General features: G+C 31.7%; 20 protein-coding genes and 2 long non-coding RNA genes across 27 annotated transcripts in view; 11 read left to right on the forward strand and 11 right to left on the reverse strand.

Moving 5' to 3' along the window:
• Positions 1-144, reverse strand: part of LOC129917691 (paired box protein Pax-6-like) — a 15,289-nt gene extending 15,145 nt beyond the window's left edge. For both annotated transcript variants that reach the window (XM_055997753.1, XM_055997754.1), the window contains exon 1: positions 1-144. This exon is cut by the window's left edge and continues 67 nt beyond it. In XM_055997753.1, the coding sequence (XP_055853728.1) occupies positions 1-57 (57 nt within the window). In that variant the 5' untranslated portion in view covers positions 58-144.
• Positions 145-36,752: 36,608 nt separating this feature from the next.
• LOC129917693 (porphobilinogen deaminase) lies at positions 36,753-48,833 on the reverse strand. Its single transcript, XM_055997755.1, has 4 exons — positions 48,414-48,833; positions 47,786-47,858; positions 38,540-38,809; positions 36,753-38,475 (listed from the first exon to the last, which is right to left on the reverse strand). Exons 1-4 carry the CDS (start codon positions 48,459-48,461, stop codon positions 37,235-37,237), a joined length of 1,632 nt encoding a protein of 543 aa, XP_055853730.1. The 5' UTR covers positions 48,462-48,833; the 3' UTR covers positions 36,753-37,234.
• A 2,264-nt stretch (positions 48,834-51,097) lies between these two features.
• Positions 51,098-56,285, forward strand: LOC129917697 (uncharacterized). The gene is made up of 4 exons (XM_055997761.1): positions 51,098-51,640; positions 51,738-52,164; positions 55,177-55,306; positions 55,376-56,285. The coding sequence occupies exons 1-4, from the start codon at positions 51,288-51,290 to the stop codon at positions 55,459-55,461; spliced, it is 996 nt and encodes a 331-aa protein (XP_055853736.1). The 5' UTR covers positions 51,098-51,287; the 3' UTR covers positions 55,462-56,285.
• A 3,977-nt stretch (positions 56,286-60,262) lies between these two features.
• On the reverse strand, positions 60,263-62,276 carry LOC129917695 (ATP synthase subunit beta, mitochondrial). 2 transcript variants are annotated; one of them, XM_055997757.1, is made up of 2 exons: positions 62,148-62,276; positions 60,263-62,015 (listed from the first exon to the last, which is right to left on the reverse strand). In XM_055997757.1, exon 2 carries the CDS (start codon positions 61,998-62,000, stop codon positions 60,468-60,470), a length of 1,533 nt encoding a protein of 510 aa, XP_055853732.1. In that variant the 5' UTR covers positions 62,001-62,015; positions 62,148-62,276; the 3' UTR covers positions 60,263-60,467. The 2 variants fall into 2 exon arrangements, with proteins under 2 accessions (XP_055853732.1, XP_055853733.1); XM_055997758.1 differs by having other exon boundaries at positions 60,263-62,049; positions 62,148-62,272.
• Positions 62,277-64,155: 1,879 nt separating this feature from the next.
• LOC129917700 (augmin complex subunit msd5) lies at positions 64,156-64,945 on the forward strand. Its single transcript, XM_055997763.1, has one exon. The coding sequence runs from the start codon at positions 64,194-64,196 to the stop codon at positions 64,926-64,928; it is 735 nt and encodes a 244-aa protein (XP_055853738.1). The 5' UTR covers positions 64,156-64,193; the 3' UTR covers positions 64,929-64,945.
• Positions 64,946-64,963: 18 nt separating this feature from the next.
• Positions 64,964-65,568, reverse strand: LOC129917702 (uncharacterized). Its single transcript, XM_055997768.1, has 2 exons — positions 65,444-65,568; positions 64,964-65,390 (listed from the first exon to the last, which is right to left on the reverse strand). Exons 1-2 carry the CDS (start codon positions 65,493-65,495, stop codon positions 64,978-64,980), a joined length of 465 nt encoding a protein of 154 aa, XP_055853743.1. The 5' UTR covers positions 65,496-65,568; the 3' UTR covers positions 64,964-64,977.
• Positions 65,569-67,188: 1,620 nt separating this feature from the next.
• LOC129917694 (uncharacterized) lies at positions 67,189-71,299 on the forward strand. The gene is made up of 3 exons (XM_055997756.1): positions 67,189-67,759; positions 69,992-70,163; positions 70,216-71,299. The coding sequence occupies exons 1-3, from the start codon at positions 67,295-67,297 to the stop codon at positions 71,127-71,129; spliced, it is 1,551 nt and encodes a 516-aa protein (XP_055853731.1). The 5' UTR covers positions 67,189-67,294; the 3' UTR covers positions 71,130-71,299.
• Positions 71,300-72,649: 1,350 nt separating this feature from the next.
• On the reverse strand, positions 72,650-77,630 carry LOC129917701 (acyl carrier protein, mitochondrial). 3 transcript variants are annotated; one of them, XM_055997767.1, is made up of 5 exons: positions 77,535-77,630; positions 77,284-77,451; positions 73,483-73,575; positions 73,276-73,404; positions 72,650-73,108 (listed from the first exon to the last, which is right to left on the reverse strand). In XM_055997767.1, the coding sequence occupies exons 2-5, from the start codon at positions 77,440-77,442 to the stop codon at positions 72,929-72,931; spliced, it is 561 nt and encodes a 186-aa protein (XP_055853742.1). In that variant the 5' UTR covers positions 77,443-77,451; positions 77,535-77,630; the 3' UTR covers positions 72,650-72,928. The 3 variants fall into 3 exon arrangements, with proteins under 3 accessions (XP_055853742.1, XP_055853739.1, XP_055853740.1); XM_055997764.1 differs by lacking the exon at positions 73,483-73,575; XM_055997765.1 differs by lacking the exon at positions 73,276-73,404 and having other exon boundaries at positions 73,468-73,575.
• A 1,872-nt stretch (positions 77,631-79,502) lies between these two features.
• LOC129917688 (unconventional myosin IC) lies at positions 79,503-91,939 on the reverse strand. The gene is made up of 9 exons (XM_055997749.1): positions 91,372-91,939; positions 86,699-86,852; positions 86,274-86,389; positions 85,995-86,065; positions 82,735-83,126; positions 82,466-82,672; positions 80,284-82,334; positions 80,114-80,213; positions 79,503-79,837 (listed from the first exon to the last, which is right to left on the reverse strand). The coding sequence occupies exons 1-9, from the start codon at positions 91,377-91,379 to the stop codon at positions 79,823-79,825; spliced, it is 3,114 nt and encodes a 1,037-aa protein (XP_055853724.1). The 5' UTR covers positions 91,380-91,939; the 3' UTR covers positions 79,503-79,822.
• A 7,107-nt stretch (positions 91,940-99,046) lies between these two features.
• On the reverse strand, positions 99,047-134,853 carry LOC129917703 (uncharacterized). The gene is made up of 3 exons (XR_008772843.1): positions 134,685-134,853; positions 131,365-131,562; positions 99,047-99,195 (listed from the first exon to the last, which is right to left on the reverse strand). It is a non-coding gene; the product is annotated as an uncharacterized LOC129917703 (long non-coding RNA).
• LOC129917698 (inactive histone-lysine N-methyltransferase 2E-like) lies at positions 101,547-103,520 on the reverse strand. The gene is made up of 2 exons (XM_055997762.1): positions 103,166-103,520; positions 101,547-103,096 (listed from the first exon to the last, which is right to left on the reverse strand). Exons 1-2 carry the CDS (start codon positions 103,194-103,196, stop codon positions 102,264-102,266), a joined length of 864 nt encoding a protein of 287 aa, XP_055853737.1. The 5' UTR covers positions 103,197-103,520; the 3' UTR covers positions 101,547-102,263.
• On the reverse strand, positions 131,775-133,670 carry LOC129917704 (uncharacterized). The gene is made up of 2 exons (XR_008772844.1): positions 133,043-133,670; positions 131,775-132,995 (listed from the first exon to the last, which is right to left on the reverse strand). It is a non-coding gene; the product is annotated as an uncharacterized LOC129917704 (long non-coding RNA).
• Positions 134,854-143,781: 8,928 nt separating the features above from the next.
• Positions 143,782-155,626, forward strand: LOC129918415 (syntaxin-12). Of its 2 annotated transcripts, none has more exons than XM_055998928.1 (3): positions 143,782-143,979; positions 154,355-155,171; positions 155,231-155,626. In XM_055998928.1, the coding sequence occupies exons 2-3, from the start codon at positions 154,499-154,501 to the stop codon at positions 155,407-155,409; spliced, it is 852 nt and encodes a 283-aa protein (XP_055854903.1). In that variant the 5' UTR covers positions 143,782-143,979; positions 154,355-154,498; the 3' UTR covers positions 155,410-155,626. The 2 variants fall into 2 exon arrangements, with proteins under 2 accessions (XP_055854903.1, XP_055854904.1); XM_055998929.1 differs by lacking the exon at positions 143,782-143,979 and adding an exon at positions 144,155-144,690.
• On the forward strand, positions 151,985-152,716 carry LOC129919304 (uncharacterized). Its single transcript, XM_056000159.1, has one exon. It carries the CDS (start codon positions 151,985-151,987, stop codon positions 152,714-152,716), a length of 732 nt encoding a protein of 243 aa, XP_055856134.1.
• A 6,452-nt stretch (positions 155,627-162,078) lies between the features above and the next one.
• Positions 162,079-162,684, reverse strand: LOC129918532 (uncharacterized). The gene is made up of 2 exons (XM_055999130.1): positions 162,481-162,684; positions 162,079-162,406 (listed from the first exon to the last, which is right to left on the reverse strand). Exons 1-2 carry the CDS (start codon positions 162,572-162,574, stop codon positions 162,198-162,200), a joined length of 303 nt encoding a protein of 100 aa, XP_055855105.1. The 5' UTR covers positions 162,575-162,684; the 3' UTR covers positions 162,079-162,197.
• A 4,563-nt stretch (positions 162,685-167,247) lies between these two features.
• Positions 167,248-168,592, reverse strand: LOC129918526 (uncharacterized). Its single transcript, XM_055999121.1, has 3 exons — positions 168,320-168,592; positions 168,159-168,257; positions 167,248-168,098 (listed from the first exon to the last, which is right to left on the reverse strand). The coding sequence occupies exons 1-3, from the start codon at positions 168,429-168,431 to the stop codon at positions 167,311-167,313; spliced, it is 999 nt and encodes a 332-aa protein (XP_055855096.1). The 5' UTR covers positions 168,432-168,592; the 3' UTR covers positions 167,248-167,310.
• Positions 168,593-171,144: 2,552 nt separating this feature from the next.
• LOC129919098 (uncharacterized) lies at positions 171,145-173,852 on the forward strand. Its single transcript, XM_055999933.1, has 3 exons — positions 171,145-171,680; positions 171,753-172,308; positions 172,367-173,852. Exons 1-3 carry the CDS (start codon positions 171,628-171,630, stop codon positions 173,723-173,725), a joined length of 1,968 nt encoding a protein of 655 aa, XP_055855908.1. The 5' UTR covers positions 171,145-171,627; the 3' UTR covers positions 173,726-173,852.
• Positions 173,853-191,505: 17,653 nt separating this feature from the next.
• LOC129919305 (uncharacterized) lies at positions 191,506-192,139 on the forward strand. The gene is made up of 4 exons (XM_056000161.1): positions 191,506-191,679; positions 191,751-191,884; positions 191,956-192,053; positions 192,114-192,139. Exons 1-4 carry the CDS (start codon positions 191,506-191,508, stop codon positions 192,137-192,139), a joined length of 432 nt encoding a protein of 143 aa, XP_055856136.1.
• Positions 192,140-192,705: 566 nt separating this feature from the next.
• LOC129919950 (uncharacterized) lies at positions 192,706-193,594 on the forward strand. Its single transcript, XM_056001073.1, has 4 exons — positions 192,706-192,815; positions 192,880-192,944; positions 193,006-193,174; positions 193,369-193,594. Exons 1-4 carry the CDS (start codon positions 192,766-192,768, stop codon positions 193,472-193,474), a joined length of 390 nt encoding a protein of 129 aa, XP_055857048.1. The 5' UTR covers positions 192,706-192,765; the 3' UTR covers positions 193,475-193,594.
• A 21,687-nt stretch (positions 193,595-215,281) lies between these two features.
• On the forward strand, positions 215,282-216,990 carry LOC129919306 (uncharacterized). The gene is made up of 8 exons (XM_056000162.1): positions 215,282-215,456; positions 215,520-215,658; positions 215,729-215,796; positions 215,883-216,039; positions 216,101-216,174; positions 216,229-216,354; positions 216,446-216,469; positions 216,857-216,990. The coding sequence occupies exons 1-8, from the start codon at positions 215,294-215,296 to the stop codon at positions 216,988-216,990; spliced, it is 885 nt and encodes a 294-aa protein (XP_055856137.1). The 5' UTR covers positions 215,282-215,293.
• Positions 216,991-231,395: 14,405 nt separating this feature from the next.
• LOC129919307 (uncharacterized) lies at positions 231,396-232,851 on the forward strand. Its single transcript, XM_056000163.1, has 6 exons — positions 231,396-231,693; positions 231,796-232,000; positions 232,074-232,212; positions 232,279-232,385; positions 232,443-232,632; positions 232,773-232,851. The coding sequence occupies exons 2-6, from the start codon at positions 231,970-231,972 to the stop codon at positions 232,849-232,851; spliced, it is 546 nt and encodes a 181-aa protein (XP_055856138.1). The 5' UTR covers positions 231,396-231,693; positions 231,796-231,969.
• Positions 232,852-253,485: 20,634 nt separating this feature from the next.
• Positions 253,486-259,610, forward strand: LOC129919308 (uncharacterized). Its single transcript, XM_056000164.1, has 2 exons — positions 253,486-259,523; positions 259,580-259,610. Exons 1-2 carry the CDS (start codon positions 253,486-253,488, stop codon positions 259,608-259,610), a joined length of 6,069 nt encoding a protein of 2,022 aa, XP_055856139.1.
• Positions 259,611-268,988: the final 9,378 nt, after the last annotated feature.

Here is a 268,988-nt window from a genome sequence, read left to right on the forward strand (position 1 = left end):
CTGAGCTGATGATGGTAACGATCCAAATTCACGATTCACACCCGATTCAATCAACATGACCAGAGACTGGTATCTTTTTCTTTTGTCAACATGCAGTTAGATTTAACACAACCAAAAAAAAAAATATTTTTTTTTCTTTTTTCAAAATTTTTGTTTGTCACTTTTATCCAAAAAAATAAAAAAGTTAGAAAAAAAAACAACGAAACTACTGTCAAAGTACAGCTTTAAAACAATTTTTTGTTTATTCAATTAGAATTTTTTTTTTCAAGTTCACAGTTCACACTCTCTTAATACCGACGATAGAACACGAGATGGGAAATTTTTTGTATGTAATTTTTTTTTCTATTTTTTATAATTCACAGAAAATTCCACTTGCGCGATCACAAATTGTTAACAGTTCGAACGATCCATACAGGTAAACCACAGTTACTGCACTGAAATCACCGAACGAACGGCTCAAGTTTCACAGACGGACTTGACTTCACCAAAACACAACAGAGTCGTGCTGGTGTGCGTTCGTTGTGTATTTTGTTGGGGGAGAGACCGAGACCTGGCTGTTGTTGTTCTGCTGGTTGATGATGATGGCGGACGAAAATCAAAGGTAAAGAGGAAATGCTTTATTTCGAACACAACATAAAACCAGTTAAAAGGGAAGAGAAGAGGCGAGACGAGACTACAAAGACAGTAGTTTGCCTACTCTTGCGCATAACGATTGAACGATTAATCACAGTTACCTACCCAGTGACATTTAGGAGGCAGAGCTACGCGCCATCCGGTGAGCATATAGCTCGAAAGTATCCATCTCTTTTCAATTACATTAGTTAGAAAGAGACAGATGTATGAAATGAAATTCTGGAAATATTCATTGGAATGGGAAAGATTGGAAACTTTTTTAAAAACACTCGATTTTAGATACACTTTTGAGTTCACTCAAATGATTTCATAACACTCGTTTTGTCTCTTTCATTTGCATTGGTAGTGGGATAAAAATGGTCGCTTGTCAGATACCATTAGTGTCTAATTAGAATATACATTGCATGTAAACGGGGAGTAAGGAAATTTAAGTAGTTTATTTATGTGTGTATATGGTTAAAGTGGAATATTGTGGTTGGCACTTTAGGGTAAGGTGTTGCCAAAGAGAGTTTTGTCACACTTCATTAAATTAAATGGGGGATTGTAGTAGGCGTGGTTGGTTCTTTCTCTGTTTGCTTGGTGTACGCTTACAGCTGAATTGTTAATTAAAGAATGAGATAGAAGAACTTGCAGAAATAACAAAAATAATACAAAACAAAAAAAACAAAAAAATTATAATGGAAATCTGGTTTTGTATCAGAAGGTTTGTTTGAAGAAAATACTAACTCTTATAAGTACGCAAGGTAACTTTTGAGATGATGGGGAGTGTTTGCACTGGTTATTGAGTTAATTATTTTAGGAATGCAGGTATTTACTTAGGAAGGTACCTACTTCAGTGTTAAGTTGATGTATGGGCAGAGTTGGGTAATCGAATCGTTAATTACATTACATGTAATTACAGGGTAATTGCATTGTAATCGAATTACTTTCCCATTACAATGGAAATGTAATTCGAAATGCAATTACAATTAAATTACCGTGTAATTTTATTGTAATTACATTATGAAATTACAAAAGTAATTGCATTGTAATTAAATATTTTGGAATTTGAAAGTAATTATATTGTAATTGAAACTCTGAAATTAATTTCTAAATTAAATCAAACATTTCATTTTAGTCAAATGAAACAAAATCATTCAATAAATTAATTAATATTAGCTGTGTTTTATTATTCCCGTGATCCAGATCAGATCATTTTATTTGTTAGCTATACAATAACAAAGCAAGATCCTGCTTTTTTTTGTAAGAGAAATGAAAACAATATGATTTGATCTGGATGACGAGAATAATAAGACACAGCTATTATCATATTACGCGAAAAGTTACAGTAAAATTACTGGTAATTTATTATTGCTTTAAGCAAAACAAACTTTTCAAAGTTTGTGTCCGATAACTTATTTCACCGCAGCGCATTTATTATGCCCGCAAATGAAGAAAATCTTTCAATGGGAGCGACGACGATTGAAGTATTGTGTTGTACATCAGGAACAATGGCTTTGCAACTTGCCACATGCAACTTGCCACATGCAACTTGCCACATGCAACTTGCCACATGCAACTTGCCACATGCAACTTGCCACATGCAACTTGCCTCATGCAACTTGCCACATGAAACTTGCCACATGCAACTTGCTACATGGAACTTGCAACTTGCCACATACGGCTATATCTCGGAATTTTGAAAAAAATGAAAAATTTTTTTTGATGCCCAAAGGTAGCGGGGACTCCAACCTACATTGGGTACAACTCCTATCCCTGTAGGTGCACGCGTTCTCAAACCGGGAGAACTTAAAGGTCAAACAAAAGTTAAGCCCGATTCTGAAAAAATAGGCATGATGCGGTGGTTTAAAATGGAAGATGATTTTTTAAAAATCTGACAATGTGCAAAGCGTAGGCCCATGACACAAGCTATCATTTGGCACCACTCCCAAAAATTGCTCTCAAGCGGTTTAGCTTCCAGGAGCGTTCAAAGATTCGGGGATTTTTCGAAAAAAAAATTTACCCCAACTTTCAAACACGATTTTCTCGGAATTTAAAAAAAAAATCGAAAAACCGGATTATACCACTATTGGCTAGCTGAGAATATAATCTTTCATATGGCACCACCCCCATGTCTCTAGGTCAAAGCGTTCAGCTCCCAGAAGCTTTTTCGCGCCGCCAACTTCCAACGGCTATATATCGGAATTTTAAAGAAAAAAAATGAATAAAAAATTTTTGATGCCCAAAGGTAGCGGGGACTCTAACCTACATTTGGGTACAACTCCCATCCCTGTAGGTCCACCCTTTACATGTGGCATGTGGTATAGTTTTTCTTTGAAATGTTGAAGGTTTAGATTTTGGTTGTATTTTGTTTTTAAAATATAATTACTTTAAAATTACAATTTTAATTACAATGCAATTACTTTTGTAATTTCATCGTTTTAATTACAATAAAATTACACGGTAATTTAATTGTAATTGCATTTCGAATTACATTTCCATTGTAATGGGAAAGTAATTCGATTACAATGCAATTACTCCACTAGTAATTGCGTTGTAATTAATTAGTAATTAATTACAAATGTAATGATTACTCCCCAACTCTGTGTATGGGTACCTACTTAGCATGTCTTTGAAGAAAATCTATTTCTGTACTACCTTTCTTAGGTAAGGTTTTTGTTTATCACTTTTTGATAAGACAAAATAATATCTTGACATAAGAAGGATGCTTAAAATAGAAATACTTAGCCAAGTTCAGTATTTAGCATCAATTCGTCATTAAATGTGTCGGGAAAAAAAATACCTAAGTAATTAATTTTGCTTCTATAAAGCCTTAGAGAAGTGACCAAATGTAAAGCTTTAAAGAAGCTTAATTTTATGGGAAGGTTCACTGCAAAATGCGACAGCTCATATTTTGTATGTACTTTTATGAACCTGACAGATAAAAACTAAAAAGTATATAACACGGGTCTTAATTAACTTTTTTATGAATTTACTATAAAAGGCTGCTGACTGTTGAAAGAAATGTGTTAAACTGATTCCTTCTCATAAGTACCTACCTAATTGTTTTGACAGAGATAAACAAATATCAGAATATTAAATATCACCTGTGGCTAAGGTTCACACGAGTCGAAAAACTTCGCCGCAAGGCAAACATCGACTCGTGAAAAATTGGAATAAATGTCTTTATAAAAAAAAACTTTTATTCCAAACGATTCGGAAATAGAAACTTGTTTTCCTATTTTTGGAAGTCGGGTTTTAAAGATATATAACTTCTAATAAAACAGGTACAAAAACTACTTTTATAGATTTTCCAAAATAGACCAGGGGTAGTAGATACCCCTGAAAAAAAAATTAAAAAAATAATACGAATCTGGCGAGTGAAAAATCAAAATAAACTAAAAGCAAAAAACTAAAAGTAAAAAACTAGTTTTTTTTTATGAAATTGACATTGACATTCAAACTAGAACATTATTTAGCCACTTTTTTTATATTTATATTTCCGAGATAATTTGGAATAGGTACCCTCTTTGCGTATAGATTCAAAGATAAAAGTAATGGGGCATATTCATAGTCGTTTTTAGACTACAGTTTATCTTAGACTGCTGTTTATCCAATATGATTTGACTCTAGTCTTTCTTAGAAGCAGCTTAGGCAGTTTCTATGAATATGGCCCAATATGATGGTGTTCTTATTTGTTTTTTTGGGTTTGAAAACTCTAGCTGCAATATTAGTTCTGGCCAATTCCTGACACACTTACCTAATAAACAAAAAGCACTATTTTAAAATAAGAAGATAAGTATTATGTTCAAAAAAGAGTAAATTTTTTACTGATATCGTATACAAAAGGAAACAATTTTTGAATTTTTCGAATGGCTCCATTATTGTTTATACCTCTCTCCCTATTTTTTGTTAAAGGCAATTCGGCATATCTCACTCACATTAAAACAGATTTTAAAAGAAACAAATTAGTTTCAATTTTTTAAACAAAGTACTACGCACAAAGACATAACCTCAAAAACTGTTAATATCTGAAAAATGTGATAGTAATTTCCTGACTTCAGAGACTAAAAAAAATCTTTCGAAAAATTTGGTTTCTGTAAACTGATAAACAGTGATATTTTCAATTAGTATTTCTTAGGATTCTGTTTTTTTACTTGCGATATAGGTACTATAGGGCAAGTTTAGGATTCGTAAAAAAAACCGAACTCGAGATAACAATTTTACCTGGCATTACGATGATGGAGAATGCCAAAAAAGTGGGTCTGGCAATTCTGTCTGTATGTACCTCGAGCTAGAGCCTAACGTACTGGAGTGATTTTGTTCAAACTTGGTAGTTAACAGTTTTGGGTGATTCCCTAGAGAACAAAACTAACGGTACCTGTCATGTAACGGAAATAGAAAAGTTAATTTTTTTTTAAAACTGCTCTACCGATTTTGATTAAAATTTTTGTATGTAGTATTACACATAAGAGCCAACTTTTGAAATGAATAAAATATTTTTTGTACCGTTATTAACGGTACCTGTCATGGAACAGTTTTTTTTATTTATGAATATCTCGTACAAAACTAACCCGATTTCAACGAAAATTTTTATACAAAAACGTTTAAGTAAATGTAACATTAAAATTTAAGAAAATTTTCAAAAAACAAATTTTTGGACTTTTAAAAAATATTTCAAAAATTTTTTTTGAAAAATCAATTTTTTGAAAACGTCTTGGTGAAAAATTTTGAAATTTCGTTTTTATGTGTAAATTAATTATTTCTTCAAAATCGCATACTACCAACTTTTTTTTTGAAAAATGTTAGAAATTTTTTATATATAAAAAATTATTTAAAAAAAAAACGGCTCTAACGATTTTCGAAAATTTTTTTCTAAAAATTCCTTTTTATACAGGAAATAAAATGGCATACTAATTTTTTTGCAAAAAATAATTTAATTAATTATAAAAGCAGATTTTATCTCTTTTTTTTCAAATTTTTTGAAAATATCAAATTTTCCCTAATTTTCTTGAATAAAAAGCTTAACATTAAAGTTACTTTAAGTATAAGACTGCATTTTATTTTTTCGTAAAGACTGTTCACAAAAAGATCAATTACTATCTATTTATATGATAGTTTCATTTTGGTTTTATTAGATAAAGAATTACAATTACAGAATTCCCTGTGCAGGGACGGGTTAGAATATTCCTGCAACACCAAGGTGAACCTAGCGACACTTAACACCTGTAAACTTTCCCAAAAGTGTGCATGCCAGTCCCTGGGTTGGCACGACTGGAGATCACCGGTGCTGTTAAAGAGAGATCAAATACAAAACTGGAGTATGCACGCGTCGAAAAAACAACAACAACAACAACGTTTCGCAAGATTTTGTGAACTGAAGCATTATGGAAGTACTCGTCCAAAGAAATGACACTACCCCGCCAGGCACTACCATTACTAATGGTACTGATCCTGGACCGAGTAGCAATGCTCGGGTCAGAGCTAGACGGATTCCGGGGGCTAGCAAAGTAATGCCACAGATTATACAAAATCTGAGAGTTGCGAGTTGGAACGTTGGGAGTATGACAGGTCGAAGCTTCGAGCTGGAAGTGATGATGATAAGAAGGCGAGTAGACATCTTGTGTGTCCAAGAAACGAAATGGCGTAACACGGGAAATAGGGCCCGTTTCTTGGATACAAGGACAACAAATTACAAGATGTTCTACTATGGAACGGAAAAGGGTAAGAACGGAATCGGAATCATCCTTGCAAAAGACCTCTTAGGCAGCATATTGTCCATTTCGAAATTCAGTGACCGTTTGATGTCCCTTAAATTGGTGATTAAAGGAAAGTTGTGGAATATTGTCACTGCATATGCTCCCCAAATTGGATGTGAGCAGGTGGAAAAAGATGCATTTTGGCTAGATTTTCACAACCTACTTAAGGACATCCCAAAGGAAGAGTTTTTGTTCGTGGGCGGAGATTTAAATGGACATGTCGGGAAAACAAACGAAGACTATGAAGATTGCCATGGAGGCCTCGGATACGGCATCAGGAACTCTCCTGGTGAAGACATCCTGAGCTCGTGCAAATCATATGGTCTTATCGTACTTAATACCATGTTCATCAAACAAAGCCGACACCTGGTCACTTACAGCAGTGGTGGAAATGAGACTCAGATTGATTACCATTTGGTATCTAGTTTCATGAAACCTCGGGTCAAGGATTGTAAAGTGATACTGGGAGAAGCGATCGCCCACCAACACCGTCTCCTACTGACAGAATTTTTTATGGAGACAGTGATCGACAACAAAAAGACAAAGACTTTTGGGAAGATCAAATGGTATAATCTGGATAAGGAAAAAGGCGAAGCTTTTATTTCGAATATGCAAAACTATCTGTATAACAACACCAATATATTTCGAAATGAAGAGAGTACAGCACAAAGTATGTGGGACCTCCTACAGCGAACTTGCATAGAAAAAGCCAAAACACTGTTAGGGGTTTCAAAAGGACACAACCAACAAGGCAAAGAAACATGGTGGTGGAATGATGAAGCTAAAGCAGTTGTAAGTAAAAAGAAAATGGCTTTCAAAGCTTGGTCGAAGTGCCCCTCTAATAATACAGAGCAAAATTCACGCCTCGAAGTGGAATACAGAAACTGCAAGAAAGAAGCGAAGAAGATATGTGCCCAAATTCAAGCCAAGAATACGGAAGACCTGTATCGGGAGCTAGATGAAATTTCTTCCCCGACTGCTGGTGCTATTCAAGAGCTACGACAAAACGTGAATAAGGGCGCAACCATCTTCAAAATAGCCGCTCAAAGAAGAAGAAATGCTCAGGAGATCTGTTCGGCAAAGTTTATTAACAATGCTCAAGGCCAACTACTTGTGGAAAACGAAGAAATCCTCCACAGGTGGCGACAGTATTGTGACGAACTTCTAAATGAACAATTTCCAAGGCTACACTTTCCAATAGCTTCACCTAACTTAAGCGAAGTATCCGATGTCACAGTCGAAGAAGTTAGTGAGGCTGTAAAATACTCCAAAAAGGGAAAAGCTGTTGGGCCAGACGAAATACCCTCAGAGTTTTGGAAAAAGATGGGAGAAATCGGGTCTAGATGGCTCATGGTTCTTGTTTCCAAGCTTATACGAGGTGATCGAATGCCTAATCAATGGAGGGAAAGTTATCTTCTTCCAATATACAAAGGGAAGGGTGATACTCGAAGCTGTGATAATTACCGTTCGATTAAGCTGATGTCACACACCATGAAGATCGTTGAGCGAGTCTTGGGTAGCCGACTGCGAAAAATAATAAGGCTATCTGATGACCAGTGCGGGTTTGTTGCGGGTAAATCAACCACAGATGCAATCCAGAGTATCAGAATCATTATGGAAAAACATCGAGATTCCTTGGAGGATTTGCATGTGGTATTGGTTGATTTTGAAAAAGCATTCGATCGACAACCACGAGATCTGATATGGGTGGCCCTCAGACAACGAGGAGTTCCGGAAACCTATGTGCGGATAATTATGGACATGTATGATGGAGCAGTTACTAAAGTAAGATGTGCAGCTGGAGTCACCGAAGAATTCGAAATCACAGTAGGTGTACACCAGGGAAGCGTCTTGAGTCCTCTGCTCTTTATTACCGTTCTTGATTACCTGCTTCAAGGCAAAGTGACGGACCCAAAAGTGCATCAGTTATTCTTTGCTGACGATGGAGCCATCATAAGTGAAGACCCGATATCCCTGCAACGAGCACTTGATGTATGGGTGGATGTTCTAGAAGGTAGTGGGTACCGCATAAGCGCGAAAAAGACAGAATACCTATGCTGCCCATTTTCTGATCCACACAGGCCTATTCCTGACATTTATTTGAATGGTGTAGTGCTTCCCAAGTGTGAAAAGTTTAAATATCTGGGGTCTATGATAAATAACGAAGGTACTTGTGATGACGATATCAATCATCGCGTAAGCGTAGGGTGGATGAAGTGGCTGGAAAATTCTGCTATCTTCTGTGATCGAAAAATGCCCCCTAAGCTGAAAGGAAGGCTCTACACCGCAGTTGTGCGTCCAGCACTCACATACGGTTCACAATGTTGGACAATGTACAAAAAGTATGAGAGTAAGTTAACGGCAGCTGAGATGAAGATGCTTCGCATGACAGCAGGAGTAACAAAGCTTGATAGAATTAGAAGTACGAAGATCCGAGGAAGCCTTCATGTTAAAAATACCATCTCCCAAAAAATTGAACACGACCGACTCAGTTGGTATTGCCATGTTCAAAGGAGAGATCCTGAGAACCCCGTCAAAAAAGCAATATCATATAACGTTCCAACACGAAATAAAAAGAAAGGTAGGCCTAAAAACTCCTGGTACAAGCAAATGCAAAAACACCAGCATTCAGTTGGCCTCAGAAACGGAACAATACAAAACCGGGAGGCTTGCCGCCGATTTCTGAGGTCAACCCAGCGAACCCCACAGGCGGATCACTAGTGTGAAGCAGTAACGTAGGAAGGTTATGATCCCCTCGACATCGAGATCATAACAGCGCCGAGAAAAAAGGAAGAAGAAGAAGATAAAGAATTACAAAAATATTTTGAAATCATGTATCATATGAGTAAAAAAGTTTCATTAGGTGTAACTTAAATGCAACAAAACATGTGCAACACAGAAAAACTATTGTCCCAAATAGTGCAGTATCTCAAAATTACTTGTTTGTAGGTAGGTAAATCACAATAAATCACAAAATGCCACAGTTAATTTTCTTTTAAGCTCATCATCATCACTATAAGAGCAGGGCTACCTTTGCGCCTGTAAAGAGGCGTTTTTCTTATTTTTTTCACCCAATCCACTTTCCCGCCACTTCTTAAAAACTGTCAAAAAATCCCTCTTTTTGATATATTGGTTTCCTTTTTCTTCTTTTTTTTTAAATTATGTACGTTTGATTAAAAAAAATTGACATTTTTTGGAAAATCATGGAAAATGTGACTTATACCACTTTCAATTGTAAAATAAATATACGTAACTGTTGTTTAGAGCTGATTTGATTTTTTAAGGTTATTTTTGATAAATTTTGTGTTGTTTCTTGAAGAAATTATGCACAGGTAATGTTTTTATGTTATTCTTATTATGTTCATACAATTTTAATTTTAAGAAATTGTGTTAAAAGGTTTGTGTTGCGGTTCGGGAAAGTCGCAAATGAGGTTTTTCGTTTTATCTATTTTCAGATATTTTTGTTGGGGTCTGTTTTTTTTTTATCAAAATCCTCTTTCTTGGCCTCTTTTTGAAAATCTACGAAGGTAGCTCTGTATAAGAGGTTATGAGCTTTTTCGGAAAAATTCTCCTAAAATATAAAAGCTTAAAAAACCTTAAAAATAATATAAATTTCAAAAAACGAAATATAATCCATTTACAGCAGGTCTAATAAATTCTTTACAGCACAAACTTTCGAGCTCCACTTCACTATGGTAGGTATCTATACTATACAGGGGTTTCCCTTCAACATCACTTAAGCATTATTTATTGAAGACAAAAATATTGCACAAACTGACTGAAGAGAAATATTTAAATGAGAACACAAAAATTACACATAGAATTTTTCAATGAATGGTACATTTTACATGTAGAATTCCAGGCAGTCCTTATATCCACTGCGGAACTTGGCACTTTTTTTTTTTGGATTTTAAATGGTCAAAATTTTTTCACTTCTCAGTTAATTAACTAACTTTATTTCACACTTTGTTTAATCTCTTTAATCTCCACTTCAAATTCGCGTTTGTGTTGGGAATTTTCTGCGATTATTTTCTGATTTCTATTAAGATACCTATAGGCACATTTTCACACCTCGGTTAAATAGATATAATGTACCCTAACAATAAAATATCCCATTTTGTTGCGATGGTCAGTACGAACTTATTTCAATATATAAAAAGCCGGTATACTCGTACGAGTAGAAAGTAAACTTTGCGGATATCTATTTTATTGAACAACAATCGCAACCCTTACGACTTAAGTGTCGTAATGAGATTCCCAGCGCTAATTCAGCTATACCAAAGACATCGATTTGACAGTTCGAAGTTGATATATAGAAAAAAAAAAGTTCATATACAGCTTTTGATGGTCTCTTATTGCTTTTTGCCATCACAGAGAAGAGCTATATATCAGAATTCCAATTGCCAGAACTATCATTGCATTTATTTTATGTCGCTTCTCGGTGTCTAAGCATGTTAGCATTCCAGTTGGGTTAGCAATTTCCAGCTCGTTGAATCCAATTAGGAACCCACCCTCTTCCTCCCCCATATCGTCATAAGACTCACAGTCATCGAAAACCCACCCGAAACCTAACCAAAAGACACACAAGACTGAAACTATAGACCTATTCGTGTTTGGTCTTTGATGGTTGTTGTCGTCGTCCGAAAGTCGACGAAAAAAGAATGACTTGATATGAAAGGGGTGTTGGCGGAGGGCTTTATTTGGGGTTTCGCAACTGAACAACCGTCAAAATGCTAATCAATGAGGTGTAGTGTCATGTTCAAATCGGATTTGTGCCAACAGTGTGTCTTCTATTGTTAAAAAAAGTAAGACAGAAAAAAACTGTGTACCTAGACCATTTTTCAACACTCTAACAGAACATAAACTAAAAAGTGTAAAAGTGAAAACATTGTTCACAACGCGCGGTAAAGAGTCTTTACTTTGATGTTGGTTAAAAAAAAAAATAAAAAACAGGGGTGTTTTTTTTTTTTCTTATGGTCTAATTGGGTTGCCAGGTGAATAGGAGTGCAAGGCTTATGTTGTCCGGTTGATAGAACCAGATGTGTGGTCAGCAAATAGAAATTCCAATAAGTCAAATACAATATCAATATACATAGTTTTTCGATAGACACAAACGGTTTAACATAAAATGTACAAAAAAAAGAATAGAAACACATGATACAAGACATTGTCATCGTCGATGGCATAATGAGCTTTTGTAGTTGGAAACATGTTATATTCCCTTGACTTTGGCAACATTGATTCAAAAAAGTAACAAAAAAAAAAAAAAGAAGTCGCACATTCGAAATGGGTTTATGGGGATCTTTTGTTCTTTTTTTTTAATTTTTTTTTTTGTTTTTGTTTTTATTTTGTCAAACAATCTAAGTATTATTGATTTCTTATTTTTCTTTGTTGGGTTGACGTTGACCTATATCTATGGAGGTGAAGAGGTTTTTTTAATTTCATATAGGAAATAAATTTCAAATCAAATTGCTTAAGCATTTATGATTTCTGTTATATCTAACACCTATAAGAGGCTTATAATTTCAAAAGTATCTTATAAAATTATTGTTTTAATGGGGAAATAAATAGACAAAGTTATAGCCACATTTTTAAATCAATAAAATTTAGATTTCTAAGGTTTCTTTTAAGAGGTACAACGAATTAATGATATCTTTATAGTGATTATTGTGTTAAATAACATTTTTGTAATATTATGAGATTGACAAATGACACATGATACCCGCTGAAGGCAGCATAGTTTTCTAAATTTTTTATTGTTCAAGTTGTGCGTTGCGGCCATTAGACACCTATTCTTCTTTGCTGCATTCAAAAGGTTCTTTATATGTTTATTATGTTTCTTTACGTTTATTAAACTGAGTGTCCTACAAAACTTTCCAATTCTGACCCAAGACTCCAACAGAATACTTCGAAAATCCGTAAATCGAAGCTGAACTTTTCTGAGAGAAAATGGCCAACACACTGGCCAACACAACGGGAATCATCTTAAAAAAAAAAAAAATTCAACAGAGTACTAGCCTGTTGGTAAAACACTATATAGAGTGTGTTAAGTTAGTTCACCTTTGTTGTTCCAGGTTATTCCCGATTTGTTCCGGAATGTTCCAATTTTTTTTGAAAGATTTTCCATTTTTGGAAAATTGAATTTTTAAAGGTTGTTCCGAGTTTTAATAGTTGTTCCTATAACAATGCTCCAAATTTTAAGACCTTTAAGTTCAATATTTCGAAAGTTAGGGACCGGAAACAAAAAATTGTATCCCCCCATTGTTCGATTTTTTAAGTTTTTATATGTTTTACTTTTAAAAAGTGTTCAAACAAATGTTCCAAAAAATTGATGTCGTTAAATTTGAATTAGTAATAAATTTTTTTCTTGGAAACTATATGAGTTCTTTTGATAAATAATAGATAAAAAATATTTTTTTATCGTAAAATTTGTGTTTTTAAAGAAATCACTTTCGAAACTTTTGTTTTCAAAAATTAGTTTTGAATTTCAATATTAAATCATAATAAATGATTTAATATTAAAATTGAAAACATATATGTACATACATATTCTTAGTGAGTTTGAGTGTTTTACAGTAAGATTGTCAATTCAAAAATGCACTTTCAAAGTATGTGAAGTTTTAACATTCACAAAATTTACTATAGGTCCCCTTTTTTGAAAAACAAAATACCAAAAGTTGTTCTTAGTGGAACATTTAAATCTCAAACCAAACCAAAATCAAGCTAAAAAAAAACAAAGAGCTTTAGATTTGAACTAAAAAAATCGATTTAAATAAACTCTCACCCCACTTTTGCACCCCTTTTGAAAATTTTAAAATCAAAAAATTAAAAAAAGGGTTAATCTTTTTTTTCTTTAGAAGATATTAAAACCTTATCTGTTTCAAATATATTCCCAGCCCCAAAAATTACAACAAAAAAAAACCCTCAGCACCATCTTTTTCAGGAACAGGTGCACCTTTATTTTTTTTTTTCAAAATCTGAAAAGTGATTTTCAGATTTTATTTTTTTTTTATTTTTATTTTATTTATTTTTTTTTTTTCAAAATCTGAAAAAAAAAATAAATTTGTCAAAACTTATTAGTTCGCAGATAACTGAATCCGAATATGTATGAGACAATTATGTTTGTAAGTAAATAAGTCAGCAACCAAACCTCCAAGAAACTTTTGGTTTTCAATATGTGTGGATCAGAATCAAAACCCATTTTATCTATTTTTTTTTTTTTTTATTTCGAGTAAATCGAGAAAAAGTTGTATCTCGTAAACGAAACATTTTTTAGTACTTTTTTAAATGCAGGATTGATTCAATTAGGATTCCCTACAGTTTAAGTCCAGAAATCGTGATTTGAGGGTTTTAGTTTTAGAGTTATACCCAAATAAGTATGGATAGAATGGGTTTTGAAAATCACATCTGAATTTCAGACCAAAATAATAAATAAAAATCCATATAAATTTTTGGATATTCCCATCTAATCTCATTCCATGGATAAAATGGTTTTTGAATTTCAAATTTATTTTAGAAATAATCTTTTGAATGGAAATAATGGATTTTGTTTCGAATAAAATTTTTTGGATATACCTAATGAGTTTTGAAACAAAAACTGGATAAAATGGGTTTTGAAATTAACCTCTAACTTTGTGGTCTGATTTATTTGCCAAAAAATGTAATTACGGACTCAAACTTGTCCGCAACGTATGTATTTGAATAATAGAAACAAAACCTCATATCTAAGTCATTTTTTTTTAAAAGACTTCAGAGCCAGACATCGTGGGTTCAAACCCAGCGGTCGGCTCAGAAGTTTTTTCTAAATCGCCAGCTTAACTGAAGCCACCTGTGCGATAACATGAGACAATTTTCAACTATGTCTCCTCCTCTGTGCCACGTAGTTCAGTGTTGTATGTTCTTCTCTCGTTCTTTCTCTCTTTGTCTTTCTGTGTTGTATTAATGTCTTGTGTTGTATCAGCAAAATGGACCTAGATTCCGAAGCTGCAGTGTTTCTAGTCCGGAGATTTATCTTCAGACTAGTTTAATATGTAATGTAATGTAATGTTTTTAAAAGTGGATATAATGGGTTTTGATTCTGATCCACACAGTTATGAATAGAGATTAAATAGACTTTTGTTTTGATGTCTACTCGATGAATTTGGAGGAAATTTTTTAAAATGCATTTTTTCGGCGTTAATTTTTTCTCGAAAATCAAAAAAAAATTCAAAAACTATTTCATGAAACAGATATAAAAGTTTTTGGCTCTGCAAAGAGTTATGGAACGTTATTGTAGGTGTAAGGGTTGATTTTTCAAAAAAAAGTTAATTTTATAGAAAATTGCCCCTCCTCGCTGAACGGGGGTGGGGAAAATACACCCCCTACCCATATGAATTTTTTTCTTGTCTCGACTCAACCTGCACATTTTAACAATTTTATTAGGTACGTCTTATCCAAATTACTTACTTTTTTGTAGGTATTGATTTTTCGAAATTCATTATTATTCCTAAGGTAGGTTTTACAGATAAAAGCCACTCAACCCTTTTTTTTGGGGAATAAAATTTATTACAACTTGGTTTCATTTAGTTTTTCTCTTATACCAACACTACCTGAGCTACAAGTGAAAGTCGAAAACCGGCTCCAAACAAAATGGCGGCCAAAGTTGTAAGAATATTTTTGTGGAAAATGAGAGGTTTAGAGTTGGAATTGCATTTGCCAATTGAGGCGTTCAGAGGAATAATGAGTCAAGTCTACTTTTCTACAAATTGGATGTTTTAAGGTCTTAAAAATTAAGTTATTCCTTTCATCTTAAATAAAATGAAAGGAAGAAATTCCGGAGGTATAGAGCTACCATTTTTTACAAAAGTCACTTCAATTCCAGAGAAAGAGCTTCTCAAAGTTCGAATAGGTAAAAGGTAATGTACAAATTTAAATATGGACTTGACCCATTATTATGCCGAACGTCTCAATTATTTCTCAGACCTCCAAACAACCCCGGACTATAAGGAACTATACGGCGAATATCCCCAGAAGATATATATCAGTGTTTGTTTTGCACCTCTAGGTCATATTGGGAAGCAAAATTTTTAGTGGGGTAGAAACTTGAACAAATTTCAGAAATTCAAAAAACAAAACTACAAAAAAATTAAAAAAAAAAAACATATATTTTCTCAAACAGAAATAAAAAAATAAATCGAAAAAGGAACACCAATTTTTGTCTTGCCCTAGACCCCTACATAGTTGCGGAATGTACTACGCCACTAGTTTAATATCTTAATCATTCGAAAATATTAATAATGATGTAACACCAACACCATACAAAAATGCATTTATAATAACTAAACATTCACATATACACATCTAGTAATCAAACACCTATCACTTTGTTTATCTTGAACCCACGCGTGTTCATCAATGTCTCATTGATAATGGACCATTATTCTATTACCATTAAGTATCTCATAACTCTCAAGTGCAAATGGTCATAATCTAAAATTGATAAAAACATCTGCAGGTAAATGAATTTCCCATTATAAAAAAAATCTTCTCTTAACCAATATTCAATCATATCTGTTTTGATATTTTTATCTGAATTTTTGAACTAAATTCTCAAATCGATGAAAAAAAAACAAATGACCACCCATATAGATCACTCCACAAATTGTTGACGATATAGTGTGTTATTGTTGTGACGCAGGATTACCCAAGTCGAGTCGAGAGAGGATCAACAAAATATATCTGATTGCTCGAGAGCACTTCCAAGTGCCACCAAGTGGCACTTGTAAGCCTACACACTTTATGATCGAAGACTGCACGTAACGATCCCAACACAAGTCCCAAGTGGGCACTGATGAACACACTTCACAATCAATCCGTACATGTGGTTTGGTGTGGCTTTGGTTATAGCTTGCGTCTTGTCTAAGCTATTTCTTTCGTTTGTATAATCTCCAGTTTATACAATTTCGTTTGTGAAGAGACTCTTTCCAGACAGCAGCCAGTAAGTCTGTCATTCAATACCAGACCAGTGACTGAATATCGACTCTCGGGCCTGATGTGCAAGTGTCGTTCCTTTAACACCTATCTCTCTGGTGTACATTTATGTGGAATTGGAATTAGTGAATTGAATTTCAATCGACGGAAATGTAATCAATCTGAAGGATGCTCCAAATGATTGGAGTTTATACATTCGTCTGGTCTGGCGTTTACTTAGCTTCAAGTGATATAAGGTAGATATCTTTGTGATCACACCTTGATGATCAATGTTTCCAAGTCTTCTAAATGCAAATGGCAGGAGCCACCATACCATCAGCTTTTTATAGAACAAGTCCATCAGTCGTGTTCATGCTATTTGAGTGTTTATACGCTCATCAGTTGTAATAATATCATTAATTTATTTTGCTATAGAACTAAAGAAACTTTAGAATCGTGTGAAGAGGCAAGTTGACACTTGAATTTGCATATAAAGAAAATGTCTCGTGTGCAACATGTTGCATTACCTTTATTTATCAATTCATTCAATGTGATTTAAGACGAGCGATTTCAATGTTTTTGACTGCGTGTGCCAGGCCAAGGTGAAGTTGACTGTTGAATTTTAAGCTTTTTGGTTTTGATTGACAAGTTTGTATAAGGAAAACACTCCAACTAAAGGCAGTGACTCGAAAGATGTCAACAGTAGTATATACGGCCACTCAGAGCATTAGACTACTTTAACCATGCAATGATTTTACTTTAACTAAGCATCAAAACGCTTTGAATACCTATCTTAAATTCTAATTGATGATAATTTGTATAATAACTTTTTACACTGTAATAAAAATAGACTTTCTTTTAGTAGCGAACTATCGTCTTAGTTCGTTTCATTGAATTCTAGTACTTGATAGTGGATATTATACAAATTATAACTGTTTTCTTGGCTCTCATTGAATCTGATTTGACTGTGATGCCAATGCGAATACATATGTCGCTCCTTATGAAAGAAAATAAAATGCACGTCTGGGTCGCATGAATTTGATTTTAGTGTTCAAGTTGCAACAATTTTTAAGACTTTTTACATTGAAATTTAGTATATACATATCGCTGGCTGAGAACTATAATGTTCTATGTTTGCAGGGTATGTTTGCAGGGGTTTCCATAAGACATAGAACATTATAGTTCTCAGCCAGCGATATGTAATTATTGTAGGTATCAGGCATGGAAAAGTCAATACAATTGTATCGAATTCGATACAAATGGGTTTGCTGGAGTACAAAAATACAATTTGTCTAAATTCGATACAATTTTTTAATCTGTGTCTTATAAATTCTTTTGAAATCTAATATTAAAAAAAGAGGAAATCGAAAGTATTTAAAACGAAAGATCTTTTTGTTTAAGTTTTAATTTATTTTCAGATTTTTTTAACCAAAAAAAAATGTTACAATTTGAGTAGGTATAGTGACTTGTTTTTTTTTTTTAATATTTATAAAACTGATTGTAAACCTTTTTATTTGACATTCATCAGCAAATATTGAAAATTCTGTTCAAATTAGAGACTAATAAAGTCGAAATGCAAAACACTGAATTCACTCTGTTATAAATTCAGAAAAGAAAATGAAAACAATTCCCAAAGTACAACATTAAGTCCGAAGACCTGTAAACTTTTATATGGAAAAGGCATGTAAGTGTAGATTAAATTTCATGAAAATCAAAGAAAACACGTAATTCTTTATGTCTTTTTATTAAGTTTTGGTATTTATCGAATATTTAAGTTTGTAAAACTAATTTTAAGTTCAAAACTGAGCCATTACCTACCTGCAAACCAAAATTGCACTTTTGGTCCCCACGATTTTGCATTTATTTAAAATTTTTTTATTACTTGTAGTCTTTTGTGAATAAGTACTTTTTTCCATATTTATTCATACCGAAGTTAAATAAAAATTACTCTTTTACGGAGAAAATAGTGAAATGTATACGCAAAATTTTAGAGTTTTTGCAAATAAAACATTTTGATTAAATTTTATATTAATTTCTCGTGTGAAAAATATATTTCAATACAATTATATCTATTTCAGTACAATCCAAATTAAATTTTCAGTACAATTAATAAATGTAATTTTTCATCCCTGGTAGGTATGCAAAAACAAGAAAAAAAATTAAAAAAAAAACACATAAAAATCGTTTTTCAAAGGAATAAAACAACATCTGAAATCAAATTGCCCTCCAAAATTAATAAATGATTTAAAAAAAAAAGTTTTTATTTTATTGAAAGACAGACCTTGTCTTAAAACTTATATTTGAATTTTTTTAACAAAATAGTTGCAGCCGTTTTTTTTGGTCCAAAAAAATTCATTCCAAAAATTCCTCTGGATAGTCGCCAAATAACTCTACATACCAAGTTTGCCATCAATCGGTCCATCCGTTTAGGCTGTAGCTTAGTTTACAGACAGACGGACTTCTGGGACCCACTTTTTTGGCATATCAAAAATAGGTAGGTACTAATTTTGGATTGTTTTTTTAAATAGAATTATTTTTTTTTTTTTTATTTTTTTTTAACGGAATAGTGAATTTTCTTGGTTCACTAATGGTTAAAATATTAAAAAAAAAATAATTTTTTCAAAACGGCATACCTACCAATTTTTTTTTTTGAAAAATTTTCGAAATTTTTAATATTGAAAATATTTTTTTTTTTTTAAACAGCTTCAAAAATTTTCAAAAAAAAATCGAAAAACTCTTTGTTTTACAAAAAATTAATTGGCATACTTCAGTTTAAGATAAAAATGATTTAAAAAGATGTTTTTCGTAATTTTAAAAACAACTTTCAATACTTTTTTACATTTCTTATAAAATAAATGATACAATTTTTCTTTTTTGAATGCTATAAAAAAAAAACTTTCACTCTAGGCAAGTTTGTGCTTAAGAGCAAGTACATGCGTTTCAGTCGTGCATATTATTTTTTCAAAAGTCGGTCTTTGTTGGTCTATTTTTGCATATAAATATGTCACGGTGGCGTATGCGTAACATTTTTTTTGTATCGATACCTTAACGTAAGAATGTATTAAGCGACATTTTTTCAAAAATGACTTCTTGATGTGGAAATATACTACGAGTTAAGCATCGTTTTGGTACCATTTTGGTTGTTCTATCATGTATACAAATGAAACTAGAGCGAAAATAAAATTGTGCAGCCCATACATTTCCTCACAGAATAATTTTGTTTTTTGCGTTTCCTGAACAATTTGACAAATGTCGCTTAATACATTCTTACGGGAAGGTATCGATACAGAAAAATTTTGCAAATACCCAACATAAAATTGTAATCACTGATTATCTTATCAAACTAATTGATTTTTGTGACCATTTTCTGAACTCTTTACTGGACAATTTTAACATAAAATGCATGTTTTAGGTATTCATCCCGGAAAAGCAGGAAATATTCTACAGCAAATGAAAATGGTTTCCAAAAACGAAAAAAAATTGTGCGAAGACTGTATAAATTCCTGCTGTTTTTAAGAAAGATTTTCCACATTACTATTATCTTTATTATAATTCGAAACAAGTGCACCGATTAACTAAACATTTCTTATTATTAAAATGGTAAAAGCTAGAAATTTAAATATATTGTTGCCACCATAGTAATTATTTTGATCATTCTGGTGGAAAATGTTTCGAAAACTATTAAAACTTTCTTCATCACTATCATCACAGGTACCTACTATAATAATATATGCAACAACAAAAATAGCTCATTTGAAAGCCTATTAAAAGCTACTTCAAAAAAACATCTATGGCAAGGTTCCGCATGCACCTTCGCGTCCATTGTTTTTTTTTTTAATGGATAATTGCCATACAAATTTGCATACATTTTCTTATAATTACTATTTTTCCACTTCTTGGCGGCGTGTAACGTGTTTTGTATGAAATAAACTCATACCAGCAACCGAACAGCACCCGCTGCTGCTTTTGTTTTTAGTTGCATGTGCATAATATGGGCTTTTGGTTTTGGTACCTTATAATATTGATGAAGCCCAAACCTCTTGTAGCACCTTTTAGAACCAAACTTTAATCGCAACCCTTACAACAATACAAAAAAAAAAAAAACCCTAAAACATAAGGAAAATGTAAACAGTAGTGATATGGTGTTTTGATGCACCTTCCTACCTTCATCACAAACAGCAATTCAAAGTCGCGGCACCTACTACCCCGATGATATGCCTTAGCTAGCTTTAGCAGCAGCGAAAAAAGAAAAAACAGCGCATAATTACCCCATTAAATCAGCGCCCGAAACTTGCAGCTCACAAGCATTGTTGAGTCGGACGGTCGCTCAGTCATTGGTAGTGGCCAGTAAGAAGATGGTTATAATACGTTTTCTTGCCAATTTCACCGGTTGGCTGGGTAGCCAGCTATTTCTGTTTGTTTGCTGGTTTTCTTCTGTAGTTGTTGGTTGGTTAGTCTGACGTTTTGCGTGCTGCAGATAATTAGATTAGATTACCATCGGACAATTAATTTCAGATAATGGTAGGCGAGTCGTCCCGAAGCCGAAGGGTACCATTGGCTTCCGCCATTACACCAAAAAAGCGGGACTGGGTGTTTGTAAATATTTTTCGCCAAGTCACCGCTTATCTCTTTGGGGTATACTATACAGAGGTTACACATGCTTCCCGGAACCAAGAACAACAGTGTTTTCTATCCTTCTTTTCATGTGAAGTGGTTTTTGGTCAGTTCAGTATACATTTCAACTATACTTTGGAGAGTCATTACTGGCAATTTACTGTATACATGTATGCAACTATGCAAGTACCTATAAAAGGCTTTAAGAGGAAGAAGCGCAAATTTTCTTTCGTGTTGCATGATAACGACGACGTACAATAATGGTGGATATTTGAGTTTTTATTTGCTATAGAGATTGGTCACGATTTAAAGATTTGGACAAAAATTATATATTTGTTTTTCTCATTACGTTGGGAAGTTAAATCTATAGGAACTATAGCATTCGCACTTTTATTTAAACTAAACACAAATTATTTAACCTTTTCACAAATATATTTCACCTTTTAGCAAATATATTTCACCTTTTAGCAAATATAATTAAACTAAAAGCAATTATAATTAAACTAAAGCAAACTATTTAAACTTTTAGCAATTCTATTTAACCAAAACACAAACTTATTTCACCTTCTAAATTCTTATCCCTTCTTCATAGCACGATATCAAAAGCCTTTTCTAAAAAAGGTTAAATCATTTTGCGTTTAGGTTTAATAGATTTGCGAAAAGTTTAAATAGTTTGCTTTAGTTTAATTATAATTGCTTTTAGTTTAATTATATTTGCTAAAAGGTGAAATATATTTGCTAAAAGGTGAAATATATTTGTGAAAAGGTTAAATAATTTGTGTTTAGTTTAAATAAAAGTGCGAATGCTATATATGAATGGAGGATTTTTGATAAATATTAATCTATCTACCACCGCCGCACCATGACTGCACCACGTTCTCACCATTTCATTTTAAATAAAAAATTCGGTGCACCACCGCCGCACCACGTCTGCATCACCATGATCAAAAACTCTATTCTCGTACTTACATATGTTTAAATCATCATGAAAGTAATTTTGACTTAAGCAGCAAATTGCCAGTTCGTACAAACATGACTTGGTGTTCGAGTGGTTAAGGCGTTTGACTTCTAATTGAAAGTGCTTTGGATACTAGAGTTCGAATTTCCTTCTCGTCGGTACTTTTTTTGTTTTATTTTTCAATAATCCAAAATTATGTATCATGGTGCAGGAAGTTTTTCATACAAAACTAAATGGTGCTGACATGGTGCAGTAGTGGTGCGGCCGTGGTGCGCTGAAATTTTCCGCAAAACGGCGGCGGTGGTGCGGCTGCGGTGAAGAGGTCAAGATTTTTTTTTTCTTTAAAAATTAAATTTCTATTTTTACTCGGGAATTCATCGCTCCAGGACCTGAAGAGCTAAACCGGATAAAATCACTCTAAATTCATGAAAAAAACTCAGAAAACTGCTTTCCCATTTAAAGATCATGCAATAAGCCTCCACTTAATGTAAATAAAACAAGTTAGATACAAAAAAAACTATTCAAACACCCAATTCTTTCCAAATGACAAGTATCAAAATCTCAAATTTATGGTGTAGGTAAGTATCCTGCTGAATTCATCTATCGTCACGTTACAACATCAATATAAAGACATAAAATCTTCAATAAATGAAGATTGCAAAAAAATTGCTAAGATCATTAGTATGTAAATGAGCAACGACGAAGCGACAAATATGCATACCTGCTGTGTATGCTGCTACTACTATATAAAGATGTTCACATTTATTTCCATCAACCTCTCGCTATACGAATGTGTACCATGTCCAAAATTTACGATGCTCACTCATAATGTTAACGTTTATTGAATTAATATTTCATCCATATTCATGAACGAGGTTATTATGATGGCGATGACTTCCTTTTTCTTCATATAGTAACTTCTCAAGTGGCCTTAAGCCAAACAGACTTTATAGCTAAAGTATACGCAAGGAGTTCTCGATTATTAGTTAAAATCGATTAAAAAATGTGCTCGCACGTTGCTTGCTCTAGAAAAAGTAATCACGTTAAACAGTCTCTTGCCTAACCTCTAGCCACCTGATCAATGATTTTTATGGACAAATTCTGCTAAGCCATCTCATAGATTTGACAGAAAAGTAGAAGACGAAAAATATATGTACATAAATATATAAAGTGCACGAATGGGTCGCACCTTTTTGCTGGTAACCAGAAACATATTTTTTTCTTGCTCCTGGAACTCAATTCCTGTTTTGTACTTAAAGCCTTTCAGACTCAAATAATCCAACAATTTCACTTGCTACGTTAGCAAGGAAGTGTGCTGAAAAGGTTAAATAATAAGTTTGCTTTTTCCCGTGAAAATTGTACTAAAATATTTTTTTTTTGCAAATCCAAAATGTGTTCAAAAACCTCGTCTCAACCTACCCCAAGTTAAAGCTACACAAACCAAAAAGAAAAAAGAATGAAAACAACAGTTTGAAGCAAGTGTGTGTTTGACTCAATATGAAGCCATAAAAATTCAGATTTTATCGGAAGTTATGCGATCGTAAATTTTGAATTGGAACATGATTTAGCTGCGATCGTGTGCCGCGCCATCGCATCGATGGCATCGCAAACCATTGACGACCTATGAATTTGCATTTTTAAACTTGTGAAAGACAGCTTTTGGCGAAATGATCAACTGAATAGGAGCTCAGATATTATACACTCGCTGATGTTGGTAATGCATCTCATAAACAACCAAGAAGTTGACAATGTTTTGGAACCTATGTCTGTCTATATCTGCATCTTGTACATCTTATGGATATAAGTAATGTTGTTAACATGATCGTAAATATGAGCTGAGCTCCGATGATGGACACCAGAAGTCATGTTAATATCAACGAGTCAAGTGATTTGATTTTATGACTGGCTTGTAAGATGGACATATTCGAGTTAACTGATTTAATTTTGGTTTATATCAAAGTCAAATTGGAGGGAACATGTTTATGAGATCAAGATTTATGTTTAAACCTTAAAATTATTATTGAATATGCTTAAAAGTGGGGTGTTGATGAGTAAAAATCATAAAGTTAACATTATATTCCTTAAAAAAAAAATCTGAAAATCTGACCGATAATCACAGTTTTGTGTACAAGACTCCTTTATTATCAGAAATTGAAATTTTCTGGTGTTGGTTTGACGTTTTTCCATAACATAACAACATACAGTCATTATTTAATCATTTAAAGTGCTAAAACAATCAACAAAGCTTTGTTGGTACTGGATATTGGCAGTAAACTGTTTAGACGGTCACTATGGCGTATGAGTAACTTTTTTTAATAATGTTTTGTTGGTTAAGTGAATTGCAGACCTTTATGAGGCATTTGTTAAATTTCTTTCTACATTTGTTGTTAGAACTATAACTAAAGGTTGGCCATCAAAAAATGTCGTAATGAGGAAAAAAATTGGTTTGCGTCTAAAGTGCTTATTTCTATCAAAAACCGAGACGCACGTACAACACTGCATTCAAAGTAGAAATACCGCCCAAGTGATGAAATCTGGAGGATTTTTTGTCTAGCTCGTAACAACGCATAAATTTTATCTTGCAGAGCAAAAAATAGATACATATTTTATATCAATATTAAGTCCTTATCAAACTTCACGGCAATTCTAGACCAGTTTGCATATATGTAGGTATTTGAATTCGATAAAATGTACAAAGTTGAGAAGTTTCCAGATGATAATGATCTTAATAATGGTGTTCCAGCTAAAATCTTACAGGTGTCAACTTTTGTACCTAACAACTAAACCTTTTATGAAGCTTCCACTAATTTTGACTTTGAATTTGTTTCTCAAAGATCAAATTCTATTTGTTAAGATGGAATTAAAATAGGTTTTGTTAAGATATAATAATACTGTATTTTTTAAACTTTTACATCAAAACGACTTCATGTTCTGAATGTTGGAAACGTTCAAGGTTAGTTCCCTGAACATAAAAACAACACTCCTACTAACGTTGCGGATTTCTGACCCATAACCATTCTAACTCGTCTTTCAAAATCTTTGAGAGAGTGTTGTATTTATTTCCAGATTACCACCTACGAGGTCATAACTTACTGTCTTCCGGTCTCCAGGGAAGTACATGGTTAAGGTTCTTGACATGATAAATTAGAATCAAATATGATCAAAGTCTGTTAACACACTCCTCTAGTTCTGGATATTACTAAGACTTTTGATGGAGTCAATCATGGCATTTTATGTACTAAACTTACTTTATGCTTTGGTTTCAGTTGAAAGTCGACACGTCTTTTTCCAGATTACCTGAAACTCTGTAGATACTCAAAAATTTTAAGTTAGTTATGCCATTTATTGAACATCCAACAAGGATGCATTATTCAACTAACTTATTTGCTGGAGTTCCACAGGGTTCAATTTTAGATCCTATTTTGTTTTGTATGTTTATTATTGACCAGCCTTATGTGTTAAAAAATGTCACGTATCTCTTTATGCATATGATTTTCTTTTCCGATCATTAACTTGTTAGAGAGGACTTATCTTGCAGAATGAATGAAGATCAAAAAATGATTGATTAAGTAAATGCCCAACCCTGATTGTATCCCGTTATGAGAGGGGGCTTACATAAACTCAACAGTTAATTGTATTTACGGTAGTTTTTGAAAATTGAATATGTTTTTCAACCTACACCTAAACTAAAAAATCATCGCTTTACGCTAAGCTTGACTCTCATTCACTGCGTAAATTGCGTGTTGATTTTATATTAAGATTGCAATACTATCAATAAGTCCTTTAATGTAAATCTGAACAATTTTTTAATGCTAAATTTTATTTGTTTGTTTGTATGTCTTTACTTAATGTTTGTTGTGTTTAAATTTTTATTTAGCAATTTTTTAATTTCTTATAAACAGCATCGAGATGATTAAACTTACACTCATTAATGAATAACTTAAATGCTCAAAATGGTCCCATTTTGTCTTAATCCCTTTTCCGTGTGACAATTCAAAAACATTACTTCAACGTTTCTAAAAAAAATTTAAAATCCTTTTGTGTTCTCAACTGTTACACATATTTTACCTAAACTGACCTTCGATTTGTTATAAAATTATTGAAATTATAGCCAATTACGACAATGACTATGCTACCATCCCCATCTATTCAATTAGCTGACTAAAGTGTTCGAAAACCTTAAATTATATTAACAACCACGACAAAGACGACGCAAAACTATTCTATACACATTCCATTGTCAAAGCCATTTTATTGAAGCATCTGTTCAACAATATATTCATGAACAACACATGCATGCATGCATAACCACCCATTTTCTCTCTAAAAGCTATATAAGAAACAAGGACAAACTAAAAAAAAACAGGACATGCCATCGAAGCTATAATAATAAGACACAAAAAAACACATCCAATCGATTTCTATTGAATTTATTACAAAGGATGTATGCACTCGCCTAGCTTACGCTTGCCTATAGGTATCCACTCGGACTCTGCACAATATAGATAGATACATACATAGAACTTCTGTTTTAACATGCAAATGAGTTCCACAAAATGTATCCTTTTAATGCATTAGTAGCACATAGTGGATACACCCTGCGCATGTAATTGCACTATAGCAGCCTTTTATAAGAACCCTGCTAGAAGGAAGGTAGTTCTTATAACTGACGTCAGACACTTAACTGCTTACCAACAAGGATGCATTATTCAGCATGGACATTGGCCAGCCATTCCAAGACCAGAACAGAACAGAGTTTTTCTCTCTATCTCCTCTGCGAAGCGAGGACTCTCTTTATAATCTATTAATGCTGTGGGCGATATAAATCGTCGTTGTAGAGTGCGGTTGTTATTGTAGCGTGTTAGTGAATGTTCATATATTGGGCTTGGGCAGGACCCTTTACCCACATTCGCACGCACTCTTGACCAACAAAAGTAGCAACGTTTAGCCATTCATTGTTATCGTGTATAGAAACAATTGGTTGAATAATAAAGAACCCCTATAGGTATTCGTTTAAACATTTACCAGCCAGGACGACATGCATCGAAAAATGGACGACGATTTTTCAGGACACATATTCCACTATAAGGGTAATTTTGTATAGAACAGAGAAAAAATAAAAGGAAAAGAAGGGTGAGAATTATAATCGGAAGCTTGTCGCATTTACATTCTTCCTCTTTTTCTATAGTTGAGCCCCTCTGTTTTCGTAGAAGCAGCAGGTTTTTGTAACTTTGGTAGCCGCCGACATATGTGTGAGTTCAAAGGATGGGAGTGGAATGTAACTTACATTTTACTATATTTTTCGAATAATTGGAAGGGCGTCAAACTACCGAGTCGGCCAGTCGTTACATCAGTTTAAAGTGAAGGCTTGTAATTTCTTTTTTTAAATCAACCCTTATAATTTATACCTATTGAATGTTTAAAGTGGTGTTTAGGGTCTTAAATATGTTGGTTACTTTGAAATTTACAATGTTTTGTTCAATTATCAGTAGGGATAGATAAAATGATTTTGGTGGAGGTAGATGATGATGAAAAGCTATAAGAAAAACCTATTGAACCGCAGCAGGGTGAAAAAAATATTCGGGTACAAATGTGTACAAATTAAATTTTGAAAAACTTTAAGATGTATGGAAAAATGGCAGATTACAAAAGCCTCCAGGAGTCAGAAAGCAAAAGTTTCAAGTGACCTAAAAGAATTTCTGGATTTTGAAAGTATGAAAGATATTTGAAGTAAGATAGATTAATTAACCAATCGACTTTTTAATGCAATTTTTCTTTCAGATTTTGATGTGCATTACTTTCTCCGTGATAATATTTCTTAACCATGTTAGGCAATTCCATGGTAATTCAATTTACATTCACAAAAATTTTCAATACATAAATAAAAGTCTGTTGGTAACTCACGTTACAATAATCGAACATGAGGTTAAAGAGCCTTAATTTGTTTTTAATGAAGATCTAATACATAAAACTTACATGATGCTTTTAAAATTTGTTACAAAACCAAACATTTCTTCAATATTAAGAGGAAAATTTTGAAAATATTTAGGTAATTCACGTTACATAATTTTGGTAACTCGTGTTACCTGCGATTTGTGGTTGCAAAAGTAAGGAATAGATAAATTTTCACGTAAGTATAATCACAACAAAAACATTACTGTTAAAAAAAGAGCCAAGTTCTCTTATATTGAAATTATGCTGGCACAAAAAGTACTGAGATGTAAAATTGTACCAAGTTCTAAAGTTTGGGTTCAAATTCGTGTCAATAAAATTTTGATTGTTCTCTTGACAATTTTTCTTAATTATCGATTTTTAAAGTTATTTCAAAAATTGCCAAGTAAACAATCAAAATTTTATTGATACGAATTTGAACCCAAACTTTAAAACTTGGTACACTTTTACATCTCAGTACTTTTTGTGCCAGCATAATTTCAATATAAGAGAACTTGGCTCTTTTTTTAACAGTAATGTTTTTGTTGTGATTTCACTACTTTTTGCAAGGTATGGCTGTAGAATATAAAATCTCTATATTTGATGAAAATTCAGTGAAAATGGGTGGTTGCCACGCCCCCTGCCTGAAATTCTCAAACTTTAAATTTTTTCCTTTGTGTAAACTACCAGCTCCACCATTCTACCAAATTTCAAGATTCTACGACAATCAGAAGTGCTCTATAATATTTGATGAAAATTTAGCGGGAATGCCGGTTGCCACGCCCCCTGGCTGAAATTCTCAAATTTAAATTTTTTTCCTTTGTATAAACTACCAGCTCTACCATTCTACCAAATTTCAAGATTCTACGACAATCAGAAGTGCTCTATAATAATTTATGAAAATTCAGCGGAAATGGGCGGTTGCCACGCCCCCTGGCTGAAATTCTCAAGTTTTAAATTTTTTCCTTTGTATGAACTACCAGCTCTACTGTTCTACCAAATTTCAAGATTCTACGACAATCAGAAGTGCTCTATAATAATTTATGAAAATTCAGCGGAAATGGGCGGTTGCCACGCCCCCTGGCTGAAATTCTCAAATTTTAAATTTATTCCTTTGTATAAACTACCAGTTCTACTATTCTACCAAATTTCAAGATTCTACGACAATCAGAAGTGCTCTATAACAATTTATGAAAATTCAGCGGAAATGGGCGGTTCCCACGCCCCCTGGCTGAAATTCTCAAATTTTAAATTTTTTCCTTTGTATGAACTACCAGCTCTACTGTTCTACCAAATTTCAAGATTCTACGACAATCAGAAGTGCTCTATAATAATTTATGAAAATTCAGCGGAAATGGGCGGTTGCCACGCCCCCTGGCTGAAATTCTCAAATTTTAAATTTATTCCTTTGTATAAACTACCAGCTCTACTATTCTACCAAATTTCAAGATTCTACGACAATCAGAAGTGCTCTATAACAATTTATGAAAATTCAGCGGAAATGGGCGGTTGCCACGCCCCCTGGCTGAAATTCTCAAATTTTAAATTTTTTCCTTTGTATAAACTACTAGCTCTACTATTCTACCAAATTTCAAGATTCTACGGCATTCAGAAGTGCTCTATAATAATTTATGAAAATTCAGCGGAAATGGGCGGTTGCCACGCCCCTGGCTGAAATTCTCAAGTTTTAAATTTTTTCCTTTGTATTAACTACCAGCTCTACTATTCTACCAAATTTCAAGATTCTACGATAATCAGAAGTGCTCTATAATATATGATGAAAATTCAGCGGAAATGGGAGGATGCCACGCCCCCTGAATTGAAAATCTCAAATTTTTTCCTTTGTATACACCACAAGTCCTATCACCGTGTAAAATTTCAAGTTTCTACGATATCAGGAAGTTCTCCATAATTTTGATGATCTGTCAGTGAGTCAGTGAGTCAGTGAGTCAGTTACGGTTTTTGCGATTTTTGAAGCCCTATATCTCAGAAACTACTCATCGTAGGAGGCTGAAATTTTGTGAGGAGTTTGGTTTTTACAAGCTCAACAAATGTAGTGAGTTTCTAGCATCTTTGGTGTGGAAGTTAGAGGGGGGTCGAAAATGGCCTGAGTTGTTTCCTGTAAATAAGGGTGTAGTGCCAAAGTTGCTAGAGAACTTGGCTGGGCACTACCGTGCCCCTTGATTTAAAAATTGAATATTGTTTAACGAAGCTTGCTTAAAATCAATTTTTTAGCAATCACGAGGGGATATTGTCGTCATCACTATTAGATTCATTTTATTTTCTGTGGGCTTGTTTTTCCGTCCCATATACATTTTTCTGTAGTTGGTGAGCTTATGCTTTAGAAATGCTTTTAGATTATTTTTACTCCCTGAATATAATTTCAAGTCATAAGGGAATATAACAAAAAATCTTTTCTTGCAACTTGCATAAAGAGTTGCCGTTTATTAATAACAATTTGTTATTAGAAAAAGTAAAAAAGTCTGCATAAGTTTTTCAAAATTCGTGTCCAATTTTGCATAGAATTGCCCAGAATTGAAATCAGCAATTTTTGAAACTATTTTTTTTTTGCAAGGGGTACGTACCCCTTGAAAGTTTTTCGAAAATCTCAAATTCGTTATTGTTTTTTACATAAATGCAAACTGTTAACTGTGTACTCATATCTGTAAACCAAAACTTGTTGCAAGACTTTGGTCCGCAGATACGTATCTGCCTCCTTATGTTAGAAAAATAAAATGCACCAATGCACGACTGGGGCCGCACGTACTTGCTCTTGTAGTTCAAAGTATCTATATCTTAAATAACCATTGGAAATTAAAGATTTTCGTTAAATTAAAAACAAAAATAAAAGTAAAAAAATTCCATTTAAAATTTTTTTTTCAAAACTTTTTTAAATTTTTTTTTACAATTTACACTTCAAAATGACAAGAAATATTTGTCTTCAAATTTGGAAAAAAACTGACTTAGCGTTTGATGAAATATACAAAATATATCAATTTTGCAGAAAACGGCAACGCCATATTTCCGTTCTCCGAAATTTTTGTGCAAAACTAAAAACGCAGTTTTGTTAGAATCACTAAGACTGTAACGAACCCCAAATTTAATCGAAATCGTTAGAGCCGTTTTCGAGAAAATTGCAATAAGTCATTAACGATACACGGGAAGAGCCGACATTAGCCATTTAAAAAAAAGAAATTATCATATTTCCACTATCCGTATTTTTTGAGAAAAACAGTTATATTAGATATACGTACAGCATTACTTGTGCCAAATTTAATCAAAATCGTTAGAGCCGTTTTCGAGAAAATTGCAATACCTCGAAAAGTTTGTATGGGAGGTATACGTTCTAGGCGAGATATTAAAAAACAAAAAAAAAAAACAACCTTGGAAATTACGAAAAAACTATCTGTTCCAAATTTCATGAAAATCTACCGAACCGTTTAGGCTGCAGCTACTTGTACAGATGGACGCACGGACGCACCGACGCACAGACCGACGGACGTCATGACGAAACCCACTTTTTTTGACTTCTCGATTATCGTAATGTTAGTTTTGATTAAAACCTCGAAATTTTTTTTGACACGAAACCAATACTTGCCTTATAGAGCAAGTAAAAAGTTTGGATGCAAATAACTCAGCAATTAGACCTTAAATAATAAACTTTTAGTTTTCAGTTATGAATAGAGCTATTAGAGACCTTTCATTTGATATCCCAATGCATTTGGAGGAAATTTTTGAAATTATATTTTGTTTACTGTTTACTCATATCTGTAAACCAAAACTTAATGTGAGACTTTGGTTCGCAGATATTTGCTTCCGAATGTAAGAAAAAGAAATATTTGAGAGCAAGCAGCAACTATAGGTTTTTCAGTTTCAGTAATAATGAATAAGACAAACAAAATTGTCTTGCCCCAACACTTCAACGTATATACCTCGGTGTATAGTTTAGTTATATTTTAAAATGGTTCCTTTCAATAGTGAGTTAACCCTAGTGCAAAGGGCTTGTCCATTCAAAAAGACCGATCATTCCGAAACCGATTATTCCGAAAAATAGTTAAATCAAAGTGATTTTCGTTGATTTTAAGTTGTTTTTGCGTGAGTGCAGAAAATCACTAAAAACCTTTTTAAAGAAAATTGGTTGACTATTTTATTTCAGAAATATGGCATTTTTTCAGACAACTTATTGTTAAAAATTGTTCTTTTAAATTTTTGCTAGCTGGTTCTTTATCGTTTTTTTACTGACACTATGTGATAAAAGTTATGATTTCTGACTTCTGAGTGATCTAAATAGCCTGATCATGGACCAGACATACATTTTTTGGTGTCTGAATGAAATCTTTTTCCACAAAAACAAATAAATCGAGCAAAAAAAAAAATTGGACTAACTAATAGTTCTTGGACAAAAAGCATTTTTAATTTCATACAACTAAATGCGCAGATTTTTAAATGTAAAAGAATCATAATGTCGATTCATATGCATCAAAGGAATTTGTGAACATCTTTCATGGCAAGAAAATGAACATAAATTGCTGTCTGTGAGATAAAATTTCACTTCTTTTGTATAGTCCATACACAAGTATTTCTTAAAACTAACCAAACGAAATGATGTACATAAATGTGACAAAAATGATTTAATTTTTCAAAAAACAAAAATATGTTCGTCGCTATTAGGTGCGTTAAGCTTTCTTTAAAATTATTAATACCATTCGAGCTCACGTACAAAAAATATTGCTGCCGTTTATTTGTTCCTGATCCTCTACACATTTTGAATATGAAATTATTATTTCACAAAACAAATATTTGCCTACTCATTTGCACTTCCAAAGTATTTCGAAGCTAGTTTATCTCAATGGAAACGCAACTCTTTAACTCTTATTGTCACTCTGTTTGACACATAAGTAAAATTAGTTTCACTAAGTTCGGAATGGTAATGGCGTGTAGTTGTGGTCTTTTGTTGTTGTCACTCTCATCGACGAACGTCTCAAACTGTCACTTATTTATGTCAAATTGAAATTCTTTTCATTCATACCGCCATCATTGTGTCACCAATATCTAGCAAAGTTTCTCTCCTTTACCTTAAGGCTATAATCTTTGGTATATTTTCGGTGAGAGAGAGACCCCAAGTTATTTGTTAAGCATCTAGATAAATGTGCCATTTTGTGGCTTCCTGTCTTCATCATCATTTAAATTCAAAACACAGAGCGCATGTTGTGTTGTGAGTGATGCGTGATCTCCGATGAATAGTGACCACAAAACCTAATGGTAAATCAAATCCCAACCCAACCATCCATCGACACAAAACAACATACAACAAAAAAAAAAAAAACTCAAACCCAAACACAATACAGAAGCTACAGGTTCATGCTTCCAGGGCAACCTGTGTGTAAACCAGCCATGATTATCATTATCCTGTCAAATATGAATAACAATTGGAGAGATTTCGTGCATCAGATCATTCACCTGTGTGGCAGCTTCCATCACAGAGAGAGAGAGAGAGATGATAGTTACGTGTCTGATCTGAACCTTGTCTAATGGCAATTCAAAAGAATATAAAACAATTATTTTATTGTTGAAACGAGATTTTGTGTTTTTTTGTGCCATCAGCGTTTTGTGTGATTCCAGGAGGAAAATTGCAAACATCCTTTCGGCGTTTCATGTCTGATCAATGGGAATCGAATGCGGTGCATGCGTCAACTCTTCTCTCCATGGAGCCAGAGATCATGCAAAATCTCTAGAAAATAATGACATTTTAATGAGTCTTTCTCTCTTTCTGATTGTTTGCGGCTGTTTTGCAGTGGTTGATAGAGTCTTTGTTGTTTATAATCTCTGCCACAATGCACACAGTAGCAAATTCCTTTCGGTTGAAAAATTAAACGAAATGCGATCGTAGTTGAGCTCTGATCTCTGAATTGATCTCCATCCAACCAACAGAGATAAAAACCGTGGGACGATCGAACTCTATTTGAGGTGTATAGAAGCAGAGCAGCGGTGGCGGCATGCATGCACCAGAAAGTGGTTTTAATTGCTAATTTGGATGTATAGTGTATTTATAAAGACACGAAAGAGTAATTATTGTGTTTCCTTCTAAGCGAAATGCGCTCTCTGATACTGCTGCTGCACAACGATTGAGCCTGAAATTCTGGAATTTGTTTCTTTTCTGTTTATACTGATGCGATAAGTATAGAGTGTAGGATGGAGATAAGAGTTCGCATAATAATTACAGGAAAGACTTTGCGTAATTTGATTTGTTAAAATCACTTTCACTTTTATTTGAAATCGTTATTGTCGATTTACTTAAATAAAAAAAGAGACCACAATTATCGAATTTGATTATATAAACACATTTTTTTTGCTTTGGCACATCTTATCTAACTAATTAACACTAAATTTCGTGATCAGGACACGTGATTTGGGCAATTTAGAGCGAAACGAAAGAGCTGAGGTGCAAACTTGAAAAAAGATAAATGTCAATCAGTGGTTTATTTAGTTCTAAAAAAACGACATTATTAAACTTTTGAATGAATGAATTATAAATAAAAAATTCTAAAGCAACCCCTTCTTAAAACAGTTCAATAAGAGAAGAATGTTCGGAAAAATTCAAATGTCAATGATATGAAAAAGAAAACAAAAAGTGACACACATCTTTAAACTTCTTTCTTCATTTATTCCATTTTTGTTTTAACTCCTGTAGGCGCTCACAACACATAAGGCCATTAATCAACACTATCGACTCATTAAAATACTGAGCAATTAAAATTATTTAAAAACCTTTCCCCCAGTCACAACATTCCACATAATACAAAAGGAACCCCGAACATCGTCCATTCATATCAGAAGTAGAAAAAAAAAAAGAAAAACTTAATTAAATGCAAGTGTCCTTTCAACAGCAGTTTGTTCTCTCTTATCTGGCCAATACAATTTGTCCTGGCAGGCAGGTATTTTATTTTGTTGTATCACGTATCCTGCGATGTTACAAAAGTTGTTAACAATTCGTTTTGGTCATCGCGCGGTGTGCTTACTATTGCTGGATGACCACGATATATAAACAGAAGTTCATTACTCATTTGCATATTTATACTTTGTGTTTTTTTTTTTCTTTTTAAGATAGGTAAAGAATACATCGGTTTGTCGGTTGTGGCCAATTAGATTTTGTAAAATGGAATACCACCTGATATCTAGAGGTTCTTTCTTTTTTTCTAAGACAGAGTGTGTGCATATCAAAATATTTAATTAGCATTGAACAAGAACAATTGGAGCGAGGTATGAACCCTTTCTTTCTTTTTTTTTTTTTTTTTTGTTGTTTATTAAATGTCCTTTCTACATTTTTCGGTGATTATTTTAAAAGATAAAATTTATAAAAATAGTTTGAAACTTTCTTTTGTTTTTTTTTTCTCCAAAAATAGTTTATAAAGCCAACCCCTATAGTCTTATAATGTTTCTGACAACAACAAAAAAAAAAATTTTTTTAATAAATATGAGTTCCAAAAGAAGTAGACAATTTGATATCTTCAATTTAAACACATTTTTATGTATACCAAGACTATTTGACACTGGTTTATTATTTTAAAAACTTCCAAACCCTTTATTTCTGTTTCTTTTATGTTCTTGGTAATTCTACTCCATATTAAAATGCAAATTGTATTGTGTCTCGATACGAGAAACTGCTATAATAAATGCCTTCATATGTAGTTCAATAAAATAATAAAACAGTGTAAAACTAATCAATTCATTTCTTCAGGGTGGAGATCGTAAGTAAGTAAAGAATTTAATAAAAACATTAAATTGTCCATCACATAATTTATAGGAAAATAGTTAACAAAATAAAAACAGTAAACTAAAATAAATTTTTAACCAATTACCAATTATTGTAAAAAAAATATACACTATTTATTCGTTTAGTATTAAAATTCGTGATAGACTCCTTACAAGTCAAGCAAAGCCTTTCACCAATTTCAATTGTGACCATTATTTTTGTGGTGGCCTGTATACATTTAAAAATGTAATTTTAACAACAAAATTTATGAAAAAGTGTGAAGTGCCTATAAAATGTATAAAAACTTATCTCAACGAAAATTTAATAGATAAATAAAAAATAATTTTGAAAAATATACGATCTTGTTGGTTTATTATTAAAATGCAATATTAACAATTTGAATCTTCAAAAACATAAAAAAAAAATTCCTCTCAAGCTACAATAATAGTGCGTTATCGAAAAATAACATGGAGCTAAAAAAGAAAAATATCAGCCACATTCTTCCTTTGTTGTTTTTGTTCTGATTTTCTTAAATAAATAGCTTGCACTGAATTGAATATAAGCTCCATAAAATATGTAACCATATTGAATAATAAAAATAACCACCTACTTAAGCCAAAAAGTATGCTATCAAAATAATGAGTGTTTCTTTTATTCCTAACAGTATGCATTAAAAAAAAAATTCAAATCATTTGGATTTATTTTAAATTTGTTACATTGGCATTTTATTTTATTAGCATTGAAGAATAACCGCTAGAATGGAAACATTTTGTTCTATCACGAATTTCTGTATGAAGTTTGATTTTTCCTTCACTGAAGTGAAGGTAATTGTAGTGATATCATTCCCTTTACAGATTTCAGACCAAAATATTTTTGGCACAATTTGTATACCTACATTAAGTTCTTTCTTGAATTTTTCGATACTTTTGTTTTTTTCCGATTTAGATTTGTTTTTTTAGCAGAATTCGAGGATGTTAAATTGTATTTCCAACACTAGGATAAGATTGTAAGCTCACATTGCAAAATTACGACATTTTGTAATTCATCATTTTGTTTTCATCTAGAAATAAAACCAATTACAAAGATTCGCAGTATGCAATGAATCCCATAATTTAGGCATTTTTAACATTAAAAACGAATTACATTGAACTTAAAAATTAAAAAATAAAACAAGACCTTCGCTATGAACACTTATATTTATTATTGTTCCACTTTTCTCATAGACAAACATAACATCAGGCTTAATGTACAATGCAAATGTACAAAGGAAAATTTGTTTTTTGATTTTTATTTTTTTATAAACATATTTTACTTAAAATTCTCTGATTTTCTTTCATGAAAGAAAAAAACATAAATAAAAAAAAATATTGTACAACGATGAAAATTAACTAAGCATTTTCACTAAACAGACAAAATAATGATAACGAATAAAGTCTTTGTTATGAAAAAAATATATAACAAACATGTTTAACAATGAATTGCAAAAGAGAATTGAAGGGCGGGATGTTTCTTTTTTCGTATTTCTGATGTTCTGATGATTCTGATGATACCCTGAACCAGGACAGCTGTTACAGCTATTTAAAAAAACCAGCACCAACAACTGGGCGAGGAATAATGATGATATTTAATTTACTAGTTTCGATGCTGTCATTAATTCCCTTATGACACTTTACTATGAATCTCATCTTGTGCACACTTCATCACTTCCAAAGCACCTTTATTTATCAAATCATCGGCTAAAGCTTGTCCAAGCTTTTCACTTTTCGCATACAATTCATAGTCGTAGCATTTGTGACGAAACAGTCCGCAGAATAAATTCACTGTGTCATCGGTTAGCACTGGAAGCACCTCTGTCGATTGGGGTTTCTGTTCATCACCATAATCGAACATTTTTATTGTCTTTTGTAGGAACGGACAACTGTCATGACCAGGCAGTGTGGTTGTAGTTTGTTTGGCCCCACCAAATGGGCATTTGCTAGAGCTGCTGGGCGCACAGTCTACAGTTTCAGCAGGCGGTGTATTTCCAGTAATTGGACATATTTCAGCTGCATTTACTTTAACATCTGTATCCACATATGGACACTGTCCCATAAAATCTTGTCCAACTGGAATTTTCAAAGGACACTCATCTTTTATTGCTTTTGTCGTAGTTGAATTGCCGTTTTCTTCACGATTCTTCAAATGCACCGCACTAAACGGACACTTTTTGAAGAGTTCTCCATGAATACTTATTAGCTGCTGGATGTCGGTGAACTTTTCAAGAAGACCAGAGTTCAAATCATCATTTATGACTTTAGGACTGGCTCGTTTACTTTCCGGACTTTCACTACCATCTTTCCGTGCTCGTTTTTTTGGCGGCGAACCATCATCATTTGCATTGATATCGCACTTATGTCTTTCTAATTCTAGAGAGCAGGAAAGTTCATTTCGAATTTCTATAGTTCCATCTAAACTCCATACTGCACCGAGTACTTTTAAACCTGCCCCAGTATTGTCATCACTTAGACATCCATTTAAAGTTGAGCAGACAGCAACTGGAGCACTGCATCCACCTCCGAGTGTCTTGAGGAAGCTACGTTCTGCCAAAATACGACAGGTTGTTGGTAGACAAACAAGAGCTTGTAGCATTTTAAGGATTTCTTCGTCATTTGATCGGCACTCTACAGCAAGAGCTCCTTGACCAACAGCATACAATAAATCAGAAGGTTCGAGAATCTGACTTATGCGATTCATCCATCCCATGCGCACAAGACCAGCTTGAGCAAGTATAATGCCAGCAAATTTCGACCCTGGAGCGTCTAATTTCGCCAAACGGGTATTTAGATTGCCACGAATATCGCACACAACTAGATGCGGGTATTCTCGTCGAATTTGTGCGGTTCGTCGAAGGGAAGATGTTCCTAGGAAGAAAGTCATAATCCATAATTATATAGGTGCTATGATTGGTATATATTGACTATTTACCTATTATACTTCCTTTGGGCAGTGTTTTGATGGTATTTCCCTTGAACTTTTCATTCAATACAAGTGCATCGCGGGCATCATCTCTCTCTAGAACAGCACCGATGGCCATTCCTGTTGGTAAAGCTGTCGGAAGGTCTTTGAGTGAATGGACAACAAAGTCAACACCGCCATTGCGAAGAGCATCCTCCAAATCACGGGTAAAGAGAGATTTTTCACCAATTTTTGGCAATGATATGTTTAGTACTCGGTCGCCAATTGTTGACATGGTATCTAAAAAAAAAGAGAAACATAGAAGGTTGGAGTTTAGTTTGGAGATAAAATAACAAAATAATAAAGTCGATAAGCGTGCCTGTCGATAAAAGTGGGTCACGATTTGAAAAATGGTCAAATATCGTGCGAATAGTAAAATACTAATGGCAAGGGGTTATTAAATAAATAGTTGAATAGTTTGAATTGTTTAAGTGGGTGCCTCAATTGAATTGAAGATAATTGCACGCAATGTAGTGCTATAAAAATGATTACGTTTATCTGAATTTTGTTTTGGCCTAATTGCTTATTTGTTAAGCCAAACTATTGCATGACTCTCAATATTTGGTAGAAGAGTCATTTGACAAGTTGTTGGTTTTTTTTTATTGAATAAACGATGGTCAGGATGGTAGTCCTGCAATTTTTTTTTAATAGGTCCTTTGACACCCACAATTCATTTTTTTCGTATTGAAACCAGTGATGGGTTCAAGAAATACAGATAGTCGGTTAAAGACTTGTTATTTTAATTTAACAATTATCAACATCAATTATATTTGATGGAGAAAGTAATTGGTATTTAAATTTTTGTGGAAATTAATCATAATATGTCAACTTTAGACAGATTAAGAACAATTAATTACAGAAATAACATTTTTGATGAACAATCGAAATCGCATTTCATGATGAATGTATTTTTTTATTATTAAAATTAAAGAAATAAAATTAGTACAGTACAAGGTCAAAACGGTGTACAACTCTAATTTGAATCAATTTTTTTCAAGACCATTATAAAAATCCGTTTACATTTAAAGGTAAATGCAGATTTTTGGGTTCATATTGAAAAACAAAATATGGGTATTTTCATTATAACGGGTATGACACATTTACTTAATTTTTTGTTCCTGATGATCACTAAATAAGGTATTTCATAGTTTTTACAATCTCTAAAAAATTAGGTGTAACGGGTGTGACGTTAGAATTTATATTTAAGATAAAAGAAGATTCTATTACGTTTGCAGTAAGCAAACCATATACATACATTATTTATTTATAGAAAATTTATAGAAAGCTGTGCTTTTTTATAATCAGCCAGATTCTGAATGAAAACTACCGGGGAAATGTGTTCGGAAAAGGGCTCAAAGATATTGAAATTAGAAATTTATGATATTTAAAAATCTTACGGCCGATTTCTTCACAGAGTCCTAACGCTAATATCGGTCCTAGTCCTAAAGTTAGTACTCAAATCAGTACCAACTCATTTCTTCACCCAAGTACTAGGTCCTAAAACTGTCAATTTAGGACCGAGTACTAGTTAGGACCTGGTCCTAGCTAGCTCCTCAAAATCGATTAGTACCTGGTTATTATACCAATCGTTAGTACTCAGATCGGTACCAAGTGATTTCTTCACAAAAGTCCTAAGCCTTAGTACTGTCAAATTGGTACCGAGTATTAGTTAGGACTCGGTATTTATTAGGACCCCAAAATCGGTAGTCTAGCGGTTAGTACTTCAATCAAAGCAATGAATTTAATTATTTTTAAGAGATATCTGGCAGATTTTTTAATTTCTTGGGTGTTGTTGCACTTGACAAGTGCGTTTCTATTGATTTTAATGATTTGGATGATTTTGTTTTAATTTGCCAAAAACATAACCGATTTTTTGCATTAGATATAATTCATGAATAATAACGACAAATACGTTCACCTGCCGTGAAAAATTGCAATAGCAAAGCAATTTTTTAATAAATTATTATGAAAAAAAATCGTTGGCACTGCATTTTTGATAGGAAAACCATGGTTAAGTATAAATATAAATGGAGTCACCTACATACAATATTCACTCAAAATATCACCTTTCGGTACCATTTTACGGGCAGAGGACATGTTTTAGAATTCGTGATGGCCGTGTGAAAACCATCTTCCAATTTCCAACGCAAAATATATTTGAAAAAGTATTCTATTTACAAATAGTATTGAAGGTTATGCTCAAACTTGTCTTCATTCTGTTCGTCCTGTTATAAACTGTTATAAAAAAAAACTGTACCAAAACAATAAAGCTGCAGTTTTTCTAAAACGTTATTTTTATTTAGATATGAATGTACATTATGAACAAACATCCGCATAGTAATCGTCTTTTTTATTACTTATTTTAAAATGATTTTTTTTCGGTCGGCGACTTTCCCAGGCAATAGCCAACCTATATTCGTTGGTGAACTAGTTACCAGTCTTGCCGACACTTTTGTATACGATCCAGACATTATCTTCATTCTTGATTGTGACAGTTCTTAATAGAATTTATCTTCTGTTCTTGTTGGCTTCTTTTCAATCTTCACAATATTTTTTAAAAATTATTTTAATGATAATTTCATTAATTTACTGTTTTTTGTACATATATTTTTAATGTGGTTTAATCTGCTGAAATATCAAAATAAAATATTTCAAACATCAAAATATTGTCAGAATGACAGTTAGACCAGTTTTATACGTATTATTTCTTAGGACTGCGTTGTGAATTTAGATCAGGTCCTATATATGTGAAGAAATGCTCGGGTCCTAACTTTTCCTTAGGACCGAGTACTATTGCTAGGACCTGGTCTAGCTAGACCGGGTGCTAAGCTGACTTAGGACTTATGTGAAGAAATTGGCCGTTAGTGTTTAATATGACGAATGTTTTTTTTTTTTTGTTGAAGGAAATGCCAATCAGTGACTTCTGATTTAGATTTTAATAAAACAACATATAACGGAAAATGAATTATGTGTATATAGCGAAAATATTGAAGTGATACAATGTTTGAATATTTAGCTTTAAAACTTCTTTAAGGCAGCGAGAAATAACTTGGATACCATCAACTCATCATACTCGTACATTAAATCATCAGTACAATTTAGTCGTGCCATAGGCAAAAATGAATTTGAAACTTGTACAATAGATCAATGATAAAATTTTACATGGCCTCTTTTGATTCTTGATTCTTATTACAAGTATTGTATTTAAATATTGCTCTCTTTTGCACCTTTAATTCAAAATGAGGTTTTTCATATTAAAACAACACATACAAAAATTGAGACTATTAAAGCAACTATATCTAGGTGTTTTCTCAAAAATTGCATACATCGATATCGCAATATTAAGCCACAATTTTTTCTTTTTTTCATTTTGAGAATGTATTATCGATTTTATCATAGAAATATATATTTATATTTTTTTTTTTTTTTTCAATGAAATAATATTTTTTTTATCTATATCAGTCAATTAGTCTTATCTATGCATGCCTAAATAAACAGTAATAGATATTCCAGTTATGGCAAGCTAGACGGTGTATTATTTTTGTTGCTTACTGGAAATTCATTTTTTTTTTTGTTGCTAAAAGATAATGAGATTTAATTAATTACAATTATCAGCTTAAAATTATAAAATTATTATTATTATAACTTATTTTACCTCCCACATGAAAGGTCATGTTTTCAAAAGCTGTTTAAAGCCAAAAACTGCAACTTATTATTTAAACCTTATACAGCAACAAAAAATGTGCTCTCCTCAGGGTAAAAACCACCAACAATATATCATTATTTTGTTTACAAAAAAAAAATAAACTTGCATAATGAAAACAAGATATTTGTGTTTGTTAAAAAAAATATATAAATACCATGACCAACTTGTTGGAAGATTTTTATAATTTTCTTATTAAACAAAATAAATTTAATACAAAATGCCTGCAGACACAAAATGCGAGGGCGGGAAAGATCACTGTGCAAATTTGTTTATTATACAATTGTTATCAATTGCGACGACACACTTATTTACTTTAAACCCTGCCTCTGTCATAATCAGGAAACCGCGCGTTTTCACTTTCTTTTCGACGACACGTGGGGTTTTTGGTTTGAATAAAAAAAAAATTTCGTATTAAGCTCTTCATGCAGTTCTTGAGAGTTTAGAGTATACAAGCATGATATCTGCATTTTTAATATAAAATGTGTGTCTACGATAACGTGAAGTAACTTTATTGATTAGGAAAAATACGTGAAACAATAAAGTATGTCTATCTCAATTTCAGAATGACAAGTACAATGAGTTGTAATAATTTGTATTGACAAAAGGGATAGTTTAAATAATAATAATAATTGTTATCGATTACTTGAACTCAAAAACCTACTTAGATATCGACCATAGGTAAAAAATGATGCAATGTCATGGATTTATATTTAAAACTTACTATACATAGGTATAGGTATCAAGCTACTTAACTGATAAAACCGGTCGGTAAGTGCTGATTGCGGGATGTATCTTCATTTAAATATTAAGGAATTATAAGCACTCTTGTCGTGTTATTTTAAATAATTTCATCATTTCCATAAAATTTAGGTTTACTTGTTTTAAAAGTGACCAAATTAAATGTGAATTGCGTTCTTGAAGACCAAGATTATGTACCCGGGCAATATTTAGAGGCATATGTATATTATTTCTCCATAGAGGATAGGTTTATGCTTACGTGTGAGTTTCAAAGAAATAGATCTTGTCAAAAAACATCATCCTAAAAAATCAAAATAATCTCTTACCTACCAGGAAAACAGAAAACTCATAACACTTCTCTTTTGAATATCATAGATTAAACTAGAAACAGTGAAACAATTCCCGGAGAAAACTTATTCCATGAGCTGAACGATATTTCCACGACATTTCCATTTCTACTAAGGAACATTCTAAATATCAATCAAAATACAGGACGGTTTTGAGAAGCCTAAAATATTTCTTTTTCTTCTCCTTTTCAGGACGCATGACACCAGCTAAGTTGGTCGTGGTTTATTTTATCAAGACGGTATTTTTGACGTGCAAAAATCATCAGTATCACAATTATAGCTGTCAGTCGTTTCCTTGACAGCTATTTCTACCTAACCTAACCTTACTGTCTTTAAATTTAATTGCTTCTGATTCGATCAAGCTTTGTTACTTCTGCTGACATTTTTAAGCCACCACTTCGTCCACCCTACCCTTACTCGATGGTTGATGTCGTGATCACAAGATGCTTCACTATTGATTTGAGATTTAAGATATTTAAATATTTCGCAGCCTGGCAGCACTGTTCCATTCAAGCAAATATCCGGAATAGGACCGTCTAAGTCAGAAAATTGACAGTATAGATATTTTATCTTTTTTCGCGATAACGCGGTATCCCTCTCTTTCCAGAACATCCAACCATACATCAATTTTTCGTTGCGTTCCCTGGTGCACACCAACTTTCCCTGATCATCCGGAATTTTTCACTGTCTTATCCACCCATATTGGACCTCGTGGTTGTCTATCGAATGCCTTTTGGAAATCAACTAGTACAAAATGCAAATTACGATGTTTTTCCATTATCATTTCTATACTCTGTATAAAATCTGTAGTTGATTTATCCGTAACAAACCCCAACTGGTCATCAGACAGCAGAATTGTTTTTCGTAGTCAGCCACCCAAAATCCGTTCAACGATCTTTTCTTCACCAATTTTTAACTTTCAAAAGCAAGTCTAATTTTTGTTCAGTAATTCGTTAGAGATAGCGATCCAATTCCCAAAACCATACAAAATCCACCATGATCATCGTGAGCTTTTTATCTACATATTTCATTCAAATAATTTATCTTATTTTTTTTTAAGTTTCTGATTTGTATTAGCCAAAAAGAGGCTTTCAATTATTGTATAATCGACATGTCCGCTTTCTAAGTACATAACATTAAAGGCCACTGCTTTGAACCTGAGATTGAACTGCAAACATTAGTAAAAGCATTTAACATAATCTGCTAACTGCTTACGACAGCTAATATTCTTTTTCAGCTTAATACTGTTGCCGCCGACCTTCAACTTCAAAAAATGTGTTGCTAATTAAATTTACCTACACAGCTATCTAAACTTTTATTACTTCAAAATGTTTCAATTTTTAAATAAAATAAATAATAATATACCTACATGCTATGGCGACAGGTTATTAACTCTAATCACGATTTATTGCTTTCAAGTAACGTTGTGAATTTTAGTGCATGCATATTATTCTTATAAAAATAAATTCAAATAATATTTAAAAATAAAAAAACATTCAAAAAGAAAAATAATAAAACAAACAACTTCTTCCGTTTTCTCCCATCCGTTTACATTAATTACAGAAAAATCCACAACTTACATTACTTTCGTTTAATAAATGCAACAGTATCACTTCCATTTAAAGGTATACCAACAGCAGTACCAGATACATTACTTAAAACCCATTTCAATGGATTACTCATATTCATCAAACCGGATTTCGGTAAAATGGTTGTTAAAACCAAGACTTGATTTGAACGTTATTTCTGATGAACGACGACGGGACGACGACGCTTCGTTGTAGGTCTTTCCCAAATATGTAAGTTCGCGTGGATTCAAAAATAAAAAACTAAACAATTGTTTCTAAGTACTTCCTATAATCCATTAGTATCTATCTATTTTAGGTGTAAAATAGAAAGACTTTACCAGTCAAAATAGTGTTTGTACATAACATTTGCATTTATCTTGAATAAAAGTAAAACCAAATTCGATACAAAAAACGAATTAAAGTATCCATGTACGTCAAAATTGCTATTCAATCACATAAAAATAAACAAAACAAAAGCAGAAATAGTCTGATTAGCATTTGGAATTTCAAATTAATTCAAATTTTATAAAAAAGTATATAGACAAAGGGTCTAAGGCTATATAAAGTCTTGTACGTAAGTACCTATCATGTATTTTTAACACACAACTGCATGGAACTTTTTATTTTGTATGTGTACCTCTATTATTTTGAAAAAATAACAATTAAACCCCAAATACATCCATTCATTATGGCATAAAGATCACGAGTTTAAATCTGTGACAAGGTCATGTCTCATGTGCTGTTGGTTGTTGGTTGTTATGTTGGGTAATAAAAAGACTCTGCTTGAATGAAAATCTTTACTTGAGAGAAGAAGTAATACAAAAATTAGAAATATATTGCAGAAGGTGGAACTTTTTTTGCTACCTTTGTAAACCTTGAAAATTAACCGAAAAGAATTCGTTCATTTAAGATATTTCGTAAATTACTTTCTAATTTGACAATGAGTACCTTTGGATTTATGGAGACATGTATTCATGGCTGTGACGCCAAACAGTAGGGCAATAGAATTATTAAGTTGGTATTTAATGGGTGGATTTTACTTTTTTAGAAAATATCAATTTTGTACAACCTTATTAGGTCTTTTTATTTTAGAACATTTGGTTCTTCTATTTCAATTTTCTACTTCTTTTAGGTAAAAACCGCCAAAAAGCGGAAATGTTGAGCATTTTTTTAAGTAAACTTTTCATGAAATATGATTGTTTTCTATGTTGGACACATTATTAATCTTGCAGAAAGTAACCCATGTTTGATATTATTGTTTTTTTGAATTTCTAATCCTTAAGATGGGAAGATCAAAAAAAACTTACTCCTTGTGTTTTGTTTATATAACATTAAGTCAAGATCTATTACAGTAAATTTAAATTCATTTTCACAGTGTTCAGTTGTTTTGTCAAGTATTTTGTAAAGATAAAGTTAAATGCAAATTATACACAATTTATTGAATAATCACATTTTTTTTTTTTTTTTTTTTTTTTTGAGTGAATAATATGAATAAAAAATTAAATCCTTCGATTAATGAAATTCAGATTTAATGGATTGGATTCAAAATTTACTAAGTCAAAAGCAGACTGATTTTTAACTTAGTAAATTACTAAAATACTGGCTTTAGCATTCTACTAAATCATTTAAAATTTTTGTGCTTAAGTGTTTATCTTTCAAAGTAAAACCTGACCTAAGGTTTCCAGTTTTAAGATGGTTGATTTTCATAAGTAAAACAAAAAATGGTTTTAATAAAAATGAAACTTCTGAGGTCAACAAATTTTTTTTTTCGTTTCTTTTTTTACGACATTTCCGTATGACCTTTTCAGGAAAAGTTAAACTAATATCATTGAAATCAATCCGGGAAAATTTTTGAATGGATATTTGACTGTGTTGCCTTTTGATTAGAAATGCAAATTATGTATTGATCGATTGGAAATCACACAAAGATTTAAAAAAAAAAAAAAAAGTTTATTTGAATAGTTATTTTTGCTATAATTGTGTTTTTCTTTTTCACGAACGGAAATTCATTTCCTTAACAGCTGATTTATAACACCAAAAAATGAAACGAATCATTCCACGGATTTATGTTTCAATTTCACACAGTTTTACTGATACATTTCTGTCAGATAAAATTTATCGGCTGGATTTCAACCACGAAAACTGAAATTTTCAATGATAGAAATTTACAATGATTGCTATAAACCATCTGTCAAAAAAACTCCAATGATTGGTTTCAATGATGAAAACCAATGATGGCTATAACTGGCCTCTACAGATCAACAACATCTCCATGTGAGTGACCCGTCTAATAATAAAATTATATTTCACTCTATTATGAAATTCAAAAAAAAAATTACCACCACTTTTATGGCATACTATTTCAATATTTCGAGTTGAACGACATCTATCTATTATAGATCATAGTGGATTACAAATTACCCTTAAGCAAACCCCTATACTTTATAATGAAGGTTTATTAAATCAAACACAATACGACTCTGATTTAATTACTATTCCAATTATAAAGACTCTGAATAAAAATATAAACGTTTGTTTATTAAAAAAAAAAAATATATAACTAAATTACAATTCTCCCATATATAACGTTTTTTTTTCAAATATAAAAGTTGTAATTCATTAAAAAGAATTTTGTCTGTAATTTCAAGCAGATTGTGCTACTGTACTGATTAAAAGGTCGTGAGAAATAAATCTACCCATCGGCGTTTGATCTTTTTTTGTTTGCATAAATCAATTTTGCAAAAATAAAATAAAGAAATCTTTCAAAACTGTTAAAACTAATAAACCAAATCTTATGAAATTATTTATAATTATTATTTTTTATTTAAATATAGGAAAATTTCAAAAGAATACTTACGAATTTCAAATTTTCGATGAGAAAAGATCTTCTGCAATCGGGCAATCACATGTTTTGTTTGAATTAATGCCAACTGAAAGTAAAGTATGAATGGGAAAACAAATAAATACATCAATATTTTCATTTATTTCCATAAAAATCAATAAAAACAAAAAAAGTAAAGGTGTAAAAGTTATGATAGTATGATCACTCATGAATTTAGGTCAATTTAAGTGAATGTGCTGCTAACTAACAGCCAGCAAAAGAAATTCAAGTTCATCGTATAGCAAAAAATATAAAAAAAAAAACTCTTATTCGTTATCGCTTCGTCTGTCTCTGTGTTGTATTTTTATATATCTTCTCTATTTTATAATTTAGCAGAGAGACGACGGTTATTCAACTATTTTAGGAGTGATATAACAAATGGCACGCACTTCTCGAGCTCGACGAGCGGATATTTGAGTTATTGCTTTAACCAATTTAACAATCGTGTTGAATTTGTTTTTTTTTGCCTAATGTCCCAACAAAAAGAACACAGTTCAAAATGAATAATTCAAAAGAATGCAAAAATAATGCAATAGACTAGAGCTAAGTTAAAAATGTTATTCAAAAAGTAGACAACAAAAAATAGAAGAAAAAAAAAACTTACTTCACTTTTTCTAGATCCAACACGGATTATTTTTTCGTCTCCACTCATGTTTTTTTTTTTGTCTTTGGTATTTTTTGCTTCTTTTTTGTGGATTTATAGGTTCCAAAGATTGTTAAGTGATTTTTGTGTATATTTCTTGTACTACAAGACTTTTTTTTCTTAGTCCAACGAAGGAAGAGTGAAAGTTTGGCAGAAAATGTTGAAATTTTTAAGATTTTTAAATAAAACACTTTATGAAATGATGATTAAATTATTTCGCAAGACCGGATGGATTTAAATTGAATGCATTTTGTTAAATTAAATGATATTTAATTGGTTTTATTTGAGTCATTTATTTTTTTCTAATCCACTTGTTGTGAGAAGGAAAAATTCGAAGAGGAAATCCATGCACTTGCTCGTTTGGGAGATGAATGGCAAAACGTGAGTATTTTTTTTACGTAAGTTTTTTTTTTCTTTTGGAAAATGTCAAAACGTAAGGAATAGACGGTTTGGGAAAGAGATATATATAACGTTACGTTGCTGTTTACATGATGCTTAGGGTTATTTCACAATGAATAAGGGAAGTTTTAACATTTTGATAAGATACCGATAACATTTTTAAGGGCCAATTGTACAAATATTTAATCCTTGGATCAGCAACTTTTATCTTCTGAAATAGGTAATAAAGCTGAGTTTTAGCACTGGTTCAAGGTCCATATACGTAAAAATAGCCACATTCATGCTTGAACCGAAGTTAACCCGCTGCTAATCCACCGAAATCGGTGGGTTAAATTCCTGAACCAAGGCTGACCCACGTTTGTACAACTGGCACTAAAGGTATAACTACAACGGCCACTTTTTGCAAAAAGTCAAAATTTCAAAATTTTCAAACTCATTTTGTGACAGTTTTTCCGACCACAAAATTGAAAATAAAGATACAGAAAGCTGATTTTTTGGTTTAAAAAACAATTTTTGTAGTTTTTTCCAAAAACAAATAGCACTAGAAAGAAATAAAAACTTTTTACTTTTGTAAATTTCCCCCTTTTTCACTTTTTAGGTCATTGTAGTTAAGGCTTAAGTCGAGAAAACTGTCGAGTTCCTACAAATAAAGCCTTAACTACATTGGCTCAAAAAGTGAAAAAGTACAAAAGTGAAAATTTTCAAACGCATTTTTGTATAGTTTTTCGGCCTGAAAAATTAAAACAAATGATGCAGAAAGCTTATTTTTTGGTCTAATAAACAATTTGTATACTCTTTTTCACAAAACAATTGCGCTAGCCATAAAAAAAAATATTTTCACTTTTGTACTTTTTCAAAAATTGGTGTATGTAGTTAAGCCTTAAAAATCGAATTTATAACGACTTTTTTTTAAAGATGAAATCTTAAGTGAAAATTGCCACAAATTTGGCAACTTTTAATTTTTCAGGCATTTTTAAAAATTAAGAGGGGTCTTCATGAAACGGTGTAAGCTCTGGTAAACGTGGTAAAGTGTACAAACGTGGGTCAACCTTGGTTCAGAAATTTAAAGGCATACCGGAGGGGTATGCGGTACGGGTAATTGCATGAAAAAAATTCCAAACTGGAACATTAATATTTAGGTGTGAAATTTGTTTCATACAAGTACCCTTACCGCTACACATACGGCTACCGCTAACCTTCCAGTGTGGTCAAGCCTAAACTCTCCGATTTCGTTGGATCCCAACTAGCACAACAGCTTCTATAAATCGAGATCTTGCAGGTACTACTTCTTATACAGCTTGTATTGAGCTTGCTTCAGAATTTAATTGCTTATAGAAGTTCGAACTTGTTTAACAACTTCTAATAAGTTGTTTAAATACTGTTAAAGAAACTTAAACGAAAAAAAGCTTGTTTTCGGAAAAGCCTGTTTAATGAATTTATTGAAGCTTTATAGAAATTACCAAGTTTAAAATTTGATTTTTGGTTTTGATATTGAATAATCTAGCTGGGACACTTTTAGGTTTTGACATTGAATAATTTAGCTCGGACATTTTTTGCTATTTGAACTGATTAAGTTTTTGATTTCATTAATGAATATACTAGGATGGCCGAGTTGGTAGAGTGGTGGACTACCACCAAGCAGATACGAAGTTCGATTCCTGGGTGTGGTTAAAAAAATTATATACTTTTAAAATTATTATTAATGGATATACTAAAAACTAATAAAATGTTATATATAATATCAGATCAAAAGATAAAATTCATGATTTAAAACTAGTTAAAAAAGAATTCTTGTTTTTGTAGTTTTTTTTTAAATTTCGATAAGACATGTATTAAAGAGCTATACAAGCTCTTTCGAAGCTATTTATCAAATCTCAAAGCTTCGGTAGAGCTTCGGTAAAGCTTCGTTTAAGATCCTTATAGAGGGTCAAACTTCTATAACGTTCTCCTTTTTCCATGCCCACAACCTTACTAAAGTTTAAAAGAAGCTGAAATGTAGCTTTTGAAATACCTTAACCGAAGCTGAAATGTTAGTTGGGATATGTTAAAATAGTCTCTTTTTCCAAACTACATAATTGCAAAAAGTACCCAATGTAAAATGTAATTGAAAAATCACATAACAGATTCCATTATGTTTCCACCCAAAACTATGTTAAAATTACCCACCAACAAAAATTTCACAAACCCAAGTGTGAAAGAGAAAGCTACAAAACAAAAACTACCTCCTCTCCCCGGGATACCGTAATTCCAAAACGTCACTTTATTGCCAAAGGATGACGTAAAACCTACACAATTTTTTTTTTGTAAACAATTTGTTTTTTTTTCTGCTTAATTTTAATGTGAAATTTTCTATAAATTCACATTCCACGAAATCCAAGTGAATGATCAAGTCACAAATCAAATCATCCTCAACTACAAATTAAAATCTCTGTGTGAATGCTATTCCAGTTGTGGAATCGACCGCTGGCAGCTGCAACTCGAGCTGCTAGAACTCGCGAACGCCTTGGTGATGATTTGATCGATAAACTCGATAGACTACACGATGGAGTCCTGCGGACCGGTGTTGTCACAGAGTCTGACTTGCGAATGGCCTATCGCAAGTCACTCGAACAAGAACAACGGAATCACTTGAATCCGTGGTATGCCATCGGCATTCTTTTATTCATTATGTTAGCCACGCCTGTGTTCTTTGGAACGATCCATTTCATTTTGGGTGTTCGCTGCTTCCTGCCAAATAATTATCTTGTTTGGGAAGCGACTCGTCCGATTAGTGATTGTGGATTTTGCAGGTAACTTTTGTTGTTTGACATTTCGTTATTTGATGATGACCTAGATTAAGAATAAAATTATTGAATTTCCAATTTTGCATTTTGTTGCATTTTCTAGTTCTGTCCAGGGACCATTGATATTACAAAATCTAACACGTGAAGAGTTCGCTCCATTTGCATACTCCTCTCAGCCAATTATTATCAAAAATGCTGTTGCTCATTGGCCAGCAGCAAAAAGTCTGAATTTTACGTATCTTAAAGATTTATACGAACGAACTCCGGGTGCATTGGATGAAGATTGTCAATTCTTGCACTTTAGATCTGATTTTAAGTCGTTGAAAGAAGTTTTTCTGATGTCCGATCAGAGAGCTAATTTTGTTGGTGGCAGCAATCAACCATGGTATGTTGGTTGGAGTAATTGTCATCCAACTGTGTTGGAAGAACTTAGAAAATTATATCCGAGACCACATTTTCTGCCCGAAGATGCAGAAATGCCAAATACGGATTATATATTTTTGGGATATGAACAAGGTGCTTTTATGCATGTAAGTATAATTGATGATTGTAATTTGTTTCATTTTATCTTAATTATTACAAAACAAAAAATAAACATCGGAACTGATAATTAATGGGTTAATCCAACTGATTGCGGAAAAGTCAGCTTAAGCAATAAATTGTTAATGTAATCTTTTCATTGTTATTCGCATTTGAAAAATGTCCTCATTCAAAAAAATGTAATTGTGTAAAAATGTTGGTATAAGTTGTTTTTTAACTCAATGAGATGTGGAATTTTTGAGAGAAAAAAATGTGCACCAATGGCACAGGGAACAAAATAATACATTGAGGCTTCGAAATTGTATTAAAAAATATGTTTAATACATTAAAAATATAAATTCATATCATGAATGCATTTTTCATAAAAATATAAAACACAGATCCATCTTATTTCATATCTTTTTGAATAACATTCAAATGATGAGTTCTTTTTTTTTTTTAATAGCCAATCTTATTGGTTGTTTTTAATAAATATGCTTGTCAATACCTAGTGTATATTGGCTGGCTCAGTTAATAATTGAAATATTTAAACACATTTAAGGAATACGTAATAAATAGCATTTGACTTGGACTTAGAGACCATTATGTAAAGATATTGAATTACACATTTTTTAAGAAATTTGTGCATCTTATGAACAATTTTTTTGGGCACTGTTAATATAACAAAAAGTTGTTTACTATTACTGAGTTTCTTTAATTTATTACCATATTATATACAGTTTCTGGATATTCGTAATTCGCTCCTTTACGTTTCAATATCTTTAAATTACAACTTTAATATTCCCCCAGGTTCCATATAAAGGCTTTTAAATGACAGTAATAATTTTGAATGTAATCTAGAATTCTAGTGCATTCTTTTGGTACATTCAATGAAAGCAACCATTTAAGAATGCCTGGAATAGAACTTAGAATTTGGTTGGTTTGTTAGTTTAAAAAAATAAGGTGAAAACCTTAGATGATTTTTTTAACCCATAAAAATGAAACGATTTTTGAAACTCAAGATTATAAAAAATGTATCAATATCTAAGCTCTTTTGCTCTTAAGTTATTACAGTGTTTCTAAGATAAGATGTACTTAAGTAAGTAGGTATTCGCTAAAAAAATAAATTAGTTATTAGTTGAAAAAAGCATATCCGACTTAAATAGCCCTTTATAGCAAGTTTACAGTTCATCGTGCTTTTTTTTATTACATCCCGCTATGTAAGAAGACTATTTTCGTTGCCATCAACTAAGGCAAAGATCAAGAATGCAAATGAAATGCTTGCTTTCAAAAAATTATTGGCATGTGAAAAAAAAGGAATTGCAGTCAAAGAATCACTTCATTAATTACATCAATTTGGTTTCTATTCTATCTTTTTTAGATTGAGATTAAGAATAAAAAAGTTACAATATAAAATAAACTGAATAATAATAAGGCATGACATTTATGTCGTCTGCCTGAGTAAAAAAAATTTCGATAAGTTGTAACTTATATTGATCTTCAAATGATCTTTATATGTTTAATTCTTTTCTATTTTTCGATTGCAAAACGTTAAGAAATTTTCAAATTTATATTTAGTTTTAACCTCCATTTAAACGCCACTTATTTCGTAATTTCATACGCATCAAATAGCTGATAATGCTTTGAATTTGAATTTTGCTTGTTACACAGAAATGTAAACTAGGCTTAAAAAGCCTCTCACAAAGTTTAATCCTATTGTAATGTCAAATTAAGTTGCTAGGAAATCAAAAAATTAAATGCACTACTTGGACGATGTACGTGTCAATATGGTAAAAGTTGCGCTTTGGAAAGGGTAATTCACAGTTCTTCCTTATTAACCTAATTAGCAATTAGCCTTTTCAAAAACCTACTAATTACACATAGAGAATTTATCACATGTTTAACCAAAGCAAACATTTATTTTCTTTACGATAAGAGACTGAATTAATACAGAGGAACGAAAAGTGTGGTAATTGTGTGTGTCCACAACTGTACATTTATCGAAAGTAAAAAATAAAGAATTTTTATCAATAATTTTGAAATTCGCTTTAACCCAAAAACAAAAATTTATTAAATTATTTGATTCATAATTGCAATGGCAAGGTCATATGTCAGCATTTTTAAAAAAGTTTAAATAATTTTAAAAACGGCCAAGATTTGTCTTGCTTTATGATAAAATTTTCGGTGCAAATCGTGAGCTATCAGCTCTTTCTTAATCAAACTATGTACTTTAAATTAAAAATCCCCATATTAACCCTTTGTTGCCCGGAGAAACTTTTTTCTTTTTTTTTACGCACACCAAAAATAAAAATATAAAAACAATTATTGTACTAGTAATAACCTGGTATTGGTAAACTTTTGAACTAAAACTAAAAAATCATTTTTGTTACAAAAATGAGAGATTAAAGAACAATCTGTTTCATAAAAAAACTATTTAATAGTGTTGCTAAAACTAAGAAAAGCAAATCTTCTCACTAGAAACATATTTCAATATTCCAAAGATTGTATAGTTATTAAACGTTCACTTTTTACATCATTTAATTTTTTAGGTCTTCTTGAAAAATTTAGAATAATACATATTTAATGCAATTTAAAGCTAAATATTAAGTTTTATTTAAAGATTTTCAATTTTGTATGAGTCGATGAATTCATCGAGGAATAGCTGATATCAATATTTCGGTTTTGATTATTGTAATAAAAACTAAAAAAAATTAAAAGGTGGTTATTGCTGAAACCACCGTGAAACAAACGGGATAAATACAAATTTCTCCAAGTGACATGTTATTTGACGAAGATCCCATTTTTAATAGCGTAAATTAATTCAAATCGGGAATTTTTCCATACAGCTGTATAGTACAAAAATATATTTTCAACAGAGTTTTCTTCTCAATTTAAAAACCTTTTATTTCAATTAAAAAAATATACAGAAGTACATGATTTTCTAGGTGGAGGAAATATTTTTCCCATTTTTTTTTTGCTTCTATTTCCAGTGTTAGTCTTTAAAGATTTTTTTCATATTTCAGTTGGATTATATCCCACGCCTTATGTGGCAAGCTCAATTACAGGGCAATAAAAGTTGGATTCTTGCCCCTACACCAGAATGTGATCATTTATGTCATTCCTTTTCATTCTATGTGGAACCTGGTGATGCTGGTAAGTTTATATAAATATTATCTCATTTCATATTTATTTTTAAATATTTATTCCTAAATCTACCCAAAGTTCTCGTGGACACTCGAATATGGTACCATGGAACATCAATACCAAAGGGTCAATTTGCTCTAACCATACAATCCGAGTATGGTTAATCGAAAATATTTCTCATTCGTAACAACAACAAAAAAAAACCTATACTCTAATGTAAAATATATTTAAATTATTTATCCGAAACTATTCCATACTTCGTACGCATCTAATATTAAGACAGAAAGATGATTTAGTTCAGCTTTTACCAAAAAAAAAATCTTGCCACAAATATTGGTAATTTAATTTAATAATAATCAATTAAAACCCTATTATAGGTATAAACCCAATTCAACTATCTTGCAACAAATCAAATTCTAGATCTTTAATAAAAGTTTAACCCACCCTGTTGAAATTTTTAGAGAATTACAAAATACAATAAAATTACCTACTAAAGAAGTTATTTTTCAAAATGGATTTTAAAACAATTGTTTAAAATTAGAATAGTTGAAACTATAATGCTTACAGGTATCCATTTTTGAAAAGTAACTTCCAAGTCACCTGTCCATTAAAATTACAACAATTTTCAAAAATAAATTAATATGCAAATAGTTTTATGAATGCAACAAATCTCACAAAAGATTCTCCACTTAGGCATGTTTTATTATGTTTCTCTCTGTAAACATTCTGCCGTTTTTCTGCCTAAACAGAATGTATTATTAGTTATTAAAATAAATTTATATAAACTCAATTAAATATAACATTGCATGTGTATTTAAAATAAGAAAATCACTTGCAAATCATTGAATCAAAGACTGTTTGAAAATTAAATCATTTTCGAAAAAAATTACATAAAACTTTTTACCTTAAAAATTAACATTTATCCAAAATTTATAAACAAAAATTCTTATCGAAATCTCAATTTAAAAGAATTTACAAAAAAATTCGTTAAACAATTTTGTTTTGTTTATTTATACTCACTAGTCAAAGTATGTAGCTGCTTTGTTGTAAAAAAAATATTTATTTTATTTATTTTAAATGATAAATTGTACAGAAAATCGAAAACAAAACAAAAAAAAATTTATAATTGTATATGTAAAAAAAAACTATTAACATTCGTAAGAGCAAAGTCTTTTAATTTTTTTTTTCTAACAAACTATTTTGTAGGTATTAACATTTCCTGTAACAAATTGTGATTTTGTAGATTTTTGCACTGAATTTGAATTTTTTGTTTACTATTTGTGCAGAATTTTGAAATTGTATTAACAATATGAAATTATGTTTATATTTATATCCGATTTACTATATATTTCATTTTTTTTTTTTTTCTTTAAATAGGTTAAGTGAAAAGTAAAATATAATAACTGCATGAAACATTTTTTTTTTTATTCAGATATTTTTATTTGAAAATAAATAAATTATATCAACGAATATTAAACATCGGTAATTTAATTATTATTAAATAAATTTTAAATTAAAACATAATTTAAATTTTACTTCTGTTCAAAATAAATATTTTATTTTAAAAAACTTTTGTTTTATACATTTTGGACTAAAAAAAGGAGTAGAACAAAAAAAAAAGAAATGAAAATATTTTGACTTTTGTTCGTTCAGCCTTACAAGAAGAGTAATTGCCGATATGCCATATTTAACTAGCTAATACATTTATAATTTCAAATATTGACAAAAACATACAAGAATTGAATTCATCGTTGTCTCGACTCAGACTCAACAACAAAAAATTTGACATGGAAACTAAGCCTAAATGGATATAATGTATAGTATAAAAAGATTCATACAAGACTGTACTACTTAAAAGATGCCGAGAAGGTAAGTCTTTTTTTTTGTTTTAAGTTTTTGATTGATTTTAAAAAAGTAAAGTGTTTCAATCCACAAGTATTAAAAAGGGAAAGGGATTTTTCTTCCTGAACTCAAAATTTTATTATGCAATACATTTTGATGGTTTAGTAAAATTCAAATTCATGAAAATGGCCTTATAATTCCAACTATGAATAGTTTGATTTCTTACGATATTACTAAGAACATTGTGAAAAATCCTGTTGCTCTAACTTAAGAAAGTTCTAATTGGAGGAAAGTCGAAAATGGCCTGAGTTGATTTTTGTAAATATGACTGTGGTGCCAAAATTGCTAGAGAACTACCGTACCTCTTGATACCTTTCTGAAAATTGTATTCAACATAATAATTATTTTTCATGATGTCACTCTAACATTGATATACAAAACTTTATTATTTTTTGGTAGGAATAATGTAACCATACGTGAAACGTCCACTAAAATAAAAATTTTCAAACTAAGACCTAAAGCCAACGAAGAAGATAGTAAACTTTATGTGCAAATGTAAAAAAAATTAGTAAAACTTGAATTTTATTTGAAACTTATATGTGTATGAGAGGAACAGTTCCCAGCAAACATTTTTGTGAATGTTCACATTCACATTATGTGAAGGAAAATTGAATCTTTGTTCAGACATTCATATTTGATTCAGAAAAGTGAATGTTTTTCTAATGAATATTCTTCACATAAACTAGACGTTTCGTGAACATTCACAAAAATGTTTGCTGGGTAACTACTGTAAATTTTTGTCATCAGTTTTGCAATTTTTATGAATTTTTTGAAGTGTTAAAATTTTCATTGGTTCTTGTGATTCAAAATATAATACACAAAAGTGGCGTAATCCCTCAAATGCTTCACAATAGTTGGAAGACCATAACTATCCAACGTATCTTCACAATTCTTGTGATCTGAGGAGTCGACAATAAAGCCTTAACTACATTGGCTCAAAAAGTGAAAAAGTACAAAAGTGAAAATTTTCAAAGGCATTTTTATATAGTTTTTGGGTATGAAAAATTAAAACAAATGATGCAGAAAGCTTATTTGTCGGTTTTAAATATAATTTGTATACTCTTTATAACAAAACAATTGCGATAGCCAGAAAAAAAACTCTTTTCACTTTTGTACTTTTTCAGAAAGTGGTGTTCCGGTTTTGTATTGTTTTGTTTTTCTTCAAACTTAATACGAAAGGGTAAATCTGAAGGTTTTGATCAAACCCTATACAATGTTTGCATTAGTAACGGAACCTGAATCTGTTTTTTTTTTTTTTATATACTTTTTCGTGATCGAATCAATTGATTTCCACAAAAACAGGGTTCAAAATCATTTTAAAAGATGTTTTAATAAATTTAAGAACAAATTACAGTCAAAATCGGTTATACCGAACTCGAAAGGACTGTTGTTATATCCAATTTTTCTTTGTAACCGGTTGCTGATAATTTGTTATAACCGTTTTCTTTTTAGAATTTAAGACCCAGTTATGTATTTTATTTGTGACCACTTAAAAATGTAATGGAAAGTGAATAAATTGGGAGCTTTAAATTATTTCAAATTAAAAACCCTTTGAAATCTTATATTAAAATAATTTTGTATTGCCAACACCGGGCATCTTCAAGAACCATAGGCCACAGTTATGTGAGTTGTCATCATGTTGTCAATAAAAAAAAAAATCATTACTAGTATGTACAAGCTTGGGTCTAACGCAAAAAGGATCTTAAAATTCTTACCAAAGAAACCACTCAGAGCTATAAATATAACTCATTATGATTTCATCTAAAAAGTGTCCTATAAATCTTGAACTGGGTCATATTTTTTAAACAAACCTCTAAAAATTCTACTAAATAAATTCTTAACTATGGAATTCCAAAAAAAAAAATGTTTAAAAATTTTGACTCATTCCATAAAATCAATTGGAATCAGTCTAGGTACCAACAAAAATAAAAATCAACTTTCAGTCATGTGACACTCATGAATCGAATTCCCCATTAAATTGGGTATGAAAATTAACTTTACCTCGAACCCCTCCATGAATTTAACTAAACCATTACAACTTCCAGTGTCCTTAACCCTCGTAATAGTTTACTTTATTCATAATCCATAATTTATTATTCAATAAGAGCCTTTTTATGCGACAAGAAAAAGTAGGTAGGTGCTTCCCTACCTACCAAAGAATTGCATTTCATCACATTCTCAAACATTCCTATGGTCATCTAAACAGAAGCTATAATAAACCTCTTATTTCTCTAATTACCTAGATATTTTTTAAGAGCCTTCTATAAATCGAAAATGTAAATTGTTGTTTGGTTATGATAACTTGTTGTGAAATCAATAGTCTTTTTACTTCTTCGTCAACATCTTTAGTTGTTACCTAACAAATCGATTTTAATCTGCCCATTTATAGTGTAGATACCATATAAAACAACAAATTCCATTTTTATGTATATCTACCACCCACCTACCTCTTCATCCATGCACAATTTACTGGAATACCTACTTACTCTGTTGAAGTAATAAATCCTCAACCCCATGCTCCTATGCCTCTGTGATAAGTACTTTAACCTCTATGAACTTACCATGTTGTTGTTTCAACCGGGGAAATGTTATCAAACTCCATGCACCACTTTGTTTCTGTTATAATGAATCAAAAAGAAAAAAATTCGAAAACATCACTGAATCAAAATGCATCCAAAATTATTTTCTTCTCTTGGAAAAAAAAAAACTTCCCAATATTACATCCTAACCTCACATTGTTGGTCTGTATCCAAAATTCTTATCAGAAAAGAAAAAACACACCACTTTACTACCCCAATTCTTCATGTAACTCAAAATACATGCTAAGTAAATAAACAAAAAACCATTGAACCTAATATGCGGCATGTTGCATAACAGTTTTTCCGATTACAAAATTCTAATTTCGATCCAAATTATCTATTTTTTCATCACAAGAAAAATCATCACACTTCATGCCCACCCTTTTTTTTCTAGGTTATGTATAACTTTTGCATAACAGCACATTATCATGTTGATTACGTAACAAAGAAATAAGAATAAGAGAAAAACTACAAAAAAATACTTTTCTTTTTCGCCAAATTCAGATTTTTATTTAATTCACTTTCTTTTTATGGCTCACATGTTATTAAATGCCTAATTATTAGGAAGGAAAAGAAAAAGATAACTTGTTTTTTATTAATATTTTTTTTGTTTAATTACTTAAGATATATGAAAGAACTCCCCCTTCCCTTTGTTGTTATTTGTAGGTAGTGGCTAGTTAAAATCCTCCTTAAGCAGCAGCTTCCTTGGCCAAACGTTCAGCCTTCTCAACAACCTCCTCAATTGGTCCAACCATATAGAATGCAACTTCTGGCAAATGATCATATTCACCAGCCAAAATCTGTGTGAATCCCTTAATAGTTTCTTCCAATGGTACCAATTTACCAGCATGACCGGTGAAAACTTCAGCAACTTGGAAAGGCTGTGACAAGAAACGTTGGATCTTCCTGGCACGGGCAACAGTCAATTTATCTTCCTCAGACAATTCATCCATACCCAAGATAGCAATAATATCTTGAAGTGATTTGTAATCTTGCAAGATCTTTTGCACACCACGAGCAACATTGTAATGTTCGTTTCCAATGATGTTGGGATCCATAATACGGGAAGTGGAATCGAGAGGATCCACAGCTGGGTAGATACCCAATTCAGCAATAGCACGCGACAACACAGTTGTAGCGTCCAAATGAGCGAATGTTGTAGCTGGAGCGGGATCAGTCAAATCATCAGCTGGCACATAAATAGCCTGCACTGAAGTAATGGAACCCTTCTTGGTGGTGGTAATACGTTCCTGCATAGAACCCATGTCAGTGGCCAAAGTTGGCTGGTAACCGACAGCAGATGGAATACGACCCAACAAAGCAGACACCTCAGAACCGGCTTGAGTGAAACGGAAAATGTTGTCAATGAAAAGAAGTACATCCTGTCCTTCTTGATCACGGAAATACTCGGCAACGGTCAATCCAGTCAAGGCGACACGGGCACGAGCGCCTGGGGGTTCGTTCATTTGACCGTAGACAAGGGCTACCTTGGAGGACTTGTCCTTCAACGAGATGACACCACCCTCAATCATTTCATTGTAGAGATCGTTTCCCTCACGGGTACGTTCTCCGACTCCGGCGAATACAGAGTAACCACCATGGGCCTTGGCAACGTTGTTAATCAACTCCATGATAAGTACGGTTTTGCCGACTCCGGCACCACCGAACAGACCAATTTTACCACCCTTGGCGTAGGGAGCGAGCAAGTCGACGACCTTGATTCCAGTGACAAGGATTTCTTGTTCGACACTCATCTCGACGAATTCGGGAGCTTCGGCGTGGATGGGGGCGGTCTTGTCGGTTGGAATGGGACCACGTTCATCGATGGGTTCACCGATGACGTTGATGATGCGACCCAAAGTCTCAGCACCGACTGGGATACGGATGGGGAAGCCAGTGTCGACGACTTTCTGGCCACGGACCAAACCTTCGGTACCGTCCATGGCAATGGTACGGACGGTGTTTTCTCCCAAATGTTGGGCGACTTCAAGGACCAAACGGGGTGTCCTTTTGTCTACTTCTAGGGCATTTAGAATTGGGGGCAAATCTTGATCGAATTGGACATCGACGACGGCACCAATAACGGCAACAATTTTGCCATTGCTAACGGCACCAGCGGCAGCGGCAGCTTTAGCAGCATATTCGCGATTAACTTGCTGGAGGAGTGATATAACTTTTTTGTCCGATGACTTGGTCACGGCCGAGCGTACAGCAGCGAACATATTGGCTAATATTCTCTGGGAAAATTTAGAAAATTCTTATTAGTTAGACCTAAATGGAAAAGAATTTGATATTTTTTGTAAGTTTTATGCAATTTTTGATAGGAAAAATGATGAGTGAAAAAAAGGAAAAAATTTTTTCAATCTTACCGATTACGAAACCACAATTTGCGAGCAGGGTGACCGAAGAAGTAGAAGTGTCAATTAATTTTAATATATCGCCATGCCGTTCGTTGTAAAAAGTTGGAGCTGAAGTGATATTTCCCAGTATTTTGTTGCAACACAAAATGGTGGGTATGGGGACAGTTTGGAAAGAAAGTTTGAATTTGAAGGTGGATGTGCATTGGGAATAAGTACACTTCGAATCAAAAAATGTACAAATGGTTTTAAGAATTTGTATTCATTTTTGACAAATTTTTTTTTATTCAATTCTAGGGTTAAGCCTGGTATGCTGCTCGCGCTAAATTTTAGCCAAGATAAAATTCCCATACAAGTTATCGATAATTTGTATGGGACTCATTTTAGCTCGGCTAAAATTTTTCGATAATTTGTATGGGATCTAAAATTTAGCGCGAGCAGCGTACCAGGCTTTAACGAAAATATTGGAACTGGAATTTTTGGAAGCACTTTGAAAAAAAAAACAAATACAAATAAACAGTTGTATTTAACGCGTTTGATACAGTTTTTGTACTCATTAAGCAATAACGATTTTTGTTGGAACGAAAATTTTACAAATGTTTAGGCCCAGTTGTACAAACGTGGCTTGGATCAGGAATTTAACTCGCTGATTTCGGTGGATTAGCAGTGAATCAACTTTGGTTCGAGAATGGATTTAGCTATTTCAACCTATATGGACCTAGAACCAGTGCTAAAAGTTAGTAAAAGTTGCTGAATCACGGATTTAATATTTGTACAACTGGCTCTTAAACCACGTTTTAGCATCTTTTGTTTTCTCAAATTTGTGTTTTAGCTTAGGTTTAGCCGTAGTTGAATGGTCATAAATAAAATAGCCAAGTTAAAGGTTGAACGACAGGTAAGAACCTGTTTTACAAACTTGGTTCAGCCTACTTTATAGAATTCAACCTTGGTTTAAAAACCGATTAAGCTATTTCTACATACCTTAAACTGGTTAACATTACCACCGATTTCAGAAGATAAAAGTTGGTTTCAAAGTCCATATATATTTTAATAGTCAAATGCATACTTGAACCAAAGTTAAATTTTTGAACCAAGCCTAAACCACGTAAATTTATAAAACTAAATAAAAAAATGAAATAGGTACAAATTTATTAAATAAAAAAAATGAATTTGTAGTATTAACAATTGGGAAGTTCGAACATTTGTCCTTGTCCTTTCTTTCTTTTTACAGTTACCATTATGACATTTTAATCTCGGCGAAAACCAAAACAAATCATATTTTATATATTTTTAGTATTTTATCGATTTTTAGACACAAGATAAAGTTTTAGTAGAACGTGGTGACCAAAAACAAACTTGAAATCGATTTGTATGTCAGCTATTACATGAAGCCTCAAGAGGCTTGACTCTTTTTTCGAATTTTCTTTTGATAATCATTCTGTGAGGCGCGTACTATTACACGATGCCTCTTGAGTCAAAGACTCAAATTTGACATTTCTCTTTTGATTTAAGTATTGTTGTTGTTGTATTCCACCAAGAAGCAAAAAGAATGAAAGGGAATGTTGAAAAAAGAAAGAGTGGAAAAAGAAACGTCAAAAAAGAGTCTCAGAATTTTGGCCCACGACTCTCCGGTCGGATAATTTTTTGTTTGATCTTCTTTCTCTTTTGCACTCATTAGTTTTGAAAAGAGGCGCGCCTCTTGAGGCTTCATGTAATAGCTGACTATGAGTTTTGTTATTTAAATTGTGCGCGTCTTTAAAAATTTGGTTATTTACGAGATAATTTTTTTTATTTTTTTTTATTCGTTTGTTACTGTACAAAATTCCGAATCACCCTGTTCAAATCTAAATTTTTAATATCCCCCTATTCTTGCGGTTCCACCCAAATGTCAAAAATAACCCACTTTTCCCCTTCAAACTGTACTCACAATTTTTTGACCAAACTGTATCTACATAGGGAATTTTTTTCATTTTCAACGGCAGCTCGAAATCTCCCACTATTTCATCTGTCATTTACAAAATTTCAAATAAAATTTTAACTTATTTAATAAAAAAAAAAATGGAAAACTCATCAAAAAATATTAATTTCGATGAAGTCGCCAAAGTTATTACCTTAAATTTCGAAGAGCATACAAAAGTCATACATAAATGTTGTGTTAAATCATCAATCATTCCCCTGGCCGACTACTATGATGCTCTACAAAAAGAATACAAAACTATCGAAAGTTGTACAACTCCTCGAAAAGATAAACCTGATCCGTTAGAGTATATAGATTTATTCAAGGCATTCGATGAATATCCCACAAATCTACCCAAACCGAAGAAACAAACAGCTCGAGAAAATGCTCGTCTCCATTCGACAATGAAATCATCCAAAACCAATTCTTCTTCGGTTTCCATTAATTCGTCCAAATTGGTCGATGATCAACCATCGGCAGCTGTCATTTGTAAAGAATTTTCAAAATTCTCTGAAAAGCTGGCCAATTTTAAAAAGGAATTAGCTGAACAATCTTGTTCAAAGGAATACAATGAGAAGCTAGAGAATATAAACACGTTTGCTAGAGAATTGGATAAACTATCGCTCTCAGAAGAGACTGGAAATGATGCCTTCACAGAAGAAGAAGAGGCAAAAATTAAACAAATTTCAAAGAACATGGAACACTTTGCATTTATTCAAGAAAATCAAGATCTTTATAGTAATTCAACTCCGACCGAGGCAAGTCCCGGAAGATTGAATGATTTGGTTGACATTGTCACCGATGCCCTGGTGGCAGTTAATTGTTATAAACCTTAATAAATAAATATTTAAATTTTTGTATTTTAATCTAAAATTGAAAGCATTTTTATTCGCTACTATTGAATTCATCAGGATCTGTTGAATCCAATTCGAAATCACTGTCGTGACGAAGTTCACTTCCTATTTGATTGACAGTATCATTTAAAGCTAAGAGTTTACGCAATCCACTCGCCAGAAAGTCAATCTTGGCTCGAGTAGTGGTTATATATGTTTCAAAGTCAATTCCAGATGAATGATTTGGAGTTTGTGCATTTGTCGTTAGAACACGATCAAAGGTCTCTATGGTCTTGGCTAAAGCGTGTAAAGTTTCTTTACGATATTTAAATCGGGCAGCTGCGGTATTTCTAGGGCTAGTCTTTGCTTTTTGTGAAGCTTCAATTTGGAGAAGGATGTGATTGGACTTCTCACAAATATCGGAAATGTAGCCAATTTGCTTTTGTTTTGTGATGCGAACTCGATCTGAAATTATGGTTTTATAAGTTGGGGATTTTATAAATTAAAGTGTTATTTACCAAGTTCATCAATCATTTCATCAATTAATTCAGATTTTTGTGTTGTATTCATTATTTTTACAAAATTTGTTTCACAAAATTGAAAGTTGGAAATTTTCTCTAGATTTTAAATTTCAAATTTGAAAAAAAAATCAAATGTCAAAATTTGTACTGACAGGGAGTTTTTTCATGGGATATTTTTTATATATATTGGCCACAGGGTGATTAATGAGTTTCTTTTAATTTAATTTTTAGCACATTTCAATTTCTACAATATTTGAATGCGAATTCCTTAAAAATTAAAAACAAAATCGATTTGAAAGCGATTTTGTTCAATAAATTAACCTTTAATAAACCCATTTTTTGTCGGATCATCTTCGAAGCTCAAAAAAGCGTCATGTGTTCTTCCCTGCTATATATTGGAGGTGATAGTTTACTCGTGAGTAGAAATATAGTACAAAAACTACAGATTCCTATCTCCTCGAATAGAAGATCATGTGTTAATTGTAGTACTAGATCTACTCATGAGTAAACTACCACCTCCAATGGAACGGTGCTAATATCGTAGGCATATTATGCAAGCAGCTGGAAGGACTTCTGAAAGATAGAAGTTTTTATTGTATTGACGGTTGAAGAAATCACATGACAGCACGTGTCGCCTTGTTTTAAACCTTTTTTTACATCAAATATATCGGTGAGATCTTTGCCAACAATAACAGACAGTAATTATTTTTAATCGACATCCTGCACAGTGGGACGAGCTTGACAGGGATGCCAAAATAAGACATGGCTTTATACAGCTCGCCTCTGTAGATACTGTTATACGCGGCCTTGAAATCGAGGGTTATTGATTTTTTTTCCTGTTTTTTTTTTTCCCCAAAACTGCCGTATGGTGTTAATATTTGGTCTATGGTGGCCTTTCCTGAGATTGAATTGACTAAGGTGATATATTTGATATTTGACAGTCACTTTTCAAAATTTTGTTGTTGCTTTATATTTATAGGTAGAGCACACAAAAAGTGCAATATGACAGTCAACTATCAAATATATCACATTATCCGATTCGGCCTCTGGTCTTAAGGACTTATCTCATTGTTGACGAACCGGCTTCAGACCTTCACATATTTCGACAGAGAGTATCTTATGGGCGATGTTAAGGAGGCTTGGCGCAGTTCAGAGGGTCTTCTTTCTTAAGGATCGGGCATACAATGCCGAGATAACATACTGTGGGAATACTTTCCTCCGACCATATTCGGTAGATGAGTTGGTGCATACTCCAAACTAGGTCATCTTCTTTATTTATTTATTTATTTATTGGATTTAACCTTGGATATGTCCAATAAAGCTGTAACTTTATCACTGGTGATATAAATTTTATTTGCCCCAGTCGAACAGGTGAAACCGTAATAAAAGTCTGCCAGGACTTTCTATGGGGACTGATAAGAACTTCTTACGAGTCGTTTTTACCACATACTGCGTTTTGATAAGAAATCAGGTTCGCGTTGGTGTGGGAATAACCATTAGTTCGAAGTGTAAATAATAATTGACACCTTAACGCAAAACTGTCTCAACAGAAACATTTTGGTCCCAAAGCTTTATCGGAAGGCAAAACTCGATTTTTAAAAAGTCAACGGAGAGATTGCACTTTACAATTGTAATGTGCTTTCTATATTACCCTAGATCTGCATTTAGTACAATTTCCAATTTGACATCTACCATATCCCAATAAATCCAGCTGTTTATGTTTGTACAGTGAGTCAAAATTATCAGTCAAATCAGATCAACTTCAACTCGAAATGTAGACGCTCTCTGTGTGAATTCTTTTTTTCTTTTTCTTGCTTTTTCCTATAACAAAAAAAAAAAAAGAAAACTATGAATAAATCGCATAAAACTGATTCCAACTATATAATTCGTGTTGAAGGTAAAAATGCCTTCCGCCGAGGCGATACGTTCGATACTTTCGAACAAGTAGCCGAACGTCTACGAGCCCACACTCAAGAATCTCTTGTCTACTATTGGACAAGAGATAGTCGTTTAGTCAAGTTTGCTCATCGCAAAGTATCACGAAAACTAAACGAAGCTATACAATATTATAGCATAAGATTCTCTTGTATTTTTGGTGGTCAACGTTTCAAGTCGAAAGCCAATGGTTTACGTCCTTGTAAAAGACAAACTCGACAAATTGATTGTCCAGCTTTTATTTCATTGCGGGCAACCAAATGTGGTCGTAAATTGGAAGTCATTGATGTCTGCAATGATCATACTCATGAAATTACCGAACAAGCTGTCAAGGAGTTGCCACAGAAACGAAGACCATCGCAGAAATTATTGGAAGAGGTAAGAAGGGAGAAGAATTGCCTATATTGTATTGTATTAAGATTTATATTGCTTCCATAAGTTTTCCTTCTCCCTATTCTTCTCCCCTCTCTCTCGCCTTATCACTTCCCACTTCCTCTAAACCCTTTATCCACTTCTCCTACAATACCACCTATTGTATCTTGATTCTTATTGACTCCCGCCTTTCATTCTCTTGTTCGCTTCTTACTTCGCTCTGTTTGTTAATCAATTTGTAGCAAACTCCACCCTACCTAGACCTAGTAGCCACATGAGTCCACCTGTACTTGAGAACGTAAGATTTTCCATTGGACACGTACATTTTCGCATTCGTACAGTCGCTAGAATACTCAAAGATCACGACATTCATAAATCTGCAGATCCCGATGGTATTTCACCCATTGTTTTGAAAAAATGCTTTTCCACATTGGCGAAACCCCTTCGTAACCTTTTTTATCTTTCCTATTCTTCGGGTCGTTTTCGAAGTATAGATGAAAAAAGCATTTGTTCAACTAATTCCCAAGAAAAGCCAATCTTGTTCACCATCAAATTAACGACCAATCGCATTCATCTCCATTCTATCTAAGGTCATGGAAATATTAATTAATCGTCAGCTTAAAAAATATCTAGAAGAACGAAAGCTTATGAACGACTGGTGATTTGATGGCATACGTTACCGAAAAATGGAATGAATTACTACATCGTTTTGGTAAAAGTAAAGTTGTTGCGCTCAATATTTCAAAAGCTTTCGATAGGGTTTGGCATAAAACTTTTTTATCAAAGTTGCGTGCTTTTGGCATCGATGATTTACTTCTTCAGTGGATTAGCGATTATCTTTCTGACCGATCAATTCAAGTTTTTTTGGACGGTTTCAAATCTGAGGGCTGTTTCTCGACAAGCTACATCAACTACATCTGCTACATTTACTACATCGACGACCCTAAAAACCAATAGCAAAACTCCATTTAGTATTGGGAATTATTGTTTATGGTCGGAATAAATAAAAAATACTAACATTTTATCCGAGAGGTCCTATGAGACGGAGATATTGCAGTTTATGTTAGTCGTTGATGTAGCTGATGTAGTTGATATAGCTCGTCGAGAAATAGGCCCCTGATGTTCAAAAAATAAATGCTGGTGTTCCCCAAGCTCTGTTCTGTCTCCGATTCTGTTTCTCGTGTTGGTTAACGATCTCCTGTCTGAAACTGCTAATCAACTCAATTGTTTCGCTGACGACAGCTTACAGACTCACATCCATCTTCTTTAAGTTTTGAATTGCAAAGAGAGAGTATAATAAACTGTTTAATTCCGACTTAAAAAGCATTGTAACATGGAGTTTGAAAAATCGTGTGGAATTCAATGCATCTAAGACCCAAAGCTGTATCTCTTTGTCGTCAAAGAGAAATATTCCTTCTCTACCAATATTCATGAATTATACATCAATCGAGGAAACTCAAAAACTTTTGATTCTTGGTATGACGATAACTAACCACCTCTTGTGGAACTACCATTTATTATTGCTAAAAATGCACCGAAAAGTTTTCCCTCAGATGTAAAAGATTCTTTTCCCCTTCTGACCTAGCTACAATTTATAAGGCGTATATAAAAGTACAGCTCTCATATCTCGGATGGAGCACCAAAAACATCATTAGCTCTTTTAGATAGGGTCCAGAACAGAGCATTAAAACTGATAGGTCAATCTCGGAAACGATTGTTTCCTTAGAACATCGTAGAAATGTCTCTTGCTTCATTGTTTTACCGCTATTTTTTTGGGTTGTGCTCTAGTGAAATAGCCAGGTACATGCCTCCCGTACCGCAAATTATGCCCATCGTTATACCCTTGAGCCAAACTTCGGACGAACCGTGAAGTATAGGGATTATTTTTTTAGTCGAACTACACGAATTTGGAATTCCTTTTTTTTTTCCTAAACTCTCGCACGGTGTTAAAAGCTAACATATATATAAAGGGTAGTCATAACCCCTTGAGTCCGCGTAAATTATTAAAAAAAAAATCCCTCGTATCCGTTCATACTGTCTTCATTCCCATCCTTCTTTCATTTCTTCTCTTCCTTGTTCCCATCGTGATCCTCTCCCCCGCCAATCACTCTGTCTTTTCTTTTCTCTTGCTATTCTGCTTCCTTTTCCACCTGCTAGTTTTTCTTCATACTTCCATGCCCTTAGCATTATCTTAGCTCTTTGTATGAAGAATTACCTAATTATAATCATTTTTAAAAGATTTACGAACTCCTTCATTTGAACATTGACAAAAAGACGATAATCGACTATGTGAAGCAAAAAGAAAACAAAAATATCTTGAAAAAGGATCTCTTCAATATGACAACTCATTTGGGATTGTCAAGGACGCGAAGTGAAGAGGAACAAAAATCAATTCTCCAAAGAATTCATCGTAAGTTAATGTTATTCCTTTAGAAATCATTTAAAACCTTTGATCCTTTTAGAGACTGCAACCCAAGATGTAATCCAACACGCTGTCATCAATAGATTCTTCCAATTTGAATCAACTTATTCCCTCAACACAGAGACGTTTCAAGAAGATCTTAAACCAGAAGTTGAGAGTCTTGATATTTTCGAGACTAGAACTTCCTCGTCAGCAATTGAATTTCCATCTCTGACTCCTCAAGTTGATTTACTCAACTCTACCAACCACGCAAATCAAGAATATGATGAACTTTTAAGTAATCGTATAATTGTCGATTACGAAGAAGAATCTGAAGCTCTCGAAGAGAATACCAAACTCGAACAAGACACTGAAGCTCCTCCTATTGCCGACAATACTTGGAGTGAAGTTGGCGAAAACAGACCAACAATTATTTATGAGGATCTCATTTGTGGAGATGAGAGTGGTTATGTTTATGATGAACTTAATCTTACCAAAGAAATTTCAGACGTTCATGTAGAGGAACCTAATATTAAGGTGCCTAATTCACCTCATTCTACACATGATCTCGATGATAAGGAGGAATTTTTTAATGACTTTATAATGATGAGTCCAGTTGGTGTTATGTGTCCAACTGAAATCACTTTGCAAGATAGAAATGACCATTCTGAAGAACCAAATTTGACTGAAGATGAAAAAGAACAAGATGAAGAAGAGGCTCCAATGGAATTACAAAACTTCCTTCCAACTAATCAGAATGTTAGAAAGAACTCTTTATCTAAATATGCTTCTTTGAAAACACGACGAAGAATTATGAAATGTCGTAGTTGTGGAACAAATGCACGATTAATCAAAATGCAAATGTCTTATCTCAGACAACAGAGATTAAAACTGTATGAAGAAACTCAAGTTTTAAGACTTAAAAAACTGAAACTTAAAGCAGAAATTGATGCTATCAATAGTGGTTTAATGTGATTTAACATAATATATGGAGTAGATTAGAGTAGTATTTAGTATACTTATTGAGATTAAAAATGCTTGTGATAGAACTTTTTTTTTGTTATACAGTAGAGCTACATTTTAAATTAGTTGATTAGTATAATATTATTGATTAAATAAACATATTATTAATAAACATAAAAATATATGTGACACTAGTACCGTTAGATAAAGAATTCTTTTGAGAATCAAGATAAAAAAATCCAAAAGATGTCATCTTGGGCATTTTGAAATATCGTTTATTGTCTGTTGATACGAAATCGAAACTCACAGATTGCAGAACGCTTTGCGTCTACCGTATCGTTATCCAAGTATGGGCGGAAGGAAGCATGTCCGAAAACTGGTTCGGAACTCCTTCTTTCCTGCAAGAACTAGTGAGATATTTTCTTGCTAAATATCGCAAACATTTTTGTGGTCGCTGCTTCTAGCTCTATGGTAATGTGAATGAAAATAGTTTCTAGTAAATATCCTTTTTCGCAGATGTCAGGGTCAGTGGCCCCAAATATCAGCATATATGCCTCCGAAAGAAAAAAAAAACTTTCGGTTTTCAGTTATGAATAGAGTATAAAGAGACCTTTCTTTTGATATGTCACTCGATCTTTGTATATAAAATCTATAGTACTATCATGAAAAAAAACAGCGCCACCAAAAAAGTAAGCTAGCGAACGAACTAAAAAATATGTCATATTTCAAACAGAAATGTATATCTCATCTCCTTACTCCCATTATTAATTCGATCTAAGCGCCCTCGCGACCACTCAGGTAACGAACAAACTAAAAAATTGCACTTCATGATAGTACTATAGATTTTATATACAAAGCACTCGATGAATTTGGAAGAAATTTTTTAAAAGGCATTTTTTCTTCGGCAGGGGTACCCCTTGATTTTTTTTCGAAAATCTGAAAAAAATTATTTTTTTAACATAAAAGTGAATTCATATCTGTAAATCAAAACTTGTTTCGAGACTTTATTTAGCAGATATCTGCCTCCGAATATAAGAAAAAACAATACATAAGTATTTGGATGCATTATAACTCAGCAACTAAATTTTTGGTTTTCAGTTATGAATAGAGCTTTAAAAGTCCTTTCTCTTGATGTCTCACTTGATTAAGAGAAAAAACATTGTTTTGTCCCGTCTGTTAAACGCACGCCTCTGCATGAGCTATTTGAAACATGCACTGGATTTCGGCAAGATGTGCTATCATAATTTTTTCAACTGGGTTCTGGATCAGAGAGGTCGGAGCACACGTTGTAACAAGGAAGGCACTATTTTTAACAAATCAGTTCAACTTGAATAACTATCCTCGGCTATGGCATTTCGAAGAATACAACAGAAATTTAGAATGCACATTGCACACTTTTTTAAGATTTAAAGTATCCCAATTTTGAACTTGATGTTTTTCCCATTCTTTTTTAATGAAATATAAGAGGTTCTTTCAAAGAAGAAAAGTCTGCTTAAAAAATCCTTTATACACAAATTTAAAACAGTTGAAACTTTGTTTTGTCTTCAGATGTTTATTGAATCATGTGCCTATTTTTACATAATCGTGTCATTCAACATTCTTTAGAGGCTTTGAAGGAATTATCTATGGCAAATGAAAAGAACAAAACAAATACAGGCAGTTTGTTTTTTAAAAGCCATCAACATTTTTCTTTTAAATTTCTTAATTAATATTTCATATTTTTGTTTTGGTATTTTTGCTCAACATGTTGTTTTAAAGTTATTTTATTTTTCGTTTTTAATTAATTTATTACACTTTTTTTTGTTTTATATTTATTCATAAACATCTTCCTTATCGGCAACATATCGAATGATATCGGCAGGCCTCAATAGCTTTTCGGCATCACCATCGGGAATTTCAAAACCGAACTCGTCTTCCATTGCCATGATGACTTCTACATGGTCCAATGAATCAAGACCAAGATCGGTGATGAAATGTGAGTCAACTGAGAGCTTTAAAAGAACAAAACATAAGAGTTAAAAATAAAAGAAAATATTTTTTTTATTATTCTAAAGTTAAGTCATTTTGTATGTTTTTTTTTTTATTTGAGTTTTTGGGGCAATTGCAATCGATATTTCAAAAATGATTAGAAATTAGGAACAAAACTTTTGAACTTTACCTTTTTAGGATCAACCTTATCGTACAAGTTCAACACCAATAGAACCCGTTGTTTGATTAATTTGAGTGATAGTGGTGGTACATCCGAATATAAGCGTATCGATTGCAACTGCCACAGACTCCTTCTGTCCTAAGGACATAGAAATAGAAAAAAAAAAACATGCATTAGTATGAGTGGAAGTTTGGAAATTACCTTATCAGCTGTGACTTTATCATAGGCAGCTACAACTTTAAGGACACGTTCGCGAATGTCTTCTTTTGTAATTTTTGAAGCAAATGATCTTTGGATCTGTACCTTTTGCTACAAAACAAAGAAAAACAATAGCTTAGCAATATAATTGCACAATGCAATAGATAAATTAAGAATGAATGAAAAATGATACTCAGTCTCTACTTTAGAAATTAATTCACGATAATAATGTAATGTTGACAAATTATTATTTCTTAATTAACGTACACAGTTCGTTTGAAATTTAAATAAATGACTGTTGTATTTAGAAAAGAATGTGGCCCAGCAAGAATATAAATAACAACAACAAAAACAAAATGACAAAATAAAAAGCAAACAATTTAATTTCTGCTTACATTTCATTGTAAATTGTAAGGAAATAGATAAAACTCGGCTTGGAGATCTTAAAAAATAAGTACATATGGGGAAACAAAATATACAAATAAGAATGCTACAAATATGGTCTTACTTGCGATAAAGGTACTATAGGGAAAGTCTAGAACTCGCCATATGACCAAAAAAGAAAAGCATTTTTTTTTTTTGTCAAAACCGCTTCTAACGATTTTCATTAAAAAATACGTGTATTGTTGGACATTAGTTTCTTGTTTTGAAATAAAAAAATATATTTTTAGGATCATTATTAACCCTCTTTTTTTGTGACGTAAAAGGCACACGGGTAGGAGTTTGGTTTTTTACTTTTTCATGTCGTTATAACTTTTTTCGGTTTCAATATTTTATAGGCAATATGCATATGAAATTGACATAGAATTTTTCGAAGAATTCGAATATTGTATTCACAATTACTAAAAAATATATTGTGACCATTATAATGAGACTGTTTTCCGAACACCTTTTTTGAAAAATCGTCAATTTTAAATGTTTGTCCTGCTAAATTCGCACCCATGTGCCGACAGATGGTTAATAATACCTGTTATAGGACCGTTTTCCTGATTTTTGACTTTCTCTTAAATGACTTCACCGATTTAAACAAAAACTAATGCAAAACCGTCTGAGTAGCCGTTATATTTAAAAATTTCAAAACCCTCAACATTGATTGTTTCAAAAATAGAAATTTTTTTTTTTGAAAAATCATTTTTGTTTTGGTTGGTCATTTTTTAAATGTTGTTTGTAGATGTCGCATTTTTCTAAAGACAAGCATCCCAAATATATTTAAACATTTTTTTTTTTTAATTTGAAATTTAAATAAACAAAAAAAAAAGTTCCTAAAATGGACATATTACTGTGTTTGGAGATAAAGACCATTTAGGTGTTTTCGTTATTTTAAAAACATTTTTAAATGCTTTTTTACATTTCTTATAAAATGAATGATAAAATTAATTTAAAATTTTTGTTTTATTAATGTCATTACAACTTTAAAAAGCAAGTACGTGCAATCCAGTCCTGCATTTTATTTCAACAGTATTGAAAAACTTTTATTATTTATTACGATTGTTTTTAAAAATTTTATATGGGTGTTTCGCACTGGAGTAAATGTCAATATCGAGACATATTTCCAAACAATTATTTTAGAATTTTCGATTTGAATGATTTATTTTAAAACGAATAACTTGATTGCAAAGGCAATAAAACATCAACCGTGTTTTTGTGAAGCTTCGATGTCCAGTTTAATGACTATTTTACTTTATATGTAAAAGAAGAGTATATCAACAAAAACTTATTAAGAGGTGTGAAAAATTATATTATCTTTCGACCGTTTTCGTAAAAAAAAATTTTCTGTGCAGACTTTAATTATTAAAACACGAATGAGCCTAACTGGTAGACCAGAATGTGTGGCTGTGGCTTGTGTCGCTGTCAAAGTTAAAAAGTATGAAATTAGTATATTGGTGCCAGAATACGTAGCTGTGGCTGTGGCAAGGAAGCGCAATGACTTTTGACGTTTCTGATGTGGTTGCTCAGTTAAAATTATTTTTTTTTTTCAAGGCAATTGGCATTTTAGTGCGCCACATAATTCTGTTCATCTTTTCTACATTTTGAGCAATTTTATTTGACATCTTGTACCACAGCGTTTTTCTTTGCCACAAGCGAATTTTCATTCTGTTCAGCCAGTAAGCTCCATCTCACTTTTCAGTACATATTCTAGAGATCTCTCTCAAGAAAATGGTCGTATGCAATAAAAATGAGGTAAGGCTCTTATATCACTTTTCGGTGCATTTTCTTGAGATTTATCTCATTTTTTTGAGATAGATCACAAGAAAATGTACTGAAAAGTGAGATTGAGCTTAAGCTTAATCTTTTTGCATATGAGCCAATGAGATAGTTCTCAAGAAAATGTACTGAAAAGTGAGATAAGACCTTAAGCTCATTTTTATTGCATACGACCCATTATGTGTTAACAGATGAGATTAAAATTGGTCAATATGCCATAGGGTTTATAACACAGATGACGGGACCAAGCTACACCCAAAGAGATTGAACCCAAAACAATTCGCACTTTAACTGGGCATTTTGTTTACAATATAAGCTCTGTCCAACACAATAAAAAACTATGAGCAAACTAGCAGGAGTAGTCGAGGAGCCCTTCAACTGGAAATAATTATTAAAACATTAAAAATAAAATTTTTGAAGGAAGTTAAAGCCAAGAATATTGTTTGCGTTCATCCAAAACGAACAAAAGCATTTATTTCTGGGGAGTTCTCGAACTTACATCGCTAAAATCACAAAATGGCCAAATTTCCTAAAACTATACAAGCATGCCATTTTATGAAATTGAGTCAACTCAAAAACTAAAGCAATACAATCATATGAAGGAACAAACGTTCTCGGATCGGCCTTTGAAAATGTGATGAAACGCATTTTTGACTGATAGGCTTGATCAGCAAAAAGATTGGTAGGTGAAAATATTTTCTTTTCACAAAAGTTTAAACTGTCTGATTGGGACAGTAATGAAAGCTTGAAAAAAGTAATTGGGTTTACCCCCCCCCAAAAAAAATACTGTTTTAAAAAAAATCAATAAAGTTACTTCAACCCCATGAAGGAGCGCGATTTAATGATTTGCAATATTCAACCATTCTTGTGTGCGTATAATTAATTTGGGAAAATGGAAAGAAGTTACAATTAATAATAATTTACTGAGCAAATTTACAATTTCTATGACAATTATTTGTCAATCCCTCGCAAAAGCAGTACCTACTCCTAAAAAATGATTAGATGATAGAGCTTGCCGTGATACTCCATCGCACTAACCATTGCACCACGAGGTATCAGATTGTCTTCGTGCCAAATATGAATTTGAGTTTTTTCTTTATATTTGGATCATAAAAACGCATATTTCACCAAAATACATATTTTATAATCATATTCTATACTGAATGACCTTGGGAATAGCATAACGAATACATTCTTTTTTAAGATAGGTCATGTGTTATGTATTAATATTGTTTTTGTTTAAAGTTAGAAGCTAAGGTAAACAAGGTTTTTTATAGTAAAGATATCTTCTAATTCATATAAAAAAGACAATTCTTCCTTCTTACAGAACCTTGGGAATTGTTGACGGAAATATACAGACTTAAAAAAATAATATCATAATTGATATATCTATATCTGATCATGGAAAATACATATAAATAAATTAAAAACATACGATAACACCTCATTTTGAGTTTGTCCATACTAATTAAAGAAAATAATCTTCTACTTCTTGTAATTGAGGTTAGATAGAATGTTCTATCTTGGACTTGATAACCTCCTGGGGGGTCGGTCAGACATTACCATAAATAACTAATTACAATATTATATGAAATAAAAAACAAAAAAAATTACTTGATTGATCTTAGTGCAAATCGCCGGTGCAGGATTCATATGCATTTTGCGAATGGCAGGAACAATTGCTGGAGCAATACGCCGACCATTAGCACGGACAGTATTTGCAGCAACATTGAAGCCACGGCTACAGCTACGAACAACTTGAGTCAGTGACATGATTTAAGCCTGTAATTAATTAAATATTTATATCACTTTGTTAAATAAAATACTTCTTTTTAAATGGAATTAATTGAATGGAAGAAAATTACACTGAATTTTTCGTTCTTGGTTGAATTATGTAAAAACTTCTGCCTGTCTGTCGACGTGAATTAAGACAAAAGACAAGGACGGATAGATTATGAAATGTCAAAAATTGAAATGTCAAAAAATTTCCCTAGTAACTATAGTCACGGAATTAGCAGGGATGTTATAGAATTTTAATAAGGCAGAAAATTGTTTTAAATTTTATGCTGTAATGGTAATGGGGACTTTTCACGAGTCGATTTTTGCCGTGCGGCGAAGCTTTTCGACTCGTGTTAACGTAAGTCGCAGGCGACTAAAGTGACATCCCCAAAGAAAAATCCTAGTCGACCGACATATCGTGCGGCTAAAATCGACTCGTGAAAAGTGGGCATATTAGCTTACATTTAACCTAATTACATTGGCCACTTTTTGCAAAAGTATAAAAAAGTGAAAATATTTTTTTTCTAGCAAAGGCAAAATGTTTGTAAAAAAGAGTATACAAATAGTTTTTTAGGCCAAAAACTAAGCTTTCTGCATCATTCTTGAAATTTTTATATTTCGAGAAAAGCTTTAACTACAATGGCCTAAAAAGTGGGAAATTTACAAAAGTAAAAAATTTTTGTTTCTCTCTATGGCTAATTTATTTTTGAAAAAAAAAACTACAAAAATTATTTTGAAACCAAAAAAAAAGCTTTCTGCATCTTTATTTTAAACTTTGTGGTGGGAAAAACTATCACAAAATCAGTTTGAAAATTTTCACTTTTTAGGTCAATGTGGTTAAGCCTCGGCCTCGTATGCAGTTCGAGATGAATTTTAGCTACCATACAATATATCGAAAATTTTTAGTCGAGCTAAAATGGATCACATACAAATTATCGATAACTTGTATGGGAATTTTATCTCGGCTAAAATTTGGCGCGAACAGCGTACCAGGCTTTAAGGTTCAAATATTTAATCCGTGTTTCAGCAAGTTTTATCTTCTGAAATCGGTGGTAATGTTGCGGTTTAGCACTATAGTTCAAGGTCCATATTATATTAAAACAGCTTAATCCATGCTTTAACAAAATTTAATTCACAGCTAATCCGCCGAAATAGGAGCGCCTGACAAACAATTTTGGTTCTATAAAGCTTTACAGATGCAATTGTTGCTTCTGTAAAGCATTATAGAAGCAAAATTTTTAGTAGGGCGTTAAATTCGTGATCGTGAATACCCCTATTATTCTTATACTTCTTATAAACCACAACAAAACCGTACGGTACGTATACGCCACAGTGACCAACTCATCAATCGGTTTCTCACATCAATGACTTGCTCAGCTCAGTAAAACGAATTTCAATATGGTTTTACTTTTATGCTCATAAGATAGTTTTCTCTGCTGACTATGATGGTTCATATAGGTTTTTTTTACTGAAGTAATTTAACCACTTAACCAATTCTGCATCTGTAATTAGGTGTTTCCATAACTTTACACGTATTATATTTTTTTTTTAAGATAGTGAAGTTAACCAAGTTTAGGAAATTTTAATTTGTATTTTAGCAATTGCTTAAGCATGCCAAAGCATAAGGATTAATAAAAAATGTACGATTCATTCAAACATGTCCAAAGTCAGCAGCCACTTCATAGTTTAACTTACCATTATTTTAGTTATAAATCTTTATAAAAATTAAAAATCAACATTTAAATTCTCAATTCAATAATTTTATTACAAAAAAAATCTTTACATTAACAATAAACATTAAACGTACATACTGATGTTAAAATTTATAAATATTAAAAAAGTAAAATTAATAAAAATAAAAAATAATAAAAGAAATGCTCATTGCAAATTAAGTTTTAAAAAACACATCACTTTGAAATGGATAAAATATCTTCCTATTAAATAATAAAAAGAATAATAATAATAATATGCACCAAGTTTAAAGACAAAGAAAAACTTAAATAAAAATAAAAAAATTATTAATAGCAATATATAAAAAAAAATCATTTAAAACAAATGCTACCAATCGCACATATTACTCAAATGGCACACAAAAACTATGTTTTTATTTAAATTAAAAAGTAGAATGTATTTTGTTTTTCTTTATTTTTTTTTATAATTATTAAGTGTGCAGTTTCATCTTATTATAATTTTATTTATTTATTTTTTTTTTTTTTTCATTAAATACTTAAGAAAAAAAATTGTCTTCGTTGTATAAATTTAATTTTTAACACAAAAATATTATAGTTAAAGCCATCTTTAAGAGGTCTCTCCTTGGTTAGGTTTTGTTAGTAAAAGTTTTTTTTTTTTTGTTTAAAAAACATTTGCAAGTTGTTTATTGTCCAGCAATCTAAAAGGAGAAAAAAAGAACATAAGATAAATGTTAAAAAATGGTCTTAAAATTAACAATATTTAATAAAATATAAGTTGCATACTTTTGTGCTAGTCAAAATGACAAATTTATTGTTTTACTTTCAAATAAGGTAGCTAAGCAGAGGTCTCAAAGTAAAAAAGAGTTGAATGCAGGAGAGTTTTGATTTCGATAAGAAAAGATGTTTTTAGCAACAAAAAGTATGCACTGTATTTGATTTAAACCTTAAATTTTAAATAACACTGAAATACTTACAACAACTAGATGTCCGTTTTTGTCTCTATTGATACCAGGCTGTCCTCCTGTTTGAATATCTATAACACCAGACTTGCCCTTAACAACATTGTGCTCCAATCTGAAAGTAAAATACAAATATTCCATTGAACTTTCTCCACCAAAAGATGATATAATAATATCAAACTTACGAATCTCTATCCACAATACTGATTATGTTCGCTGTACCAACTGTATGAATAATATACGTACAACATTCAATAATAGCAGGAATCTCAAGAATTAGATCACCCTTGTCTTTCTTTAAGTCTAATGGAATTCGAACCAACATCAGTGAATCGCTGTGATTTGTGAGGACAAAATCAATTTTATCCAATGGCAGTCGATGCTTTTGTTTATAAGTCTTTGCATCAAGTAGGTAAATAGCTTTGTTGCTAAGTAGGACAAATCGATCTCTTGGCTTATAACCATGTCGATCAAATTTCACACAGGACGAGGCATATTTAAGTTCCTCAGAGCCCAAAGTTGATGTTACAAAATTACTAACAGGATTCGAATGTTCCTTGGGGATGCGATCTTCATTAAACCATTTGGCAATACTTTGGGGATAATTCTTCTTTTTATCTTTGAAGACCTTTTCAGCTGTAACTTTCAGTTCGAATTGATGTTTCTTTTCATTACTTAACTGCTGACGATAAAGTCTTGCTAAATGAAGCCTATGTACTCTGTGGAGGTATGTAGAAGCTTCTTGGCAATGTTTCGGAGCTGATGGCCAACTCATGTCCAGCACTTTTGTTGGTAGCTCTTTGGATAATCTCATAAGCCATGATCTTTTAGCATTGGCAATGAAGGCTTCATTTAAACCATTTGGTGGATCTTCTCTAGTAATGAATCCCTTAATGAATGCCCGAATCTTATCAGCAGCTTCTCGTCGTCTTTTAGCAGCTTGAATAGCTAAGAACCGCCTACAATAAGATTGAAGGACAATTGTATTCTCTCGAAGCTTAAGATAGACCTGGCGTTGTTTTCGTCCCTTCCAATGTGACTGAATAATAGCAGCAACATCATGTTTCTTAGCTTGGAATGCATCCTCAGTATCGAAGAGAGTCTTGGGGAATCGTATGAAAATCTTAGTCTGACCCAATCGGTAATCTTCGGGTCCGAAACCGATTTCTTTAACAAGGGTTTCAACACCGTTTTTCGCTGGACCTTGGTAATTTGGCCAAGTTTTTTTCGACAAACATTTGTATCTTTGTAGGAACATTTCATAAGTTCGCCGGTATGCAAAACCAGCTCTACGAACTCTCAAATTTTCCATCAAACCAAGATATTTAACTTGATGTAGGACCAAACTGTCATTAAAGATACCAGGAGCTTGTTGGTCATTAGGTTTGATACAACGAATGTAAGATGGCTCTTTACACATAAGAATGTCCATCAAATTGTTGAGGGAGATCTTAAACTGAGTCACTGCAGTATCAGGTCTCTTTTTCGAAAGGTATTCCTGTTCTGGGAAACAAGCTCTGACAATAGTATTTTCAGCTTTGCTCATTGTTTCTTTCAAATCTCTAAACAAAAGATCATTATTTTTATCTAAAAATCCAACCACGTTATAAGTCACATCTCCGGCATAGTGAACCAAACGGAATTCATCACGACCCATGGTCTTTTGAACTTGAGTTGGGGCCTTGTGATGGCAGATATAATGTGGATGATTACCCAATTGGTTGGTAAGCTTAGCTAAGAATGTCAAATCTGTTGGCTCACCAGGACGCAAACACTCTTCATCCAAAATTGAAATAATTCCCTTGTATTTCTCTTCGATCAGATTGCAAATGACTTTGTTATCAAAGTACTTTACAGGAACCCATTCGATACCTTCGCGGTTGTATTCTTCCTGTTCGGATTTTAAAGTAAGTTCGATAAAAAGTTGTTGTAGTTTTTCATTGCAGAAATTGATACAGAATTGTTCAAAATTGTTCTTTTGGAAGATTTCGAAACCGTAAATATCAAGGATACCCATGACATTTTTTCGGGCTGCACGAACGTCCTTGGCTTGAAGAGAGACATTTAGTCGGTGAACTAACCAAGTGAAGAGGCGGTCATAAACTGCCTTGGCCAAAGCATCACGGGCGTAAATAGCCATTTCACGACTAAGTGGTGAAGTGACAACGTCACCTTGGGCATCGATTGTTCTATGGGTTAAGGCAGAGGAGAGCTCCTCAACGTTGCATCCAAGGAGCTAAAGAGAAACACAAAATATAAGTAAAGGATATTTTTGTAATTAGTTAAATTTACCAGAAATATAGTTAAATATACCAGATGTAAAGTAATGCCTGGGTTATTTTTTGTCTGTGTACTAAAAAAAATTACCTTAGCTGCAGCTGCCACTGATTCAGGTTTCAAAATCTTGGCATGACCTTCTTCCTCCGTGAAGCCTACATTACCCATGTGCAAGACACTACCAACAATGTTAAAGATCTCTCTTTGTTCCTCATCAGTAAAATCAATAATGCTCATGGCTTCTTTGATGGTGTTAAAGTTAGCTTTGTCATTAATTCGTGGAACTGCACCTTTTTCCTAAAAAAAAACATCCAAAATTAAATCTTGTTTTTAGACCTTATTATAATCTTTTAGCTTACCCCATCACTCAAATAATAATAACTATCCAAATTCCTTTTCAATTGTAAATCTTTTAATTGTTCATCACTAGCACCAGCTAAAAGCTGATAGAAAATATGGAAATTTCTTTCGCCATTGTTTTGATGTACCACACGAGATTTCTCAAGAAGATAGTTCAAAATATTGCCACCAATTGGAACTCCAGTGAAGTCAAATTGTACATCCATGTATTTGCCGAAACGGGATGAGTTGTCATTGCGATTGGTTTTGGCATTTCCAAAAGCTTCTAAAACTGGATTACTCTTTAAAAGTTTGTCTTTAACACCTTCAATGGTTGTTTGATGGCCAGAAGCAGCAGCAATGTATTGGAGTACTTTTTTTGAGGCTTCTGTTTTGCCAGAACCACTTTCACCTAGAAATAAAAAAAATAATTTTTAAACTATTACTTAGCTGCACCAGCTTAATTAAAGGGCATTTAGGTCCAATTTATTCACTCTCCTTATATTTAAAATCGAAATTAAGATTAAAAATCTGTCAAACCGCATACTTCTTCTTCCTTTTTTCTCGGCGCTGTTATGATCTCGATGTCGAGGGGATCATAACCTTCCCACGTTACTGCTTCACACTAGTGATCCGCCTGTGGGGTTCGCCGGGTTGACCTCAGAAATCGGCGGCAAGCCTCCCGGTTTTGTATTGTTCCGTTTCTGAGGCCAACTGAATGCTGGTGTTTTTGCATTTGCTTGTACCAGGAGTTTTTAGGCCTACCTTTCTTTTTATTTCGTGTTGGAACGTTATATGATATTGCTTTTTTGACGGGGTTCTCAGGATCTCTCCTTTGAACATGGCAATACCAACTGAGTCGGTCGTGTTCAAACCGCATACAAATTTTAAAATTTCGTATTTTGAATGGAGTCTTTAAATTTAATAGATTGTGAATAAACTGGGCCTTAATTTATTTGTTCGTACTGTCTTGAGGTATTTTAAGGAATATGTTAATTCTAAACGTAAATAGGTATTTGTTGCTATAAATTGATGCATTAAGAGCAACAAAAAGTGCAACTCTAATGCAACCCACTATAAACCATAATAAAACTGATTATCATGGCGCCATGGGTGTTCGTATATTATGGCCTAGAGACTTTTAAATCATAATTTAAATATTATCTACTCACAATCATTGGTTATTTTTAAATGTTGGTATGTAGTTAAAAGTATAAGTTATATTATTTTCCAAGGCCTTATAAAAGCTCTTAAAAAAATGCTTATCTCAAATTTTATAACAATAAAAGAATGTAGAACATTGAAACCTATCAATTCAACAAAACCAAAAAAACCTGACAAATAAAATAAATGACTCGATTGATTTTATCATTATAATCTAGAATTAAAGTTAATAATAATTATGGGATCTAATAACTGACATCGATAAGCCACGAACAATTATTATTTTAATTGAAAAAGTTTGATAAGAATACGTAGGGTTTTTTTTTTTTTGTTTTAACATACTGTGCGTCAGTAATATGATGAAATTTAACGAACTAAACTAGGCGGATATTGAGAATTGAATAATTTTTTTTGACGGCTGAGGATGTAGTTGAAGAACGTTCGTTGAATTTGAAGTATTTTGTTAAAATTATTTTGCAGATCCGATACAAATTTTAAGTCTGATGTTTTTATGTTTTGAACTAACCAAGGGAACAAAAACTACAATTAATATCCTGGAAATCGATTACCCTTAAAGACCTCTCAACACTAGTAGATAAAAACACTCTTTTTTACTCACGATATGCTTAAGCTTATGGCCTCTTTTTTACTTGCGATATAGGTACTATAGGGCAAGTTTAGGATTCGTAAAAAAAATCGAACTCGAGATAACAATTTTACATGACATTACGATGATGGAGAATGCCAAAAAAGTGGGTCCGGCAATTCTGTCTGTCTGTCTGTCTGTCTGTCTGTAAGAACCTCGAGCTACAGCCTGAACTACTGAAGCGATTTTCTTCAAACTTGGTAGTTAACAGTTTTGGGTGATTCCCTAGAGGAGAAATTGAAGTTTTTTTTTTAGGACCAAAACTAACGGTACCTGTCATATAACGGAAACAGAAAAGTTGATTTATTTCAAAAACGGCTCTAACGATTTTGATTAAAATTTTTCTGCTTACTGTTACAGATAAGAGCCTCTTTTGATAATAAAAAAAATATTTTTTGTACCGTTATTAACGGTATCTGCCGTAGAACGGTTTTTTGGATTTATGAATTTCTCAAAAATGACAAAACAGATTTCGACCAAATTTTTAATACAGAAACGTTTAAACAATCATTATTTAAAAAAATTTTTAATTTTTCAAAAAACACATTTTTGGATTTTTAAAAAATATTTCAAAATTTTTTTTTGAAAAATCAATTTTTTGGAAACGAGTTGGTGAAAAATTTTGAAATTTTGTTTTTATGTGTAAATTAATTATTTATTCAAAATTGCATATAAAAAATTATTTTTTTAAAAAACGGCTCTAACGATTTCTGAAAATTTTTTTCTAAAAATTCTTTTTTATACTAGGAATAAAATGGCATACTTAGTTTTTTGTAAAAGATCATTTAAAACGGCATTTAATTATTTATAAAAACAGATTTTATTTTTTTTTTTTGCACCACTAACGAAATTCCGTGAAAATATCAAATTTTAAATTTTCACTTATTTTGTTCAATGAAAAACTTTAACATTAGAGTAACTTTTACCATAAGAGCAAGTACGTGCGACCCCAGTCGTGCAGTTTATTTTCTTTGTCTTTTTTTTTTTTGAAAAGTTTTTCATAAACCTTTCATATCAAAAGAAAATTTTATTTTCTACAAAAAGTTGCTCATTTAAATTTGGCTTATTTTACATGTTAAAGACAAAAACTCGAAAATTAACAAAAAGCCGCAATTGTGTATCGTTATAATTATGATAAGTATCTCATTATTTTTTCCAGAAATCAGACTACGCATACAAAATTTAGACTTCGAGAGCTCAAAAGATTTTGAATTTTCCATTGAGTATGAAATTTTTCTTGTCAAAAATTTCTTAAAAAACATATAAGTTGACTCAGAAAAGTTATGCTAGTGTTTCTTCTGTTCATATTAGATTAGTCAATGTTCATCTGTATGCTGAGAAAAACAACTACTTACAAAAAACTTTAAAAAATTATGTTTGATAACCTATTTATAAACATTTTTAGATATGATTTTCGAGTTTTCTGTTTTTTTTTTTTTTTAATTTGAACTATTGTTATAGATAACATACCTGAGATAAGCACACACTGTGCTTTATTCTCTTCGATGAGTGATCTGAAGGCATTGTCTGTTACTGCAAAGCTGTAAGAAATTTAAACAAATTATTTTTTTATTAAAAAATATGAAGTATTTTATTTTTAAACTTTACTATTTAAAATGAAAGTTGTTTTTACTGTGCTTTCATAGCACTTTTTTACCATTAATGGCATGAAAATTTGATTGAAAATATTCTTTTGAAATTGACAAAAATTATAGTTTTTCAAATAGCAGGTACCCTACAAAAACTTACACATGTGGTGGTGCTTCAAAGAAGTGTCTGTTTCTATATTCCTTGATTTCATTTTCTGAATAAATTGGAAGCTCTTTGTAAGGGTTCACAGAAACCAACACCTGGCCGATGTATGTCTATAGTAAATAGAAAAAAAAAAAAGAAAATAATTATCATTAATTTGCTGCTTAAAAACTTGATATGTTAATAAGTTTCTTTTTTTTTTTTTCAAGTGCATATGAGGGTGCCAAAAACTACGGGTGATAAATAAAAGCATTTATTATATACAGACATCAACAACTATTACACACTTTTAAAAATGTTATAATTTTTTCTTACACCACTCATAATCATACTCTATATCAAAATGTAGCGAGTTAAAAAAGTATATATATGTAAATAAATTTATTTATCATAATTTACAAAAGAATTTAAATTGAACTTACATAAATTAGATTTTCTTGGAAACGTTTTCTTAAATTGTCAATAAATGCATCTTCGCTTTGATAGTTTTCTAATAAAACAGAATCTTGTACACCTACACGATCCCGATCGTGAAGTCCTTTCTCCATTGCGCCGTGTTTAGCGGGTAAATTTGTGCTGCAAAAAAAAGAGAAGTAAAATAAGAAAACATAAGTCATTTTGATTTAGGAAATTTATTTAACTTGCTCTATTCTAAATGTTAAATCATGGTGATAATTTTAAATAAGCTCAAAAACTTGAATTTGGGAAGACATTTTTCAAGAAATTTAGACAGTCAGAATCAGATATGAGATATTTTGTCAAAAAAATATTATTTAAAAGTAATCAGCGTTAAGTAGTTTACCTAGCATTATAGCACTATTAAACTCTTCGTGTTTACCTACATGGAAACATTAATTGCATCCAGTGTGTATTAAATGCTCACTGTGATGAACAATGAATTTTCTTGCATTGTTCGATGATGCAATTTTGTTAAAAGTAATAAAGAAAAACGCACGTAAAGCAAAGAGAAATAAAAAAGATGAGAAATTGCAGAATTATATAAATTATGTCGTACAGATTGTTACAGCATTATGAATGCACTCTTTAAAAGCGAGATCATTTTTATTTTTTTTTTTGAAGTAGAAAAAAGAAATACCTACTATGAAAGTTTTCGTTAAGCTGTTATTGATGATTTTAGGACTTGATTCTAGTAAAAGCCTTTTTCGACTAGTAACCTATTTACAATAAAATATTGGATGCATTCGTAGATATAAGTACCATAAAAAATTCGGTTCGTACAAATTAGGTGTAATTACTCACTTCAAATTTGAAATTTTTATGAGATATTACTTCCTTTATTTCATTCAAAAGAAAGTATTTTAAAAATGTTTTTCTATGTGTCCATCACTTTATAGTCATAGGTATTTAGATGTTTTTTTTTTAATTAACCTTAAAAACTCTTCTGTTGCAGAGGAACTTACACCTGTCCCACCCGTGTCAAAAATTAATCCGAATCGTGACTTTTGTTTATATAAAGAAATCTTTTTTTAAGATTTGAATCAAAGTTTGAAATAAATTCGCAGACATTCAGACAAAGTCTCAAAATTTCTTCTTTTTTGTCCCACCTGAAACGAAAAAAGACCTTGTCTTTTTGAAAAATAATCAAAAAGAAAGTCTATGTCAATTATTTCTAATCATGGGAAGAATTTGATTCTACAATTATCCCACCCGTGACGATGGAATGCCCTATGTACTTCTTTAGTCGTCTTTTAAAGAAGAACTTTATTTTCTAAAAAATTAATGAAAATGAATTTAAAATGAATGAATTTATATGTATTTAAAAAAAAATCACTGTGGCGAATACGTACTTTTTTGGCAATATATTTTTTAAATTTTATTTAAATACAATTTGAACATGAAAGTTTACCTAGGTTTATGTTTGACACAGTATATACTTACTGATCTTGGACTATATTCAATATTCTCGTGCATATATTATTTGTTGATAAAATCTAAACAATTATTTAATAACCTAATTAATTTTTGTCTTGCAAAAAAAAAAAAAAACAAAAAAGTGGGGCACATTAAAAAGTATAAATTGAAAATTTGAAGCACATTTGGGCACACTGGTCGAATTCTAAGATAATTTTTAATTTTAGACTTATTTTGTTAACAATTCTAGTGCAGCAACAGTGCTCTCTCACATGCATGTTATTTCATTAGCAGCCCCCTTGTATATATGAATAATATAGACTATTTCAAAAGATTACAGAAACACTTGTGGAAAAATATAACTACTGTTCAATGTTATCGTCAAGTAGTTTCTTTTTTTATATTTGATAAACTTGTCTATTGATAAAAATTGTCATAAAACAATGACGTTAGTCGGTTCTTCAAAATAGCAGGAAATACCAATGCAAAACTCGTAAAAACCACCACTGTGGTAAAAAACGACCTTTGGTTATTCATCAGAGTAAAGATTGTCGCTGTATTGATAAAAACTCCATGTTGCAACTATCTCTCATCAACCCTCATTGAACTTAATTTTTTCCCAATGGTTAGTGTATGATTCATAATGCAACTGTTTTTTTATTTATAGAGATACTCTTCAACAAAAGGGCAAATATTATGAAGCTCCAACTGATAATACATCATCGCATCAATTAAGATTATATTTTTACTGCAAACAACAACTGCGACATTTTGCATACAAAGACTTTATTCCTAGACTAGTTTAAAAAAATATCTGTTTTAAAAAGTCAATAGTAAAAACTCCAATCAAGACTTAAGGCTATAACATTATTTGCCAATTGTATTATAATGAATGTAGGATAACTATGAACTGTCATCAGTTATCAAAGCCAACCACATTAAACCCTTGACTAGCTACATAAAAATTGTATTATAAATCATAACAGTGGTGATTTTTATTTAAGAAAAAATGAGTAGGTATTTACTTGCTGTGGTAAACATTAAAATTAAAAATAATTATTTTTTTTTTAATGTTTAATGATGATTGTTCGAATTTTATTTTTATGTTTATGTTTAAGTTTACATTTAGATGCGGAAAAACTCAAAAGTTTTAAAATAAATCAAAATTTTATGCAACAAATATTAAAACTAGACATACCCCAATGTGTTTATGTCAAATACATTAATATTATAAAATTGGAATAACCTGCTATAGTTCTAAGAATTTAGCAAAATTAATTGATTAAAGTTGATTAGTTAGTTGATAGAACAGGTGCAATTTTTGTTTATCTTAAAAAGAAAACGATAAAAGACAATACATAGAAATGTACGTCTACTAACCGAGGTAAGAAAAAAAGTTTTTTAAATTGATGAAGATAAAGTACAGACATTTAAAAGATAAGTTTAGGCTCTAATAAGGTATAGTAACTTTGATCGGACATTCCATTCATTACAGTTTTTCCTAATTGTGAAAGAATTACTAAGCAATTTCGAAGGTAACGATCAGAAATAGGGTTAACATAATAAGCGTTATGTGTCCGTAGTTTCACAAAATTATGGTGGTTGACACAATTAATAAAAAAAGAATTTTCCCAGGTCATTAACCTTTCCTATACAAAATCCCGTGTAATGAAATCTTTTAAAGTTGAAATTTTAATTTCACCTAATTACTTTGCAGCAAATTCATCGATTGAAAGTTTAAAAAAAAATTATAAAAACATTTTTTACTTTTAAAAATTTTCCAATTACGTATTCACTTAAAAGTCATTTTTATCAAATAAGCAAAATGTATTCTTGTAATGGATTAAACGTTCTACAAAAAAAGTCCTTATTATTAAATTGATTGCCTTAACCGTTTAGAAGATATTCGTATCCAAACCCTAATGCCCACTGATTTCAATAGTTTCTTATTGCATTGCGATTTCAAATGGTTACATTAATGATTAAAGTATACAAGACCTTTTTGTGGAGAAATCTGTTTCCTACAAGAGCATGTCTTGTCCGTTTGATTATATTATAATTTTTCAATCTGTTATACAAAATTAAGAACAAAAAACGAATTTTTAAAGATTTTCTCGATTTTTTGATCTCAAATATCTTTTAAACGGTTAGATAAACGAAAAAAGTGAACAAGATCATTTTTGTAGAACGTTAAATTTCCTATAAGAATATGTAATAAAATTAGCTAAAATGCCGATTTATAAAAAAATGAATATTTTTAAATAGAGATTGATGTAAAAATGGAAAATTGCGAAGCGGAGGAACTTCCCATTAATATAAAAAGCTCATATTTTGTTAGTATATTCTACAAATATACAAAACCAAAAAACGAGATTTCGATTTTTTCTAACCCATCCTAATGTATATGTTTGTGCAATGAATGGCCGCAAAAACACAATTATAGAGGCCCCTCTTTTGGGTTAAACCAGCCCTGTAGCTACAACAATACGAGTAAGAGTTTATAGATAAAAAATTTGATTTGTTTGACTTCAAAAAACATACAAGTATTATCGTTCAATCAAAATTATAAATTATGCAATAGCAAATCAATACCATTCGACTTAAACTTGAGTGTTATGAAGGATTGTTTTAGATTTCAATGTTAAACAAATGTAATCATGAGTATGTATTATGTAGGTACCACACATTTTTTTCAATTTTCTATCTTTATTAAACTTCAAATTTGTTATCTTTAAAAGCTTTTTGTAAATGAACTCTAAAAGGCCTGATAATATAACTTCATGAACAAATCTCATGTCAATACTTTTATTCATTGCTGGGAGTTTAGTGAATCATTTCGATGAGCTAAAAAAGAATATTAATTTTGTATCGTTAAAATATTTAGAGTACTTTGTTTTTAAAAACAATTTGTTTATTTCACGATGTTCGCTTCATTAAATGAGTTTACATTCAAGTGTTATATTAAAGGTGTAAAGCGTATAATAAAAAACAGCAATTATGAAAATTTAACTGAGACTCACGAACTTGTTTGAAAACTAAAAAATCCAGTAAAGTAGCACCTTACTCGAGTTGTTTATTTCCTACTATAAATTGTTGAAAGTTACAAATGTTTTGTTAGATATTCTGAGAAAAGTCATAGAACTAAACTCAACTTGTTCGTAAAAACGGCATAAAAATGCTAAACTTTAAATAAAACTTAAATGTATGGTTTTCAATCACATACCTTGCCATTTTTTACAAAACTGTTGTATATTCTCCCAAATTTTTTCTAAACCAACAAAAATTAACACGTTTTTAAGACAGTTATTAATTGCTTTAAAAGTTCTTTAAATTTTCTTTAGAAAAAAGACAACAATCCAATGATATCAATGAAACGCACGATCATCAGTTACATCAGCAAATTTCACATTTCACTTTGCCCGATAAGTTTATTTACTTTTTTGTTTCCTTCTTCCACAATATGTTTTTCCCTTAACCTGAGATGCGTTTTCCGAAAGAAGAGAATTCAATAATAAAAAAATTAACTATAAAATAATAAAAAGAAAAAAAAAACACCGAAAAAGAAAGTAAACAATCGAAGAAATAGAAAAAAATACTGCCGCACTTGTTGCCAGCACAATTCCAAGTGTGCAATTCAAGTCTCAATATTCGCACCTTGGGTGTCAATCGAAACCAACCGATAAAATTGTTGTCAGCATTATATTGGGCGTTGTTTTTGTTAGTGTTTTTTGTATTCGCACACGTAATCAGGTGGAGAAGAAATCAAAATTTAAAGAAAAATAAATATAATTTATTGATACAAATCATTTATTTATGGAGTTTTTATTCTTTTTAGTTTACAAAAAAAAAAATCAGAAGAATGAAAAATTTTATTTACACAGAAAAAAAACAATAAAAAACAAGTATACGCCGTGGATGACTTTTGCACGATACAATAACTTATCGCAACTTCATCGATATTTTTCATGTTTTTTCCAGATTTTTTTTTTTATTCGTGTGTTATCATCCAAAGCTCCCGGCGGAATCCAATTTTGTTATCAACCGTGATAAAAAGTATCTTTGCGGTTTTATAAGTAAATAATTCGGTTTAAGAATTTTTTTTATACGATTTCACTAATAACAAACAATTATTACTATTTTCACTTTGAATGTACGCAATATAACTCATAGACTGTTTATGGTCCATTTATAAAAAGAGCTTTCGTATTTTAATCAACTTCTTATCAGTATCAGAGTAATATTGTTGCATATTTTTTATTTTATTTTACTTTATTTTTAATTGAAAGTTATTGTGTGTATTTTATATTGATATAACAACAAAGCAATTTGGAATAATACTTTTGATGGACTATAAAAATTAAATTACGAGGTCGAATAAACAAATAATGAATTGAGAAACATACATTTACAGATGTTTCTTAAAAGTATAGCGAGACAAAGCGGCGATGATAGTTTGAGATGCTTTTGTCATTAATTTGGTTTTTTTTAAGTTTTTATTTGCACATTAAAAATATACAATTGGAGATAATGAATGTTTTGATTTTTTTTTATACATATTTGTTTTTTATAATTAAAGTTCAGAAATTGTTTTGATAATATGGTTGCATTTTTGAGTTTGTTATTTAAAACTCAATTGCAAAAAGATTTAATCAGGTTATTCGGTGTTTTAAATTTTTCAGTCAGAATATGAGTTAAGCTGATAAGAATTTATTAAACATAAATCTTAACTTTTAATTTTATTTTCGCTTTTGTTTGATATGTCATAATTTTTTTTAATTTATCGCAAGCATTATAATCATAATATGTGTATATGTGTGTTTGTAGTAAAGGCCAGAATCTTTAATGGATATTAAGGTCAGTTTTAATTTTATCTTGGGTATTGTTTATAAAAAGAAAGTGAAGGTTAAGACCGATGGAAACAATTTTTATTGGATAACATCTTAGTCCGCAGAAATAAAAAAAAAAAAGAAAATTTTTTGAACAATTCGATGAACGTAATTTTCAAATAATCCAAACAAGCTTGGACTGGGGAAATATGTAGTTATGTGTTGTCATTCAAAAATGTTAATTTTTTTATTTTGTCAAAAACAAATTTCTAATTAAATGCATTAAAATGCAATTGAATAATTTAATTCTTTTTTTATATTTATTTCCTATAGCAAAACACTTTTTTTTTGTCAAAACTCAGCGAATTGGTTTAATCTACATACAAGCTTCATTAAAAAGAAGCGAATAGGTATAAGTAAATAAAAATTAAAGGAGAATGGTAATTTTGGCCCTGAGACCAATAACGATGAGTCATATGTCATTGGGAAGGTATTTTTGCGTAGATCAATTGTTTATATGGCGCCAAGACTCAATTCGCTGTGGGGAAAAAGTTATAGCCATAAATGTAGAACATAGTAAAAATAGGTAATAGACGGAGAGACGACCGCCGAATTACTGAGATCATACGGATAAGGGATAAAATTGGTGTCAAATGAAAGATAAGTTGATAGAGAAAATGAAAAAAATAGGGTTACCGCTTTTAAAATGGTAACTTTTATGTGGCAACCCTATTTTAAAAGAAATAATGGTATATTACATATCTTTGTAGTATGATCAAATAAGAACATTTTTTAAATGCCAAACGAAAACTTAGATGGTGAAAAAATAAACAAAATAATATAAGAAATGTTGGCCTTCAAATATGGCAACCCTATTAACGTTAACAAAAAAAAAAAAAAAAAAAAAAAAAACAAATCAAAAAATATTTTTTGAACAACAAATTACAATTTTGTATCCACTGAAAGGCTCAACTCTATACCAATCTTTAGCTGACAAAAAGACGAGCAAGTACCTACTTGGCAACCTTACGCAAATGTTTAGAAACACAGAAAAACTATTACAAAAAGTATGGAATTTGAAAGAGTTGAAGGTAAGAAGATAACATATGATATCACACATTTTGGCTGTAAAGTATTTCTTAGGATTTCCGTAAGGTTCTCGAGTACTTGATCGTCTTTTTGTCAGCTAAAGATTGATATAGAGTTGAGCCTTTTAGTGGATACAAAATTGTAATCTGTTGTTCAAAAAATATTTTTTGATTTGTTTTTTTTTTTTGTTAACGTTAATAGCGTTGCCATATTTTTAGGCGGCCAACATTTCTTATATTATTTTGTTTATTTTTTCACCATCTAAGTTTTCGTTTGGCATTTAAAAAATGTTCTTATTTGATCATACTACAAAGATATGTAATATACCATTATTTCTTTTAAAATAGGGTTGCCACATAAAAGTTACCATTTTAAAAGCGGTAACCCTATTTTTTTCATTTTCTCCATCAACTTATCTTTCATTTGACACCAATTTTATCCCTTATCCGTATGATCTCAGTAATTCGGCGGTCGTCTCTCCGTCTATTACCTATTTTTACTATGTTCTACATTTATGGCTATAACTTTTTCCCCACAGCGAATTGAGTCTTGGCGCCATATAAATAATTGATCTACGCAAAAATACCTTTCCAATGACATATGACTCATCGTTATTGGTCTCAGGGCCAGCTCCCATACAAAAATTACCATTGTCCTTTAAAATCTTTTACATTAATGCATGGGCTAATAGGCATATATTCACTTTGAATTCATATCTTCAAATCAAATTATGTTTCCGAATGTACTAAATCAATTTCGATTGCAAATAGCTCAGAAAATAGACCTCAAATGAACGTTTGGTTTTCATTCGTTGATAGATCTTAAGTAGATCTTTCTTCCAATGTTTCACTCGATTAATTTGAAGGAAATTTTTTTAAAATACATTTTTTTTGTTTTTTTTTACGAAAAATCTTTAAAAAACTATGAACTCATATCTTTAAACCCAAAACTTTTTTTCGAGACTTGGGTCCAAAGATAACAGCTTCCAAAAATAGGGAACAAAAAAAAATTCAACTGTAAATAACCATATCTCAAAGCGACTTTTGGTTTTTATCTTAATAAGGCTTAAAGAGGCATTTCTTTTGATGCGTCTCATTCAATAAGTTGAGAGGAAAGTGTTTAAAATCCGTTTTTTGGAAATAAAGTTTACGACTGGAGCCAAAGTATTTGCACTTGTAGTTCAAAGTGCAAACATATAAAATAAAAATGTTAAGTTTTAACCATTCAAAATTGTATTTGATAAATATAACACGAGTTAAATCAACGCCATTTTGTTTGGCTAATTTGATTCCTATCAGTTTCTTTTTGAGGTCATTTGTTAACATCAAAAGTGAAATGAAAAAGACAGCTAAATTTTTTACTGAAATCCAAGCCCAATATAATCATTTTTTTTGTTCAGGAATGGAATACCTTATTTCGATTATGATAATGATAACAATTTAATATTTCCCAATTCTAAAAAGCTTTTATCAATTTCGAGGTAGTTGTTTTATTTTTAAATTCAAACAATGAAATAATTAATATTGATTTCCACAATCCACATTCTATCACAAAAGTATACTACAAGAGAATACAATTGACATGGCCTGATTGTATGCAATGCATTTAATTCAGATAACTTTTCAACAGTTTTTAAACATAACGGTATTTCTCATTGTTTAGTAATTTTATATGGGTTATAGAAAACAGTGCCTCTGTTTATGTTAGTGAAATATATCAGAAAAATTGTATAATTTATCGACATTATGAACTCTAACAAATATTTCTTGGAAAAGGTACTCGTATGGTTATATTAGTTGAGATCAAAAAGTTGATTTAACGATTGTTTCAATCCTTTTTTAAGCAGAGTAAAAAAATCAGTACAAAAATGTTTCCTATAGATCGTAGATGTTTTTTAATCTATGACACATTTTATAGTTACTTTTTTACTCTGTTTATTGTAAGATCGGTGATTTTTTAATGAAAATTACAAAAAAGAAAAAGAAATGCAAAAATTGTAAAATAAACTTATTGATACAAAAACCAAACAACTTACAAAAATCCCCTTGCGATAAGGTTATTTTAGCAAACATTTTATGACTAATCGGCGTTACCTCATCTCTTGCAATTGTATTTCATTAAATGTTTAATAATGCTCACATTGCTGTTCTTGATATCTTATCCTTGTGAATAAGTACCTAAACAAAATATAATAAATTTATCTAGATACATACAAACTCAACACTACATAAACATCAAATGTGGTCATTTTCAGTGCAAGAACGTGATTAAATTTGTAATCTTATCATGTTTCCGTCATTGTTTATTATTAAGTTGTTAGCAAAAAAAAAAAAAGATTTGGATTCTCATCATCATATTTCCTCAATAAAGTAAACAAAAATAAAAAAAAACAAAATGAAATGAAACAAAAATGTGATCAAAAAAGAAAAAACCCATGGATAAATCACTTTTCAACTACCTGGAACAGTGGAACCGCTATTTGCCTTCGCATAGTCAAACACAAATTCATTCTTCGAATTAACCAATTTTCTTGTCAATTGCAATCACAATTTTCTTTTGTGCATTATTTAGATACACTCTACGTCATTTGATTAGGTAAATAAATGTAAATTTGGAAACTGGAGATTTTAAAATTTACGAGCATATTCAGATTTGTTTCGGGCGATTTCTTGAATAGGTTTAAGCCGATCAGTTATCGGTTCGGATATACTGAGCTTAGAAGAAACAATAGCATTTATCAACTAAATATGCACATTGGATCAATTTTAATGACTTAGAGTGTGTTTTTCTTTGTATTCTTCTACGAATATGGTAAATAATTCTTGTTGCACTAAATAAAATATTCGTTACTGTATTTATTTTAAATTATTCGTACTGTTATTGAGAATAGTATCAATGTTTATGGAACAATGAGTCAGTAATTTTTGGACTGAAATCAAAACAGTGAACTACATAGTTTTCAATAGAATGTCACATTATCTTGTTAATAGACAAGAAACGAAGGAATGAATGATGGTTGACTGACTAACCTACCAAGTGACAAACAGTCCTTCAATGTTTTTTTAAAAGGTGGAAGTGTCTTGGCTTTGGTCTATGTGGTAATAGTTTTTCCGTGAGTATCAATTTAATATTTCAGAAATATCTATATTTTTATATAGCCGGAAGTAAACATGTTCTTTTGCGAAGTGTCTAGGTGTCTACTGATTGTCTAGGAAAACAGATTTTTTTTTCAAGAAAAGAAAAATATTCTTGGGTAAAAAAGAGTGCTAATAAGGCTATTTTATTTAGGTGTAACGCGAAGGAATGGTTTGTATTATTTTATGCGCTTATTTGTCTAGCTCTAAATCTGTTATGGTAGAAAGATAAATTAGATTTAAAATCAGATTTAAGTTAGTTCGCTTCGCTGCACCGATTTTTTCCCATTGACAAAACTATTAGCCTATTATGACATGGAATTGACTTCGTTATTTCACGGAACCCACTTCTTTGGTTGACTAAATAATCTTTATTTTTTTTTTAATTGAAAAAAAAAACTATTGTTTTCCAGTGTGATGGTGGAAAAGAAAAAATTAAGGGACTTAATAAAAGTTAGAAATGATTTTGCTTTTTCTTATCCCAAAAATATGTATTTATAAACTTGTATTTATATTGTACCAAGGCATAGCTAGGTTAAAATTTTAGAAACCTACAGTCCTATTCCGCTTGAAGACTTAATGGAATCTTTCGTTTCACGTGGTAAATTTCTTTTCTTTTGAAATTATCAACGTGAAACGAAAGATAGTTTGCCAACATAATTTTGATCTCAAAAGCTTAATTTTATGTTTAAACAGCTTGCCCAAAAAAATAGTAAAATTAATTGGTACCGAGTTGTTTGATAAAATACACCCTGGCGCATCTTTCATTCAAAATAATGAAGCTTTCTCGATGTCGATTAAAAATAGTTTTCATAAGAATCAATATCAAATATACTTGTTAAAAAATTGGAACGAATTCACCTCCCGAAGAGCAAAATTCACCACTGACTGAGCTACTCGTACTAAAAACAGTATTTCAATAATCAATTGATTTCGACAAAACTGACAAAATTTGAAAAGCAATATATTGGAAACTATCAGCCTTATTGCGATTTGTAACTATCAATCGATAGTTGATAAAAATTAAATTTTTATATCTTATTACTTAATTAAGAAAAGTTTTGAAAGCAGAGAATGGTCCGTTATTAATTCTAATCTAATTACAAAATTAGGTTTAAATATCTCATATTTCAGTATTTATCAACTATCGATTGATAGTTGTTAATCACAATAAGGCTGCATAATTCCCATAGAGATGATTTTAGACTCCAACGATAGATAATTTTATTAGCTTTAAACGTGATAGACAGGTGACAGATATGTGAAAGTTTTTGCCAAAAATAAGTTCTAAAGAGCTATAATGAACATAGACTGAAAAATATGGGCATCTTTTGAAATTTGTTGCATTTTTGCCATTGCTGCTTTTGAAATTCATGCCCGAAAACGATAAATGGCTCATTATTATAAACAACTGTACCAAAATTCAGAACTACTGGATTCGACGCATGGACTGATGTATAAGTACTTATACTGTATACCAGTATTAAAGTCTCATTAGCAAAGTTACCAAGTTATTCTGCAAAAAGTTTTCAAGAATTTAAATCATTACAATTTTTTTTACTGAATATTTAATGTTTCTATTCTATTTAGGACAAGGTCAAATTCAGACAATTAATTAAGTTTACATGCTCATTTGAACACAAAGTCTAATTTTACTTTCAATGAATTATTACTTTTTACTGAAATCTCTAATGACAGAAACAAAACAAATCAAAACAACAATGATGCAAGTAATATTTTTTTATTCAAGGTCCAATGCTCTTTGTTTCTTTTTTGTTTTGGACATCATATCACAATGATAGTCATGGAGACCTGTGGTCATCTTCACTAAATCAACTTTAATGCGTTTTTTTTTAAACATGATTTCAACCTAGATTTTGATATTCTATTGTTATTCAACTTCTTCATCACAAAGATATTGTTTTCCTAATTTCTTTGTTTGGTCAAAAAAATGTATATTAACTTACCGTTAAATATAAAAAAAAGGTGTTGAAATACCTGAAAGAAAAAAAAAAATACAAAAATTAAGTTATTAAGTCATACATAAGAGAAAAGTTTTTTTTTTGCAAAATTGTAACTAACTTAAGTTGCTTAATTAATAACATATAGTTTGCTCATGCTTGGCTGAGCAAATGCACATCAATTTAAAGCAAGAAAGAATGTTTAAACCAGCTGTGAAGAAACACTTTTGATATCACAAACACCCAAGGAATGTGTCGGCTTCAAATATTTCTTACTTAATGAATCTATTAACTGACAATCTGTCTACCTACATTTTAAAATATACTTTGGATATACAAACTCAAATTACAACTCGCCAAAGATTAAATCAGGTGTGTACAAGTGACAAGCATCATTTTCTCAAAAAAGATATGGAGCAATTACATCGAAAATTTTACTAAAAATCGATTAAGTGAAGGTATTTTCTAAGAAAATTTATTTTTAAAGTACGTTGCACTTTCATACATAACGCAGGGCGTTTTTCTCATCATCGCATTTGACAGACGAATAAAATGAAATTTTCTCCAACGAGAGTAAAAGTACACCTCAACTTGATGCATTTGAAGCATCCATCCAAGGAATTGCACTTTCTGACCTCCTGTAGTTCTATTTTTGGCAAACGTAAAAGATACACCAAGAAGGGCTGCAAAAAATATAAAATGAACTAGGTACATATTCAAATATGATTTCTTCTTTGCTTTGAAAAACTATTTATAGAATTTAGGCCTAGAAGATTTTTGTTTGCTGTGTTAAAGTATATTTTAGCTGAATCAACCAACTTTCTTTTAAAGTAGATTCTTTTGTAGCCAAAAAAGTTACAAAAAAATAAATCTTTTAAGGTTGCTTTTTGTGAGGTTTCCGGTGTCGTTTAAAAAAAAATAAAATCAATGAATTAAGAAACTAAATACCCGAAATGTTACTACTGGCATTCATTGGGCGAATTGCTGTTAACATATTAACTTAGAGTAACTGATGACTCCAACGACATAAGTCAAAACTTCTGCAGGCCTTAGGAATCCAAAAAAAAAAAATACATGCATCTCGATAAATAAAATTGCTCATAAAAAAATTTTTTTTTAAAAAAAATTGTATAAATAGTTTTTTTTTAGGTATAGTAAGGAGAAAAAGTTGGCAACGGGTCGTTATTCAGTATTATCAATGCTCTTTGGACCAAAATTCTGTATTCCATCATTTCGATTTTCTATTCCTTTGTAATTTCAAAATTCTGTCATTTCAGAACCCTGCATTTTAAAATTCTGCATTTCAAGAATTCTATGTATTTCCAAAAGTCTGTAAAGAATTCTGGTTTTCAAAATCCTGTATTCCAAAATTACTTTTAAAATGGAAAAAGAAACAATTTTTCTTTAACTTTTTACATAATTTTAGAGTAAAGAATTTTGAAATCCAGAACTTTCAAATATAGAATTATATGGTTTTACAGAATTTTGGATTTCCAGAATTTTAAAATACGGAATTTTGATTTCACATAATTTTCAAATACAGAATTATGTTATACAGAATTTTGGCATGCACAAAATTGTGACCCCAAACCGAAAATGACAGAACTTGAACAAAACAAATTCTATCCACTCCTAAAAATTAAATCAAAATTTTTTTTTTGTTTTTTAATCTTAAACGAATAAAGTCGGTAGGTAATTAAAAATACAAGAGAAGTGCAAATTTTGTAAACGGTAGTTTTCAAGATTTTTTAACACGCATTTTTTGAAAAAAATCTCCGTATTTTTTTTGTTTGTTGATCAAACAGTCTTGGTATCAGTTTTTTTTAATCAGAGGTAAAAATAGCTTAAAATCAGGTTTTATAGGAGTAGTTAATAATGTTTTTCTATTTGGCTTTGCAATGCAATAAAACATGAACTACAAAAAAAGCCATTCCAAAATGGTTCAATATTACTTCTATACGATGCAAATTTCATTCTTTTTTTATCAGAAAGTCCAAAATTGACAACTTCTTTTGGTCAATTTTCACAATTTATTTATAGCAAAACACTTGTCATTAAATCTCTTCCAGTATCCACTTTTTAGTTATAAAAAAACAAAATTTGGACTCTGAATTTTCATCTACAAAATGTTGAAGCGTTAAGTATTAAAAACTTTTTCGCTTCAATTTCAAATTTAATGTATGACAAAAAATTTTTGGCAACACTTCAGTTTTTTTTTTATTTTTAAAATATTTTATTTTATTCTTTATTATTGTTACAATCATTATTTGAAACACTCTTTGTTTTGCTGGGATACCAAGTAGGTTGTAACATTTTCATCGATGTAATTGCTTGCACTGGTTTCGGATTGATAATGACGACTTCGTGGTTATCCTTAGTCACAGTAGGGTAGAAGGGGGAGGATTTGCCAGGATTTAGGAAAATTGACTTAATGCAAAGTTTTGACGTTTGTTTTAATTTTTTTATATCTGATATTATTATTGACCTTATTATCTTCACTTAAATATTTTTTTCATTCTGATATATTAATTGTTTCTATTTTTAATAATTTATTCAAAAAAACAAAAAGTGATGTGGCAAAGCCTCCCCAGGCGGGAGGCTTTGCCACGGGGGTGGGTAGGGATTGCCAGTTACCTAAATATAAAAGTTAATACAAATAAAACCAATAATCATAAACAAAACTTCTTTTTAGCTGAAAATACGAAGAACTGATTGATTTTGTAGGATCCTGCCATCCTCTTTTGAAAAAGCTCCTTTCTGGCAAATGTACCCCATGGGGTGCATTTGCCAGAGCAAAACCTACCCAAAAACAAATGGCAAATGTACCCCACAAGCTAATCTTTCGAAAATTTACTTATAACTTTTTTATAAGTTAAACAGTAAAAAAATCACTTCTACACAGCATAGTACACATAATTTTCAAAAGATATTTGTATGACAAAGTAATTTAACAAGACAAATATTAAAAATTTACGACGCTTATGTACCCTCATATTTTGGTTCTCAACATTAAAAAACTAAAACAAGCGTCTAATTTATTTCGTGTCCAGCCAAAAGCTGTCAAACTTTGTGGAAAGTTTGCAATCATAAATGTGCAACAGAAAATTATTTTTCGGTATTTAATATTCTTTTGGTTTGGAAAAAAACCTGGGCTGGCAAAGGCACCCCATTGGCAAATGCTCCCCCTTCTACCCTACCAAGTTTACCAAACAGATTCCATAGATATTCGGTACCCTGATTCAATAAATCCCCTGGCTTTGGAAAATTCTGGGTGGAAGCACTCGTCGAACTACTGGTTTGTATAATTGTAGCAGATGGTTTCATTGGAGGTGAATTATTGTAATAAACTGGTGGTGGATAATAGGGATATGCTGGTGGTGGTGCAACTGCACCGTGTGAACCATAATGTTGCGACATTCCATGAGGATAAGGTGGATAGTTTGGAGGTGGATAATAGCCTGGATATGGTTGATGGGGATAATGTTGATGATGTGGTGGAGGATGATGATGATCATGATGATGTTGCATTGGTGGTTGACGAGGTGGTGGTGGTGGATGATGGTAGTCATGATCATGACCATGATGATGATCATGATATCCTTGATGATCATGATGTCCATGATCACCGTGATGATGTCCATCTCCTGACGGTTTTTCATGAATAACAACTATCTCACGATCGACTTGGTCTTTGGGGTATATTTTTGAGTTTTGACCTGGAACCGAAGGAGCTAAAGTAGTCGATGGAGTTTCCAAGGGTGCAATCCTTTGATTCAATTCCGGTAAGGATTTCATTACTTTTTCGGTTACAATATCAACAACAGTAATGTTGGGAGTTATTGTTGTCGTGGAAGTATCAGGTGATGAAGTTTTAGGTTTGTCTGTAGAAACATCAACAAGAACATCATCAGCTAGAACAAGGACTGCTAACATGCAGCCTGAAAAATAATAATAAAAAATGTTAAAAATAAATTTCTATAAAAATAAATTCGAGAAAAATTTCTTACCCAAAACAAAACGACCAACCAGCAGCTTCATTTTGATAGTTCTAACCGAAATTTTCAATCTTCGTGACCTTTTATAAGACCCCGATGAGATAAAGGTATGAATACCTACGCATGCAAGAACTCTCAAACAAGTTTTACTTCCCTACGGGACATCAAAAGATCCCACAACATAATGCATTTTGAGGTAATTTAGGTACCAATGCATCAGATACAATAAAAGATACGCCCTATAGAAGAGAACTTTCTCCAGTTTTTTGTGTTCCTTTTTGGGTTTTTCCAATTTTTCGTCTTGGCATGTGGCGCTATTGTTCTAAGAACATTAAAATTTGATTTTTTTTGTATGTAGGTGTTTTTTTTTTTTGACTATTCATGCATAACAAAAACCTGCTCCTGAAATAATAGGTACCCTAATGATTGTTACTGTCTTCCAATTCTTAAGATTTTCTTTCTTTTATATTTAAAAAAAATGTATTTCCATTTTGTAGTAGGGTGCCGTTAAATGGATTAAATTATTTTTCTTTTTGTTTTGATCCAAAAAGGTTTGTCCATTTTGTTGTTGAAAATTTTTAGATGTGGGTTTCGGTTTGAAATCCATTGATTGACATCAAGAATGGTGTTAATTTTTCGGTTGATTAGTTCTGAATACACACATCATCATATATAAGATCGAACTAACCCACACGCAGAAAAATGATCGGTTAAAAACAAGGTAAAACTCGTGTAAAATTGACAGAGGGATTTTGCTAATATAGCACCTGCAAACTAACCTAGGTTGAAATTACACAAATCGCCTTGGTTATTTAAAATTGTTTAATCTTACCCACTATCTTGAGCTTAAACTTAAACTTTTTTTTTGTTGCCGAAACAAAAATATACTTTTCTGAAGGTTTTTGGGGTTAATCAGCTCCCGTTTTACCGTTAGAAAATGCAGCACTTCGGACCTTATTCTTTTATATATGGAAAATTGTTTGAGCATATTTAGTAACGGTTTTTATAAGAACTATTTACCACCTTTTTAAATCTGTTTAAATCTTTCCGATATCTTTTTTACTGCCCGAGATATCCTCAGTTGTTTGGTATTTTTATAAATTTTATAAAGTCATTATCTTCTTTATGATATATGAAGCCAATCCCACTGACTTCAGTTTAAGATATCTCGGGCAATACAAAAGATATTGAAAAGATTTAAACAGGTATCGAAAGATGGAAAACAGTTCTTAAAACCGTTACTATATAATATGCTCAAACAATTTTCCTTATACAAAACATTAATATCCGAAGAACTCAAAAAAACGTTTTTTTGCATTTTCTAACGGTAATATCTCAAAAAACGGGAGCCGATTAGTTGTTTTTGACTTCGGACTCGAGTTCAGCACACCGAAAACCTTCAGAAAAGTATATTTTTGTTTCGGCAACAAAACCCTTGTAAACCAGTGTAATAATTCATGATGTTTTCGTTGAAGTCAATCTCAAATCACATATCTAAATAAGAGATATTATGCTAACACATCATTTGTTTGTCGCAACTCAACATAAACTATTTTTTTAAGTAAAATGTATTCATTCGGAAAACGAAAATTAACCTTATCTTTTACTGTTTCCTGATATATTAAACCAAACATAAAGTATTAGCAAGCCTTCAAATATCGCAATTAATTTCCTTTTTCTTGATTTATTGCCTTTTTTTAATGAAAAAATATAAAAACCATATGCGTTTAGCAAGTAAAATCTTTGTTGATTCATCATCATCGCACCATAAACTGTGATTCATCTTGCCATAATAAGACAGACTTTAAGCAAAACACGTTTTTTAACTAAAGTTGTTGCAATTGCAATTAACACCTGCAGTTTACATCTTCTTTTCTTGCGTTTATTTATTTATTTACTGAATGAATTTCATTCATTTTCATATTTTAAAAGTCAACAAGGTTTGGGAAGAATATATTAATTTATTCAGTACTAAGTCTTGTATAATTATCACTTTTTGTCAAGGTCTACAGACAGGTTATGTTTAAACTAACTAACAAGGACTAATTGAGTCATAAGAATCGGTTTGTATGAATCACTGAAGATCTGCCAACATTTTATGAAGCGTTAAACTTAAAATCGTGAGTCTACGCAACCCCCCAAACGTATTTAATGTCGACGCACCTGATTTAATCTTAACCATCTTTCGAACTTGAAAATCAATTTCTGATCTTTTTCGACTTTCATCAACACGCAATGTTATTGACCCAAAATGAATGACGAAGACATTAAGAATATGAAACAAAGTCGGATAAAATCCAATTTAATCCTCCTGAAGTTCGATGATCATATAGGTACACAAACTGCGGACAAACCCGTGGGCGGAGAATTTAATTTCCTCAAGGCAATGAGTTGAGTATAAATGTTTGTTGTAAGAAAGTGTAAAAAGCGAGAGGTTATTGATGATTTATATGATTGGAAGATATAAAAACAAATAATTAAACGAATCGAACAGAACTGACTGATTAATTAATTCAAGAAATCATTTTCGACACGAAACGACCCCAATTGCCAAGAGAGAGAGAAAACATCTGTTTTGTATAGCATCATAATAATCGGCTTAAGATTTTTGATGATTGTCATAATACATTGGAACACACTTTTTATACTCAAAAATAAATTAGGACATCAAAAATACATAAATCTCACAACAAATTGTAACAAGAAGGTACAAATTAATTGGGCGGATAGATTCATTCAGAGATTGAATAAATGTCTCGCGCTCAGTTCAATTGAACTAATTAAACCAAAGTAGAAAACACTAGCAGACTGAATTTTATTTTTATATCGAATCGTTTTGTGTAATTAACATTAATAGATTGTGGGAAGTGGAACTTTTTTTTTCAGTATTTACAGCGTTATTGACCTGGTAAAAATGGGGATAATCTATGTGATAGTAACTTTTTATCAATGCACTTAAACCAATCCCTTTGAAGATTTTTATCGGAGTGCCAATGCAGTTGAAAGCACACATTGATTAAAATTATTACTTTGAAAGTTCTTATTCTTCACTTTGGAATCTGAACGAAGGTTTGTATTTTTATTAGTTTATTGACAATGCTTAAAAAAAAAGCCAGTTAAATAGTGACAGTGCTCACGTTCGTTAATTTTTTTGAAGTTATACTTCTTATGGGAGGGTGGGTATGAAAATTTACTTTTTGACAAGAATGTCAAAGGGATTATGACGCGATCACCCTGGGTAGCAGGGCTGTCGTTTCACCTTTAGAGTAGGCAGTACTTTAGTATTTAAAAATGCAGTACGCCGCAGTACGGCAAACATAAAACACACAACACGTTGCAAGTTACATGTTTCATGTGGCAAGTTGCATGTGGCAAGTTGTATGTGGCAAGTTGCATGTGTCAAGTTGTATGTGGCAAGTTGCATGCGGCAAGTTGCGTGTGGCAAGTTGCATGTGGCAAGTTGCGTGTGGCAAGTTGCATGTGGCAAGTTGCATGTGGCAAGTTGCATGTGGCAAGTTGCATGTGGCAAGTTGCATGTGGCAAGTTGCATGTGGTAATTTCCATGTGGTGAGTTGCCAGGGTTGCAAAAAGCTCACATTTCAGCTCAGCTGACAGCTCAGCTCAAATTTGAGCTAGGTACCATAGCTTAACTCATTTGAGCTGAGCTGAAAGTGAGCGCCCCAACTTCCAACCCCTATATCTCGGAATTTTGAAAAAAAATGAAAAAAAAAATTTTGATGCCAAAAGGTAGCGGGGACTCTAACCTACATTTGGGTACAACTCTCATCCCTGTAGGTCCACGCGTTCTCAAACCGGGAGAACTTAAAAGTAAAAAAAAATTAGGCACGATTCTGATAAAATAGGCATGATGTGGCGGTTTAACATGGAAGACGATTTTTTAAAAATCTGATAATGTGCAAAGCGTAGGCCCATGACACAAGCTATCATTTGGCATCACTCCCAAAAATTGCTCTCAAGCGGTTTAGCTTCTAGGAGCGTTCAAAGATTCGGGGATTTTTCGAAAAAAAATTTTGCCCCAACTTTCAAAGGCGATTTTCTCGGAATTTTGAAAAAAATCGAAAAACCGGATTGTACCGGAATTTTTTTTTATGATAAAAATAGAAATATTTTACTAAAAAAATAGAAATATATTTACTATCAAAAATACCCAGAGAAAAGATCACGAAAAATTATCTGTCTTATTTATTAAAATATCTATGTGTTAAAATAATTCCATTAATTCCATTTAATTCCATTAAAAACTATATAAAATATCTTCATATTTCATTATACTTTCCAAATAAAAAGCAATGTATCCTATCACCCATCACAGCTCAGCTCAGCTCACTTTACCTTAGCTCACCCAACAGCTCAGCTCACCCAACAGCTCAGCTCAACCATCAGCTCAGCTCACTTTCAGCTTAGCTCAAATGAGCTGAGCTATGGTACATAGCTCAAAAGTGAGCTAGCTCAAAATTTGAGCTGAGCTGCGAGCTGAGCTCAGCTCACTTTTGAGCTTTTTAGCAACCCTGCAAGTTGCATATTGCTACTACTAGTGCTGAAGCACACACAATCCTCATAAAATTACCATATAGCATATTTTATGCGCAATTTGTTTACTTTCGTTAAGCATATACCGTACGTTCTGAACCGCACAACATGAGTAAATTTCACAGATTAAATTGAAAACTACATCGACGCAAGGAGGATGAAAGAATTAATTTATTGTTCACTTGATAAAAATGTAAAAAACGAAGTGTGGATTAATTAATTTAATAATAGAAATTAAAAATATCAAATGAAATTCATTTATATATACTGAATGAGAAGTATAACTTCAGTCGCGTGTACATGTACACACACTCTTTTTTTAGTTTGTAGGTCGCCTTTCAATAGGAAGTTTAGAGCACTTAAGTATTTTAGTACTTCATGTCTAAACAAAATCAAAATAAATTATGAACTTATTTCCCATTCAACTGAACTTTGGAGTTATGCATTAATGTCCTGTGGAGGTGAACAAAATGTGAATATTGGCATAGGCATAATAATTTGGGGTGTTTAAGGTGTAGGCATTCCCTTATAACTAGTTGCCTATGTCGACTATGAAGAACTATGGCGGCGGCGGCAGCGGGCACTCGGGTGTATGCGTAATTTTTTCATTCTAATTAAACTCAGACAACAAACTCAGATATATGTCGTAGTCCCACACCAGACTATATGTTGTCGCAGGGACATATGACCACAGAACATAAGTACACAATGGAGTTATGTCCCAACTTACTGAGACATGTGGCAGACAACTTCACAAATTTATAAGTCTAACATAAAAAAGTGTCAAAACTTTTGACATGAGTTAAAGTATCATCCGTAATTAGCAGCCAAATATTTTTTTTAGTGTTTTCTGCCTCAGAAACTGGATAATATCGTAATCGGTGCAGGGACAAAAGTCCACAAAAAAATGTGAGGATTTATGTCCCATATGATTTTGTTTAGGAAATAGGTTCCCTAAAAAACGTGTTAGCGTTCAATTTTGACAGTGAGTTCCGTATAGGGTAGGTGACTTCTCTTGAACCTGACCATAGATTTCCTGAATACCAGGAGCTTCACATTATTTAAAAATCAGATTGACAACAATCTCACAAACCATTATACAAAAATGTCGAACAATGTTAAAATGTTATTCGCATTAACAAGTTGTCTCCATCTTTTCGCTAAAATTACAAAGTAAAAAATTTTCCATGTAATTATGCATTTTAAACTGATAAATTTATGCGAAATGCAAAGTGTTTAGCGACAGAAAAAAAAACAAATCAGACTTTTACCTTTGGATCAAATGCCTATTAAATTTATTTTCCCGCTAAACAAATCCCACAAATCATATTATCTAATTGATAAATTCCATTTTAAATAGATTTTCATTTGCACATGAGCATTAAATGTTGATAAATTAAGTTTAATCGTTTTTAAGAAGCTTGAATTTCTGTCTATTAATAGATTTAACTTTCTCTCATAATCGGAAATGAAGCAAATTAAACGTCAAATTTAAAGTCTTGTTGTATTCATAAAATACCAGTTACCTTTACCTATTACCTTTAAACTGCATCAGAAAAACGCATACTAAGCTTTAACAGAAAAAGTTAAATGACAACAACAACAATATTATTCCAAGTAAGACAACTCTTCAAAAGGTTGACATATAAACAACCGATGACTCCATCATCCCCTGTCTTAATCTTTCAACGTATTAAAACAAATAGAACTAAAACTATGTTTAAAATGCAAAACAATTTACATGCATTTGAACGCTGCTGGTTGCTTTTTTTTTACGTTTTGGCGCAAGCAAAATGACTAGCGATCATACTTAACCTTAATACAAAACGTCACTTTGGCATTTGCTTGATGGTAAAGTCGGCTTCGTTCAGTGTGTCAAAAGCAATTAAATCGACCGTCGTCGTTGCGTTCGTTCATTCATATGGGGGAGCCGGTCGGTAATGCAACATGGCAAGACAGCTTCGACCGGAAAAATCTCATGGATATGGAATAGTGTGAAATTGTAACCAGTTTAAATGTTTTAAGTTTACTTTTCACAGAGATATAAATATAGAATGCAGTATTATCAAAAGTCTCCATATGATTGTATTTTACTCTCCATCTCCTTGAACAAATGTGTATTAATACACTTTTACTTTGAACTTGAGACTCATTTTATAAGTAATGTTATGTGTCGTTCGTATATTCGCATCGACAATTAGGTCATTGTCCAATGAATTTAATAAGAATATATTATTTATCGTTTTAATGAACTTTACATATTGTTTTGTTACAAGAATCGAATAATAATAAGATTTTGTTGTTGAGTCAGAAGTGGAGTGCCGAAAACGAAAACTAATAAAAATAATGACTCATCGATGTTTTGATATTCGATAAAGTCTGCGTAAAAGAGAAACCACAAGATATATATGACCTCATCGAAGTTTGGAACAAGCAAGCGTGCAATCTATAGTCTGAAGACCCCAATATCGTGGTCATTCATTGGATTTGAAGATATTTTTTTATTGTTCATTCTTTTTCTTTTCTTAAATTTTTATTGACAAGTTTTGTATAGATAGGTTCTATAGAACTTGTTATAAATTAATTTTATTTAAAAGAAGGTTTTTAAATATATGTATGTACATTAGGGCGTTCGTTATTTCACTTTTTTTCGAGAATCAAGTTCCTAAGTGGAAAAACTGTTTCTAAATACAAAAAAAAAAAGAACCATACATTTTTTCAGAATTTTATTTTGACACTAGATGGCGCCCCAAGAGGGTTAAAGTTTTTTAGCACTTGAAATAGGTATGGTATAGGTATTTTTTTATATATAGACTTTAATCAAATTTTTTTGATGAGGTCCTTGTCTACGTTAAACAACGTTTTCAAAAAGGTATAGATCATTTTTCTAGGACCAGGGGTTTAGTCAGGGCATGCATTGTATGTTTTATGTTTTATTTAAACAAGCATATGAGTAGCATGAAAAATAAAATAAAATCCAACAAAGCCATGCATGCCCTGACTAAACCCCTGGTCCTAGAAAAATGATCTATACCTTTTTGAAAACGTTGTTTAACGTGGACAAGGACCTCATCAAAAAAATTTGATTAAGGCCCAATTTATTCACTCTCCATTATTTTTAAAGGCTCTATTAAAAATTATAAAACTGTCAAATCGCATACAAATTTTAAAATTTCCCTTTTTTAATGGCGACTTTAAATTTAATGGAGTGTGAATAAATTGGACCTAAAGTCTATATCTAAAAAAATACCTATACCATACCTATTTCAAGTGCTAAAAAACTTTAACCCTCTTGGGGCGCCATCTAGTGTCAAAATAAAAATCTGAAAAAAATTATGGGTCTTTTTTTTTGTATTTAGAAACAGTTTTCCCACTTAGGAACTTGATTCAAAAATAACGAACGCCCTAATGTACATATGTATAAGAATAAGTAGATGACTAAGTCGGTTAAGTGAAAGGTTCATCTTTTGTGGGAGAATTAGGAAGCAAAAAATTAGAAACTTAGGTAGGTATTACATAAATAACGTTTAATTATTTCTTTTTGTATGTATCCATCTTTTGAACTGTCATTTTTGACAGTTTTTGACATTTATATTAAGAATTGTTTGAAGTGAAAACTTCTTTAGTATCGTAGTGATTTGAAACACGATGAAACGAAAAAGTGACATGAAAAATCAATTGATTATTACTTTTTTGTTTTAACATAAGATAAATAAAATTTATACTGTAGATAGGTAATAGAATAAACTATGATTGTACAAAATGTCAGCTTATTTCATATTCAAAATTCTTAGATAACGGTGAAAAGATGTCCTTTTTCTAGACATGTTATATCTTTTGATCTAAAGGACTACTTTTTTTTATTATTACACAATCTTAAATTGAAAAACTAGAAAAATACCTCAAAACACCTGTGGAGATCTGTTTCCGATGAACAGCTACCAGTGTAGAAAGATCCGTAATCTCAGTTTGAAATTTTTACAAAGTTGGCTTTTCTAGGTGTCGGTCGGTCGTACAATGATGACTGAGACTTCATATTAGAGCTTAAATAATAAACTTTCAGATGATATACAATGTATTATAAGTTGTCATATAAAATAATGGATTTAAAGGTGATGGAATAAAAAACAAAAGGTTTTTTCGATTTTTTTTTCAAGAAAAATGATTTTTTAAGGTTTCACTTCTACCACTGGTGAATTGCACACATAGTTTTTTTTTTGATCATATTCAATGGACTTAGGTGTTTATTGACTTGAGCACAAACCATAATAATTAATTTACTGTACCTAGATGTTCGCATCTCCAAAAACGTTAAGACATTAGCTGTGTTTTTTGGCATTGCTATCCGTATCCGCAGTTGGCGTTTACATGCATTACAAAAACAACACGTAGCTGCCGACAGGAATAGAAGCTAAACCAAGCGGATAGAATTTCGACGTTGTGTATTGTTTTCTTTTCTCTTGGTGCGTGCATATGAATTTTTGGTAAATGCTGATATTTGGGAAATCCTACTGCGGATAGCTTTGCCAAAAAAACACGCCTATTGTCATATTTATAAGGCAAATAGAGAACCCTAATAATAGCTTCTATAAGGCTTCTATAGGTAGCATTTTTTTTATAGAAATTATAATTCCGTTAACTGCATCTTAAGTTGTTTTGAATTAAAAAAAAAAGTCTTTTTGAAGCTTGGTTAGACCTCGTTAAGTGAGCTTATAGAAGTAAAATTAAACTGAGGCTTCAGGCAGACTTCTTAAACCATATTCATAGTAGTTTAATAGAAGAATTCCGTAAGATCTTTTAACAATTGTTTACGAAATTTTATAAAGAGTGAAAAGTTTTAGCTTCTGTTAAGGTTCTTTAAGATGTTAGTAAGACTTTATTGTTGAAAGCACAACTACTTGTAAGGCTGCGTCAATATTATATCGATCAACACTAATTTTTAAATGTGTTAAAGTGTTATTTTTCTTGTTTAATGTCAGTGAAAATAAATATTTGAATTCAACTGCCATTCCAATGTCAACAAGCTTCAACATTCGCAGCATTTTCAAAGAATAAAGAAAAATCTTTACCGATTTTAATCGGGTTACGTTCGGGTCAACAAAAGTTGTGCCGCGCGTTGGGCAACACGTCCACATTTACTACAATTTGTTGATCAAGCGTGTTGATCAACGCAACTTAAAACCCTCTCGTCTTTTTCAATGAAGGAAATCTTGTCGAAGCCTTATCGAAGTTAAAATATAGCTTTTATACTGCATTTTATTATAGCCATATATCGTGTGAAGCAGATAGATTTGTAATCCCCTGTTCCGTATTTGAATCAGTTGTTTTGGGGCTAGAGCATATGCCTTTATATATTAAAGCTCAAGCACTACATCCAATGAATCATTTCCACCCACAATCTGTCATAATAATGAGTTTTAAGATATTCTTCGAAAAACTGAATTCTTAAAGCTTTAAATAAGGAAGGTAACGCACTTGTCTAAACAAGATTTTAAAAATTTATCATATTAATATTGAAGAGATGCAGCCAAATGTTTTCTCCATTAATGTCTACAATTCTAGACATTTTATGGATTCAAATTAGATCAAAAGAACATGTTGAAAAGATAATATCGTGATAAATAATAATAAAATTAACCGAAAACGAAGTGTGGGTTAATGGTTTTGATATATTTTAGGTAAACAAATCAATTTGATTTAAACGACCACCGTAAAATTGTCCGCCAACACAAATACCTACTTAATCGATCGAAAAACAAAAATTTGCAAATTAGAGTTTTTTTTACCAATAACAATCAATAATAATTTTATTTTTTTTATATGTTTTCTTAAGTTATTGTTTTTTTGTTTGTGTTATTAGCAGCTGTCGAAATTTACTACAATTCTTCCTATTTTGTAGAATCCATTTTTACTATTTGTTTATTCTGTGCCAAAAAAGCACACGTAAACACGAATTCAAAATGCACGAATAAGCAAATCACCTTTGCTACTTACAGTGGATGTGGAATTCAATTTGGGTCAAATCAATCGTGTTTATTTGTGCATGCATGTGTGTTTGTTTACATCCTTAGAATGTTAAAATATACCTACGATTCCTTTATTTTATTAGAATGTCTTCCTGAAATATACAAAATTCTATTTAAATCAAACGAACACAAAAAGGAATCATATGGCGGATATTGGAAAATTATTTAATAGCTTTCGAAAGATTGGTTAATGTACGTTAGGTATCGAAATGGTTTTTTTTTTATTAAGTTGCCAAAAACACTGAAATTCCACACTTTCCAAAATCTTAATACTCGTAGAAAGAATGAGTGTTCTCAGATTGTCTTTTTATCTTTAGGAATTTCTTCATAAAACTTTTCATATCTATCACTCTTATCCTCATTATCTTATCTAATAATAAATATTTTATTTCATCAATAACTCTTTCAGGTGAAATAAAATAATTTCTAGATACCTTTTTATGCATTTTCTATAGAAAAACGCATTTAACTTTACTTTGACGGTAGATAAAGTTACCATCTGTCGGTTTGTGTCGTTCTTTTTAAATGACATCATCCCTATTTTATAGTTTCCTTCTCTTTTTAAAGACTTCAGTGAGTCAATTGATCGTCTTAGGAAAGAATAAAATATAAGGAGTACCTACAAGAAGAGTGTAGTGATGTAGTTCATTTATAGGAAACTGGAAACTCAACAAGTGATTGTCTGATTTGAAGAAGGAACAACAGAAAAATAAAGTGCGCAACTAAGTCGTATGTCGTTGCTTTCATGTTAATCGTGCACCTATGTATTTTAATATACATAACACTATGTAACACTCAAAATATACGCGGACCGAGATCTATCAAGTTTTGTAACCCCCCCAAAATGGGACAGAAAACGGTTTTTTGGACCTTCACTAATTGAAAAAAAATCTAGCTTCATCAAATTTGTATCCATATTTAGGATAGAAGACATTTACTGCCCATAATCTCGTAAAGGCCCTAACTACAAAATTTTCGATTTTGATTTTTTTGCATATTTGGAGTTAGGGCATTGTCTCTGATTTATTCTCATTTATTTTTTGAAGTTATACTTCTTATGGGAGGGTGGGTATGAAAATTTACTTTTTGACAAGAATGTCAAAGGGATTATGACGCGATCACCCTGGGTAGCAGGGCTGTCGTTTCACCTTTAGAGTAGGCAGTACTTTAGTATTTAAAAATGTAGTACGCCGCAGTACGGCAAACATAAAACACACAACACGTTGCAAGTAACATGTTTCATGTGGCATGTGGCAAGTTGCGTGTGGCAAGTTGCGTGTGGCAAGTTACATGTGGCAAGTTGCATGTGGCAAGTTGCATGTGGTAATTTCCATGTGGCAAGTTGCCAGGGTTGCAAAAAGCTCACATTTCAGCTCAGCTCACAGCTCAGCTCAAATTTGAGCTAGGTACCATAGCTTAGCTCATTTGAGCTGAGCTGAAAGTGAGCTGAGCTGAAAGTGAGCGCCCCAACTTCCAACGCCTATATCTCGGAATTTTGAAAAAAATGAAAAAAAATTTTTTGATGCCAAAAGGTAGCGGGGACTCTAACCTACATTTGGGTACAACTCTCATTCCTGTAGGTCTACGCGTTCTCAAACCGGGAGAACTTAAAAGTAAAAAAAAAATAGGCACGATTCTGAAAAAATAGGCATGATGTGGCGGTTTAACATGGAAGGCGATATTTTAAAAATCTGATAATGTGCAAAGCGTAGGCCCATGACACAAGCTATCATTTGGCATCACTCCCAAAAATTGCTCTCAAGCGGTTTAATTTCCAGGAGCGTTCAAAGATTCGGGGATTTTTCGAAAAAAAAATTTACCCCAACTTTCAAACGCGATTTTCTCGGAATTTTGAAAAAAATCGAAAAACCGGATTATACCACTATCGGGTAGCTGAGAATATAAGCTTTCATATGGCACCACTCCCCTGTCTCTAGATCAAAGCGTTCCAACGACTATATTGCGGAATTTTGAAGAAAATGAAAATAAAATTTTTTGATGCCAAAAGGTAGCGGGGACTTTAACCTACATTTGGGTACAACTCCCATCCCTGTAGGTCCAGGCGTTCTCAAACCGGGAGAACTTAAAAGTAAAAAAAAATAGGCACGATTCTGAAAAAATAGGCATGATGTGGCGGTTTAACATGGAAGGCGATTTTTTAAAAATCTGACAATGTGCAAAGCGTAGGCCCATGACACAAGCTATCATTTGGCATCACTCCCAAAAATTGCTCTCAAGCGGTTTAGCTTCCAGGAGCGTTCAAAGATTCGGGGATTTTTCGAAAAAAGATTTTACCCCAACTTTCAAACGCGATTTTCTCGGAATTTTGAAAAAATCGAAAAACCGGATTATACCACAATCGGGTAGCTGAGAATATAAGCTTTCATATGGCACCACTCCACTGTCTCTAGATCAAAGCGTTCAGCTCCCAGAAGTTTTTTCGCGCCCCCAACTTCCAACGCCTATATCGTGGAATTTTGAAGAAAATGAATAAAATTTTTGATGCCAAAAGATAGCGGGGACTCTAACCTACATTTGGGTACAACTTCCATCCCTGTAGGTACACGCGTTCTCAAACCGGGAGAACTTAAAAGTAAAAAAAATAGGCGCGATTCTGAAAAAAAAGGCATGATGTGGTGGTTTAACATGGAAGGCGATTTTTTTAAAATCTGATAATGTGCAAAGCGTAGGCCCATGACACAAGCTATCATTTAGCATCACTCCCAAAAATTGCTCTAAAGCGGTTTAGCTTCCAGGAGCGTTTAAAGATTCGGGGATTTTTCGAAAAAAAAATGTACCCCAACTTTCAAAACCGATTTTCTCGGAATTTTGAAAAAAGTCGTTAAGCGTATACCGTACGTTCTGAACCGCACAACATGTGTAAATTTCACAGAATAAATTGAAAACTACATGGACGCAAGGAGGATGAAAGAATTAATTTATTGTTCACTTGATAAAAATGTAAAAAAAATAAGTGGGGATTAATTACTTAATAATAGAAATTAAAAATATCAAATGAAATTCATTTACATAAAACTGAATGAGAAGTATAACTTCAGTCGCGTGTACATGTGTACACACACTCTTTTTTAGTCTAGGTATTCAAATATGTCAGAAAATTCAAAATGTGATTTTGATTTTTTTCATTTTTATATGCAAATTGCGATATTAGATTTAGTGTTTTGCTCTATAACTCCGAAGTAAGAAAAGTGTAGTTAGGGCCTTTACGAGATTATGGGCAGTTTAGACCTCTTTAACAATGTATAAAACATGTGGTTCGGTTAAACCACCTAGAATTTATAAGCTGACAAAGTTCAAAAATTGCATTTTTTTTTGTCATTTACCCAACTTTGACATCAATATAAAGTAAATATATTTTTTCATATTTTCAAAATATATTCTAAAATAATATTTATTTTCAAACCAAACGAGGTACTTTTTTTGAAAATCGGTTTAAAATTGGCGAAAATTACGATTTCAACCCAGATACAGAAATTCGAACTGAACAAAAATGTTGGTTTCGATTAACTCCCCAAATTGATGGAATATTTTTTTAAACGAAGCTGAAATAGGATTAACCTGAAGGTTGAAATGTCAAAGATATATTCATATGAGAAGCAAATAATTATTTGCTGCTTGTGGTTCAAAAAAGCTTATAAAAGTTTATATTCTTAAAAACTCTTCTTTCAACTTTTATTCACATATTTAGTTGAAAAAGTGAAATGAAAATTTCATTTTAAGTGTCTCATGACTTTTGAACTGGTTCTCATGGTAAAGCATTTGGTCAGCAACTGAAGAAACTTGAGTTCTAGTCCCGGTAATAGTATAGATTTAGTAGTAAAATAAATGTACTTGATCATCTACTTATGAGTAGTTTACAACCTCCAATAGGCTTGTTCCTTTCTACTAATAAGTACTTCTGGTTGCATTCAACTCTTTTTCTTTTGTAGAACAAACGTCTTTGAATTTACTCAAAAGTTCTAAAAAGTATTTGGCAGTAAATCTCCAGTAGGACTCCAGCTGTAAGTGGATGCAAGTTTAAATTTTCAACGAATTTGCTTGACTTTATAAAACCTAGCAAAATACTTGCTTTTCCACTTGTCAATCACATGCAAGTACAAAAATATGGATTTGTACATAATTAAAATATTTTGAGTTTATTGCAACTTGTTTGGGAATACTTGCACAATCGGACGATAAAATAAATGGTCTCTTTCTTTTCAGACATGCAAGTTCTGGCACGCAGGTAGCCTATATGTAATATGTATTATCTTTCAAGTTGATTTCTGTTTATGATGTAAAGTTAGTGCTAAAGCCACTGCCATGCCAACTTGCATAGAGTATTCATGCAAGTTAAGAAGCAAGTTTATTGAGTTTATTGGTATTAGCTTAAAAACACGTACACGTGCGGGATCAAGAACACAAGACCCACGCACTTCCAATGAATCAGTTGAAGTCTTAACTTAGGGAATCACCCACAAAGCAATTATTTGCTGGTATCTGCATGATTAGGTTAAATTTTTCCAAAGTCCAAGGTTACGATTGTTTTAAAATAAATCAAATGATCAAGAACAATTTTTATAGATAAATTTAACACTCAAACCTTAAGTTCAACAAGTCGCTGCTGAGAATTATAGGGTTGTATGTTTCTATAAAACATGCAACCTTATAATTCTCAGCCATCGAAGTGTTAAAAAAATAGTTTTCAATAATTTTCTATGAATCTGTAACTTGCCTTTATTAATAGTCAGATTTTATAATGAACTTGTCTCTATTGATGATGTATCTTTGTATCTCTATGTTGTTTTAAATACTTTCAATTTGCATATAAAAACACATATAAAGTAGGTATACCTGCAAGCCATTTATAAAGTTTAACCAGAAAGTTTGTTGAACTAAACCTGTACAACAACAACTATAATAGCTATTACAAACAACACAAGTTTGTTAAAACCTAATATGGAAATAAAGGTATATTCTTCTTTCTTGTGAATCATGTTGGTTTTGATTTAGCACCAATTGCTTTGCACGTTTTTTTTTTCTTTTTTTTTGTTGTTTTCTTTTTATTACCATCACTGTATCACGTTTTATTTCCAAAAAAATATAAGCTACAAGTAAGTTACCAACTCCGTGACAATATAACGATGTGAACAGCACCTTTTACATTAATAATAATGATGAACTCCAACAGAAAGGTTATTTTCATAATTTCCAAGAAATTTATATATAAAAACTGTGCCAGCATTAAAAAAGCATGTGGCGTTAAATTATATAGAAAGCTGAAAAGTTTAAAGTTATTTCATTGTTATAGATATAATTCCAAAGAAAATAAGCGATAAGACATTTTTTTGGGGCTTTTTTGTAAATTTATTTATATCTGGTCCAAGAATGTTGAATAACTGATAAGGTGATAAAATTCTTAAAAATGTTGTTGCTTTATGCAATACAAACAAAACATTTAGACACAAGTGTGGCAAGTATTTGTTTACAAAATTTTGAATAAAAATTTTTACTTGAGTTTTTATGTATTTTTTGCTTAAGTGAGACGAAACACGATCGTTTAGTGACAAATGCCATATCATACATTGGGGTTTTTGAGGAAGAAAGTTAACTAAAATTATATGTTTAACTTGTAACTACTACAACAGTCTCAACAACTCGAGATGTTTTTAAATAAAACCTTATTTTTCACTTTCACTCCTATACTCCTACACTCCTACAATCCTACACTTCTTCACTCCTACACTACTACACTCCTACACTCCTACACTTCTGCACTCCTACAATCCTACACTCCTTCACTTCTACACTACTACACTCCTACACTCCTACACTCCTACACTCCTACACTCCTACACTCCTACACTCCTACACTCCTACAATCCTACACTCCTTCACTCCTACACTACTACACTCCTACACTCCTATACTCCGGCACTCCTACACTCCTACACTCCTACTCTCCTACACTCCTACACTCCTACACTCCTACACTCCTGCACTCCTACATTCCTACACTCCTACACTCCTACACTCCTACACTCCTACACTCCTACACTCCTACACTCCTACACTCCTACACTCCTACACTCCTACACTCCTACACTCCTACACTCCTACACTCCTACACTCCTACACTCCTACACTCCTACACTCCTACACTCCTACACTCCTACACTCCTACTCCTACTCCTACTCCTACTCCTACTCCTACTCCTACTCCTACTCCTACTCCTACTCCTACTCCTACTCCTACTCCTACTCCTACTCCTACTCATACTCCTACTCCTACTCCTACTCCTACTCCTACTCCTACTCCTACTCCTACTCCTACTCCTACTCCTACTCCTACTCCTACTCCTACTCCTACTCCTACTCCTACTCCTACTCAATATAGTTGTACATTCCATTTTTATCCAACATTTTACAGCAAAAATCCCAATGTTTAGCGCTTAAGGTGTGCGCCTACCTATACCAACCTACTACTTTTTTATAGGGCACGTTCCGGTAATGTCCCACTGACTTGGAATATATCGCGACCACCACAATATGGGATATGAAACTGACAATGACAGACAAGTGATATACATAAATAAAGTGTGTATCTATGCCAGTCAGTCAAAGAACCTGAGGTGCATACTTAACTTTTATTTATTTTTGTTTTAATACTCAATTACTTAAGTATAAAAATAATGAAAAGAAATAATATACATGTCTAGATACATATCTATACATATAATAAACTATATAAGAATATTAATGAGATAGAATTTTTATTTAGCTACAAATTTAACCAATGTTAAAATGTCAACAAACCAGAGAAAGCTATAAAAACTTCATTAATGAAGTGAAATTAAATTTATAATCAAATTCAAATCTCTGCAAGATAGAAAATACACAGTTATTAATAACGAAGAAGATTTTTATTGATCGACAAAAAAAAAAGGTTCCTCAACATGGATATAAAATACCGCCTTGCTAATGACGGGTGATACATTTATAAAAAGTTGTCAGTTGCCTACAAACGTGTTTATTTATTTATAATTAGTGCATGGGAAAGTTTATCAAAAGAATTTCCCACCTGATTTGGGAAAATTAATAAAGTTTGTCAGGATTTCTAAAAAAAAAAAAAATTTGTTTGTTTTGTTTTTTTTTTTTTTAGAATTAAAGTAAATATCCTACCGTTTTTATACCCAAAATCTTATTACAGTATTAAGTTGCATATTTTGTTGTGTTCTTTGTTTATTTTTTGATTTTTTGTTAGTCTCCCTGGACTTGAACATATCTGACACAAGTTCAGGTTTATTAAGAGACACAAGGTGACGTTACCACAAAAAAAAATAATAATAAAACTAAACGAAAACCACTAACAGCACATGTATGTAATTTAATATTGTCGTTTTTTTGTATATCTATAAGATAAAACATAAATGTAATAATAATGAAAAAAAATAATAATAATACAATACAAGTGAGTTTTTTGTTTCAATTAGCGAGGCACTATACTGACCTGACCATACAAGGCATTAAGTTTCATTATGGATTTCATTGAATTTATGTTTATTTTTTTTTTTTTAATGTTTATTAGTTGATGGAAGTTGAGGTAGTCTAGTGCTTAGTTTTTGTTCATTGTTTAGGTAATTTTTTTGTTAAGCATTATTATCAGTTACAACAGGTCTTCCTGTCGCCTGACAAATATCATCAAAACAAAAATTTGTCAAACATAAGAGGATTTTTGTTTTTGTTTCAATTAAAATAAAATGTAATACTAGCTTTGCTCGTACTAAATTATTTGCTTTTTTTATTAAAACTAGCTTGGATCGTTAAAGAAATTTCTAGATTAATTAAATCTCTTAACATGAAAATTTTTTTCGACTCCTGCTTGATGGATCTGTGAACGTCAGTCCTTAAAGTGGGATAAGTCATAAGTTTAACGACCCAACTTTAATATACTTTATTATGATAATTGACATATAAAGAATTCATTTAGGCTAGTTCTCTTAAGCCGACTTAAGCTTGTTAAAGTCTATTATTTGAGTCTTTAGGGTAGATATATGACTTTGAGAAGAAAGAGTAGAAGTTTGACCTACATTAGTGTTTCCCAAAGTGGGAGCCACTCCCCAAAAGGGGGCAATTTGGTTTTATGAGGGGGGCAATTTAAATTTTTGGTTCATTACACTTTTTTTCTAAAAATCTATAATTCTAGGTTCAAAACTTTTTCTACCTTTTCTCTCTTCATGTCTTCATATTTGACGGATACGCATTTAGTGGCATAAATGACTTACTGTTAAAAAAACGAGATCGTCTCGATATTGCAAAACGGGGAGAATTGAGACTGAAACTTTCAGGACTTGAACCTAATATTGAAACCACCTGCAGGAGGCACCAACCCAAAAGGATCTCACTAAATTTTAAAAATACCTACCTGCTATAAAATAATTACATAACATTTTGTATTTTCATAATTCCAGACATACATTTTTATTAATATTTAAGATTTCAGGGGGTACAAAGTTGTGAGCTCATGACATGACATATGGGGATTTTGGAATGGTTTTGGTGGGACATGTCACAAAACAGGTTGGGAAACACACATTGCAGTCAATGAAGGCATTTAACTAAAGGGTGTTTTTTTTAAGGTTTGAGTTAGTCGTGAGAAAGATATCATAACAGTTGACATAAATTTAGTTTATTTTTAAACTTGGTGAATAAATTTCGAATCTTTAGATTCGTCAAAATTATCTTAAGGGAAAGGGGTTTTTTTTAAAGCATACCTTAAAAATTGTGACAAAAATGATGCGCCTCAATCGAAATTGATAAAAATGTTTTATTTTTTAAGTAACGGTTTATTTGAACCCTAACGAGTTTTATTATTAAAATTGTTGTCTTTGCCATGTGAACAACGATTCAAATAAATCTTCGAACTGTTTTTATGTGAAAGGGTGTTTTTTTTTTAGTGAAGATGTGCGTTTTTTTGCAAAAACTGAGAAAAAAAAATAATTGTGTCTTACTGAAATCTAGCCATTATGTTACACATTATAAATTGTAAATTAAGTAGAATCTGAAAGGCCCATAGAAATATCATGGATGAAAGGGTGTTTTTTTTTTATTTAAAAAAAAAATCCTAGTGAAATTTGGTATGAACGTTATATTTGGGATATGAACCAAAAATTAAGAAACTCCATTCAATTATTTTGGCTAAAAGGGTGTTTTTTTTTAGGAGGTGATTTAAGTCCTTATCCCAAAAAGCCAACATAGGTACGTTTTAGAATTTTAGTGTAAGAATTTTATTGGTCATGGAAACCAAATATAAAATGTACCTTTAGGCCGTGTGTGAATTGCGTTAAATAGTTAAATCCGTGTTAAATTTTTGATACTATTGAGGTGAATAAAAAATTTTCAGCTGTTAAAAATTTATTGGGCTCTGGGACCTGGTTAAATTTGAGTTAATTTTTTATTGCAGATGGTTTCGTTTTGTTTTTTTTTTTTTATTTAAAAGGAGTTTCATGGCAGAAAAGAGACAGAAAATAGGCAGAGAAAAACATTAAACAATTTGAAATTTTTTTATTCACCCCAATAGTGTCAAAAATTTTACACGGTGTTAACTATTAAACGCAATTCACACACGGCCTTAGTTGAAAACGTGTTTTTTGACAGAAGAAAACATAAGTTATGTTCCAAAGTAAAACACTCTTACATCCAATTTTTTTTTTAACTTTTTCAATCCTTGAAAATGTACCTTTAGGCCGTGTGTGAATTGCGTTAAATAGTTAAATCCGTGTTAAATTTTTGATACTATTGAGGTGAATACAAAATTTTCAGCTGTTAAAAATTTATTGGGCTCTGGGACCTGGTTAAATTTGAGTTAATTTTTTATTGCAGATGGTTTCGTTTTGTTTTTTTTTTTATTTAAAAGGAGTTTCATGGCAGAAAAGAGGCAGAAAATAGGCAGAGAAAAATATTAAACAATTTGAAATTTTTTTATTCACCCCAATAGTGTCAAAAATTTTACACGGTGTTAACTATTAAACGCAATTCACACACGGCCTTAGTTGAAAACGTGTTTTTTGACAGAAGAAAACATAAGTTATGTTCCAAAGTAAAACACTCTTACATCCAATTTTTTTTTTAACTTTTTCAATCCTTGAAATTGCCAAACCCCCTTTTGAAATCATAACTCTGAGCACTTTCTGAGACCACGCACGGTCAAACTTTTGCAACGAACGAAAACAAAAACGTCAAAGTGACAACTGAGATAATACCTAGTGTAATAATCCTCGGTCAAAGATTCTTACGTTGAACAATCATTAACATTATTTTTACATTTCTTTATCAATGTCGTAGAAGATATTTTGCCTCACGTCAAAAACTTTTTTAAGAGACAAAAACATCAAATGAATTTATTACTCCAACACACCCAATGTCACTCACAATTTTTATTGTTTTTTTTTTCACCGGAAATGTCTGCATGCATATAAATGTTACCATTTTCTAAAAACGGGTTAGCCATTTGAAAAACAAAGCAAAAAAAAAAACTAACTTACACACCATCCTCAAACCATCACCGTGTCAGTGTCATCTTCCTGCTGCACATCAAAACAAAAACTAACAGCGTCAAATTTAATCACATTATATGGGTAATTAAATGCATATAGATACTGTTGCAGTTTAAGTTTTCTTATCACGCAATGCAAACAGCAGTTATTTACTATGACAAAATTGACATCAGACACTGTTGTATTATAAACGCATTCAACTTGAGGAAATATCAACTCAAGCGAATATAGCGAGAGAGTGCGCTCATCAACCCATGGGTGTTAAAATAATAACAACAGTTGTTTCCTTTGTCTATCTTTGATATTATAAATTACTAGGTATGATTAGTTTGTTATTTTTAAAGAACATTAACCTTCTTGGTATTTGAATTAACTTTCATTTAAAGAAATGTAAGATTACATTCAGTGAATGTCCTTTAAGTTTTGCATTCAAGGATCTTGGATCATGATTCATGAAAGAAAATATTTATGTGCCCACCAACAATGCAAGTGTTCATCAACTTTAAATACTTAGGTATGTGTTAATCTGTCCACCAGTCGTCTAATCCAGATTAAGATTAAAACATTATTAACATTGAATGTCAAGTACTTCACCATACACATTGATACAAGCAATTTTATGTACATTTTATTTTGATAGGCAGAAAGTTTTAAAAATCCGTTATTACAGTAGTGACAGCGCAGCCGTTTAAAACTGAGTAGGTTCACACCATAATAATTCGATGTAATCTACTTCATATAGGTAAATGTCATTTTGACATTTGTCAAAAAAAATTTAGCTCTGAAAAAAAGAACCTATAACTTCAAAAACTTAAAATTCGTCCCTTCCTGAACCTACCTATGAGAAGATGGTTTAGGAAATGACGAGATAAGTGTTTTTGCTTTGAAAATATATCGACTGATTTCCAATATTGGAAATTTCAACAAATCAAAGCTAATATTAAAGGCAGAACTATTATTGAAGGAAAAAGTCAGCAGCTTAGGGTCGAACTCATAAAATCCGTTGAAGTTGACGAATAGGGCGGGAAGGGGTGACCCATAGAATACGTTGCATAGCAGCATAACGGATTGCTTTTCGACAGCTCACTTTAAATTCCTAGGTTTGTTCGATTGTTTTCAATGAACACTACACTAAGGAAGTTCTGATATGTCCTAATGTAAACAATTTTAAAGTATTATCGTTGTTCTTTTATTGATAAAATAAATATGCAACTTAATTTCACGTAGGTACTTGCTCTTCAACTAAAAAAAATATTAACAGTTTATCAGTTTTGTATCAATCAGAAAACAAAAATCAAACTGATCTATTTTTGACAACTGATGTTAACGGATCTGTCGGATGGAAAATAAAAGTTGAAAGATCGGCTTCTTTTTCTGTCGCATTCATCGGACTTTTCTTATAGAGCTGTCAGTCGAAAGCTTCGACGTAACGCACGTGACGGATTCTATGGGTTGGCACCTTTATGTCAAAATCCTGCGTTAAGTTTCTTTCCGAAACGTCAAAAGCATAAGTTACCTGTAATGAACTAAACGAAACGAATGCAAATCTGTTAAATTTATTTCATTTATTCATTTCACTTTTTCTTTTTTGTTACTGTTTTTCTTTTATTTTATTTTGACACGTTGATAAGTTTTCTTCAGTCAAGTGTGATTGAAAGCACTTTTCTTCTCCGTTTCATTCTGTTAAAACACCTGAACGATAAGTTAATATCCGCCAATTATAGTCTGTTCTATTACATTCTGTATATTCGCACCCTGCCGGTAGATAGCGTCCGACACCTTCCGTCAATTTTAGTACTGTCCTAAGGCTTACCTAGTTTATTAATAAACATACTGAACTATATTTATGTGGCTCAAGTAGGTATTCATATTTAGGTATGCCATGAAATTTCTAAGGTTTTTAAAGCGATATTTTATACTAAAACCTGTAAGGCTACCATAGACAATTTAACCTATACCTATATCAGCGAGACCAAATTGTCATCATTAGATTCGGTAGTTCAGTACGTTCAGAGAGAACGAACAGTACCTACGATTTTAAAATAAATGTATTTCTTCAATTCCAAAACAATGACAAAAGAGGAACTTAAATTTTGTCTTAGTGACCTACTTCTCTACAAATCAGTCCTCATTTCTATGGGTGTATAAGGTTTCAAATAAAACATATATGTACATTGTGTATGCTATGCTATAAAGTGTGCAAGAAAAACTTTTTCAATAAAGTTTATGTAATTTAAAAGATTGATTTTTTTTAACTGGCGCCCGGGGTGATATACAAAACAAAACACAATTCAAAACTATTTACGCTTTCGAACACCATTTGATTGATCATGTATTCAAAATACAAATTGAATTGTTACATAAAACATAATAATTCAAATAAAACCAATTTCCCGATTGTTATTGAAAGCCGAAGACTGATTTATTGTATCAACACTGCATGAAAAGACTTTTGCATTAAGATGGAGATTGAAAGATTTACTTATGTAATACTTATTTTACCTACATTTTGTTTTATTATTGCATGAGTTTCAATTTGTGCATCGCTGCAAACTATTGTGTTTCTTGCAATTAGGATTTCTTTTCAGTAATTTTGTAATATCGTGATTCATTATACATAATTGTTGTCATTGTGTTATTTTTTTTTTTTTTCTCTTGACCGATGGGTTTACACTTGCATTTGTTGTTCCATTAAATAAAAAAAAATCTAGTGGATGGTATTATTATGTCTTGTGGTGGAAACACAATCATCGAAAGAATAAGATGTCTACAATTGTCATTATGATTTCATCGAATTGTCATACCGCATAATATGAGTACATACAAGTACAAAACCTATATTTAATATGTGACAGAAACCACAATGTACGATGCATTAAGGCATACAAACATCAAAGTGTCAATTTATTCTCACATCTGGCAATTATAGGTAGACTCTTTTTGGGGGTATAACGAAGTGTCATTTGATCGTTTTGATGTGAGTCAAGCGTAAAAGATGTGTCTTTCATAAAAATGTAAACCCACATCAAGTGCATAGAGCGACATATAGATATTGTTTTTTTTAGTTCACAAGCAATTATTAAGAATTTTAATATGTATATATTTTCTTAATTTGGAATATTAGCTGTTTCAATTGGTTGACCTCATTAAATTTTATAATTTCTTAAAAATTATTTTGTATCATGTGACAGTTGTTGAATAAAATATAAATTGACTGATTGATTGGTTTGGGTTATTTTCTATTTAAAATGATAAGGGACAGTATTAATTAATTTATATTTTTTTCTTATAGTTGAATTAATGGATAAGGAAATAATAAAAAAATTTATTATTTTTTGATTCGAGTGTATCGATTTCTTGTGAAATGTTTACAAATCATTTAACACTTTTATTTCTGCATGTTGCACTTGAAATATTATTTTATTTACCTATTATAAGTCATTTCTGATGATAAGATCAACAAATAAATTTATTAGTGTTTAGTGATCATGGCAACGAAATTATTCTTTAAATTTTAAGTGGTCACGTTTATTGGTGTTTAAATTGTTAAATAATATAGCAATCAACTTAAAATAATATGATAAGATGATAAGCAATCAACAAATGTTATGAAGGTAATTTAGAATTGTTTTTTTTTTACATATATGTCTCCTAGACTGACACACAATTGGACTTATCATCCTTGTGATTTAAATTTAAAAGAGTTTTAATTAATAATAATAATAATTAATTTTTTTTTGCATGAAAGAAATGATATTGCAAATGAAAAAAAAATTGCATTGAAAATAAAATTTTTATTGCATGTAAAAATATTTTGCATTAACAAATTTTCAGCATTGAAAAAAAAATTCAATGTTTTTATTTGCAATACAAATTTTATTTTCAATGCATTTTTTTTTTTCATTTGCAAAAGCATTTTCTTCTTTATTCAAAATATTTTTAAGTTGCTATAAATATATACATTTTTTAATACAAGTATTTTTAGTTGCAATAAAATCTTTTTTAATGCATTTTTTTTGTCATTTACAATAAATATTTTTAATATTTCAAATGCATTTTTTTAATTCAAATTTTTACAATCCTGCACTATGAAACACATTTTCAACTAAAATATTATTTATATAAAAATGACACACCCTAATGTAGACTTTATATAAATATTATTAGGTACAAAACATCAGGGACAATTTACCTTCTCAAAATAATATTAAAATTAATGTACCTACAGAGATCCACAAATTTACTCTCCGCAAAAAATTGAATTAAATGTCTAACGGAACAGAAACTTAATAAACCGGAATTTAAAACAACAACTGTGTCAAGTATCATCAATTAATTGCATTTTGTATTAACAATTTGCATTTGAATTTGTGATATTTAAAACATTAATTTCTACTAAATGTTAATCACACATAAAAAAAAACGTCAGTTAAATTGAACGCAAGAAATTGGGTACAAGGTTACATTCAATATCTATAAATACTATGATCCAAATAAACTACATCTGATATAAATGACAATTATCAATATCACTGTGATAGTTCAAAAAACCGACAGAGGGCTCTTATGTCTACTAAAGATAATTCGAGTATGCTGAACACGATGGCGTTCTTAGTTTTTCTGGATTAGGTCAAATAAGAAAGATTTTTGCGTTTGAAATTTAGTTTGTACATGCCAAAACTGAGGGTATAAAACACCATATATTTTCCAATTTTTGATTTTTATCGATAAAAAAATGATGGAAAATCTATTTTTTTGGAAGTATTATTTGTAAAAGAAGTTATTTGAAAAAAAAATCTGTCGAATAACTATTTAAATCATTATTTTTTGGCAAAAAAACGTCGATTTTTCTTCAATTTTTCTTACATTTTTTAACTATAAAGGTACAAATGTATGCGAAAACTCAACATTTTTTTGTACACACCTTGTATGTGTTAGTACTCTGGAATATTATACATTATGTAGATGTAGATATTTAATTAAAAAATCAGGCATAGTATCAATATTTTTATTTAATTTTTGTTTAAGTTCAAAAAATCATTTTTCTTTCAATTTGTTGTAAAATTAAAACATATTTACTATTACTTCCATCTGCATTATATGAGCTTACATACACAACACATAATATATTTGTCACAGTCCCCGTTTAACTTTAGAAAATATTTAAAGATCAGAAACGTTTTTCAGATAAGCGGGTTTTTCTCTTAAGAGGGTTTCTCTTAAGCGGGTTTTTTTGCTACTTGAACCCATGGGCGTTTTGCCCCCACTTCCCCTACATATGTATTGCATTTAAACTTTTTGTAATTTTTTTATTTTATAAACTTAAAAATTAAAAAAAAAAAACAGTGTTTTACTGCTACTTTTTCACTCTTAAGCTTAACCAATATTGTAGATAGGTAGGAACTGCCTATTCGTATTTGTAAACAAAGCCATATTCTATCCTGAAATACAACATCAAATCGTTGCCACCGAGTGCTGCATTTAAATTTAAGTAATACGAAAAATATTAGAAAAATTGAAGAAAAATCGACGTTTTTTTGCCATAAAATAATGATTTAAAATGTCATTCGGCAGATTTTTTTTCAAATAACTTCTTTTACGAATAATACTTGCGAAAAAATAGATTTTCCATCATTTTCCATCGATAAAAAATCAAAAATTGGAAAATATGTGGTTTTTTATACCCTCAGTTTTGGCATGTGCAAACAAAATTTCAAACGCAAAAATCTTTCTTATTTGACCTAATCCAGAAAAACTAAGAACGCCATCGTGTTCAGCATACTCGAATTATCTTTAGTAGATATGAGAGCCCTCTGTCGGAAAAAAAAAGTTCCATTTTCGAACACAGTGTATTTAAAGGATGGTATTTTCATACAAAATGTCAAAGAGAAATGACTGATACTATCTATAACATGACGATAGTAATGTGTTGGAACATATAAATAATTCAATTTAGAAATTTAGTTTACAAAATAATAATTTAAATTGAATGAATTGTTTTAAAATTTTTACTTTGGTTAAAATTTTCTTCAGCTCTGCCAATTTTATTTACCAAGCACCTGTCAAAATTTTCTTTAGTAAAAATTTTAACTCAAATTTTAACGCAATTCACACATCGCCAAAATCATCAAAATGGCGTTTGAATAAGTGTGTTCAGCATAAATAGGTTATTTCGTAGTAGGTACATGAAGTTTTTTTTAATCAAAATCGTTAGAGCAGTTTTTGAGAAAAAAAACCTTGGTTTGGGCTGTAGCTTAAGATAGAAACAGAGTGACACAGAATTGGTGGACCTACTTTTTTCGCACTCTTTCATCGTAATGTCATGTTTGATTGTTATCTAGAGTTCTATTTTGTTACGAATCTTTAGCTTGACCTATGTACTACCTATGTAGGTATATGGCAAGTTAAAATTATTTTATTGTTATGATAAAGTTCCTAGAGGACCTAAGACCTAAAAATGTTGCAAAATTATATTTCAAAATAGGTAGTTACCACGTAAGGTACTATTACCTTACCTACCACGTAAGGCTCTATTTGTAGAGAATTAAGAAGGTGGTTGAAAATGGAGTGGTTCCTGTACGTGTAAATAAGAGTGTACAAAAAGTGTACCTATGTATATTGTTGGAGATCTACATTTTTTTTAAAGTTATCTCATTTCCATTCTAGAAGGAACCTATTTTGTGCTTTCATATCTTACAATATTCTCTATTTCAGTCAATTCCAAAAGCTGACTAGTTAAAATTATAAAAAAACAATTAATACCAAACATAGGTAATTGGCGCCCAACGTGAAGTTAAATTATTACTGACATTTAAAAGCTCTATGCCAGAAGATAGAACTTTTAAAACTTCTGATATTTCCGAAGATCTATTAAAGGAAAATTTTCAAAACATTATTTTGAAAATAGTTAATTGTCAATTAAATTCATATTTTTTGAGTGCATGTACCTTGTTAACTTACAGATTATTATAAATCTCCTAATATGTTAGTCATTGTAACTCAATATTTTATTAATTGTTCTATCCTATATTTGTTCTAAAATTATGAAATGAAATTGAAAAAGTTAAGACTTACTTACCAGCGTCAAAATAGTCCAAATTAATATCCTTCAAATCGATGAGAAATTTCTGCACTGATTTAATAAAATCACAAATATCCAATAGTCAAATTTGATCAATGATTATAAAATGTAATCAAACAGATATTGATCACACATTCGTGTATTTGTAAACGAATAATTTAAACAAAATGCATAAAGACACTCTCTCTCTCTTCACTGAAATAAATTTTATCAATAAATTATTTAAAATTTATGAAAAAACACATATAATTTCCATTAATGTTTGTTCATACAAAAAAAAAAAAAAAATAAACAAAGTTAAACAAAAAAAAAAAAAAAAAATTATCAGCTGCACAAATCTAAACGAAATAAAAAGCACACAAAAATACGAGATAGTAAACAAGTAAATTTTCCAAAAACCCGACTCCGGTCAGTGGCGTAGATAGCTTTTTGCTAAGGGGGGGGATAGATCTAGTTCGCAAATTTTTTTTTAAGTTTTAATAATGCTTCTTTGTATTGTTTTTATTCTCTTTAAATTGGAGAAAGTTCTTTCGGTAGTTGACGTAGAAACCAGCAGTGTAGCTAATATCTTTAATAAAATATAAATACCAGGACAACTTTTTTCGGTGCAGCTTTCGAGCGCTTTCAATGAGTTCATAGAGGAAGTATTTTTCTTTCAAAATTTTTTGTAAAAATTTCATATTTTTTCCAACTTGGCACTAGAACAAAAATTGTGACCAATATTTCTATAGTAAGTTGGAATAGGTGATCCCGTACATGATCGTATTTTTTTTATTAAAAAAACAAAACCGACTTCCATTGTCAAAACTGGGTTTTATGGGTTTTCTAATAGTACTGAACAGGCACCAGCTTTTCAATACCTACAAAAAGAATTATCAAAACTGGTTCACTCGGTCCAAAGTTATGAGGTGAAAAACACAAAAAAAAGTACAGACGAATTGAATAACTCCTCCTTTTTGGAAGTCGGTAAAACAGTTAGGAAATCCCGATTGTTTAAATAATATTTCCTTCTTGGATGAAAACTATAAGGAAATCTTATTGTTTTTGTTCTATTTTATGTGGTCTAGTTTTTGGTAAAACTCAACAGTTTCATTAAATTTTTTAAGCTGCTTTGTCTATTTCAGACGAAGAATCCTTAGAAAGAACCGGAAACCCTTCTAGTGTGTTTTCATGGTTTGTACATTTTTCTCCAAGGCGCATTACATAGAAATCGAGAAAAAGATTGAAAACAGTAACACGAAAATATTCTTTACTGTACTTTGAACCGAAGGGTTCGAACGATTCTTTTGTCGCTTCACTATTCTCTTATGTTTAACGCCTATGTCAAGGATTTCAGCTAATTTTTCCCATATACAAAAAACTTTCGAAAATGAGTCGTCTTCTGCCCGTTTAATTTTTAGTTGATCCCTTAAATCTTTAGCGAGCTCCATTGCTTGGACCAAGTCTAAATTCACTCTTTGAAATACCGACTTAATGGGGTTGCGTACGATTGACCGCATTTTAAAATCTTGTTCTTAAAACCTCGCATCTTAAAATCTCGCATTATGAAATCTTTTTTATCGAAATCTCGCAATTTCAAAATCTCGTTTACCAAAATCTCGCAACATTAAAATCTCGAAATTTATAATCTCGCATTGAAATAAAATATTTATTAATTCAATGCGAGATTATAAACCTACATGATATTGCTAGCTTAGGAAAGCCCAGAACCTCCCTCTTCTGTTTTTTCGTTTTGTTTTGAAGAGATAAATAGAAAAGGAAAAGGTTAGTGCACTGTCAGACGCCTATGCCAGTTTTTTAATAGTGTTCAGGGTCAACTGTTGAATGTTGGAGTCAAAAGGACTTAATGCATGTGAATTTGTTGTATTCGACCTTCTCTTTTCTTATAATCTTTTGCTTATACATTTTGCTGCCAAAAAAGCAATTTAAATTTAAGATACTTTACGCTCTTCTTTTAATGAGAGATTTTGATATAGAAAGAATTTAATGAACTTGCGAGATTATTTCTAAAATGCGAGATTTTAATATGCAGGATTTTGAAAATGCGAGATTTTGCTATGTGAGATGTTAAAAATGCGAAATTTTGCTTTGCGTGATTTTTGCAAAAATGCGAGATTTTGTTATAAGAGATTTTAGTTTGCGATCAATCGTACCGCTCCCGACTTAATGGCAACGAAAGTTGGTAAACCATATTTATAACATTTAAGCTAATCAAGAACTCGAAATCCATAGCGTTTTTTTTTTTCAAAGTGCGCTTCTTCAACTTATTTATTCATGACTGTTTATACTGCACAATTATCGATCCCAATGGGGGGGGATATATCCCCCTGATCCCCCCCCTATCTACGCCACTGACTCCGGTAAGTATTTTCACTTTTACAACCGACAACAACTCGACGGCATCAAAAGGTGAATTATAATTCCGATCAAATGATATGACACACAACTTAGTCAGTAACTAGTTTAAAAGTAAAAATAATAAAAAAAAAGATGTCCAAGCAGGAATATTATCCATCTCAATTGGTTATAGTGCTGCTGGCAGTAGTCAGTAGTTATGATGTTTAATATCTAATAAAATTCCAATAAATCATCATCACACACCACGAACGAAAGACTAGACGGATAGTTTTTTTTTGTTTTGTTCATAAGTTTCCTTTTAATATTTAGCGCGAAAGCCTTTTCCATTTCTATGAAACAAAATTTCTGCAGACACAAAAAACCTGAATTCTAACCAAAATGTATCTGAAAGATACAAATTGCTATATAGAACAACAAATTTTAGATTTGAAAAAAAAAAAACCTGACCGCGCTAATATACAGTACCAGAAAGATCAAAAAGGCTCTTTCACTTAAAATCTCAAAAAAGACAAAACAAAAGAAAAGAAGCACCAAAGCAGCACCACCGAAATAAAAAGAAAAGAAAAAAAAACAAGAATAGGTAAACGAGGTACGAAAAATGATGGAACAACAACAAAAATATATCAACAACAAAAAAAAACCGGCCTAGCAGGCTCTCCGTCCTCTTTGAACTTCAAAAAGGAGAACAGCCTGATGATCTTTTTTGCTGAAAACACGATACACGAATGCACATGAAAAATATAAAAAAGAAAATATTGAAGATTCCGATCGTGAATCCTTTTAAAGAACAAAAATTAAAGGATCAATGGTGCGGAATTGTTTCCATAACCCTTAAAAAAAGACACCCTGTGTTTTGTTCAAAGCAAAATAAATGTCACAAATTTTGTATTAAAATCAATTTAATACAGAATAACTTCATTAACTTCTATGGTAATAATGTAAATGTGTAATTCAAATACCTAGCCGGTGTTTTTATTTTTATTATTCTTCGCGAATTTCAATTAATTGTATCTTTTATTCGATAGTGAATAAAAATTTGTATCAGAGACGAATGAATTGATACTAGCGCTCGATTCGAAAGACAAACGGTGACTGGTTGGCTAAACGAAAATTTACAAACGAAAAAGTCTGCCAAGTGAGAAGAGCAGTGAGCCCAACCTTTCCTTTGCCTAAGTGCCTAACTAACAGAACAGGAACAGCAGTTTGTTGACGTAGTATTTAAAAACCAAAAAGACTCGATATTTGTGTGAGCTGGTGAGCTCCTCCGATCCGACATCGCCTTGCACCATAAACATAGCATAGCTATAGGTACCATAGTATCATCGGAATTGAATGACGACGACAACGACAACAGATGACGAATACTTGAAGACGATGTGAGAAGAGTAGTTGTAGCACAGTGGAGCCAAAAAGTTTTTAAAGTTTTTGTAGGCTTTTTAAAGTTATCTCTCTTCAGCCCGGATTTCTTTTTAATGCAGATTGTAAGAATCAATGACGAAAATTTCAAGCCTCTCAGTTATTTTGTAACTACATATTGTCGGTGAAACCCGAAAAGTGTAACTCCAAATTTTCTGAAAATTAGATTTGAATGCCATCTGTTAGACAAACCTGATATCTACCGTTCCTTAAACTGAGAATCCCCTTAAAGTTCATAGTTTTTATTTTATTAGCAAATTAGAAAATGAAAACTCATAGACAAATGCCTTGAAAACGATTTTGTTTTTTTGCTCTCCTATAAAATTTGCTAAAATGGAGTTACACACTTTTCTGGTTTCACCGACGATATAGAATTCAATGTCACTTTATAGAATTCAATGAAATTTTGCGAATAACTTATTTTGAAATGAAAATAGTTAAAAATGACTATTATACTAGTCATATGCCACAAAAAGTAGTTGAAAATAAATATTAAAATAGTTTAAATTGACTATGCCGTAGTCATAACCCAGTGGCGCACTGTGGGCTAGAACGTTTTTATAGCTGGAATTAATTATAGAAATTCTCGAAATAATCTAAAGTTGGAGTTAAAGCCATTAAGATGATGTCGAATGATATAATAATGATAATTTTATGGTACAACAGACACTAAAGATAAGACCAACAGCAAAAATAAACGAAATATTATGTTAAATAAGGTTTTCGAATTTACAACACATATTATTGGTATAAAAAACAAAAAAATGAGTTTTTTGAAGTTTGAACGCATCAAACTCGAAAATGGTGTCATTGAACGCTTACAAAAGTTGTTTTTACTAAATAGGGAAGGTAAAATGTTATCGCAAATAAAAAAACCGTTATTTGAAAACATTCAACACGTTTTTTTTCATCGTAAGTGGTTTTTTTGAAAATTTTTCTCACTATACTTTCAGAGTTACAGCAAAAAAAGTTTGCTCTTGTAGGACATAGTTTTATAAAAAACATAATACCATATAGGCTAGCTACTTTTTAAAATTATTTCTAGAGTGTGCCTACGCGTGCCTTTTTTTTTAAAGCTTAGGAACATTCGTTTATATGAAATCGGTGCTAGTAACATACTTTACCTTAAAATTTATAAACAAAAGTTCAATATAATTACAATTTAATAGCAAGTACTATATTAGGATATATCAGTAATTGATAAACTAGCAAAATTTTCACAATCGATCCGTTAAAACAAACTCATTAAACGAATATCTGGATAGAGGAAAAAGTGGACTTTTTTGTTTTTTTTTTCGAAAACTTGCTTTTCGGTTGTGTTTTTATGTATCCAATGAATGTTTTGACCTCAATTTTGAATGAACAATCATAGCTAGTCCATTTATCTATCGAATAAAACTAAAATGAGCAATATTTGAAGAAGTTGACTTTTTAATTAATTCCTGCTAAAATAGCGTTCTAGCCCACAGTGTGGCGTAGCGTGCATGGGTGGCATCTGGGCGGCAAAAATGGTGTCACCCCCAGAATGAAAAACAGTAAGATAAATAAAATTCCACTTTTCAATAATATTAAGATTTTTTACTTGCTCTTTACCATAAGTGAATTTTGAAATCGCAAAAATCGAATACAACCGATTTTTTTATTTTTTTTTTTAGTAGGTAAGGAAAATTTTCAAAAAAAAATATTTTTTTTTTTGAAAATTCAATACATATTTTTTAAGGATAAAGAACCAATTAAATTTTGTTTTTATGTGTCGATTAATATTTATTTTTAATTTTTTTAAAAACCTTTAAAAAATTGTATTTACCAATAATTTTGAAGTTTTTTCGTCACTAAATCGCATGCTTAATTTGGAGTTTAAAACCATTCTAAGAATTGTTTTTGTACTTTAAACAAAAAATTTTACGTTTTTTTTTAAGTTTTTACTGAATCTTATAAAATTAAATTAAAAATATAATATAAAGCCTAGTTCGCAGATCGAGTTAAATTTTAGCTGACATTTTGTATATGTATTTTGCATTTGGTAGCTTTCAGGGGGTCACCCCCAAGTGGGTGACACCCGGGGCAGTCCGCCCCTCCCCCGCCCCCCTCGCTACGCCACTGCATAACGTAACTAATAAAATACATATCTAAATAATACAAATCCATCTAATATTTATTTTTAGGCACTTTCCAAAAATCCAAAAATAAAACCTCGTTAGTTTATGCAGAACAAAATTTTTCTGAATTTCTTAGTTTGTACACAAATATGCTTATTTTCAAAAAAAGCCGAAATTTCAACATTATCTGCATATTAAAAACTATTGTTTCCATTTATTAGAAATATGGTTTACTATTTCGATAAAGCAATATTTTTAAAAACTATGTTATAAACTTCAAAAGAAGAAAAAATATAGTTTGAACAGCTTTTGTGGGATCTTTTTTGGTTTGTAACAGATATGTGTCACATGGGGCTACAATGATTAAACCTGTTGTTCGTTTGATTCTTTTGAATTAAAAGCCCCTATTTTCGAGGAAAATCAGAGTCAAAACACACAAACACACAAAAAATTAGTCAATATTTAAAAGAGAAAAAAGTGGACACTGTGGTGTATGTGTAACTTTTTTTTGTTGAAATATCTTTATGAAAATTTTTCTGGTCTGGAGTAAAAATAATGAAGTGAGTTGGCTTTTTTGACAGTTTAAATATTTTAATTGCTCATGTTAAGGTTTGTAGATATTAAGATTGTAGATCAAAAGAACAGATTCTTTAATTTAAATAAAAACTATTTCACCCAAGACATAGATTAATTCAATTACATACATAGATTTTTTTTCACGTTACCTTATAAAAATGTTCAAGAAGCATAATGCCATCACTTCAGAATTGAATTGACCTAAATGATAAAAAGAAAACTAGTTTCTAGAAAAGAAAAAAATTTTAATGCAATAAAATCTTTATTACAACAAATTTAACAAAAAAGTATAAAATAGTGATCGGTTTATTGCTTTTTTTTACTGACGAACGGAATTGCAGTTATGGCATGATTTTGTTTTTAAATAAAATAGGAATGGGTATTTAGCATGTTTTTATACAAAAGTCAACGAGCGGACCTTTATTTAAAAAAGCTACAATTTTATTTCCTTTATAACACTGATGTGATAAGTGATACCTTTTTGGAAAACTAGCAATTTATACGTTTTTTAATCGTTCGTTACTTTTCTTTTTTTATTCCATCCGGAACAATTTGCAAAATTTACTGTCGATTTACATTTAAGTAAAATGAGTCAAACTTCATCACAATCAATAAGATATAAAATTTTCGACACAGCAGAACAGACAGATTTTGTACCTAAATCTGACAAAAATTGCAAAGTCTTGCGCTACATGTTACTTGTTAGACCTCACTGTGCTATGACGTCAAGAAAAGTGTTTTAATGTTCACTTTACCTAGATTCCTTTTTATTTTCGTTTACCATCCATTTCCATTGAGCTTTCGTGCAACAAAAGTATCTAAGAACCCAAAAACTACTTTAAATTCCATAGAAACTTTTATCCTCACCCCACTTCACACTTTATCGTCCTTTTTTTGGATAGTAGGTAGGGAGGTAGGTAAATGCATTTTAGCAAGCAAGAGCCTAACCCTATCAGTTAGAGTGGGTCATGAAGATGATTTCTTTATGACTCCACTTGTGGCGTTTGGAACAATGGCAATATACCAAGTCTAAACTGTGACAAACTGTAACTTACATACAAACATGTGCATGTTTATATGGAGAATAAGGTTTAGGATTAGGATGGGCAAAAATATTTAACTGGGTCACCAACTCTGTAGCATCTCAACAAAAAAAAAAAAAACAAAAACACACTAGATTCAGTGCGCTTGTGAACTATTAAAAGGGATGAATGCTGCTGCATTTGATGTCAAGGTTAGTATGATGCGGTTACCAATAATCATCATCTGTTTCCAATTAGATTATGCGACTCTCAAGTCTGGTGTGCCTTTTGTGCGCAGGTATTTGGGTTTGTTCTTATGTTTGTTAAAAAAAAAAAAACATAAAATTATTTATCTTTCTTTAATGTTTGTTTTTATTAGTTTGTTTATGTTGACAGGATGTTTAGGTAATAAAACAAGGACCTTTTATGAAAGATGATATTTTATAAATAGGCACCTGTATGTATTTCCGTAGTGATAATGGATATGCGGCAGATTTTTGTTTATTTAAATTATGTAAGTAAGAAAATTGTTATTTCAATTTCAAATGGCATAAAGATAGAGCAAGGATTTTTGAAGTATAGCATTTCATTTGCTGCGAAAAATGCCACAGGCCAAGAAGTACCGTAAGGCTGTAGAGGTCGAGTGTAGGAATAACTCAAAATTTTGTGCACTAACTCATTTTTTCTTACATTAGGAAGCAGATATTTTTGGATCAAATTCTCGAAACAAGTTTTTGTATAACATAATATGAGTTCACAATGAACAGGCATATCCATTTATTTAAAAAAAAATTACATTTTTCTTTTGAAAAAAAAAAATCCTTCCTTCAAATCCATCGAATGAGACATCAAAAGAAATTCCTTTTTAGGCTCTACTAATAACCGTTTTTTACTATCCCACTTGATCCATATAGATCATTAATTAACACGTATTACAACAACTACATGAGATCTTGCTTTTCATCAGGATCACGATTCGTGTTAATTAATTATCTATATGGATCAAGTCGGATAATGGATCTTGGAGGTCTAGTTGTTGAATTATTTTAATCGAAATACCTATATTTGTTTTCTTTCATTCGGAAGCAAAGCTATGAAACAAGTAAAATTTATTAAAGACCAACTCCTTCAAGATGAACGGTAAAAAGAAAGATTGTTTGATTTGCTATAAAAAAAAAGCTCAAAAAGAAAAATATTATTTAATAATAAGGATCTTCTATAAGAATTTTTTTAGAACCTGCCGATCCTCGATTGCTTATAGGTTATAGGTATCTACATTTAATATTTTTGATTGCAAATTTATTAAGGCAGTACAAATGCTATATTTGTACCGCGATCTAGATTCCTGAAATCAGCTACCGTACAATATGCTCGGTTATATCAAGTCGTCAAAAAATAAAACGACTTTTACGGCCATATTATTCACTAGTTTAAAAAATACATCTGGATGATCTGGATCAAGTCGTCAAAAAATAAAACGACTTTTACGGCCATATTATTCACTAGTTTAAAAAATACATCTGGATGTAAAATTGTTAAATGTCAAAAATAAATCCAAATCCAAAATAGTTATCCCGATTTTAATTATGAAAACAGTTAAATAATAGTTAAAAATATTTTTTTTTTCTCTATGTGATAGTGAATATTTTGGATTTGGATTTGTTTTTCACATTTCAATTTCTTTACATCCAGATGTATTTTTTAAACTAGTGACATCAATCTGATTGAGGGGGTAATAGTCTGTTTTCACTAGAGCCCAAATGAGTCAATTAAGCAAATTATCTCATTTCGAATTCTATAGAAAAAAATTGAATTTGAAATCTGAACTGAAAGAAAATCTTAAAAGAAACCTAACAAAGAAACTTTTTCAACGCTAATAAGTTCTTATTTTTTTCTACAAAATATAGTCCGGTCAATTTAGACATCCGAGGTTACATTAATTCCCAGCAAGCTGAAAATTGATAGGATTGTTGGAAATACCATCATAAATTAAATCTAAAAAGTCCTCATCGATCCGAGGTCTGGAAAAAAAATTACATGGGGTCAAAGGTCACAAAAACTGGTTATTCAATATTTTCAGCAAAACGGTAAGTCTTATCAAAAAATTTTCGATGAAAAAATTGTAGACCAGATTATTATCTTTAAAAAGTGTCATCACACTTTTTTTCCTAAGACCCACCGTTTCTTAGGTATAACGATTCAAAAAGTTGAAGTTGAGTTGTAATCGTCATAATCAGGCCTATTCTAAAAAAAAAACTCCCAACTGAAAAGTTCTTGAAATTTCATTATTTTTTTAGCTTGAATTTCGTTCTTCAATGGTTCAGAATATGGGAAAAGCAAAAAAAACCTATACGAATACGAATCAGCTGTTCAACAAATCTCCCATAAGATACATGAGTATCCAGAAATTTGTAGGATACCTTTGGTTTTTTTTTTCTTGTCATACAAATGTTCACGATCAGCTGTGATTTAAGATGGGATTACACCAATACAAAGGTATTCGGATACCCAATTTCGCTTCCGAATTTTGAACTCAAAGTGCTGATATGATTCATCCCGGAGTTCCCTATAGTGTCTTTATTGGTGCGATGAAAAATTCTCTATAAATATAGATCATGCGATCATGATTACTAAATAAAACGATCCAAATCGAAACAGAAACAGGGGTCGAACTACGGCATACGTTCGTTAACGAATGGTTGCTATGTGTCCCTATCTTTCTCTACTAATTAAATAGAGAGAGTAATAGTCAAAACGATAACGTATGATCGTTATCGTGTGCGGTGATTCGACCCCAGATTTCTATATTCATCTCTTCTTGGCTCATATATGCTTATTCTCCAACTCATACTCTATCTCTAACAAAACCATTTGTTGGCCAGAACATAAACTTATTTTTGTTTCAATAAAAGTGAACCCAATAGAAAGCAGTTGTTTTGGTTTTACGTGTAAAATTTATCCTGGGATGGAATCGGCTAAGGTGATTGTTGATTGTTGATCATCACACTAAATACTTTTGCTCTACGTAAGGTGATTATCAAAGTGATGATCATCTTATTGTTATGGTTCGAGGTTGACAGCTATTTAGGTGTCACCTTCACTTTCTACTTTTATTTAAATCCTCAAAGGCGAACTACATTATATTCTAAACTAATGCGAAAATGTGAGTTCGTTAAGTAAAATATGGTTTCTTGTGAAAAAAAAATATAGAATATTTAAATAGGTTTTTATTAAAAAATAAAAAAATTAGTTGGGCACTCACACCAGCGTGTGAGTCAAATATGGCTAAATCAGATGTGCGGCACATCTGCACGCATCGCTGCATGCAGCGCTGCACCCAAAATACATGTACATCACTTTTTAAATTATTGATGCCGATATCTGTCAAAAAAAATTGATAACCTTGATTTTTTTTATAATTTTTTTTTTTTGTAAGAAAACGATAAAAATGGATTATAAGCGGTTAAAATGGAAGAAATAATTGAATTTACAAAACAAAACAAGATGGTTAAGGGCCAGTTGTACAAACCGATTTTGGCGGATAAGCCGCGGGTCAACTTCGGTTCAAGCATGGATGTGGCTATTTTTACATATGTGGACCTTGCACGGGTGCTAAACCGGAGCCTTACCGCCGATTTCAGAAGATAAAAGTTGCTGATCCGAGGATCAAATATTTGTACAACTGGCCCTAAGTTTTTTTTTATGAATTCAATTAGTTCTTCTATTTTTTTAAGAAAATCAAAACGAACGTTATTTGAATTTTTGAATGATAGATTGTGTCAACTGCCAATTTCAGTAATGCCAAATAGCAAGAATTTTTTATTTTTGTTGAAACTGCGCATGGAATTTAGAAATAGAAAAGCTGCATGCAGATTTTTCTCCCATAAAAGAGCCCGTGTTATTTTATTTTGCTGCAGGTAAAATACTGCATGTCTGTTTTGGGCAATACTCATCAAAATTTCCACACTTGTAGGGGTTTGGTGATCACTTCACTCAGAGCAAAGAATAGGTGATGGTCAAAAGTGACAATCAAAAAGGTGACAATCAACTATTACCTTTGCCGATTCCACCGCTGCTCCAGGGCCACATGAATAACGGCTGCGTTTCTTTTGGGAAAGTTTATCTACTGATTAGTACTTAAAGCTGCTTTGAACTACTTTTTCAATATAGTAAAAGCAGTTCAAAGTAGTTTTAGTTAAGTACTAAGCAGTAGATAAGTGTGCCCAAAGGAATGTAGCTAAGCAATAACGGCTATTATAAAAATATTCTCTGGAGTTCTGGTTCGGGTCACTCTCTAACGATGTTGGGAAGTGCTTATAGACGTCGTGATGATACATACATATATTTTAGTTTTTGGTCTAAAAAAAATTGTATGATATTTTTTACAAACCAATTGCGCTAGCGAGAAAAAAATTTTATACTACGTTTCCACCTACGCTAAATCCGAGATTTATCTAAGTAGATTTAGCATAAATCTCGAGTTGTATTCTTAATCTCGGATTGAAAGTAGGTAAACATCTTAGATTTAATGTATCTGAACCCAAATCTGAGATAAAGCGAAGTAGATTAAATATAATTCTCAAGATTTATTCTAAATCTACTTAGCTAAATCTCGGATTTAGCGCAGGTGGAAACATAGTATTACATTTAAAAAGTGGCTAATGTAGGCCTTATAATTGAAAACACTACATCAATACTTTTTACCCACCTTTATTATTCCTAACATTTCCATACCCTCTGATGATAAGAAAACTAACCTTAACATCAGCTGTCAAATTTTCGAACATAGATTTCACACCACTATAGTGTTTTCTCTTTTTAACACAAAAAAATTCTCCACGCAAGAGAGAGTCCACAACATCCCTACTCAGCTGATTTGTTGAACTCTTCTCAGCTGTTCTCTTGCTTTTCGACCAGCTGGACAGAAAAAAAAAACAAAAAAGCTCCATGACTCCATCAAAATCATCATCTCCCCTACTTCAAATCAAATCCAACCATCATCCATAAAGTTGCGTTCAATTTACCGGTGTCAGTGTTTTTTCTAAATTAATTTTGTATTTCATTAGGAAAATAAAGAAAATAAAATCCAACAAAACATCATAATTTTCTGTTCAATTCCAGTGTAATTTAATTAAACAAAAGTAAGTTTAGTCAAAATAAATTCAATAAAATAATTACAACCATTTTTGTTTTTGTAAATTATTGTAAAAACTTAATAAAAGTATCAAAAAGCTCTATATATTCTCTTCTCCTTCTCAGTTGAAAGTTCGAAAAAGCTCTTCCATTTTTTTGACATTTCGCAACTTTACTTCAATTTCCATTTTTCAGAGACGTCACAAGAAGAGTGTGGATTTTTTTGTTCGTTTTCACACAAGGGCGACGTTTTTTCTCAACTCCCATCATAAAAAAAAAAAAGAAAAAAAGATTTCCTCTAATTTTTTTTTGTGTTGCAAAAGAGTGGAATCAAAAAACCATAAATTTGTTAAAGTTTTTTTCTATTTGCTTCAATTTATAAACAATTGCGATTTTTCGCGTTCAAAAAGAGTGAAAGAAAAAATTACCTATACGACGACCACTTCTCTAAAAAAAAAAAAACTAAAAATTTCCCCTCAGGAAGACCCCAAAGACGACGAAGACACCTCTTTTCATTTTTTATTGTCTTGCAGTTATTAACCTACTCAAAACCAAGAAAAATAGAAAAATAAAAATCCAGACTTTTTTTGTCCTCTAAAAAAAAAACTTTTTTCTTACAAAAAAAGTTAAGTGTTTTTGTGCCCGTGGAAACGAATTTGGAAAAACCATCATTTTCATCTTTTTGGTGTTTTTTGAAAAATACCAGAAAAATCCCAAAAGTAAGTGTTTTTCTTTTGACATTTTTCAGTTCTCTCAAAAAAAAAAAAACAATGGAAAATGAGAAAAAGAGAAAAGTTATTAAAGTTTTTTATTGGGGAAGGGGAAAAGTGGGGGGGGGGGGGGGATTTGAGGTGACAGAGGGAAATATTTTTGTTTTGAAGAAAATCAATTAATGTTTTTAAATATTGACTTTGTGGTGGACACGAAGAAAACAAAGAAAAAGTTTTCTCAGCCTGTCGGTCGACTGACATTCGACCAAAAGTCATCTCCAATTTTCATGTTGTGGAGAGAATATAGAGGAAAATCCACAGAAGTGACGACAAACGAACAAACATTTTTGTTCCGATTTTGTATGTTTTTTTTTTTTTCTTCTTATTTTCTTTTTTTCAATTTTTTTGCACCGAGACTGCGTTGTCACACAAGTCAATTGCAATTTGTACTCTTTTTTTGTTCACATTTTATTTTTTTTTTTGCTATTTCTTTTGATGAGAAATGCACTTGGAAACAGCAGCAGCAGCGCAACGGAGCTGCTGGCTCTAGCTTTTCTGATGTGTGTACGAAAAATATAAATGAAATATTGTTGCCAACCTGCCAGTGATTGCCACTATACTATAAGACCATTGTGCAGCGTCTTGCGCCGCACCCCGTTTTTCCCTACTTGTGTTTTGTTAGTGTATCCCCCCAAGAAAGGGAATTGCTCTCTGTGGCTATGGCTCTATAGAAAGAAATATAAAAAAAAGATGAAGCCCCACAAAAAAATTTTAACAAAAACAGATTGTCGCATGTTTTTGAAGATTTATACAGTGAGTCAGTCAAATCAATCAGTCGAATAGGATGATATTGCATTACTTGAGTTCTTGTGGTTGTTTTGTTGTTTGTTACTTTTCTTTGATGATGTTTATAAAGAAACTTTTTAATGAAAAAAAAAAAACTTCCTATTAAACCTATTTTAATTTTTGAGGAAGAAGTTCTCATTTTGTTGGTTCAGTTCACGTTTCAAAGAAAGTTACTTGCCATTTCCTTTGGCATTACCGGATTCAAAACAAAACTCAAATCTGGATGACACGTCTATACTTGCTCTTGTGACAAATCCAAATCCTAGTAATGTATAAAATGTATAAGAAATGTTTATTATTAAAAAAAAAAAAATTGCTAATTAAATTATGGTCTTCAGCTTCAATGTTCATTTTTGTTTCTGATAAAGAGTTTAAAAAATTTTAAAAAACCGTTTACAAAGAAAGATTTTTAACTTGCGATATATGTAGGTACTATATAATTATATTATAAAGTTAAGCATTCGTACAAAAAAAAAAAATTTGAATATTTTTTTTTCAAAAATCAAATTTTCGAAAACGGGATATTGATTTTTTTTGAAATTTTGTTTTTAGGTGTTGATTAGTGATTTCTACATAATGGCATACCAATTTTATTTTAAAACTTTTTTTCCAAAAAATTATTCATAAAAAATTAGTTTTTTAAAAAACGGCTTTAAGGATTTTGAAAATTTTTTTCTAAAAATGCACCTTAATATATCAAATAAAACTGCATACTTGTTTTGGAGGGCAATTTGTTTTTATATACCTACATTTCCATATTTTTCTATATAAAAGTAGAGATGCTGCGAACATTGATTTGGCCGAATACCGAATATTCGGCCAAGGACACTCAGAAAAAAACGTTGGTTATTTCAAAAATTTTATACTTTGTCTCAAAAAAAAAAAATGTGGCTTAAAAAATTCCCAACAACATCGTATTGTAACGATGAATAACTGAACTACTTTTAAGATAAATGTCTGAACACACTACCTACTACTGCAAATTTAGACATCGAACGGCGGACCCATACAAGTGGTGGTCAACACATACTACAAAATTTGTACCTTTCGTCTCCTGGGACAAGTGTTTACAGTGAAAGTTTAATTTCGGAAGGAGGAATAGTCTACGAAGATAAACGTAATCGTTTACTTCCAACAAATGCCTCAGTAGATTATAAGTACTAAAATTACAATTTTTTAATAAAACACACATTTTGGTATACTAATTTATGTCTTTTTTCTTTTCCATTGGGTATTCGGTATTCGGCCGAATAGTTAAACTATTCAGCCGAATACCAGAAAAATAGGCCGAATACCGAATAGTGGCCGAATGTTCGCGGCATCTCTAATAAAAAGTCTTAACAATTTAAGCAACTTGAACTCTAAAAGCAATTTCGTGCGACCCAGTCGTGCATTTTATTTGTTTATACAGGTAGAGCCAAGGTAATAACAATACAACTTATATTTTAGTAATACTGCTTGCTATACATGTCATATTTCGTCACTCTACTAAGGAGTGCGCTCCAAAACTAAACAACAACAAACGGTGTTAATCTTATGTCGTTTTCTTTCAAATCCACTGATAGAAGCCTTAAGTACTTACTTATACCATTTTTTCATGCGCTACGTCTCAAAGAGTTACCATATTTATACTCTGGAGTAATTTCAATCCAGAACGCTTTATAACGCATCGAGTTATATATATTTTTTTAATGGCCGTTTGAAATAACTTTGAAATTTGAGTTAATAATTTCATATTCATGTCTATTACCGAACACGCAGAAAAAAGCTATCCAGACAGCTTGCCAAAACAGCCCCACAAAAAAAATATGTAAATCATGAAAAAGAAAATTGTTTCTTTTGGGCAAATTCCTTTTTTTTTTTTTATTGTTGCATAGTACTACGAAATAGAAAGAAAGGTAGGCCTAAAAACTCCTGGTACAAGCAAATGCAAAACCACCAGCATTCAGTTGGCCTTAGAAATGGAACAATACAAAACCGGGAGGCTTGCCGCCGATTTCTGAGGTCAACCCGGCGAACCCCACAGGCGGATCACTAGTGTGAAGCAGTTACGTGGGATAGTTATGATCTCCTCGACATCGAGATCATAACAGCGCCGAGAAAAAGGAAGAAGAAGAAGATTGTTGCATAGTACTTGCACAATCGATTTAACTTTAATTCTTGCAAATTTAATTTATTTTCAAGCTGAATAATTGCTCGAATAGAAATCAAAATAATAAATAGCCAAATGTTTATCAGCTGATCACTCGGATACCTGAGGTATACCAAAAATTCTCGGGTACCATCAGATTATTTTTTTTACAGAAAATGGTTCGTTTCTTTGCTAATTTTTAGCATTTTTTACAACAATAAAATGGTATCCAATAGCTTTATGTTAACTGTTTGAACGTGCCCAATGACATTTGGTTCTACAATTGTCAACAATGACATATGTCGATAACAGTTTAGGGTGGTTTCGTGGATCGGTAATACAGTTTATCCCGGGGAATTAACGGTTTGAAATTTGATGCGGTTGCGGATCGAGTAGATTCCCGGGGAGTGAATCATTGCGTTTTCGGTAATAGGTATGATTATTTTTTTTATTTTTTCTTAGAAAAGTCAATACTTTCTTAATTGTTGTATTTAAAAATAAAAGAATTTGTGCGAGACCACCCATACCTTAAAAACTGCTTGATTTTTGTTGTAAGAAATTGAAAATCCAGACACAAATTTTTAAAGCGGATTTGAAAATTTTCTTACGCTCACCTAAAATATTCTCAACGCGACGTTAAAAACCGCTGGGTCTAGAAATGACGTTAAAAAGATCATACATTACTTTTTCTTCAATAAGAGCCCTTATTCTTCATTGCATACTTTTCAAACATGATTAATTTTAAGTTTTCAGCTTGTTATCATTGTCACTTAGCGTCAACTGTTATAACTTTATATGGTGTTTTTCATAATTTAAAAAGGTCATAATCTTTTCCATGAGATACCCGAATAACCAATCCTGAGTAGGGGTGTTTTTTTTTTATATTATAATAACGTTCTGGAATGTTAAATGTTTTTAGAGTAAATTTTGTTGGTCTCATGAAACCAGAATCGAAGTCTATTTTACCTTATCAAGTCAGGTTTTCGAGATAACCTCAAAAAAGGTGTTTGTTTCACTTTGTCTGTGAACAATTTTTTAGGTTATCTAGAAAATCTGACGTGATCGAGTCAAACGGACTTCGAATTCAGCAACCCAAAAACCATATGATTAACATTGTCGCACCTCCAGGTCAAAACTTCTTTTTTTGTGGCTGTGTTATCATGCATTCGGAGGTTGATTTTTTATTTGACAGGACTAAATGTACCCTAGTTTTGCATTAAAATTTAATATGTAACTAGTTTTAAATATAAATTATAAGTTTTTATGCATTTTTTTAATTTCAAATGAGGGGAATCACTTGGTAACTGGTATTTTTATTTTATTATAATATATTTTAATAACATGAATCATTCACCTCAAGACATTTAAACTTTGCCCGGTTATAAATATTATTATGGTGCAATGATCTTAAACAAAAAAAAAAGAACCTAAAAGGCATTTCGGTGTGGAACGCTTTAATTTTTTTTGTTATTTCGCTTCACACAGAATGCTTATCAGTTATCACCATAGTTGAAAACAATTATGAATAGAGGTCAAAAAGATTTTTTTATTCGAATTTAATTGTCGAAATTATCTGAATAGATCGTACGTGCCTTCCTTTGTGGTTCAGAGTAAAAACAATAGAATTGAATATTTTTTGGTTTGGTTGTGTTTCCCATTTTTAAAATAAATTTTTTACTAGACCACATACAATCCGGTAAAAATTAAATAATGAAAACCAATATTGTCTTTAATTGATTCTTTTCAATGAATTAAGTCAGTCAGAAATCAGTGTATAACAAAAATAATTAAAATTCCAAAACACGTTCATAAACCATGAATGCATTTCGAAATGAATTTGTTCCACCATCAGCTTTGAGCTAAATATGTTAAAAAATCTCGAATGCATGTCAAAATCTATTCGTTGTACTTATTGGAATTCTAACAAAACAAAAAATTTTAATAAGTAAGGAAACGGTTTCGATGGAAGCGATTTATAAAAAAACCTTATTTCCACTTTAGGTGGAAGATGAGAGCGATTTTTATTTTAAATCGGTAAATCTAGCGATTTAAAACTGTTTACCGAAACCACCGCATTCAAGCGGATTCGCTTGTACGATTAATCGTTTGAAATGGCTTACTCGCGCGAATTAAAATCGCTTTCATTGAAACCATAGGTTTAAGCATTTTTAAGTACGGAACGTTTTAAAACAAAATGTTCCAAACAAAGCATTTTGCCAAGTTACTCAGAACCAGCATTCTTAGTAGCTTAGGCGGAGCTCCGAAACAAAATTTGAAGAAAAGTAACTTTGGATTTTCTGAGACCTTAGAAACATAAATTATTGTTTGAAAGTCATTAGAACCACATCAACTTTAAGATTGAAAGCTTAAATAGTTAATCATAAACCGAAACAAAATAATTCCAAGTCTTTTTTGATTTAATCGCAATCTTTTTTCGAATACATAAATTGCCCTCAAGAATTACAAAATATAATATGAAAAAAAAACCATCAAATTAAATTGCTATTAAAAATTATTATTTCTACTATCGGGTCAGTTTCACTGTTGCCGACCAGATGAGTGGAATATTTTCCCGAAATCTCTACAAATGCAAACAACAAATAAAAAAAAAAAAAAATAAAACCTACAAAGAAATACAAGAAAAAAATAAAACAAACAAACTAGAATTAAATTCTAATTCTGTCAGCGCGTTTCGCCTCCACCACCGCTTGTATAGAGTCAAAGAAGCCTTGGTCATGGAACGATGACAGCATTTCAAATGCACTATTATTATTTCATCTTCCATTTCCATCTAATAAAGTAATACTTTTTGTTCTATGTTGTGTGTATCTGGCCTGCTGCCGGTTGCATCTCGATTCTCGGAGAGCAAAACAACTGATACAATCGAGAGCTTTAATATTCATTTTAAACTACACAGAGGAGTGATGCAGTTTCTGTGGTGTAGTACCTTATTCAATTCGATGAGTCATTTGTTTGAATTTTTTTTTCATTTCTTTCAACTGAAATAAAAACAAAAACGAAAATTATAAAACAAAAAACAAATACTAAAACAACAAATCATTCACACTATCTCACCAAAAAAAAGTAAGACCAAGAGTTTGTTTGTCTCCGAAACCGTCCAGTATTTTTGTTGTTGTTGTATTCTACTTGAGTTATTTTTTTTTTTTATTTTTTGCGTTTATTTTTTTTGTTTGAGGTATTATTTAAATTTTCTCTTTTGTTTTTGTTATTTTAATTGTTTTGTTTTGTTCAATTACGTATAATCATCATAGTTATTGTTGGAAAAAAAAATCGAAATCATTATTAATTCGTAATCGGAGCAGTTTTTTAAAAACGAAAGAAAAAAAATGTACAGCATATTAGTAATTTAATTTGTGTTATCAAGGCTCTGACTAATAACACATTTGTTTACGCACGCTGCTGGCATATTTTGTAGTTAACGAAATACAAAAAAAAAAAAAACATTTCTTGTCATGTGTTTCATCCAGTTTTAGCTCGTCCCCTGTGATGCAAGAGGTTAAGGGGCAGTTATAGCTAAAACTTTGATAAGAAGTGAGACTTGTTGGGTTTGTATTTTCTTTCTTTCTTTCTTTTTATTTTAAAATACTATTTTGTAATCATATGAATGGTCGTCATTCCTCAATGACACTGTTACATATTTATTTTTTATTCAGATCAGTTTCAATAGTGCAGATCGATTCAAGATTTAAGTTATCGTAAAAATAAAGTGTTAATTGATTGAAATAAACAATCGTGAAAACTGATATAGTGGTTTGTATAATAAAAAATGTGGGTTTAATTTTAATTAAAAAAAAACTATACATTGTAAACTGATTTTATCTATTTATATGTAACATTTGGCATTAAATTATATTTAAAATTATCACAATGTGTTAAGTTCTATAAAATGATTTTTCAGTCTCTTCATGACTTCAGGAAAGAATTTCCTTCTAAGACAACTTCTTCAGTATTTAACATAAATGAAGTTTTTTTCTGACTTATACATTTTCATTTATAATGCAAGGTCGATAACTAGGAGTATTGGGGCCTGCAGGAAAAAAATGTTGCTTCGCTTTTCAAAACCTTATATACATTTTGTAAATTTATGTCGAATATCATAGAACCAAAAATTCGTCGGTTCTTTTTCTTTAAACGAACTTCAATGAAAAAAAATTCACTACTTTTCTCCAATGAATCGATCTTTTTTAAATGTCTTTTTTTTGAGACGGATTTACACAGATATTCATTTTAGTATCGGCACTAGTAAATCGTGCACACAAAATATGTGATCCTGATCACTTACAAGAGGAATTAGAGTACGTAGACATGACTTTAAAAAAGAATGGTTACAGCTCAAGACAAAGAGCATGGAAACCCAAATCAAATGAAGCACAAAACACGCCATTCCAATTACAAAAGCGAGCTTTTCTTCCCTACATTAAAGAGATTTCGGGTGGAATTGCAAGAATTTTAGGAAAATTCGGGATAAAATCTATTTTTAAACCACCCGCCAAAGTTCGACAGTTCTTAAGAACACCAAAAGACACAATTCCTCTCCAAAATCCTGGAGTTTATTTGGTTCCTTGCAGTTGTGGTTCATCGTATATCGGAGAAACAAAAAGAGCGATCAAAACAAGATTAAATGAACACGTTAAAGCTATTCAAAACAATGCAGTCACAAAATCTGCAATATGTGAACACATTGCTTATAACGATGAACATTTTATTAGGTTTGATAAAGCTAAATCGATTGCCGCAGAAAAGTTTTATGTTCCTAGGATAGTAAGAGAAGCTATAGAAATAAAAAAACACAAAAACTTCAACCGCGATTCTAGCTTCAAACTATCAACAACATGGGACCCACTGATAAGCAAGCTTAAACCAATAAGAACGAACATACAAGTAGCTGACGTCGTGAGCGTTGTGTGTACACAAAACTACACAAGTTCAATTGAAGAAGAACCAAACCCGTCATCACCCACTGCAATAGAAAATGCACCAACAACTACGCACAGGTACAACTTGCGTGCGCGATCGAGAACAAACAACAACAACTAACAACATCTATCAAACCCATTGTAATCCCGTGACCACGAAGTTTGCAAGTTCTTCGAAACGTCGGGACGAAGAAATAATTTAATATTTCTTATAAATACGCGGTGAGTTTCGTAAAATATTTAATTAAAATTAAAATGATTGATACCCGCGAAAATCATAATTTAAAATCTTACATTATTTCAAATTCATTTCTTCAACTGTAAAACTTAAGAAAAAAAAAATCAGAGCGATTCAAGTTTTTTTTCTTAAATTAAAAAAAAAAAAAATTGAAAGAAACGTTGTCTAATTTGTATACTTCTTCAATCCCAGCCAGAATGAATAAATGCGTTAAAAAAAACAATCAGTTTTATGAAGAAGGTTTATTAAATGTTTCTTAAATTAATGTTAAAACTTGAAAAAGCGAATCTCGCTGAAAACATTTTTAACGTTAAATATTTTTCTGAGTCGATAAATTCATCAAACAATAATAGGTGCGTTTCTTTGGGAATATTTATCTACTGCTTAGTATTTAAAGCTGCTTTGAACTACTTTTTGAACATGTTCCTAAAAGAACGCAGCTAATATGCTACAAAAATTGAAAAATTGGCTTCTTGTTGTAACCACCGGGAAACGAAGGATTAATTCTATTTAAAAGCTTTTGTATAAAACTTCGTCGAAATCGGGTTAGTCATTTGAGAGAAAAACCAAAAAAAATGCTACCGATAGTGATTTAAAAAAAAAAAAAACTTTTTCAAGTAGAAGATAGTTTTTTTTTTCTAAAATATTGCATTTGAATTTTTTTTTTTGAAGTCAATAATATTTGAATCCGACTGGTACAGTCTTTAAAAACTGCTCTATTAAATTAGCAAAACAAAATTTTATTTTCCTGAAAAAAGTTAACATTTTTGGCATAAAATTTAAAAATGTGGTTCAAAAATATCACAAACCCCTTCAAGAGTTACGAATTTCTCAAAGAAAAATGAAGTTAGTGTTTACTGTGCCGAGTATATAAAAAAATCATAAAATCGGAGCTGTTCTGCCCGAGAACTTTGTACAATTAAAAACAAGTTAAGTCCCCTCAGAACCACTGCTAACCCGTGTTATAACTTTAAGACTCCAGTCTAAGTTAGAGTCGATCTTAAAATATGACTGAATGTGGCCCATTGAATTTAAACCAAACGCGCTAGAAAAGCTATCTTAAGATTTTAAAATGGAATGCCTGAGGATCACCAAAAAATTGTATCACATAAAATTTAGAGCCATAGTTACAACTCGATTTGAATGTCAGTGAAAGTCAGGGAACAAATATTTCATACAAAAATAATAGTTTCTTCACTTCTGGGATAAAAGATTTCTTCTGGATTAATAATCAAAAAGTTACGGAACAAAAAAAAAATCTTCCATAACTGATATCAAAAATATAATTTGTAATAATTATGTATGAAATTTTCCTTTACAATGAAATCTTGTAGGTATAGCCTTTTAGTATTGGTAACAAATTTACAATTTGAATAGAACTCATAATAAGGCCCATCAATAAACTGTTGTTTATCGTCCATTTTATTATCGACAAAATTTCTTCCATTGTACAAAATACCTTATAAGTTAAAAGTTTTACAAAAATCATTTATTTTTAAACATAAATTCAACTTTCTTCAGATCATCACAAAAAAAAAAATTAAGTGCATAGAAAATAAAAAAAAAACCACCCGAGTTACACGTAACCCACCACTGAAAACAAAAGAAAAAACTGACACCATCTGTCTCTCCATAAGCCAGTAATAAAGTAGCAGAAGCAATATTATGGCTCGCAATTTGAACAATCCAGCTCTGCACAGGGATTATGGAGCAACATCATCTACCAGCAGCACTTCGGCCATCACTTCGGTACCCGATGTCAACTTTTCCGGCTTCAGTCCCACAGAATTCATGTCTCTCAGCGAGAATATCGGCTACAATATCAATTCTGTGATCTCAAGTTGGAAACAACTCGACAAAGCTCTCAAAGTGATTGGCACTCCACGAGACAATCAAGCCTCCCGGGACAAAGTGCATCACCTGCAATCACAGACCAATATACGAATTCAGACAACAAGTAAAGATCTACAACGTCTGACAGCGGTAGTGAGACATGCTGACAAAAAGCAAAAACTCAAACAAGAAAAGTTGACCAACGAATTTCGCCAAGTGGTGGAGAAATACTCGGAGAGCCAGCAAAAAATTGCTGCTGCCATGAAGCAGGTTGTACTGCAAACGTCGATGCAAGCTCAACAGCTGGACGAAGAATCATCGTCGACAAACGATCAAGAAATTCTAATTCAGCGACAGAAGAATGCCGAGGCAAATTTGCAATTCGAACAGAATATGCTGTTGGATCAGGAGAAGAGAATTAAAGAAATAGAGGCTGATGTATTGGATGTTAATTCAATATTTCGAGTATTAAGTAGTTTAGTTCAGGAACAAGGTCAACAAGTTGGTAAGTTACAGAATATTCCAACAAAAACAAAAGATTTAATCATATCATTTTTTTTTTAGATTTAGTGGAAAACAGTATTGATATGACCCACGCTGCGGTGATAGATGGCGCTGCCGAACTAAGGAAAGCCGCTGAATATCGGGCACGTTATCGTCGAAAAATTTTAATACTACTAGCGATCGCTGTGATAATAGGTTTAATTGTGACTGGAATTATTGTAGGAAAGTTAAACAGTTAAATTAATATAAAAAAAAAATTAACAACAAAATAAAAAAATGAGTATATGTTTTACTTTCTTTATTATTATTAAACAAAAAAAGAAGAAGAAAAAAACAAAAACATTATTACACACATTCTTAGTAAGTCTTTATACATATACCATGCATATATATATTATATAACTCTAATTAATTATTCATTATATATTATTAAAAAAAAAAGAAAAAAAAAACAAACACTGAATGAAAATGTTTTTCATCTTCATTTTCATTTCTATTTAAATATTGTTGAATAATCTCTACATCAATTGTTTTATATACAAAAAAGAAAATGTGTCGTTAAAAAATACATTTATAATTCGAGAGGCGTTTGTTATTCGTTATTAGTTTATAATTATTAATTATTATTACTATTATTATTATTACAAGTCAGTGTAACATTTTTTTTAATTTTATTTTTGTTTGAACAAAATTTTTAAATATTGTTAAAAAAAAACTGTGCCAATGAGTGTGCACTCTGTTCTTTTCATTCTATATTTTATTTTTTACTAAATTAAAATTTCATTGTCATGTAAAAAAAACAAACTCAAAATGGAGATAAAAAGAACGCCATTTTTATATTCATTTTAAATGATTTTATGTATTTTGCTTTTACGGAAATTATATAAGCAAAAAACAAACACACACATTATAAATATTATAATATATTTTTAGTATCGTTTTTAATAAATTTGTCTTTTTTTAAATTAATTTTAAACATTTTATAAACAAAAACAAAATTTTTAAAAAAATATTATTTATAAAAAAAAAAAAACAACATGAGAAACAAAATTAATCACATACATATAATATATTAGGAAAAATAAATTTAAAAGAAATTTTATTTTTTTATACATAAAAAAAACAACAACCACATCGCATTTTCTCTTAATTGGATACAATTGCATATACATTTTTTCTGTTTTGTTTTCATTCTAAAATTAGGTTTTTTTATTTTGTTTCATTCATTTGTTTAGGGGGCTTTAACATTACTTCTCGATCTCATCTGAACTCTAATCATTTGGGCAGAGTTATTTTTTAGCAAAACCAACCACCAAAATACGGCGATACACCAGTGAAGCAGAGAACTCTATGTGTTAAATTTTATTTTGATGCTTGTGGATTAATGATCGAAATTAACCATTACCCAATTGGAAGTGTTTTCGATACCATACCGGATGACCTTTGAGGTTTAAATTTTATTAGGTAAGAAATTATCGAACGTATTCCTTGATTATATGGTTTGGGGGTGCTCCTGTTTCTCTGTTGAATGATTATTCGTCGAATAACGACCTAGACTTTAGTTGTTACTGTTAGATGTTTATTGAACTTGCCTTATGAAGGTTGTCTATTCTATTTTAAGTGGTAGCGCAATGAGACTAAATTTGGTCTAGAAATCGCAAAAACTTTAGTTCATTATTTTTTCAGTAGTAATCTGAAACGAATAGTCTCTTAATAGTTGTGATTTTGATGATATTTTTTTCCAACGTCGGTAATTTATAAAAAAAACCGTTAAAAATTGCCGCTGTTGTCGTATTACATATGTAATTTTTTTTAAATTTAAATTAAGATTTTTTAACAAAAACATTTTTTTTCAAAAATTTTGTTTAAATTTAATAAATCCATTGATATCAACAATTTTCTACCGTTTTAGAAGCAATTTTCTTACAAATTGACTTCAAACAAAACAAAAATATTTGAACAGAAGAAATCATGAATATCAAAGCTGTTTCGTCCCGGTTCTCTAATATTGACATTTTTTGAGCTTAAGTTACTCCAATATAAGGCAAAGAATTTTAGGTTTAAAAAAAGTAACGTTAACAGAAAACCTTTATTTTTCGATATGGATGAGTTCATTATTGTAATAAGCAAAAACCACCAAAAAAATTCTTTCAAAGATTTTCTTACTTATTTATTGTTTACTTTTTGTGGGCAAAAGCCGCAAGGTTGCTCAAAAACGAATAATTTGAAAGTTTTTCCAGGAGCAGATTTTGAAAACTTTAAACAATAAAATTCGTTCTCATAAGTCAGATTTTGTTTGTCAGGTTTTCGGATTAGAGTAATAAATTAAACACCAAGAAGCAAATTTTACTGGGTTTGATTGGTGGGTGGGTGGTGGGTTGAATGTGGAAGGGACAAAGGAACACAAAGCGTTGGAAAAACAAAGACATTTATTCCTTGATCTTGAATAAATCACGAAATTAAACCCTCTTTGCTACTAGGTCTTATTGAACTTATCTAGAAATAAAGCTTTCATGAGATAAGAAGTTATGCCATGAGCCGACTGTTTTGCCCACAATAAGGTGCACAGTAAAAGTGGACTAGGAGTCATTTTTTTAAGAAAATACAAAATTGGACCAAGAACATAACCCTTTTGATACCCCAGCCACTGTTTCTCTAAATTCTTCTGGTGGATTGCGTAGTTTATTTGCCATGTATGTATCTTTCTTGTAAAAAAAAATAAGCAAGTGAAAGGCAAGTATACCTACTGTCCGTGTTAAAAATAACGTGATTTATATACAAAATTGTGTGACTAAAAGGGTTAAAGTCTGAATATTCGAATACCTCGTCTAAACATGAGCAATTTTTGAGAGTTATATTCTTACAAACAGGACTTATTTTAATTGGAAATTGAGGCCTTCGTGCCATAATGTATATGGTTTTTAAACCCGATTGTAAAATGTTTGCACCAAAAGTGGTAAGTAGCTTCATCGAAAGTTTGAACAAATTTCACATCTCATTTGCCTACAGAGGCTCTTGGCGAGCGGTCTCTTCAACGAAAAACCTTACAATATTTTCAGTTGGGAAGACGTTTTAACTTACCTAATCACAGGCATTGTTTGCATAAAGGCCATGTGGTAACTTGTCTATTTGAAATCAAAACGATTTTTTGATTCAGTGCAGTTGTGAGTAAAATGGAAAACCCCTTACATATATGTTTTGTTTTAAAAAAATTCTCACTGATTTATAGTTGGGAACAACTCATTAAATTAAACATTTCCTTTGTTTCCAGTTGAGTTTTTGTTTGCCTAAAGACAGCTACATACAATTTCGATTTTTTTTGTTTCTATAAAATAAAATATTTCCCATTTCTTTAAGCCAAACTTATCTTAAATTTAATTTAAGAGCAAGCTTTTTAAACAAAAGTTACTTTCATTAAATTATCATCTCTGAATGCATTTTATTTCAAATCTTTCGGTTGATATCCTTAAATTAATCAACTGTACATACAGATTAGTTTCTTTTGTCGCTAACACACATTAATACAAAAATATCAAAAATTTATACCTACTTTAATTTATTCATTATTCATCATTATATCAGCCATCTTAAAACAAAAAACCTTGACTAAAATAAAGAAACGAAACAATTTTTGAATTAACTAAAATTAAAATGTTATTTTATTTTTAATAAAAATTAAGTAAACTTTTAAATTTAACAATTATTAGTATGTACTATAATTGTGATTATATTACTGAAGAACAAAACAAAAAAAGAAATCTTAACAAAATCAATTCAAACAAAAATGGCATGTGATAAATCATATTTGAACAAAATATAAAGTTTTAAGAAACTAAAAGTAAATACAAAAAATTGTAAAGTAGATATTTGTTTGTTTCATTTAAAAAAAAATTAATAATAATAAAAAATACAAAAGTTATACATAAATATATACATATAAATTTATATATATATGAACCAAAATAACTTTCACTTAAAAATTAACTTATTATTGAGTTTAGATAAATTAATAAAAAAAAAAAACAACAAAATAATAAATAAATTATAAATATGTGGGAAAATGGGATAGAAGAAGATTTTTATTAATAATTATTTTTAATTTCTAAAATGCGAAAAGATCTTTTAAGTACAATATTTATTAAGTATTTCGGAAAAAAATCATGTCAAATGACAATTATCACAATAAAACACAAAACAAACCAAAAAAAAAAAATAACAAGAAATACAACAAAAACAAATCTATATTAATACGAATATATTAAAAAAAAAATAATACAAAAAAGAGGAAAATCTCAACAGAATTAAAAATAAAATTGAACTTGGCTTAAATGGGTTTTTGTTACCTATTTGGCGGCTGTTTTTATGGAAAATAAATGAAGAGAAATTTGCATAGAAACTATTAAAAGTTTTGTGTTTCAGTTGTTTCATTAAAAAAAACTTCGAAAGTGCATCTTTTTTTCATTTGCAAAATTAATGATCTAGAAGATTGAAATTGTTTTAGATCTAAAAGGCAGCTTAAACAAACAAACATCAAAAAAAGCACTTGTATTGTATTTTCTCTAACAGAGCCCTTCATTTTTTTACAGGGTTTATCAAAGAGCTTGAACATTGCTTCAAATTTGAAAAACGGCTTATTTTTTTTAATGAGATGCAAGGAAACAAATTTATAACTATTCCCATTTGTTTAACAACTGCATTACGTCGTCAGTTTTTCCAACCGCTTGGAAAATTGCTAGAATAACCCCTGTTCTAAAAAAGCATTCTACCTTATCGATCTAAAGTCTTGTAGCAAATTCCTACAAAACAATTAATTTATCACACACTTCTAAAAAATTGATATCTGCATAATCAATCTGGGTTTAGAGCTCACCATTCTTATTCTACAGGTATGGTGAAGATCTCAGAAGACCTACGGCAACATCAAGGGAATTTAACGGTTTTGTGTCTACTGGACTTTTCTAAAGCGTTCGACAAAATTAACCATAACTTTCTTTGTCAAAAACTTAAATATTAATTTGGCTTCTCGTAAGTGGCTGTTGGCCTGTTAACCAGTTATTTATATAACAGAATATAGAGTGGCAGTTTAAAACATTTTTCCAATTTTGAAGACGGGTGTGTCTCAAGGGTCTATTTTGAGACCGATTCTGATTTGTACATATATACAGTGGTGGCAAATTAATTAGAAACGTTCTCCTTTGTTTACAAAATGTTATTTTTTTCTCACTATAAATACAAAATATTTGACAAATTTTTAGCAAACACGAGTGATGATATAATCCTTGTTACATTTTAGGAAAATAATTTTAGAATTTATCTTACAAAAGAAAAATGTTGCAAAAAATCTAAAATATAGTCCAATTCTGTGTGGAAATATAATTAGAAACACTGAGGAAAAATTATTAAGAAATATCCTGTTTTTGATTTTTAGCATTTACATTTGCAAAACTTGGTGTATTAATTAAACGTACAATTAATAAAAGGGACTATCACCAACTAATTACTATAAGTTGTTGTATGTTGTTGCAGTCCTCGAAAAATTCCACATGTTCCAAAAAATAAAACGTCCTTAACAATTCCTGACAGACAAACCTATTATATTTTAGAAAAAGGAGGTGCAATAAAGAGGAGATTCTTAATAAAACATCGAGCTCTTCACATGTCTCTGTTAAAAAATATTTCTAATATTTTTTTATTTATATTAAGGACATACATACATTTTGAAAAGAAAGAGCATGTTTCTATTTATTTTTCCACCACTGTAAATGACTTGCCATCTATTGGTGAAAAAGTTTCTTTGTACCCTTATGCCGATGATATACAAATTAATTTCTCCCGTAGGATTGGTCTGTTTGATGATCTTATTTTTCGAGTAAATATATGCATCTTGTTAAAATCTGTAAATTGTCGGAAGATAATGGTCTTATGCTTAATCCTGGAAAAATAATCGTTTCTTAGAAGGCACCAAGCATTGATGATATTCCCTCTATAACCTTTAATAATTTAACTATCCCATTTAATATGTTAACTCTGAGACACGTCTTCGTTTCAAAATTACAGCTAATTAATCTTTGTTGTTGGTCAGATATATGGAACTCTAAGAAAACTGTGGATTTTACACCTCAAGAAACTAGACTGAATTATCAAAACTTTAAAGCATCAAGTGATGTCCTGGTTGGGAGTATGCACCAACTCATTTGCCGAATATGGTCGGTATTGTTTGCTCGATCCTTAATACAGAGACAGACAACAATACAAGCGCTAGCACTGAAATCAATCGAAGGACTACTCTTGCCAATCTCTGCTATTTTGGTTTGAGAAGAACATTGACTGCAAAGTCCTCTCTCCAATACATAAAGTGTTCCTATAAAAGACTCAGGCGGCAATTAAGATGGCTAGATCATGTGCGCCGGAAATTTTTTTACTCCAAACCCAGAGGGACTGCTGTAGGGGAAGATCCATTCTAAGGTGGCGCACGCAAATGGAAGAAGATCTCAATCAACTTGGCGTGCAAAACTGGAAGCAGCTAGCTAAGGATAGAACTAGCTAGAGAAGATTACTTGTTGAGGCCGACATCTGCAAAAAATTTTAGCTCCTCTTTAAGGCGATGGTTTGGGTAAGTATTAAAGTTGATTTGGCCAGAAAAACATAATTTTCTACAAGTACAAACATTCAACCCTATTAGGGTAGTCGTTCGGGCTAAAAAGACTCGCTCGGAAGACCGTCTATTAAAACAATTGGCGTGTCATACGAAATGAGGTCGAAGCGCACAGAGTACTTTGAAGTTTAGTTTTGATTTCCACAGAAATAGGCGCTCCTAGAGCAAGTCGTTTTAGTACAAACGACATACGTAATAAGGTGATTACCTCTTTACACAATCTCAAAAAGTAAGGAAATGAAAAAAGTCTCGATTTATTAATGAATTCGTTACGATATATTTTTCTATAAAATATACATAATTCTATGTATCTACACAAATTTTATAAAAATCAAACCAGTATTAAATAAAAGAAAATTCCCAAAAAATAAACTACGCCAAACTTGGTGTTGCACTACTTGTTGTTGCCTGAGATTTATGATGCTTTGCTACAGCTTCTTGGGCTTTGCTCAAATTGATATTTCCCTCGGTAGCTCGTCCTCTTAATTCATGTTCAACTGATTTATTAACATTCTTTGTAATGACTTGTTTAATTTTTTGATTTTCATTGAATTTATTTTTCTTTGCTTGGATTGGGGCATCTAGAAGAAAAAATGTATTTTGATTAGATTTTTTGTTTTGTTTTGAACATTTTTTCAAGCTTTTTTTCACTTACTTGCACGCCTTGTAAATGCTACTGAATTCTTTTGTTTTTGTTTCTTTTGAATAGCGGCTGCCAATTTTGCCTTTTTAAATTTACCTTGAGCCATTATTTAAAAAAGAAATTAAAATTTTAATTTTTTGATAAGAAAAGAAGCACGTTGTTTTGCTTTTTTTTTCACGAAGGAAAAATAAAAGTGACAGAGACAGGAATTTGAAATGTCAAAATGTTGTTTTCTTTCAGCGTTGCCGTAAACTCTGTAAGTGCCTTTGAGCAGCACTAAAATTGTTCCTATTACTATATAATGTCGAATTCCTTTCAATGCAAAAATCGAATTTTCGGCGATCTCGAAGCGAATCTGAAAATCATGTTCCATAGAAAAAAAAATTCGCCTCAAACGAAGCAGAATTCGAATTTTTTTTAATCCCTCTTTTTTTGAAAGATTTACACGGATTTGTACACACACTTGGAACATTTGACATTTCTCAAACGTCAAGCTGATAGATTCCTTCGTGTTGTTTGTTGTTTGTTTATTTGAGAATACCAACTTCACATAAAGAGTGAATTATAATGGAATATCGTGTTTTTATTGCTGAAAAATATGAAATAAATAAAAAAAAACAATGTGCGATGAAAATATAATTTTTCTCGGCATGGTTCTTGTGAAAAAGTCAAATTACTGTGACTTATCTTCTCGTGATTATCTTCAGGAAATTTTTTTCTCTGTTAAACCGCAGCATACGGCCAAATAATTAACCTTTTACTTCATCTTCACTCAGATCTTAAGAATATCTGCAATTTCCTATTGATTTGGATTAAATTAAATTTATATTAGGTCTGTTCCAGACTTTTTGTGCACTAAATTAGGCAGTCTGTCAAATTAATGAGAGTTGGAAGAGAATTCTCTCAGAAGGAAATAAAACTACGAAAGACTGCCAAAAAGTCTGGAACAAGGTGAACACCATTATTCAACACAATTTCATATTTTATGCTTAATTCGATAAACATTAACACTTTTTTAATGCAAAAAACACGTAAACGCAATTCAATTTAAAAATCACTAATATTTGATTTGTTTTCATCTTTATTTATTTGTTTGCCAACGTCAACTTTTCATTTGACAGAACTCATATTTCTGCCGGAAGAAATTCTTTGGGCTAAATTTGTCAGGGTGGGGAAATTTTTTACTCTCTCGTGTGCGCTCTCTTCTACACAATTTTTTAAGTTGGGAACAGACTAGGTGCGTTCTTTTTCTAACAAAAGTTAACTATTGTTAACTATCGTTAACTTTTGTCGTTCCTAAACTACAAAATAGTTACGATTTGTAACTATTTGACAGATGAACATCGTTCCTAAACTCGTTTTCAAGTGTCAAATAGTTACAAATCGTAACTATTTCCAACTCACCTCCATGATATGAGTTGAACACTCATGAGATTGTTGATGTGTCAAAGTGGATGTGTTGTTTACAAAACCAACTCAAGGATTTTTTTCTTTTGGAAATAAGCGCAATAAAATGAAATTACAAACAAAGTTTTGCAATTTTATGATGCAAGAGAATTTATTTTGACTAAAAAAACATTATTTTTGTTATAATTATGCAAATAAAAATATTTTCAAAACAATTTTTTTTGTGTTTGACAGTTTAACAATATCTAACAATAAATCGTTCCTAAATGATTTGTAAAAAACCCAACAATTTCTAACAATGACACATCAACAATATTTTTTGACATAACAACAATAGTTGACTATTGTTAGAAAAAGAACGCACCTACTCTGACCAAAAATAACCAAATATAACTAAATTCGGCAGTTGCAAACTGAGTGTGGAACGGACCTATTACCGAAGCAAATAAACAAAATTATTGATCAAAGGAACCTTTGGTTTTATTTTACAGAAATTGTTTTGATTTCAGCTTGACGTTCGTGTAAAAATGGTTGTCAAATGACATACACACACAATCGCAAAAAGAATTCGGTTTGTTTTCATGTTCCTTTTTAACACCAAAAATTCCATTTTTTTGAGGCGATTCTAAAAATTGAAAGGAATTCGACATAAGTTTCCTATCTTAACATATTATAGAATTACCAAGTCTATTAATTTAAATATTGAAATGTTAAAGCTAGACCAATTCTAAGTCAGTTTTTTTTTTATTTACTAATGTATTTCTTACATAAGTACTTTATTGTAATCAAAAATAAGTCTCAATAAATCTAAATTTGAATTTGAATTCAGCGTTGCCGTCTAATGGTCTAATGTCGTTTTCCAAAATTAAAAAAAAAAAAACTAAATAATCACTCCCTAGAGAATTCCAAATTTGAAAAAGAAGTGATTTCTTCACCTCCAAAATATTGAAGTCTGAATAATCCATGTGGATTAGTTGTCGAATTTTTGGGTACCTAGTTATTTTAGGGCTAGTTGTACAAACGTGGTTCATACTTGGTTCAGAAATTTAACTTGCAGATTTCATCGGATTAGCTATGTCGTTCAATTTTGGTTCAAGCATGGATTTGGCTATTTTAACATAATATGGACCTTGAACCAGTGCTAAACCTCAGCTTTACCACCGATTTTAGAAGATAAAAGTAGCTGAGCAACGGATTAACTATTTGTACAATGGGTCCTTAAGGGCCAGTTGTACAAATATTTAATCCGTGGATCAGCAACTTTTATCTTCTGATATCGGTAGCAAGGCTCAAGTTTAGCACCGGTTCAAGGTTCATATATGTAGAAACAGACACATTCATGCTTGAACCGAAGTTGATCCGCAGCTAATCCGCCGAAATCGGTGGGTTAAATTCCTGAACCAAGGCTGATCCACGTTTGTACAACTGGCACTAAGGTTTTTACAATGAAGTTCAACTCCCATAATCTCAAATTTACTTTGATTTTTTAACTTTCATCCGGCAATGAGCCACCTCCTCTTTTATTGGAGGTGGTACAGAGTTAAGTACATTAATTTCCCATCTCCTAAGGCAGATGTAGCCGACCTTCGTTTCGTATCGGAAATTTTCTACGATTCCCGAAAAAAAAAAACAATCACAAAATTCGATCGTTTTGGCGAATTGTATGAAGTTTTCCATTACGAACGAATTCCGTGATTGTTTTTTGGGGAATAGTAGCAAATTTCCGATACGAATGGAATTCACATTTGATTTCGTGCTGTTGATTGCGTAGCCTCGATAAAAACAAATTGATTCTTTTTTATTTAAAAAAATCGATTATATCAACTAACATAACGTTGCTAATGCGGATGCGAGCTTCTGAAAGTTCACATCTATAGATGCGGATTTATAAGATCTTATATGTATGTATATGAAAAATGAAAATAAATGAATTTAAATAATGATAAAGAAAAGACATTAATAATTTTTATTATTTGTACTTATTTAATAACTTATATGAAAAGTAGGAAGTATGCGTTATCTTAATAAGTCAGGGGTCGAATCACGGCACACGATTTCGATCATTCGTTAACGTTTTGACTATTTTTCTCTCTATTTAATTAGTAGAAGAAAATAGTGACATATAGCGACCATACGTTAACGAACGTATGCCGTAATTCGACCCCAGTTACTCAGAGGTCGGTAAAAAAGCCCGCACTAGGACTAGCAACACAGCCTAGTAGAGTGAATAGAAATCTTTGTCCTATCGGTGATAAAATTTTTAATTCTTTTCGATAAACATTCTACTATTTAAGAAGAACTTCCTGCACGTTGTTTTTTTTTTGTCCGGAAAGAAAGTAGGTAGGTAATTTCTTTTTATGGACGGACATTTTCAGTGCTACCATTTTTGCAATGTTGAGGTATGAAAATTTACTATGTGAGAAGAATTGTCAAAAGAACTATCAATAAGCAGATGTCCAAATCCATCGAATATTCGCAACATAAGCCGTTTAGTGCCCCTGTTGTGTATCTTTTATCACTGGCGATAAAATTTTTGAATGACTTTTTAAAATTTCATCAAAATAAAAGAAATTTTGGTCAAAATCATACCTTCTTAACTGAAAAATTTTGCTTTTGAAAACAAAAATTGCTTTATTTAGGTACGCAAGAAAATGGACGTTCATAAATGGTTATCGCCAGTGATCAGAATGGAATAATTGAACGCTTTTTGAAATAAGTTAAACAAGTTAATTATTATTGTATTTAAAAACATGCTTAGCTTTACTTAACTTTTACTTTATGTGCCCTTCATTTATTTTTGCCATTCTAGTAGGCCCTACAATTAACATATATGATCTTTTCTACTGGAGGAGATAGAAATGTGTAGTTACCGCCTCCAATGGAACAGGGCTTATATCGCGGAAAGCTAAATTGTTCCAATTACATAGGATTTGCAGAGGAATTGGAAAAATATTGCTTTCCTGGGACGATGTTATAGAAATAAACACAAACATTTAATTTATAAGGCTTTATAAAACATCCAACTTGTAGAGAAGTGGACTTTCAATATTATTCTGAACGCTCCCTTTTCTTCTCTAGTACTTAAAGTTGCTTTCAAACTAGTGAAGTGAAAAAGTAGTTTAAAGCATCTTTGAGTTCTTAATAAGATAAATGCCCCCATAGGAACGTAGCTAATAACTTCGTTGAAGGAATACTGCCATCTTATAATATTAGTCTTGTTACAGATAGAAAATTTGGATTTATAAGTGGCAATTCGTAAACCAACTGATTTTCTATTACTTTTTTTCATAAGATTGTAGTTTACCTAAATGCAATAGTAAAACATTTATTGTTACTTTAAATTGATTGCAAAATTAAATAAAAAAAATGCAATTGTCTACTAAATAACTTAAATTTATTAGAACTGAAACGACTACAACGACAACTTTTGTTGTGCTATTTATTTTTTTCTATTTTTTTGGTTTGTGCCACCAATTTTTTCAAGATTTTTAATTTTTCATCATTATATTGTCGCTGTCTCTGTATTCTTTCCTCCCCTCTTCTCTCTTTCATCACAAAATAGTTCAAAATATGTTGGTTCCTAAGGTCAATCATCTTTTCCACCATTGTTTCTTCGTCGGATTTTGTTTGCTCATTTAAGGGTTCATCGTTGTCGCTAGTAGATTCGGCCGGTAAGCTTGTTATTGATTGAACTGCGATTGTAACTTCTGATTGTTGCGGAAGTGTAGATACCCGTGAGGTAGACGGTCCTTCATCATAACAATCCAATGTACTTGTTGCCGCTGCTGACGGCTTCACAATAAAGACACCAGATTTTATTTGAAATCTATTTGCAGACGATTCTGATGGTGTGTCACTACAAATTGACTCATCAATTGGAGTCGAATCATTGTAGACAACCTTACAAGGAGGCGTCACATCGACATTTTTCCTTCTTAGCACGACTTTATAACGTGTTTCTACTTTTTTACCAGTTAATTGGACATGAAACTTTTTCTCTAATAGTTTAGCTATGTAAGCCCACATAAGTTTCTTTGTTTTGAACATTTTAAATTTGCCAACACAATTTATTAGCTTTTCATATTGCTCGAGCATGAATTGCGTCTGTTCGTCGTTCCAAGCGAAAGCTAAGACACTGCAGTTGTAGCCTTTGGATTTGTCTATATTTAACGACTGTGGCGCAATTTTAGGTTCATCCTCGATTGGATTAGCTTCTATAGGTTCTTAATTTTAAAATAATAAATATACTAAAGAATTTTATTTCATGATGCAAGGTATTTTACCAGTTTCTTTAGGAGCTTCTGTTTCATGAGGCGGACTAACCTCCTCAAACCCATAGAAATTGGCAACTTCGGCAAAAGGTACTACCAATACTTGTCCACCTAAAATAGGGGCAATTGGTAATTATTATTTTAAGTTTTGTACTTTTTATTCTCTAAATTACTTTTTGTATTTTTAATAAAAATATTGTCACCATTCCCTTCCCCATTGCCAGTATGATTAACTTTTTCATCATTTTGTAATTCAAATTCATTTAAATCAATGGCCTCTTCCATTTATTTGAAATAACGGTAAATTAACGTGCGCACAATTTTTGTCTCCAATTTTTCGCTTCGATTTTGGGAATAAACGCAAAAAATTGCTTTTCTTTAAAAAAAGGATTTCCTTTTCGATCGAAAATATCAATTTTTTTCCAAAGTCAAATCAATTTGTTGTGGCAAGTGAAATGTCAAAATACACTAGAGATGTGCAATAATTTTATCGATAACTTATCTTAAGGCTGTACTTTCAACGTTTTGTTTTGATAAAAAAAATTAATTTGAAACGATTTGCGGTTGCGGGACGGGTAACTGTACAAACGTACGTTCCGGTTTGAAATTATTTCATACATTCTTGTGCCTTATCGCTATCGCACATCCACACCGGAAAGGTATACGGTAGCGGTACGGATAATTGTATGGAAAAAAAAAAAATACAAAGTGGAAAATCAATATTCAGATGTGGAATTTTTTTCATAAAATTAGGCCTGGTACGCAGATCGAGCTAAATTTTTGCCGAAATAAAATTCCCATACGAGTTATCGATAATTCGTATGGGATACATTTTAGCTCGGCTAAAATTTTTCAATAATTTGTATGGGAACTAAAATTTAGCGTGATCTTAATCTTAAAGCCTGGTACGCTGCTTCCGCTAAATTTTAGCTCCCATACAAATTATCGAAAAATTTTATCTGAGCTAAAATGGATCCCATACAAATTATCGATAACTTGTATGGGAATTTTATCTCGGCTAAAATTTAGCGCGAGCAGCGTACCAGGCTTAATTCACTTAATTTGTTGAGCTGCGTACCAGGCTTATAAGCTTAAATCTTGTACAGTACTTTAACTAGAGTTCATTAAATAAAATAATTTCGGATCTAAAGCCTGGTACGCTGCTCGCGCAGGCTTTAAGCCTGATACGCAGCTCGCGCTAAATTTTAGCCGAGATAAAATTCCCATACAAGTTATCGATAATTTGTATGGGATACGTTTTAAGCCTGGTACGCTGCTCGCGCTAAAATTTAGCTGAGATAAAATTCCCATACAAGTTATCGATAACTTGTATGGGATCCATTTTATCTCGGCTAAAAATTTTCGATAATTTGTATGGGAGCTAAAATTTGGCGCGAGCAGCGTACCAGGCTTTAGCTCGGATAATTTTTTTCGATAATTTGTACGGGAGCTAAAATTTAGCGCGAGCTGCGTACCAAGCTTTAAGCCTGGTACGCTGCTCGCGCTAAAATTTAGCTGAGATAAAATTCCCATACAAGTTATCGATAACTTGTATGGGATCCATTTTATCTCGGCTAAAAATTTTCGATAATTTGTATGGGAGCTAAAATTTAGCGCGAGCAGCGTACCAGGCTTTAAGCCTGGTACGCTGCTCGCGCTAAATTTTAGCTCCCATACAAATTATCGAAATTTTTTAGCCGAGATAAAATGGATCCCATACAAGTTATCGATAACTTGTATGGGATCCATTTTATCTCGGCTAAAAATTTTCGATAATTTGTATGGGAGCTAAAATTTAGCGCGAGCAGCGTACCAGGCTTTAACAAAAAAGCGTAAATGTAACCCAAGTAACAATTTTACTTGCATAAGGTCCATTTTCTTCGATTCGGCAAGCTATAGTTTGCATACGTTTAGTTTAAGGCTTACTTACGCAAATCATCCATTTTGGAAAAAAAGGAGGTCTCCATAAGGCTATCCCGAAGTGTTAAGAAGAAGCCTTGTAAATATAAGTCAAAGAAGACCTTTATAAGACCTGTTTGAACCGTTCTAAAGAAGCCTTCTATTTTCAAGTGACAGAAGGCTTTCATAAGACCTGTTCCAAGAGGTTCTTGTAAGTATGCAATGTTTTCATCTCTCAGGTATGCAATGTTTTTCACCAATAAGTATGCAAAGCTTTTATCCTGCAGATATGGAATGTTTGTAACACTTTAGAAAAAAACATTGCATTTTTATGTAAAGCCTGGTACGCTGCTCGCGCTAAATTTTAGCTCCCATACAAATTATCGAAAATTTTTAGCCGAGATAAAATGGATCCCATACAAGTTATCGATAACTTGTATGGGAATTTATCTCAGCTAAATTTTAGCGCGAGCAGCGTACCAGGCTTAAGGTTTCAATTAGCTCCCTTTTTGCCACTCATCTTTAATATTCGAGTATGGTCTACTGGTAAGGTGCTGGCTTGGTATGCAGAGGTACGTGGGATCGATTCCTGGCGGGGCCATTTGTGAAATAAAAAAAAAAAATGTGTTCTTTTTCAATTAAAATAAAATTCTTCCCATTTCAGAACGACAGGAAAAGCATTGACATTGCCAAAAAAGAAGAAAAAACAAAATAGAAAAAAAATTAAAAGAAAAAAAAATTCAATAAAATCTTTTATCTTTTATTCATAAATTCAACATCTTATAACAACCTCCATAAGGCCTTATTATAACATCTAATGCAAATGATAGTTTCCTTAGCGAAGCTATAGCTTCCCTAAAATGTTTCATTGTCTTGTAAAAAGGTCTGCATAAGGTCGTTTTACGCTGTTCGTCACAAGCTATTAGCTTGTGGATTGCCTGTGGAGAAAGGTCTTGGGGAAATTCGGTAATGTGCGCCAAAATGATTTGCATAAGACTTGTCCTTCTTCTTAAACAAGTCAAAAAATAGCTTGCATTGACCCTTATGAAAGCTAAATTGTTACTTGGGAAGTTAATTCACTTCACTTAATTTGCGATTTTTTCCTAATTTTTTTTTGTTTTTTTGTTTCTTCTCATGTTCACAACTGGACCTGTTCACAATGGAATATTGGGTGTGTTCTGAGAGTAATGACTTGATTTCCAAGTTCATTTCATTATCTTATTTCGAAGTAGCATTTGGCAAATTTCTTTGAAATCATTTCATTTGTGTACTTGTCGATACAGGAAATTTTCTCTAGCTGCACACAGTTTGCAAGCAGCTTAGTTCGTGAGAAAATCGATTTCTCGATATCCAAATCACTGTGTGTGCGACCTAAAATTATCGATTCATATTTTTTGACACATGTCAAACTGACATAAGATGATATATAAAAAAAAGAATGCAGAATGCACAAATGCAAGAACAACAAAAATATTGTTGATTTATTTTTATTTCTTTATTATTAATTAAGAAATGTATTTACTTAAAAGAAGTATAACTAAAATAAATACACTTCAAGAAATTGATATAACATTTTAAAATAATGTATGTTGATGGACATAAATACTGGCTAGCTTACAAAACTGGTTCTGTAAGGTATAGTTGCATTTTTGTTTGTTTATTTGTTTGAAATCATTGGATACATCACAAAAATACTTATCTATTTAGTTACTATCGTTGTCATCGACACAAAAGCACCAAATGTCCTGGTCGTTTGACTCATGAAAATGGTAAAACAAAAATCATTGTCGAACACGATCATGCACCTGCTCCAAATCAATTGTTAGTCGATGCATTCCGCAAAGTACTAACTCAAAGAGCTACCGATGAAACAACAGACTTGAATGTAATTTACTGTGATGAGGCAACCAATCGACATGCCGATGCTGCATTACTCTATCCTTTTACCTCTGCTGAGAGTGCAATGAGAAAAGCACGTCGCAAACAGTTACCCAAAGAATCGGCTACGAAAATTGCTGACATCGTGAGTATACTTGATGGAGGGAAAGATCTCCTTCAGGTTAATAGTGGTTCACAGAAAGAGCGTATCTATCAGAAGACAATCAGTTTACCTGATGCAACTTGTATGATATTTATGCATAGGAAAACTTTTGAACTTCTACCTCGGATTGACGAGATACACATGGATGGATCGTTTGAGTTTGTCTGTCCAAATCAACCAGATTATTATCTACTCACTTTCCATGCAGTTAATGGGCATTTGGTGAGTCTTACAAATTCTTTTGGTAACATTTTTAGAAATGTTTTATCTCTTGTTACAGACAGCTCCAATAATTTACTGTATGGTAACGGCAAAAACCAAATCAGCTTACGCTGCAATTTTTGCCTACATCCGACAAGAGCTTAAGGTCATTCCAAACATAATTGTCTCTGATTTTGATAATCTTGTTCAATCAGAGTTGGCTTTTGCATTCCCCGAGGCGATTATCAAAGGTTCTTGGTATCAGTATACCGATGCAATTCTGAATAAAATGAAACAACTCGGTTTACAACGGGAAACAGCCAAGGGAGTGGGTGCTAGTGCTTTAAGAATGCTTCTGGTGTTACCTTTGCTTCCTCCTGAATATATGGTTCCTGGATTAGAAGCACTTCGCAAATGGATGCGAGAAAAGAGTATATTCTCAAGTGGACTCTCAAGCCTCTGTGATTACATAGAAAATATTTGGCTACGTGCTGTTGGAACAGAAAAGATGTCAATATTCGGTACAAATCGTATCGCTTCAAATCACATAAAGGTGTTTAATAAAGACTTAACCGATCGAATAGGCCAAAATCCAGTAATTTGGACAATTTTGGATTCTATTCGGCAACTAGCAACAAAACTCTATGTAAATCTTAAGCGAAAACATGGGAAATCAACAAAATCAAAAAACTTAACCTCAGCCATGAGACAAAGAAGAAACGAAATGGTAGCTGAGAAAATTGTTGAAAGTGCAACGCAGCTATGGATAAAGACTCCAGTTCATTTGAGGAATCCCCTGCAGTTCTTGCAACTGAGTAGTCATTGTATCACTGATTCTATGTGTTTGGCAAATTTATCAAACATTAAAGATCGTAATTATACAATGGCAACTTATCCAAAAACTGCTAATGATTCCAATACCACTGTAACAGTTCCTCCATCACCTGGTTTAAAAAGTTGGGCAATGATAGATTCCAATACTTTACAAGTATCCAATTCAAGTTCCAAAAAAATTGTTACACATTCTCAACCAGAATCAAATTCACCAGCATCTGAGTTCATTCCGACATCACATATTCCACAGGATTCATATAATTGTGGTGATATTGTGATAAGCGATGATGGTGCTGGTAATATTTATCCTAGTTGTTTTGCTCAATGTTCGAGTATGAAAAGTTGTCCGGAAGATAGAACAAATAATGAACAAGTATTACAGCCATTGACATCAGTTAGTCAAACTGAGTTAACACAAGAAGGAGCAGCCAATGAAGGACCAGCTACTCAGATAAGTCTGTTGAAAGCAACTGATCTTTCAAGTCCACCGCCATTAGTTTTTTTACCACATGTTAAAAAACTTAAAAATAAAAGACTTTTACCTATGCTTTCGGAACCTCCGCCATTGGTATTGATAAGTTCCAAAAGACAAAAAATAAGCTAAAACGACGTACTGGTAGTAAATTGATTGAAATTGTGTATGCTATCTAAACTTGTTTTGTTTGTTTGAATAATTTAAGGATAATTGTACTGTACATATACTAATATAAGTTTAGAAAATAAGAATTTATTTATTAAATTTAAATATATCAACAAAAATGTATGTATAAAATTTTCATTATTTTCAATCAGTCTATTAAATAGATTCTTTTGAATGGATCGAATTCGTTCGTTTATTGCTGAATTTGATTCCTTGGCATAAAATTCTACCTTAGCTTAAAATGCTACTAAATTCATTGGTACATTTCTGATAAAATGGCAGCACTGGTTGGTCTTCAGTTTTTTTTTTTTATTTAACTCGAAAACCAAGCCTAACTTTCAAATGGTACAAAGACACTTTTCATAGAAAATTAAATTTTCTATCAAGCTGAGGTGGTTAAGAAATTTTAAAAATTAGTTTTGACTAAAATTCCCATCTAAAATCAATGGGCAGGTTCAGAAACGTTAGGGACTAAATATTTAGGTAATTTCTCGGCCTCTGATTGGTCAACTGTCAAAAAATATCCTTCCAATTTAGGTAATTTTATTGGAAAGCTGACTGGAAAGTTAGGCAAGAAATTTTTCCCTAACAAATTAGGAATGTTTTTTTTTGTCAACATGACAGCTAATTGTTTTTAATTAAAGAATTCCGGTAGCAGAATTAAATTTATTTGTGTGAAAAACGAGTTAAAAGTGCATTATCGGATATAATTAATATTATTTATTTATTATTATTTGGTGTCTGCCGCATGCGATCTCTAAAATTCTCAAGTAAATTTCGAAATTTCACAATAATGGCGTATCCAAACTAATTTAGTCAATTTACTCAAATTTCCGTTTAGAAAATGACGTTACCTAAATATTTAGTCCCTAATATTTCCTGAACGTGCCCAATGAAAAAAAATTAAAAAAAATGAAGATTTTATTTTTTTTTTACTAGGTAAATCAGGGACATTTGGTGTATGAACTCGGTACGTTCAAACTTATAAAGTAGAGGTAAAATCCTGTAATAATAGGCAATTTTTAATTTTGTTAGAAACCACAGAAATGTACCTTCTCAAAAATTAGCACATTTTCTTTATTTTTGACTTTTTTAGTTAAAATCCAAATTTTAAAATTCGAAAAAAGTTAATATGTATTTGGCAATTTTAGACCTTGAGGGATTGATTAAATATTTTCGGACTTTTTTCAGTTTTTAGCTTTCAAATGGTAAATGGTGCATATTATGAAATTTTTTTCAAAAAATTGGGTATATCTTGAGCATACCCACAGCTCTGTAGGTCCAAAACTTCTTGAAATAAATCACTCAAAGGATGTCGTATCAGGGTATAGATAATAAACTTAAGCGTTTCCGATAACTCTTTAAATTTTGAAATTTTGATCGATGAACTTAGGTATTACCGATAAAAACTCTTCAGTTAATTTTAATTCGTCTGGTTTTTCATTTAAATTCAATCTGTTGGTTAATTTGTTAAAGTTTGGAAAATTTTGGCAGTTTGGCACGCGTGCCATTGGTTCGCCATCCCTGATAGGCTTTTATTCGTTTTGTTCTTCCATGCATACCTATTGTATTGGATATGCATAACACATGTTGTTGTTTTTGACTAATGTCGAATTCCTTTCAATTTTTTGAATCGCCTCAAAAAAATCGAATTTTTGGTGTTAAAAAGGAACATGAAAACAGACCGAATTCTTTTTGCGATTGTATGTGTGTCATTTGACAACAATTTTTACACGAACGTCAAGCTAAAACCAAAACAATTTCTTCAAAATAAAACCGTGGATTCTTTTGATCAATAATTTTGTTTATTTTCTTCGGTAATATAAATTTATTTTAATCAGAATCATTGCAGTTATTATTAAGATCTGAGTGAAGATGAAGTGGAAGGTTAATTATTTTGGCCGTATGCTGTGGTTTAACAGAGACAAAATTTCTTGAAGACAATCACGGCAATAAAAGTCACAGGTATTTGACTTTTTCACAAGAACTATGCCAAGAAAAAATATATTTTTGATCGCACATTGTTTTTTTTTATTTATTTCATATTTTTCCGCAATAAAATTACGATATTCAATTAAAATTTACTCTTTATTTGAAGTTGGTGTTCTCAAATAAACAAACAAGACGAAGAAAACTTTCAGCTTGACGTTTGAATGTTCCAAGTGTGTGTGCAAATCCATGTAAATCTCTCAAAAAAGAGGGATTAAAAAAAATTCGAATTCTGCTTCGTTTGAGGCGAATTTTTTTCTATGGAACATGATTTTCAGAAAAAAATCGCTTCAAGATCGCCGAAAATTCGATTTTTGCATTGAAAGGAATTCGACATAAGCTTATGTCGAATTCCTTTCAATTTTTTGAATCGCCTCAAAAAAATCGAATTTTCGGTGTTAAAAAGGAACATGAAAACAGACCGAATTCTTTTTGCGATTGTATGTGTGTCATTTGACAACAATTTTTACACGAACGTCAAGCTGAAACCAAAACAATTTTTGCAAAATAAAACCAGAGATTTCTTTGATCAACAATTTTGTTTATTTTCTTCGGTAATATAGATTTATTTTAATCAGAATCAAATTGAAATTGCAGTTATTATTAAGATCTGAGTGCAGATGAAGTAGAAGGTTATTATTTTGGCCGTATGCTGTGGTTTTACAGAGAAAAAATTTTCTGACGACAATTACGAGAAAAAAAGTCACAGTAATTTGACTTTTTCACAAGAACTATGTCAGGAAAAAATATATTTTGATCGCACATTGTTTTTTTTTATTGATTTCATATTTTTCCGCAATAAAAATACGATATTCAATTAAAATTTACTCTTTATTTGAAGTTGGTGTTCTCAAAAAAACAAACAATTCGAAGAAAACTTTCAGCTTGACGTTTGAGAAATGTCAAATGTTCCAAGTGTGTGTGCAAATCCGTGTAAATCTCTCAAAAAAGAGGGATTAAAAAAAAATCGAATTCTGCTTCGTTTGAGGCGAATTTTTTTTCTATGGAACATGATTTTCAGAAAAAATTCGCTTCGAGATCGCCGAAAATTCGATTTTTCAATTGAAAGGAATTCGACATTAGATAACTTTAACTTCAGTCATCGTTGTCGGTCGCAACTCCCGCTATTTGGGAGCGAGATCGGTGATGGTATGATATGGGTCAAGGGCAATGTGACTGATGCAGGTGTCTAATGACTTGCTATCTTGCTATGAGTTGATTTTTGTATTTTTCGGTCGCAACCACCGCTATTTGGGAGCGGCTTATGATGATAGCGATGATATTGTGCAAAAGTGCATTGGTTGGCCTTGACCTATATTTGTTGTTGAAATTGACATTGAAATTTTTAGTTGTGGTGCTGAAAAGAAACTTAAATATTATAGGGTGATGTTTTGGGTGTTTGGCAAGAAGAAAACAAATTTAATTTGTTGGGAGTAGCAACAAACATGATAAGTTCATGATTTTAAAAAAACGTTATATTTCTTACTTGCATATAGGTACTATATATCAAGTTATGCATTCGCACAAAAAAAAGACCAAAAATAACGGTACTTGTCATATACCGATTTTAGTAAAATTGAAACATCTCAAAAACGGCTCCAACGATTTTGTTTAAAAAATTCAAATAGTAGTTTTAAGCTTAGTTAATCTTCTAATGAAAAAAATTTTGTTTGAAAATCATTATCAACAGTACCTGCCATAGAACCGTTTTTTTTTTTTTTCAAATCCGATTATCTCCGAAACGGCTTATTCGATTTCAACGAAACTTTTTGTGAAGAAGCATTTATATAATTTAAATATGAACCAAAAATTAAATTTCAAAAGAAATAATGTTTGGATTTAAAAAAAAAAAATTTAAATTTTTTTTTTGAAAAATCAAAGTTTCGAAAACGGTACATTGAATTTTTTTGAAATTTTGTTTTAAGATGTTGATTAGTGATTTCTACAAAATGGCATACCAATTTTATTTTAAAACTTTTTTCCAAAAAATTATTTATAAAAAATTAGTTTTTTAAAAAACGGCTCTAACGATTTTGAAATTTTTTTTCTAAAAATGCATCTTAATATATCAATCAAAACTGCATACTTGCTTTGGAGGGCAATTTGATTCAGATTTTATTTTAGGTTAAAAAACAAAAAAAAAACGATATTTATTTTTTTTTCCAAATTTTTATATAAAAAGTCTTAAAAATTTAAGCAACTTTAACTCTAAGAGCAAGTTCGTGCGACCCAGTAGTGCATTTTATTTTGAAATAGATCCGGACCTGCTAAATGGCTTCGTCTTGCAAAATATTTTGTTGTAAGCTTTTTTGTTCCCACATATAAGAGAAGTAACCGAATACACCAACGATTCTCAACCTTTAGTTCGCGGACTCCTAGCAACAAATTTATCGGTATTTGGTCCCCTCTCAAGAATAAAATTTTAAGTGTCAATGAATAATCCTTTTTTCCAAATCTTTTTTTTTTTTTGGCATAATTATCAATATTTTTAAATGTCGATTCAATTTGTCTTTACATTGGAATACAGTTGCCTACTGGCTTTTTTTGTCACGGGTCCGCGGACCACAGGTTGAGAGCCGATGGTTTATACAGATTTGTGGAGATAAACAAGTTCAAGGGCATTATATTAGGAACAGTTATTGATTGATCAAATCAAAGTATGTCGTATTCGCCGTGGTCCATAAAATATTGATGTTAGCTAATTTAGTCATGTGTTGAATTTTATAAGAGTAGGTTTAAAAATAAAACAATGTTATTGCAATTAAAAAAATTTCTGCATTAAAAAAATTTAAAATAAAAAAATGTTTAAAATAAAATTAATATTAATATAAAATAAATAATAAATAATATAAAAAAAAAAACATTTTGCATCAAATTTTTTTTAATGCAGAAATTTTTTTATTTGCAATAACATTTTTTTTATGTAAAATAATTTGTTTAATGGTGTAGTGTTAAAAAATTCGAGATTTTTTTTCCAAAACAACATCTTTGATTTTATAGAGAGGTCCAATAAGTCGTTTTCTCATGTCGTCCGTCGATCTGTTCGCCTGTTCGTCGGTTTGGTGATTTTGCGGTCCATGTCGGTTCGTCTGTGTGTCCCTCAAAAAAAAAAAATGCGTTTAAAATTAAAAAAAAAAATATATTTGTTGCAGATTAAAAAAAAATTACATTAATAAAAAAAAAATATTACAACTGAAAAATATTTGCATCGAAAATTAAATTTTCATTGTAAATAAAAATATTTTTAATTAAAAAAAACTATTGCAAACAAAAAATTTTCTGTATACCTATTGAAAAACAAACAAAAAAATCAACGCAAAATGTGTGCATTCAATTTTTTTTAGTATTCGACAAATTTCTTACAATTTTTACTATTTGGCTTTAAATTACATTCATTATTTTATGTATGGTCAAATAGCTAAAATTGTAAGAAATTCGATGAATATTAAAACGAAAAATATTTAATGCACACATTTTGCTTTGATTTTTTTTTTACATGCAGAAATATTTTTATTTGCATTATAATTTTTGTGAATAGAAAATATTTTTATTCTGCAATAAAAATCTTGTTTTCAATGCAAATATATTTCAGTTGTAATAACATTTTTTTTTCATGCAAAATATTTTCTGTTGCAATAAATATTTTCTTTAATGCAATTATTTTTTTTTAAATTGCCATAAATACTTTTTTTTTATTTGAAAATTCATTAAAAATAAAATTAATATTTTAACAACAAGCTAAAGTTAAAATTTGTAATTTGTGATTATTCTCCCATACAAAATGTTAAGTGATGCTAACGAAATTGCGTTTTTAGTTTTTGTGATACTGGGCAAAAATACTATTCCTATTGCATTCCTAAAAGTGTCCCTTTAATTGAATTTCATTTTAAATGTGAAAAAAATATAAATTAGTGAAAAATCTATAGTGAGTTATAAAAAGAACACTATTTTCGTATACAACATATACCTAATCATTTTTATCAAAAAAACAAAACCGATTTCCATGGATCAAAACTGGTGGTTTTTCTAATAGTTCCTATGGCTAGAACTGAACGAAATTGAATTGGGATCAGACTGCAGCCACCATCTTTCCAATACAAAAAGAATTATAAAAATTGGTTTACTCAGTTCAAAGTTATGAGGTAACAAACATTAAAAAAAATAAAATGCACGACTGGGTCGGACGAACTTGCTCTTAGAGTTCAATTTGCTTAAAATTTTAAGACTTTTTATATAGAAACTTGGGAAATGTAGGTATATAAAAACCAAAAAAAAAAACAAAAAAAAAATAAAATTCATTTTTCAAAAAAATAAAACAATATCTGAAATCAAATCGCCCCACAAAACAAGTATGCAGTTTTATTTGATATATTAAGGTGCATTTTTAGAAAAAAAATTTTTAAAATCGTTGGAGCCGTTTTTTAAAAAACTAATTTTTTATAAATAATTTTTTGAAAAAAGGTTTAAAAATAAAATGGGTATGCCATTTTGTAGAAATAATTAATCAACATCTAAAAACAAAATTTCACAAAAATTCAATGTCCCGTTTTCGAAAATTTGATTTTTCAAAAAAAAATTTTCAAAATTTTTGTTTTTTCATCAGTCTAATAATCCGATCAGTGTTATAAAAACATCAATTTATAAAAAATTGGATTTGAAATAAAAAAAAATTATTGCAAATAAAGTGTGCATTAGAAAAAATATTTGTTGCATTAAAAAAAAATATATTGAAAATAACAAAAAAAATTTTTTTTTTGCATTGAAGTTTTTTTTTCAAACTGTGTGCATTGAATATTTTGTTTTTAATATTTGTTAAATTTCTTACAATTTTGACCATTTGGCTAAACAAAGTTCAATATCATGGTCAAATAGCCAAAATTGCAAGAAATTTGATGAATATTAAAAACAATATTTTGAAAAAAACTTCAATTCAATCATTTTTTTTAAGGCAATAAATATATTTTTTGAATGCAAATATTTTTCACAATACAATTTGTTTTTAATGCAAATTTTCTTAAGATGCAATACATTTTTTTTTAATGCTAGATATTTTTGTTTTCAATAAAATTTTATTTTCAATGAAAATTTTGCGATTGCAATAACATTTTTTTAACGCAAGTTATTTTTACTTGCACTAAATATTTTTTTTTTGTTGCAAATATTTTTCAGTTTCAATACAATTTTTTGTAATGCAATTTTTTTCAGTTGCAAAATATTTTTTTTTTATGATTTTTTGTTTTAAATTTGTAATTAAAAACAAATGCATTAAAAAAATGATTTTTTTACAAACCTGTTTAAAATGTAATATCCATAATGTCTAACATTATTGCCAAAGTACATGATGATTTTTTTGTCGGTTTGACTGTGTGTCCATAAAAAAAGAAATGCGTTTGAAATTAATATAAAATTATTTGTTGCAAATTAAAAAGAATTTCATTAAGAAAAAAAAATGCAACTGAAAAAAATTGCATCGAAAGTAAAATCTTCATTGCAAACAAAAATATTGAAACATGTTCTCTATTGAAGGAAAAAATTCGATGCAAAATGTGTTTTTTTAGAATTCGACGAATTTCTTACAATTTTGATTATTTTGCATTACATTAGATTTAATATTATAGTTATATTGGAAATAGCTAATATTATGGTGCAATAGTTAAATTTGTAAGAAATTCGATGAATATTAAAACAAAAAATATTTAATACACATATTTTGCATTTAATTCTTTTTTTTTTTCAATACAGACAATTTTTTATTTTCAATCATTTTTTTTTTTTTAATGTGAAATATTTTAATTTGCATTAAAAATTTCATTTTCAATGCAATTTTTTTTTTTCATTTGCAATATCAGTTATTTTTTAATATAAAATATTTTCAGATGCATTAAATATTTTTTTTCAATCCAAATTTTTTTATTTGTAACAAATATTTTTTTTTTGTTTGTAAAATGCATAAGAAAAATGAACATTTTTACAACTCAGATAACAAGCTAGAGTTTAAACGGATTTACGGATTTGTTTCAAATTTGTGATTTTTTTTTAATATCTCACTAAGAAAGTGCACAAAAGTGCTAACAAAATTGCGTTTTTTGTTTGTATTTGTGTCACAAAAAACGCAAATTTTGTGATACTGGACAAAGATACTACGGTTTCCCTTAAAGTGTGTCCCTTTGGTTGAATTTCACGTTTAATTAAGAAAAAGTATAAATTAGTATTTAAAGTGAGTTATAAAAAAAAAACAATATTTAATTCTATAAAGAAATAGAATAAAACCCAAATTTTTATTTTATTGTTCGCGAATCACGGTAACGTTGTGGTCTATCTTTGTAACGCAGTTGTTTTTCATACAAAATATGGTTTTCCGAAAGCATCAGTCTCATGAACACTCTTGTAAAAATAATAACACTGGTCAACAAGGTTTTTGCCACAACAACCAAATTATACTTTTCTAGTAGTTTTTGATGTGCTGAACTCGAATCTGAAGTCAAAAAATTGTTATGGGCCCAGGGGCGGACTGGCCCACCGGGCAACCGGGAATTTTCCCGGTAGGCCCTCGGGCAAGAAGAAAATTTTTAAAAGCACTTGAAATTCTATTTTGTAAAAGAAAACTTTCTCATAAAATGCTCGGTTGCTAGTCAATATAAACATATTGTGGCCTCCTATAAATCTTTCGAGGTGCACAGAATTATTTTTGTGGCCCTTTTATTAAATGTAGGCCCCCTATAGATCTTTGAAGGCCCACCGAATTTTGTTTGTGGCCCTTTAGTCAATGTAGGCCCTCTTTCGATCTTTCAAGGTTCCCAGAATTATGCTTGTGGCCATTTTAGTAAATGTAGGCCCCCTATAGATCTTTGAAGGCCCACCGAATTTTGTTTGTGGCCCTTTAGTCAATGTAGGCCCTCTTTCGATCTTTCAAGGTTCACAGAATTATGCTTGTGGCCATTTTAGTAAATGTAGGCCCCCTATAGATCTTTGAAGGCCCACCGAATTTTGTTTGTGGCCCTTTAGTCAATGTAGGCCCTCTTTCGATCTTTCAAGGTTCACAGAATTATGCTTGTGGCCATTTAAGTAAATGTAGGCCCCCTATAGATCTTTGAAGGCCCACCGAATTTTGTTTGTGGCCCTTTAGTCAATGTAGGCCTCCTTTCGATCTTTCAAGGTTCACAGAATTATGTTTGTGGCCGTTTTAGTAAATGTAGGCCCCCTTTAGATCTTTGAAGTCCCACCGAGTTTTGTTTGTGGCCCTTTAGTCAATGTAGGCCCTCTTTCGATCTTTCAAGGTTCACAGAATTATGCTTGTGGCCATTTTAGTAAATGTAGGCCCCCTATAAATCTTTGAAGGCCCACTGAATTTTGTTTGTAGGACCTCTTTTGATCTTTCAAGGTTCACAGAATTATGCTTGTTGCCCTTTAAGTAAATGTAGGCCCCCTATAGATCTTTGAAGGCCCACCGAGTTTTGTTTGTGGCCCTTTAGTCAATGTAGGACCTCTTTCGATCTTTCAAGGTTCACAGAATTATGCTTGTGGCCCTTTTAGTAAATGAAGGCCCTCTATAGATCTTTGAAGGCCCACCGAATTTTGTTTAGATACGCAAATTTTTTTCTGAATTAAAAAAAAAATATTATTCTTATAGGAAATTTTTAAATGCGATAAATACAAATTTTGCTTTGTTTGCGAGATATATCGCACCCTCAGTGCAAAAGAGCGAGAACTCAAAAAAGCTCATTTCGAGAAAACGGAATTGGATAAAAACAGTCATAATCTTTCGAATTTTTCGTTTACGTTAACAACAAGCCCTTCAAAAGAAAGATAATTTAAAAAGCAACATTTCCTCATCATTATCTCAAAAATGTCATCTTTTAACTTATCGCTCTTTTGCACTGAGGGTGCGATATTGAGAACTTCAAAAATGGGGCTTTTGCACCCCTATCTTCAATTTTTACCCTCTCATTTAATAGCCCTCCGCGGTTTTATCTTTACAAAATAGTTTCGGGATTTAGGATAAACAACATCATATAAGATCGTTTTTTTTTTATAAAATAATGCTTTAAATTGATAAAAATATGCTACTTGTATTTGTTAAAGAAAAATGGCTTAAAAAGATCAAAAACAGTAGATTTTCAAAGTCCATATTTTATCCAATTTTAGCCGTATTCAATTTTTGTGACCATTATGTTGAAAGATAAAGTAGTATTCTCTTTTCTCCTTTATATCTGAAAATACTCAAAGGATACAAAAAAACTATTAGTAAAAACATCAAAAATGTCGTTTTTTCCCTTTTTGAATAGTTTTTTCTTGAGTTTTTTTACAATTTTTTAATTTGAAAAAAAATTTTAAAGGATACATATCGATAGAAAATTTATTTATCTTCAAAATATTACTTAATAAAAAATTTTCAAATTCAGCTTGGTTTTCAAGTTATAGACAAAAACCCAAAAAGTAACAAAAAGGGTCGAAAATATTGATAGTCACAAAATCCATAGATTTTGAAGAAAAGTATTTTGTTATCTTTTCCAAAAAACGTACTACACATGCAAAATTTAAAACGATGAGGATTCGAAAGATTTTGATTTTTTCTTTCAGTAAGAAATTTTTTTTGTCAAAAATTTACTTTAAAAATCTTTTTATACATTTCTCTTAAACATCTGGAGCGACCCAAAAAAATATTTTAGTGTTTGTTGCTTATTTATTCAGCTATCAGGGCCGGTTTTTCTGTTCAGATTGGTCGTTTATTACTCAAGATATTGCCCGAATGGGTACTACCTATGCTGGGAAAAAACAACGACAAAAAACTGAGAAATTATGTCTCGAAAACGTATCCATCGTAAATTTTTGTAAAGTAATTTCCGAGACCCTTAGGTCAAAGCACGTAAGAAAAAAAAATGCACGACTGGGTCGCACTTAATTGCTCTTGTAGTTAAAAGCCTTTATCTTAAATATCTATTGGATATTTAAGATTTGGTTAAGTTCCGAGAAAAAAAATTTAAAAAAATATAAAGTTAAAAAATTAAATTTAAAATATAAACTTTTTTTAAATTTTGTTTTGCATTTTACACTTTAAAATGATAAGAAATACCTGTCTGTACATTTTGATTTAAATTGGCTTATGCTTTTATGAAATATAGAAACCTAAAAAATATGACAATTTTTGCAAAAACGACAACGCCATATTTCCGTTTTCCGTTTTTTGAGAAAAACTAAAAATGCAGTTTTGTTAGAATCCAAAAGACTATTCGTTTTCGAGAAAATTGCAATACCTCCAAAACGGTATATTGAAAAAAAACGGGTCTTTGGAACTAGGTAAAAATCATCTGTACCAAGTTTAAAGGAAATCCATCTACCATCTATCCGTTTACGCCCTAGCTCGTAGGACAGACCGACGACGGACGGCATGACGAAACCCACTTTTTTGATCTTCTCCATCATGGTAATGTTGGTTTTGATTAAAACCTCAATTTTTTTTCTATACGAAACGAACACTTGCCCTATAGAGCAAGTAAAAATAGTGGGATTGAGTGTCCATTTTGGCTGTAAACCAGTGCAATTAGAAGTGTTATAGTTTCAAAAGTTTGTGAAATATATTAAATAAAATACACTACTGGGGTCCCACGCACTTGCTCTTATGGTAAAAGTAACTCTGATGTTAAATAATTTTACTGAACAAAATTAGGGAAAATTAAAATTTGATATTTTTAAGGAATTCTATAAGTAGTCAAAATAAATAAAATCTGTTTTTGTAATTAATTAAACACCGTTTTAAATGATCTTTTACACAAAACTAAGTACCTATGCTATTTGATATCTTCCATGAAAAGAAAATTTCGAAAATCGTTAAAGCCGTTTTATAAAAAAATAATTTTTATATATAAAATTTTTCTAACATTTTTCAAAAAATATAGTTGGCATGCCATTTATTAGAAATAAAAAAACGAAATTTCCATAAAATTTATCAACCCGTTTTCAAAAAATCGATTTTTCAAAAGCCAGGTAGGTACCGTTAGTTTTGGCCCTAAAAAAATTTCAATTTGTCCTCCAGGGAATCACCCAAACTATTAACTACCAAGTTTGAAAAAAATCGCTCCATTAGTTTAGGCTATAACTCGCGGTACTTACAGACGGACAGACAGAGCAGAATAGCGGAACCCACTTTTTTAGCATATTCTATCATCTTAATGTCATGTCTGATTGTTATCTCAAGTCCGATTATTTTTTCGAATTTTTAACTTGCCCTATAGTACCAATATCGCAAGTAAAAATGTCAATTTATCCCCACCTTTCGAGACAACCGGGACCAGTTATAAAATTGAATTTAATATAGCCACGGAATTCGTTAGAACATCATTTTTTAGATAATTTTATTATGAATAAGACTGTTAAAATGAGTAAAAATGGAGCTATTAAATATAAATAGTACCAACCTCTTTTCCAAGATGGCGACTGCTTTCGACATCCTACCATCCCAAAAAATTGATTTTTGTGATAAGGACATTCACCCAAATACATTCCACGAAAAAAAATTTTGTCCTGCGAAAAATGCGATTTGATTTACTAATTTGCCTGGGCTATAATATCATTCTAGAACGTTGTGTTGAGATCAAATAATAATAATAATAACATTCTAGCTACATTAGTCAAACAAATTAAGATAAAGATTTTTTCGATTTGTATTTGTACATATTTTTGGAAGAGGTGGACATTTATGAAAAGTGACATTCGATATATTGATATATGAACCCCTTATATTAGATATATAAAGAATACATATTTTCTTTTGACTAAACTGAAAGTAACACCCACTTAACGTTTTAAAATGAATGTTATATAACTTAGCCCTGACATTTTTACTTGCGATATAGGTACTATAGGGCAAGTTTAGGATTCGTAAAAAAAATCGAACTCGAGATAACAATTTTACATGACATTACGATGATGGAGAATGCCAAAAAAGTGGGTCCGGCAATTCTGTCTGTCTGTCTGTCTGTCTGTCTGTCTGTCTGTCTGTCCGTCTGTCTCTATCTGGAGCTGCAGCCTAAACGAGTGAAGTGATTTTCTTCAAACTTGGTAGTTAGCAGTTTTTGGTGATTCCCTAGAGGGGAAATTGAAATTTTTTTTTTATGACCAAAACTAACGGTACCTGCCATATAACGGAAATAGAAAAGTTAATTTTTTTCAAAAACGGCTCTAACGATTTTGATTAAAATTTTTGTGTGTAGTACTACACATAAGAACCAACTTTTTAAATAAAAAAAATATTTTTTGTACCGTTATTAACGGTACCTGTCATAGAACGGTTTTTTTCGTTTCTGAATATCTCGTACAACATTAACCCGATTTAAATGAAAATTTTTATACAAAAGTGTGTAAGTAAAGATAATATTAAAATTTTAGAAAATTAAAAAAAAAACGCATTTTTGGTTTTTTAAAAAATATTTCAAAATTTTTTTTTGAAAAATCAATTTTTTGAAAACGGGTCAATGAAAAATTTTGAAATTTAGTTTTTATGTGTAATTTAATTATTTCTTCAAAATGGCATACCAACTTTTTTTTTGAAAAATGTTAAAAAATTTTTATATATAAAAAATTAATTTTTTAAAAAACGGCTCCTACAATTTTGGAAAATTTTTTTCTAAAAATACCTTTTTATACAAGAAATAAAATGGCATATTTGTTTTTTTTTTTAAGATAATTTAAAACGGAGTTTATTTAATTATAAAAACAGATTTAATTTTTTTATACTACTTTATGAAATTTCTTCAAAATATCAAATTTTAAATTTCTTGAATAAAAAGCTTTAACATTATAATTACTTTAAGCATAAGAGCAAGTACGTGCGACCCCAGTCGTGCAATTTATTTTTATTTTCAATCACTCAAATAAATTGATCCGCCTGTTCACAGATTATAGATCAATAAACGTGAAAAAACTTAATATCAAGAAACAGTTTCTGCATATCAACTTTTCTTTTTAAAAATTTTAAAAGTGAATTATGTATTTGTGGCCCTTTTCCTTAAAGTCCCGGGAGGCCCTTTGACCCCCAGTCCGCCCCTGTATGGGCCTCCGTTTTTGAAATATTACCGTTAGAAAATCTTGGCTGTTTTCGAATCTATGTTTTTATGTGGGGTAGCTCATTTTGAATTAATTTGTAACGGTGCCTGTAAGAATTGGTTTTATTCTTTCAAAAAATGTTTAAATATTTTCGATATCACTTTTACAACCCGAGATATTTAAAATTTAAGTAGCGGTCTTTGAATCAGAAACAACTCAGGCCAACCAAATTTAACTTTTTTTTCCACAAGAACCAAAATATACTTTTCTGAAGGTTTTTGGGTTGCTGAACTCGAATCCGAAATCAGAAAAATTCAATTAGCCTTCGTTCTTGAAATATTACCGTTACAAAATGCAAAAAAGTTTTTTTTTTATAACGGTTATATTTCAAGAACGGAAGCTAATAGAATTTTTCTGATTGTGGATTCGAGTTCAACAACCCAAAAACCTCTAGAAAAGTATGTTTTGGTTCTTGTGGCAAAAATTTTATGACCAGGGACTTAAACTTCAGATTAAATTTAGTTTCTCTTTAGCTTACTAACTGAAACTTAAGATATCTCGAGCAATAAAAGAGATATCGGGAAAATTTAAACAGTTTCTGAAAGAAGAATCTGTTCTTATAATCACCGGTACAAATTTGTTTATAATGAATTACCCCACATAAAAACAGAAGAGTTCAGCATATCTAAAAACCTATAGAAAAGTATATCTTGGTTCTTGTGGCAAAAAAAAAGTTCAATTTTGTTGACCAGTGTAATTTATAAAAAAATACATTCGAAACTAAAAACAATCATTGCAAATTGAAAATGTGCACAAAAAAAAATATTTATTGAAACTGCATTAAATAAAATTTATTGCAAATACAAAATTTTCTGTATTGAAGATTTTTTCCTAAAAGTGTGCATTACATACTTTTTTTAATATTCGTTAAATTTCTCACAATTTTGGCTCAACATACAAAAGTTCAATATCATTGTTGAAATAGAAAGTGTATGGTGGTCTGATGAATATAAAAAAAATATTTAATGTACACATTTTGAAAAAAAAAACTTCAACGCAGAAAATTTTTTAATTGCAATCAATTTTTTTTGCAATAAATATTTTTTTAATGCAAATATTTTTCAGTTGCAATAAATATTTTTTAAATGCAAAATATTTTTGTTTGCAATATGTAAAAATTTTATTTTAAATGAAAATATTTTTTCATTGCAATAAAATTTTTTTGTAACGCAAATTACTTTTACTTGCACTAAATATTTTTTTAATGCAATTTTTTTTTCAGTTGCAATAATATTTTTTGTTAATGAATTTTTTTTAATTTGTCAGAAATATTTATTTTTAATTTGTGAACTAAAACAAATGCATTAAAAAAAAATATTTTTTACAACCCTGTTAAAAATGTAATGAGGAATATCCATAGTGTCTAACATTACAGCCAAAGTACATAATGATTTTTCAAGTGTATTCAAATTTGTACCAGTAAATACTTATTTTACATAATATTTTAATAATAAAAAAATTATTTATATTGTGCCCTCATTAAGGAACAAAACTCTCAAATTTCAGCTTAGTTCGACTTTGTGTAACTTTTTAAATAATTGATAGTGCGAGTGTTTATTGCGTGACTACTGAGTTACTGCACTTGGGCAATAATTAGGTAAGTATAGATGAAATTTGTGTATTATTGTTATTCTTATACAGGGTTCTACAATTTGAACAGTAACAACATTTTTGCAGTCTTGTTTTTAATTAATCTCATATTTACGATATATGTAATTAGATTTCTACAACTGCGTTACTACTCTACTGCGTTAGTGCGTTATCATAATAAAATTGGTACATAATAAATTGGTAAAACAATTTTAAGTTATTAAACTAAACAAATTTCATATAAATTTAATTAAATTCAGCTTATTGTGGAGTGTTATAATAAATATTATCTATGAGTATTACATAAAACAAGCGGTAATAAATCATTTTTTTAATGCATTTGTTTTCCATTACAAATAAAAAAAATTATTTATTGCAAATATAAAAAAATTTACATCAAAAAATATTTATTGACTCTGAAAAACATTTGCATTGAAAATAAAATTTTATTGCAAATAAAAATATTTTGCATTAAAAAAAAAATGTGTGCAAATAATAAATTTACTGCATTGAAAAAAAAATCAAAGCAAAATGTGTGCATTAAAATTTGTTTTAAATATTCTTCGAATTTCTTACAATTTTGACTATTTGACCATACATTAGCTAATGTAAGTCCAAATACTCAAAATTGTAAGAAATTCGACTAAAATTCAAAAAAATATTAAATGCATATAAATAATGCAAAATTTTTTATATTCAATAATGCAAATATTTTTTAGGTGCAATATAGGTATATATTTTTTTTTTTTTCATTCTAAAATTCTATTAAGTCGGTTTTTTATTAAAATGCATAAAAAATTTCATCAGCCTTGTTCTTTAAGTAAATCACTACTTATAAAGAGTGCAATAACTTTTTACATGACAGTCCAGGCATGTTGGTATTGGGCTTATTCGATCGGGCGTTAAAAATTACCTCGAAATCATGTATTATAATAATAAAAAGGTTTCATTAGGTATACTATGATATGCAAAAATGCGGGTGCAACACAGAAAACCTCTTGTATCTACCCTCCCGAATACAAGGTGGCCCAATATCTCAAAATAACTCTTATATTGAATACTACCAATGATATAAATTTCATGCTTTAATCCCAAAGTGCACGATTTTGTTGTTAAGAGTTTACGCAGAGGAAATAAACATTAATTACACTAGTCAACAAGGTTTTTGCTACAGGAACCAAAATTTACTTCTCCATAGGTTTTTGATGTTCTGAACTCGAATCTGAAGTCAGAAAATTTTGTTTGGCCTCCGTTTTTGAAATATTACCGTTAGAAAATGTCAAAAAATGTCATTTTGGCTGTTTTCGAGGTAAAGTTTTTAGGTGGGGTAATTTATTATGAATTAATTTGTAACGGTGCCTATCAGAACTGGTTTCATTCTTCCAAAAAATGTTTAAATCTTTCCGATATATTTTTTACTGCCCGAGATATTTAAAATTTAAGTAGCGGTCTTTGACTCAGAAACAGCACTGTCCAAAATATACTTTTTTAAAGGTTGCTGAACTCTTATCCGCAATCAGAGAGATTCTATTGAAATACTACCGTTATAAAATGAAAAAAAAAAGATTTTTTTATAACGGTTACCTATATTTCAAGAACGGAGGCTAGTAGTATTTTTTTGATTGCGTATTCGAGTTCAGCAACCCAAAAACCTTTAAAAAAGTTTATTTTGGTTCTTGTGGCAAAAATTCTGTGACCAGTGACTTAAACTTTAGATAAAGTTTAGTTTCTCTTTGGCTTATTAACTGAAGCTTAAGATATCTCGAGCAATAAAAGAGATATCAGTTTTTGATTGAAGAATATTTGTTCTTATAACCACCGTTACAAATTTGTTTATAATAAATTACCCCACATAAAAACAGAACTTCGAAAACAGCCAAAATGACGTTTTTTAGCATTTTATAAAGGTAATATTTCAAAAACGGAGGCCAGTCAATTTTTTCTGACTTTAGATTCGACTTTAACACATCAAAAACCTCTGGAAAAGTATATCTTGGTTCTTGTGGCAAAAAAAAAGTTGTTCAATTTTGTTAACATACATTTTATTCTTTTTAACAGAAAAAATGGCTTTAAAAAGTATTGACAACATCGCCCTCATTAGGCAGGTGAAGGAGCATCCGATCCTGTTTAATGCGAGCGGTGGAGGAAAACTTAATGCCACCCTAAGGACCGAGGCGTGGGAATCGGTCTGGTTCCCAGTTTCAATTCGTCTGACGAAAAGACGAAAACGAATACAAGTAATTTTTCATATAAAAAATGGTTTCATTAAACTTTTTATTTATATTATTTTTTTTTTCTTCTATTACAGAACTGGGAATCCAAAAAAAAATGGAAAAGCCTTCGGGACACTTTCCGCAGGTTCCTGCGGAAGCTCCAAAGCGGAGCTACAAAAATGAGCCCCCAAAATATGGAGCTCGAATTTTTGGTGCCGTATATTATGAAGTAATTTTTGAATTTGAAATAAATTTTTTAATTTTGGTTAATTATTATATATGTATTTCTTTGTTTCATAGTGAGAGCGGAGATACCGGTGCTGAAGGTGATGGTGGAGATCAAGCTGGGGAGGATCAAGCTTGGGAGGATCAAGCTGATACTTCGGATGATTCAGAAGGTATGTTTTTTTTTTAATATAAAAATAATCAATTAATTACTAATTGTGACTGTCTTTTAGAAACCTGTTTCATTTCTCTTTCATGAACGATGTCGTTGCCGACATGAAGATGTTGAAGAGAAATGACAGAACGCAACTTAAACAATTCATAATGACGTTGACGCTGGAGCAAAAAAATGCAAAGTAAGATTTTATCATTAATTAAAACGAAAAATTTTTAACGCGATTTTATTTATATAAGATTTTTGTTTTAAATTTAATTTCATTGCTCATTTTAAAAATGAAGATGGAGCAAAATTGATAATGGAACAGCAATTTGGTCTTTGGTCGTTTTTGTGCCAATGTCCACTTTGTCCCTCATTGATAAATATAAAAATACTTAATTAATTTGTAGCCATTATTATAACATAAAATTCATCTTTATATTCCACAGTGAACCAATAGATGGAGAGGCACCAGCAGCATCCTCAACAATCCTCAACAGTCTAGAATGATGCTCTAGGTAAATTATTTTTGTATTTATTTATTGAACCAAAACATTTAATTTTTAATATCTATCATTTAGGGCATATGTCTTTGACGGAGGAATTTATTTTTACATTATCTTTTATTTTCTTTTTTAACAGAACAAATGGTGCAAAAAAGATGGAAAAGCTTAAGGTACAATTTCCTCAAGTTTTTGAAGCAAAGCGGGCCGAAGAAGGCGAAAATAATGAGCGCCAAAAATCAGGAGCTCCATTTTTTGGTGCCGTTTTTGATGAAGTAATTTTGAAAAAAAAATTCTTTAAATTTGTTGACTTATTATATTTTTCTTTATGTGTTACAGTGAAAGTGCGAGTGCAAGCCATGAGGTGCATCATGGGGATGCAGATATTTCGGATGATGCAGAAGGTAGATTGATTTTTCTTTTAAATTATCAATTCAACACTAATTATTTTAACTGTCTTTTTAGAAACTACTTCGGCTGTGTCATCCGGATTGGAACCCCCATTTTCACCAGGGACCAAGAAGTCGGACTTCATGATCGAAATTGTTGCCGACATGAAGCCGCTAACCCTGGTGGAAAAAAAGCAGCTCAAAGACCTGATTTTGTTGGTCGCGCTGCAGCAAAAAACTGCAAAGTAAGAATTTTGTTTTAAATTTAATTATATTGCTCATTTTAAAAATTAAGATGAAGCAAAAGCGGTAATGGAACAACAGTTTGGTCTTTGGTTCTTTTTATGCCATTGTTCACTTTGTCCCTTATCGATATATAAAAAAATACATGATTAATTTGTAGCCATTATAACATACAATTCTTCTTTATATTCCATAGTGAACTATTGATAGACGAAGAGCCACCAGCAGCATCTTCACCATCTTCGCCACCACTGTCACCAACCACATGGCTGACCTTGGAGCTTGGGACAGGAATGATGTGAAAATCAAAATACTAATGTATTTAAATAATTTTATATTTAAATATAAAAACAAACCAAATAAAAAATAAAAAACAATAAACATTTTTGTATTAATTTAACGACATTGTATATACATTAAATTTTATAGGTAATGATCTCTACTGACCTCCGGACAATAGGACGTGAGATTTTTTTTTTTTTTTTTTATAATAAGCGCGCACTAAAGGGATTAATGTACCCTTAATATGGTGAACACAGTACGAGCATTAGGAAAATAGGGAGGGGTTTGAAAGGAGATACCCATGAACATTAGTTTTGAAGTTCTGAGTTTTGAAATGGGATGGGAAAACAGAGGCGGGTAACGCGTTCCACATTCGTGTAGTGCGGCTGAAGAAAGAATCTCTGTATTTGACGGTACGTCCGAAGTTGGACTCTAGGGTAAACTGATGAGCATTCCTTGAAGCGCGAGTATTACGGTTGAATTGTTTCAGGGGAGGAATGCAACTAGCTATTTCATCGGAGCACTGCTTATAAAAATAACGATTTTGATTTTGACCTTTATAATTTTTTTAGCCGACTCGATGTCAGTATCGAATTTTCACATCTTCATTTCAGTGCCGTAATAGCTTAAGAAGTGTGCAAACATTCAATTCACTAGGAAAATTTCTACATATTGGGATTGCCCACAAAAGTTATTATTTTATTTTATTTTATTTTATTTTATTTTATTTTATTTTATTTTATTTTATTTTATTTTAATTTATTTTTTAATTTAATTTTAGAGAGCGACTTCTAACCACGTCCGATCACCTGGACAGCTCAATCTATTCTCATCTTATTTTATTTTATTTTATTTTATTTTATTTTATTTTATTTTATTTTATTTTATTTTATTTTATTTTATTTTATTTTATTTTATTTTATTTCATTTCATTTCATTTTATTTTATTTTATTTTATTTTATTTTATTTTATTTTATAATTATTCCTGGGTCCTGTGCCAATTTGTACCTTCTATAGAGAATTATTTTTAGAATTTTGATAGTTTAAGGCATCGTTATCTTCGTATTCATTCTATTCAGTGGTTTGTTTACGTGAGTGTGAGAAATTGGCTGCTAAACATACTTCGGCGTATTTCACAGGTCTTTTTGAAAATTTTTGAAAATCATTTTCATGATGTCAGTGGAATCCGAATTAAGGTTCTGAAGAAACTTATTTGACTTAAGCATCATTATTCTACTTTCAATTGGACTTGTATTTGTAAAAACATGTCCTCTACTGCTTTTTGATAATGGCAAAGATAGAAAGTGATATACAGCTTCTAGAGGAGACATCAAATTACTGTTGAGAAAAACATTTGCGATATTTCTTTATTCGTCCTTAATTTTTGTATGGTCCTGATTAATATCTGAAGCAGCATCTCTTAAGAGCTTGGATAAACCAGCATCCTCTTTGCTAATTTAATTCACAATATTTGTTTGCTATCCCGTATTCTTCCAACACAAACTGAACATCGATGTTCGACTTAAATAAATTCAAAACGTCTATATTAGCCCAGGGAAATTAGTAATTTAAATCGCATTTTTCGCGGGACAAAATTTTTTTCATGGAATGTGTTCGGGTGGTTGTCCTTATCATAAAAGTCAATTTGTTGGGAAAATTGGAGGTTGGGAACAGCCGCCATCTTGGAAAAGAGATTGGTAGCGTTTTTATTGAATAGCTCCATTGTTATTCATTTTAACAGAAAATGACAAAGGTAGGACTTATTAACAATAAAATTATCTAAACAATGATATACAAAACAATTCCGTGAGTTGATTAAATAAAATTTTATAGTTGGTCAAAGTGCGGGTTTGTATCGCAAGGTTGGGACAAAATGACATTTTTTCATATATCTGACGAACTTTTGATTTGTTTGGATAATTCTTCAAGAATGTATTATAGTACTTATAATTACCTATAAAATGAGCCCACAATCGTTATTGTAACCATCGTATTGTAGAAGTAATCTAACTCCGAAACTCTCCATGTACTAGTCAAAAGTGAGAAAAAAGCTAGTTTTTTGCTAGTAGGCCGAGAAAATTTTGGGAGTAGAGGTATAACCAAAATATAAGTACGCAGTTTTGCTGCCATACTCGTGTTAATGTCGATTTCAAAGGTCTGACAACTCTAATTTTGGGCTTTATACGGTTTTTGGGGGGTTAAATAACTTAAATTTTCCAGTTAACGTGAATGGGCTAAATTTGTACTATTTGAAATTATAAATATACAAGCTGATGCTCTATTATTTTTCCTAAATCTGGACACCTTAATCTCGGCTATGGGGTTAATAGAACTCACGATATAAGCTTTTTTAACTAACCATATCAGGCTTTTCAATTCAAATAAACAAACAAAAATCGAAACAAAAAAGCCTCTAAAACATAATCGTATAAACGGCTTATATCTTGAGTTCTATTGGTCACATCCTCAAGATTGGGGTGTCTAGATTTAGGAAAAATAATAGGGAATCAGCTTGTATATTTATAATTTCAAATAGTATAAATTTAGCCCATTCACGTTAACTGGAAAACTTACGTTATTAAACCCCCCAAAAACCGTATAAAGCCCAAAATTAGAGTTGTCAGACCTTTGAAATCGACATTAACACGAGTATGGCAGCAAAACTGCGTACTTATATTTTGGTTATACCTCTACTCCCAAAATTTTCTCGGCCTACTAGCAAAAAACTAGCTTTTTTCTCACTTTTGACTAGTACATGGAGAGTTTCGGAGTTAGATTACTTCTACAATACGATGGTTACAATAACGATTGTGGGCTCATTTTATAGGTAATTATAAGTACTATAATTCATTCTTGAAGAATTATCCAAACAAATCAAAAGTTCGTCAGATATATGAAAAAATGTCATTTTGTCCCAACCTTGCGATACAAACCCGCACTTTGACTAACTATAAAATTTTATTTAATCAACTCACGGAATTGTTTTGTATATCATTGTTTAGATAATTTTATTGTTAATAAGTCCTACCTTTGTCATTTTCTGTTAAAATGAATAACAATGGAGCTATTCAATAAAAACGCTACCAATCTCTTTTCCAAGATGGCGGCTGTTCCCAACCTCCAATTTTCCCAACAAATTGACTTTTATGATAAGGACAACCACCCGAACACATTCCATGAAAAAAATTTTGTCCCGCGAAAAATGCGATTTCATGCCCATATTTTGACTTATTGCCCTGAGCTATATTGTATGAATTTATTTCAACTTTTAAACTGTTGCGTTTTAAAAATACTTGGAAGTTTTTCATTAAAGAACTCTTGATGGCATTGATGTATTGGAAATCTGTAATTTTGAATGAATGCAGTATCTCAACTGCTCACCAAAAGGAACAAGAGATGGTTTTTCAAAAAAAAATGTTGCATTTAGGTCTTAATATTTCCTAAAATAGCTGAAAGTTATTCTTTTTTTTTTACCTACTGGAATTTCGGGAAGAGGTTCAAGAATTTGGGTCATTGGCATAACTGGTATAGGGAAGTTAAACCTGCATTTGGTTTTATTTAATTTTCCCTTATTACATGAGAATGTCTATGACGAAGGTTAGGTATATAGGTACTACTAGAATTATATACTGGACGTCCGGGATTGAACACCCCGAGGACAACCTAGACAGCAGACTTTTTAGTTCCGGAGCCAAATAGTTCCTGGAACTAGTTCTACTCGTTCCACAAAATTGATTTAAACAGTTCCATCGTTCCGACACAGCCAAACAGAAAAGAAAGAAAGAAGAGGAACAAGAAAGAAAACGAAAGCGAACATGTCTCTGTCTCTGTTTGAAATACACAATAGACACACGCATGTCATAGAATTCTCATCCAAAGCCAACACACATGGATGCGAACGAGTTGAGCGTCAAAAATTCACAAACCAAAACCACAACTACACTCTTATGAATCATGCTCATGGACATGGAATTACATTAATAGTTCCAGTTTCATGTCTTCCATCAGGAAAAAAATCTTGATAGTTCCGCGAAACTAGTTCCTGGAACTAGAAGGCAAAAATATTCAATATCATAATATTTCTTTTTTTGGTGCATTTTCCTGAAAAAAACTCAAATTCTTGATAGTTCCGCGGAACTAGTTCCAGGAACTAGTTCCGACCGAAAAAAGAACCGTTCCATGTTCGTTCCGGCTTTGGAATTGTTTTCCGCATCTCTAGTTACGAGTATAAGCTGGAATATGGAGTTGATTAACGTAAATTAACCGACTCCCGGAGAACCACTTAAGAATATATGGAGGGCTAAGAGCTGAAGCGAACCAAGTCACAGAAAATGAATTCGGAGATATAACGAGTTAAAGTAAATACGTTTTCATTGAATCTTATGGTGAATATTTTTTTCGAACAAATGACAATTTGATTGGAAATACTTTTGAATCAAACTAATGAAAGATCTTAGTGGAGTCAAACCTTGCGCAGATTTTGGCACCAGATTTGGATTTTTTTTTATTTTTTGACTTAAACCGTTTCAGCTGTGAAACCTCCATATATAGGGGAAACCCGTTTTTCGTTTTAAAACAATTGTAAACATACACATGACAAATTCTGGTTCATCTTTATTTAACTTGTTCAGCAGTAAAATCATACCCTCTTGGAAAATTTTGGGTGGACTCACGAAACGGTGAACTAAATGGGCTTTTTATTTTCTACTCTACCTTATGCTAATAGGTAGGTTCATCTATCTGCTCTCGTCTAGGAAGAAAATCTGATGGAATACTTTTCGTTGCCTTGTCATATTTCTTCAAGCGCTTTATCTAATATATCTTCGTCTACTATGGAATATTTTGATCTATTGTAATGTTCTGGTTCACAATAAAACTTATTTCGTTTATTTAATTTCCACTTATCTTTCCGTTCAAATAAAATAAACACTTTATTTCAACTCAATTTACTGAGCAGTTACTGCATTCATTCAAAATTACAGAGTCTCAATACATCAATTCCATCAGGAGTTCCTTAAAAAACCCCCAAGTATTTCTAAAACGCAACAGTTTAAAAGTTGCAATAAATTCATACAATAAAGACGTTTTGAATTTATTTCAGTCGAACATCGATGTTCAGTTTGTGTTGGAAGAATACGGGATAGCAAACTATATTGTGAATTACATTAGAAAAGAGGATGCTGGTTTATCCAAGTATTAATCAGGGCCATAAAAACATTAAGGACAGTAATTTGATGTCTGCTCTAGAAGCTGCATATCACTTTCTATCATTGCAATTATCAAAAAGCAGAGGATAGAGGATATGTTTTTATAAATACAAGTCCAATTGGAAGTAGAATAATGATGCTTAAGTCAAATAAATTTCTTCAGAACCTTAATTCGGATTCCACATCATGAAAATGATTTTCAAAAATATTCAAAAAGACCTGTAAAATACGACGAAGTATGTTTAGCAGTTTTTCAAACTCACGTAAACAAACCTTAAACTATCATTGGAGAAATGAATCTGTAGAAATAGAAAGTGTTGATTCGAAGGACACATATATTACGAGAAACTGGAGCTTAGTTGAAGAAAACAGGGGTCGAACTACGGCATACGTACGTTAACGTATTGGCGCTTTATGTCTCTATCATTTTCTTCTAATAAAATAGAGAAAGAAATAGTCAAAACGTTAACGAACGTATGCCGTAGTTCGACCCCAGATCTAAATATTCTATAGTAGAAGACGATATCTTAGAGATAAAGCTCTGGAAGAAATAAGATAAGACAACGAAAGGCATCAAATCACTCCATTAGATTGTCTAACTGAACCAGAACCAATAGATATATTAGAGGGGCGGCATAGAATTTAAAAAGTACAATTTGGTGAATCGTTTCGTGAGTCCACCCAAAGTTTCCCAAGAGGAAATGATGACCGTGCTGAACAAATTAAATAAAGATCAGCGAGAATTTGTCATTTGTCAGTTTGCCTCTTCATTATATTCTTAAGTGGTTCTGCTGAAGTTAGTACGATAATCAACTCCATATTCCAGCTTATAACTAAATATTTTGATAGCAGGCCGGATGCAATTGGAGATTCTATAAAAGTATTGCTAACTGCACCTTCAGGAAAAGCTGTTTTCCTGATTAGTGGAGTGACATTTCATACTGCTTTCGCTCTCCACCCTGTTCTCAGTACGGAAGGACCATGCTCAATCTTTCTAGTGATATTGCAAACACGATACGGCAAAATTTACTCAACCTTAAATTGCTTTTTTTTATGAAATATTAATGTTTTGAAATCGGATTTTAAGTAGGGGAGATACCAGACTCCGATAAGTTATGGACCGAAATGAACCATTTGGAGGGATATCAATCATCTTTATTGGAGACTGGAACCAGTTACCTCCTGTCATTGATTCATTTGTATTTAAGGCACCACAAACCAACGACTTAAATATATTTGCCGAAACAAACACGTTATGGTTACTTTTTAAGATTTTCGAGTTAACTTAAATCATGCGCCAACAAAATGAAACCTTGTTTATAAACGCACTGAATCATCTTGATACCGATACAATGACATAAGAAGATATTCAGCTAGTTAGTTCAACACATGCGAAATCTTAAGAAAACTGTTTTCAATAGTTCCAGCGGAAGGTATTACAAATCATAAAAACGGAGGTCACACATTTCATAAAGTTAGCATAGATCTAAGAAAATCGAAATAAATATCAGAAGATCAATGACGTATGTTGTATTGAGTAGATTAACATCTTTGGCAGGCCTTTCTTTATTGGTAATTTCACACCAACCAATGCTAGAAGCCGAAGCCGAACAAAATTTAATTTTGGACGAATTATAACGTCTTAGAACTGACTGTAAGATGAATTTGTAGTGAAATAATTTTGATCAAAAAACAGGTAAAGTTGTTGCTTACCAAAATGCTCCTTCTTTCAAAAAGAATATAAATTGCGTTATAGCTGATCATTATGGTACACAAATTGTGATGTTATAATATTTTCCGAAACTCAAACACTTTATTCCGATTCATAAAATATACTGGGATTTAAACTCTTTAATAGATCAGATCAAGAATATAAAAAGCGTAAGCCTAGAACAGTCACATTGAATTACTTTCATTTGAATTACGTGAACTCTCAGTTTTGTCTATTTTTACGTTTGAAAAACTATCAATATAAGAAAAAAAAAGCACTAAAGGCTATAGCAAATTTTACTCAATGTTTGATTAATATTATACCTATTATCATTATTTTCCTTTGTATTTTTTTTTTAACAGATATGAATAGCTCAACCATCAAGGCAACTCTCGCTAAGGTTGACTCCTTGAAAATCGTCAAACTGGTGAGGGAAATGCCAGTCATTTTCGACAGGAGTAGCGAGGGCTATCATGATGCCCACTCGAAGGACGAGGGTTGGAATTCCATCTGCATGGAATTAATTCCAGCCTTCGGTTCCTTCGATGAGGAGAAGAAAGTTGCGTTCAGTAAGTTGTACAAATTGGCTTATTTTTAATTTCCATTTAAATAAAATGATTTTTTTTTTTGTTATAACAGAGCAAGGCATTATGAAGAAGTGGAAGGGTCTGAGGGATAATTTCACCAAAGACCACCGCTTGAGGGTCCAAAAAAAAAGGACCTCAAAAATGAGCTCCTTGCTCCTGCGGAGCTCCAGTTTTTGGTGCCCTTCATTTTGAAGTAATTTTTAAATTCAAATTAAATTCGTTAACTTATATTATAATAATATTTGTCTTACAGTGAAAGCTCGGCCAGTCAGCGTCATCAGGAGTCAGAGGTTAATCCTGATGACAGTGATGCTTCAGATAGTGTTGAAGGTAGATTAATTTAATTTAAAAATATTCAATTCAATACTAATTTCAACTGTCTTTTAGCAAATGATATCATATCGATATCATATTCATGCGATTTATCGTTTCAAATATGAAGAAGATAGAAAGCGAGGATAAGAGGAAAGATTTTAAGGAGTGGGTGGTGGCGAATGCTCGGCAAATTGCAAAGTAAAAATTTTTTAAATATTTTATTATATTCTTCATAATTTTTCTTTTGTGTCATTGTCAATTGTATTCCTTATCCATTTATATAATAGAAACTTTTGTTGCCATTATTATAACACGAAATTCTTTTTTATATTTCACAGTCAACAAGATGCCGGCGTCGAATCGGAGTCACCCGTGCCACTAGCGTCCTCATCATTTGTTGGTGTAGATGATGTTCTAGGTAAATTAATTTTATTTACCTAATTAACTAATAACATTTACTTAATTATTTCATTTAGGGCGTTTGTCTATTACGGATGAGGAGCTGGTGGATGATGTGCCGGTGACAAGCTCCAGGACCAGGACCAGCCATGATAGTTTGGCGAACGACGAGACGTTCGCCAGAGCGATCGCCAACTACAGGGTTGGTCTTGATGAGTGGAAAAAAGTAGACTTAAAAACAAGAATTCTTGTTTACTTAAATAATTTTTTGTTTCAAATAAAATAAAATTAAATTAAATTAAAAAATAAAATATTTTTTTTTTATTTTCTTAAATACAAAAGATTTACTTTATAGCAGAAGATCCCGCTAACTCAGATAATTCAAATCATTCGATAGTTCCCATCACTTTTTCTTTTTCAGTCCTGAAAAATTTCTAACTTAATCAATTTCCAAGCGATTTTGTATCTATATTTTCTTTACTCGAACATCGATTTAAAGGATTTTTTTTCAACTAGAAAACAAAATTTTTTAATTTTTTTAAAACTATCTAAATTAATTTTTCATCGGATGATTTATTTTATTTATAAAAATCTGTTGGAAATTGAAGAAGCTATAAACTTTGCAAAGACTGAAAGTCTAAAAGACCGTTTTTTGTCCCTTAATCTATATTTTGTTGGTAAATTAAAAAAAATCAATAATGATTTTGTCAAAAACACTTACAATGCATCAGGGCTCAGGGGCAAGCAACTTTACAAAGAGATATTACCTAATATTTTTATTACAATTTCTATATTCTATTATCTTTGCAACTAGGTACCAAATTGACAATAATTTACATTAGCTAAGAAAATCTCAATCCATCAGCTGATTTCTTTTGTGGTCCAACTAAAGGTTATTGAACTATAAAAAAAACTTTACTCATTGATTTTGCTCATATTCACACTGCATACATACAAAAAAAAAACATCGCATAGTGGGCGTGTCCAATGCTTGACACGTCAACTCCCAAAAATTGATAAGAGTAATGATAATGGTGTGGGTCATTTTTTATGAGCTCCCAATTTTCGCAAATTATGGATAATTAATATTTTAAAAGAAAATAAATACATATAAATTAAACTTAAAATTGCGTAAAAATTGTGATTTTATATTTTTTTTTAAATAAAACTATTTTATTTTAAAATAATAAAATAAAATAAAATAATTTTAAAATAATAAAAATAGCTATTTTCTTTTAAAATATTAATATTATACACAACGAGAGACAAAAACCAGAAAATGTAAATGTATTTCATCTTTTACCCAACCTTTCATCGTTATTCACGATTTCTTCAGCGATTTTTTATTAATCTTAAATTTAACATTATGAAAAAAAAAAATTATTTTTGTTTATTATTTTATACAATTTTTAGTTTGAAAAAATAACCAACTAAAAATTGTATAAAATAATAATAAAAACAAATTTTTTTCGCATTTAAAATCAAATTGACCAAAATAGCCTGCATTACCTTATATAAATACAATATTTGTTAAAAAATTGGTCACATAAACATACGAACATTCTGTTGATGTTTTTTTTTATTAAAAAATATATTTTTTTTTAATTCTTTTTTAAAGAAAATGAATGCATACGAAGTAAAAAAATTTGATTGCCTCGGTGGATGCCATCGAATTTATTGGGTTGGTGCAGTCGCACCCCTTGCTTTACGACAGGGAGTCGAGGGGTTATAATAACCCCCGGGAGAAGGCGGATGTTTGGGAGGCAATCTCCCAGCAGTTGGTCCCTGAGTATTGCTCCCTTACGGACGAGATGAAAGCCACTTTGGGTAATTTAAAAATCGACATCATTTTAATTCATATTAATTATAAAAAATTTTTTCTTTTTACAGAAGAAGGACTTCAGAAAAAGTGGAAGAGTCTCAGGGACAACTTCCTGAGGGACCATCGCCGAAGAGCAGAGAGGCAAAATCAGGCTCTCCAATTTTTGGAGCCGTTCTTGATAAAGTAATTTCAAAATAAGTTCATAAATGTTTATTAGATTACTAATGATTTATATTTTCCTTATATTACACAGTGAAAGCGTGACGGAAAGCGTGACGGGAAGAGAGATGTATCGCGGTGAGAGTTTGGATGATGATGGAGGTAATTTTTTTTAAATTTAATACATAATTAATAATAAGTTATATAATTATTATTATAATTATTACAATTCTTCATTTATTGTATATGTTTTTCAGCAATAGCTTCTGTGTCAAGGACACAAGAAGTGGGGCCATCAAATCTGCCTTTTATGCTAGAGTTTGCAAACGATTTGCGAAAAGTCAAAGGCAAAAGTAGGCGATTGACGCTAAAGCGGATGGTGATGGCGGAAGTCATCAAAATTAAAAATGAAAAGTAAGAATATTTTTATTTGTAATTAAAAAGAAAACATAATATTGTTTTTATTATTTCACAGTGAAATAGAAGATGATGATGAAGCTGCACTCAGTGGAGATCGAAGTCCAGATGATGCTCGAGGTAAATTTTGTTTGAAATATTAATTTGCATTAACTAATGGAATCTTTTATTTAGGGCATATGTCTGGGACAGAAGAGGAGGTGGGCAACAGCTTTGCATCCGAGGTTGCAAAGCATATGGATAACCTCGGTTTTTTGAAAAGAAACAGTTTCAAATCCACTATTTTGTTGTTGCTTAACAGTTTTGTTATGAATAATAAAAAAAATAATACATAAAAAACTTAATGTCTTTTAATTGGAAAAAATATTTAAATAAAAATTATTTTTCTTAGTTCTGGTACAGGGACCTCTAAAACGTAAGTATTGGCTGTTGGCTCCTAATATAAGTGGTCTGATCCTCCGCTTCGAAGATTTTTAGTATTTGAATAGGTAGTCGAGTACTTGCTCCATGCATGCTCATATTTTACTACCAACCGACCTTTTTGAGACATAAAAGAGTATCAGCAAAAGTTAATATTTTAGCCTTTTATATATTTATATTTGACAAATAACTTAAATCCAAGATAGTAGACACAAAAGGTTTCAGAGTTTTCGACCAATTTTCCATCGTTTGAGAAAAAAATTTAAGAAAATATTGCATTTTGTTTTTTTTTTTTTTTTTTTTTTTTGTTAAGGTGTTTAACAAATTTCCGTAGATTTTATATTAATATTGTAAATGATTTTGTTTGTTTGTTTTAATTTTTTCAACAGATACAATGGATATGTACAACATGATGATGAATTTCATTCAATTTGAGATTGACTTCGTCCTCGATATTCTCGAGAATGCTGAATTGTTGGACCGGAGGCGGGAGCTGTCGCTAAAGCTGGTCTCTCAATCGTAATAAAATATAGTCTTAAAGCTAAAATTGTGCGATTGGCTAATAATGAAATAAGACCTCACTTATGAAAAAGGAATGCAAGTTTTTTTATTATTAGTTACTCAAAAGTTATTAGTTATTCAAAAGTAGTTGAAAATAAAAATACTTCTGTACTTAAATGTTAACTTGAAATAATAAAAAATAATAATTAATTAATTTTTCGTGTATTCCATACATTCTTGGAGATAATTATTTATTAAGGGCATATGAAGGTAACTGGGAAAATATGCACCGACGACGATCTGGCCTTTGTGACATCTATTGAATCAATGGTAGGCACTTGTTTTTTTTATGTTATTTTATTCTATTTTATTTTATTTTATTTTATTTTAATTTATTTTATTTTATTTTATTTTATTTTATTTTATTTTATTTTATTTTATTTTATTTTATTTTATTTTATTTTATTTTATTTTATTTTATTTTATTTTATTTTATTTTATTTTATTTTATTTTATTTTAATTTATTTTATTTTATTTTATTTTATTTTATTTTATTTTATTTATTTTAATTCATTTTTTTCAAGAGCGACTTATAAACACGTCCGATCACCTCGATTGCTAAATCTATTCTCCTCTTATTTTATTTTATTTTATTTTATTTTATTTTATTTTATTTTATTTTATTTTATTTTATTTTATTTTATTTTATTTATTTTAATTCATTTTTTTCAAGAGCGACTTATAAACACGTCCGATCACCTCGATTGCTAAATCTATTCTCCTCTTATTTTATTTTATTTTATTTTATTTTATTTTATTTTATTTTATTTTATTTTATTTTATTTTATTTTATTTTATTTTATTTTATTTTATTTTATTTTATTTTATTTTATTTTATTTTATTTTATTTTATTTTATTTTATTTTATTTTATTTTATTTTATTTTATTTTATTTTATTTTATTTTATTTTATTTTATTTTATTTTATTTTATTTTATTTTATTTTATTTTATTTTGTCTTATTTTATTTTATTTTATTTTATTTTATTTTATTTTATTTTATTTTATTTTATTTTATTTTATTTTATTTTATTTTTATACTTAGCCTTATTCGTTACATAACGGCCATATATTCACTAGTTCAAAAAATACATCTGGATGTTAACAAAGTCAAATGTTAAAAATAAATCCAATTCCACAATATTCACTTAAATCCAATTTTTAAATCCAATCTCGTTAAATCCAAATAAATTTAAACTGCTCTCTGGAGGTCTTTATAAATCCAGATTTAAAATTCATTTTCACAGTATTCAGTTGTTTTGTCAAGAATTTTTAAAACGAATAATAAAGATAAATGCAAATTATGCAAAATTTATTGATTACTCACATAATTTTTTTTAAGTGAATAATATGAATACAAAAAAATTAATCCTTGGATTTATGAAATTAAGATTCAAAATTAACTTTAATCCAAACTAAATCCAGGGTGAATAATATTACCGTTAAAGTTTCGCAAAATTCCTAAAAAGAATCTTTATTTTCCAAGGCACTCATGTTTCGGAGCTCATTTTGTAAACATATTTAAACTGAGTTATCTCAAATCTTTGGTTCATCTCAAATTTAAACGATATTTATTAATAAAATGTTCAAATAAACTCAAAAGAATTTGATTATGTAACTCTGCTGATTTATTTCAGGTATCTTAAGCTTCAATAAAGCCTAATTTATTTATCTTATCACCCATAGCCATAGTTTTAAAATAGCGGTAATTTTTTTTAACCGAGAAGGTCTATTTTGATAGCTTTCTCAATTGATTCGATTTGATTTGATTAGTTTCTTTGACGAAAATTAATTAATTAATTAAGTTTTTAAATGTAACCCTGAATTCTCTGTAAGATTATCCGTTGTTGAGGTATTGATATTCAAAGTCTGACTGATATTGCTGCCTTAAAAAAAATCGCAGGAGTTTCAAACAAAAAGAAACTTGAAGCAATAAATAGCCTTTCCAAAACCAATAATTACCTATTTAATTTTTCAATGACTTTTCTATTTCATCATTTGAAATAAAATATTTAAAATATTTATTCACACACTTTTATTTTGTCATGATACGATTATTTTGTACTGAGGTACACGTTTCAATGGGCACGTTCAAACACCTATCGGATAGGCTATCTGGGATACCCGTATCTGGAATATCTTTTTGAACAAAGAGGTATCCAGATAGCTTGCCCAAGCAGTTACTAAAAAAATATGTAAATATTGAGAAGAGGAAACTTTTTCTTTTAAACAAATTACATTTTTTTTATTGTTGAAAAGTACTTGCACAATCGCTTTGACTTTATTGCTTGCAATTTTTTTTTATTTTGAAGCTGAATAATAGCCCGAAAAGCAATCAAAATAAAAAAAAGCCAAATGTATATCAGCTGATCACTCGGATACCTGAGGTATACCAGAAATTCTGGGATACCTTCAGATTATTTTTTGACAGAAAATGGTTCGTTTTCTTGCTAATTTTTAACATTGTTTACAACAACAAAAAGCTATCCGATAGCTTTATGTTAGCTCTTTGAACGTGCCCAATAGCAAAAATAGTTATTTATAATTAGGGGACGAGACACTGTGTATGTGTATCGGTGTCAAATCACAAATATACCTAATCAAAAAAAACAAAACCGACTTCAATGGATCGAAACTGTTTTTTCTCATAGTTTGTATAGCCAGAACTGGACGAAATAGAATTATGTAGGTCCACACTGCAGACACCAGCTTTCCAATACAAAAAGAATTATCAAAATTGGTTAAAGACAGTTTAATCATTTTCAATAAAAATTCATATGAATTTCTTGCTAGTGCTACTTACAATAAGCTGCCATTTCAAAACTTCTCATTCAATATTGGTGATTTGAACGATTTTCAATCTTAATTGATGTATTCTAACTAATTTTAAAAACCATTTGCAATTCCAACTGAAATTAAAAAAAAAAGTCTTTTAAGCACAGTTTTATCATTTTCAAGGAGTTAAATAAAGTGAGTTTTCCAATTAATGTGTATAAGCTAAAGTGACACTATTTTAATTTCTAAATATAGGAACTGATGCTCTGTCATTTTTCCTAAACTTGAACACCTCAATATCAGCGAAGCGATGAGTATAACTCAAGATATGAGCTGTGTAAGCTGTGAATAGTTTAAATGAGTAAAAATGGAGTTATGAAATAAAAACGGCACCAACCTCTTTTTCAAGATGGCGGCTGTTCCCGATGTCCTATTATCCCAAAAAATTCACTTTTACGATATGGACATACACCCAAACACGTACCATGAAAAAAAATTGTCCCGCGAAAAGTGCAATTTGATTTACTAATTTGCCTGGGCTATTTTGTTTAAAACTGATTTGAGTATTTTTTTCGTTTTTCAAGAGAAACTTTTCGTTGGTCGCTGATTTTACAAGAAGTGTTTTTCAGGCCATTGGAAACAGTAAAAGAGTTGGTATTAAATGTTCTTCTATGCAATGGACCAAAGCTAATGGCTCTCCGTCCGTCCATTCGATCCGTATTTATAAAAATTCACATACACAAAATTGCACACAAGGCCATAAGGATGCAAATAAATTTTCAGAAAAGAAGCGTGATCGTACCTTCTTTTCTTATATCATTGTGAAGTGAAGCAAATCTTTATACATAAAAATTTGAATTTTGTGTTCACTCGTGAATGTTCCTATGAACGTTGTTGGTGGAGAGTTTTGCTTCACGAGCGTTGAAGAAGTTCACGTCGGTCATGCAAAATGTACGGGAAAAGAGGTTTGAAGTTTGAACTTGACGAAAATAAATCAGCATTTACATTCAACTATTTTTCCCGTGACAATTTTTGTTGTTATCGTTGTTATAATCAAATCAGAAGAAGAAGAAAGGAGTTTTACAGTGGAACAAAATCTCAATTAAAATCTTCACTGTAAAAATCATTGAATGTCGCTCAAATATGCTATTTGATTACACAATTTGTGATGGCGTGTTACCAAGTGGATATGGTAAATGGTACGCGTGCCATTAGTTCGCCATCCCTGATAGACTTTTGTTCGGATTCTTCATCTATGCATACTTATTGCATATGCGTAACATTTGTAGTTGTTTTTGAATCGGCTTAGATAACTTCCGCTATTCAAGAGCGAGATCGGTGATAATATGATATGGGTCAAGGGCAATGTGACTGATGCAGGTGTCTAATGACTTGCTATCTTGCTATGAGGAGTTGACTTCTGTATTTTTCGGTCGCAACCACCGCTATTCGGGAGCGACTTATGATGATAGTGATGATGTTGTGCAAAAGTGCATTGGTTGGCCTTGACCTATATTTGTGTTGACATTGACATTGAAATTGTTGTTTGTGGTGCAAAAAAGAAACTTTAATATAAGGTATAGGGTGATGTTTTGGGTGTTTGGCAAGAAGCAACTAAAGTTAATTTGTTGCGAAAGTCAACAAACATCATAAGTTCGTGATTTTAAATTTTTTAGTAAACGTTATTTTTTTTTCAAACTACCGTTTGGTATTTAATTTTTGGACTTTTTTTAGATTTTTTAATTTACTAAAACATCGATAAAAATTCTTATGATTTTATTTAATTTCAATCAATTGCCTTTTTTATATAGTTTTTTTTTTCAAAAAATTACTTCTGAAAAAATAACCTCCTTAGCCCATTTTTTTGTAATAGAGCCGGACCTGGTAAATGGCTTCATCACATCACGGGACTTTGCAAATAATTTTTTTTGTATAGCTTTTTTTTTTCTTACATGAAAGTAAACGAATACACCAACGATTCTCAACCTTGAGTTCGCGGACTCCTAGCAAAAAATTTATCAGTCTTCGGACCCCTCTCAAGAATAAAATTTAAAGTGTTGATGAATAATCCATTTTTTCCAAATGTTATTTGTCATAAAATATCTATATATTTTTAAATGTCGATTCGATTTTGTCTTTAAATTGGAATTCAGTAACTATCTTTTTTGTTATGGGTCCGCGGACCACAGGTTGAGAGCCGATGTATTGTACAGATTAGTGGCAACAAATAAGTTCAAGGGCATAATATTAGGAACAGTTATTGATTGAAATCATGTTCAAAGTAAGTAGTTCGCCGACGCGTCGTATATAAAATGTCGTTCTAGTCGTGTGTTTAATTTTTATTAGAGAGGTATATAACCTATTGTGTAAAATAAAATTTATTGCAATTACAAAAATTTTCTGCATTAAAATATGCAATTTAAAATAAAAAACTTAATATTCAAAAATAAAAAAATATTACTATACAATATCAACAAATATTAAAATTTAATATTTAATATTAACAAATATTAAAAACAAAAAAAAAATATTTTGCATCAATTTTTTTTTCATGAAGAAAATTTTTTATTTGCAATAACATTATTTTTTAATGTAAATTATTTTTGTTTGCATTTAAAATTTTATAAATGTTAAACTACTTTTCTGTATTGCTTTCGTGTACAAAAATCCGAGGTTTTAATCAAAAACAACATTACGATTATAGAGAGGGCCTCTCCTCATGCCGTCCATCAGTCTGTTCGCCCCTTTGTCGGTTTATCGGTGTGTCGGTTAGTGTCCGTTCGATTGTTCGTCAAAAAAAAAAAAAAAGAAATGTGTTTGAACTTAAAAAAAAAATTATAGTTGCAAATAAAAAAATTGCATTTCGAATTGTGAATACAGTATTCGAATTCCTCGGAAAATTCTACATCAACTTCATATATGATTCTCCATAAAATAGTGAGACCGAAAAAAGTTCTAGCGCCATGAAAAAGTATAAAACAAATTCGGAAAAAAGAGGTGTGCCTACAGAGGGTTAAGAAAAAAAAAAAAATCATGTGTGCAATTCACACGTGGTTGAAGTGAAACCTTAAAAAATCATTTTTCAATATAACTTTTTTTTATTCCATCACTTTTTTTATATGACAACCTACAATAAATTTTATACCATCTGAAAGCTTATTGTCTAAGCTCAAAATATATATATCGATCAGGTCTATGAGACATCTACAAAAAGAGCTAGAATTTTTTGAACTCAATTTATTTTTATCAAAAAAAGCAAAAAAAACCTATAATTTTATCTTCCCACGCTATTGAATCAATTTTTTTCAGTGACAACTTATACAAAATTTTACACCATCTAAAAGCTTTTTGCTCAAAATGAACTCAATCTATTTTCATCAAAAAAAGCAAAAAAAACATGTATTTTTATGTTCTCATGCTATGGAATCAATTTTTTCAATGACAACCTATATTAAATTTTATATCATGTGAAAGCTTATTATTTCACCTTTCGCATGACGTTTCAATCTTATTTCTGTGATGCCTACAAGAAAAGCTAGAATTTTTTAAAGCCAACCATGTCGAAATTCCAAACTCAGATTACGGTACTTCCTACAGGGTGTTTTGAGGTATTTTTCGAGTTTTTCAATTAAAGATTATATAACTTGTAGAGCACGTACAATTATGTGTGATATATCAATGAAAGGTAATATTATCAGCAGGCGTATTAAAGTTAAATAAATTTGTTATGTGCTCTAGATCAAAAGATATAACGTGTTTAGAAAAAGAACATCTTTTCACGGTTATCTCAGAATTTTGTATATGAAATTAATTGAAATTTTGCACAATTATAATTTATTTAATTACCTATCTACTGTTTAAATTTCATTCATCTATCTATTAAAACAAAAAAGTGATCAATTGATTTTTCGTGTCGCTTTTTCGTTTCATCTTGTTTCAAATAACTACGATACTAAAGAAGTTTTCACTTCAAAAAATTGCAACTGAAAAATATTTACATCGAAAATAAAATTTGTTATGCAAATAAATATATTTTGCATTAAAAAATTATTATTGTAAATAAAAAAATTTCTTTATTTAAAAAAAAATTTCAATAGGTACAAAATTTGTGCATTGAATTCTTTTTCTTTAGTGTGTGACGAATTTCTTATACTTTTGACTATTTGGCTTTACATAAGCTTCAATATAATAATTGAAATATGTATGGTCAAACAGCCGAAATTGATAGAAATTCGATGAATATTAAAAAAAAAATTTTTAATGTACACATTTTGCATTGAATTTTATTTTCATAGCGGAAATTTTTTTATTTGCAATAAAATCTTTTTTTTTAATGCAAATGTTTTTATTAGCTATAAGAATTTTATTTTCAATGCAATTTTTTTTCATTTTCAATACCATTTTTTTAATGCAAATATTTTTCAGTTGCAATAAATATATTTTTTAATGCAATTTTTTATTTGCAATAAATATTTTTGTTTTTTAATTTCTAAATGAAAGGAAATTCATTAAAAATAAGATGAATATTTTTACAACCCATATAGAGTTTCAACGGATTGACACATTTTGTTTAGATTTTAATTTTTTTTTATCACTACGAAAGTGTACCTCCCGTACAAAATGATTCAGTGATTTTGATTAAATTTGATAAACTTAACATTTGTGTATGTATGTGCTGTAAGTGGTGCTAACAAAAGTACATAATTGCGTTTATAGTTTTTGTGATACGGGTCGAAAATACTTGCATCCCAAAAAGTGTGCCCTTTTGATTGAATTCCATTTTAAATTAGTGGAAAATATATAGTGAATTATAAAAAGACCTCTATAACGAAATAGAATATAACCCAAAATTTTAATTTAATTGCTCGCAAATCACGATATGTAACATTGTGGTTTTTTTCTGTATCGAAGTTGGTTGCAAGAATATCAATTTATAAAAATTGCAAATTTAGTGTATTGCAACTGAAAAAAATTTGGATTAAAATAAATTGTATTGCAACGGGAAAATTTTTGTTTAAAAAAATATTTATTGAATTAAGAAAAAATTTATTGTGAATAAAAATGTTTTGCATAGAAGTTTTTTTCAAAATGTTTGCATTAAATATTTTTCGTTTTTAATATTCGTTGAATTTCTTACAATTTTGGCCATTCGGTTCGGTTAAGTAGCCAAATTTGAGATTCGATGAATATTTAAAAAATTGTTTAATGCACACATTTTGCATTGATTTTTTTTTCAATACAGAACATTTTTATTTGCAATAAATTTTTTTTTGAATGCATTTGCTATAAAAATTTGCATTACCATTTAATTCTGTATGCAAAATGATATATTTAGTTGCAATAAATATTATTTTGAATGCAAATTTTTTGTATTTGTAATAATTTTCTTTTTTTATTTGTAATAGAAAGCGAATGCATTAAAAAAAATAAATATTTTTTCAACCCCTTACCCCTTGTTGCCCCATGTGACATATCTGTTACAAACCAACAAAGATCCCACAAAAATTGCAAAAACTATATTTTTCTTCTTTTGAAGCCTATAACATATGTTTTAGATATTGCTTTATCGAAATAGTTTACCATATTTTTAATAAATGACACCAATAGTTTTTAATTGGCAGTTAAAGTTGAAAGTTCGGCTTTTTTTGAAAACAAGCAAATTTGTGTAAAAACAACGAAATTCAGAAAAAATATTTTTCCTGCATAAACTAACGGGGTTTTATTTTTGGATTTTAGGAATGCGCCTAAAAATAAATACTAGATAGTTTTTTGATTAAATTTTTGCATTTATCTACAAAAATAAATTATTTAAACTTTTTTTTTTACTCCTTAAATTTCGAAATAACTAAGTAAATAATGAAAATATTGGATTTTAAAAAAATACGTATTTACCTATAGCCAAAGGCAAGTCGATTGACATTATTAATTTTAAAATTTGCGATGTTGGGTTACAAGGAATTAAGAAAAAATATAAATTACTGAAAAATCTAAAGTGAGTTATAAAAAGAATACTATTTACGTATACAAAAAGTTATAATACATATAACCCATATTTTAATTGAATTGTTCGCAAATCAAAGCAACATTGTGGTCTTTCTTTGTAACGCAATTGTTTTTTAATACAAAATATTATTGTTCGATAGCATCAAAATCATGATCAGTGTTGTAAAAATATAAATTTATAAAAAATTATACTTGAAATAAAAAAAAATTATTGCAAATGAAAATGTATATTAAAAAAATATTTATTGCAATTCAAAAATATTTGCATTAAAAAAAAAATATTGAATGCATTATAAAAATTATTATATTATTAAAAATGTTCTGTATTGAAGTTTTTTTCATTTCATTTCATTAAATATTTTTTTTAAATATTCGTTAAATGTGTAACAAGTCAACTATATAAGACAACTTTATGTATATAAATAATTTGCAAGAAAGTAGCGAAATTATTCTGGTTCTAATTTTTCAACAATAAGAAATATTGTTCCTAATTTCTACATTTCGCAAATTATATTGCGAGTAGTTTATTATTTTGTTAAATTAAATACTGAGTTATGAACTTTTCGAGATCATATCAAATAAGTTGACTTCATCTTAAGATTTCTTGAAGAAGACAGCTTCATAAAATGAATAATTTTTATCATAAATCGGGGTCTTTTGATGCCCTTAATCTTTTTAGAGAGGTAAAAAAACACGAAGTTATATACAACAGCAATTTAGCCGACCACTACAGCAACCCGATTAAGGAGAAGATTTGGGAAGAAATTCATTCCTGAATCTATCAAAATTACGAGGAACTGCCCCAGGAGACAAATGGAGTCATAAGTAAGTCTGGAAATTTTGATTACTACCTATCTATAGTTTACAGATTTTGTACTTTCTTAATATTTATGCTTTTTGTATAAACAGAAGTCACTGTTCGCAAACGTTGGAAGTCCTTTAGAGATTCTTTAATCAAAGATAACCGGTTGCGATCTGAAAATAGTAAATATAAAAAGATGAGTACAATGGTGGAAGAAATGCAGTTTTTGCTACCGTACCTACAAAATCCGGAGGGGGGTGCGTTGAGCGTTGAGCTTGAGGTTAGTCAAGCAGCACCCAATGCTTTTTTCCAAAAACCATCCCAACCATATGAATACCCTTCGGATCAGATCGTACAAGGATTGGTGCGAAGCTTTGGTTCGTTCGACGAAAGTGCAAAAAAAATATTAAGTAATTTTTCAAACAAAAATTGGTTTCATTAAAATTAATATTTATAATATTTTTTTCTTCTATTACAGAAGGAGGAGTCCAAGAAAAAAGTGGAAGAGCTTTAGGAACAATTTCCTCAAGCTTCTGAGCTCCAAGAATCTAGAGCGAGAATACCAGTCCAGAGCCATGATGAATTGGAGGACGAAACGACGTTCGCCACCCATGTCCCCAATCAAATGGTAGGTGGGAGAGACTTTTAAAGTCTCACCAATGAATACCAATATCGGACTGGTGCAGTCGCACCCCTTATTGTACGACAGGGAGTCGAGGGGTTATAATAACCCCCGGGAGAAGGCGGATGTTTGGGAGGTAATCTCTCAGCAGTTGGTCCCGGAGTATAGCTCCCTTTCGGACGAGATGAAAGCCACTTTGGGTAATTTAAAAATCGAGATCATTAAAATTCATATTAATTATAAAAATTGTTTTCTTTTTACAGAAGAAGGACTTCAGAAAAAGTGGAAGAGTCTCAGGGACAACTTCCTGAGGGACCATTGCCGAAGAGCCGAGGGCAAAGAAATGAGGCCTATTAGCGGCAAAAATCAGGCTCTCCAATTTTTGGAGCCGTTCTTGATAAAGTAATTTCAAAATAAGTTCTTTAATGTTTATTAGATTACTAATGATTTATATTTTCCTTATATTACACAGTGAAAGCGTGACGGAAAGCGTGACGGGAAGAGAGATGTATTGCGGGGAGAGTTTGGATGATGATGGAGGTAATTTTTTTTAAATTTAATATATAATAAGTTGTAATTATTATTATAATTATTACAATTCTTCATTTATTGTATATGTTTTTCAGCAATAGCTTCTGTGTCAAGGACACAAGAAGTGGGGCCATCAAATCTGCCTTTTATGCTAGAGTTTGCAAACGATTTGCGAAAAGTCGAAGGCAAAAGTAGGCGATTGACGCTAAAGCGGATGGTCATGGCGGAAGTCATCAAAATTAAAAATGAAAAGTAAGAATATTTTTATTTGTAATTAAAAAGAAAACATAATATTGTTTTTATTATTTCACAGTGAAATAGAAGATGACGACGAAGATGATGATGAAGCTGCACTCAGTGGAGATCGAAGTCCAGATGATGCTCGAGGTAAATTTTGTTTGAAATATTAATTTGCATATACTAATGGAATCTTTTATTCAGGGCATATGTCTGGGACAGAAGAGGAGGTGGGCAACAGCTTTGCATCCGAGGTTGCAAAGCATATGGATAACCTCGGTTTTTTGAAAAGAAACAGTTTCAAATCCACTATTTTGTTGTTCCTTAACAGTTTTGTTATAAATAATAAAAAAAATAATACATAAAAAACTTAATGTCTTTTAATTGGAAAAAATATTTAAATAAAAATTATTTTTCTTAGTTCTGGTACAGGGACCTCTAAAACGTAAGTATTGGCTGTTGGCTCCTAATATAAGTGGTCTGATCCTCCGCTTCGAAGATTTTTAGTATTTGAATAGGTAGTCGAGTACTTGCTCCATGCATGCTCATATTTTACTACCAGCCGACCTTTTTGAGACATAAAAGAGTATCAGCAAAAGTTAATATTTTAGCCTTTTATATATTTATATTTGACAAATAACTTAAATTCAAGATAGTAGACACTAAAGGTTTCAGAGTTTTCGACCAATTTTCCATCGTTTGAGAAAAAAATTTAAGAAAATATTGCATTTTGTTTTTTTTTTTTTTTTTGTTAAGGTGTTTAACAAATTTCCGTAGATTTTATATTAATATTGTAAATGATTTTGTTTGTTTGTTTTAATTTTTTCAACAGATACAATGGATATGTACAACATGATGATGAATTTTATTCAATTTGAGATTGACTTCGTCCTCGATATTCTCGATAATGCTGAATTGTTGGACCGGAGGCGGGAGCTGTCGCTAAAGCTGGTCTCTCAATCGTAATAAAATATGGTCTTAAAGCTAAAATTGTGCGATTGGCTAATAATGAAATAAGACCTCACTTATGAAAGGAATGCAAGTTTTTTTATTATTAGTTACTCAAAAGTTATTAGTTATTCAAAAGTAGTTGAAAATAAAAATACTTCTGTACTTAAATGTTAACTTGAAATAATAAAAAATAATAATTAATTAATTTTTCGTGTATTCCATACATTCTTGGAGATATTTATTTATTAAGGGCATATGAAGGTAACTGGGAAAATATGCACCGACGACGATCTGGCCTTTGTGGCAGCTATTGAATCAATGGTAGGCACTTGTTTTTTTTATTTTATTTTATTTTATTTTATTTTATTTTATTTTATTTTATTTTATTTTATTTTATTTTATTTTATTTTATTTATTTTTATTCATTTTAATTCATTTTTTTCAAGAGTGACTTATAAACACGTCCGATCATCTCGATTGCTAGATCTATTCTCCTATTGTTTTATTTTATTTTATTTTATTTTATTTTATTTTATTTTATTTTTTTTAATTTAATTCATTTTTTTCAAGAGCGAATTATAAACACGTCCGATCACCTCGATTGCTAGATCTATTCTCTTTTATTTTATTTTATTTTATTTTATTTTATTTTATTTTATTTTATTTTATTTTATTTTATTTTATTTTATTTTATTTTATTTTATTTTATTTTACTTTACTTTATTTTATTTTATTTTATTTTATTTTATTTTTTTTAATTTAATTCATTTTTTTCAAGAGCGACTTATAAACACGTCCGATCACCTCGATTGCTAGATCTATTCTCTTTTATTTTATTTTATTTTATTTTATTTTATTTTATTTTATTTTATTTTATTTTATTTTATTTTATTTTATTTTATTTTATTTTATTTTATTTTATTTTATTTTATTTTATTTTATTTTTTATTTTATTTTATTTTATTTTATTTTATTTTATTTTATTTTATTTTATTTTATTTTATTTTACTTTATTTTATTTTATTTTATTTTATTTTATTTTATTTTATTTTATTTTATTTTATTTTATTTTATTTTATTTTATTTTATTTTATTTTATTTTATTTTGTTTTGTTTTGTTTTGTTTTGTTTTGTTTTATTTTATTTTATTTTAATGCTTAGAATAAAAAATGCATTTTTGTTGTTTATAATAATTTTTATTTGAGATTCAGTTACAACAAATACTTGTTCAAAGTCGTACCCATAAACAAAAAATACCAAGACTGGAAAATTTCGTACGTCTTTCCCCCCAAAACCCTTTTGTGGACAGTGCTGTCTGTGAATATATGTGAAAGCCACCACGTTGATAAATGACGTTAACACGCACACATTTATAGATTCACGACATTCACCACACATCGGACACGAACACAACGATAGGTTCACGACATTCACCACACCGCGCAGCTTGTAGGCAAACGTCATAGTCCAGTGCATTTATGATGTTCATATATGGACGACCCAGCAGTTTGTACCACCCCCAAATTTTTTTTGCTCATTCGATAGAGCATTGGCTGAATATTATTACCCTGATTTTTCGCACTCGTGAAATTCACCTTTCGGCCGCCATCTTGGATTTTAGTTTTTGTTCAATATCTCGATTTCTATTTATCCTACATAAAAGTTGTGTATACAAGAAACGTAGGCAATTAAATTTCGCGTCTTTTATGTTAAGAACACTTTTTCGATATTCTGACTATTAAAAAAGTTACAAGCCAAAAAAGTAAAAAAAACCGAAAAAAATGACAATTTTAAAGTTTTGAGGACTTTTTATCAAAATTATGAAAAAACGTTCCGAGAAAAGATTATTCACCTTAAAATTCTCTACAACTCTGCTATACAACTTATTTTTCTATCTCTATAAATACAAAAGTTATTAATACTTTTTTGTTAAAAAATACCCCTTTTTTACGAAATGAAGAGACTTAAATATAAAAAAATTGCAGGTCCTGAATTTTCTCTTGTAACATAAAGCTTTAAAATACTCACTAATCATTTAAAATTCAAGATTTGGTAAAAAAAAATTTAAGAAAAAAGTAAAGATAAAAAACACAAACAAAAAAGAGCATTTTTAACAGAAAAAAATATTAATAACTTTTGTATTTATAGAGATAGAAAAAAAAGTTGTATAGCAGAGTTGTAGAGAATTTTAAGGTGAATAATCTTTTCTCGGAACGTTTTTTCATAATTTTGATAAAAAGTCCTCAAAACTTTAAAATTGTCATTTTTTTCGGTTTTTTTTACTTTTTTGGCTTGTAACTTTTTTAATAGTCAGAATATCGAAAAAGTGTTCTTAACATAAAAGACGCGAAATTTAATTGCCTACGTTTCTTGTATACACAACTTTTATGTAGGATAAATAGAAATCGAGATATTGAACAAAAACTAAAATCCAAGATGGCGGCCGAAAGGTGAATTTCACGAGTGCGAAAAATCAGGGTAATAATATTCAGCCAATGCTCTATCGAATGAGCAAAAAAAATTTGGGGGTGGTACAAACTGCTGGGTCAAATTATAAATGCACTGGACTATCAGTTGACCGCCGAGTTTCCAGTCTTGGTATTTTTTGTTTATGGTCGTACCGATGAATAGAAAAACTCGTTATGGCAATCGATTTCTTAGGTACGAAATAGGGTGAAGCAGTCAGTCAGCTGTTGAAAAACAACTTGCACAGCATTATTTTCTTTCAGTGGTTTGGTTACATTACGGGTATTTATGATACCGGGTAAGCGTGGTAAAATGGTAAATGTGGTAAACGAGCTGTCAAAATCTGTATGGAAAAACTTAACCAAAATAACTTTCACGCACAATTTTGTGTGGAAAAGTTAACCGTCTGACTGTGTTACCTACATGTTGAAAACTTTTGTTGTTTAATTTTTATGATAAAATAAACTTAAATGACTGCAAGAGGTGGGAATATAATTTAATATTTTTTTTTAGCTTTAAACGCAAGGCTTCTTGCAAAAGGAGAAAGGGCAAATTTGTATGGAACGTGGACGTTGCGCGGCCATTGATGAATTTGTTATTTTATGATGTTATTAAGTCTTACATATGTTTTGCAGGAGTTTTATCCTTGTGAAGTACTTAAGAAACGAATAAAATGCATTTTTGCATTTAACTCTTTATGCAGATTGTCTCTATGTTGTAACTTTAATATTTATTTTAAGTGCATATTATGATACTCTGTCATTTTCTCTTAGCCTGAAGACCTTAATCTTGAATATCCAGCCACTAGAACCCAAACTATCAGCTTTTTTAAACAACAATTTCAAGCCTATTTTGAGAGTTTTGTTGTTCAATTTTTTGTTAGTTTGAATCGTTTGAAAAACTGTCGAACAAAAACAAAAGTGGTTGGCTTAAAAATCTTGTATTATGAGTTCTATTGGTCGGATTTTCAAGATCAATGTCTTCAGGGTCAGGGAAAATGACAGAGCTTCATATTATATATTTAAAATAAAAATATAATTAAATTTTTCCTTCACACATTAAGCGATGCATTAACAATACAAATATTGCAATATCTTGCATTCTTAAAGAAATACCGCGAAACTTCCAATGTAAAAGTTTTTCCTAAGATATAGCTCTTTCATTTGATACCAATTTCATTAATGGCCGCTCAACGTTCAAAATGCCCATTCTCCTTTATCGGTACAAATACTGATACTGAAATTTTAAAAGGTTTTCAATTTTTTCCCGAGTCGAAAAATTTATCTATCAATAGGTGATTATGTTAGTTTTAGCATTTTGATCATTGGAATAAAAACTTAAGGGGTAATAACACTTTGTAGACACGAAATCGTTTCACCATTTCCATCAGGGTATAATACAAAGGCGAAACATTATTTTCTTTTGGAGTTTGTGTTGATTGTTTATATCAATTTAAAAAATTAATTAATTAATTTTATTAATTAAAAATTTATTTTTTTTTTTTATTTATTATTTATTTATATTTATTTATTATGACTTTCCGTTATAATAATGGAATTGGCATTATTCTAAAAATATATTTATACGACTTGTAAAAAGAGCACAATAAATTCTAACAATGCCACTTCAACTTGTTTTAACATACTAACCATACTCGTAGATTTATATTCCTAATAGTTAATTATTCCTAAATTCAAAATTTATTCTTAATTTTACATCACTCACGTAACTACGAGTATTACTATTCTATTCATTTTCAAAAAGTCGTTCAAAGCAATGGAAATTGCAAAGTTTTTGAAGTGAAAACTTCTCTAGTATCGTATAGTGATTTGAAACAAGATGAAACGAAAAAGCGACACGAAAAATCAGATAGATGAATGAAATTTATACTGTAGATAGGTAATAAAATAAACTATAATTGTGCAAAATTTCAACTAATTTACTATTCAATATCCTGAGATAACGGTAAAAAGATGATCTTTTTCTAAACGCGTTATATCTTTTGATCTAGACCAAATAAACATTTTGTTTGACCTTAAAACGCATGCTGATAATATTATCTTTCATTTGAAATATCACACATAACGGTACCTAAGTGCTCTACAAGTAACACAATCTTAAATAGAAAAACTTGAAAAATACCTTAAAACACTTGTGGAGATTTGTTGCGGATGACCAGCCACCAGTGTAGGAAGTGCCGAATAAAATAAAGGTAGATATTTTCAATTTTATTTTTTTTTTTAACTTTCTTATTTGACCTTTTAATATTGAAGCCCTATACTAGTTTTACAGATTCATCGACTTTCCCTGGATTCCGAGATTTTACCAATTTTATGCTTAATTTTACACGACTAAAAATGAAACATAAGATTTTTGAAAGTGATTACTCATTTGAAATATAATAATGGTGATATTATTATCTCTTGTCAGAAACTATGTGAAGTGTTTATTGCCGACCAAATTTTGTCAGAAATTCATACATTTTACTTTGACAAAAACACAAAGAACCTTCAAATAATTTTTTTATTTGCCTTCAAATAAGTGCAAATTCAGATTTTTTATTTCTAAAGCCGGGACGCTGTTCGCGCTAAATTTTGGAACACAAAAGCAAAAAAGTACAAAAAGTAAACAAAAGTACAAAATAACAAAAAACAAATTTAAAATATTAAATTATTTGAAAAAATAGAAGCTTTTCGTACTTTTTGTACTTTTTTCACTTTGTGTTTCTATGTAGTTCAGGCTTTAGTAGGTATTAGTATTTAATTCAAACTTTCTTATATTTTAATACTTTTGATTACATTTTAATGTTTTGTATTTGAAATTAATAAAATTAGCAAAATTAAAAACTAATAATTTTTGTTTCGGAAAAAGGCCTAATTCCAAAGGTTGTATTAAAAACTTCGACAGAATTTTTAATAAACATTAATTTACAGTAAGCATTTTATTAAATTAAAATCAATTACACTGTGCAAGGTTTTTGAAAAAAAATTTTGAGACAGGCGCGCGATTAACTGTTTCGCCCTATTTCGGACCCGAGAAATCCATTGGCATCATTAGTTTTTCGATTTATCGGTACGACTTCGAACAAAATTTTTTTTGAAAGTTTTTTCAATTATTTTGAGAATTTTCCACTGTTTTTAGTCATTTTTCAATCAAAAACAATGTTTATATTGCTAATAATTCTGCTCAAACGTTGTTTGCTACATTGTAAACAATTTTGAACAATTTATTTGAAAGTTTAGTGATTTTTTTGAAATTTTTTTAAAAAAATCGGAATTTTTTACATTGTTATCGTTTTTTCGCACAAAAACAAAAACATATTCTCTTTTGCACAAATACATAGCATGTTTTCCATTAAAAATTAATTTAACTGTTAATTTAGTGTTGATTAAACTTTGACATAATATCGATAGCATCGATAACAAAAAAATATCGAGTATATCGATACTTCACAAAACTATCGATAGTTTCAATACTTCCAAATTATTTTACCACAAGGCTACCGATATTATCGATAGCTTTGAAATTAATTAAACACAATTTGAACTACAAGTTAAGTTTTCGTTTGACATTGGATGTAAACAACGAATTAACATAGTGTTTGGTAGATATCGATAGTTTTCATTGTCGATTGTATCGATAGTTTTAAGAAAAAATATCGGTAGCCTTGTGGTATAATAATTTGGAAGTATTGAAACTATCGATAGTTTTGTGAAGTATCGATATACTCGATATTTTTTTGTTATCGATGCTATCGATAGTATGTCAAAGTTTAACCAACACTAAATTAACAGTTAAATTAATTTTTAATGGAAAACATGCTATGTATTTGTGCAAAAGAGAACAAAAACAGCGAAAAAACGATAACAATGTAAAAAATTTCGATTTTAAAAAAAAAAATTCAAAAAAAATCACTAAATTTTCAAATAAATTGTTCAAAATTGTTTAAAATGTCTTTCTACTGGTAGCAAATAACGTTTGAGCAGAATTATTAGCAATATAAACAATGTTTTTGATTGAAAAATGACTAAAAACAGTGGAAAATTCTCAAAATAATTGAAAAAACTTTCAAAAAAAATTTTGTTCGAAGTCGTACCGATAAATCGAAAAACTAATGATGCCAATGGATTTCTCGGGTCCGAAATATGGCGAAACAGTTATTCGCGCGCCTGTCAAGAATTTCGACTTGCACAGTGTTATTGTTTTTACAAAATACCACGTCAGCCCCGTTTTTTTTTGTAATAGAGCCGGACCTGGTAAATGCCTTCATTAAATCATAAGACTTTGCAAAATAGTTTTTTTTGTAAAGCTTTTTTTGATAGGTACCTACAATCCTACATGCAAGAGAAGTAACCGAACACACAGTCAAGAAGTAATAAACAAGTTCAAGGGCATAATTAGGAACAGTTATTGATTGATAACAAATATGTACAAAGTAAGAATGCTTACAACCAAAATTCGTCGTGTCACAAAAAATGATGAGCTTATCTTAGCTAAGCTAATCGGGTGTTGTTTTTATTTTAAGATGGTCTGGATACTTATTGTTTGTTATTGAAAAAAAAAAATATTGTTGCAAGTTTTCTGCATTAAAAAAGTTCAATGTAAAATGCATGCATTAAATGTTTTTTCTAACATTGTACACATTTTGCATTGATTTCTTTTTAATGCAGCAAATTTTTTATTTGCAATAACATTTTTTTAACGCAATTTTATTACTTGCTCAAAATCTTAAACGATTTAGTAAATTGCTAAAGCCATTTAGTAAGTAACTAAGTTAAAAATCAGTCCGGTTTTGGGTTTAGTAACTTACTAAATTGGCTTTAGCAATTTACTTAATCGTTTAAAATTTTGTGCTATAATGATTTATAGAAAGGTTAAAAAAAAGTCAGTCTGTGCGTTGTGCGTGTCGGTTCGGTCCATCTGTAACCTACAAAAAAATAGAGCCTAAACGGATTAGACGGATTTGTTTGAAATTTTTAATTTAAGGTTCGCTATAATTTTTTTTTTTTGTACCTACATATCGTCGCCGTAAAGCAAAATTGTTCTAAGTTACAAAAAGCTAATTTTACAGGGCACGATTTTTAAGTTTCAAATTGGTTTAAAGGTTAAAGCGACAATTTTCTGCTCGTTTGCCATTCAAGTTATGTTTTTTATAAAGTTTGTTCTTTTCTCTTGAATGCAATATACAAGTTAACCTCATAAGTAGGTGCATACGTACGTTTTTTCCTTAAATAAAAAATGGACTTAGAACAAAATATGATCGGACTTAGAATAATGAAGAAAACTCGGGCTCATTTTCAAAAGACTACTTCCCTGTTTTTATTGTTCTATGTCCCATTAAATTATATAATCTGCGGAATGAAATTTTTTTGACAAAAACAGTCTTCAAATTCGGAAAGAGCACCCTCAAATTAGTAAAACTGCATCATTAACTCATTTTCGGTAAAAAGTCGATTAAGAACAATTTTGCTTTACGCCAACGATATTTCACTATGAAAATGTAGGTACCTACATACCTCCCATAGAAAATGTTTAAGTTATTGCAATTTTATTGAAAACGGCTCTAACGATTTGGATTAAATTTGATTCTGTAACGCCCATATTATTCACTAGTTTAAAAAAATCTGGATCTGGTAAACAATGTCGAATGTCAAAAATAAATCCAATTCCATAATATTCACTACTTTATTCCAATCTTTAATCTAATTTTTAAATCCAATCTCGTTAAATCCACACAAATTTAAACTGCTCTCTGGAGGTCTGTTTAACTTTATAAATCTAGATGTAAAATTAATTTTCACAGTGTTCAGTTGTTTTGTCAAGCATTTTGAAAAGGAAAATTAAAGATGAATGCAAATTATACAAAATTTACTCAATAATCACATAATTTTTGTTGAGTGCATAATATGACCAAAAAATTAAATCCTTCGATTTATAAAATTCTGATTTAATGGTTTGGATTTGAAATTAACTTTAATCCAAACTTAATCCAGAGTGAATAATATGGCCGTAAGTGATACTAACAAAACTGTGTTTCTAGTTTTAGATTTGAGTTAAATTAATTTTTTTTAAATTTGAATTTTACTCAAAAAATACGGCTAGTGAAAATATGGTGTATCCATTCTTTTTAACCGACTTCCAAAAAGGAGGAGGTTATCAATTCGCCTGTGTTTTTTCTTATGTTTGCTTTCTCAAAACTGGGTGAACCAATTTTGATAGTACTTTTTGTATTCCAAAGATAGTGCCTGAAACAAATATTTTTATTTAAAATAAAAATTGTGTGAATGAGTGAATGTAATTTTATTTATATTTGCAACAAATATAATTTAAAAAAAAATTGTAGTTGAAGGAAAATGTTTGAGAAATATTAAGTGTGGTTAACCCTTTCGAACCCAAGCTATGAAAATCAATATTAAAAATTTTTTTTTCAGTATTATCGTGTCAAAAACATCACAACTAAGAAATATAAATAGCAAAAAGTTATTTTCCAAAATAATAAATAGTAAAGCTAATGTGTTACTCTCATGTTACATGTACATAAGTAACATGCACTGACTATGACAACCAAAAAATGTCGGGCAACTGAGAAAATACATTACTTTTTATGGATAATATAATTTATTCTACTTCTTCTAAGTCAAAAAACAAAACACTTTCTGGATTAACGTTTTTTATAACTTTTTTTTTCGAAATAATGACCATATATAAAAAATAATTTTTTGCAAAAAAAAACAAAAACTGTGAATTTCAGTCCCTTTTAAAAAAAAATTAAAAGCATAATACTTGACTAACTTTTTGTAATAATTTAGTAACTAGGCATTATTATCTTAAATTAAGCCATCGAAACCTACAAAATTTTTTAATGGAATATTTTTTACAAATTTTTAAAAATATGTTACATGAGAGTAACGCTGGGTCCAAGGGGGTTAAAAAATAAATTTGTGGCACGAAGCTGACGACCTCGTGAAGGAGCAAGGTCAAAGGCTTACAAAATTCTTGTGTTCGAAATAACTGAACAATTCTTGTGATCGTGTAATTGGTTTCAACGAATGGGAGAGAGACATTCTATTCAAGATCTGTCCGAAAGGCTTAGGCTACGTCTTTATCAAACCTAAATCTATATTTACCGTAGATGGGAGATTTAAAATGGTGTTTCCATTGGCATGAGATGATTTATAAGAAGATTTATTTTAACAGTTGTGTAAAAATCGGATTGGAATTTCAATACTTCTGGATGTGTATTTCTTCTGTACTTCTGCTTATTGTGTATTTTCAGCAGGGGCGTACATTCATAGGCCTGTTCACTGTGAACTCACAGCTGTAAACAAAAACTTGTTTCGAAAAAATCTGCTTCCGAATAAAAGAAAAAAAAAAACAAAATTTGGTTTGCAATAACTCAGCAATCAGACCTTCAAGAAAATTTCGGGTTCCAATTATGAATAAAGCTTAGAGAAACCTTTTTTTTGATGTATCACTCCAAGGATTTGGAGAATATTTTTGAAAATGCAAATTTTTTCGGCAAGGGGTACCCCTTTGATTTTTTCTCGAAAATCTAAAAAAAAATAATTATAATTTTTGTACCTAAATGCATAGTCCTGTTCACTGTGAACTTATACATAGGTACCTATCTGTAAAATGATGATATGTACCTTGGAATGTAGGAAAAAAAATGTTTGGGTGCAAATAACTCAGCAATTAAACTTCCAAGAAAATTTTGGTTTTCAGTTATAAATAGAGCTTAAAAAGATTTTTCTTTTGATATCTCATTCGCTGAATTTGGAGAAAATTTTGGAAAATGCAATTTTTTTCGGCAAGGGGTTAACCTTGATTTTTTCTCGAAAATACAAAAAAAAAAACAATTATAATTTTGTTTACCTAAATGCTTAGCCCTGTTCACTGTGAACTTATATCTGTAAACCAAAACATTTTCCGAGACTTAAGTTCGCCTTCACATTTAGGAAAAAAAAATGTTTCTAAGTATTAGCTTTTAATAGCTGTTATATTATCACTCTTTAAAAATCAGTTCAAATTAATCTTTAAATTTCTTCCTGATTTGAAATATGATTGAAAATGTCATATAAAATAAATAAAAAACAAATTGAATTCATTCCTAAGCATTTTCAATTATTTTCATATGAAATAACTTACTGAAACAATGGTATGTATTTCAATTTGAACTTCTATGTTTCGTGATCATCATAACAAACTTTTTTCTACATCCCTGATTTATTCATCCTTAATCAAATCATTAGATATGAAAAATAGAATGCTTACAAAAAAGCAGTGAAATTTAAAAGAAATGCAGATTGAAAGAGCAGAGTGATTGAAAGTAGCTATTGCAATAGCAGGCTCAGCTCTAGACTTAAGCTTTTCTAGCACATTCTTCTGTCAGATATGAAAAAAATCAGATTTATTATAGGTACCTATTTCGTTTCGTTACACGAAAAATCCTATACTACCTGGGTTAAATTTTCTTTTCGTACTCAAACAAGATTTGAGTCTAAAAAAGTACATAGTTTAAAAAACTAAAAATACGCTTTTATCACGCACTAAAAACTATAAAATAATTTAATTGACTTATATAAAATGGTTCGATCAAAAAGAGTTCAGCACTTTGTTCAAAAATTTATGAAAATTTAGCCCAGGTTTCGTGTAACGAAACGAAATATTATAATTGTTAAATTATTGAATTTATCTATACTTAAGGCAAATTATTTCCCTTAAAAAGGCAAGTTATTTTCTGCGAAAGGAATTTTTCAAGTCAACTATAACAATTCAGACAACTTTATGTATATAAATAAGTTGCAAGAAAGTAGCGAAATTATTCTGTTACTAATTTTGAAAAATAAGAAATATTGTTCCTACTTTCTATATTTCGCAAATTCAGTGCCGGTTTAAGCACTACCGGCGCCCCTGGGCAAAATTGCAAGTGGCGCCTCTAAAAAAAAATTCATCTAAAAACAATTTTTTAAAATCACGAAAAAAAGCAATAGCAGATTATGTCTTACCTCTCATATACTTGTTAATGCATTTATTAAAAATGTGCAGTGTATTAACTTAAAAAGGTTAACTTAAAAAAAAAATTAATTATTCATGTCATTTAGGCTCAATTGACAAGACTACCTTTATCTCTGACTTTTTTGTTTAAACACATTTAAGGATTAGGTACAGTTGGTTTTATTTGAACAATATTTTTTCAAAAACTTTTTCAACTAGGTACATTAATGTCGTTTTCGATTGGAATGATTCACTCATTCTGAAATCCAATAAAAAACTTTGAATCGCTTCCACCCAATTCTAAAATTTAATATCTGTATTGGTGAAAAATCAAATATTTTGTTTTTGTTTTTTCACTAGGAGAATAAAAAACTTGCAGCACGCTTTTTAATGATTCCAGGCGCTTCCGGACGGCCAATCGAAAACAACATACCTTTATAAGTATAAGGTTTGTTCGTTGTGAGCTCTAGGGCACTCTGGGTCGCTCCGAATTCGTTGTCAAGCGTTTTTTGTAGCTCCTTTTTCAACCAGAGTTATTTCCTCTGTGTTCGATGTTCGCTGATAGCTAAAGCTCTGAGGTGTTCGATGTAAAATGAAAACCCGAGAAACTCTGATTTTTTTCACAGTTAATTGAAATGACTTAGAGTGCCCTGGAGGGGGGAACAACGAACAGAGCTATTTTTTTATTCTCACACACAAACGTAGTTTTTATGAGAAATGGAGAAGCTGTCAATTTTTGGCATTTCTGGATTTTGGGTTTTCGGGAAATCGGGATTTTGGGATTGTGGGTTTTCGGGATTTTGTGTTTTTGGGTTTTCGAAATTTAGGGTTTTCTGGATTTTGGGCTTTCTGGATTTTTAATTTCGGGATTCTGTCCGTCTCCCTTCTCTTTCCTTATTCATTATTATAGGGGCACCTTTGCAAAAATTAAATTGGTAGGAGGAATATTAGGATTGCTTTAGTCTTTCAAAAGAAATTGGGGCGCCTTGTTCTTCAAAGATGAACGAAGATTTTGGACACCATTGTCCTTCCGGAAGCCAAATAAATTAACCCAAAATTGGAGGGCGCCTTCATTCTTCAAAAAGTTTAGGACAAACAATACGAGCGCCGTTGAAAATGTAAAATAGAAAAAAAATTGGGGCGCCTTTGTGAATGTAAAAAAAAATAAAACATCGATTGGAAAGACTTCGTTATTTATATAACTTTTCGAGATCATATCAAATAAGTTGACTAAATCTTAAGATTTCTTGAAGAAGAAAGCTTAATAAAATGAAAAATTTTTATCATAAATCGGGGTCTATTGATGCCCTTAATCTTTTTAGAGAGGTAAAAAAACACGAAGTTTTATACAACAGCAATTTAGCCGACCACTACAGCAACCCGATTAAGGAGAAGATTTGGGAAGAAATTCATTCCTGAATCTATCAAAATTACGAGGAACTGCCCCAGGAGACAAAGGGAGTTATAAGTAAGTCGGAATGGAAATTTTGATTACAATCCGTAGTTTACAGCTGATTTACTTTCTAAATATGCTGTTTGACAGAAATCACTGTGCGTAAGTGTTGGAAGTCGCTAAGAGATGTTTTGATTAAAGATCACCGGTTGCGATCTGAAAATAATGAATACAAAAAGATGAGTACAATCGTGGAAGAAATGCAGTTTTTGCTTCCATGACAGGGACTCGAGGGGTTATAATAACCCCCGGGAGAAGGTGGATGTGTGGGAGCGTGGGAAGCAATCTGCCAGCAGTTGGTCCCGGAGTTAAGCTCCCATTCGAACGAGGTGAAAGCCATTTTGGGTAATTTAAAAATTGAGCTCATTAAAATTTACATTAACTATGCATTTTTTCTTTTCACAGAAGAAGGTCTTCAGAAAAAGTGGAAGAGTCTGAGGGACAACTTCCTGAGGGACCATTGCCGAAGAGCCGAGGGCAAAGAAATGAGGCCTTAGCGGCAAAAATCAGGCTCTCCAATTTTTAGAGCCTTTCGTGATAAAGTAATTTCAAAATAAGTTCTTTAATGTTATTATTACTAACGATTTATATTATCATTATATTTCACAGTGAAAGCGTGACTTAAAGCGTGGCAGGAAGCGTGTATTCTTTTTTAAGAAAATGAATTCAAACGAATTAAAAAATTTTATTGCCTCGGTGGATGCCATCGAATTTATTGGGTTGGTGCAGTCGCACCCCTTTTTATACGACAGGCAGTCGAGGGGTTATCCGAGGTTGCAAAGCATATGGATAACCTCGGTTTTTTGAAAAGAAACAGTTTCAAATCCACTATTTTGTTGTTGCTTAACAGTTTTGTTATGAATAATAAAAAAAATAATACATAAAAAACTTAATGTCTTTTAATTGGAAAAAAATATTTAAATAAAAATTATTTTTCTTAGTTCTGGTACAGGCACCTCTAAAACGTAAGTATTGGCTGTTGGCTCCTAATATTAGTGGTATGATCCACCGCTTCAGATTTTTGTAATGGGAAAATGGAAAAATGGCAAAATCGGAAAATAAGAAAATGGAAAAATAAGAAAATACGAAAATGGGAAGATTGGAAAATAAAGAAATGAGAAAATAAGAAAATGGGAATATAAGATAATGGTGACGGCTGAAGTCATCAAAATTAAAAATTAAAAGTAAGAATATTTTTATTTGTAATTAAAAAGAAAACATAATATTGTTTTTATTATTTCACAGTGAAATAAAAGATGACGACGAAGATGATGATGAAGCTGCACTCGGTGGAGATCAAAGTGCAGATGATGCTCGAGGTAAATTTTGTTTAAAATATTAAAATATTAATTTGTATATACTAATAAAATCTTTTATTTAGGGCATATGTCTGGGACAGAAGAGGAGGTGGGCAACAGCTTTGCATCCGAGGTTGCAAAGCATATGGATGAGCTGGGTTCTTTGAAAAGAAACAGTTTCAAATCGACTATTTTGTTGCTGCTTAACAGTTTTGTTTTAAACAATAAAAACAAATAATACATAAAAAACTTAATGTCTTTTAATTGGAAAAAAATACCTAGAGGACTCAGTTTTTGCATCCGTGGTTGCAAACCATATGGATGAGCTGAGCTTCGTTAAGCTTAATATATTTAAAAGTAGAATTTTACTTTTGTTAAACAGATTTTTTATGAATAATACTTAAAAATCACTAAATGTCTTTTAATTGGAAAAAAATATCAAAATAAAAAATTTTTTTTTAGTTCTGACACAGAAAAATGGCTTGCTTCTGGCACTTCTAAAACGTAAGTATTATAGCTGCTAATATTAGTGGTATAATGGGAAAATGAAAATGGAAATAGGAAATAATATGTCTGTTAATATATTCCTTTGTAATTTTTTTACAGAAATGAATCGTTCCGACGTAAAATCTGCCCCCGTCCTTATCGCCTCCAGCAAAATCATTGGACTGGTGAAGGAAATGCCAGTACTTTATGATAGGGGTCGTCCTGACTACCACGATGCCCACTCGAGGGACGAAGGAGGGAGTTCCTTATGTATGGAATTAATAATTCCATCCTATGAGTCCTTCGACGAAGAAGGGAAAGCTGAGTTGAGTAATTTGTAAAAATTGTTGTTAGTTTGAAAAAACTTTAAATAAAATTATTTTTTTTTTTGTAAACAGAGCAAGGGGTCATGAAAAAGTGGAAGGGGCTGAGGGATGGTTTTACAAAGGACTACCGTTTGAGGGCCCAAAAGAAGAGAACCTCCAAATTGAGCTCCAAAAATTTCGAGTTTCAATTTTTGGCACCTTTTATTTTGAAGTAATTTTTAAATTTAAATTAGATTCTTCAACTTGTTATAATTATATTTTTCTTTATATTTCACAGTGAAAGCGCTGTCAGCCAAAAGAGCCATCAGAGTCATCAGAGCCATCAGAGTCATCAGGAGTCACAGGTCTATCCTGATGACAGTGATTCTTCAGATAGTGTTGAAGGTAGATTAATTTAATTTAAAAATATTCAATTCAATACTAATATCAACTGTCTTTTAGCAAATGAATCCTCTCCAAATCAGCAGGCAATATTGGCGGCACTGGAGTCATTTGACACACCATTGCCGCCAAGAACTATCGACATCGTATTTATGCGATTTATCGTGTCAAATATGAAGAAGATAGAAAGCGAGGAGGAGAGGAAAGATTTTAAGGAGTGGGTGGTGGCGGAAGCTCGGCTTATTGCAAAGTAAGAATTTTTTAAATATTTTATTATATTCTTCATAATTTTTCTTTTGTGTCATTGTCAATTGTATTACTTATCCATTTATATAATAGAAACTTTTGTTGCCATTATTATAACACGAAATTCTTCTTTATATTTCACAGTCAACATGATGCCGGCGTTGAATCTGAGTCACCTGTTCCACTGGCATCCTCATCATTTGTTGGTGTAGATGATGTTTAGGTAAATTAATTTTATTTACCTAATTAACTAATAACATTTAATTAATTATTTCATTTAGGGCGTTTGTCTATTACGGATGAGGAGCTGGTGGATGATGTGCCTGTGACAAGCTCCAGGACCAGAACCAGGACCAGGACCAGCCATCATAGTTTGGCGAACGACGAAACGTTCGGCAGAATGTTAGCCAACTACATGGATGGTCTTGGTGAATGGAAAAAATTTGAACTTAAAGGACGAATAATAAGTTACTTGAATAATCATTTATTCAAAAATAAAATTTATAAAAATAAAAGATTTATTTCATTTTCTTAAATACAAAAGATTAACTTTACAACAGGAGAGACGGCTAAAGGACCACCTACCCTCATCATTATATCAGTTGAGAGTTAAATTTTCCTAAAGATAGTGTCTAAAAAAACTTTCATTTTCAAGAGTGTATTATAAACACGTCCGATCACCTCGACCGCTGAATTTATTCTCGTTTTATTCTCGTTTTATTTTATTTTATTTTATTTTATTTTATTTTGTTTTGTTTTATTTTATTTTATTTTATTTTATTTTATTTTATTTTATTTTATTTTATTTTATTTTATTTTATTTTATTTGATTTTATTTTATTTTATTTTATTTTATTTTATTTTATTTCTTATTTTTTATTTTAAAGGGGTGAAATCAATTTAAATATTGACGATTTTGAATGAACAACAACAACTTTTGTGTGTTACCTTACCACCAAGGTAATAAACTGCAATTTTAGCTATTTCACGATCAACAGACTCCTTTGATTGATTTTGAAAATTGCCGATGCAGGACTTGAACTTAGAACCTAGCGATTGGGAGGCCGACACACTACGTATCGCACCACCAACGCGTTGCAACGCTGCCATTTGACAAATTCTAACCTAGAACAGGTTTTCTAATTCTAAAAATTACTTGTACCAACTAGCATTTTTACTAGATCACACAAGTTGGTTTCGAACTCTATTCGTAATTTGTTCTTCAAATACAAGGAAGGAGATAAGTTATTATAAGTTATTACAAATTACAAAACAATTTTTTTTCTTCAGATTTTCGAAAAAAATCCAAAATCCTTGTCGTTAAAAATTACCTCAAAATCCATCGAGTGAGACATCAAAAAAAAGGTAAATTTGGGGTTTATTCATAAATGAAACCCAAGAGTTTCTTATGATTTATGTAGGACAGAATGACTGTCCAATAGAATACTTTTAAATCATTATCTGTGTTGCGGATCCCCTTACCAACGACCAGGAGGGATTTACAGCTTCAGACAGTCAAAAGCCTCCATTCAACGAAGGCATCTGGGGAGATTTAGATTGAAGCTGGAAGAAGACCTTTGTACTGGCACCCTTCCGCTCATAGGACGACAAACGATTCCATAAAGACGCTGTGCCGATTTGTATTTAAGGGTACCTGAAAAATAAAAATATTAGAGAAATTTTTTTTAGATTAGGAACAGGCTAGGGACGTCGACAAAGTCCAATCAAGAGTACGTCGACATTCCTATTGATATTAAGCGGACACATTACTTATCTGAGAAGAGTGATTTAAAGGTCCATGAAATATATTTTCTTTTGGCACAGCTCCGTTAGTGGTTTCTAAGGGGACGCCAAACGCCGCCGCCCGTCCTGGTGAGCTTTAATACTGAGCGATTGGTTTGGAGGGTCCAAGCTCAAAACCCCCGAAATACCACAAAATGAATATTTTGAGGCACAATTTATTATTGTTCTTTACCTCAAGCGTGCTGTTCTTTTTTCTGAACAGAGATAGTTGTACCTATACAAAATAAGGGAGTTAGATTAGATAAGGAATTAGGAAAAAAAAACTTTCAAAAACAAAAGTTAAAACAAAACTTTAATAGTTTTCTGATTTTTTTTTTTACAAGGAAATTAAAACACTTATGATTAATGAACATATTTAGAATGTAACATTATTTAAACATTGCATATTAACATTCATTATGGACAAAATTTGCAAAAAATTGGTTGAACTGAGAATTCTAGAAAAAAGTGCAGTATTTCTAAGCACAGATTTTAATGTAATTATGCAAAATATGGAAATAACTCAAAATTCAGACGCAAAGTCCAAGTACAAGAATTGTAGCCTGTTACCAGGGCGAGTAAAGAGTATAGATAAAAATATAAAAAAAAGAGGATTTTTTTTTATTTATTTGTAGTCGATTGAGCGGATGTCTTCATTAATAACATTGCTTTACAGCCAAAATGGACACTCAATCCCACTATTTTTTCTTACTTACTTTGACCTCAGGGACTCGGAAATCACTACAAAAAAAAATTACGATGGATAAGTTTTCGAGATACGATTTTTCAAAGTTTTTTGCCGTTGTTTTCCCAGCTTTTTTTTCGGGTTATATCTTGATTAATAAACGAACAGAAGAATCGGCTCCTAAAAGCTGAATAAATAAGCAAGAAACACTAGAATATTTTTTTCTGGGTTACTCCAGATGTTTAAGTGCAATGTATCAAAACATTTTTAAAAAAACGATTTTTCAAATGAATGTCGAGATATAAATGCTCAGAGGATAAAAATAGACTATTTAGTAAAAATTTATTTAATTCAAATTTTGTCGAAAGGAAATTTAATCTATACAAAAAATTACCTAATAAAAATTCTAAAATTCGGCTTGATTTTCAAGTTATAGAAAAAAACTCAAAATGAGTCGAAAATTTGGATCGTTACAAAAATGGTCATATCTCTATAATTTATCCATAGATTTTGAAGAAAAGTATCTTGTTATCTTTGCCAGAAAATTTACTACACATCAGGAAGAAATATTTTTTTGTCAAAAATTTTCTTTTTGAAAAGTCGATTTTTACTTGCGCATAGGTACTATAATAGGGAAGTTTAGGATTCGAAAAATAAATCGAATTCGAGATAACAATTTTACATGACATAACGATGATGGAAAATGCCAAAAAAGTGGGTCCAGCAATTCTGTCTGTCTGTCTGTCTGTCTCTCTGTATACATATATGTACCTCTAGCTACAGCCTGAATGAGTGAAGTGATTTTCTTCAAACTTGGTAGTTAGCAGTTTTTGGTGATTCCCTAGAGGGGAAATAGACATTTTTTTTATGGCCAAAAGAGCCAACTTTTAAAATAACAAAAATATTTTTTGTACCGTTATTAACGGTATCTGTCAAAGAACGGTTTTTTTTTCTGTTTTTTTTATGCAAAAGCCTTTAGGTAAAGGTTATATTAAAATTTTAGAAAATTTTCAAAAAAGGGATTTTTGGATTTTTTAAAAATATTTCAATTTTTTTTTTTTAATAATTTTTTTGAAAACGGGTTGCTGAAAAATTTTGAAATTTCGTTCTTATGTGTAAATTAATTATTTCTTAAAAATGGCGTACCAATTATTTTTTTGAAAAATGTTAGAAATTTTTTATACCTATACAGGGTGTCCCAAAAGTAAAGGATCAAACGAAATATGCTAATTGGGGAACTTAAGGGTTCTCAGAATTTGGTAACTTGTTCATCCCAAATCCTTATGGTTTTCGATTTAATGCAATTCTTGTGAAATTTCGAAAAATCCCTACTTGGCAACAGTATTTTGCTTCCATTATTGATTTTTTTTTTTTTTTTTTTTTAATTTTTTTACGAAAATATTGCCAAATAATTAGGAACAATTAATTAATCAAAATATTTTTTATTTCATACTAACAGTTTCAAGTTTTATAAAAAATCTATTTCTAACTTTTATTTGAAAGCAACACCGCAAAAAAAATTTGTTCGGTTTGAGAATGATTTATTATTTTAAAAAGTTGCCCTGTTATTGTAGTTTTGAAAAAAGTTTCCAAAGTTGCAGTTAGATAGCAAAATATTACAATTTGAATTCAACAAAACAGGGTTTTTCAGAGCAAATTTGTATTCTGAAAGGTTCTGAAAGGGTACATAACTTAAATAATATGGAAAAATTACCTTATAAAAAAGTCGGATTTCTTAAGAAAATAAATTTTATCTCGGTTATTTATGAAATATTCTCAACAATGTTATACCATTTTGAAAAGAGAATTGAGCACACCAACTTTTAAGTTAATTTGCCGAAACATCATAGTGCATTTTTTTTACACTACGGTTCATGGAATTAGAATGATGTAAAATTTTTTAGTACTTAGTTGGGCAAAAAAGGAATATTTTCTTAAAAACTGATGCAGCTGAGTTAAAATTTTTAAATGAATTTGGGAGCAAGGTTATTCAAGGTTCCTTAACAAAAGAAAAAACTGAGAAAAATTAAGATTTGAAGTCACGGCACATGAAAAACCGTCACAGGGTGACCATTTTTTCGATTTTTTTTTCAAATGCCCATAACTCACAAAATATATGGCTGCGATTTTTTTAATTATTTTTCTGATAACTGTCACCACCTACCCTATCTACTGTTTTCGTTTCGACGTTAATTTTTGGGACACCCTGTAGATTTGAATGTTTTTTTCATTGCATTTTTTTTTGATTCCTAATAATAATGGATATGAAAACCTTCATGAAAAATTTGGTTAATCTACCATAACTTTTAAGGGTTTTTTGGTAGTAATTTTGCAACTGTTATAATAATATGGGTTGACAGATGAAAAACTGATATAACTTTTTTCAGAGACGTCAGATTGTCTTGATTTTAAATTTTTTGGCATCAGCATTAAAAAATACCTCGAAGACATGTATCATAAGTGTATATAATACCATTTTCAATTATTGCTAATTTTGAAAATCTCCTTTCGCGATTTGACCTTGAAAATCGCAACTTGCGGACATTACATTTTTCTAGACTTTTGAGGTATGTTATAGAATTCCAAAACGAAGATATTGAGCAAAGAAAATTTCTATTAGCATTCATTCCGAGATTTACTCCTTTTTTCACCTTATTTTACTAGGTATATTAATAGGTATTTTAATTAATTTTTCTAAATGACCCATATTTTTCGAGTTAATTTGAAAAAAAAAATATTCCCTTACTCAGCTTAAACGTCTTAAACTTTATATACCCTCTTTGATTATAAATTTTGAGGTAAACGCAATATGTGGGTGTTTTTATAAATCCTTTTGAGGGTGATAAATGTAGCTGCAATAGTTTTTACAAAATTTTAGGAATTTGCAAAAACTAACATATGTAACAGCTAGATTTCTCACTCTCAAAAATATATAAAAACATCCACATATTGCGTTTAATTTAAAATCTATACTTAAAAAAGGGTATAACTTTTAAGACGTTTAAGCTGAATAAAATAATAGTATTTTCAAATTAACTCGAAAAATCTTATATATAAAATAGAGTTCGTTTAGTGTGTGTGGCCGATAAACTCGCGTTTGGCTGGTCCGATTTTGGTAATTTTTGTTTTGTTTGAAAGGTATTAATATGTAGATGGTTTGTATAAAAAAAAAATAATACCTTTTCTCCCATCTTCACATAGCTGTCAATTTGTACGAGTGAAGAAACACTCTAGCTTTTTAAAAAGTTTAACTAAGCTTAATTTGTAAAAAAAATTATTAAGACAGGCTTTCAAAATAATTATTATTGTTTATAGTCTGATTTTGAATATTGTGATGCCTGTCAAGGTTTGAATTTGCTTGAAGCAGAAACTCATTGGGATCCAACGCTTTCTGGTGCATTGGTTGCTCTAATCTAATAAAAAAAGGATAACGTGATATGCTTAACTTAAGGGCAAGGACCCAGTCTAGCATAGATATAGAAGCTTCGAGCCTCGAGCCCGGATAATTACCAGACCGGTCCAATACTTATTTTTTTGTACCGAGGAATAACGTGGCATGCGCTTAACTTTATGGCAAGGATCGCAACTTGCATAAACATAGATGCTCTGATCCTCTGGACAGTAGGTACGTAATGTTCTAAGATTTGGAGTAGTACAAGCAGTACGATATTCAAATAAAAAAAACATCATCTGATAATTCTCTGCCACCGGGTATAAAGGGGTTAGGTCGTAAATGATAGTTTGCAAAAAAAAATGCGATTGAAGTTGAGGTAATGTATGAAAAATCGATGAATTTTTGAGCATTGATCCTCTTATTTTTATAGGAAAGAGTTGCTCTAAATTTATGTTTTTAAAACCAAATAAAAGAGATTATTCTTATTTCATCAAAATGCAATTTTGTGACTTGACCCCTTTGTACCCGGCAGCAAAGAATTATTGGCTGTTCTGCTATTTTAGTGCTTTTCTGCTATTTCAGGGAAATTCTCCAGACCAACACAAAAATGAGCTTGGGAACGTTTTGATTCTACGATTTCAGAATAGGCTCGAGGCTCGAAGCTTCTATATCTATGCAAGACTGGGTCCTTGCCATAAAGTTAAGAATGTCACGTTATTCCTTGAAATACAAATTTAAGTATTGCACCGGTCTGATAATTCTCCCGGCATGAATTCCATAGGAAACGTCTTTTGGGGCTTATCCCTTTTTGTACGTTATTTTGTATCAAAAAGTATGAATTCTTTGACTTTTTTTAAGGCAATCCTTATCAACATGATAAGCGCAGGTAAATGGGACAGAAAAAAAGTTTAAGACATTTAGACAAAAACCAAAAATTTTATTTTTTTGCTTGGGCCTAATAATATGGCAAGGCTTTTTGATACACACCATTTTTTGTTTTTCCATCTTTGATATATGTATTTAAATATAGCATATGGTTTTCTTACTCGCTAACAGCCAACATATATGTAGTTGACAATGGGAAAAAACAGGATTCTCTAAATTAATACCACATATTTTTAAAGATAGACCTTATTTATGGTTATAGCAAATGCCAATGTTACAGAAAATTGAAGACGCTTAAATTCAAATGGGAAATCTGACAGAATCATTGGACCTTGAGAAATCAACACATCTTCGCCTTTGAATTTTCCACAAAAAATGGTAGCTTCAATTAGCCATTAACTTTTCCAAGACAAGTCTTGTACATTGCAAAGTTTTGGTTGCTGTATGTTCTGAAGCATTATAATGGGCGCTACTACTTTCCGCGCTAAATGATGTGGCGGCAGTCCTGGTATATCCAATGAATTCAAAAATTTCGTTTGGTAATTTAATACAATGCTTTCATTTGTGATAGGGTCAACCGATTTGTTGGCAAAAAAATTGTGTGTTTATATCGTTAAAAATTGTTGCATTGATTTCAGAAACATTTTTATTTGTACCAGCCATTATTGCACGTTACTAAGCCAAGCATGACTTTTGTAATTTGTCTTTATACTTGGAAATACACTTTGAATCAATTCATTTTTTGAATTTACATTACAGTTAAAATTGCTTTGAAGTGTAATTCGGCCTTCAGAATCAAGTGCCATTATTCCATTAACAATGTCCAATAACTGCTTAGATTACAATAAATTGGTTAATGTTCATTACAATAAACAAGTTTTTTTTTCGGTTTAAATTTATTTTCAAATAGGTTCTATTTTTTTAAAAGTGCACTCAGCGAAGCGGGTGGTGTTAGCTAGTATTTTAATAAGACCCATATTTCGATTTTAACGAAAAAAACTGCTTTTAAGCTCTCGGTAACCTTCTCTACCGTCCTATGAAAAAAATTTCACTATTTAATTTTTTCCATTTCAGGTTTATTTTTTGTACATTCCAACTGGGATAATATTCATGGTATGCAATAATGCATTTTATCCGTTTATCAAAAACAAAAAAAAATTATCGCAACTAAAAAATATATTGCATTAAAAATAAAATGCACGACTGGGTCGCACGTACTTGCTCTTGTAGTTCACAGTATCTTTATCTAAAATTTTAGATTTTGTTTAGTGCCGAGAAAAAAAAAATAAAAAAAAAAAATCGAAAGTTTAAAAATTAAATTAAAATTTTTTTTTTCAAAAATGTTTTAAAAAATATTTTTTTTTAACATATTTTTAATGATCTCTGTAAATTTTAAATAAAAATTACTTATGCTTAAAAAACAAAAAATATATCAATTTTTGAAAAACGACAACGCCATATTTCCGTTCTCCGCATTTTTTGAGAAAAACTAAAAACGCAGTTTTGTTAGCATCAATAAGTCCATTACGTATACCAAATTTAATCAAAATCGTTAGAGCCGTTTTCGAGAAAATTGCAATACCTCTAAAACGTTATATGGGAAATATGCGTTAAAGAGGAGATATTAAAAAAATATAAAAAACGGACCTAGTCCGTTAATTATTAAAGGTAATAATTATTTTTAAACTTTCATCCAATTTTCAAACCCATCCGGCCATCCCACAATAACAGAAAAGCTAGGTAGAACGTAGAAATGTAAGTTTATTTTTTTTAAAGCTTATAACATCATTATTATCAAATCAAAAAAACTGTGTAAAACAAATAGAAAATCTACTGACATACAAAAAACTCCATATTCACCTTTAAGGTTTTTTCATTTTTTGAACTGAAAACTTCTTTAGTATCGTTGTGATTTGAAACAAGATGAAACGAAAACGCGACACGACTTCAACTTGTTATTACTTTTTTGTTTTAATAGATAGATGAATGATGAATTTGAACTGTAGATAGGTAATTAAATAAACTATAATTGTACAAAATTTCAATTAATTTCATATCCAAAATTCGGAGATAACGGTACAAAGATGTTCTTTTTCTACACACGTTATATCTTTTGATCTAGTGCACATAAAAATTTGATTTAACTTTAATACGCATGCTGATAACATAACCTTTTATTTGATATATCACATATAACGGTAGGTGCTCTACAAGTTACACAATCTTAAATTGAAAAAAGATTGATTTTTGTACTTTTTTGATGAAAAAATTGATTGGTTTCAAAAAATTCTAGCTTTTTTGTAGATGTTGTATAGACATGGTCGATAAAAATATTTTGAGCTGAAACAATTAGCTTTTGGGTGATATAAAATTTATTATGTTAAGGTGAATTTAAAGGTGCTGGAATAAAAAAAGGTAGACTTTTTCAATTTTTTTTTGCAAGAAAAATGATTTTTTAAGGTTTCACTTCTACCACGAATTGCACACATGATTTTTTTTTTCAAGTGACTTGTGAACCCTCTAAAACTTCTTTGATCGATCGGAAAATTGTTTGCAGTTATTTAAGTTCCAAATGGCACCCATCCTAGCTATGTATTTCAAAAAATAAAACCACTTTTTTTACTCCACCCTAGCGTACACATCATTGGGGCAGCAACATAAAATTTAATCTAAAAAAAATATTACCTCAGAGGTCCCAAAGAAATAAATTTTTATTTTTTAAAGAAAAATAACATAATATCTTGAGGCCTCAAACAATATTACTTGAATAATCTTAGCGACCAACAAATGATAGGTACATCAGGGTGTCTAAAAAAAATGAAAGCGTATACGTACATTTTTATCTGTTCCCCAGATATCAAAGGGTCCCCAAAATTAAGTCTTGCCCCGGAGTGGAATCCCCGACAACTCAACGTACGTCCCTGAGGAGTAGGAAGATATTATGTACATTAGTAAAACCATGGAAAATATGTTATTTGTCTCTTTTGATGAACAGTTTGTTTGTCATTTATCATTTATTACTCAAAATATATGTATACGCAAACGCTACACAGCGCTACACAACGCTTCACAACGCTACGCAACGCTACACAACGCGCCATAACGTGAAACAACGCGATACAAAGCAAACAACAAAATTAAAACACCACACCCAGGGGCGGAGGACTACTAGACAAAAATAAAAACATAATTAAATTAAACATTTAAATATTTCTCTGGGGGGAGGGGTCATATTTTCCTATAAAAAGGGCAAATTATTCAGTCTGTCCGTGGTCGTCGACCAGTGCAGCTCCTGGGGATCGATAAGTGATCGCATGTCTCATGAGACATGTTGCATGTAGCATGCAGTATGTTGCATGTTGCATGTTACATGTTGCTTGTTACATGTTGCATGTAATATGTTGCATGTTACATGTTGAATGTTGCATGTTGCATGTTACATGTTACATGTTGCATGTTGCATGTTGAAAGTTGCATGTTACATGTTACATGTTGCATGTTGCATGATGCATGTTACATGTTACATGTTACATGTTGCATGTTGAAGGTTCCATGTTACATGTTACATGTTGCATGTTGCATGTTGCATGATGCATGTTGCATAATGCATGTTGCATGTTGTATGTTGCATGTTGCATGTTGCATGTTGCATGTTGCATGTTACATGTTGCATGTTGCATGTTACATGTTGCATGTTGCATGTTACATGTTGCTTGTTACATGTTGCATGTAATATGTTGCATGTTACATGTTGCGTGTTGCATGTTACATGTTGCTTGTTGCATGTTACATGTTGCATGTAACATGTTGCATGTTACATGTTGCATGTAACATGTTGCATGTTACATGTTACATGTACACAAAGCGACACAAAGCGACACAACGCGACACAACGCGACACAAAGCGACACAAAGCGACACAAAGCGACACAACGCGACACAAAGCGACACAAAGCGACACAACGCGACACAACGCGACACAACGCGACACAACGCGACACAAAGCGACACAACGCGACACAACGCGACACAAAGCGACACAAAGCGACACAACGCGACACAACGCGACACAACGCGACACAACGCGACACAACGCGACACAAAGCGACACAACGCGACACAAAGCGACACAAAGCGACACAACGCGACACAACGCGACACAACGCGACACAAAGCGACACAAAGCGACACAACGCGACACAACGCGACACAACGCGACACAACGCGACACAAAGCGACACAACGCGACACAACGCGACACAACGCGACACAACGCGACACAAAGCGACACAAAGCGACACAACGCGACACAACGCGACACAACGCGACACAAAGCGACACAACGCGACACAAAGCGACACAACGCGACACAACGCGACACAACGCGACACAACGCGACACAACGCGACACAAAGCGACACAACGCGACACAACGCGACACAAAGCGACACAACGCGACACAAAGCGACACAACGCGACACAACGCGACACAAAGCGACACAACGCGACACAAAGCGACACAACGCGACACAACGCGACACAAAGCGACACAACGCGACACAAAGCGACACAACGCGACACAACGCGACACAACGCGACACAACGCGACACAACGCGACACAACGCGACACAAAGCGACACAAAGCGACACAAAGCGACACAAAGCGACACAAAGCGACACAACGCGACACAAAGCGACACAAAGCATGAAGCATGTAGCATGTAGCATGTTGCATGTTGCATGTTGCATGTTGCATGCAGCATGTTGCATGTTGCGTGACACAACGCGACACAACGCGACACAAAGCGACACAAAGCGACACAGAGCGACACAAAGCGACACAACGCGACACAGAGCGACACAAAGCGACACAAAGCGACACAACGCGACACAACGCGACACAAAGCGACACAAAGCGACACAAAGCGACACAGAGCGACACAGAGCGACACAGAGCGACACAACGCGACACAACGCGACACAAAGCGACACAAAGCGACACAAAGCGACACAGAGCGACACAGAGCGACACAGAGCGACACAAAGCGACACAAAGCGACACAAAGCGACACAAAGCGACACAGAGCGACACAAAGCGACACAACGCGACACAAAGCGACACAACGCGACACAACGTGACACAAAGCGACACAACGCGACACAAAGCGACACAACGCGACACAACGCGACACAAAGCGACACAACGCGACACAACGCGACACAAAGCGACACAACGCGACACAACGCGACACAACGCAACACAACGCGACACAACGCGACACAGAGCGACACAAAGCGACACAAAGCGACACAAAGCGACACAAAGCGACACAAAGCGACACAACGCGACACAAAGCGACACAAAGCATGTAGCATGTAGCATGTAGCATGTTGCATGTTGCATGTTGCATGCAGCATGTTGCATGTTGCGTGACACAACGCGACACAACGCGACACAAAGCGACACAAAGCGACACAGAGCGACACAAAGCGACACAACGCGACACAGAGCGACACAAAGCGACACAAAGCGACACAACGCGACACAACGCGACACAAAGCGACACAAAGCGACACAGAGCGACACAGAGCGACACAAAGCGACACAAAGCGACACAAAGCGACACAGAGCGACACAGAGCGACACAACGCGACACAACGCGACACAAAGCGACACAAAGCGACACAGAGCGACACAGAGCGACACAGAGCGACACAGAGCGACACAAAGCGACACAAAGCGACACAAAGCGACACAAAGCGACACAGAGCGACACAAAGCGACACAAAGCGACACAAAGCGACACAACGCGACACAAAGCGACACAGAGCGACACAAAGCGACACAAAGCGACACAGAGCGACACAAAGCGACACAAAGCGACACAACGCGACACAAAGCGACACAGAGCGACACAAAGCATGTAGCATGTAGCATGTAGCATGTTGCATGCAGCATGTTGCATGTTGCGTGACACAACGCGACACAACGCGACACAACGCGACACAACGCGACACAACGCGACACAACGCGACACAAAGCGACACAAAGCGACACAACGCGACACAACGCGACACAAAGCGACACAAAGCGACACAAAGCGACACAGAGCGACACAGAGCGACACAAAGCGACACAAAGCGACACAAAGCGACACAGAGCGACACAAAGCGACACAAAGCGACACAACGCGTTGTGTCGCTTTGTGTCGCTTTGTGTCGCTTTGTGTAACTCTGTGTCGCTTTGTGTCGCTTTGTGTCGCTCTGTGTCGCTCTGTGTCGCTCTGTCGCGTTGTGTCGCGTTGTGTCGCTTTGTGTCGCTTTGTGTCGCTTTGTGTCGCTCTGTGTCGCTTTGTGTCGCTTTGTGTCGCTTTGTGTAACTCTGTGTCGCTTTGTGTCGCTTTGTGTCGCTTTGTGTCGCTCTGTGTCGCTCTGTGTCGCTTTGTGTCGCTTTGTGTCGCTTAGTGTCGCTTTGTGTCGCTCTGTGTCGCGTTGTGTCGCTTTGTGTCGCTTTGTGTCGCTTTGTGTCGCTTTGTGTCGCTCTGTGTCGCTTTGTGTCGCTCTGTGTCGCTTTGTGTCGCTTTGTGTAACTCTGTGTCGCTTTGTGTCGCTTTGTGTCGCTTTGTGTCGCTTTGTGTCGCTCTGTGTCGCTCTGTGTCGCTTTGTGTCGCTTTGTGTCGCTTTGTGTCGCTTAGTGTCGCTTTGTGTCGCTTTGTGTCGCTCTGTGTCGCGTTGTGTCGCTTTGTGTCGCTTAGTGTCGCTTTGTGTCGCTCTGTGTCGCGTTGTGTCGCTTTGTGTCGCTTTGTGTCGCTTAGTGTCGCTTTGTGTCGCTCTGTGTCGCGTTGTGTCGCTTTGTGTCGCTTTGTGTCGCTCTGTGTCGCTCTGTCGCGTTGTGTCGCTTTGTGTCGCTTTGTGTCGCTTTGTGTCGCTTTGTGTCGCTCTGTGTCGCGTTGTGTCGCTTTGTGTCGCTTTGTGTCGCTTTGTGTCGCTCTGTGTCGCTTTGTGTCGCTTTGTGTCGCTTTGTGTCGCTCTGTGTCGCTCTGTGTCGCTTTGTGTCGCTTTGTGTCGCTTAGTGTCGCTTTGTGTCGCTCTGTGTCGCTTTGTGTCGCTCTGTGTCGCTTTGTGTAGCTTTGTGTCGCTCTGTCGCGTTGTGTCGCGTTGTGTCGCGTTGTGTCGCTTTGTGTCGCTTTGTGTCGCTTTGTGTCGCTTTGTGTCGCTCTGTGTCGCTTTGTGTAGCTTTGTGTCGCTCTGTCGCGTTGTGTCGCGTTGTGTCGCGTTGTGTCGCTTTGTGTCGCTTTGTGTCGCTTTGTGTCGCTTTGTGTCGCTTTGTGTCGCTTAGTGTCGCTTTGTGTCGCTCTGTGTCGCGTTGTGTCGCTTTGTGTCGCTTTGTGTCGCTTTGTGTCGCTCTGTGTCGCTTTGTGTCGCTTTGTGTCGCTTTGTGTCGCTCTGTGTCGCTTTGTGTAGCTTTGTGTCGCTCTGTCGCGTTGTGTCGCGTTGTGTCGCGTTGTGTCGCTTTGTGTCGCTTTGTGTCGCTTTGTGTCGCTTTGTGTCGCTCTGTGTCGCTTTGTGTCGCTTTGTGTCGCTTTGTGTCGCTCTGTGTCGCTCTGTGTCGCTCTGTCGCGTTGTGTCGCGTTGTGTCGCTTTGTGTCGCTTTGTGTCGCTTTGTGTCGCTTTGTGTCGCTCTGTGTCGCTTTGTGTCGCTTTGTGTCGCTCTGTGTCGCTCTGTGTCGCTTTGTGTCGCTTTGTGTCGCTTAGTGTCGCTTTGTGTCGCTTAGTGTCGCGTTGTGTCGCTTTGTGTCGCTTTGTGTCGCTTTGTGTAACTCTGTGTCGCTTTGTGTCGCTTTGTGTCGCTCTGTGTCGCTCTGTGTCGCTTTGTGTCGCGTTGTGTCGCTCTGTGTCGCTTTGTGTCGCTTTGTGTCGCTCTGTGTCGCTCTGTGTCGCTTTGTGTCGCTCTGTGTCACTCTGTGTCGCGTTGTGTCGCGTTGTGTCGCTTTGTGTCGCTCTGTGTCGCGTTGTGTCGCTTTGTGTCGCTCTGTGTCGCTTTGTGTCGCGTTGTGTCGCTTTGTGTCGCTTTGTGTCGCTTTGTGTCGCTCTGTGTCGCTTTGTGTCGCATTGTGTCGCTCTGTGTCGCTCTGTGTCGCTTTGTGTCGCTTTGTGTCGCTTTGTGTCGCTTTGTGTCGCGTTGTGTCGCGTTGTGTCGCGTTGTGTCGCTTTGTGTCGCTTTGTGTCGCGTTGTGTCGCGTTGTGTCGCTTTGTGTCGCGTTGTGTCGCGTTGTGTCGCGTTGTGTCGCTTTGTGTCGCTTTGTGTCGCTTTGTGTCGCGTTGTGTCGCTTTGTGTCGCTTTGTGTCGCATTGTGTCGCTCTGTGTCGCTTTGTGTCGCGTTGTGTCGCTTTGTGTCGCGTTGTGTCGCGTTGTGTCGCTTTGTGTCGCGTTGTGTCGCTTTGTGTCGCGTTGTGTCGCGTTGTGTCGCTTTGTGTCGCGTTGTGTCGCTTTGTGTCGCGTTGTGTCGCGTTGTGTCGCGTTGTGTCGCTTTGTGTCGCGTTGTGTCGCTTTGTGTCGCTTTGTGTCGCGTTGTGTCGCGTTGTGTCGCGTTGTGTCGCTTTGTGTCGCGTTGTGTCGCGTTGTGTCGCTTTGTGTCGCGTTGTGTCGCGTTGTGTCGCGTTGTGTCGCGTTGTGTCGCTTTGTGTCGCGTTGTGTCGCGTTGTGTCGCTTTGTGTCGCTTTGTGTCGCTTTGTGTCGCGTTGTGTCGCGTTGTGTCGCTTTGTGTCGCTTTGTGTCGCGTTGTGTCGCGTTGTGTCGCGTTGTGTCGCGTTGTGTCACGCAACATGCAACATGCTGCATGCAACATGCTACATGCTACATGCTTTGTGTCGCTTTGTGTCGCTCTGTGTCGCGTTGTGTCGCTTTGTGTCGCTCTGTGTCGCTTTGTGTCGCGTTGTGTCGCTTTGTGTCGCTTTGTGTCGCTTTGTGTCGCTTTGTGTCGCGTTGTGTCGCGTTGTGTCGCTTTGTGTCGCTTTGTGTCGCTTTGTGTCGCTTTGTGTCGCTTTGTGTCGCTCTGTGTCGCGTTGTGTCGCTTTGTGTCGCTCTGTGTCGCTTTGTGTCGCGTTGTGTCGCTTTGTGTCGCTTTGTGTCGCTTTGTGTCGCTTTGTGTCGCGTTGTGTCGCGTTGTGTCGCTTTGTGTCGCGTTGTGTCGCGTTGTGTCGCTTTGTGTCGCTTTGTGTCGCTTTGTGTCGCTTTGTGTCGCGTTGTGTCGCGTTGTGTCGCTTTGTATCGCTTTGTGTCGCGTTGTGTCGCGTTGTGTCACGCAACATGCAACATGCTGCCTGCAACATGCAACATGCTACATGCTACATGCAACATGCAACATGCTACATGCTACATGCAACATCACTTACCGATCACTTACCGATCCCCAGGAGCTGCTTATCGATGTGCACTGGTCGACGACCACGGACAGACTGAATAATTTGTGTGTGGTGTAGCCCTTTTTATAGGAAAATATGACCCCTCCCCCCAGAGAAATATTTAAATGTTTAATTTAATTATGTTTTTATTTTTGTCTAGTAGTCCTCCGCCCCTGGGTGTGGTGTTTTAATTTTGTTGTTTGCTTTGTATCGCGTTGTTTCACGTTATGGCGCGTTGTGTAGCGTTGCGTAGCGTTGTGAAGCGTTGTGTAGCGCTGTGTAGCGTTTGCGTATACATATATTTTGAGTAATAAATGATAAATGACAAACAAACTGTTCATCAAAAGAGACAAATAACATATTTTCCATGGTTTTACTAATGTACATAATATCTTCCTACTCCTCAGGGACGTACGTTGAGTTGTCGGGGATTCCACTCCGGGGCAAGACTTAATTTTGGGGACCCTTTGATATCTGGGGAACAGATAAAAATGTACGTATACGCTTTCATTTTTTTTAGACACCCTGATGTACCTATCATTTGTTGGTCGCTAAGATTATTCAAGTAATATTGTTTGAGGCCTCAAGATATTATGTTATTTTTCTTTAAAAAATAAAAATTTATTTCTTTGGGACCTCTGAGGTAATATTTTTTTTAGATTAAATTTTATGTTGCTGCCCCAATGATGTGTACGCTAGGGTGGAGTAAAAAAAGTGGTTTTATTTTTTGAAATACATAGCTAGGATGGGTGCCATTTGGAACTTAAATAACTGCAAAAAATTTTCCGATCGATCAAAGAAGTTTTAGAGGGTTCACAAGTCACTTGAAAAAAAAAATGAAAAAAACCCTAAAGGTGAATATGGAGTTTTTTGTATGTCAGTAGATTTTCTATTTGTTTCACTCAGTTTTTTTGATTCGAAAAAATTTACATTTGTTATTTGTTGTTCAATTTTCATTACAAAATTGCGATTTAATTTACTTAAGGCCTTTACAGCATCAAGAATCCATGGGCGGCTAGCACCCCAGACATAGTAAGAAAAATTCTCAGGTAAGTTTCAGGTGTTACCAATGAAAAAAGTTGATCCAAACGGGACACTGTGTTCGCTCCAAAATCTACTGCTAAAATTTTGTAATCTTCTTTATTTTGCGAAAATTTTTTGAAAGTGGCAACACAACGCTCTTTCAACGAACGCAAAAAAGTCCTTTAATATTTTGGTTTAATCAGAAATACGCTAGTCTTCTATACGAATAACTTTTAATTTGTACCATTTTTTATTTTATAAAGTAACTTTTGCTTTGAAAGGTCACGTCTCTTAAAATGCGCAATAAACAAATAAATTTTAGGTTCGGTAGCAAGAAGCACATATAAATAACTACTCATTCATTCAAAAACTACTCAAGTTCTATAGATTAAAAATTCAAAAACTTATTTGAACAAAATAAAAAAAAAAAATCGACAGTAGAGAGTATTAAGTCATTGCGATAAATGTAAGGCCAAGTCACGAACGGAAAATTTCCAACAAATAACAAAAAATCAAATTTCAACGCAGTATTAGGAACGCTTTTGGTTTTTATCACATTTCCCGGAAAATGAAAATGAAAAATATTGAGAAAAAAAGTCTAAAGCCCAATAAAGTTGTCAGTTGAAACGGGGAATTTTAAAATTTGTAAGCAATTTAATAGTTTTATCATTTTTTTAACGGCGATTTAAAATAGGAGAGTGAAAATGAGACCAAAATTCAAGTTGTCATTCGACCCCTTTATTCTCTGAAAAAATAAAGATTTTCAAATATGTCACTTGAATTGAAGTGTTGAGAATGAAAAGTTGCTCATTCTCCCAAGTTCAGCACTGTTTATTAGAAGCTGAATTGGTCAATTCCAAAGGCTAATTTGACACCTTTCATTTTCGTACAATTGAGAAACATGGTATATTTATTATTAGCAAATGCGAACATCGTAAAAAAACATCGGTGGTTCGATATTTCGAAAATAAAAAAAGAACATCTTTCCTGAAAACATCGTTGTAACGAAAATTCAATGTTTTTTTTAAGTGAAGTGCACCAGACATGTAATAGATACTTGTCTCAAAACCGGTTTCTACAATTTTGAAATTATTCTCTGATACTTTTTGAACAATGTTTATCTTTTGATAGAAAAAGATTATGTTTTTCGAAATAACTTCCATACGCTGAAGGAAAAAAATGTAATGTGGTCAACGTTGATTAAATTTTGAAAGAAAAAACTTGAAATTGAAGTTATAAAAATTTTAAAGTTATAATCAAACTTCAGCTTTAGTTGCAGCTTATACAATAATTTTGAACATTTCGCTTAATCAAGTATTGCAGAAGCAATGCAATAGCTTCACCGGCTACCAGTTTTTTTCTTTCTTTTTAAATGTGTGTTTATTTTCAAAGCTGAGACAACTTTTTTTAAAGCATGATTTACCTATGATTCAACACCACTTAAAACTAACTTTCTACTATTTTGAATTTAAAGTTGTCGTCTTCAAAAATCATTTGGAAATCTTAAGGCTGGAAATTTTCATAACATAATCGCCAAATACAGAAGAATTCAACATGATCGTGATGAAAAAACAAGTCCTCAGAAAACAAGGTGAATCTAATAGTGACAACTGACAATACCAATATCTCCTTATGATTGCTAAAATAAATTAACATTTAAGCAAACATCGTTACGCAATGTTCCATTGTAAAATAAATTTACCCAAAATATCTGCATCTATTCTTTATTATTGTAACAATAGATTGCATCTAACATTTCGCTGGCTGAGAATTATAAGGGTGTATTTCATACAAAATACAAAAAATGAGTTTTATACACCAAAATTTTCGTAATTTCAACGGCTTTCAGATAAAATTTTTAAAAAAATTTGAAAAAAAATTAATGGCGACGGTACAGGTAAAAAAGACATACAACTTTTATGATTTCACATAAATGTATTAATATAGGTAATAAGGTTCTATGTTATTTAAATTGCAACATAGAACCCTTTTACTATTTTTTTTCCACACACAAAAATACATTGATTTAAGTTACATAGAACTTTTTTGCGCAAATTTTTCAAAATTAAATTTTATGGAAATGATCTTTCTTCTAAATAAAGTAACAATAAAAGATCTTTTGATGTTTTTGCTGGTATTGAACAACAGGGATGGAGTCGGCTAACTTGATAGTCAATAAATGACAGTCAAAAACGACGATTTTGCTCCATAATTCGTCGTTTTTGACTATCAACTATCGACTATCAAGTTAGCGGACGGGCTTTTGCTTAGCAGCAAAGAAGTTTTGTATCTCGTTCTGTACTCTTTAAACCAAAATATGTACTATCCAACCTTAACTTTTGCAATAATTCATAACCTAGATATTCTTACATCATAATTAAATTAAAATAATGTTCTTTGTGTGCCAAGAATTGGAAGTGATTTTTTGAAAACTTTTTTTTTCATAATCGAGGTTGGGAATTTTATAGTTCGTATTAATAAACCAAAAGTTAAAGAAACACTTAGATTCCTTAATTTTAAATAAAAGAAGTCACCTTAGTACCCAAAAAAAAAAACAAAAAATTAACTAATTTTTAGTTTTATTTGGAAAATTGAGTACCTATTTTTTTTTTTTCAAAGGTCTAGATTTTACTCTACTAACCGTAGTGAACTCTTCATTATTCATCTTTACAATTATATTAGTTTATTTTTATTAATAGTTTCATCGAATAAAACTTTTTTTTTTAACTTGAAGCAAATTTACTTATAATCCAGTCAAATAAGGGCTTAACCTCGGAATGAATGTTAGTAGAAATTTTTTTTGCTCAATATCTTCCTTTTGCCATTCTATAATATATCTCAAAAGTCTAGAACAATCTCATGTCCGCTTGTCGCGATTTCAAGGTCAAATCGCGAAATGGAGATTTTCAAAATTAGCAAAAATAGGCTATGGTATTATATACACATATGATACATGATTTCAAGGTATTTTTTAATGCTGATTCCAAAAAATCTAAAATCAACATAATCTGACGTCTCTGGAAACAGTTATGCCTGGTTTTCATCTTTCAACCCATATTATTATAACAGTTGCTAACTTTCTATCTTTGTTTGGATATTCTATAACTTATGTCAAAAATCTAAAAAAATCTCATGTCCGCAAGTTCTAATTTTCCAGGTTAAACTAAGTTAGGTGCAGATTTAAAAAAAATAATAAGAAAATTTTAGATTCTTATATGTATACCAACATAACCCATATCATTTCAAGGTATTTTTTAACGTTGATTCCAACAAAACCCACAAACAAATCAATATGACTGTTGAAAAAGGTGTGTGCGCACCCTAGAAGTAGTTTCACCTTGGGCATCTAGATGGAGCCACATAAGTTGAAATCTTCATAACCTAAATTGTCATTGAACTACTTTTCTAATTTTCTTTTCTATTTCCGATTTGCTAGCCACGAGGTGGCTTTTTGCCTTTTCTTTATAAATAACTTAAATATCTAAAATTATACCATAAAACTAAGTAAGTAATCTAATCTAATCTCTTGTAATTAAATTAAATAAAATTTCATTTTTTAAAGGATTTGTAACTCCATGCAAATTAAATTTGTGTTTTATTTGCGAGTTAACAAAAAAGTTTTAGTTGTGGCCAATTCGCCCAACATTTTACAAATCTTATTTGAGATAAACCAATAAGAAAAATGCCACCCAAAGTGACACCAGAACCGGTCGATGAAGAGTACAACTGCCGCAGCTGTAAAGAGCCCGACTCAGCCGAAGACATGGTCCAGTGCGACCAGTGCAACGAGTGGAATCATTTTAGCTGCGCCGGTGTGAACGTCAGCATAGAAGAAAAATCATATCTATGTCAGATATGCCAAGGTAAGAGTAAGTGTAGCGTAGCTAGTGTTTCAGGAGCGGGTTTCGCAACTGCAATAAGTGGGGTTAGTACAAAAGCCAATAGCCAATCGTCACAAACACCAGCAACAACTACTGCAACGTTAGTGCAAAGCGCTGTCACGCTTCCTGCGACAAATGCAGCCGAATTTGCTGCTTTAGTCGGAAGTTCAGCCGTTTTTACAACTCCAACTCCAACTACTACTATATCTTCCCAAAGTTCAGCAGCATTCCCTGCGTATAGTGCGGCCGAAGATGCTGCCATGCGTGGGCGTTTAGCCAATGAGACAACAACACTGAATGCTGCCTTCTATGAGTCACTATCAGCAATACATAACCCTGCTGCATCCGCCCAAAGTTCTGTGAAAGTTTCTGCGCATAGTGCGGCCGAAGTTGCTGCCATGTGTGGAAATCTTTTTCTTTCTAACCCTTCCGCGTACTATAGCCAACCATACCCCTTCGCGACAACTTCTACTCAGAACGTGTTTGGGTTGCCAACCTTACCCCCGTATGCGGATACATTCTTATCAAATGCCCACAGTCGTATGACCCTCGCGCACCGTGTACCTTTAACATCTTTATTAAGCAACGGACACTTCTCAGCAACAAAAAAAACTTCAACTCAAGGTCTTGTGCTAGCCGAGGATGATCGAACTTCAAAGGCTCCGTTCCAACCACCGAGACCTAACTCCAGCAGTTCACAATCCTCGAAATGTTCTTCAACTAAGCGACTCCAAATAGAGCTGCAGAAAATCGAAGAGGAAAGGCAGTTGAGGGAAAGTCGCGACAAAGAAGAACTCAAGCTACGAAAAGAAAGGGATGCCGAGTACATAACCAAAAAGTACCAAATTATGAATCAAGTTTTTAGCTCCTCGGACGATGACGATGAGGCTCCCCATGGTTCAGAGACGACGAAAAATAAAAGTGCGAAGGCAAAAGTGAATGTTAGTAAGTGGATTGACGGAACAACACAGAAGGATTACCTGCACTCCACGACGAACGTGAACCCCAGTCCCCTTGACCTCATGCCGATTACTTCTCAACACCAACACATTTCTAATACGTGTAGCGGCGCTGAAGGGAAATCATCGTTCATCACTAACCAACATCAGTCGTCTCCCGCAGCTGTCATTCCAGGTTCTACCCAGTTCCATTCTGCCGGTGAGGAAGTTCTGTTACCAAAGCCCGACCATCAACACAACACAGCCGCAGTTAATTTTTTAATGCCAACATCACAGCGTGTTCAAAACAATCAACAGGGTGTTCAAAACAATCAAACTCATCAGCATTCTCAAGAACAAAACCCCGAACACCAACCGTCCTCTCAATATTTGCCCTCGTTCAACAATATGCAACAATATACGCCCTCAAATAATTTTTTAACGAAAAATAATTTAGCAGCGCGTCATTTAATCCGAGACTTGCCTGCTTTCGATGGAAACCCCTCGGAATGGCCACTATTCATCGCAAGTTTTAATCGGAGCACTGAACTGGGTGGTTTTAGCGATGAGGAAAATCTCATAAGACTACACAAAGCTCTTAAAGGTGGGGCATTAGAGGCAGTAAGAAGCTTGATCATTCAACCTAATTGTGTAGGACGTGTCATCGAGACTTTGAGGATGCTGTACGGCAGACCCGAATTGATTATAAACACGCTGATTCGAAAGATTACTTCCACACCCTCGCCCAAAGCAGAAAAGCTCGAAACTATTGTCACATTTGCAATAGCAGTGCTGAACCTCTGTGCTACAATCGAAGCCTGTGGTATAGTCGACCATCTCAACTACCCCATGCTGATGCAAGAACTTGTGGACAAGCTTCCACCTGCCCTTCGGCTTAATTGGGCCATCCACAAGCAATCACTACCGCTATGCACACTCGTACACTTCAGTTCGTGGATGTATACGATGGCCGAAGCTGCAAATGGGGTTCTGGTCACAGCTCCTTCCACATATGCAGAAGAGAAGAAACGCACCAAATGGAAAGATAAAGGAATCGTAAACGCCCACTACAGTCAAACCAACCCAGAAAACAAGTGCTATGTCTGCGGTGGCAGCTGTTCTTCAGTGGCAGAGTGTAAGAAGTTCGTGCAATCGAGCCGCACCGCTCGATGGGAGGAGGTGAGAAGGCACCGCCTTTGCTGTAAATGCCTTAAAAAACATTTGAATCAGAGATGCAAGACAGAAGCCCTGTGTGGAAAAAACAATTGTACGTTAAAACATCATCAGCTCCTACACAACGACCAAAAACAACCTACGGATGGGACGGTCGGAATTCATTCCGAAAGTACATCTTATAATACAGATTCTGTGCTGTTCCGAGTCGTGCCCGTATTCCTTTATGGAAACGGAACAAAAATAAAGGTGTTTGCGTTTCTGGACGATGGATCATCCGTAACGTTAATGGATGAAGATCTCGCCAAGCAGTTGAACGTGAAAGGAGAGTCACGACCTCTGTGTCTGAAGTGGACTGGAAACACTTCCCGATTTGAGCGTAAATCCAAGTTAATCAACCTACAAATATCAAGCACAACCGCCAACGCAAAGAAGTTCCCACTAGCAAATGTACACACTGTTGAGAAACTATGCCTACCAGCCCAAACACTCAATTCCGATGAGTTGCGGAAGAAGTTTGAACATCTAAGAGGACTCGACATAGATCCATACAACAAAGCCGTTCCACTGTTGCTTATAGGTCTCGATAATACACAACTTGGATTCCCGATTAAATCTAAAGAAAGAGGTCCAAATGAACCGGTTGCGACAAAAACTCGCCTAGGTTGGGTGATTCATGGAAAGTGTGTCGAAGAAGCAAACAGGTCTGATAAAACTCACAGCTTTCATGTTTGCGAATGCAATGACCCCGAGCTACGCCGCCTTGTGAAAAACTTTATTTGCGATGATAATTTCGGAACACACGAGTTGAAAAAGCTAATGATGTCTGACGATGATGCCCGAGCTTTGAATCTGCTGAACACCCGTACAGTTCGCAAGAATGGGAGATTCGAAACGACACTTCTCTGGAGAATTGATGAATTTCAACTGCCTGATAGTTATCCGATGGCCAGAAAACGACTAGTCTGTCTACAAAAGAGAATGCAGCGTGACCCAGTTCTAGCTGAAAAGTTAAATAGTAAAATCGATGAATACGTCAGAAAAGGCTATGCACGAAGAATCACCCACCAAGAGATTGTGGAGAATAAAAACCGTTCATGGTACTTACCAGTTTTTCCTGTGGAAAATCCAAATAAACCTGGAAAAATTAGGATCGTTTGGGACGCTGCTGCTGCAGTTCGCGGGACTTCACTCAATTCCTTACTCCTCAAAGGCCCTGATCAACTTACTCCTCTGACGTCCGTCATCTATAAATTCAGACAACACAAGATCGCGATTTGTGGGGATATAATGGAAATGTACCACCAAGTCGGTATTCGAGAGGAGGACCAACATTACCAGCGTTTCTTGTGGGGCTATGGCGAAGAAGGGCAACCCGATACATACATTATGAAAGTGATGACCTTTGGGGCAACTTGTTCCCCATGTACCGCACATTTCGTCAAAAATACCAACGCCGATAACTTTGCAGCTGAATTTCCAAGAGCGGCCTGTTCTATTAAGGAAAATCATTACGTAGATGACCTGATGGATAGTGTTCCGACTGAGGAAGAGGCCATCACATTAGCTCAGGAGATTCGACACATTCACAAGCAGGGTGGGTTTCACATCAGAAACTGGGTTTCCAATTCGTCCGCAGTTCTAAGAGCACTTCAATCAGAACCAACAGAACAAAAAAGCATGAACGCCGATGTTGAACTAGGTACAGAAAAGGTGCTTGGGATGTGGTGGTGCACCTCTTTAGACTGCCTTACGTTCAAGCTTACTACAAACCCAAATCAAAGGGAAATTCTTTTTGGGTCAAAACGTCCAACTAAGCGTGAAGTCCTCAGAGTTATGATGACAATTTTTGATCCTTTAGGACTTATATCGTGTTTCCTCATGTACATCAAGATTCTGCTCCAAGAGATCTGGCGATCTAAAATAGAGTGGGATGATGAAATCAAAAACGATGAATACAAAAAATGGCTGAAATGGGTGCATCATCTATCCAAAGTCGAGGAGGTTAAGATTCCAAGATGTTACGTGACTTCAACTCTGGGCTCCGATGTACAATTGCATGTTTTCGTCGACGCCAGCGAAAACGGTTTCGCGGCGGTAGCGTACATAAGAAGTTCCAACAACGGGCTAGTGGAGACTAGTCTTATAGGGGCGAAAACTCGTGTAGCACCTCTTAAGGCCTTATCAATTCCTCGCTTGGAACTGCAGGCAGCGCTACTTGGAGCAAGATTCGCTAAATGTATCACAGAGTCACACGGCATTTCCTTTGGCAAACAATACTTCTGGTCAGACTCCAAAACCGTTTTGTGTTGGCTCCGATCTGATCACCGCAGATACCGGCAGTACGTAGCATTTCGAGTTAGCGAAATTTTAGAACTTACCGATATAGAAGAATGGAAATGGATTCCTACAAATATGAACGTTGCGGACGAAGCCACAAAATGGCAAAAACCTCCAGAGTTCAAAGACACTAGCCGATGGTTCAATGGACCAGCTTTTTTGAAATCCTCTGCAGATCAATGGCCGCAGGAAGTTGTCGTGGGTTCTACAATTGAAGACCTTAAAACTAACTTTGTTGCCATTCATACTTTCGGTCGAGATACTATTTTCCGATTCAATGAAATCCCTACCTGGTGGAAGCTGCTTAGGACAATTGAAGACCTTAAAACTAACTTTGTTGCCATTCATACTTTCGGTCGAGATACTATTTTCCGATTCAATGAAATCCCTACCTGGTGGAAGCTGCTTAGGAGTACGGCGTATGCCCTTCGATTTGTGCACAACACAAGCACTAAAAGAAACAAGACAGTTAAGGTGAGTGGCCTTTTGTCACGTGAAGAACTACAGAACGCGCAAAACGAACTGTTAAGAGAAGCACAAATTTGTGAATACGCCGAAGAGGTTGCAGACTTAACCATGAACCGTTGTGTCGAGAAAAGCAGTCCGCTTTTTAATCTGTGCCCCTTCCTGGATGAAAATCGTCTCATTCGAACCAATAGCAGAATCCGTTTGGAAGAAAAACTCAGCCTGGACTTCCGACTACCCATTATCCTGCCAAGATTTCATCGCATAACCACTCTTATTATCGAAGATGTTCATCATCGTTACAACCATCAAAACGATGAAACTGTGGTAAATATTCTTCGCGAAAACTTTTACATTTCTCAGGTGCGATCAGCTTTGAGAGCCATCAAGAAAGATTGTTCGCAGTGCAAGATTAATAGAGCTTCTCCACGCCCTCCAATCATGGCACCACTTCCACAGGCGCGACTCGCGTCTTTCTGTCGACCATTTTCGTACGTTGGCGTCGACTACTTTGGCCCCCTTTTGGTTACTGTAGGTCGAAGAACTGAAAAGCGCTGGGGAGTGCTTCTAACCTGTCTCACCATAAGGGCAGTCCACATAGAAGTTGCCCATACCTTGACTACAGATTCATGTATCCTCTGTATCAGAAACTTCATTGCCAGAAGAGGAACGCCCATCGAGATTCATAGCGACAACGGCACTAATTTTCACGGCGCAGAACGGGAGCTACGGGAAGCGGCTAGTTGTATCCAGAGTGATAGATTGGCGGAAACATTTACTACTACAAGCACTCAATGGAAATTTATACCACCGGCTTCACCGCATATGGGTGGTAGCTGGGAGCGCTTAGTACGCTCCATTAAAAACGCCCTTTATGCTATTGCGCCGACAAGGAATCCGAATGACGAATTGCTGCGCAGTATGTTGATAGAAGCAGAAAATATAATTAATTCACGGCCCTTGACATACATTCCAATAGACCCTGCAAATCCAGAAGCTCTCACACCTAACCACTTTTTATTAGGCTCGGCCAGTGGTTCCAAACCTTTGGTGGAATTTAACGACGACGTGACAGTGCTACGTCAAAATTGGCTCACCTCACAGCAGTTTGCGGACCGCTTCTGGAAGCGCTGGGTAGCAGAATACTTGCCCACACTTACCAGGCGTACAAAATGGTTCACAACCGCAAAACCTTTAGAGGTCGGCGATATAGTCCTGGTCGTTGACCCAACTAGTCCCAGAAACAGTTGGGCTAAAGGACGAATAATCAAAGTTAAGCTTTCAAAAGACGATCAAGTACGAAGCGCTTTCATACAAACGCAGAGTGGAATCTACGAAAGACCTGCAGTCAAATTGGCCCTTCTCGACATCAAAGCTCCCAATGAGTCCCCAGGAGAAACTACCAAGGGGGAGTGTTGAAAAAGGTGTGTGCGCACCCTAGAAGTAGTTTCACCTTGGGCATCTAGATGGAGCCACATAAGTTGAAATCTTCATAACCTAAATTGTCATTGAACTACTTTTCTAATTTTCTTTTCTATTTCCGATTTGCTAGCCACGAGGTGGCTTTTTGCCTTTTCTTTATAAATAACTTAAATATCTAAAATTATACCATAAAACTAAGTAAGTAATCTAATCTAATCTCTTGTAATTAAATTAAATAAAATTTCATTTTTTAAAGGATTTGTAACTCCATGCAAATTAAATTTGTGTTTTATTTGCGAGTTAACAAAAAAGTTTTAGTTGTGGCCAATTCGCCCAACAATGACCATCCCTGAAAAGTAATGTACCTTATTCATGTTGATCTGACACAAATATCTGAAGAGTAGTTTTTCAATTTTTTCAAATCTGCACCTTATCTTCAAACCAAGAAAATTAGGACTTGCGGACATGAGATTTTTTTAGATTTTTGAGGGTAGTTAAAGAATATCCAAACAAAGATTAAAATGAAAAAATTAGCCTATTAGCACTTATTCCTAAGATGAACAAGAGTCTTCTTTAGTGCATATCCTAAAATTTGCCCCTCCATCAAAAAATACCATTATTTTGTAGGTATATATTTTTTTTTTAATGGATTGTTTTGATTTTTAATAATGATGGATTCTAAAATCTTCACGCAAAATTTGGTTCATCTACCATAACTTTTAAGGGTTTTTCGGCAGTAAGTTTGCAACTGTTATAATAATATGAGTTGACAGATGAAAAGCAGGTATAACTTTTTCCAGAGATATGTTATAGAATGGCAAAAGGAAGATATTGAGCAAAAAAAATTTCTACTAACATTCATTCCGAGATCTACCCCTTTTTTCTCCTTATTTTACTGTATTATTACGTTATACATGGAGACAAATAAGCATATTAGAATCAAGATGATACTCCTCTAAAATCCAATCCTCTTAAATTAATAAGATTTCTAATAGTCTAATACTCCAGTCAAAGCGTCATTTGACTTTGCGCAGAGAGGCACTGTCAGTTTTTATGTCATGGATCGATAGGGGTATATTTAAAAGGCTCAAACCCAATTTCTCACCACCTGATCATTCTTTTTAGCGGAGTTATTCACAAAAATGCATTTTTTGGGATATTTTACTTCTAAGCTATTATCTTTGCTCCAGATTGTCGTAGACCAAAAAATAAACATACATTCTCTTCCTTATAATATTTTCTATCGTTGTATGTAATTTCATTGTATTTGAGTGAGTAAATACAAAATGGCAGCCATTTAAAGTCAAATTCTTGCTGTTAAAAAACACATTTTTGTCATTATTTCGAAAAAAGCTTATATCATGATTGACATTTTTCTAATTTATTTCTATTCATGTCCTGCATTTTACAGAAAAAATCAGCTCTTTATCACCAAAGATGGCCGAGCAATTGATAAATGAACGCATGAAAAACCGGTGCGAAAACACCCAAAAATATCGTTTTTTGGGAATTACTCGGCTTCAGAATGTCCTACGACAAAAAATAAAGCTATTTATTGTTTGTTAAAACATTTTTTATCGATTTAGTGCACATTATTTTTGTTGAAACAAATAAAAAATAAGTTATATTAAGTCAAAGACGTTTTTTTGTTTAGCAAACTTTTGCCTTATTATTTTATAAACAGTGCAAGTATTGGCTAACAAAATAAAATACTGTTGTAGCCCTTTAAATTATCTACAATTTAAAAAAAAATTAGCTCTCTACGACCCACACGAGCAAAAAAGATTAAAAAAAACTTTAAATTTTATTTGGCATACATTTTGCACCGTAGATGATTGTTTTAAGACGACTGTCTTTTTGGAAAAAAAGCATGCAAAAATCCGATTGATTTAATACAAATTCTAATTGTTTTTAGCATGTCTTTTTTCTGTGTACTAATTAAACAAAAGCAGGAATTGTTGTTTTCTATATATGCAATAGAGTGGACCAAAAAAATCATTTTTTCATTATTTTGATTTGCTCTACCGAAAACTTGTTTTCTCGACACAAAATAATGCTACCCTAATTTTTTCAGAATTTTTCGATGATGTTTAGGGGTTGCGCGCACCCCTTTTATAAAAAAAATAAGCTCTTTTAGTTTTTAATTTTTTTAAAGCTTAAATAATTTTTTAATCGAAAAGCTGTTTGAGGGAAAAGTATTGAGTATCAATAGATCTACTTACATCAATTTTTCTTTTTTCAAAAAAAAATATTTTTGACTGATTCCCAGGCGTTAGAAGTCGAAATTACTGGTAAATGCTGGGAAAAAAGCCTAAAAACTATGTTTTACTGTTGTTTATAACGGTTAAAATTATTTTTATCGTATTCCTCATCAAATTTACTTTAAAAACCGTGCTTTTATATTGCTAAATTCTTCTTAGATTGATAAAAGAAAAATAATTTTTAAAAAAGATCGTATCGTGAAGGAAAAATGGGGGAGGGTACTATATCTTGCGCGACGAGATTTGATAACAGTATTTTGTAGAGGAGTTAAATACGATCCTTTTTCATTATGGGAGGGGTGGTCTATCTGGCTCCGTTTAGGCGGGAATGGCAATTTCCTAAAAAATGACTTAAAATGATAAAAAATATATTAAAATACAATGGCAACACTTACAGTTATGAATGATAGCTTTTTCAAAAGCTGGAACTGTACACTTTATTCTAATTTTGAAGTAAAGTTATTTCAATCAATTGTTTTTGAAATAATCGATTAAAAAGTAAAAAATTGGGAAAAAAAAGTTTAAAAAACACATTAAATACTGTTTTTTGTCAATTGTGGATTACAATACAAAAAATGGCTGATAAAATAAAGTGTCACAATTGATTCCTTATCAAATACTGAAGTCCATATGTTTTAATGCTTTCTAGTTTTTGAGAAAATTGAAAAATAAAACAAATTCTTTTTATCAGATTATAATTTTTATGGCTGTTTTTAATATTTTTGCCACCATCAAAAAACATATCCGATATTCAATATTATAAGGCGCTGCATCAACAACAACATCATTAAAAAATATGGATAGTTATCAAAATAAAATTTCGTGGAACCAGAAGGACGATCTCGAGTAGGTCTGATAAAAAAGAAGTTTTTTTTATTTTTCAACTTTATCAAAAACTAGCAAGTATTAAAACTTATGGACTTCAGTATTTGATAAGGAATCAATTGTGACACTTTATTTTATCAGCCATTTTTTGTATTGTAATCCACAATTGACAAAAAACAGTATTTAATGTGTTTTTTAAACTTTTTTTTCCCAATTTTTTACTTTTTAATCGATTATTTCAAAAACAATTGATTGAAATAACTTTACTTCAAAATTAGAATAAAGTGTACAGTTCCAGCTTTTGAAAAAGCTATCATTCATAACTGTAAGTGTTGCCATTGTATTTTAATATATTTTTTATCATTTTAAGTCATTTTTTAGGAAATTGCCATTCCCGCCTAAACGGAGCCAGATAGACCACCCCTCCCATAATGAAAAAGGATCGTATTTAACTCCTCTACAAAATACTGTTATCAAATCTCGTCGCGCAAGATATAGTACCCTCCCCCATTTTTCCTTCACTTGTTTTGGTACGATCTTTTTTAAAAATTATTTTTCTTTTATCAATCTAAGAAGAATTTAGCAATATAAAAGCACGGTTTTTAAAGTAAATTTGATGAGGAATACGATAAAAATAATTTTAACCGTTATAAACAACAGTAAAACATAGTTTTTAGGCTTTTTTCCCAGCATTTACCAGTAATTTCGACTTCTAACGCCTGGGAATCAGTCAAAAATATTTTTTTTTGAAAAAAGAAAAATTGATGTAAGTAGATCTATTGATACTCAATACTTTTCCCTCAAACAGCTTTTCGATTAAAAAATTATTTAAGCTTTAAAAAAATTAAAAACTAAAAGAGCTTATTTTTTTTATAAAAGGGGTGCGCGCAACCCCTAAACATCATCGAAAAATTCTGAAAAAATTAGGGTAGCATTATTTTGTGTCGAGAAAACAAGTTTTCGGTAGAGCAAATCAAAATAATGAAATATAATTTTTTTGGTCCACCCTAATATGCAACAACGTGATTTGTGGTATTTTTTTCTGTTATTTAAAATAGAATTTGACTGTTTTGTGCAAAACTTGAATAAAATTAAATTAAATCAAAGCCTATGTCACGATGAAGTCACTTTATTTCATATAAAATCCATTTTTTACATGTAAGCTCTTTATGACTATAAGGTTATATGTTGCTATGTTCAACAACCTTTTTCAAATTTTTTTACAAACTTTTTCATAAAAAGGTTCTATGTCATTTTTTAAAAATGCTCATAGAATCCTTTTTTCTGGTGAAATTAATGTTTTTTTCATGGTTTTATGATATTTTTAGGGTCCTTTATAAGATTGCATCAATACTTAACTGCTATGTAACTATTTTATCCAAAAACCAGCCTTAAAAAACTTTGAGATCGATTTTCTCAAAACTAAGGTGAGTTGAAATACAACCCTATAATTCTCAGCCAGCGATTTGTTAGCAACTTGAGTTGAAAAAAATCGTATTTTTTAGTTTTAAAAAAACTGTTTTTGTTTTTACGGTTTTGATTCACTTTTCATTGAATTAAAAAATTTTGAAAAGTAAAAAATGTTTTTATAATTTTTTCTAACTTTGACCTCGAATATCTTTAGAATGGTTAGAATAATGAAAAAATTTAATTAAGACCTTTTTTGTGGAACAATCTATTTCCTGCAAGAAAATGTCTTGTTCGTTTGATATATTATAATTTTTTAATTTGTTAGAAAATTAAGAACAAAAAACGATTTTTTAAAGATTTTCTCGATTTTAGGACCTCAAATATCTTTTAAACGATTAGATAAACGAAAAAAGTTTACGAAGCCTTTTTTGTAGAGCGTTCAATTTCCTACAAGAATATGTAAAGAAATTTGCTAAAAAGTCGATTTATAAAAAATTTATTTTTGTTAGTAGAAGCATTGAATAATTATATATAGAAGTGACACTGATAGTTTCTAGCGCCACAGAATTTTATTTTTTTCGGCAATCGGATGTACTAAAAAATCCCCAGAGAGAATGGAGCTTGTCCTAGAAAATTATGTTTCCAAAAATTTGTTTTTAAAAAAGGAAATTTCTCTAACACAAACATAAGGAAACAAATATCAAATAAAAATAAATCGTATCGACACGTCGACATCCTATAAATGAAAAAAGAAAATAAGGAAATTTTACTCATACATTCAAAATTACACAAATATCAAACAAAAATATAGAAAAGTTAGTTGACATTATAAATGTATCCATAGTAACTCGAAGCTAAAAACAAGAATTTTTTTATTAACGACGAGAATTTGAACAAAATTAAATATTATTGTTGTATATCCTAGGCACGTTATAGCTTATAGGGCATGAAAGTTACCCTTATTTCAATAGTCCTATTAGCGTAGGTGACAAGGTGATTGCTCTTTAATTTTGATTTCTGAGTTCGTATCCCCACAGAGATTGCTATTTTTTTATATTATATTTTGTTTTGCAATATTATGAAATGCGTAACAATTAGAGCCTATTTTTGCTGAATCGAAACTTAAGCATTTAATTACAACAAAGCCTTATGTGTCAGTTTACGCTGAAGTAAAAGTAGAGCCTAAACGTTTATGTTCAACATAAATTATTTAAGGTTCGTTTCAGCTAATGGCCCTTAAAGAAAAAAAGAAAAGCGTTAAAAAAAACTCAACGTAATATTGTAAATCAGGTAAGAGCTCAAACCAATAAGCCGGTTTGGCTCAAACTTTTTGTTTATTTTTGGCTAATTTTAATAGTTGAGTTTCATAACCATAATTTTTAACCGTGCGTTAGTTTTTAACCCTTTCGGTACCAGCGTTACTCTCATGTATCTTTAGAAATTCGTAAAAAATATTTCGTTAAATATTTTTTTAGGTTTCGATGGCTTAATTGAAAGATAGTAATGCCTAGTTACTGGATAATTACAAAAAGTTGGTCAAATATCTTACTTTTAATTTTTTTTTCTCTTGAAGATTTTCATAGCTTGGGTTGGAAAGGGTTAACCTGAGTTGTTTTTATATACTAGCCCAAAAAGTTAAAGGAACAATTTGATTTCTTCTACTAAGATAGATTTTTAGAAAAAAAAATTTCAAAATCGTTGGAACCTTATAAATAAATTAAAAAAATAATTCAAAAATAAAATTGGTAGGTATGCAATTTCGTAGAAATTACTAATCAACATTCAAAACTAAAATGTCAACAAAATTTAATGTCCCGTTTTCGAAAATTTGAAAAAAGTGTTCAATTTTGTTTTAATCCAAAAACTATTATTTTCCCAAATTTTCTTTCTGTTTTATATATAAACTATATGCTTTTGTATAAGAAATTCGTTGAAATTGAATTGGTAGTTTGGCACGGTTCTACGGTAGGTTAATAATAATTTTGAAAAATTTCAATGATTGCCCAAAAACTATTATATAATTTTTTTTAAACAAAATCACTGGTACCGTTTTCGAGAAAATTAAACATTTCCGAAATTGGTTTATGACAGATATCGTTATTTTTGGTAAAACAAATTAGTTCTAAAAACCCCTCTGGAAGTTCTCCAAAAAATGCTTTATACCAAGTTTGATGTTAATCGGTAGATCCGTTTAGCTGTAGACAGACAGACAAACGGAAATTCCGTGACCCACTTTTTTGCGTTCTCAACGAATTCAATACAAATCGTATCCACTCGGGAAGAAGAGCATGAGTAGGTAGGTAGATGATAGAACTGGATTAAACAAAAAATCTACTACTAGCAGACTACCACCTACAGTGGAACAGGGCTATTATAGGAATCCCATGTCTGATTATTATTTCAACTTTTTTTTTTGTACGAATGCATAGCTTGACAATATAGTATCATGACAAAATAAAAAGCATGTAAAAACTACATTGTTCTAGTTTTAGACCCAAATATTTTATTTCAAATGGTGAAATAGAAAAATCATTGGAACTATCCAAATTCACATTTTCTTTCATTTGCGATCAAAATGGGCCTTTTTACCTTCTGAGTTTATTTGAACATTTTATTAATAAATATCGTTTAAATTTTAGATAAAAAAATGTTTTAATTAAAAATAAAGAAAAGTATCCAAAAATGTTACGAAAAGATTTTTTTTTTTTCTTTCAAAATTTAACATTTCATAAAAACTTTAAATTTTCATTTAAAGTTGCAAATTTGAACAAAGCCGTATATCCAAAGTTCTTGTTCGCAAGCATAAATCAGTTTAAGCAAATAAACGAGGTTGTTTCGTATTGTATTAAAATACTTTGAAATATGTATTAAAATACTTTAAAATAATGTGAAAAATGGCCATATTGTATGAACTTGATCCTGACCTACTCTTGCATTATGCGGTTCAAGAAAATAGTAAATATATGCCACAGTGCATGTGCAAAACATTCAAATAATGTGAACTACAACTTTGGCCTAGATGTTATTACAAAAAGCACCCTAATAAAAATTAAATAAACACTTCTATAACTGAAGAAAATCTTCTTGTCGTTAATAATAACAAAAAACAAAATAAATATTCAATTCAAAATATTACAAAAATTTAAAATAAATTCAATTTCAATATTACAGAAACAAAAATAAACAAACACACTACTAGCACAAAACAAAACTAATACAAATACACCAAATAAAAATAATATTGTACATGTGGTTACTTAGTAACCAAAAGTCCTTTTCAGGGATTTTTCGGCCATCGAATACACAATCCTAAAACGATTGTGGCGCCACCCCTCAAACGATTGTGGCTCCACCCCTCAAACATAGCGGACGTTTTTTCCGGTGTCACTTCTATATATAATTATTCAATGGTAGAAGCTTGATGTAAAAATGGAAAATTGCGAAGCGTAGGACCTTCGCATTAATAAAAGAGCTCATATTTGGTGTGTATATTCTAGAGGTGTCTAGCAATCGATTTTTGGGAGCACAAAATCAAAAAATGTAATGTACCTTTATTGTAAAAACTTAAGCTTTTACAAATATACCAATTACCAAAATATATTTTTTCTAAGAATTTGGATAGATTTTTGTATGGTAGTTAAAATTAAGATCGTTCTACATAAAAGACAAACATTAAAAGAAAACAATTAAAAATATCATTGACAATTTCACAAAGTGGTCACTATTTGAAAAAAGTGGCTTTGCATTTGCATACATTTTTTGTATGGTTTTGTTTAAATAAAAATATTTTGTATTTATTTTGGGCAGTTTTGTGAATAAATGTTTTTGCAAATAAAAAAAAAATAAATTCAATGCAAAATGTGTGCATTAATTATTTTTTTTTAATATTCGTAGAATTTCGTTCCCACAATTTTGTCTATTTAGGCGTTTGATTAGCTTTAATATTTAGTTTAAATAGGTATAAATCTAATCGCTAATGTATGGTCAAATAGTCAAAAATTGTAAGAAATTCGACGAATATTAAAAAAATAATTAATGCACACATTTTGCATCGATTATTTTCACAATTTGAATTTACAATTTGAATTTACCGCAATAACATTTTTTTACGCCTATACTTACGCAAAATATTTGTATTTTGCAGTAAAATTGTTTTCAATGCTAATCTTTAATTTGCAATAAATTTTCACATGCATTTGTTTAATTTACTATTTGTGGGTATTTTTTATTAAAATCTGCTTTAATTACAAGCAATTTTTATGGCTAAATCAATATTGAATTCATTTTCCTGAACGAATTATTTTCAGTGAATTGTAACTTAACTAACAATATAATTAACAGTCAATTCATCACTATAGCGAAGACAATAACCAATAATTAAAATAAATAACATAAAAACAAGCGACTTACCTAAGAGATCTCCAATCATAAGGTGATGGTTCTTCAATATGGAAAAATAATAATTTGTTT

This window comes from Episyrphus balteatus, chromosome 4 (assembly GCF_945859705.1).
Source record: "Episyrphus balteatus chromosome 4, idEpiBalt1.1, whole genome shotgun sequence".
Taxonomy (NCBI): Eukaryota; Metazoa; Arthropoda; class Insecta; order Diptera; family Syrphidae; genus Episyrphus; species Episyrphus balteatus.

Excerpts from the sequence above, each read along its gene's own strand:
- LOC129917693 (XM_055997755.1), bottom strand. The coding sequence starts at position 48,461 with ATGAGTGGAGACGAAAAAATAATCCGTGTTGGATCTAGAAAAAGTGAA. Across the intron at positions 47,859-48,413 it reads TTGGATCTAGAAAAAGTGAA|TTGGCATTAATTCAAACAAA; the intron begins GTAAGTTTTTTT and ends CTTTACTTTCAG. Across the intron at positions 38,810-47,785 it reads TCATCGAAAATTTGAAATTC|ATACCATGTCAACAATTGGC; the intron begins GTAAGTATTCTT and ends CTTTTTTTTTAG.
- LOC129917697 (XM_055997761.1), top strand. The coding sequence starts at position 51,288 with ATGCTATTCCAGTTGTGGAATCGACCGCTGGCAGCTGCAACTCGAGCT. Across the intron at positions 52,165-55,176 it reads AACAAGGTGCTTTTATGCAT|TTGGATTATATCCCACGCCT; the intron begins GTAAGTATAATT and ends TTCATATTTCAG. Across the intron at positions 55,307-55,375 it reads TGTGGAACCTGGTGATGCTG|TTCTCGTGGACACTCGAATA; the intron begins GTAAGTTTATAT and ends ATCTACCCAAAG.
- LOC129917695 (XM_055997757.1), bottom strand. The coding sequence starts at position 62,000 with ATGTTCGCTGCTGTACGCTCGGCCGTGACCAAGTCATCGGACAAAAAA.
- LOC129917700 (XM_055997763.1), top strand. The coding sequence starts at position 64,194 with ATGGAAAACTCATCAAAAAATATTAATTTCGATGAAGTCGCCAAAGTT.
- LOC129917702 (XM_055997768.1), bottom strand. The coding sequence starts at position 65,495 with ATGAATACAACACAAAAATCTGAATTAATTGATGAAATGATTGATGAA. Across the intron at positions 65,391-65,443 it reads TGAAATGATTGATGAACTTG|ATCGAGTTCGCATCACAAAA; the intron begins GTAAATAACACT and ends CCATAATTTCAG.
- LOC129917694 (XM_055997756.1), top strand. The coding sequence starts at position 67,295 with ATGAATAAATCGCATAAAACTGATTCCAACTATATAATTCGTGTTGAA. Across the intron at positions 67,760-69,991 it reads CGCAGAAATTATTGGAAGAG|ATTTACGAACTCCTTCATTT; the intron begins GTAAGAAGGGAG and ends CATTTTTAAAAG. Across the intron at positions 70,164-70,215 it reads AATTCTCCAAAGAATTCATC|AGACTGCAACCCAAGATGTA; the intron begins GTAAGTTAATGT and ends TGATCCTTTTAG.
- LOC129917701 (XM_055997767.1), bottom strand. The coding sequence starts at position 77,442 with ATGTCACTGACTCAAGTTGTTCGTAGCTGTAGCCGTGGCTTCAATGTT. Across the intron at positions 73,576-77,283 it reads TTTGCACTAAGATCAATCAA|CAAAAGGTACAGATCCAAAG; the intron begins GTAATTTTTTTT and ends TTTGTTTTGTAG. Across the intron at positions 73,405-73,482 it reads TTGTAGCTGCCTATGATAAA|GACAGAAGGAGTCTGTGGCA; the intron begins GTCACAGCTGAT and ends CTATGTCCTTAG.
- LOC129917688 (XM_055997749.1), bottom strand. Across the intron at positions 82,673-82,734 it reads ATTATTATTTGAGTGATGGG|GAAAAAGGTGCAGTTCCACG; the intron begins GTAAGCTAAAAG and ends GTTTTTTTTTAG. Across the intron at positions 80,214-80,283 it reads AGTATTGTGGATAGAGATTC|ATTGGAGCACAATGTTGTTA; the intron begins GTAAGTTTGATA and ends TTTTACTTTCAG.
- LOC129917698 (XM_055997762.1), bottom strand. The coding sequence starts at position 103,196 with ATGAAGCTGCTGGTTGGTCGTTTTGTTTTGG. Across the intron at positions 103,097-103,165 it reads GGTTGGTCGTTTTGTTTTGG|GCTGCATGTTAGCAGTCCTT; the intron begins GTAAGAAATTTT and ends ATTATTTTTCAG.
- LOC129919304 (XM_056000159.1), top strand. The coding sequence starts at position 151,985 with ATGACTTTAAAAAAGAATGGTTACAGCTCAAGACAAAGAGCATGGAAA.
- LOC129918415 (XM_055998928.1), top strand. The coding sequence starts at position 154,499 with ATGGCTCGCAATTTGAACAATCCAGCTCTGCACAGGGATTATGGAGCA. Across the intron at positions 155,172-155,230 it reads GGAACAAGGTCAACAAGTTG|ATTTAGTGGAAAACAGTATT; the intron begins GTAAGTTACAGA and ends TTTTTTTTTTAG.
- LOC129918532 (XM_055999130.1), bottom strand. The coding sequence starts at position 162,574 with ATGGCTCAAGGTAAATTTAAAAAGGCAAAATTGGCAGCCGCTATTCAA. Across the intron at positions 162,407-162,480 it reads AGCATTTACAAGGCGTGCAA|ATGCCCCAATCCAAGCAAAG; the intron begins GTAAGTGAAAAA and ends TTTTTCTTCTAG.
- LOC129918526 (XM_055999121.1), bottom strand. The coding sequence starts at position 168,431 with ATGGAAGAGGCCATTGATTTAAATGAATTTGAATTACAAAATGATGAA. Across the intron at positions 168,258-168,319 it reads TTTTATTAAAAATACAAAAA|GTGGACAAGTATTGGTAGTA; the intron begins GTAATTTAGAGA and ends CCCCTATTTTAG. Across the intron at positions 168,099-168,158 it reads AGAAGCTCCTAAAGAAACTG|AACCTATAGAAGCTAATCCA; the intron begins GTAAAATACCTT and ends TTTAAAATTAAG.
- LOC129919098 (XM_055999933.1), top strand. The coding sequence starts at position 171,628 with ATGTATGTTGATGGACATAAATACTGGCTAGCTTACAAAACTGGTTCT. Across the intron at positions 171,681-171,752 it reads TACAAAACTGGTTCTGTAAG|TTACTATCGTTGTCATCGAC; the intron begins GTATAGTTGCAT and ends TTATCTATTTAG. Across the intron at positions 172,309-172,366 it reads ATGCAGTTAATGGGCATTTG|ACAGCTCCAATAATTTACTG; the intron begins GTGAGTCTTACA and ends CTCTTGTTACAG.
- LOC129919305 (XM_056000161.1), top strand. The coding sequence starts at position 191,506 with ATGGCTTTAAAAAGTATTGACAACATCGCCCTCATTAGGCAGGTGAAG. Across the intron at positions 191,680-191,750 it reads AAAGACGAAAACGAATACAA|AACTGGGAATCCAAAAAAAA; the intron begins GTAATTTTTCAT and ends CTTCTATTACAG. Across the intron at positions 192,054-192,113 it reads TACTTCGGATGATTCAGAAG|AAACCTGTTTCATTTCTCTT; the intron begins GTATGTTTTTTT and ends ACTGTCTTTTAG.
- LOC129919950 (XM_056001073.1), top strand. The coding sequence starts at position 192,766 with ATGAGCGCCAAAAATCAGGAGCTCCATTTTTTGGTGCCGTTTTTGATG. Across the intron at positions 192,816-192,879 it reads TTGGTGCCGTTTTTGATGAA|TGAAAGTGCGAGTGCAAGCC; the intron begins GTAATTTTGAAA and ends TATGTGTTACAG. Across the intron at positions 193,175-193,368 it reads CTGCAGCAAAAAACTGCAAA|TGAACTATTGATAGACGAAG; the intron begins GTAAGAATTTTG and ends TATATTCCATAG.
- LOC129919306 (XM_056000162.1), top strand. The coding sequence starts at position 215,294 with ATGAATACCAATATCGGACTGGTGCAGTCGCACCCCTTATTGTACGAC. Across the intron at positions 215,457-215,519 it reads CGAGATGAAAGCCACTTTGG|AAGAAGGACTTCAGAAAAAG; the intron begins GTAATTTAAAAA and ends TTCTTTTTACAG. Across the intron at positions 216,040-216,100 it reads ATCAAAATTAAAAATGAAAA|TGAAATAGAAGATGACGACG; the intron begins GTAAGAATATTT and ends ATTATTTCACAG.
- LOC129919307 (XM_056000163.1), top strand. The coding sequence starts at position 231,970 with ATGAGTCCTTCGACGAAGAAGGGAAAGCTGA. Across the intron at positions 232,386-232,442 it reads TTCTTCAGATAGTGTTGAAG|CAAATGAATCCTCTCCAAAT; the intron begins GTAGATTAATTT and ends ACTGTCTTTTAG. Across the intron at positions 232,633-232,772 it reads GAAGCTCGGCTTATTGCAAA|TCAACATGATGCCGGCGTTG; the intron begins GTAAGAATTTTT and ends TATATTTCACAG.
- LOC129919308 (XM_056000164.1), top strand. The coding sequence starts at position 253,486 with ATGCCACCCAAAGTGACACCAGAACCGGTCGATGAAGAGTACAACTGC. Across the intron at positions 259,524-259,579 it reads GACGAATTGCTGCGCAGTAT|ACCCTGCAAATCCAGAAGCT; the intron begins GTTGATAGAAGC and ends ACATTCCAATAG.